Source organism: Lethenteron reissneri, chromosome 18 (genome assembly GCF_015708825.2).
Source record: "Lethenteron reissneri isolate LAM-NWPU_2019-01 chromosome 18, ASM1570882v1, whole genome shotgun sequence".
In the NCBI taxonomy this organism is placed as follows: domain Eukaryota; kingdom Metazoa; phylum Chordata; class Hyperoartia; order Petromyzontiformes; family Petromyzontidae; genus Lethenteron; species Lethenteron reissneri.
The window spans coordinates 13,236,077-13,509,986 of record NC_083796.1 but is presented as its reverse complement, the minus strand read 5'-3'; the positions used below and the strand labels follow the sequence as shown (position 1 = coordinate 13,509,986).

The following is a 273,910-nucleotide window of genomic DNA, read 5'->3' as shown; positions in this document are numbered from 1 at the left end:
AAGGCAGTTAAGAAAGTATGTTTCTGATCTGTCTGGACAGAGTTTGAGGTGTTTTGGGGGAACTCAACATTTTCTCGAATGCGCAATTATCATCGGGAGAGGCTAAAAATGTAAATGTAGGGCCAAAATGAAAATTTATTCTCGGCGAGGTTTTCTTGATTCAGGAGATTATTTAAATTAAACTAATTCCGAACATCAAATCATCTTGCTCACGAGTATGTTCTTCGTTGGCTTCTCTACAACTGCACAGTGCTAAACCATTATCTCAGTCCACAGAGGATTTATGTTTTTTTCTTTCATATTTGCCTTCCATTGCTGTACATGTATTTTTTTTGTTAATTATGGAACATGTTCGTAATTGTTACCGTAAGTTCAAGAGGTTGTCATGGTGGAATCAGATGATACCACGAGGCCCCTCCGTCACATCCTCTTGCTCAATGCCCCAGCTGCACAGTTTGCAAGCCCAATATTCACCCTCCCCTAGCGACTCCCACCGTCTGCCTCCAGCTCTTCCCCCCTTGGTCAACAACATCATCTGGATGCCACTCCAATGTCCCTCTCAATGACCTACCCTGCTTCATCCTGTGGAGGTGTCCCACCAATGTCAACTTCTTTTGCTGACAAGACTCTGGCTACCTATCTATTGCTAGCCACCAGTTGGCCTACCATATTCCTCGTTTAATACCATCCACCTGTATTCATAGGCCAGCATCTTATTTTCCATTCGTTTCGTTAAAAGTCCACATCTCTAACCTGTAAAATACCATTAGCCCACCTCTCCTTCAAACACCCCGCGTTAAGCATGAACGTTGACTTCTTCACTCTTCCAGGGACCGTGTGGGATCTGGCTAAGGGCACGAGTCGTTGAGTCTGAACGTGGTGACTCAGAGGGACTCTGGTGGATAAGGGTTGTGGGACTTCTGATTGAGAGCGACTGTAGAAAACGGCAGATGAACAGTGGCATCCACACTCAGAGGTGTGAGCAGCCCCCACTTGCTCAGTGTTCCGCCGGCAACCACCAAGCAAAACACAAATTCCAATAAAACATTATCCTCACAAGATTTTGTTTTAATTACGTTGATCGTTTTATGAATAATTAAAGCATTCCCACTGATCCGAAAGATAATAATTGCACTCTTAATTATTGTATCCTTTCACAATGTTAAGCTTCAACGACGTGGTGGCACGTGTCGTTATCTGACTGCGCGACACGGAGTCGCGAGGCCGATTTGCATTTCCAGTGCAATGAGATTCGTCCTGGTCTTTGTTTTCTCATTCCAACCGTAAAGGTTAAATACCAGATCCTAATGTTTTTACACACTCGATTGTCTGTCCTTTTCTTTCCCTTGAACATGGGTTTTTTTGTTCCCTCCTCCACCCCAAGATCCTAAACTAGTTCACGACGCTACACTATGGGGACCTCATTTGCCAGTAAAAATATGATAATTGGTTCTTTACCCTTCTATCTGGCAACAAAACTGACACCTTTTTGTATCATATTTTTACTGGCAAATGAGGTCCCCATAGTGTAGATGCTTGCCCCGAGCTCTCATACTCTGATGGTGCATTGTCCTTGAGTTGTGCGCCTTTTGGCGTCATCTGGTCCAACCCATATGAGACTAGGCTCGAAGGAAAGCTGTCTCGGGTGTGGACCAATCAACTTCAAGGACAGTGCACATTATCAGAGTTATGTTCTTTTGTTTGTATTATGACTGCAGGTATTGCGGTCTATGCAAACATGACTCCTTGCAAAAAGGTGTCAGTTTTGTTGCCAGATAGAAGGGTAAAGAACCAATTATCATAGTTCACGACGGTCTCAAGGCGGTGTGGTTATTGAGTGCGTGTGGCGCTGCCCACGTTTCCCACTCGACATCACCGTCACGTGCTGCCCAATGTTATACAGCTCATTTCAAAATGTCGAATATTTATTCAGGGTCGTCGTTGTAAATTTGTTGTATTTATTTCAGCGCAGTGCTTGTGGCGCACACATATACACACACAGATTGATTGATTTCCGTGTTATTTGCGGGAGTGAAACTGGCACGCGTTGAACAGCTGTAAAGACTTGACGTCTGTCTCTTCTGCGGGTGGATACGTGTATATGGTCGTGCAGGAAATGCATTAACAATAATTTACTTTCAGACATTAAGGAGAATGATTACAAACGAATGTTTTACTGTTGAAAATAATTTCCGAATATTCGATTAGATTTTGTTTTGTAAATCAATGTTACCTTATTGGTTTTTGGAATTGAAAGTTTTAAAAAGAATGCTGTCATGTTTTTTTTTTTCGTTCGCGTAACACTGTACGATTATGCGGTTATATATAAAAAACCTCATTACTAAAACAAAATCAATATAGACATATTTGATAATAAATGGCATTTATACTGCTTCTCTTGTTGAAACCCCACGGCCAACATTTCCACGCCGCTCTCAACTGGAAATGCAGATTCCCGAAACAAATGAGCACATGCGCACAAAATAAAGATCCCCCGTATAGCCTGAACAGACTGCAGGGGCAAGTGCAGTTAGCGAACACGTAGGAAGACCGGAATGGTACAGGAGGGGGGTGTGGGGTGGCCAGCACCACGCCTGACCGCCTTTGTCTCCCCAGTGGCGATGTTTACACCGCACCAGGTACTTATTTGAGGCTGAGTCGACCTAGAGGTTAGAGGAGGCCCAGTACCAGTTCAGATAATCGTCACTGGTGTTGGCCGTGAGCGGGAATCGAACTCGGGTGGCCGGGGTTCGTAGCGCAGCGCGCTACCCGCTACACCACCGCTCGTCACACACACCACACGATGTTCTCGGGCTAAAGTCCCTGGTAAGGCTTGCCACGCTTTAAGGCTCGGCTTTAACATGCTGACGTGTGCATTGTTGAACTTCCTTCGCGCCGTACGTTTCCAATCGTGCAAATCAGAGGTTTGCGGATAATGGACTTACAAAAATTCAGTTTTTTAATACACTCCCAATGCAGCTTCTTAAACTTTACTGCAACCTTGCACCCTTTTGGTTTTCAATCGTAATAAAAAAAAAAATAGGGACCGTCCATAAATGACGTCACGCAATTTTGGACGATTTTTGACCCCCCCCCCCATCGTCACAGTCAGACCCCCCCTCAAATATGACGTAACAAAACTCTGCCTTCCCCAAAAAAATAAAACAAGCTTAAAATCGCTTTAAACTATTGTCCTTGTAGTGCGTATTTAATGTACCGCTGCACTCTGATGTAGGAGAAAACATTTATTAAAAGTCTATTTAATTAAGTAGAACGTGCTGTCTATATTTATTTAAAGTTGCGCATTTTGACGTGACGTCACATTTCTCAAACCCCCCCCGTCCCACATCGTCACAAATGTTTGAACCCCCCGTAGGTGCGTGACGTCATTTATGGACGGCCTCTTAATACAGAGGTTTCATAAAATAAACCAGTCGTTGTACTTCAGTTCCCGTGCTAAATTTGTGTTTTCGACGATTTAGCTTCTCAACAAAATCCGACCACGTCTCGCACCCCCACTGCTCTAATTGGAGGTCACCTGTTCCCATCAGATCCCGCAAGCTCAGCAGGCGGGGTGAGCCTGCACAGTGGCTTGGGAGGCCACGGTGCCGAACACGCTGTCGGCTGCTGCAGGGCTACGTGGCGGGCAGCAGAGGGGGGGGGAAGTGTTCCCAACACCTCGTTGTGCAGTACTTGTCAGGAGGAGTTGGCGGATTTGACGCATACTGCGTCATTCGTCATCATAAGCATTACACTCTTCTTGGTTCTTTCGGTAAAGTCACGTAGAATGGAAATAATAAAATAATAAAAATTAACATTATATAATTGTTTTATTTTTAAAATTTTATTATTTCCATTCTACGTGACTTTACCGAAAGAACCAAGATGAATCCCTGCAGTCACGAAAGCTTTAAATCGAACATTACACTCGTCATCAGTCATCGTAATCCGTCATCTTCGTCGGCAAGTGAGGCCGCGACGTGGGAAATTCGACGGCAGCAGCAAACCATCGCTTCACATTCATCAACTGCAGAGCCAGACCCTGGCGGCCACCGCCATCAAACCATAACCCTCGTCCACGTCCATTAAACGTCATTAGGTGTGCATCGTGAAAATTCCCGACAGGTCGCAAAATCATTTCTGGCCGAACACGAAATGTTCTGCCCTGTGCTAAAACTCTTATCCACAGATAATCTGGAATAATAGGGTAAGCTCAGCGATCATGTCCCGTTAAACGTGATGAGAAGCGCGGCATGAAACGGCGCTTTGTAAATTCACTGCTGGATTAGTCTTCCCCCGTGCTGTGGCTTGTTTGACCATACTTCTCCATGTTGGTTAACAGCAGGTTGAAGGTGGGAACTAGACAAACGCATGGTCACCCACCCACGACACCTGTAACGCACACAGCAACCCTGCTCACAGTGCGTTCTGACAATATCGGGCACATCTCACGTGATCTGGTCTCGAGTTTGACTTTTTTAAAATCCTTTATATTAAGTTCACTTGCTTGCGCACTTACGACCGTGCAAATCTTTCGGTCATTTTTAACCCACTGCCCGTGATCCAATCGAGCTGACATTTTGCACACAGACTCGTTGTGCGTGACAATTTATTTTCGTGAAAAAAATTCCAAAATTTTACACTTTTTAGGAAAAAATAAATTATATTTAATTACCAATTGCTTAATGGTGGCAGGCAATCATCTGACCCATAGGTGGCAGCCATCTCAAGCCAGAGGACGAGAGGACTCTAGCCGCCACGCATATAAAGGATTTATAGTGAAAAACTTTGTTTTTACGGGTTAATTACAAAGCAAGTCAAGACCCATATTGACTAAAATTAAATATTGATACCCATTACCGCTTGTGTACGTCCATGGGAAAAGTACAGGACGAAGTGTCCTGTACATCTTGGCTGGGGCTTTTATCTCCAGACATCAGGGATAATATAGGGGATTGGGAGCCACCACCTTCAACTCATCCTTTTCCTCGGCCACCGCAAAGTTAAAGCGAAGGCGGCCTTCGTTTCCAACGCTATGCCCCCATTGCCCGCTGTCTTTTTTAACAAGACACTTACTTTTCCCCACTCCCAAGCTTTGATGGGAGTAAATGCTCAATCACGAAAGTAGCCAGGTCGGCGAGTTCAGTGAAGTGAGGTAGCCAGGGTTGAGGATTGTACCATAATCTGCAGTACCGTGCAAGCGTATTGGACCATCCCATCTGGTGAGGGTTCCATATGGTTGACACTTATTTGGTTATGCTATTGCTTTTAGTCTTTTCCCAATCCACTGTTGAATGAAGACCTCCCCACACTATCGGTTGACCATACTTCACAACTTTTTAGCTCAGGGTTGTTCAGATTTCATTCGCCACCAATGTCAGCCGTGGCTGGGAAGTGGACAGATCACCAGTTTCAATTGCGTTGCCCCAACCACTCTGCCACTACTCCACCCGACACGTGCACAACACCGTATGCACTACGTTGTTTGAAGAACATTCATTTGGGCAGGACTGCTGCAATGGTGCAAGAAAAACACAACACGCTGCAAGTTCGCTGCGGACAAAACACTCGCCAAATATGTTATTATTTTTTATTTAACTGTTCTTAACACAAGCCTTAAAAGTAATTCAGTTTGATTCCAAGTACATCAATCCAAACAGCATTAGAAGTATGCAGCATTGAGACCTTTAGATAAAAAAAAATACATTATTAAAAATTGACAAAACAAGGACATGCGTATTCCTTAATTGCATAAGACGATAAAGTTCTCGAAAATAATTAAGGTTTTCAAACATCTAATTTCAGAGTTTTTTTCTATCCAGTTTTCCTATAATTTAACGAAGCACAAACTACAAGTCTTGTTTAGTTGTTTTAAGAACACATGAAATAAGGACAAGACTATAGATCTTCAAATGTGCTGCGAAATAAAAAAAAACAAAAAGATCTAACATATGTACAAAACACTGGAGTTGCTTGCATGCACTGTTGGGACACTACTCATCATACAACACTTGCTGTAGCTCTATCAAGATGCAAACACTTTTATTTTTAAAGATACAGGGAACCTGTTGCAGTTATCAGAATTAATCTTTATTTAGATTCATAGTTATGAGCAATACTTCACATAGTCTAGAAAAAAACATTTTGAAAACCAAAATTTTAGGCAGGAAAAACACACCGTTACTTAAGTATGAAGACTCGCTCAGCTCGCATGTGCAATGCTTCATAGTTTTTGTTATTTAATAACTTAAAATTCTTGCATAAATAAAGTTATTTCTATAATGCAATAAATAGCAAATAGTTTGAATTCAGATCTTTTCAACTTTGCCATATTTTTATTTTATTTTATCTGGTTGGACTGAATGCACTGCCATGGATAGACAAGAGAAACTTAAATATGAACATCATACTTACGGACTAGAGGAGCATCAACCAACCTTAGCATCTGAGGTAGAGGTCTCATTCTACTGACGTCCTACAGCTTACATACATGGTTCATTTTAAAGACTACAAAAAACAAAGGGAAGATTCAGACAGCTATTGTTACTGACATACCTCTATTTTAACAACAAAAATGGTTTAGCCTGGTGTTGTGGCAGTGGTGTGACAGTCCCACACTGACGCAGTTCTTAAAATGCTGTTGAAGTTTGACCCTGGATGAATTTTGCCATTTTCTACTTGAATGCACTGGAGTTGACCACTCTTCTTCTCTGCACATCTACCAAATGACATCCAAACCTCTGTTCTGCTGGTACCTTTCAGAGCACATTAAAGTCTTTAAACAAATAAAACCGCCTCCAACAGGTTTATCAATTAAAAAGAAAACAAATTTAGATGGGAAAACATTAATGGTAAACATTTACATTTGGTACACTTTAATTCATTCAGAGAATATTTAATTCATAAATGTTGTTTTCAGCTACACAAATTACCATAAGGGCCTAATCAATGGAAATCAGAAAACCCACAATATTTTAAAATCTTATGTAAAACCTTGTGGAAAAGTGGGAAATAATATAGCCTACTTTCTTAGCTCAATGTTATAAATATATTGTAAAGGCTTGTTGTCGTTTATAAATTATATAGTTTATAATGCAATAAGTGTGCAAACATTAGATGGTATTACTGCAGTACCAAACCTAATATATCTGACACAGTCACATCTGCAATTTTACTTTTTGTTGTAATTTCAAACTCACATTTGACAATATATCATTGTTGCGTATTGCTTTCCTAAGAGTTTAATACGTGTAAGTTTAACAACCATTACATTTGAAAAAATGCAATTTGGCTTTACCATTTCATATTGGGCCAGAAAAAAAAGAGCAGCTAGTTTCTGGCACCCATTCCGATCGGATGAACCGAGGCTGCATCATTTCAACTGGCAGATGGTACACCCTCGACAGGGGGGACGCGCCGATGAGCACGCCCTCAACTCTCACCGCCTCCAGAAAACGTGCACCGCTGCTGACGTGTACCAAAGCACGCGCAATGCAGGTTTAAGTGAAGTCAAACCAATATTTTAAAATGTACACTTGAAGCTATGAATCAATGCTGGTGAAATGTTAGTATAAATTAAGGCTGTGTGGATATGACGCCTCAGTAGCAGCTAACCGTATTGGCTGCCTTGCGGTTTTTCACGTGAGGTATGGTGGACTCTGGCAGTGCCATCACGTTGAGCGGGGCGAGGCCTCCCCCGGCCTGTACCTGCGCCTGCGCCTGACACTTGAGCGGAGCCACCTGTCTCATATCCTGACTCGCCACGGTAACCAGAGGGATGACACTGCCCGCTACGCTTTTTGCTCCACCACCACCACTCTCTCCTGCCCGACTCTCTTCCCCTGCATCATTTCCCAGAGGTGCCTGGACCACAACCACCTCCGGTTTTGTGGCCTCGCTGCGGAGAATGGGCCCCTGTCCTTCTGAGATGGTTACCTTTATATCCTTGGTCACTTTCACCAATTCTGTCTCCTTTTGTAAACTTAAACTGTGGACCACTGACTGCTGAATCTCGTGTTTATCTTCAAGTGGGGGTTCACAGAGATCTTCTGTGTCAGGTTGGCAGCACATTAACTTTTCAAGGCAGCTTGAGCACTCGTTAACTAGCATTCGTTCCTCAATTAAAGGAACGGAATCTGCATCGGAAAAGCTGGTCAGGAAGGGCACGTATTCAACATCAGCCACATTTTCCAACAGGTCATCTGTAATTGAGCACTTTTGAGATATTGGAGTCTTGCATATCTTTTCTAAGCAGCTGCAGAAGTTATTTCCTTCAGGTTCTGTACTTACTCTTATAGGTTCATCAGATGACATGTTCATTAGGCCTTCAAAAAAAGGTACATGCCTAGTCTCTTCAACTAGCTGCTCCTTGGATGAGATTTCCTGGAAACTGTCAACTTTATCATCCCAAGGCAAAAATTTTGATGATAATCTAATTTTGTGTCTGAAGTTTTTTTCATGATGGTGTCTAAAAACAATGGACATTCTTCTAATGCCTCCACAAATTTATCATATTTCTTAGGCTCATCCTCAACACCTGAAACAGCAAATTTGATTGCATCCAGGCCAGGTTTCACAGAAGCCTCTCTTTTTGAGCCTTTTTTCAAACAAGACTTTTTTGGGCATCTTTTTTCTTTCCGACATACAATGACATTCAAACACTGAGAATATTCCAGACTCTCCCCATTTCTTGTTTCCTGAACAGCTTCCGAATCAACATGTAAAAGCTTGGTAAAGCACTTGTGCCTAGATTCTACCTCCACATCCATCTTTTCTTCCACCTTGATGACGACCGAAGCTTCCTGCTCAGGGGTTTTGCCAGTTAACTTTTCCAAACACGAAGGAAATGCCTTAACCTCCTCCTTTTTCTCATCTCTAACTGGTTCAGATTCAACATTCGAGAAGTTGTCTAGGAAACGAACTGTGTTCAAGTGTCTACACTCAGCTGCCACCTCTGCCTGCTGCGCATTAAGGGACAAGCCAGAATCTGGGCAAGAATCTAAGCTGAAAGGATGTCGATCAAACTCACCTGGCTCCAGCTTCACGGATGTATTCTGACCTTCCTTCCAAAGAGCATTTGCTCCAGAGACACTGGTGGCATCGCCTGACGGTAAAGCACTGTCGTAGGAATTTTCTGCGAGATTATCAAACTGCCTGCTACTTAGGCGGATAGTGTCGGCAAAGAAAGCGTCGAGATCGAAACTCTTTTTAGACTTAGCCTCGTCCTTACCCTCCTGGGCTAGCTGTGCTTTGACCGCCCCGTTGCGCTCGCACTTGTTGGGCTTGCTGCTCTTGCTGCCGCCCACCCCCGATCGCTTCTTCTCCCGGGAGGCCGCACGCGGATCTGCTCTTTCCAATTGGACAGGTCCAAGATGAGCTTGGGCTCGTAGTAGTGGTGCACCTCCTTCTCCCGGAGCACCACGCTCCCGGGGTGGTACGGCGAGCCCGCCTTGTAGCCGCACGAGTGGCTACACTCCGACTCGCAGAACTTGTTCTCGTGGTGGTGGTGATGGTGGTGGTGCTCGTCGTGCATCTCCTCGCTGGTGGACCACAGCTGGTCAAGCGACGACGACGATGAGTAGGACAGGACGTTCCCAGCCGCGCAGGAGCCTCGCCCGTCCTTGAACTTGCCGTGCTCGCCCTCGGAAAACTTGCGCGGGTCCAGCTGGACGCCGTCCTCGTCCGAGGAGCTGGAGGCCATTGCACGAGGGTCCTTCTGGGCGACGTCTAGCTCCCCGTGGCTGTACCAATCCGTATCGGTACTATCTGGGTATCTGTGACAACAGAGGGGGGGGGGGCAAAAAAACTCGTTTTATCACCTGCTGGTAATCATATTACCGTAAGATTAAATTTGTGTTTTGATACAATCGCAAGACCAGTCATGACTGCTGAGAACAAAAATTAATGTAAAACCCTACTTTGGGTTTGAGAAACGTACCGGCTCCACTGTGCCTGCTGGCTGTGGCTTTCGTCTGTCAGCAGCGCATCGTCGATTTCGTCTTCGATGTGGAAGGGCTGGCGTGCCACCGGCTCATCTTGTGGGAAGGCGTAGAGGCTCATGTAGGGGTGGGCCAGGGCCTGCTCAGCGGTCAGGCGGTCCATCGGATTGAAGGTGAGGATTTGCTGAAGGAAATCCAAAGCTATGCATGAAACAACAAAGACAAGGGAGTTAAATATATGCTTTGCCCAGCACAATGCCAGAGGATGTATTCCATAGCAAAGCAGATTAATTAACGTTACTATCTTATCCACATTGCTTTCATTAGCAAAGGAATACATTAAACAATCAAAATGTTACAAAAAGAGTTCTGATATAAATGGTAGCTTTTATGGTGTCTTACTGTAAATGGAGAAACCTACCAATTCAAAAACTATTTCCTGTACAGCATGGTGGTTAAACAGCAATGCATCCATATTTTCCTGAATTGTAGCCATTTTCCCCGAATAATTTATTCCGCTTTGTAAGGTGGGTTGAGGTCAGTGCTGTGCTTGGTCTGTTACTGCCAGGTGCAAAATCGTGAATGTCTCCCAACCTTGAAATGCGTGACACTTTGTGAAATTGGTTTCACACTTGTCGGTCGGTATACCAGTGTAATGACAATAGAGCCTGCGTGCGGTGCGAAGGGTCTAGTGGCCACGGAAGGAAATGACAGGGGTACGAGTTGTGAGTGCGAAGGGACTGGTGGCTACGAGAATGTTCGAGAAGGGAGCGTGATCAGGTGACGAAAGAGGACGGCCTAGTCTGCCAGTGGAGCGAGCGTCTAGAGTCAGCAAGAAGGATCGAGAAGGGAGGCAGTGGCGTCGGTCGGTATATAAGGGGGAGATGCGCAGGAAACTCTGGGCTGTTGCAGTGGGGTGTCCGCCTGATGTCAATTGAAACTGTCTTCAATAAAGTGCCATCAAGAGAAATGTGTTAAGTCGTCATTACACCAGTACAGAGCTCGCAATGTTTCAAATCTAGGCAGTCTAAAGATATTGTTTTACTACCAATTCTATCTGTTTAAATAACACTTCCATACCGTTTGTGACAATTTAAACACCTCCATGTGATGTATGTGACGCTATGTAGTGCTGTGTCATGACAACCAATTTAGTCGTATTGTGCATAAATGCAGTGGTTGTTTATTGGCAGTGTCCTTTGAAAATGTATTTCATTACTTCTCTAATCCCAGCGGAAAAGTTAATTGGAAGTTGTGTACGCTATTGCTTTTCTAAGAAACCACAAGACCATAACGTGGGCAGCAGAAGCAACATTGTTCAAAGTTATAGAATGCTGGTACACCTTTAAAAGTGTTTTTTTTTAATGTGTGACAGCATCTCTAAATAAGGGGTTGCAACATCAGCAACGATTGTTTCATTTACAATCCTCATGACCTTTATTATAAAGATGCAACCGATTTGACAAGACAAGCTGATTATACGCTGTAAACTGCATCACTTACAACTAAACAAAGCATTGGTGCTACACCTTGGACTGTAGATTAAAACAACCTTACACATGTGATATCAATATTTGATAAAATATGTAAACAGCCTTATGGTACATACACAAACTAGACTAAATGTTGTCAGGTGTGTTCAAGGTTCTTTTATTAAAATAAATACCATTAAGGGGGTCGTAAAGTCTATGACTTTACAACCCCCTTAATGTTCATAGCACATCTGAAGTGCCAGCACTCGGGTTCACCAATGGTTCAAGGCTTCCATTTGCCCAAAATAACATTTCATACTCACGACGCTACAAAATGTACCATTCTACAAGTGATTATATAACTGTGGAAACATGTAAAAGTCACTGCCACCAAGGTCCGTTGAGTGTGGGAGGATCAACCATTACAAATATGGTATCACGAAATACAGCCAAGGCAACTTACAAACTTGAACATTGCCTGGGAGAAGAAGTTAACCTTCTGATTGCATTACAAAATGTTGTGATTACATATGTAGGATACTTTGCAGTGGTGGTTGCTCTATGTTCCAAATAATCAATCTGTATGACTATTGAGGGAGCCGAGTGGTAGTGCAGTAGCTACCACACTGCATTATGAACCTGGAGACCCCAATTCAATTTCCGGCCAGAGCTAACATGAGCTGCGAATGATATCTGAACTGGTACTAATGAGAATTACACAATCCACGCTACACATTGTTCAAGCACACTCCAATTAAATATGCATTAGGTATGCATAAGTCAGTTTCAGAATCTATACGGATGACCGCACTGCTACTGATCAGCAGAGGCCCTCTTGATCTGGGTGGCTACCTAATTACTGACACTCACCCTCCTTGCTGACATTGGGCAGTAGCAAGGCAAGCGGCTTGGGGGGTTCACGGCGCTCCTTGTCGACAAACACCGGGATGACGTTGAGCAGCTCCTGGTGATCCTCGTCGCGCATTACGGGAATCGTCTGTAATATCAGCTGCATCTGCTCCAGCTCGTGCGCTCCTGAGAACAGGTGACCAACATTTCAAATGGGTATAAAGTTTCATGTCAGAAGCACACCCCACTGAAATCTTGGGATTGGATCCCGTTTTGCTGCAATTGCAAGCAGCCTTCGAGATGCCGAGGTTGTGTCAGGGCGAGTCCCTTGAAGCACACACAATTACCAAATATTTTAACTAATTCGTAAGTTTAATATCCAGGGTACATCAATAAAATGTTAACACTTATATGGGCCTATCGTTTTTAATGGCAAAAAAACGGATAATACACTGTAACATGATAACAAATGTATGTTAATAGCTTTAAAAGTCATAGAGTCGGCACTTATTCGCCATCGTTGTCAAAGCATGCCTGGAATCTTCTCCAGGTGGTCTCCAGAACCCGGAGGCACATTTCTTGTGATATTGTTGGAAATACATTTAAAATCTTACTCCATATCAGGAGTCACTCAAGGCTCAATTTGAACCATTATTTCTATATAAAAAAAAAACACTTACCAGCAAAGAGGGTCTTTCCTGAGAGCATCTCAGCAAATATACATCCGGCGGCCCACATGTCGATGGCCTTAGTGTAGTTGTTTGGGGACAGGAGGAGGCGTGGTGAGCGATACCACTTGGTCACCAATCCCTCAGAAAGGTAGCCCTGGGAGAAACACAGAAAAACATCTAAATTCAATACTCCTTGAAAATGTAATAGAGTGATGTTTTTTCATCTAAATACGATCTTATCCATACGCACACTTACAACTAACCTAATGTGCATAACTTTGACAGAGAAATTATCTCAGTTAAGCAAGCAATTATAAGATTTAAATGAAAGTGAATCCATTTAAGTTCATCCTCTCCTGGAAAATTCCTCAATTAAGTTTGGAAATAAATAATCCGTTTCAATGTGGTTTAAAAATAACGTGAAAACGGTTTGTTGCTTCATAATAATGATCCAAGTAAATAACAACCATGAGATTCGAGGCACTTGATACCCACACAAAATCCTTCCTGTACCACTTAGTGCCTTGGGGACAAACGTGAAACTTACACCATGACGGACACACACACACACACTATCTGTAGCGCATCTCAACAATACAAAAAGTACCAGGCAACTTTAATCCCAGCACAGACCTACAAAAAAAACACGCTATCACATGTCCAGCTTTTCTATCAACGGAAACCTCGGAACGGAAACTGTATCAGCATGGAAAGAGCACGTAAGCATAAGGTGAGAAAGGTAACTGTGAAAGGCTATACCAATGGCTTCATGCATCAAATGTAAAGCACCGTTTGCAGAGAGACATCTGACCATCTGTGTTTTTTTTTTCCATTGAGAATTTAGGCTAATTTGAAATCGAATTTCTCTGTTTGCACTCCGTGTCCATTTTCTAGAATTTTTGAAAACGGCATATATTTTACAATATGGGGACCTCATTTGCCAGTAAAAATATGATAATTGGTTCTTTACCCTTCTATCTGGCAACAAAACTGGCACCTTTTTGCAAGGAGTCATGTTTGCATAGACCGCAATACCTGCAGTCATAAATACAAACAAAAGACATAACTCTGATAATGTGCACTGCAGTGCACTGCAGTGCACATTATCAAAGACATAACTCTGATAATGTGCACTGCAGTGCACTGCAGTGCACATTATCAGAGTTATGTCTTTTGTTTGTATTTATGACTGCAGGTATTGCGGTCTATGCAAACATGACTCCTTGCAAAAAGGTGTCAGTTTTGTTGCCAGATAGAAGGGTAAAGAACCAATTATTTGGCATATATTTTCTCGTTTTGATGGCCTACCAGGCTGGATTATGCGAGTAGCTCTGAAATACTCACATGATCTGGACAAAATGCCATCAATCAGTGGGTGCCAATGTAATGGCTTGATCATGCAGCACGTATTGTAAGCCAAGGTCATTGTTAGTGTGTGTGTGCAAATGTGCCGCACGGTGGTGCAGGAATTGGCAGATTGTGGCGAGCATGGTGACCTTAAATTTGATTTAAGGTCGTGGATAACTGTACATGTCTTGGGCCTCATCACAGGTCAGCTCAACCTTACACGAGTATGCAAAAATTGGTGTGGTACTCGCCAAACTGCAATGTCTTAAGATTTTACGGCCTTAAATAATGATTGATAAGCGCATTTTCCCCAACAGTCTGTACGGGTATTATAGGGGCATTTGTATTTGAGTGCATGAGTGTATGTGTTTTTGCTCATTTCTCTGTTTATAAGCTGGCTGAAAATTATATTCGTTAGCTCTGCTAACAAACCAAGCTTTTCAGTGACTAATGTGCATGTCATCGATATGCGCACGAGAAGTTTCGTGTCCTTGTGCAGGTGATTTTATATGCCACTATAATCAGCACACACATATTTCTAGTCCATTTCACACGTATTCTTGTTTTACTGACAAACGTTTCAGCGTCTTCAAAGATGAACTGAATGATTCATGTTGCATATGTGTGGATATTATAGCTCAGTGGTTAGCGCACCGTGATACTGATCTGGTGACCCGAGTTCTATTCCTGGCCACGGCCAATATCGGTAGTAAATATCTCAACCGATCCTGGCCTCCCTTAGGCCAGCTCAGCCTTAAAACGAGTACTTGGTGTAGTGTGCATACATCAGCACTGGGGAAACAAAGATTGCCAGGAGCATAGTGCTGCTCAAACCACCCCCTTGTGTGCCACGCCAGCCTACATAGGTGCTTACTATAACAGCACTTGCGACACCAGTAAGTGAAGTGCTATACGGGAGATTTTTGTCAGTTTATACACGTGCATATATGCATTCCAAGTAAACTTGCGCATCTTTACCCAATAGGCCGCCCAACGATCAAATGTGTGCAATCTGCTGCATTGTGGACAATAAAGATCCCCTGACGTGATTCCAAAGGAGCAGGCCTTTGAATGCCAGTCATGGTCCAAATTTACCAAATACAAGAAATTATCCGCAAATTACCCGATTGGGATTAAATTATAGCAACATTGCTCCCTACTGTCTGTAAAACATAGCACCTTACTTCATGACAGGTACTAAATTATTATGAATACCTTGTGCGAGTAGTGTGGATCGAGGATGCGCGCAAGCCCAAAGTCGCCGATCTTAAGGAGCAGCTCCTCGGTGTTAATGAACAGATTGGCCGGCTTGAGGTCACGGTGCAGCACGTTGGCCGAGTGGATGTACTTGAGTCCGCGGAGCAGCTGGTACATAAAGAGGCGCGCGTGCTCCTCCGACAGGGCGCTGCCCTGCTCCAGCACACGGGCAAGGTCCGTCTCCAGGTAGTCTTGCACGATGTACACACACTCCAGCTCCGCCAGTGCCGATGTGCCAATGCCTGCACACAGTCGCATGCTGCGCGCCAAGGCAATGGGGGAACGCTTACAACGGAGTTCGCGGGCAACAGGACGTTGCGCCGTGTGTGCAGGTGGGCCAACTCTTAGCAAGCAAGAAGCAATAGCTTAGCTCCCTCCAAGCATTGGTTTGAGGAGACAGCACTAACACTCCACTGCTGGATGAGGGGCCTCCCGACACCTGTGCACATCATGAAGGTTATTTGACCATACCTCAGCATGCCGGTCAGTACGGATTGGCGAAGGCAGGGAGCATAGATGTAGAGTACAATGGATTTTGCTGCACTGCCCTCTGCTGGTCACAAGTTAGCCCTGCAAGTCCTGTATCAACCTATTCGTTTGTGCTGTTCGCATATCCAAGCGCTATCAAAGGCTCAAGCATGATTAGCTTCCCAGATCTGACGAGATTGGGCGCATTTTGGGCGATTCGATTTACATCTGAAGCGATGGATCAGATGTAAAATTTATTTTAAAAAGTTATTTGGGATCATTATTAGATGTGTTAATCATGCTGTGCAGCATGCACCAAATAAATACAAACTTGAATGTGTACTGAACCATGTATTTATTGGTAGAATTAAAGTCTGCACTAAAATACAGAAATTTAGACAGCCCACCAATGCAGTTTACAAAGAACTAGTTGGCGATTTAAAAATAAAAATGGCACAGTATTGCCTTGTTTAAAAAGCAATTAAGCAAAATGACTTTCAATTTAAACACTGGAATTAAAATTTTAAATGAAAAATTTTCAACATCGTTGTATTCTCCACCCACCCCTCCTCAGGAATTTCATTACAAATCAAGTCAAATATTGCATTGCCAAAGGTACCTGCCATGCATGTAAAATATTGCTCATACCACCTAAACTAGACCACATTAATATGGCCAAAATATTCAGTCCCACATTCCTAGCACACCAAAATCTGTTGGGACAATGTATTCACTGATCGAGCGCAAGCATCGACAAGCTGATGCCCTTTATGCACACATGAACACACAGGGAACCTTTAAGCAGTCTTAATACAGAGGATCCAGTAATGTAATTAGCCCTGCCCCACCGGTCACACTACATCCACACTGGGGGTCAACATTCCAACGTTTTCAAGGACACGCACAATTACAAGATCCCACTTGACTGACCAGTCTGCTCAAGACAGTGTATCCTATCCTTTTAAAACAAGATAAATGAAATCTCCGTTTACAAGTTATGATATTGAGAAAGCAGTGGGTGGCATATACTAAAGATACCGCCCTTGAAAAAGACAAACAGTCCACACCGTTATAATTAGGGAAAACATTGGTGTCACACCTGGGATTTTCAGGTTGGTCCAACAGCCTGTACTAAATGTTCTGTAATCCGCACAGTATGCACAACACATGCTCCGCAGGTCATCACAACTAGCCTCAGAGGACAGGTGTACACATATAAAACAATGACACTTTGTCTGGACTCATGCCTTTTGATAAGGGATTGCTTGTTAAGGTGTATTTTTTAAAGTGCACATTCTCCGTCTGTGTCTCCACCACTTTCTAACGAGCTGATTTTATTTTTGCTGGGTGGGGTGGCCTTTTAAAAAACCTGCCCTTTGCCAAGTCTCAGGACAGATAACACTGGGATAGAAACAGTCTATGCATCAGTCCGTCTCTAACTTGGAAATGTTATAGCCAGACGATTTACATTCAATCATGTGTTGTGCAAGTCACGCCACTGGCTGTTAAGCCACCAACAATAGTAACTCTGTCTTTGAGCAGAGTATTTTTAAAGTGTGAATAAAAGCGAAAAGCTAAACATTTTACAATCTTAACATGCTACACTATTGTTCAAAAATATAGGTTTTTGGGTTAGATCGCGCAAATATAAATGTATCGTTAATCCCACCACCACCCGACAGCCAATTAGTAAGGTTCGTCACGTAAACAGAAAATGCCAATTCGTTACAAGTTCAGCACACCGGTGTGTTGAAGAGCAAATCCACAACATTTACAATCAGAGTACGACGTTTCGCCAGCAATTACAACAAGCTTCATCAGGCGACAGCCAGATTTGTGGAGAAAACCTCCTGTTTCGTTCCTTAAATAGAGGGGTAGATATGATGACATCAATTGTGAGCTCTTCACGTGTGAAGGTATTGGTCGCCAAAGCCTCAATGTTAAAATACAATATCGTTCATTCGTTTTAACACCTTCGCCACAAAGGAAAACCTCTAAAAATATCATATGCATATATGATATTTTTATATCTTGAAAGTGCATTGGTCTGATTGTGTATTTTCACAAACTTGCACTGCCCTTAAGGCCAATGAACATTTTTCAGATGCTGACTGGAGACCAAGGCAAACAGTGAAAACGTGGATAGGCAAAGCACGTAGAATTCTGGATTGACATACAGCGCATGAATAAATGTCTAAATAAAACTTTAGGCCACTTTCCTTATACCTGACCACCACTACATATTGTATTGTTCGTTATTTTTCTGTGCTTTTTTCCATGCTTATGTCTATGCATGATTAATCCAATTATAAGTACATTTGTATACCGTTAAATATGCATTACCACTAGAAGTACTAAATGGTAATTTGTATAGGAAGATAAATTATGGTTAACCGCTCTTGGATACCTTGCATATTTTGTAACGTGATTTATATATCAGTGCTTACCAAGCATTGCCATTCAAGTTTGACACAAACACCTCTCCATAGTCCTGCAAAGCTTGGAATAAACCATCCAACATTTTTACAGCCAGAATCATACGAACATGCCCTCTGGAAGTGTAATTTTCTCAAAATACTCAATTGACTTTTACTTGGCTGTACAGCGAGATGTCACCACAGGAATTTCAAGGGTCCATTTACCATCTCAAGATGAGCTTAGGATGTCACCACCAGTTATTTTTAGTCAAAGGAATAGAAAAAAAATTCCATAAGTAAGAAAAATAACAGATTTAATGGGTACAGTGTGCTCACTGATATTTCCTGTCGATTTTTACTTTTCAGATCATCTTTAAATAATGTACAATAGTAACCAGCCTCTCCACCTATTTAAAATCTGGAGAAATATCATAACTACACTCCACTCCGAAAAAACAACTGCGCAGGTTCAGAGGCTGAGGTGACAATTGAATGTCTTTGTAAATTTGATGAGTCTGTCGTTAGTGAGGATTAAATTACTGCCTTTATTGATATTTGTATGGGAGATTTCCCAATAATTTATTTTCAATTATTTTGCTTTCTTCCTTTAGTTAGCTAAAATTAATTTTAGCCATTAATATAAATATCATTTACTTATCTGCAAGGTATATGTATTTTAAAAAACATTGGACGACCTGATATGGACAGACTCTGGAATATTATAAGTGAACAGCTCAGTTTAAAAACCTTAAGGTGAAAATAAAACATTAATTTGAATACTGATGATCAAAAATGACATTAAGAATTAACCCTTACCAGCCTGGCCAAGGGGAAGGCGCTGTCCAGCAGGGCCCAGCACCTCGAACACCCTGACGATGTTGTCATGGTCCAAGCGACGGATGATCTTGATTTCACGCAACGCGTGCTTGAGACTATGCGGTCCGCTCAGCACCAGCTTCTTGATAGCCACACGCTTGTCGCAGTCACTGTCCACAGCCGAGAACACCAGCCCATTGCCGCCAAAGCCAAGCGGTTTCAGGTCCACATAGCGTGGACCCAACTCAAACCCGTGGAGATTCTGCAGACTATTGAACTTCTCCGCCATGGTCTGGCAGGACCCTTCACCAGTCAACAAGCTTCGCGCGTAAAGCACAGCCAAGAAAGCCAATCGTGTCCAAAGGTTTTCCAAATTCGACAACAAATGAAATATCCAATTCAAATTTTTCTCCAACTATCACAAAATATCCAGTAAGTGATAATTTGAAAAAAATGTCTGCTTCCTATTATTATAAGATGGTCAAGTGACGTTGGAACTTTGATTAATGACCCACCTTGCCTAAACAAGCTTCTCTTTATTTTAGCTTGTGTGCTTGAAAACTTAGAGCTGTTTCATAAAGTTAACCGCCTTCAACAAGACCATTGAAAATAAGCCTGAGGTACAGCTATTTAAAGAAATTGCGAAACTAATCATTTGAAGTGAGCTTTTCCTGCACTGCCTAGGTTGCAGCCCTGTTATTTTCACCAAGTAATGAAAGCATAAAAACGCAAAAGTACACTTTTAACAAAAATATGGCCAGTTTTGTCACACATCTGTTCCTGAGTGGGTCCTAAAACTGACTGAGAAATTAGAGCACATGCCCGTGAGTGGACAAATGGTGACGAAAGGATGGATGTGCAAGAATTCTACAGGTGTTTCAAGCTTGAGGATTTCAAATGTTCTTTCTTCACAGGTGCACTACAAGTGATCCGGTGGCTCCAGCTCACCACATTCGCATTCAAAGCTATCATCCATGGTACATGTGTGTGTTCTGAAAAACAAAACGGGGGGGGGGGGTGTGGAAAGAAAGACAAATCTTAGCCACAACAAAACAGCGCATCACAAATACTCAAGTCAGCTGCATGCAATCTGTTAACCGCACGCATGCCCATTTCAGTTTAAACGCATCTCACTTTCATTTGGAATAAAACAAAGTTACTGCAGTATAAAATATGTTCTTTTAAAGGAAAAGTGGATCAACAAACACAATCTTGCCAAATCCCACTGCCCATGTTCATTAAAATGCCAGAGAATTAACAATCTGCTTTGCCCTAATAGCGTTAAATACATAAGAAATGCCACTCACATGTAAATATATTAAAAGCCCAGCTGAACAGCAGCAAAAAAGACGAGTATATACAAGCAGTATGAAAGCTAAAATATACAGCACCTAGTTTTGGCTTAAGACTTCCCCATATAGCGAAGAAGTTTGTGAAAGGAAGCGACTCTGTTGTCTCTGTAGATGTGGGGAGACGGAGCCTCTGGCAACTACTCTCCCCACAGATTTGTATCCATTTATAAACCATTCTTTCGTTCAATCAAAGACCTCGGTGTTCATGATTCATAATAGTTTTTTTTGGTTAGACCGTGTAAAACATTTTTGGTTATGAAGCCTCCTCCACCCGACACAGACAATTAATAAAAGTGACATGCAAATCAAAAGTGCCAAATGTATTACTGCTTCAGCACACCGGTGTGTTGAGTTAATCATACAGCACTTAAATTGATACAATTATACGACATAACCATAAAAAGACAAATATAAATCGTAATATTAGTTGCTTTTCAGTTAATGACATTTGAAGGAATACTGCGAAATTGAGTTTTGTACAATTAATGGTTTAGGGGTACAGTTATCATTTAGGGTTGTTAGATCATTTTGGGGTTAAAGATAGGGTGTGTGTGGGGGGGTTATGGATGAGATTAGGGGTGTGTACGCATCGGAGAGACTGCAATGGCCCACATTTGTGGAGCCACTCTTTGCGTGCCTATGAGCGCTCTCCGTGGCCCGCATTACTACTGCAGTGGCAGGAGTAAATAATAGGTCTTGGCCTCTGAGAAAAGGTTTGGGTTTTTTTCACGGCGCGGGCCCGACACCAGATCAGAGAGCACAGCTGGGGGCGGCAATGCGCGCAGATTCAACGACACGTCCGCGACTCGCACGGCTCGCTAGCTCGCTCGCCCATTACAATAGAACGCTGAGGTTCTCAGAAAACAGCGCCACAAACCAAAGCCCCCCCCCCGCTCACGTAGAAGATGCCCACGGATAAACCGACTACGAAGATTAACGCTGCCAAGCGGGGTTTTACCCGCTTTACGGCTATAAATATCAATTACATTTGTCTTAAACGTCATACGAGAGAATCATCGGGTTTCTTTTTTAAAACCTAACTCGCGTTATTTTCGGAATTCCCCCTACATTAGTTTCGTTTAATACTTCGTCATGAGACATGCAACGAGACCAAGCACATCATAACTAGGCTGATTTGGCACGTCTAAGTCAGCGATAATAATTGATAATCCTGTAGATTACTTCTATTAAACCGGTACATTCGTTTACCACCCTCAAACCGCATTTACTCAGGCACAATACAGATGAAGAAGGATTTCCAGTGTACATGTTAAAATACCATGTTGTTGCCTCAGGCCCGCGTGAATCACCAGCGTGCATCAGTACAAAGGCACGTAGCTAATTAGAGTTAGGTGTTTCTTAAATTAACACTGATGTAATCGCTCCGCTGACGCACACACAGGGCCCACTCTCTCTGCGGCAGTCAACACCACGCGCACAAAACCCGTGCCGTGACGCCGACGAGTGACAATATTGGGTTCAGAAAAACAGCAACAATACAGTCAACAAAATTACGCGGACATTCCGATCGCCATAACATTCACGTAACGTACATCACACGCGTTCTCCTCTCCAGCGGCGCGCAGGTCAAACCAAAGTGCCACCACCCACCCCCCCGCCGCACGAACGCCCTGTACAGAATGTCGCAATGTCATTAGCGAGCGAGTGGGTTGCCTTACCAGCCAGAGACGGCGGCGCCCCTACGCGCCAACGCTGTCGACGTGTTCTAGGGAGCGAGGCCAACTACAAGCCGGCAGGCCACACACACACGCGCGCGGCAGCTGCGGGAGAGGCAGCCACGGGGACGAAACCCGCGAGGCCCGCGCGCACTCGACTCGGACGGTCGCAGAGTGGCAGTACTGCGACGGCGCTCCCAATCTGAGCTCCACCACCACCACCACCTTCCGCCCCCTTCTAAAAAAAATCTACCGCGGACGTAACCCAACAATGCCACCAAGCGAGAACGTCCAGCGGCGTAGCCGGAACTTAAGCTCCCCCTCCTTCACGGACTCCGTGAATAAAGCGTCCACCACCACCACCCCCGACTCGGCTCGGCTTCGCCACAAGACGACGGCCGGTGAATTTTTTTTGTTGCGAATCCGCTCCACGCCGGCTTCTTAACGCGCGAGACGCGTCACGCACAAACCACGCCCACTCGAGCCGGGCCACGCCCACACCGGGGGGGGGGAGGGGTCAATACCACACCAGGCCACGCCCACACCGGGGGGGAGGGGTCAACGCCACACTAAGACACGCCCACACCGGGGGGGAGGGGTCAATCCCACACTAAGACACGCCCACACCGGGGGGCAGGGGTCAATACCACACTAGGACACGCCCACACCGGGGGGAGGGGTCAATCTCACACTAAGACACGCCCACACCGGGGGGGGGTCGACACCACACTAAGACACGCCCACACCGGGGGGGAGGGGTCAATACCACACTAGGACACGCCCACACCGGGGGGGAGGGGTCAATACCACACTAGGACACGCCCACACCGGGGGGGAGGGGTCAATACCACACTAGGACACGCCCACACCGGGGGGGAGGGGTCAATACCACACTAGGACACGCCCACACCGGGGGGGGGGGTCAACACCACACTAAGACACGCCCACACCGGGGGGGGAGGGGTCAACACCACACTAAGACACGCCCACACCGGGGGGGAGGGGTCAATACCACACTAGGACACGCCCACACCGGGGGGGAGGGGTCAATACCACACTAGGACACGCCCACACCGGGGGGGAGGGGTCAATACCACACTAGGACACGCCCACACCGGGGGGGAGGGGTCAATACCACACTAGGACACGCCCACACCGGGGGGGAGGGGTCAATACCACACTAGGACACGCCCACACCGGGGGGGGGTCAACACCACACTAAGACACGCCCACACCGGGGGGGGAGGGGTCAACACCACACTAGGACACGCCCACACCGGGGGGGGTCAACACCACACTAAGACACGCCCACACCGGGGGGGGAGGGGTCAATACCACACTAGGACACGCCCACACCGGGGGGGGGTCAATGCCACACTAAGACACGCCCACGAACGCGTTAAGCCCCGCCCTCACACTCCCCATCCACCCTTCGGCACCGCCCACGTGTAAAGTCTCCGCCCTCCTGCCGTCGCGTCGGCGCGCGCATGCGCAGTGCGGGCCGCGCGTTGCGTGTTGTCTGTTGTGACCCGAGTTCAATTCCCGCTTCGCGGCTTAACCGCCACAAACGCGAGCGACGAATAACTGAACCGGTCCTACGCTATCCTCCCCTAGGTCGACTCAGCCTCAAATTAATAGCCGCTGCGGCGTGTAAACATCGCCGCTGGGGGAGACAAAGGCGGCCGAGCGTGGTTGCTGGCCACCCTACCCCCCTCGTCGCCGTGCCGGCCCTCAAAGCCGCGACTCTGTGTAAGACAACACACTGGTGGTGGTGGTGGAGAGGGGGCGACAATCTTTGTCTCTAATGGATGGCAGCGCCTCGGCTTCCCGCGCGCGCTGATTGGCTCGTGCCGCGCCACGTGACGAGGCTCGCACAGCGACGCGGCTTTCAGCGATCCGCGGCACGGGGAGCGAGGAGAGGGGGGGGGTGGTCTTGGCGATTACGGCGGGGTCCGGAGACTTTCGAGACGGTGAAAGGTGTCTAAAATCCCCGTAGCGTGAGTTGCCACGTCCCGAACCGTGAAGATGTCTCTCTCTCCCATCGCGGCAACACCACCACGTCACCCGCGGGGCCGGGACACCCCCCCGCCCGCCTGCCCGCCCGCCCGACGCCTCCACCCGTCCCGCTAAAAACACCAGCGGGGGTCGGGACGATGATGAGAGAGGGCCCCCCACCCCAACTCGTACACCGGCGCTGCGTGTACATCGATCGCGGGGGGTTTGAGGGACACGAAGCTGCCTCGCCGGCTCCCCCCCCCCACCCCGTCTCCTTTGTTGTCTCGCCGCCTCGCAGCACCAAACGGCCCTTTTACTGTCGCCGCTTTTGAAATCGTGGGTGTGGTGTGGTGTGAAAACCCGCCTACGGCAACGGCGTTGTCGAAACACATCGTGAGATGAGGCGTACAAGAGGTTTATTACGAAGCGATTGAGGGTTTTTGTACTCACGGTGAGACGCGGCCGCATTCGGTGAGATCGGTAACAGCGCGCGACGGCGTCAAGCCCCTCCCTTCCTCGTGACGTCATCAAGCCCCTCCCCTCCTCGTGACGTCACCGTCCACTCGCCCCGCCCCCCCACTTGCTCCGCCTCGTGACGTCACCGCCCACTCGCCCCGCCCCCCCCCACTTGCTCCGCCTCGTGACGTTGCCGCCCACTCACACCACCACCCCCTCCCCCTTCACTTTCGCGTCGTGACGGTACCCGCCCATTCGCACCACCCTTCCCTCCCTCCCCCACTTCGCGTGGTGACGTCACGTGCGGGGCAGGGCTACCCTCACAGAACCTCACGGATATGTGACGTCAGAGTAAACGCGTCAAAGGGCAAAAAAAGGGGCGATGACGTAACCCCGGAGGAAGAAGATGCTGACGTCATTCCACGATATGGGCGTCGTTTCAAATGACGCGTGTTTGTGGTTAATAGGTGACGTCATCCACTCGCTGACCCCGCCCCCTTTCCACTGAGTGGTTGGTCGAGCGGGTCCAGAAGGGACTTCTGTGGCCAGTTGCGTAACATTCCTTAGCGAATAATAACCCCGCAGAAGATTCCGATCACAAGCAGATTCATTCATTCATTTAGATGTTTTTTTTTCTCCCTCTTTGACTTATTCTGTTTCGCGTGGGAAACCTTTGGGACATTTTTTCTGGCTCGGCCCCCAAAGTTTAAGCCGACCCTAAGCTTCCGTGTAGAATTCCACATTAGGAGGAGGCCCAAGCAACTGCAGGCCACTGTCCTTCGTTATTCATTCAAGGCAGGGCCGAGTTAAGGTTGTGGGGGGGGGGGCCCACAGTAATTTTTTAATGTTAATTTCCTCACCTTTATTGCTGTACCCATTAATAAAAGTCAGTGACTTTCTGCGCAAATATATGAGCATTTTGGTGGTGGGTATTTCCCGTTTACTGCCCTCAATCCAGAGGACTTGAAAAAGTGGTACAAATCTTATCGACCTCGGTGGGAGAGATGATGGGTTGATGCAATTCCCAACAACAACAGCCACCTAGCCGGATAAACGTTGGTTGATAAATATATCCTGTTTAACCACCACCCATGGCTACATGCCAATAACCCTGTACAGTAGTTATTTACCTTGGTTATTTTAGTTCTAGTATTTAAATGTGATGTACCAATAGCTAAATCAAATATAAAATGAACAAAAAAGTGTTTAATCCCACCACAACTGGTGGAAATACACCAAATCACCTACAAGATTTACCATAGTGCTGCCGGATTGAGATCCAACCATTATAAAGCATAATAGAGGTTTTTTTGGGGGGGTTAGATTGCGTAAAAATATAAATGTATCGTTAAACCCGCCACCAAACGACAGCCAACTAGTAAGGGTTGTCATGTCAACAGAACATACCAATTCGTCACTAGTACAGCCATATTTGGCTGTCGCCTGATGAAGCTAGTTGTAATTACTGGCGAAACGTCGTACTCAGATTGTAAATGTTGTGGCTTGACTCTCCCAACACACCGGTGTGCTGTACTAATGACGAATTGACGTGTTCTATTTACGTGACAACCCTTACTAGTTGGCTGTGTCGGGTGGTGGCGGGTTTAACGACACATTTACGCGATCTAACCCAAAAAAACCCTATTATGGATGATATTGGTCGTGAAAGCCTACGTGTTAAACATTATAAGGCAGTTCATAAACTAAACTAAAAACGGTTCTCTTTTACCAGGTAAGGCCAACTAAGCGACACAGCTCTTTTTCAGAAGCGACCTGGTCCACAAATGAACGCTCAACGAAGTGGCTTATCATGTGGAAACGTATGTTGATTTATTTTTGGACGTACACTCAAAATCCGAGGCCATGCATTTATTAATCTGGCCCTCAGGACCTGTGCTAGCGGGTAATGGTTTGGGCGCATGCAGCACCACATGTCCCTTTGGCCCACCGAAGCTCACTTCTCCTTCGTGACTTAAGGTGCCACTGTGGCGAGATGTTAACTACCTCGCTTGGTATACAGGAGGGCGTGGAGTTCGATCCCGACCCTGACGCCTGTATATTTGGAATTTGCGTGATCGCGTGGATTTTTCTCCGGATCCTCTGGTTTTTACCTTCACATTTTAAATCAACATACACTTGGAGTATTTAGCTGCTGCAAATTTCCACATGATAAGCCACTTCAAGTTCAAGTTCATTTATTAGGTATAGCCCTGTGAGCCATTCGGCTCTTGAATCGGGTGCAACCGCAACAAACAAAAAAGAAAAACATGAACAAGAAAACATCTTAAAGTGACTATGTGCAAACAGAAAATCCGAGAAAAGACAGCAAAATATTGCAGAAAAAGCACCGTACACCAACGCTGTGTGCAAAAATCCCAGTGGGATGCAAGTCAAACAACAACAACCACAAGACAACTTAGATTAAGACCATCAGTCTTACTCCGTACTACAACAAACAAACATGGCCAAACCAAAAAACTTTTCGAAAATCACCTAAATAAAGCCATAAAAGCAACGAAACAGTGATCATAGGAACTGTGACCGAATTTTCACAATAAACGACGTAAACAACATGTACTACCAAACTCTGCAGCCATAGCTGTCTGCATGAGTCACTCCACAACAGCAAGCGCATCAGTCGGAGTATCAACATTTTTCAATGCACCTGTAAGATTAGCACACTAAATCAAAACACAGATCATACTTTGCAGCGATCATCCGGAGCGAAACATTGTATTTTAGGCCACTGAATAGCAGTGGCAGCTAGGGGTGTACAACTTCTCTCGAGCAGTTTTGAGTGAAGATCTCATAGGTTGAGCTATCAGTTGTGATAGCCAAGTCGCTTCTGAAAAAAGATCTACAATAGCTCAGCGGGCTTTACCTGGTAAAATAAAAACACGTTTTTTGTTTATCGCTGTTATGGTGGCCCCCACACAACATCCGCGGGGAGCAAGAGACACGCCTGTCTCCCTGCAGAGTATTTGGCCAGTTATGTCTAGGGGGAGGTTTTATTTTTTCCAGCTGGAATTCTGTCAAGTCATTCTGTCTCGGTGGCTTTTTTTGAGAACAGTAGTTATTTCAGATGGCATGAGCGGTGGTCTGCCCATAATCATACGAGATGGGTTTCTGTTTTGCAATAACGCTTTCCGACTAACGTTGCAAGCACCTCGTAAAGATGATCAAATATGAGTACAGCTTTTGTATGAAGTTAAAATAGTGTCCCAGCCATTGCTCTTGGGTTTTTTTATTTTCTTTGTTTTGGGTAGCCTGTCTGACTTATCCCGAATTGCAGCTTATTTTGCTTTTACCGTCTTATGATTTTACCAGACATTCTATATATTTCCAGTTAGATAAATTGTTCACTTAATTTAAGTCCTGAGAATGGATATCCTGATATTGCATCATATTTAGTATGAATGACGATTCAACTCCTGGAATATTGCATCAATTATGTTCGTTATTAATGAGAATGAAATGTTGAAACATCGCATTGCTGTAATCGTGTGGTCTAAACTAGCTGTTGACTTGTTCAAATTGTTGGCCCGGCTAGCTTGATAATAATCTGTTTCATTCATTTGCGTTGCTGTCCGTTAAAGCACGAGCTCTCTTATTTTCAGACATTCCATTGCGAATGGACCACAGCAAAATGGACGATGGCAGTACTACGCTTGTGGTCGGGGCAGCTGTGTCCAGCAATGTCTTTGCTTATGTGCCAACTCGTGACAGACGGCCAATACCTAAATAAGACGTACGACCGCGGAGGGCAAATGAGGTTAACAATTTTGCGTCCTAAAACACATCTTCACGAGACGCAAAGAACGACACGAGGGAGCACTTGCGTATTGGAGCCGATGCGTGAATGGGTGAGAAATCCATCAACATTTGCGGAAGGCAAAACCACCCGCGGTTCCACCACTCGGCTCTAATGTGACGTTGTAGTCCGAGTGCAAGAGCACCGCCAACCTGCAGCTACAGAGGCGCATGCGACTCTCTTTGGACTGCGTTCGTGACGTTATTCACGTGCATTGAGATATTGAGAGTTTTTTTGTTGATCAAAATCGAAAAAAAATTGGCCCTTGTTATTTTGCCTGCCGACCCCTGTCCAAGAGAAATTCGTCGTCGAGATGTTAACTACCTCGCCTGGTATGCAGGAACGCGTGGGTTCAATCCCGACCATGACGCCTGCTGTATGCGTGGATTTTTCTCCGGGTCCTCCGGTTTTTCCCTCCACATTTAGAATCATTTTTCCACGCAATAAGCCACTTCGTTGAGTTATCATGTGTGAAAGCCAGGTCGCATATGAAAAATAGTTAGATAGCTCAGTAGGCCTTACCTGGTAAAATCAAAAATGGTTTAGTTTTAAAATAGTTTAGTACCACACCTCAGTTAACCAAGCTTGGACTCCAGAGAGAGAGAGGGGGCAAACCCTCCAGTTTTTGTAGCAGAGTCTTTTTTTCTGTGGTGACAAAGGGAGAGTGCTGGTGGGATTCCCGCGACTAGTCTTTCTGCTGCACAACCTCTGCCGTCGATAGAGTAGAATGAGTTCATAAACAAACCATTTCGATGACTCGCATCATTAGCTTTGAGCTAACTAAACCGAGTCTTTCAATGATCAACTGGACCGTTCTAAAATACACCCCAAGCTTTAAAGTCAACTGGCCATTGGTCTCCTATTTATATTGGTTGGTCAGGTTCCTTTCATGATTGTATTATTTTCAGCAGTGATGATTCATGTTTAGTTTATTTTTGGCATTAAACTGGATGAGACCCTTGGTTTCTTGTGTTCCGTGTGTTGTGTAATTTGATTCTGAGTCTGTCTACTGCCGCAACGTGAAGATGGGAAGGTGACGGGGTCTTTCGTGCCACACTCCCAATAATAATAATACGAAATCATAAAAACAGCTTATATTGTTGATGGTTATCAACACCTATCAACACTACAATGCGCTGTATAAACACACTTCTGTAATTGGCATGGCCCTGTGCTCCAGACCGGCTCCTGGATTTTCATTTGAGATAGCTTTAGAGGTGTTTTTTTTTCTATCCTCGGTTTCCAAGTGTGTTAGGATTTGCAGAATAGAGATGTGGATCGTAGCTGGCCACTGGGAATCTCTGTAAACACGGGTCCATATTTCGTGAGGCCACGGTGTTAACTGGGTTTCACTGAACCGGGGAAGAACGGGCAGACCTCACACATTCCCACGTTGTAAGTGTTCATAGAGTAATGACAGTTCGGCTGCTGGACCTCTACCCAATCCGTTTGCTGTTACTTATTGCGTTCCCGATACGGGTGTTTTTAGTCCTTGGGCCAGACCAGATATCGGTACCACCCAAGGTGGCAAAACTTCAATGGTACCATTTTATTTGTTACACCAAGAGAAGTAAAATAAGACACAATAACCTTTCCAAATGAGCAGCTCTTTAATTTTTCTCGCAGGAAACCTGTTTTTGCACTTATCGCAATCACGCCTATTTGCACGGACGTTACCAATCAAACATTCCAACACCTCTGCTGTTTATTAAGACCATAAACAATTTACTAAATGGATGTTTGTCCCCAAGGCATGTATTTCATACATATTCTTGCATATATTCACGCTTGTTCTTCAATTTCAGTGACTTAGTTAAGTCTGGAATAGATTGGCGCCATCTGTTTTCCTTCTGTTTCTAGCAGCTTGTTTGCTCATGATCATTTTATGCTGGCAGGTGAGGTTCGGTCGAATTTGCTTCACCTCGCATTCACCTCCTCTCCTTAAGGGCTTTTTTTTCTGCGCCTCTGAAGCGTTCTGTTCGGCTGTTGCCTATTGTATTTATGTCGGACTTCTTTCGCACCGTACATAGCCAACCTGTGCTAATCGGTGGTGCGGGGGGAGGACAACACACTACGGATCACTCTGACCTTGTTAGTCGTATTCTTGGTTCTTTCGGTAAAGTCACGGAGAAGGGAAATTAATATAAACATTAAACAATAAAAATTCTCACGACGTTTCGACTGCGACACAATCCACAACAAACTAGCTGGGCAACTGGCTTCTTGGAACTTCCCGTGTACCAAATAAACATCGATTGATAAAGCAAAGTGGCAGAGTATTGCAGCCATTGTGCTGTAAGAGCAAACAAGTGGTAACGTTTGGGCGTTCAAGGAGAGGGATAATGTGATTGCTCGACAATATAGTGTAATAGCATGTTCATAAAGTCCGCAATGTGAATGTGGTTAGGGGCCGTCCATAAATGACGTCACGCACCGGGGGGGTGGGTCAGACATTTGTGACGATGTGTGACGAGGGGGGGGGGAGAAATGTGACGTCACGTCAAAATGCACAACTTTAAATAAATATAGACAACACGTTCTACTTAATTAAATTGACTTTTTAACAAATGTTTTCTCCTACAACATCAGAGTGCAGCGGCACATTAAATACGCACTACAATGACAATAGTTTAAAGCGATTTGAAGCATGTTTTATTTGCGGGGGGGGCAGAGCTTTGTGACGTCACATTTGAGGGGGGGGGGGGTCTGACTTTTTGTGACGCCGTGTGGCGAGGGGGGGAGGTCAAAAATCGTCCAAAATCGCGTGGCGTCATTTATGGACGGCCCCTAAGCATGTTGATGCACTTTGCGTCACCGTACATTGAAGGAGAAAAAAGGCCACGCCGACATACATTGTCGTTTTTAGTGTTCCACTCCGAGAGATTGAGGAAATAATGTCGACAACTGTGAAATAGCCCAGTTAACAATGTGAGGTCGGGGTCTTGCCCAGCACGCGGTGGTTCTCATGTGCTGAGAGCTCAGGCCTTCTCAAGATGTGGCCATAGAGGCAGTGTTCTTCAGGAACTATTGTTGTCTTTTTACGTAATTCACAACGCTGAGTGCTTTTTGTACACGTTTCTGTGTGGTGTTTGAAACTCGTGGTTTTCCAGCCTGCGCTGATGTTTCTGTTATGGTTTTTTTCTCATAATTTACATATATTATACTGGTAGGAACCGCCAGGTTACCCAGCCCACAGGGGATTATTGTGTCCGTCCGTCCGTCGTGCAGGGAGGGGCTGGGTGGGGAGGGAGGGCCTGGGTGGGGCTGGGTGGGAGGGGTGGGGCTGGGTGGGGAGGGGAGGGGCTGGTCACCCCGTGGTGCCCTTATAAAACTCAACGTTGAACCTACTCACGCCGGCTTGTGCCCGCCCTCACAGTCGGGCTTATTTGTGGAATACACCACGCCGCCATTGACCCTGGCCATTGACCGAGCAACCCAACGTTCCTACCAGCTCCCTCCGCAGGAATGTGTTCATTGACACTGTTGACTTCCTGCCCACGTCAGAGCCGCATTGCAGACACATTTAGGCTCATTGCTGCTTTTGTTGAGTGGTTTTTGGCTACCTGCAGCTATGTTTTGACCTCCATTCTACTATCCTTGGGGCACTTCAAAAAACAATATGAGTGAATGCATTTCTGCCGCGTTGTTCTGGCGGTGAATGAATGACAATGCTGTGTGTGTGCGTGGTAACTCATTTAGTAGGCGCTGTGCTATTAAAAGACAGTACTGTACTGTAATAGGCAATTGAGACGAATGTTGTGCGATTTTCCAAACCCAGTTCCAAGCTGTTTTGAATCCCAGCGCTGTGGACAATTGGGATTGCGCCAGCCTGCTCCGTCTGTGTGTGTGAGCGCCTAGGATGGTCATGGGGCTCGCTCTCGTTTTCTGGTTGTGCTGAGGATCCCCGAGGCGATGCCACCCAGTTGGAACCGCTTCTGAGCCCTGAGTATGGAGTGGCTGTGCCGGATTAAGCTATTGCGGAGCCTGTAGCATATGTTATAAAGGGGCCCTAAATATATTTTTAAAAAACATTAATATTAAAACACAAATTTTCAACTTGCTTTGTAGAGTAATTATATTTTTTCATTTGCTATACAGTCAGATAATACGACAAATCGAAAACTATACACACCCAGTCGTTGGTAAAAGTCGAAGGCAGTGTAGTACTATAGTAATAGAGCAAGTGCAGAATCACTGAACCGGAATTTATAGCTTGGAAGCATTTAGCGCGGGGCCCTTGAAAGAGCGGGGCCCGTAGAATATGTAGCTACTTTTGCTACAAGGATAATCCGGCTCTTTGGAGTGGTGACTCTGTGTGTTGTTGGGTCATACACACACTTTGTTTTTTGGTTAAACAGGGTGATTCATATTCAATTTCCTCCAGTCCGTTTGTCGGAGACCTTGGGATTTTCCACTTGGTTTATGGTGCTGTTAAAACGCCACTTCCTGTGCATTTAGGTTTCAAGTAATTTAGTTTTTGTAGGCTTTTGTTAAATCCCCGTGTGTTCTTTTTAGTAATCTGAATATTGCAAAGTTTTATTTTATCTGTGAATAAAATAAACAAATATCACTCCACCTATGTTGCTTCCATTATGAGCTGCTTTAAGAACCAATAAAAGCTGACGATAGATTCTACCTATTCATCAATATTTTACATAGGTAACAAAAAGTGTTTTTGTACCCTAATTTACAAGTCTCTTGTACAGTATTTGTATATTTTTTTATATGGGGGGTTTCGTCTGCACTCCACCCCGGATAATACCGCATGATCAATGTTTATCCTGAAACAAGACGTTCTTCTGGAGCTTTGTCGCCCCCTATTGGTGTGAAAGTATTCGGGTAATGCATTGGCATTGGTTGCATCAGCAACATTAAACACGCAAAGCACCCCCCGAACAACATTCGTCCATTAATACTGTGGCCTTAAAAATAAATATTAAAATAGGCGACGTTTCGGGAAATGGTCCTCTTTCATAGCACAAAAATAGACAGGCCAGAGTGGATAATAAGAGTTGGAAACTGTACTCTACACGATGGGGCCTGATCATTAAAAAAAAATTCTGATGACCAGTTTCTATTGGAATATGAATAGCTACCTAAAAGCTATTGAGTAACAGATCAAATCCTTCTATAATAATAAAAGCATTACTACTACACGCTTAAACGCATTTACATAAAAAGTTCAATTAATTGCTGGTGGCACAATGCCTTGTGGTTAAGGTGTGTTCTGGTGAGCACAAGGCACCATGCACACCCAGCAATGCATTCCTGATGGCAATCACCATTCATTGAAAGGAATAAAACAGCCCTTTACACCCTGAGGCGGAGAGACATCTGAGCAATGGAACGTGAGATGCACAAATATGAAATTAAAATGAATAAAATGAAATCTCGACGGGATTAGGTTGCTATACTCGTTTTTTTCGGTAAAGTCACATATGTAGAAATAAAACGAAATTAAATTAAAATAAATCACGACGTTTCGAACGCAACACAAGCGATCATCGTCAGGTGGAAATGGGGTAAAACACACAGCGAGGGAACACATAGCAGTACATCACGCACATAGCACACAGAGAACGGTAAACTGCACGGAGGCATATACAGCAAGAAGATGGGAGACGAGAACTCAACAAGCCTTAGAAACATCACGTGATGCAAAACCAGTCGGCCAACAACACAGTTAGACACTAACCTGGTTGACCACGTATTTCAAAAGACTGCTAAATTTCATGTTCATCTTCTGGGCTGAACATACCAACGTGGAACAGAGTGAACAGATACGATTTACAAGGTAGCAGAGATACATACACAGAGAAGAACATACAGGGAAAGATGTTTTGGGCAGCACAGAGGGACAACCAGAGTAACACCACATCAAGAGACATACACACATGGAGAGGCACACAGAAAAACGCCTGGGGGGATAACGTACAGGGAATTTATATAGGCTGTAGAGGTCGGTTTGTACCGAAATATTTCGTGCCAATGCGATGGAAGCAAACAGCAAAACAAAACTCAACACATTTGTCGATAACACTGCCTTGAAAATAAACGTCATACAATCGGCAAAAGTTTCTGGCAGAGGCCCTTATTAGGCTCACAGGACATATGTGTGTGCTTGGCATAATTTTTCACCGAACCGCAGATTCACCGCATGCCAACAGTACCGCCCAATGCTACGCAGTAACTAATATTGTGATTCAATTACGTATTGACAATCATGGAGGCAAAATCATAATATAGGAAACTATATAGACTACCCCCAAATGTAATGAAATTAGATTTATGTTGCCTGGGGGGCTGGGTAGCTGGTGTTGTTCCAGTAAACGTGCAAAGATCAAACCAACGTGGCATGTGGTTGGAACAGTTGGCCCAAAGTGGGCCCAAAGTTGAATCAAAGTTCCATATTTGAGGGGGCATATATAGATACTGTAGCCCTAAGGTTATGTTTAGGGAGCGTGTTTCACGTTCCGGTATTTACATGTACTGTGCAGCATTGTGTCAATCCACAGCTGGATGAGGGGACAGCCCACCCATCCCACGTGGGTCGTGGGGGTGATTTGACCACCACCAAGAGTTGTACATCTATGTCTCACCAGCAGCTAGAACCAACACCACCGACAACTTGACGTACAACTCTTCTACTTATACTGTAGTTGTTGTAAACGACAAAATGACCAGCCGTTCAGTTCTCTTGAGTTGGTGGTCTCAATAAGGCTGAGCTGTTTTTGTGCATGCTGGGCTTGCTCCGCGTGTGTGTTGCTCAATGGACATGTGGATCTCACATTCCCTCGCGAGCTGCTGAATCGTAGAATATATGAGTATCGACACAAATAATCATTTGCGTCGTTATGGAGAAGAAAATCAACGAAAAATCAGACAATATATCTCCTTAAAATATCTGTCTCCCTCCACCAGATAAAAGTAATTTACATGGTAAGAGTATCAGTCCTACACCCCTCGTGTAGGCAGCGCATGGTTTCAGGATCATTGGTTCAACGTAGGAAAAAACTCGGGCTCGGTTTCGATATGCAGTGATACATCAGCAGAGCCAGACTCGCATGAGTCCAATGCTGGTGAACTGCCCAGATGTCATAAAAAAAAATGCAACCACATGGGCAAATAATTTTATGAGTGTTTATTTTAAGATTTACGATTGTGCATCACTGCCAACGCAAGATCATCAAATAACTTCCCAGATGTTCCAAAAAGGCAAGGGCCTAGCTCTAAATTAGACGTGGGTTTCTCGTCGATGACGAATCAGAATAATCTGAATATTTACAGTAGGGGCCGGTCAGAATGTTATAACAACAATGCAAAACACGATATGAGCGCAAAGTAAATAATTCACTAAAAATATATACACAAATAAAACTATGCAATGTTTTATCTTACCATGTAAGGTCCACTGAGCTATAAAACTATTTTGAGAAGCGACCTGGCCACAAATGATAGCTCAACAAAAGTGGCTTATCATGTGCAAATTTATCGCACGAAAATAATCTAAATAATCTAGACGGGGGAAAAAATCCACGCGACCACGGGGAGAGAGACACCGCAAACTCCACATATAGAGCAGGCGTCAGGGTTGGGATCGAACCCACGACCTCGATTCTTATTCTTCATCAACATCACCACCACCATCATCACTAAACAACTATTTGAAACATGTGCCCTAGGCAACAGCCATCGTAGTGTCAGATGCCTGACGGCTATTACAAACATTCGGCTATTAAACAACGAAAACGAGAGCGAGAAGGATGAGGTTGTGGCCAGTGGCGGCTCGTGACATTTCCACTAGGTGGAGCTGTTGTGAGTGACCTCTGAAAATATGGTGTTCTCATTAAAACCTCGTCATGTTATTGGCCTTATCGTGAAAATAATATAACTATCTTATCTGCCAACGGTAGGCATTTATAAACAATACGAAACGCAACGACAAAGCACTCAAATGCTGTCCCCATGACCCTCAAGTCCACACTACACAACCCCTTTGACACTGCCAAAAGCCTAGAGCGTGTAGGGCTGTGACCTGCTGTATTTGCACGGTGCCACCCAGCCTTGTGACTCCGTCTCATTACAGCCCCCTGAATGGGTCTCAAACGGCGTGGCTACAATGTTAGAAGTTGCTCATCGCAATGACTAAAAGGGGATATCTCTCATTAATTCTAGACTTGAAGCTTTCGTGACTGCAATGAATCATATTCTTAGGTGTTTTCGGTAAAGTCACGTAGGTAAAACATCAAAATTAATAAAAATAATAAAAATAAAATAAAGATCTTTATTTTATTTTATTATTTTTATTAATTTTGATGTTTTACCTACGTGACTTTACCGAAAACACCTAAGAAGAATGGGATATCTCTCACTCGGACGCCTTCACAGCCGCCCCGAGACCTCCCCGAGGCACAGATCAGTCTGCGGTGTTGCAACGGTTTCTAATACGAACAACTTAAAATGTTATCTTCATTGAGAAATTCACGTTGATATAATAATTCTATTGTAAAAAAATTAACACGACAAAATTATCGAAAAAAAAGTTGCATTTATTTCATCTTGATTTGAAGCTTTCGTGACTGCAGGAATCGATACTCTTTGGTTTAATTCGTCTTCAGGTGAGAGAGAGACGTGTTGCGATCGAAACGTCGTGATCTATAAATTTTCTATCTACGTGACTTTAGGGGCTGTCCATAAATGACGTCACGCACCTAGGGGGGGGGGGGGTCAGACATTTGTGACGATGTGTGACGAGGGGGGGAGGGGTTGAGAAATGTGACGTCACATCAAAATGCGCAACTTTAAATACATATAGACAACACGTTCTACTTAATTGAATAGACTCTTTAAGAAATGTTTTCTCCTACAACATCAGAGTGCATCGCCACATTAAATACGCACTACAATGACAATAGTTTAAAGCGATTTGAAGCATTTTTTATTTTGGGGGGGGGGGCAGAGCTTTGTGACGTCATATTTGAGGTGGGGTCTGCCGTGTGACAAGGGGGGGGGTAAAAATCGTTCACAATCGCGTGACGTCATTTATGGACGGCCCCTTACCTAAATAAAATACTAAAATACTAAAAAAAAAACATTCTAAAATCCAAGAATTGTGAGAATTGTATTTTATTATGTTTTATTTTATTATTTTATTATTTCCCTTCTACGTGACTTTACCGAAAGAACCATGAAGATGAATCCCTGCAGTCACGAAAGCTTTAAATCGAAAATTAAAAAAAAATAAAATACTTTATCAATCTCCAGCCACGTCCCCCAACGACGCCCCCTAGTGGACGAACCGCGCACACGTGCGGCGTTGTTGACGCTGCGGTTGCCATGGAGATTGTGTCGCCGTCGCATAGCAACGCCGGGGTGGCGGGGCACGTGTAGAAGACGCCGCTCGTGAGACGCGGCCGGTGATGGAGGCCTGCACCTCGGCTCGCTCAGCTGATCCCGAGTGACTCGTTATCAATCACACATACGCGTATTGTGCGAGGCGACCTGCGAGACGGCGAAAGGCGACGATGATGTCTCTCGAGAGGACGCGGCGCCGACGGGAGGTGACCGGACCCGGCGTGCACACGGTCGCCCTGGTGAGTAGCCGCCGCCGGCTGCAGTCAACAACCACGCCATGTGTAACGTGTTGGTTGTGTACCGCCTGGCGACCCCTTACCAGTGCCCTTACCTTATCACAGAGGACAAATTGAGACATTGTTAGTCACAACCGTGGCCCTGATACATCTCAAAGTTTGTCCTGCAAAGTCCCATTCGCAAGGGAGAAACACAAAAAAATAGACAAAATATTTTTTTTCGTACTCAATTCTCCTGTGCCAGAATACGGAGTTAAACCGTGTGGGTTGACAGCTTTGGTAGTGCAGTGCAGCCATCACGGCCACCAACACCAGTGGCCATCATCTGTACCAGTCCTGGGCCTCCCCTAGGTCGACTCAGCCTCGAATGAGTAACCTGGTGCGATGTGTAAACGTCGCCACTCGGGAGACGAAGGCGGCCGGGCGTGGTGCTGGCCACCCCCTCGTGTGCCGTGTCGACCTTCATAGGTGCTCAATAACAGCACTCACTCCGACAGCTCTAGGGGAAACTTTTGTCTTCATTATTATCTGTACAGCCCTTTTGTCAATCCACTGCTGGATGAGCCCCCCCCCCCGACCACTACTGCTACCACGCGCAGATCGTGTGGATTGTTTGAACAGACTTCACCGAGTTGGTGAGGTTATACTGGTAGGAACCCACTGGTTCCACCAGCCCACAGGGGATTATTGTGTCCGTCCGTCCGTCGTGTAGGGAGGGGCTGAGTGGGGAGGGAGGGGCTGGGTGGGGAGGGAGGGGCTGGGTGGGGGTGGGAGGGGTGAGGCTAGGTGGGGAGGGGCTGGTCACCCCGTGGTGCCCTTATAAAACTCAACGTTTCACCTACTCACGCCGGCTTGTGCCCGCCCTCACAGTCGGACATATTTGCGGAATACACCACGCCGCCGTTGACCCTGGCCATTGACCGAGCAACCCAACGTTCCTACCAGCTCCCTCCGCAGGAATGTGTTATTTTACTGTCCTCTACTGCCCACAATGTAGCCCCGCAGCAGCCTGTAACAGCCTGCGGAGCATGGTTCAGCATTGATGCAAGCAAGCTCGACACTGCTGATGAGATACTGAATGTCGAAACCAGCCCAGAGTTTGCTGGCACTGAATAAATAAAACCTTAGCACCGCGCAGTGGTAACAAATACACGACTAACACTGCCTTATAGCTGATCTTGGCTAACATTAGGGCTGTCTTATTTAAAAAAAACTGAAAAAAGGAAGTTTTGTTTTCACAAGAGTTTCAGTGATATTTACTCAATAAATAAATGGATACGTTTCGAGTTTTATTTATTTTTTATGTCAAAGTGGTTTCCTGCTCAAACACGTCTCACGTGTGCAGCCGTGACATTTGTGTTCTTTGTTTAGCATAGTCAGGTTTCCCTGGCATAAAAGGGCTTTTGTCTCAATTGTCCATCACCTGTTCCGAAATAAAGTTCATGCATTATGTATGGCAGTGTAGATGTTGTGGTAGGTGGCGACATCATTACGAGGAATCATCTGGGAGAGGGGCTTTGCTCCAGCATTGTGTAACTTCTTAAGGTTAATACAAAAGGCACAATGAGTATTCAACAGGTCATTGGCAAGCACAAGGGGATAGTGGGAGTCTGGGTATTCATGGCGTTACCAAAAGAAAATGAGTTTCCAGTTGACCGATGACATCCATCACAAACACCGGGAGAGGAATAGCTTCTGCACTGCTCAATGTTTTATCTGCTATGTCAGCTCATACGTCAACATGATTAACAAGGCAGTCTTCTTGGACCATATGCCGTGGTGGCTGTTAAAAGTGGGTTTGCAGAAGTCTGCAACAGCTGTGTAATCATAGTTGGGTTCACGGTCAGGCAGACAGAGGTGGCTCGAGAAAACTTACCAGGGGGGGGGGACTGGAGGGGGGGGGCGGCGGGGTCACGAAATGTCATTATATAATTTAATAAATTACTTCCCAGAGCTGCTCGAAATTGTGGTCTGCGGTTTGACACATTGCTAGATGATAGGAGTTTGACGAATGGTCAAGAATAGTGAGTAAATGTCAGCCAAATCAGGGTTCGCACCTGAGAGTACAACCACCACGGAGCTTACGAGGGATGACGATGACGTCGAGACGCCTTCATCCAGGAGCGGATAGACCACGGTTGATGCCCTGCTTCACATCAGCACCATCCCTCTACTCACCGCTGTTACTTGTCGCTGTGCCTGTGGACCTCGATTGTTCTCAGCGAGAGCGCGGTTCCAGGGTCATGCCGGCGCTCAGCGCACAGGCAAGCGGGCGCTGGCGGCAGCAGGCGCGGGAAGACGCGCTGGCGCTCGTGCAGGCCGACAAGCTCGCGCGCGTCAAGGGCGAGTGGGAGCAGCGGAGCGAGCAGCGGGCCACGCGCTCCGCAGTGGACCGCCACCTCTACACCGCCATGCAGGGCCTCAGTCTGTCTCTGCAGGACCGCCGAGAAAGGTTGGGATTTTACCGAGTGTGAAATACGTTTCTGTGGGGGAGAAACATTTGGCGCCGTGGTGATGGTCACTCCCTCACCTGGTATGCAGGAGGTCGTGGGTTCGATCCCGACCCTAACGCCTTCTGTTTAGTTGGAGTTGGCATGTCTCTCTCCCCTTGGTCGCGTGGATTTTTCTCCGGGTTTGACGGTTTTTCCCTCCACGTTTAGAATCAACGTGCATTTAGAGTATTTGGCTGTGATACATTTCCACGTGATAAGCCACTTTGTTGAGCTTTCATTTGTGGCCAGGTCACTTCTGAAAAAGTTCTATACAGCTCAGTGGACATTACTTGGTAAAACATTTTTTTATAGTTTAGTTTTATTTCCAGAGGGAATAATTGTGCGAGTGGCACATGTAATGTCACGTGACTGATTAGTCCAGCGGTTCTCAGCCCATGGGAACGCGTCCCCTAAAGAGCCTTTCAGGGGGGCACAGGCTGCAGCATGGACACAGTGCAGGAACGTTTTTTAATGTGCGTAGGGTACGTCGCCGCCACGTTGGTGACAAAACAAACAACTAGACGACGTTAAACGAGTGTTGACTATAGGAGTGGGCATGTGATCTCTCTCTCTCTCTCTGTTGTGGCCTTAGCAACATTAGTTGGGTTTTTGGGGCTGGGGACGGGGGGCAGAGACCAGTGGTCTTGATTGGGGGGGGGGGGGGGGCTGATACTAATAGGGTCAAGAACCACTGGATGAATCAATTGTTTGTTCCTGACTGATTTCATCAACCATTCTCCATATTCTTAGGGGGGTGGTAGAGAATGTTGTATATTTAAGTACGAATGTGAGCTATAAAGTAACAATATCTATGCATGCATGGGATTTTAGAAAAGGTTAAAGGATATATTGCATGAGCAGGGATATTTTATTTATCAGCTATATAAATCACCTTGTAAGAATTGAGAGGTCAAGATTTACTCTAATTTATGTTATCATATAGGTCAGAGTAATGTGTTGTGGCTTGCATACTACGCTGCGAATTCGGTGACCCAAATTCGATTCCCGCTCATGGCCGTTTATCTGAACCGGTCCTGGACATCTCTGAGGTCGACTCAGCCTCAAACCGTACCTGGTGTGATGTGTAAACATCGCCACTCGGGAGACAAAGGCGGCCGGGCATGGTGCTGATGACCCACTCCCTCATACACCGTATCGGCCTTATATGTACGCTCACAGCACTTGCTCAAAAACGTCCGTTCAGGATATGCAGGCGATCTTTGTCTTGCCAGAGAGCAGGGCTTTAGCAAAGAAACTCGAAAATAGGTTTCTGCCTCTTGAGTAGAGATGAGTGGAAACGATGCTCAACATTTCACGGCAGGATTGCGGTAAGTGTGACTTGGGCGTCTTTCAGCCGATCGCACTCCAGCACCTGCCGTGCCGGCTCTGAAACTGAATACCAAAGTGAATTGGCAACAACACCAAACTGAAGAAGTGCTTTACGCGGGTAATTGTGATTTTCTTTGCTCATAAACACACGAGTGTGTGTGTGTGTACAGTAGAACATCTTGCAGCCAGACTAACCAGCGGGGTGGGGTATTTTTGTTGGTGATGGGAAGATCTGGCGTACTGCACACGAATAAATGATTAAACGGTAATTGTTTTTTTTCAAGATGTTTCAATAATCACAATCAAATATCATTGTCTACATTGAAAAATGCCATGTTTTTTTTTATCTAAAAAGCCAGAACTGTAGTAGTTTCTGATATATTGCTCAGACTTAATTACTTTTCATTCATGACATTTCTCAACTTTATAATAATATATTGATGACTTCTGATAAATGCACACATTAGACATTGGTTTATAGTTATTTAAACTGTTCACTGTCCACTCTCTAAACTGTCCACTCTTTATGAAGAAAGCATCCATAAGCCTATCTCGAATCACTGAAGTATTTTTTTAATGCCATATAGGAACTGCAATGAACTCAACACCAATGTAATGCCATCAGATCTGGCAAATGTAGTGACATCAGGTCGGGCAGAATGTACGTGGTTTTCTGGAAGACTAAGGCGTTTTCAGCTGTCTACATGCCCAGAGATGCGTGCCACGTGTGTGCTCCACCGCAGGCTGACCAAGCTGCTGGAAGAGGAGGAAAGCGGCTATCTGGAGGAGTTGCAGCGCACGCAGGAGACCACGCTGGAGCGGCAGGCTCGCATGCGCGAGCGTGCCAAGGCCCTGAGGGAGCAGCGCGAGTGTGAGCGGCAGCAGCTGGTCACGCAAAAACTGGATCAGCAGTTTCGGTTGGTGCCGTCTCCCTCGAACATCCGGACGGCTTTGGTAGCGCGCGTATGGCCGGAGAAGGCGGAGGCGGTTTCGATCTTGTCCGGTGTCGGAGGATAGTGCGTGAATTAGAGATGTGTGGAGTGAAGAGATGTGTTGGAGAGAGAGATAGAGAGACCATGCCCATCACTGGATGATTTAGAATTATTTTCTATATAACGTTTGCCTCGTGGTGTCACCACCATACCTGCCAGGGTACACCACCACAATAGGACCGATGATTTTGTGGGTCTTATAGGGCCATATCATTCACAGTATTGAATGATAACCACTGTTTTATTCGTTGGTATGACGTATTCCGCAAGTGATTACCCAAAACCTTTTTTTTGTTTAGTTTGTTGTCCTTCTCCCGCACCGATTAGCGTGGTTGGCTATGTATGGTACGAAAGAAGTTCAGCATACATACATACAATAGCTGCCATACATTACACACATTTTTCCACGAGTCGGGCTGCTGTGGCCCAACTCAGACAAAACCATCGGGTAAACGTGGCCACCGCTGTGCATGCGTGCGTGCGCGCTCGCAGAGAGCAGAGCGAGGAGCTTCGCACCGTCCTGTCACGCTGGCACCAGGACCAGGTGTGCACCGAGCGGCACGTGCAGCTGGCGGAGCGTGACGCCGCGCGGCAGCGGGAGCACCAGGAGGAGAGGCTCTTCGCCGAGCTCTGGGAGCGCGACCGCTTGGCCAAGACGGAGCGCGAGGAGAGGCAGGCGCTGGAGCGTGCCGAGAGCAACCGCGAGAGCTTGCAGGCGCTGCAGCAACAACGGGCAGCTGTGCAGGAGCAGAGAGAGCAAGCGAAACGACTCAAACAGGAGGAGGCTGAGCTCATGGTGGGCCATGTTAAATAATTATCAACCTGCTAGAGTATAGGCCACTTTCTAACTGTTATACTAATTTAGTGGTAATGATTGGAAGATCTGTTTTAACACCATACATTCATTGATGGGACCATTTTTGCCAGAATCATCTTAACACCTGTATTATTGCCAGAAAGGGTGAAATAATGTTTTATCAACATACATTCAATTTAATACAAGGATTTCCTGGTGGCATCCGTCCATCGTAAGGGCGTATTCTGAAACCAGTGACTATGACCGTTATCCTAGGTAAAAAACTGTGACCTAGTATATTTACCATACTAATCTTATTGGGTTTCAGAAATGAATACCATTTATTCCAATTCCTCTGGTTTTTCAGTTGAGAGTTGGGAATACATTTTTTGCAATTAAGAAAAATCCATGCAACATAATAAACGCCTGAGTGTTATTAAGCACTCTAGCTTAGAAAATATATTGGCCCTGTCCATAGAACAGGCTGGAACTAGCTTGTATCTAACATACTGAATATATAAATGATTACTAACTGACCACTGTGTGGTGTAAATTTGAGTGATGTTTTAGAAGAGCTGTGAAATAAAAATTTGACACACATGCATCTTATATTTGGATCTTGGGCCACTGTCAATTGCAGGGTAAAACTCACTTAATATTATTATTTGTAACCGAAACCTGTGAAAATTTGTATCTGGATTTTATTTTTTAATAATGCTACATAATTTTTTTCTAGTACTAGAAAATAATTTCGATAACTACCTTATTTCCGAAACTTGTTGAAGTGTGCAATGCTTAAGCTTATAGCGCTCACTGGCCACTCCCGCTCGCTTCGGTGAAATAATGTTCTTGCGTCGATCGTTGCATGGTCCTAATTAGGGCATTGTTCTCATTTGTATCCCAGCTCTACCCTCATATGCTGTCTTATCTTATCGCATGTCTTGCAAAGATATGCATTTCAGATGGTTCACGCTTGGTTATGAATAAAAGAACCGAGAGAAAGGAGAAAAAGCAACATGATGTAAAAATGGGACATCAGTGCCATGATTAACATTCTTTTCTCCAAATAGCATTGCATGTGATGCCAAATTTTTTACCGTTTGGCGTGAATTCTTTGTCAGAGGGAGCAGCGGGAGCTTTGCAAGGTGGAGGAGGAGCGCGCCCAGCAGGACAAGCAACGGCAGCGACAGCAGACGCGAGCCATGCTGGACTCGTCTGTGCGGTTCAAGTTGCAGCGGCTGGCACGCGAGCGGCAGGAGGAGATGGATTTGGACATGAGGCTCCTAGAGCAGATGGTGCAGACGTCGAGCAACGAGAGCCAGGACCAGCAGCAACGCAAGGTTGGTCCATCCACTCGCCTACCACATGGGTGACCTTACTGTATAGGGTGCCACAATGGCGAGATGTTAACTATCTCACATGGTATGCAGGAGGTCGTGGGTTTAATCCCAACCCTGACGCTTGTATATTTGGAGTTTGTATGATATACCCGTGGTTGCATGAATTTTTCTCCGGGTACTCAGGTTTTTCCCTCCACATTTATAAATGTGTTTAGAGTATCTGGCTGCTATACATTTCCACGTGATAAGCCACTTCGTTGAGCTATCATTTATGGCCAGATCGCTTTTTAAAAGGGCTATATAGTTCAATGGGTCTTATCTGGTAAAACTAAAAAAATCTGTTTATTTGACAGGGCCATTTCCAGTGGAGCCAGTTTACACAGTCAACAGTTCAATTCCTGCAGTTGCTAAGTAATTTTTTTTTGTGGAAATTGCCAAATTATGGTATCTGCTGTAGACTTTACTCTAATTTATATATTTGTTTTTAATGGTCAATGTGCCCCAGTTGTATGCCGATTGTGTTATCAGCGTCATGTAATAATGTCAAATCTCTCGCAGAGCCGTGCAACTTGGTAGGACTTTCCTGAAAGAGAGTCTTGAGAAGAAGACTCAGTGAGGTTTTTCCTGGATAAGCAAGCGTAATCATAATGACCCCTCATGGGACCTCCCTGGCCAGTATAAAAATATAATAATAGGTTTTACCCTTTCTGGCAATAAAACAGGTGTTAAGATGTTAAAACATCACACTGAAGCCTTTTGCAAGGAATCATGTCTGCATTAAGCACATATACTTGTGGTGAACATGCAAAAAAATGCTCTGACAGTATATGCATTGTCTTTGAAACTAAATGGTCCACACCAGAGACAACTTTCTTTAGAGCCTCGTCTCAAACAGTGTTAGACCAGAGGACGCCAAAAGGCGCACAACACAAAGACCATGCCACTACCAGGACATTGAGAGCTCGGGCTGAGCAGCTACATCATGGGACCTCCCTGGCCAGTATGGAAATATAAGAATAGGTTTTACAACTTGGGTTTTAATATCTTAACACAACTGTTTTATTGCCAGAAAGGGTAAAACCTATTATTATGAAAGCTTCTTGTTAGAGAATGGGCCCTTCATGCTCGAGCTGCCTCCAACATCCCTTGAAGTGACCTCTAGTTCACAGACTAGGGGGCGGTCAAACTGATATTTAAATTCTCAGGATTGGAATTTCGCCAAATTATATGCAGATTTGTTTTTTATTTGATGGATTTTGTGCGTAGCCATTGGTAACTGGGTTGAGACCATCAATTCGTTGCGTGGTTTAATCACAGGCAGCTGCCTGGATTGGAATCCAGGACCTCAACGGTACCAGCTCGGCACTCTGTCACCTAAGCCACCCAGCCACCTTCTTGTACACTTTAATAAGAAATATAAAGTCCTTCACCAGAGTAGACTATTGCCTAACATTGTCCAAGCACAATTTGAGTTACAGACTCTCATTAGCCCCTCGGTTAAATAATCCAAAAATAATAATTTAATGTTTACCTTTCATATATGAAGTAATTTTTCTGGGGTGTGAAGCTTTGTTCTTCCATAAGCCATTCAATTTATAAACTGCACCCAAGTAACTTCGTAATTATTTTTGTCAAACGGATGGTGTGTGTAGTCATGATGATACAGTAATATGAAATATCCCCAGTGGTGTCACGTGTTGGCAGGTACCTTGAAGTGTTTCCCATAGCATCTCATTAATTAGGCATTTAACTCTAATAAAGTGCAACTGATTTTCTCCAGTCGGGGTAGTCATACTTTCTGCCTATGTCAGCAACATACCAAAATATTCATATAGCCGTGAGCCACAGGACATACACACACGGCTTGACACATGCATTCACGTGGCCGGTTTACTCATGCTGTTTGGCTGTGGTATTTTTCATTTAGAAATCTGTGGGAGCACCCATGTCTGGCTCCCGCTTCCCTAACTCATATGCGACTCATGGGCTACTGTTTTGCAACCCCTTATCTGCGGTGATGATATCGAGCAGTTGACGCATGATGAGCAGGCCACATCAGTGGGTGAATTGAGCCGATGTAGAGTGGATATGGAAACAATTAACTTTTTTTTACCCCTATTGTTATTTTACCAAGTAAGGCCCACTGAGCTATATAGCTGTTTTTCAGAAGTGAACTGGCCACAAATGATAGCTCAATAAAGTATCTTATGACGTGAAAATGTATAGCAGCCAAATAGTCAAAACGCATGTTCTAAAGGTGGAGGGGAAAACTGAAGGACCCAGAGAAAAATCCACGTGACCAGAGATAGAGAGACATCCAAACTCCAAATATACAGGCGTCAGGGATAGAATCGAACCCATGCCCTCCTGCATACCAGGCGAGGGAGTTAACATCTCGCCACCGTGGCAGTGAGTGGACAGGATGTGTGCAGCTAAGTGTGTTATGCTTGGCTGCTCGTGATAACAGCGCTGCAATGCAGCCACCGCACAGCCTGCTGATGCCAGGTTTCAATGACCATTTTCGCAGATGGAGCTGCGCAAGGAGCAGCAGCTGTACCGTCAGCACTTGGCCCAGCAAGCAGAGGAGGAGCGGCAGTGCGCACGCGAGATGGAGCGCCTGATGGGGGCCGAGTTGGAACGCATGTGGCGCCGGCGCGAGGAGCAGTGGCGCCTGGAGAAGGAGGCGCGCAACCGCCTCTTCAAGGACGTCATGGACGCACGGAAGCAGCAGATCCAGGAGAAGCGTGCGTGCTGACGTTACAGGCCCAAAGCATGAGTCTACGCAGCCTCGAATAATGACGATCTGATGTGGTGTGTCAATATAACAGCACGAGGGAGACAAAGGCAGTCGATTGCACCTGAATGCTGGCCCAACCATCCCCTCGTGTTCAATACCTGTTAGTAATCTAATTGCACTATCCCTGCCGCTCTGTCATGTTAAATGGGGAATATAATGTTTGTTTGGTGCGTGTGTGTTTGTGCGTGTGAGGTAAATGGTAGCGGTAGTGTCGCGGTTAGCGAGCTGCGCTACGAACTCGGCAGCCCGCGTTCAATTCCCGCTCACGGCCAACACCAGTGACAATTATCTGAGCCGGTCCTGGGCCTCCCCTAGGTCGACTCAGCCTCAAATTAGCACTTGCCCTGACAGTCTTAAGGCTATACGGGTCTATCTTTGTCTTTGTGCATGTGTGTTGGCAGTGGACTGCAATTCGCATAAGCAGCAGGAGCTGATCCAAGATCAAAAGCTGATGGAAGAAGCTGCGAAAGAAAGCAAACGGATTGAGGAAGAGCAGCAAGCCAGGTGGGTAGAGAGCATGACTCCCATTACAGGTGGTGGGGGGGGGGTTCTGTGAAATAGAGATGCATTTATCGACTATAATAGGTTAAAAGATAATTTATTGCTTTGATTATTGTAATATAGTTACCACACACGTCCGCATTCTATTTACAGAAACTTGAGTCATTTCCGCACAAGATGCTCAAAACATTATTGCACATCATCGTAACTATTTTTCAGGGTGAAGAGCGCGAACTGGGAGCATCAGGCGGCACTGCGGTCTCAGATAGAGCACCAGCAGAGAGTGCACGCAGCCGAGCGCCAGGCGGCACAGCAGGAGCACGAGCAGACGTTGCTGGCCCAGGCCGCCTACCAGGAGAAGCTGCACTACATCCTTTCCCGGCCAGAGTCGGGGAGCAAGCTTGTGCACCCTCTGCGCAGGGTGCAGTCACCGTTCACGCCTCACGGAGGAGGCTCGGCATAGAGCCGGAGCGAATATACTTACAGCTCGGTGCCTAACCACGCACACATTCAGTGAGACGTGGCGAGGTGCCCGGGTGGGTCAAGAGGTCAGAGCGCTGAGTTGGTACCGTTGACATTCTGGGTTCAAATCTGCGATGAGGCCCGGGTTTGTGATTGTTAGTGATTTAATGGTCTCAGATTATTCAGCAATGACCGCACACACAAAAGAAACCCATCAGATTACATTTTTGCACTGAGCTTAATTTGGATAAATTCCAGCTCGGAAAATGGCCTTTTTTTTGTCATGTGACAAACAATACTCTGTGTGGCAGGGTGGGTGAGAAAGTGCTGCCCCTTAGTCTGTGGACCAGGGGTCACTTGAAGGGAGTTTTGAGGTAGGTCTGTGATATCCGCTTCCGTGGGCCATTCACTGCACTGCTCTGAGAGCGATCCGAATGGATGTATGTTGAACTTCTTTCACACCGTACATAGACAAACTGTGCTGATCCTCTCATGCCTTGATATCCATAGCACAATTTGGGTAAAATTGGGGGGGTAAATGAAAAAAATTGTGGGACATCGTGTACCTGGTGAAGAGTCATGGTTCTAGTTTGAGGAGGGAATAGACTGCCTTGGGTTCTTACAGTCTCAAGATCACATTTCTTTGCAGGTGGTTTAGGTTAAATAAAATCCGTCAATGGCTTCATCAGATCTTCCTATACCAGAAGGAAATACATTATCGCGAATTCACAGTACAGTGTGTAAATTTATTAGGAGCAACCCATTGCACTCATGAAAAATTTCCAACTTTCGCTCGATGGTTTATGTACTGCTTTGTCAATTTTGAAATAAATACTTCTGGTAGTTTTTCTCACACCCAACTCACAAAGCAATGCCTCTTTTATCGAAAGGTTTGTTCATGAAGGCATCCAGATATATAAACATAACTTCAACCGAGAAGATGGATACAAATTGAGCAATCATTGGAAGGATGTTATTAACCAGGTAAAACCCTAACTGCTTTGTTGTGGTTGTCGTCTATCGTATCTGCCGGGTACCACTACTACTACTCTATTTTGTTCCGAGTAAACTTCCCCCCAGCATCCCCCCAGCTCTCTCGGCGTCCCACTCCCAGCCCCGCCCACTTCCTCGCGTCCCTCTCGGGCGTCCACGCAGCGCTCCCCTACCCCCACCCCTCCCCCTTGCTCCTCCCCCCTTCTCTGCTTGTATAACCTCTTAGCACGGCAACGCTCTCCCACTTAAGCAAAAAAATTCTTGCTGTGGTTTTACCACCTGATGATGATTGCTTGTGTTGCAATCGAAACATCGTGATTTAAATTTCGATTTAAAGCTTTCGTGACTGCAGGGATTCATCTTCTTGGTTCTTTCGGTAAAGTCACGTAGATGGGAAGTAATAAAATAATAAAAATAAAACATAATAAAATAAAATAATTCTCACGACGTTTCGGCTACAACGCAAGCAGCCGTCTTCAGGTGAAGAATGAGACACTGCCAAGCTTGCGTTGGAGCTGAAACGTCGTGAGAATTATTTTATTTTATTATGTTTTATTTTTATTATTTTATTACTTCCCTTCTACGTGACTTTACCGAAAGAACCAAGAAGAAGAAAAAAGTCGTGATTTAATTTAATTTATTTTCTACCTACGTGACTTGACCGAAGGAACCAAGGAGTATGGATCCCTACAGTCACGAAAACTTCAAATCTAGATTGAGTTCTGATGGTTAACCACCACCACTGGCAAAAAATCTCCAAAATCAGAAAAATGTTGACAGTGAACCTTCCAAAAGGAAAGAATTAAATGTATATGTGCTCTTTTTGTTGCTATTCTTAGTAAGATAAATTACACTGTAGTAACCAGATAAATAGGGAAATGTAAAGTGACTAGAATCTTTACGTACCGTAATGATATGGACACCATACAAAATACAGATGATTTCTGCTTCTAAAAATAAGAAAAGTTCTAATAAAACGAGAATAACGTCACCTCGGCTAACCGCGAGGAACCCGTGGAACATCTCAACCAAAAGCGCAACTAGCATCAGTATAAAGTAGCAGCGCCATCAGTCGCATGCATGGGGGCGAGGTGGGGGGGCGCACCATAGGAAACTTAAAACAAACTTTCAATAAATATCACTGTGTAACACAATTTTTGTTCCTGGGTAGTAAGTGTTATTTCGTAATTGCTTATGCCTAAAAAGTAGAGAAAATGCCTATTATTCCCCACAAACTTTGCTTTTGTGACCAGGACAGTGATATTTTGAAATTCACCTATTTTCAATGAGAAAACGGGCGAATTTGTGTCTTTTCGTTCACATAAAGTCAGAAAAAAAACATTATTCAAAATTAACATGTATTTATTCTAAAGTAATACAAAAATGACGACAAAATATTTAGAAGTGAGCAGTTTTTCGAGATTTACGATTATACTGTAAATCACTTTCACGAATCAGTCCCCAAATGTAGTCTCCCATCATGTTCTCGTTATACTACGAAATAACATGTATTGTAGTGCATATGATAAGCATTGAAACAAACAGCATTGGAAGTTTTTTTATTTCCTTATGCTCCAAATTATAAGATGTTGCGGAAAGTCTCACTCCAAACTTGTGCACGGTGTCAATAAAGTTATACAGCTGTGGTCACGCGCACAAAGATCACCCGTATAGCCTGCAACAGACTGTTGGGGCAAGTGCTGTTAGCGAGCACCTATTGGGTGGGTGGCCAGCACCACGCTCGGCCGCCTTTGTCTCCCTAGTGGCAATGTTTACACACCGTACCAGGTAATTATTTTTTAGGCTGAGTCGACCTAGAGGAGGCCCAGGACCCGCTCAAATAATCGTCACTGGTGTTGGCTGTGAGTGGGAATCGAGCTTGGGATGCCAGGTTTGTAGCACAGCGCGCTAACCGCTGCACCGCCGCTCCACACACGCACACACACACATGCAGGGGAAAAGTGCGGCTAAATATAATCAATTAATTACGGAGGGAAACAAGAACAGCCACATAATACGGTTGTTACCACAGTACTTTGTGGGTATAACAGAAGCCTTGAAGGTGCATAAGGCCACAGACACATGCCATATTATACACGCACGCATATGTAACCTTAACGTACATACTCTCTAACATATCTGTAATATTGACCAACACATGTCGCGATATTAGTGATAAGTATCGCTAGCATCGTAACTGCGTTGCTTGAAGCGTTTCATATTTGGGGCATTTCCACAAATTAAGCCAACGCACGGTTAACATTTCAAAATCATCTTCAATACGTACATATAGGCGGGTCATTATGAAGGTATTTGTGTGGTATGTGACAAAGTATGGTTTATTTATGGAGTAAGTCAACGTTGTGATACGCGAAACCGACGCACCATCACCACCGTCCCAGCGTGGATGGGGGCGGGGGAATAAGTCAGTTCGCCCGAGAACATTCCACAACGCGGTATTTGAACGAGCATTCCTCTCATCTAAAAAGATGCTCATTAGGGTCCGTCCATAAATGACGTCACGCACCTAGGGGGGGTGTTAGACATTTGTGACGATGTGTGACGATAGGGGGGGTGGGTTTGAGAAATGTGACGTCACATCAAAATGCGCAACTTTAAATAAATATAGACACGTTCTACTTAATTAAATAGACTTTTCAATAAATGTTCTCTCCTACAACATCAGAGTGCAGCGGCACATTAAATACTCACTCCAATGACAATAGGTTAAAGCGATTTGAAGCATGTTTTATTTTTTGGGGAGGGGCACAGCTTTGTGACGTCATATTTGAGGGGGGTCTGGCTTTTTGTGACGCCGTGTGACGAAGGGGGGGGGGGGGGGCAAAAATCCTCCAAAATCGCGTGACGTCATTTATGGACGGCCTCTCATTTATACCAGAACGACAGTCCTAATTTTCTGAAATTACCAAGCCGGAGTATAAAGTAATTTCACGACTAAACTAATGATTGCCCGCGCCTCTAAAAAGTTATGAAAAGGACGTCCAATTCTGGGAATTGCTGTGCACCACGTGCATTGATCCGCTGAACATTTGACGATGGTTTTAGCTTCACAAACGGAATAACAATCCGCGACTTTGAAAACTCAGCGCTAAGTGCGCGTTCCCAAGAATGGCCAGCAGAAAGCGCAATTAACATTGGCAGGAGCGTATCGAACACAGAAGTGGGGGAGCGGTGGCACAGTGGTTAGCGCACTAAGCTGTGAACCCGATAACATACATATTCTTGGTTCTTTCGGTAAAGTCACGTAGATAAAATTTTAAAATAACATTTAAAATAATCAATTGAAAATAATAAAAGCATCTTGACTTAAAGCTTTCGTGACTGCAGGAATTCATATTCTTGGGTCTTTCGGTAAAGTCACGTAGATAGGTGACTTTACCGAAAGACCCAAGAAGGTAGATAACATACATATCAACCCATACGGTTTACCCGTACCATTGTCCAGGGAAATTGAGTTTTCAGGTTCATACGGCATACAACCGTTTCCATGCAGGCAAAAAAGCCTAATGTTGTCTATTTGTTTGTGTTTCTCCCTTGTAATGTGACGTTGTAGAATGAACGTTGAGATTTATAAGGGCACGGGGTGACCAATAAGGTCTGAATTGGTCTGTAATAAGGTGGGCACTGATAAGGGGTTGGCAGCTATGCGATAACGTGAGTTCATCGCAACATGTCCCGGCCACGGCAATTGTCCCCGGCTGTCCACAAAGCCAAGTCAGCCTGAATCGAGTGGCACCCAGTGAACGACAGGCTGGTTTGACAGATTCCGGCACACCCTCGGTGGCTTAATTATAGCCGCACCAACCAACTCAGTACCTGACAACATTAAAGAACCATTTCCCCTAGTCCCTGGAGCAGAGGCTGAACCTGAAAAAACCCCATCGAGACCTCGTCAAGTGTCACGGAGACTTCAATGCCTGCCTCTGGCGCTGCCAGGAGATGGCCTCCGACCTGTGATGGGTACACGTGGTGCGCGGCATCCCACGAACGCCAACTCACAAAGGCCCCACTCAGTTGTGTGCAAGAAACGGTGGCACGTGGCTCCAGTGCCGCGGCATTTCAGAGGCATTCCTGGATTTCAAATGACGGCCACACACAGAATGAAATTGACCGCAAACTTATCAACTCCAGATGGCACGCTGTGCAAACCTGCAAGCGTGTACTGCAGCCTGGGGCCTGACTCAGACCACCGCCCCGTTATCGCAACTATCATCAGTATAAAGATTAAACGAGTGACCATCTCCAATACCCCCCCCCCCCCCCACGATATCAAACAACTCTCAGACCTATCTTTCGAACAAGAAGTACATACTCTTTTGTTATTTCGGTAGTCACGTAGGTATAAAACAAAATAAATCACGAAAGCTTTCCCACCTGATGACGGACGCTTGTGTTGCGCCCGAAACGTCGTGATTTATTTTATTTTATACCTACATGACTTTACCGAAAGAACCAAAGAGTATGGCTTCCTGCAGTCACGAAAGCTTCAAATCAAGAAAGAAGTACACAGTCAACGGTAACAACCGATGTTCTGCTCCCTCTGAAGAGAAACGGATAGATTGGGACCAGTTTTTAGACTCTGTAAAGAAAGCCGCCAAGACATTCCTCGGAACCCGTTGCACCGTGAGAATGGAAGGGATTAGTGATAAAAACATGGTGCTTGAATTGAGAAAAAATGCAAAACACGGGTAAAAGGGTCCAACGAAGACTACAAAGGGCAGGAGAAGGCAATGGAAGACCCCAGATGCGGTATGAGCGCCCGAGGCGGGCTGATGAGAAAGCAGCACCAGCGGAGCAAAATGACCTCTCCACGGGCAAAATGCAAGGGTAACCTTCCACCAATTTCAGTCACCTCGGGGGAGCCGACGGCAACGTTTCCTGACCAATTGCAGATGCTAGTCGCCACCTGGTGAGCGACTGGAGGCAGCACCTAGTATGTGGGGGAAAAAAACAACAACGAAAAAGCTTTGGCCGTGGAAATGAACTGGGGGAAAATCCAAAATACAAACCACAGAAGAGCAAGCAGCCACGTGACCTGAACGAAGCGCGCATAGCCGAGCATCGATATTAAAGTGAAGTCATTCGCATGCCTCGACCGCAACCTACTGGCAACAGCGAGGCAGACATCAAAAGACGAATCTCAATTGCGCGCAAGTTAGTTAACAACGGCAACAAAGATTCTTCTGCCTCTGCAACGCCTCCATCCTCCCCGTGCTGCTGCTGCTTGCGTATGGCGGTCAGTCTAACGCGTATGGCTTTTGCGATCAATGTTATTATTCACGATAAAGGTTTGATGGGTTGGGATCGCGTAAATATAAATGTGTCGTTGATCCACCACCACCCGACACATGACCGTGTGTTTGCGACGGATTCTGCGCACCCACGCCGGCGAACGACATCGCCACCCTCGCCCCAGCTCAGTCGTCGTGACAGCATCGTCTCATCTCCCCTTCCATGTCCGGGCGACGACCGAAACGGTGAGGGCCAGGGAGACTTCACCTCCCACGGGACCCACGTTGCCCCCTCGGCAGATCGCACCAAGAGCCCTGCACTCCACGATCATCATCATCAACATCGTCATCATCATCAACATCGTCATCATCGTCTTCACCATCATCGTCATCATCAACATCGTCATCATCATCATCAACATCGTCATCATCATCAACATCATCATCTTCAACATCGTCAACATCATCATCATCGTCATCATCAACATCGTTACATCATCAGCATCGTCATCATCATCATCGTCATCATCATCATTATCCAAATCATCATCAACATCATCAACATCATCATCAACATCGTCATCATCATCAACATCGTCATCATCATCTTCAACATCATCAACATCGTCATCATCATTAACATCGTCAACATCGTCATCAGCATCGTCATCATCATCAGCATCGTCATCATTATCATCCACATCGTCATCATCATCAACATCATTGTCGTCATCGACGGTGGCGCAACCGCGGCGACTGGAGGCGAACTCGGTCGGGGTGGACGTGCGGTCCTCTGTTTGAGGGCCGGGGTCAAACGCCGCGGGGTCAACTCTGCGGCGGGGGGTGGGGGGGGGGCTGTGCTCCTCGTGGTGGTGGAGGTCGCGGGCACCGCGATGTCGCTGCCGCCGGGGGAGCTTTGGGGACCGAGATCAGAAAAAAACGAACGTAACATCTCGTAGCAGCATTTCAAATGTGGTAGCGCTACGTGAAATCCAGGATTGCGTGGACCAGGCTAAAATAACATCGGGCTGTTGAATAGTATGAATAGAAGTTTATGAACATTAAACATCTCGATGGTTGGCTACGTACGGTAAGAAAAAAGTTCAACGTTAAACATCATCGAAGAAATGTAAATGGAATTCTGTGCCCATGCATGAGAATACAGAGTAATACCGGTCTGTTTTTTTTAATACCAGAGAGGCTCACTTGGTCAACTCTTTAACGATGAGTTCTTAAACAATTTATTGATTCGTCACAAGGCGTGTACACAATCGCGCGAGTAACAATTGATAACTTTCGATTTGTGCGACGCAATCCCACGATCTGCGGTCCAGCATCGGTGAGCAAAAATCATTGGCCGTCCCTCGCATAATTCCGGGGATGTTATAGAGTAGAGCGATCAACATTTCAAGTCACCTCGTGGAATTTCCTAGCGGTTCATGAAATATCAATTCGCTCCGTGCGAAGGTCACCAATTCTCCTCTGTTTCCACCCCGACTTGTCTGGCGCAATCTTCCCTGCGCCAGTCATCTGTGCTGTCGACTTCCCTGCCCTCTGTGTCAAGTTGAGCCTCAAGGCCTTCCAACCAAAGGGAAGAAGGCGTACACCGCAGACAAGAGGAGGATGTTGATATTCCAAGCCGCATTGCACACGGGGCACGGTGACGAATTGTCCGGGACATTTTGGGAAGGGCCCTCGCCCCCCACAGAACCCCCCCCTCATCCTTCACCAGGAATCCCCCCCCCCCCCCACAATCTCCCCCAGGGCCCCGCCCCTGGGTGCTGCTCTGCCCCTCCCCCAGGGCGGATCCCCCGCTCCCTCTCGCAGCTTCCTCTTCGAGAACCACCACCACCACCCGCCTCCTCCTCCCCCCCCCCTCTTCGCTTGCCCCCACTCGCAGCACTCCCCCGGCCCCTCCTCCCTCTTCTCCCTCCCCCCTCCCTCCTCTCATTCCCTCCCACGCCTCCCCCACCTCTCATTCCCCCCACCCTCCTCCCCTGCTTCTCTTCCTCCGGTTCACCTCCTCCTCACTCATTCCTCCCTCCCCTCTTCCCCTCCCCCGAACTCATCGCCTCCCCCACCCACCACCTCCCCTCCCCCGCGCCCCTCCCCTCCCCCGCGACCCTCCTCCACCCACCACCTCCCCTCCCCCACGCCCCTCCCCTCCCCCGCGCCCCTCCCCTCCCCCGCGTACCTCGCCCCACCCCCAACCACCTCCGCTCACCCCGCGCCCCCCCACCGCTCACCCGGAGCCCCGCCCCTTCCTCGCCCCGCCCCTCCACTCCCCAGCCCCGCCCCCAGCCCCGCCCCTCCCCCAGCCCGCCCCGCCCCCTGCCGTCAGTGAGGTGGCGCTGAGCGGCGTCCGCATCGGCAGTAGCAGCGCCCTCGCTGCCTTCATCGTCGTGGTCGTCGTCGTCTTCACCACCACCACCATCACGGCGTCTGCGGCATTCCAGTGCGTAAGGAATGTTGTTGTTGTGGTGTTGCTGCTGCTGCTGCGTGGTTGTTGTGGACGTGAGCGTGGATATTCAGTAAGAAGTAAAAATAAGCGGCGCTGCTGCTGCTGCTGCTACATTGGGCGGAGACGCGCGGCCTGACAGGCAGGCCGCGCGTGGGGAGACGGGGAGAGGGTGATGGGGAGATGGTGAGAGGGTGATGGGGAGATGGTGATGGGGAGATGGTGAGAGGGTGATGGGGAGAGGGAGGTGGTGATGGGGAGGTGGTGATGGGGAGATGGTGAGAGGGTGATGGGGAGATGGGGAGAGTGGGAGAGGGTGATGGGGAGATGGTGAGAGGGTGATGGGGAGATGGGGAGAGGGGGAGATGGTGATGGGGAGATGGTGAGAGGGTGATGGGGAGATGGGGAGAGTGGGAGATGGTGATGGGGAGAGTGGGAGATGGTGATGGGGAGATGGTGAGAGGGTGATGGGGAGATGGTGAGAGTGGGAGATGGTGATGGGGAGATGGTGATGGAGAGAGTGGGGGTGGTGATGGGGAGGGTAGGAGAGGTGGTGATGGGGAGGTGGTGATGGGGAGAGGGTGGTGGGGAGATGGTGATGGGGAGAGGGGGAGGTGGTGATGGGGAGGTGGTGATGGGGAGATGGTGAGAGGGTGATGGGGAGAGTGGGAGATGGTTATGGGGAGATGGTGATGGGGAGAGTGGGGGTGGTGATGGGGAGGGTGGGAGAGGGAGATGGTGATGGGGTGATGGGGAGGTGGTGATGGGGAGATGGTGATGGGGAGAGGGTGATGGGGAGATGGTGATGGGGAGGGTGGGAGGTGGTGATGGGGAGATGGTGATGGGGAGAGGGTGATGGGGAGGGTGGGAGATGATAGGGATAGTGGGAGGTGGTGATAAGAGATGAGGTAATGGTGGTGGGAGATGGTGGTGGTGGGAGATGGTTGTGAGGAGAGACGGGAGGATGTGAGATCGAGGTGTGAGTGAGGAGGTGACGGGCTAGAGGATGGGGGAAAGCTATCGGTAGAGAAGGTGGTGTGGGTGATGTCCTTTAAAACGACACCATCGTCGTACGGGAGAGGAGATACGACGGGAGAGATGAGGTGATGGGGACGTGATGATGGAAGAGAGAGAGAGGAGAGATGTGGGTGGTTATGATGGGAGAGGGGCAAGATAATGGAGGAGGGTACCAGAGAGAGAGGAGGTGAGAGACTGCAAGAGGGGAATGGCCAAGTGGAAAAGAGGAGTTCGGAGGTGAGAATTGAATGAGGAGGGAGAATAGTGATGAGGGAGAGGGGGGGATGAGGAGGGATCGGAGGAGCGAGCGGTGCATTGTTGCAGCATCGAGCTGCTGTCACGGCGACGGTGGTGCTGCTGCTGATGATGATGGTGATGATGTTATTGTTTATGGTTTCTCTGCACGGTGCATCACGGGAGTGGAGGAGGAGGGCCGCGTTCGTTCCTCGAGCGGCGGTGCAGAGGAGGGGGGGAGGCTCCGTGCGTGCGATGGGGTAGGAAGGGTTTATGAAGCAGCAGCGACAACAGCAGTAGTAGCTGCTGTTGTTGTTGCTGCTGCTACTGTTGTTGCTGCTTCTCTATGGGTTACAGTTCACGAGGGCCCAAACGCCACTTGAGCAAGAGTTGCCACGTTTTAAGGAGGCCGCGGCGCCGTTGTGCCAGGCCAGGTGCACGTTGAGGCGGCCACGTGGACTCGTCGAAGGGCTTCGCTGCTGGCAGGAGGAGGTCTCGGCACGGACCCAGGTGGTGGTGCCGTGGGGGGCGGCCCACTGAGATGACCGAAGGGGGAGATGCACACACACACACAGAGGGATGTAAGGCGCCAATAAGTATTGCAGTTGATATCCAGTGGTGCGCAACGATGTTACTGTAGGATCGCAGCAGTCGTGTTGATGATGTTGTTGATGTTGTTGATGTTGTGTGTGTGGCCACCCGGCCTGGCATTGGCAGTGTTTGTGGCATGGGGTTGAAACCGTTTGGCCAGCGATGTTTGGGGTCTGATGAGGCACAGAAACCGTTGGGCCAGCGATGTTTGGGGTTTGATGAGGCACAGAAACCGTTGGGCCAGTGATGTTTGGGGTCTGATGAGGCATAGAAACCGTTGGGCCAGTGATGTTTGGGGTCTGATGAGGCATAGAAACCGTTGGGCCAGTGATGTTTGGGGTCTGATGAGGCACAGAAACCGTTGGGCCAGTGATGTTTGGGGTCTGATGAGGCATAGAAACCGTTGGGCCAGTGATGTTTGGGGTCTGATGAGACACAGAAACCGTTGGGCCAGTGATGTTTGGGGTCTGATGAGGCACAGAAACCGTTGGGACAGGGATGTTTGGGGTCTGATGAGGCACAGAAACCGTTGGGCCAGTGATGTTTGGGGTCTGATGAGGCACAGAAACCGTTGGGCCAGTGATGTTTGGGGTCTGATGAGGCACAGAAACCGTTGGGCCAGCGATGTTTTGGGTTTGATGAGGCACAGAAACCGTTGGGCCAGTGATGTTTGGGGTCTGATGAGGCATAGAAACCGTTGGGCCAGTGATGTTTGGGGTTTGATGAGGCACAGAAACCGTTGGGCCAGTGATGTTTGGGGTCTGATGAGGCATAGAAACCGTTGGGCCAGTGATGTTTGGGGTCTGATGAGACACAGAAACCGTTGGGCCAGTGATGTTTGGGGTCTGATGAGGCACAGAAACCGTTGGGACAGGGATGTTTGGGGTCTGATGAGGCACAGAAACCGTTGGGCCAGTGATGTTTGGGGTCTGATGAGGCACAGAAACCGTTGGGCCAGTGATGTTTGGGGTCTGATGGGGCATAGAAACCGTTGGGCCAGTGATGTTTGGGGTTTGATGAGGCACAGAAACCGTTGGGCCAGCGATGTTTGGGGTTTGATGGGGCACAGAAACCGTTGGGCCAGTGATGTTTGGGGTTTGATGGGGCACAGAAACCGTTGGGCCAGTGATGTTTGGGGTTTGATGAGACACAGAAACCGTTGGGCCAGTGATGTTTGGGGTTTGATGGGGCACAGAAACCGTTGGGCCAGTGATGTTTGGGGTTTGATGGGGCACAGAAACCGTTGGGCCAGCGATGTTTGGGGTTTGATGGGGCACAGAAACCGTTGGGCCAGTGATGTTTGGGGTTTGATGGGGCACAGAAACCGTTGGGCCAGTGATGTTTGGGGTTTGATGAGGCACAGAAACCGTTGGGCCAGCGATGTTTGGGGTTTGATGAGGCACAGAAACCGTTGGGCCAGCGATGTTTGGGGTTTGATGGGGCACAGAAACCGTTGGGCCAGTGATGTTTGGGGTTTGATGGGGCACAGAAACCGTTGGGCCAGTGATGTTTGGGGTTTGATGAGGCACAGATACCGTTGGGCCAGTGATGTTTGGGGTTTGATGAGGCACAGAAACCGTTGGGCCAGTGATGTTTGGGGTTTGATGAGGCACAGAAACCGTTGGGCCAGTGATGTTTGGGGTTTGATGAGACACAGAAACCGTTGGGCCAGTGATGTTTGGGGTTTGATGAGGCACAGAAACCGTTGGGCCAGTGATGTTTGGGGTTTGATGAGGCACAGAAACCGTTGGGCCAGCGATGTTTGGGGTTTGATGGGGCACAGAAACCGTTGGGCCAGTGATGTTTGGGGTTTGATGGGGCACAGAAACCGTTGGGCCAGTGATGTTTGGGGTTTGATGAGGCACAGAAACCGTTGGGCCAGCGATGTTTGGGGTTTGATGGGGCACAGAAACCGTTGAGCCAGTGATGTTTGGGGTTTGATGGGGCACAGAAACCGTTGGGCCAGCGATGTTTGGGGTTTGATGAGGCACAGAAACCGTTGGGCCAGCGATGTTTGGGGTTTGATGGGGCACAGAAACCGTTGGGCCAGTGATGTTTGGGGTTTGATGAGGCACAGAAACCGTTGGGCCAGTGATGTTTGGGGTTTGATGAGGCACAGAAACCGTTGGGCCAGTGATGTTTGGGGTTTGATTGGGCACAGAAACCGTTGGGCCAGTGATGTTTGGGGTCTGATGAGGCACAGAAACCGTTGGGCCAGTGATGTTTGGGGTTTGATGAGGCACAGAAACCGTTGGGCCAGTGATGTTTGGGGTTTGATGGGGCACAGAAACCGTTGGGCCAGTGATGTTTGGGGTTTGATGGGGCACAGAAACCGTTGGGCCAGTGATGTTTGGGGTTTGATGGGGCACAGAAACCGTTGGGCCAGCGATGTTTGGGGTTTGATGGGGCACAGAAACCGTTGGGACAGGGATGTTTGGGGTTTGATGGGGCACAGAAACCGTTGGGACAGGGATGTTTGGGGTTTGATGGGGCACAGAAACCGTTGGGACAGGGATGTTTGGGGTTTGATGGGGCACAGAAACCGTTGGGACAGTGATGTTTGGGGTTTGATGGGGCACAGAAACCGTTGGGACAGGGATGTTTGGGGTTTGATGAGGCACAGAAACCGTTGGGCCAGTGATGTTTGGGGTTTGATGGGGCACAGAAACCGTTGGGACAGGGATGTTTGGGGTTTGATGGGGCACAGAAACCGTTGGGACAGGGATGTTTGGGGTTTGATGGGGCACAGAAACCGTTGGGCCAGCGATGTTTGGGGTTTGATGGGGCACAGAAACCGTTGGGCCAGCGATGTTTGGGGTTTGATGAGGCACAGAAACCGTTGGGCCAGTGATGTTTGGGGTTTGATGGGGCACAGAAACCGTTGGGCCAGTGATGTTTGGGGTTTGATGGGGCACAGAAACCGTTGGGCCAGCGATGTTTGGGGTTTGATGGGGCACAGAAACCGTTGGGCCAGTGATGTTTGGGGTTTGATGGGGCACAGAAACCGTTGGGACAGGGATGTTTGGGGTTTGATGGGGCACAGAAACCGTTGGGACAGGGATGTTTGGGGTTTGATGGGGCACAGAAACCGTTGGGCCAGCGATGTTTGGGGTTTGATGGGGCACAGAAACCGTTGGGACAGGGATGTTTGGGGTTTGATGGGGCACAGAAACCGTTGGGACAGGGATGTTTGGGGTTTGATGGGGCACAGAAACCGTTGGGCCAGCGATGTTTGGGGTTTGATGGGGCACAGAAACCGTTGGGCCAGCGATGTTTGGGGTTTGATGGGGCACAGAAACCGTTGGGACAGCGATGTTTGGGGTTTGATGGGGCACAGAAACCGTTGGGCCAATGTTGGCCAAAGGGTTCCGTGTCCGTTGGCCGGTTGAATTAATTATCGTCCCTTTCGTTCGCTCTGCTTTACACGTTCAAAACCAGGGCGACCCTTTAACTTAAACGAGTTTACGTGACCCCGCAGTTGATGCTGGGCTTTCTCGCAAACGAATTTTGTAGTTTTCAGCCCTAAGCCACGGACGGGAGACCGTTCGAGGTTACAGCGAAACTAAAATGTTGACGGCAGTGCGGTCGTGTGTGTGCGCGTGTGTGCGTGGTCACTCGCTGTCCACCGAAAGGATGGGCGACTAACTGCATAACAGGTGTTGTAGGCTGTTCCAGTGGGGTGGTTATCTGTCTGCGTGATGGACAGCAAAGGACATTGCAGCAGCAACAGCATTTGGCTGTCTATGCTCCCACGTGTTGTTCCTTCCCCGCCATCTCCACACCGCACTGCGTCGGGGTAGTGAGCTCTCCCTCATCCAGCAGTGGAATCGACGCAAGGGGCTGTTGTACATGTGTGTCACACATGTTTGTACTGTACCGTGTGCATCCATTGACCGCCAGCGTCATGCGTTGCAACTGTTAGCTGGCAACGTGAGTTGGTTGTGGTGACACAACAAGCACAAAATAACTTAAAACAAAACTCAACTTTGCGTGCTATGAAAAAGGGCAATTGTCTGAAACGTCGCCTATTATGTTTGTTATTCTTCTTCTCCTCCTTCCTCCTCTTCTTCCCTTTGAAGGCCACGCAGTATTATTGACCCCAATGCGTTGAGTGTTTTGACATCCTAGCGAGTGCTGCGAGGGTTTGCAAATATCAATACGGCCCGGCTGGAATAGCTTGCGGGGAGCAGCAGCAGCAGCAGCAACCACCGGGGCCTGTTGGCATTTCAAGGTGCTTGCAGAGTTGTCACTACACACGTGTGTGTGTGTGTGCAGCAGTGGTTGACGCTGTAAAGGCAACGCGCACACGCGGCACGGTGTAAGTGTGTTGTTGTGTATCTTTTGCGTAGTCCACAGTGGCCGCTTGATCTCTCTCCTCTAAGGTGTAAAAAAAAAAGTTAATTAAATGGCGTGTCATTTACAACGTGGCCGACCCACCTCCCCCCCTTTGTAAGGTCTGGGAACAAAATGCCAGATAGCTCATTAACGTTGTGGACGATGCACATTGTGTTTCGTGCAAGTAGTGTGCGTGTGTTGTGTTTGAGTGCAGGTGAAACGTACAGAACATTTAATTATCAACCGAATGTTGGACAGCACTGCCTGTGACCAAATGTCCAGATCACTCAGAGTATATATGTCAGGGCTTGAAGCGTTGTTTTAATTTGGATATTGCTTGGATGTGCAGAAAATAGGCGTTATAGGCTGCTGCGGGGCTACATGGTGGGTGGCAGAGGGCAAGGCAAAGAAAATATTTGGTTGTACTGTACTTCCATGCTCTTGCATCTATCTTCACCGCTTTCACCATCCTTCGCTTTTCAGCATGGTGAAGTATGGTCAAACTACTCCCATGACCTGTAACTGCCTTGATCCAGCTGTGGCTTTGACAAGGGGCTGTAAATTTATTTTGTTAAAATTCACAAAAGTTATTTATTCTCTTTGAATTTATAAAATCGGCCAGAATTCATGGCAGCGTGTCGAAGCATTGATATGTTCACAGTTGTCTGCTGTGCTGTACATACCCCTACATATATACCTGTTTGTGCAGCTTATATATGTATTATGCATCACATGATGCACATACAGGCCTTTTTTCAAACTACTACTGGATGAGATCCTCCCCATGGGTCATGGAGGGGCATTTGACTACACTCTCAGCCTCGCAGAACACTGCGGGTTGGTGAAGGCGGGGAGCATAGATGTCCCAGCATAGTATGGTCCAACAATGAAATCTGCATTGTGGTCTGCTGACAAACGCGGCCCCCGCAAGGCATGGGCACTGTAGTATGATTGTGAGAGGTGATTGTAATTACTGATAATTATCAGTGTTTTGTGGAACCGAGGGAATTGCAGTCAGGTCCTCCCCAGGTAATTCGATGTTGGGTCTGTTGGGTCTCATGGGCCTAGATTTGCCAGGGCAGCAATTTAGTGTTGGTTAATTTAATGGTGGCTTGGCAGTGTACTGTATTACACACTCCCTGTGTGTGCGTGCACTGTACAGTATGTGCAGGGTATGCATGTGTTGTGTACTGTGTAGTGCGGATAATACTCGATGGACCTGTACATCCCTGTTGTCAATCCACTGCTGCATGAGGGCCTCGCTATGCCCCACTGGTATTTGGTCATTCTCCACCGAGCCGGTCATGGAAAGTGGGTGAAGGCGGGGAGAATAGATGTACGGTACAACAATTGAGTATTTGGCTGTTATAAATGTCCACGTGAATAAGCCACTTCGTTGAGCTATCATTTGTGATAGCCAGGTCGCGTCTGAAAAAGAGCCACATCTCAGTGGGCCTTATCTGGTAACATCAAAAGTTTCGTTTATTTTTAAGTTGAGTTTATTTTTCTGCACTTTCCGCAATGTCTAGAAAACACGATATTAAGTTCGGTATCGTCCATGTGTATCCTGTACGTGTAACAACATGGACGTGATCTAGTATGGTTAGGGAGAGAGTTTTGTATTGAGGGCAGAGTTCGGGGAAAAAATGTATAATCAAAAGGTCTAAGATCACCCCGCTACGGGTATGCAAGGTCACCAATGTGAAGAGTTTTGCATGAATAAACTGTACTGTATTTATATTATACCGTACAATGTTTGTATTATTGAGGTGAACCGTTAAAGATACCCTACTGATTTCTAATGATCCATTGTGCCATCTCAACAGGTGATTTAATATTGTAAAAGCGATGGCACTCCATATCCTACAGGGATTTTATAATGTAAACTTTTAATACGGTTGGAAAGAGATATGTAGAGGCTTTGAAATAAAGTATATTGTTTTCTCTCAATTCTCCCTACCTTCAAGTATTTTAGTGTGGTATCTATCCACGGATCACCCTCCATACATTTTAAAGAGTACCATACATAAATGCTCCCCCCTGCTGTGTGGGAGTGTATAAAATTTAAGTTTGCAAAAATGAGACCTCTGATACCAATACATTTGAGATGCTTATGCATATGTGCAATTGATATAAAATACACATAACAGACCACAGTACGCATGCACTGTAGCCCACCCTCTACATTGCAGTATGTAGTACAATATAGTATTGTACTTGTGCACATTTCAGTTCGACTATATTGTATCTGTCATAGGTGGAGTGGTTTTGAGTTGTCTGCGCCATGAACCCAATAGCCTGAGTCTGATTCCCGGCCACAGCTGAAGTGAGCGGCGCACGATATCTGGACCAGTCCTAAGCACCCCCCCCCCCCCAAGCTTCACTGTCTGTCGTGGTGAAGTATGGTCAGACATCCTCCATGCCCGACACGGAATGACGAGGTCTTCGTCTAACAGTGGATTGACAAAGGTCTTTAAATGAAACGACAACATACATAAATTTTGATTTGAAGCTTTCGTGACTGCAGGAATCCATACACTTTGGCTCTTTCGGTAAAGTCACGTAAGTGTACATATATATACACCGTGCAAAGAATGTTGAATGTAGAGCGGTACAAGTGTGTACGCCGCCGTTCCTCCTTGCTGTTTGTGTGCGAGCGAGTGCAAGTGTTTGTCTAATCAATATGTTCCGCACTGCGAGAATAAGGTGGGCGGTGGGCGGCCCGGGTGTAAGTGGGTACACAGATGATGAAATACATCTGTGTAGCCCAGCTGTGTCAACCTTATGGACCGCTTTGGCAAACACTGGCCACCTTCATGTTGGGCAGCAAGCAGCTGGACAAGGCTACTGCTACTACTACTACCACTGTAGTAGTCCTCTGTGTTTTTTTAATTCTTCGTGCGAGGACTGTGAAAGAGGAGGCATTTCAAAGTCAAACACGCTGCTGTTTGCACAAGCGGAATAGGCAAGAAGATGTGGAGGCTTTCCCAGGAGCACTTGAATCGCAATAGGCCCAATGTAGTCTTGGCATTATGTTTTTTTATTGTCGGGAGAGCGTGCATCATTCGTGCTGGAAATTAGTAGCACGTGGTGGGAAGGGTATTCCTGTTTTAAATGTGGCTCTGTACTCTTTTTAAAGGGGCGTATGTATTCACTGTGTGTGAATACTTTGTGCTGGTGAATGAGCTTCTCAAGAAGTGGGTCTTTGATGTGGGGAAATAATATTTGTCACGCGTAGAAATGAGTGCCGGACTGAAGTTGTTCAGACCGGAGAGGAACCCCGTTTTAGGATGTAGGTCAGCTATTAACAGAACCGAGTATTTAATGAAACAAACATATTTTTCTCGTAATTTACTAAAGGTGTGACATGCCAGGGGACACGTTGCAGTCTATCGAAATGGTGAACTGGATGCTTTTTCATAAAAACAATTATTTTCGACGGCCCAAGGTCTTGCAAGCACATTCTAATTTCCCGTAGCCTTTTCAATGTTCGACCTCTTAATGCTCTCGTTTCTATAGTTACAATACTGTGTACGCAAGTGATAGTCTCAAAGGATATATCATTTTAACAATTTAATAATTACTTTACTGTATACATCATGCCTGGTGGAATCTGTTCGATATCACGTTTAGTTTAAACTGTAATATAAAGGCATATTGTTTCGATGTAGATGCTGTCATTAGAAATACTTTAACAAAACACAATGAAAATTGTTCATGAAGGAGAGTGAAATCCCTATTTTCTTGGGTTGGCATTTGTGATGCTCTGGGTTATTGATTGACCAGTGACAAATGGACATTATATTTGAGTTGGGAGAGCCAAGTGTTCCCAAGCAACTGAAAGTCAAATATTTGCCGATAATCATTACCATCAGCAGTGGCAACAGCCATGTTCTGTCCACTGCTGGATGAATGTCTCACGGTCGTCCCTCTTGCTTCTGTGATACCACAGTCTCGTTTCCTGCGCATAAGCTGATGTCTTCCCTCCATGTCCACGTTCTCCTCTCGGACATATTCCCTCTTTGGCGATGTTGGCGTGAAACACACTCGTAATGGCACAAACGCGAGCTGCGAATTAGCGTCAATTACATTTAATCTAGAAAGCATCCGTTCCAAGTTAAGGATGGAACGCATCCGATGGATGTCCACTCATCAAACCGTGGAGATGGAGCGATAAAATCAGCTCGCGTGCAGATGCACGGTGGAGTTTTCAATCTCAAGACCATGAGAGATGGTGAAGGCTTAGTGAGGCCTTCATCCAGCAGTGGATTGGTCGTGGCGGATGATGATGAGTCTTTGGATCATACATTAAGATTTGAGAACACGCATGCCGCTTATTTAGAGGCGTTATTAGAGCCAAGGTCAAACAGGCTAAAAGGATAACTATATAAATCGGCAGTTTTTTGTGTAGTGCATGAAGTGTGAGCTGTCTTGTTGATGATATGATGGTGTTTTTGTGTCTGCTTTAGAACGCTACATACAAATGCCAATATCAACATTTTGCTTGTTGTGTGCTCACGTTTCAAGACGATGACACGTTTTTGTATAAATACATTGTAACATTGCATGGGTCTGGGGCACTGGCCGAGTTATTGGTTATTGCAGCGACACTGAACCTGGTGACCTGAGTTTGGGTTCCTATTATTGCCAACAAGCAAAGCACTTTACCGATACTTTCTGTTTGCATCCTGATCTATGAAGCCATGATTGTAACTTAGACGTGCACCGTATAACTTCTGTACAGTCACAGGATGCCCATGAAATAGAACCGAAAACCTATTGGGTTCTTCCCGCTGAAATAAATCTAATCTAACACCAGTGGTGAGTGATACCTGAACCGGTCTGGGGCTTCCCCCCCCGCCCGTTCACCAGCCTGCTGTGTGACCAATATGGTGAAGTATGGTCAAACAACTACCTACATCCAACACGGCGTGGGGAGGCCATCATCCAGCAGTGGATTGACAAGGCGGCTGTGTTTTACTTTTTCTTGTAACTATGTGCGGCGTTTTTTTATGTAACGTTAAGTTTCACCTTAAGCCCCCGTCATGGATTGCATGTATTTTTGGAAGCATTGTGCACCGTGAAAGCATTTCTGTATGCACTGTGCAATGGAACTCATGGTAATCAGTAGGATTCCTGCTGCTGGAAGACACTTGCTTAAGCTGGCTTGCATGACTGCCTAGGTCTTAAGTTTGCACTGAATTATTGTTTTTGTTATTCCAACATCTAGGGGCCCCGCGTTGTAGCTTTAGGTGACCCGATGCACCGGTCAATTCAAGCCGGTGCAAAGGGGCGATCCTTTTTATAAATACCCCCACTGAATTCTCACGACCCTCCTCTGTTCCTTTCAGCACTTTGTCCAACACTGGCTGGCTATGTTCGCAAAACTCTTATCCGGAGAGTGTGAAAATATATAATCAGTGCATTGAGGTTGGTTTGAGGCATGCAGAGGCTTTGATTTATAATACTGTACGGTATAGTTAAATTTTTCATACATGTACATTATTTATAAGTCTCTCTTAAGCAATATTACCATATTACTGAATTACTCATTTTTTTCATATGCAATTTGACATCAGCACCACCAACCATAGAAACAACATAAGGAAAGGAAAACGAAAAGATGTCGGCTCTCTAGGTTCAAATGTTTCCAGCTTTTAGAGGATACATTTTCTGGCTTCGCCTTTCCTGAGTTTAAGATGTGAATGGTGGAGATCTTCCTCGCTATCTGGACAAGTACTCTCTCAAAAACAACATCCACAGCCTCACGGTTGTTTGTTATCTTGGACTTGGATCACAGGTTCCAACTTAGTCTCCTGCAGATGATGTGGGTTCATGAGTTTTATTATCCCTATGCACCGTTTTCGTTAAAACAGCACCTCCGATGAGCATGGTTTGCTACGTATGGCGCGAAGGAAGTTCAACATACACGTCGGCTTTCGCGACCAGTATTATTCATAAAGGTTTTTGGGTTAGATCGCGTTATGATAAATGTGTCGCAACCCTCCACCACCCGACACGGCCAATCAGTAAAAAATGTGTCACGTTAACAAAACGTCAAACAGTTACTTCTTCAGCACACCGGTGTGTTTGCAGAGTGAATCCACAACATTTAGAATTTGATTGGCCGTGTCCGGTGGTGGAGAGTTGCGACACATTTATAATAACACGATCTAATCCAAAAACCTTTTATTATGAAGTTCAACAAACGTTCGTACAACACCATTCAAACGCTTGTTTTAAAGAATTGGCCAAATGTCTAATTTATCCCGACCAAAAAGCGGCTTAACACTCAGTTCACGGCTATCCTGGATATATAGTCTGGGTGGTGGCGGGTTTAATGACACATATTTACACGATCTAACCCAAAAAACCTGTATTATTGATGATATTGGTCGTGAAAGCCTACGTGTTAAACTGATTATTTTTATACTTTAACAATTGTTTCATTTCCAGCTTGTCGCGTTCTACCACGAACACGTATGTAACATTTAAGTAATGCATTAGAGTCTGTGTTGCTTATAACTGAGGTTTCTTGAAAAATAAATTCCGCAGCTCTTCTATTATATTATAACTCTGTCGTAAATAAAGTCTTGAATTAATTTAAATAGCTTGGGAAAATGCACGCTGCAAATCTTATTCCCTCCGCTCTTGTTTGTGGTCCTCATTATCTGAAGAGTAGGGCATATGTGTGATTCCTCCAATTATCCGTAGATAATAGGAAGATGGTGGAACGGTGGCAGAGCGGTTAGCACACACTGCTATGAACCCACACTGCGCTACGATGATAGCGAGGAGGATTTGTCTGATGGTGAATGATTGTGGATGATGACAAAGATGATTGCGCCGCGGTGGCGAGATGTTAATTTCCTCACCTGGTATGCAGGAGATCGTGGGTTCGATCCCGACCCTGACACCTGCAGTATATTTGGAGTTTGCGTGTGTCTCTCCCCGTGGTCGCATGGATTTTTCTCTGGGTCCTCCGGTTTTTCACTCCACATTTAGAATCAACATGCATTTATAGTATTTGGCTGCTATAAATTTCCACATGATCAACAACTTCGTTGGGCTATCATTTGTGGCCAGGGAGCTTCTGAAAAAGAGCTATTAGCTCAGTGGGCCTTACCCTGGTAAAATAAAAATAGGAGGAAAAAAAATCACTTCAGTATCCACTTTATATCAGTTCGATTTACCTACTACTGATGTGCCTATATGGCCTGCTTAATCGCACATCAACTGCTCAATATCATCACCGCAGATGAGGTTGCCATGAATTTCCACTTCGTTGGACTATCATTTGTAGCCAGGTCGCTTCTGAAAAAGAGCTACATAGCTCAGTGGGTCTTATCTAGTAAAATAAAACATGTTTTTTTAATAGCTTAGTTTATAACAATAAAACGATGACGATGCCTATTGTGAAATGGTGGCAATGATAATGATGATCTTGATGGATTTTGTTGTGGGCGCCATCGCCGTCGCGATGAAACAACTTGATTGGGACGGGCGTGGGAGGAGCGGCCTTAGAGGTCGACCACCAAGGGAAAGGCATAAATCCACGATGGGGGCGGCATACTGCAACGCGAGGCTCGCAGGGCTGGTGCTGACTTGGCCGTAGGCTGCAGTATTTAGCAGACGCGCGAGTGACTGATGACGGATGACGACGATGATGCGTGATGGCGGAGATAGTGCAACGTCGTCTAGTGTCTCATGACGATAAAGCACCTCGATGAAGGACGGTCGTCGTCTTGGTTGCCTCCACTTTCTGAACTATAAAAAAAAACTATTTTAATTTGACCAGGTAAAGCCCACTGAGCTATACATCTTTTTCAGAAGTGCCCTGGCTATCACAAATGATGGCTCAACGGGGAGTGGCTTATCATCACCACGTTGAAATTTAGAGCAGCCAAATGCTCTGGAACGCGAGACGTTAATTCTAAACGTGGAGGGGAAAAAACGGAGGACACGGAGAAAAATCCACGCTACCTCGGGGAGAGAGGCACGCAAACTTCCAATATAGAACAGGTGTCAGGGTCGGGATGGAACCCGCGACCTCCTGTATGCCGGGCGAGGTAGTTAACATCCCGTCACCCTATCGCACACCAGTGCCCGGCCTTGTGGCTCCACAAGGCGTTGGACAATACCGTTGCACCCTATGTTTACAGCACAATGGGGAAGCGTGTGCATCTCGTAGATGTTTTTGGTTTTTTCCCATATGGAAAACTCAGTGGTGAGTGATAGCTTCCTGTTGCCCCCCCCCCCCCTCTTAACAACCAGTACCAGTCCAGTTTGGTGAAGTATGGTTAAACGACCCCCACAGTCTGAGGAGGCCTTCAACGAGCATTGTAGATTGTTGAATGGCTGTAAATTATGCAGAATGTATATATTCATTACGTATCTGGCCCAGTTCTAATGCCAGTACATGCTCATCTCGGCCTACCATTCATCTGGATTTAATAGAAACAAGCACCACTTTGTCCCGTGCAGAGACTGAACACTGTCATGAGAATTTCCACCACTGCATCAGGGCTGACAGTGTTTAAACAAGCAGGCATTTTTATTTACCTCGTGCTGTATGAGCATTGTGCCGGTGTTTGTCTTGTACTTGTAAATTACTCTGAGTCTTGGTTTACGTTGAACTCTTCGCGACACGTAAATACGCATTTCGCATATCACAGAGATTGTCTGTAGAAGTATGAGAATGGAAACGGTTTAAAGGTGCAGTGCTGCAATTGCTTGCTCATGGCACCGCTGCGGAAGGACTTCCACGAGAGGGTGTCCTAGATGGCCCCTCTAAAGTGTGTTTTTGGCCTACCCTTCCACGCTCTCCAGGCGCCCTGCATAGAGGTGGGGGTACCTACACTTTACCCCAAACTACCAACTGCAGTGGACAGTAACAGTACCCATTCACACTGTTGGGTGGACAGAAGCGGTGGGAGTTGAGGAACGTAACCATCGTGACTGCCACCTCGGGAGATGGAACCAGCGGCTTCTGGCTTGCCAGTCAAGTGTTGCTAATCGTTAAGCAATGGCGGCATCCTGTAGCCATACTGAATATTCAAAGTAGCCAAATTTGTCAGATTTAGCATTACTTGGCTGTCTGTCGTTTAAACTCATAGAAAATGTATTAAATCTGATGCTGTACTGCACTGGGTCACCCGGAGCGTGCCCGATTTCAGCAGCTCTCACAAGCTAAGCAGGTGTGAGCCTGGAGGGTGTATGCATGGGCAGCAATCTCCCACTAAAAAAGGTGTGTTCGGTGTTGTGGGCAGTAGTGGGCAGCGGAGCAAAATCCGTTGCTGTTCTGTACTCCTCCCACGTTCACCAGCCCACACTGACCAGCACGGAGAAGTATGGCCAAATAGGTCACTGTCTGCGCCATGTGGGGAATGCTGCCAAACGGACTGTACATGCACACACGTTCACATGTAGAGTTCACGTACTGTACAAATGAAAAGCAACTCTTGTGTGTGAAAAGGGGCTTTAAAGGCATAGTGGTTTATTTTAAAGGTAAAGTTACTCAAGTCTGAATAGGCCTATGGTACAGAATAAAAATGTTCTGTGTGCGGTGTTATGCAATATTATCACCGGTATCATTGTACTGTATGCTGGCCGGGGTCGTGGCAGAGTGGTTGATGCACGGCGCGATAAGCTCGACCGCCTAAGTTCAATTCCCGGTCATGGTTAACTTCAGTGGTGAACGAATGTCTGAACGAGTGCTGGGCTCGCCTCTCATCAAACCCACACTGACCAGCGGACCGTCACAGCACTCGAATTGTCAACGTTGTGGGTTTACTCTCCAACACACAAGCGGTGTGCTGAACTCGTAAGGGGCCGTCCATAAATGACGTCACGCACCTCGGGAGGGGGGGGGGGTCAGACATTTGTGATGATGTGTGACGGGTTTGAGAAATGTGACGTCACATCAAAATACGCAACTTTAAATATAGTCAATACGTTCTACTTAATTAAATAGACTTTTTAATAAATGTTTTCTCCTACAAGTGCAGCGGCACATTAAATACGCACTACAATGACAATATTTTAAAGCGATTTGTGTTTTTTTGGGGGGGGGCAGAGCTTTGTGACGTCATATTTGAGGGGGGTCTGACTTTTTGTGACGAGGGGGGGAGGCAAAAAACGTCCAAAATCGCGTGACGTCATTTATGGACGGCCCCTAACCCAAAAAATACATCGTGGATAATATTGGTCGTTAAAGTCCTACGTGTTAAACTAAACAACAAACATCCACCAGTGGACGGATGAGCAAGGTTGGCTACGTACGGTGCGAAAGAAGTTCAACATCCATACGTATAAGTTGATGTGATAAACACATGTTGCGTTGTATCATTTTTACATTCATAGATGCTCATGTGTAGCTAGCCTTGAGTGATTGAGTAAAGTGTATTGCAATTATATGCTTGGGAAATTTGTTACTACTTTTAAAATATTTACGTAAGCAATTAAAGCGTAGCTTGACTGAATACCATTGCTTGTCTTTACTGTACTTATGTTAAAAACCAGTGGCGCTGTCGCGTAGCGCTTTAGGTATGCCCTGGTGAAATACAAACGTTACAGGATCTAATTCAGAAGAGGGTATGTCGGTGCAAGTACGTGAACTCCTCTACTTACGAACATTCGACTTACGAACTTGCAGAGATACAAACAAACCTGTCCCTATGTCCAGTTGCCTGCTCAGACCGAGAGTCGTAAGTTCGACCGCCGCGCAATAGATGGCGGTGGTGGCATCTCCATCTGCAGAACGTGAAGAACCAGTGGCATATACATCTACAAGAGATGATACAACTTTTAAAGCCATTCCCTGTGTTTAGTGTGCTTGCCGTACAACGTGTTTGGAATCGACGGGAGTAAAGCTGAACTTACGAACAAATCGACTTATGGACAGACCTCTAGAACCTAACTCGTTCATAAGCAGAGGAGTCCCTGTATGGAATTTATCTTATCCATAACATTTTATTTACTTGTTAACATTATGCATACGGATTTATGTGTGTTACGTGCAGTGTAGCGCCTCGTAGCAATGGGCGTATTATCCACGACTCTTATTATCCGCGGTCCCAAATCAGTCTGCAGAAGAGGGGTTACTGAGAATTGGCCAAGATTGTCGCTGATCCATCCTACTATCCGTGCCCATCATGAATGAGAGAATCTGCACGTGAATTTCTTCCTATTCGCGGATAGAAGTGTTTCGTAAGTAGTCGCCGCCGCAGCAGCAGCTGCATTCGCCCGTGTTTATCCACACGTTTGCAGATATAAGAAGAGTGGCTCGGACGTGGTTGCAGCGGGTGCTTTAGTCGTGGCACATTATCCATCTTAGTTTTTACAAACAGCGGCATTTGCGTGGCAAATTTGTTCTCTTCGCATTCATCCGCAAGTAAGGGAAGGCATTAAGAACTGCTTTTTGTGTTCAGTTTGTTGTCTTTCCCTGCACCTCCGATTAGCGCAGGTGCGAAAGAAGCGTTCATACGCGGTTGTTGCAAGCGCTCGATGAATCCTGTCCTTATGAAAGGGGAAGTCTTCCCTGTATCAGGTTTCTTTGCTGAGGAACTGGCAGTCTTTTGCTGGGTACAAAATTATTCCATTCTCTACCGTGGTTATTGTTACATTTCTTGGGAGTGTACTCTAAGCACTGCATTTGTTGAATAACAGCTTTCCTCTTCTTGGTTCTTTCGGTAAAGTCACGTAGAAGGGAAGTAATAAAATAATAAAAATAAAACATAATAAAACAATTCTCACGACGTTTCGGCCACAACGCAAGCAGCCGTCCTCAGGTGAAAACCAGGTCCGTCGAGGCGACAGAGTCTGAATGAAACAGCACACGAGCTTGGAGCATATATATAAGCTGGGCGCATTGACAAAGGAATTTGCATATTAAAAGGAATTTAGCATATGTTTCATTCAGACTCTGTCGCCTCGACGGACCTGGTTTTCACCTGAGGACGGCTGCTTGCGTTGTGGCCGAAACGTCGTGAGAATTGTTTTATTATGTTTTATTTTTATTATTTTATTACTTCCCTTCTACGTGACTTTACCGAAAGAACCAAGAAGATGAATCCCTGCAGTCACGAAAGCTTTAAATCGAAATTTAACAGCTTTCCTGCTGAGCCGTTTGTCGAAAGAAAATGCTTTCCATTTTTGTTGGGATAGAAAGGGTAAAAGTAATCAAAATGTTCCTAGTTCACGTCATCATTGTTTGGGTCATTGGTTATGTCCTTGTCATATAGTTTTAGTGTAATGAGGGTTTTTAATTTTATTATTTTGGGCAGCAAATTCTAGAGAGAACTGGAGAGCGCTCGGCCCGTGTGTACGAGGCTTTTGTTTGTGGTTAACAGTTACGGCTGCTGTAAGTGTGTTTTTATAAAAATGCGTTTGTCTTGAAATGTTTAGGCAACATAGAAGCTGTTAATTGTACGTATGTTTGCGTGGTGAACTTCTTTCGCACCGTACGTAGCCAACCGTGCTAGTCAGGAGGTGCGGGGGAAGGACAACAAACTAATCACAAAAAGCAGTTTTAAAGAAAAGAAGCATTCTCCGCATGAGCTGAGCTGCACACTGGTAGGATATGAGTGGTGATGTTTTATGGGCACGGCACACACACTGCATTCTTTATCAAGAGTAACTGCACTGCACTATCGAGAGCTTTTACCATTTAACTTAAAGTATTTCATAGCCGCGCACGTAAGCCAATGCATGAAAGAGTGTAGGCATCAGCCATTTAACTGGTGCCCTTTAATGGCCCAGCCAATAGTGTTTTTTTTATGAAAGTTGCATTGCTGGTGGAGACATGTTTTGTTTGCATTAGGGCGGCTGTCGCTGTGGGTTTTCTTGTGCAAATGCAGAGGATATTGCAGACGTACGCCTGGGCAAACCCATAAGGACTACGCAAGCGCGTGCGCTGACAAAATCTGAATACACGAGGCGCTGGGAATACTGCGGTGATTTAAGTGGAAAATACAACGGCGGCGCGCGTCCGACCGTCACATATCTGCCTCGACCAATTAACCACCCACGCCAGTGCTTTTATCATTCGGAGTCGCATGCGCACGAGAAAGAACTTGTGCTTGTGGATTCAGTCTGCAAGCACTGCACTGTGATGACCGTTTCCTGTACAATTTGCTAATTCGGCTATGCCCTGGCCTTTTTTTAGTCTCTGTGATGCGACGATAATGAGACACTTAATGGAGTAGAAACTCAAGTCTGAACCGAATGTGACCTGTGGGTAATTTGACTGCTGGACCGTTGATGTGTGCTACCAGTGGTGATAATCACCGGGCCATGTAACAGCTCACCTCCCTGAGTTATCTTCGTGATTCGAATTAATTAAAAAAATGCTATTGATTTGATTCAAGAATCAGTTATTTTAGGAACATTTTTTTACCCTCTCCTTAGAATTGTATCTCGTTTCATTCGTGTTGTTCGATGCCTCGGCCTTAATGTGATTTTAGCACACAACGTGCATGGAATTTGCATGTTATCGTGAAATAATTGATGCAACGTTTGAGGCTTGTATTGTGAGCGTAATAATCAATTATAATAATTGGGTCCCTCCGCTCTCGGGACTATCACGGCCCTTGTCTCGGGTAAGGACCACCGAGCTCTCGAGCTATAGAGCTATAGCTCAGTGGGCCTTACCTGATAAAATAAAAAAAATAGGCTATTCTCTACTCTACGTCATCTACTTTAGTTATTTGTGTTTTCCGTTTACCCCCTTTTAGCTTTTGGACAACAACTGTCATCTCGCTCTATTATACGGAGGCTTCGGTGGGAGGTTATTTATGCAACGCCCACGTCGATTTACCTGGTATTTAAAACTAGTCGCGATGCGATGGCTGACTTGGCCTGCTGACATCTAATTGTTAAGCCAGTGCCGTCTGGGTTCCTGAGGTTTCATCCTGGGAATCCCACTCGAGATTAAAAGTGAGATCTCTTGTTTTGTTGTTGTTTTTCAGCCGGGCAGTTACTCATTTATGAAAGTTCAACTTCTAAAGGGTTATATTTGGCAGATCAAATGGCAGTGTCTGCTCAGCTGATGTCTGTGATTGGGGCTGATTTGTGAAAGAGACTCGACCTGGGATGATTCGCCCCCTGTTGCAATTCGATGAATTATTCCTAAAAATTATAGATCGTGACGTTTCGATCGCAACACGAGCAATCATCTTCAGGTGAGACGATCGCTTGTGTTGTGATCAAAACGTCGTGATGTATTATTTTTCTATCTACGTGACTTTACCGAAAGACCACGAAAGCTTTAAATCAAGAGCTATTCCTAAAAACTGAAACGAGACTAGATATATATACTACATGTATATTTTTTACCAGGTAAGGCCCACAGCTGAGCTATGTAGCTCTTTTTTTCAGAAGTGTCCTGGCCGAAAATGACGGCTCAATGAAGTGGCTTATTGTGTGGACATTTATAGCAGCCAAATACTCTAAACGCACTTTTCTAATAAGCTATTAAATACATTGAAATGGTCATAATAACACAAACATTTTAATTGGTTATGATAAACATAAAGTAAATAAAAATAAATATGAAAGTATTCAATAATACAGTAGGTTATAAAATGAACTCATCACTTTCTCAACGCTTTCTTTCTCTATCTGATGGAATTCGCGGATAGCAAGTTCGTGAATAACGAGGGAATACTGCAGATACATTGTTACTTGCCTAAGAGATGCACTTTGATGTTACTTGCGGGGGTAATGAGCAGTGTTGTGGGGCCTTCTGTAGGCACCACTCAGTGTGAAAGTCCGTTGCTTCGAGCATGGATACTAAGTTATTCAAAAGTAGCTTTTAATAAAGCTTCTTCTAGCGGTATTTGCAAGGCACATGGTTACAACGTGTACCGTGCACTGCTTATTAAGAACCACGGGGAGGACATTTGGAAGCGGTCCACATGATTATACAACTCTCAAGGAAATAAAATCACTGCAGTTATAAACTGCAGCCTCTCACCATTTAAATTAATCCTATTAATAATATTAAATATTCAGTTTTTCATCACATCCTCTTTTTTCACAATCGTGTTTTACTTAAATTCGACGTGCTTATTCTGAAAGGCACGGATTAGTTCCCCGATGTATGATGTTGTCGCGGGATGCTGCCGTGGTGTCAGGGTTATGGAGATCCCTGGTTCGATCTCCGACACAGCACTTTAAAACAATGGGTAAAAGTAATTGTATTAATCTCCCCCACCTCTTGTTCACCGCAGGTCTGCCTATCAGCAATCTGCTGTCTCTGTGTAAAAAAAAAGTGCAATGTAGTAAGTACAACGTAAAAGTCTTCGTTTCAAATATCCCTGATAAGATGCAAGCATGATTGTGCCCCGCAGTGGTCGGTGGATGACTGACCGTTGTCACGAAAAATAATCGTGAAAGTAGCCTCAGATCAGGTTTCATTGTCACCTGCAATGGAGTCCCTGATCTTAAAGTCCCTGATCTTAAAGTCCCTGATCTTAAAAAAAAAAATTGGTCGCACGTTCCGAGTTCACGTGGCTTTCATTGTCGGGATGCTGTCATCCGATTTATTGTAAAGCTGCATTTATAGAATAATATATTTACAAGCGATGAACTTATCAAGAATAATATGCCGTCGTCAATTTCACAGGCATCATATGTTGAAGCCAAGGCTTGCAAGGGCCACTTGGGTCTCCTGTGAATATTTTCATCTTCCCCGGCTGTTGTGAGAATTTTGCACGGAAAGGCTAAAACAGCCCCTTTCCTGTTTTAGGCAGCCCCAAGCCTCAGCTGTAACATTCATACATTTAAATAGGCTCTAATCGGGGCTTATCGAGTGCTACTGCATGGAGGTGCTAAGGGCATATGTTGCGAAGGGCCTGCTTCTTGTGACCCACGCGTGCTCTCCTGCCTCATCAATCATGCACTTCAGGTTTATTTCTTTTAAGCAGGTAAGAATTCAAGAGACCAGGATTATCTTGTTTGCAGGAGTGACCTGGGACATTCGTCTGCCAGGAGGGTTCGAAGATTGCTGCTGCTGCTGTGTGTGTGTACGGTGGCGAGATGTTCACTACTGTCTGGTATGCAGTAGGTCGTGTTTTCGATCCCGACCATTAAGCCTGTACATGTGGAGTTTGCATGTCTCTCTCCCCGTGGTTGCTTGGATTTTTCTCTGGATCCTCCGGTTTTTCCCTCCACATTTAGAAACATGCGTTTCGAGTATTTGGATGCTATAAATTTCCACGTGATAAGCCACTTCATTCAGCTATCATTTGTGACCAGGTCGCTTATGAAAATGAGCTATATAGCTCAGTGGGCCTCACCTGGTAAAATAAAAATAGTTTTTAGTTTCTATAGTATAATCCCAATTGAGTTATTTGCGGTGTCATTTTTTTGGATTTTTTCAATTAATAACGTCAGTGGATCTTTAACGACCACTGTGAAGCAGACGCACGTAGAATAATAATTATAATAATCATAATTCTAATTATTAATAATTATGCTAATAATTCTAATTATGATTCCATCTACTACGGTTAATATCCCCGCAGTAATAATTGTGACGGCTTCTGCTTTCGAACCATGACCCTCTCTGCAACAATCACTACTGCTGGGGGCCACGTCACCACCCTTGTTAGTCATTGAAGATGCTTTTAGAGGTCCAGGCTTCTCCTTGCGTACGTAGATCTCGTTTCATCTTGACCATCTGCCAGAGACTTTGTGCATCTTCCTCTTTGGGTCTGAATTATGGAGATGTCATTTTATGAACTGGCCTGGTTTGATATGAACAGCTCGATCTGTCTTCCCGTTATGTGCTGTGTCACGCTGGATCACAGCTGCTCTCTCCGTGACTGACCTCTGACCAAGTAGGACATGTGCATTGGTATTTTTTTTTTCTTTTTACAAGGCATATAAAAGAATATTCTTCACGTGTCAAGTTTGTGCAGTCCATTTGTCAATTCTCGTAGTCAAAAGCACGATTGGTTTTATTTGCACGATTGCAAAAGCAAGTACAACAACATTTGGCTGAAGGTCTTTTTAAGTTTGTTGCCCAATCCATATGGACATTTTACTCCAGTCCAAAATGACATTTTCTATATCTCAGAATTAGCAGGCATAGTTGTGAATGATCTTAAATATTGAATTTTCATTGTCTTTGTGCGTTGGTTTGGCACATCAGGGTGTTGTTACCTTGGCCTGCCATTATCCACTCCTTCTAGCCTTGCTTTTTTGATCGCCATGCAACAATGCATCTATTCAACGATTATTATTTGGCTCATAATTTATTAAATGAGTCGTGTGTGCGTAAGGATCAATTGTTGGTGATTTATGCAATTGATGTGTGAATGTAACACAAGCTCATGGTAACAAGGGCACGTGACTAGATGTAAAATATTCCATACCAGGTAGACAAACATAACGACATTATAATCGAGGTAAATAGTACAAATGAGTGACAATAAAAACGAGATATAATACATTTGAGACAGACAACAAATGAGATAGGCAGTACAAATTGGACCGACAGTATAAACGAGGCAGCCACTGTAAACAAAACGGACAGTACCAATTGGGGCCGTGCAAATGACAGACAATACAAAGAAAACAAACTAAACTAAAATGTTTTTATTTTACCAGGTAAGGCTCACTGAGCTTTACAGCTCTTTTTTTCAGAAGCGACCCGGCCACAAATGTTAACTCAACGAAGTGGGCTTATCATCATGTGGAAATTTATAGCGGTAAAATACTCTAAACACGTGATGTTGATTCTAAATGTGGAGGGAAAAACCGGAGGACCTGGAGAGAAATCCACATGACCACGGGGAGAGAGAGAAACACGCAAACTACAATTATACAACAGGCATCGGAGTCGGGATCGAATCACATGACCTCCTGCATACCAGTCGAGGGAATTAACATCTCCTAGCCACCATGGCACCCCTCAGTGCCCCCCAGCGCAAGTTAAACGGACAATACAAATGAGATAGACAGGGTGGTGAAGTCCCCTATGTCATTTCACCGCTAGATGAAGGTCGTGCACCTTGTTGGTTATGAGGGTTTGACCATACTTCACACCGATCGGTGTGGGTTAGTTTGAAGGCAGTTTGGGGGCATAGAACGGATTCAGACGTCAAAAGCTAACGTCAAACGTGGCCGGAAATTGAACTCGAGAAACTGGGATCATGGCACATTGCGTTAAATACCTTGCCACTGCCCTCCCGTTCAGCTTGTTTGTCATCTGGAAATAACAGCTATAAATTGTTGTCTTGAATTGTGGTGGTCAAGTGGTGGTGGTCAACACTCGGAGCCGTTTGTGTGTACGAGTGAGTGTGACTTGCATGCCCTCTGTGCGTGTTTGCCTGCCGGCGCTGTGAGCGGGAGGGAGGTAGAGGATGGCTGTGGTCAGCCTCGGCAGAGTTCAGTTTGCGTGGGAGCACGTTAACGTGCCAACATGCGAGGATGTGACGTGGGCCGACTGCGCGTGTCATGCTTCGTGTGCTACGTGACACTTGAGAGCCCCGGGCACGCGGGCCCCAATACCAACGAGGCGGTACAAAGAAAACGAACAGCAATTGACTTCTGACACAGCATCGTGACAATTCATCAAATTGCTTGTGGGTGTGGCTCATTAACGTGCCTTCTTTATTAAGTCTCAACCTGACCCACCTGGGCTTAGTCTCAATGTTTCTGCTGCTGATCGTTGGCCCTTCCCTGCCCTGTCCCAATATTCTATCTCACGAGGCATCCCCATCCTACCGGGCAGGACACGCTTAACTCCAACTTGTCGCCCCCTCCTTTTGCCGCTGAATAGCCGGAGCGGAGTGAGGTGGAGATCTTTATCGGCGCGAATTTTTGGTTCATTACTCCATGCCCCCTCTACAACCATCGTTGGGAGGCATGGCAGGGTGGTGGCGCAGCGGTAACGCTTGTCTCGCGGCAGGCAGGGCCTGGGTTCGACGCCCAACTTCGGGCGCCTTTATGCGTGGAGCTTGTTCGCTCTCCGCGTGTTCTCCATGGGTTCCCTTCGGGTTCTCTGGATGTCTGCCGCGTGCCAAACTTTTTCAACGTAACTGGAATTGGTTAAATGTCCCGGTGTTAAAAAATGACCGGCCAATGACTCAATTGGGGTTGCGTGTAGCAACATCGTCCGGTGAAAGTGAGGCTTTTGTGGGTAAATAACGTGAGATAACAGTCGTGATTGCATATCATTTAAAATTACGTATCATTCAGAATAACGATTATTGTTTACACAAGCACCTTCCCATGCTCAATTAGTCCTGGGGTAATTGGACCATACTTCACCATGCTGGACCATGCTGGACCATACTTCACCATGCTGTACCGTACTTCACCATGCACACGGGTCGGTGAAGGTGGTGACCATAGACGTGGGAGCATAGAAGTACCGTACTGTACAGCGCAGCAATAAATTCATAGCACTGCTCTCTCCTGCCCACAATGCACTAGAAACATAATGAAGTAAACACGTACAATTATATTACATAATGAATAATAAATACTAAAATTAATCTTTTACCGTCTCTCAAACCACTTGTGGGTTGTTTACCATACTTCACAACGCTTGTTGGTGCGGTTTCCCAAAGGGGAAGGGGTAGTGACGTGCTGTCAATTCGGAGTAACCCCATTTAATAATTACTCGAGTCATCCCACTTGAATATCAATAAGACACGCAATGCGCAGCAATACAGCCTCTCGACTGTCAATCTCGTCACTGTTTCACCGCGTGCGGCTGAGAACTCCATCCTACCTTGCTTCAACGCTGCTTCCCGTCCAAAACGCGGTGTGGATTTTTAACTGCCCGTGATGAAATGCCGCTCGCCACAAATCCCGAAAGCGGAATGACTTTCGCCGAGTTAAACTATTAAATGAAACTAAAACTAAACTGTTTTAAATTTAGCAGGTAAGGCCCACTGAGTTATCCAGCTCTTTCATTTCATAAGCGACCTGGCCCCACAAATGAGGTGCGGGAGTGGCCTTGGAATGCCCGGCTTTAGATAACGAAGCCTGACCATCATTTTGGATGATCCGAGTGCAACTTTTTTTAAACCTGTAAAATGTTTACCCGTGTGAGAGTTGCACGATAATATGAATTTGGTTTCATTCGCATGTTTGGAGTGAACTACGACACGCTGCCGAGTCTTACCAGTGGCGCTTTTCTCTGCAGATGAATTCCCATGGGCCTGCCTGTACCTGCCTAACGGGATGAAGCTCTGTGGGGAGACCCGACCTCCAGGTGAGTCCAGATATTTCTACGTGTGTGTGTGTGGTGATCCCAGTGTCTCCACATATAAATACAATGCATTGCAGGTCGATTGACCTATTCATTGGATTTTCCGATCAATATTATTCAGCAGCATTTTTCAAGCAAGCAAACTTTGGACCGGTCGTCATCCCTTCTGAGGGACATGTCCTGCCCATGTTCCCTCTTTTCTGGACATGAAGTCTCTATCTTGTGACCTCTCACAAACTGCAGACACAGCAGGATATGTATGCCCACGGCAATTATTATATTTCCCACATACATACAATTATTCGAGGTGTATTTGTTTAGCAGACTTGTACGCGAGTGACTTTTGCTTTGTTAATTTTCCCATGCTTTCCTGTAATTCATTTCCATCGGTTGTTGTAATAACTATGTCAACAGGAAGTTCGAGATGGCTAATGCTTTGTCCGTTCACGTTTATGCGTTTAATCCTCCAGTCCAGTGTTCAGAAAATGTCTAGTATTGCTGCCTTAAATGGCCGTGGTGAGAGCGTATCTTCTTGCCCGACTCCTCGTCTGAGTCGTATTTTTCCACTCTCCGCCGTCTAAGTACAGTGGTTCCTTCTTCACGAACAAAGTTTTGATCATTTTATTAAGATGTTTGCGAGTGATATGCACAGCTGGCTTGGCTCATCGCTCCGATCGCCGAGCTGGCATCACCCGAACCCCTGGGTTTCAAGCCCGGGCTACAATACGTGATGAAACGGAGTTGTTGAGTGTTTTTAGCTCTGCACTTTATTTTGGATACATTTCAGCTCCAAGGATTAAATAAAAGCAACAATCTCACAGCAGGGGTGGTGGATGGGAATAAGAAGGGAACTCTTTGGGGAGAAGTCCGGTGAAGAAAATCTGCGACGCGTGGGGGCGCACCGCTGTGCTGCGAGGTTACCCAGTGGACTCGGTGTCTCGTGACGAGATGCCAACAGCACAACAGGATTTACATCGGGCAAAATAAGAACAAAGGAAGCATCGGCTTATAGTTGTAGTAGTTTATTTGAAGTACCCTGTGAACCAAGGAGCTCTTAAGTCGGGTTTCAGCAACAAAAAAACAACGCCACCGCTTCTCCGACATACGCAGAGGCTTGTATTGTGAGAGGCTTGTATTGCCACGTCGTTTGTTTATGCTAGAATGCCATGGTCAATGGCAGAAAGCCTTTCTTAAAATTCGGCTCGCCAACGCGGTTTATTGGTCTCTGAAATGTCCATTATTTGGTTCCCTACGATTTGGAGGCTATGCCCCTACAGCGGTCTGTGCCTGTGATCAAAAACACTAACCCGTCCGTGGATGTTTAGGAAGACATCTGACTATGCTTCTTTTGAATCCACAGTACTAAACATGGCTTAGAACCTCGGGCCAGACGGACCGTACGTTACGGCGAATGCAAGCACACGACTTGGCGCTGTGCAGCATTCTGTGTGCGAAACTGGCTTGTGGAGTATTGGCCTTTGAGGTCATTTTGAAATATCGCATCCCAAAGCTCGCCCCCACAGTTGGCCCTTGCCGATTGCTTTAAAACCTTTGTTCTACATTTTTTTACGACCAATTCTGGCAGTGGCTGATAAGCTGCTATCTCCAGAGGCAACAACCTTTTCGGAATCCTGCCTTGCCCGTGACGTGACAAAGGAGGTGGCTCATTTTCAAAAGACAGAGAGAGAGAGAGAGGGTCCATGTTTGTCAAGCCTTGCGCACTGCAAGGTGGAGATTAAAGCGGAATTGTTGGTGCTTGGATGGCTTTGGGTGGCTGCTGGGATAGAGAATGCTTTGGTACGGAGTGAGGGCATGAGGCCATTGGTGAGTGGAATCCTGCAACGCAGCGATGTTCACGAGAGATGCTCTCGCGTCCGTCAAAGGAGAGCGGGTGCTTTTGGGAGAGCCGGCCGCGCACGGCACGGCAGAAGCGCTCTCTGCAGCTGCGCAGGGGTGATGCACAGGCGTCGAAATAAAATCAAGCCTGCAGGTAAAGTGTCCTTTCCATAAGATGTCGAATGATGTCGGTGCGGATGGGCACGTTTTTTGCACGCGTGTAATTGTTCTGCTGTTATGTGAATTCTAGATTTTAATGTGAAAATCATGTGCGACTCGTATGATGAATATTTCTGTCAAGATAAACTAACCTTCATATTTTTTGTATGTCCATTAGTCCTACATTATGTGAATTCGACTCTGCTTATCTGTATGGCTTTATGAACAAGTTGAGTATGTGGTAAATCATGTAATCAAGGCTATCATAAGCGACGGAATATGATTCCTGTGCTTATTAAAAATGCCACTACTCTCAAGAGGCATACTCGGCAGGGTGGTGCGGAGTGGTGTAACACTCGTGCCTCACGGCAAGAAGGGCCTGCGTTGGACTCCCCGCTTGGGTGCCTGTGTGTGGAGTTTGTGTGTGGAGTTTGTGTGTTCTCTCCCCCTGTTATGCATGGGTTTCCTCCAATAGCTAAACACACACACAGAATATAGCAGCTGGTATTGGCCAAGCATTCCAACATAGCAGTACAGGAACTGATCCTGCCCTGTGTCCAGTAATTAACCGGAGTATAAATATTCTGCCGTGTTTTCCGGTTGCGTCCCTCCCAACAGTTATTTCCAATTCTTCCCCGAATTTGTTTTGCTCGTAATTTGTCTTGAGGCAAACGTTGCATCGATGGCGAAAAGTGTTCACCGTCGCAAGATTTGTAGACAACATCGTTATTATATCGTTATTGTGACGGCTGATGGAAATTAACTAAAAATAATCGGTTCATCGAAATAGAAGTCATTTTCTGGATATCCCGGCAGTCGGTGTGCCAGTCCTTGAGTTAGTTTGGACAGGGTCACATGTGAACACACGATCAGGACGGTGTTCATGTGCGAACATGGGAAGGGCGGCGTTCATGCATGACGCAGTCGGAACGTGTCTGTGACCGCTTGTGAAAATGGGGCCGAACGTCAGTGCTCAAGCCCTCATTTTTAAAGACCTGGTGTTTTAGTTTGTGAGCAGAAGCCACTGTCGAGTTACAGCTCAAATTGTAAACCTGTAAAGTTACCACAGCAGCAAAGTTGTCACCAGTTTGTAACTGTTCAAATTACTCCTGCAGATTGATTAAAAAAGGTGATGGGCCTGATTAATGTGTTGGCAAAAAGTACTTTTTTGCCAGTATCAGCAGAAACACTCCAAAGACAACATTGGACATCTGCCGGTCTTTCCACCTTACAGTGATGGCAACTGTCTTTCCGTAAAAACATTCATTATGGCCGTCAACTCTGGCGGGTCAATAATGCGGTTAAATTAAGTAAAAAAAAACAAGCTGGCAAGCCACACTCTTAACAGGAGCCTGAGTTTAGATTTCTGCGCGAAATGCGCATGGAAACACGCAAGTGCACAGACGGATGATCGAACGCAAAGCGACGGTGCGTAACCGATCAACCACACGCTCGCCTTCTCGTGCCCGAGTGCTGCCACAGTTACAAAAATATAAACAATGCTTTATGAATGTATTTTTGCCATCAATATTGATAAAACAAACTATATTTTTGGTTTAGGTAAGTTGTGAGCTTTAGTTTCAAAACAATTTGTTTGGATCTTCTTGGTTCTTTCGGTAAAGTCGAAACATCGTGAGAATAATTTTATTATGTTTTATTTTTATTATTTTATTACTTCCCTTCTACGTGACTTTACCGAAAGAACCAAGAAGATGAATCCCTGCAGTCACGAAAGCTTTAAATCGAAATTTGTTTGGAGGTTTTATATAAATATATTTTGGGAAACCATGTGAAGTGTCCTCGGTTTGACGGATTACGCATGATGGCACTATGCAGCCAAAGAAAGTAGCCCAGATGTTGACTTTTCCATTTTTATACTGGTCATTGGCACAATTTTTTTTTACTGAACATTAATCAGCCACCCTCTAATTTTATAACTGCTAATGGCCACCCCACGCATCTGCATGCTCTCCCCTGTTGTTGGAGCTCACGGCCTTGGAGCCCTTTTCCAGTGGGCGCGGGATTCGGAGAGCAGCGCAGTAGCCACTACCCTACAGACGCACGACAAAGATCCCCCCCCCCCCCCCATAGCCTTTAACAGACTGTTGGGGTAAGTGCTGTTAGCGGTGGGTGGCCAGCACCACGCACAGCCACCTTTGTCTGTCCAGTGCGCGTGTTTACACACCGCACCGGGTGCTCGTTTAGAGCCGAGTCGACCGAGGAGGGAGGCCCAGTACCGGTATAGACATTCACCACCGTTATCGATCGTGAGCGAGAATCTTCACTGTTCTCCGGGTTCGAAGCGCGATGCGCTAATCACTGCGCCACCGCTCCCCCCACACGCACACACAAACAGCCACGCATTCACGAGTCTCTGCCCCTCCCCTCCTCCCCGTCTTTGCCTTTTCCCCACTCGAGTGTTCTCCAGCATACCCGGCCCCGCCTTGCCCACCCCTGTGTGCGTGTATCAGTGTGTAGGGAATATAAAAAACACTATTTATAGTTTCGCCTAGTAGTTACTGGCAGATGGCCAACATCAGTTCGGAAGCAACCAATTCCAATATTCTGAGTTCATCCCCAACGGAAAACCAGGTGCTGCCGCGCACTTCTGCACTTCTATAACAAATGTTGTAAGACCGCAGCTTGATTTCATCATTCGTCGTTACCGGCAAAGTTTGCGCCACCGTAGAGACATTTCTCCACCGTGTGGCCAGTTCCGAGCGGCAATGGTTTTTCCGTATGGGAGGGAGCGCTCCCCCAATTTACTGCCTGGGTGTCTGCGAGCAAGGAAGGGTGGCGGTGCGTTTAGATCCCCTACCCCCCGCTGCAGTGACCTCGGATGGCCATGCTGGGAGGAGCGCGCGTGTCCTGGTTTGAAGTTCCAGCACCATCGTAACACGGCGGATCTTAAGGGGGCTTACGGTGATGCTCGCTCTCGCGCTTTCTCTCGACGCCGCTGATGCTCGTCGTCATTCCGGTGGGGGGGGGGGGGTGAAATGAATCGTTAATATTGCGTACTTTTTGTACGTATCACCCAGAATATGCCGTATCTCGTCGGATATTGAGGGGGGGATTCTTAACAGGGTTCATCATAAATAATGCTCGAACAATCGGGTTGTATTATGCACTGCCGATTAGCAAAGTTGGCTATGTGCGGTGCGAAAGAATTTCAACATAGATACGTACATGTGGGGCAATATGGTGGGCAATAGAGGGCATTTTGGCAAAATGCTGTTGTAATGTGCTACTATCCTCCCAACATCTCTGCTCCCCACCTTCACCAACTTACACCGACCAGTGTGGTAGAGTGTAGGGAGGCACTCATCCAGCAGTGGAGTCACAAGAGACTGTACATTTGGTTATATTTTTGAGGGTTGCGTACTCTTGATCCTTTTTTCCTTCTGTCGTACTTCACGTTTGCTCTGAATTTAGACCCCATTATCCGTCCACATTTGAGAGCTGCTTTATAAAAAATATGTTGAAGGACATCTAAAACATAATTCTGCTTTAAATAGCGCATTGTGAAACTACACAACTATCACCACTATCAGCCATGTCCACTGGATGGATGCCTTTCTGCTCCGTAGCCGTGGCTTGGCGTGTGGAACGCCGCATGTGTCTTGGCGTGTGGGAGGCATATGTCTCATTCCTTCCCATTGCTCCGTTTCCTGGCCAAAGGTGGTGAGTCAGCCACTTAGCCCCGTGCCGCTCTCGTGTGCGCGCGCATTATGTGGTTACCGCAAGGGCACACACGCGACTTTGCCCCACTGAAAACAATTCATTTACAAGCTCCATTTTGTCTTAAAATTACAAATGTATGTCCTCTTAGCAGCTGTTCTGGCTCTTTTGTGATGAATTTTTAGTTGTAATTTTTAAATGTGTTTCAGTATGACTATAAATTTTTTTAAATTTCCCATTTTTAAGTTGGCTAGGTTCAATGGAGGGGCACATCGACAGCTGTGCGCTTACAAACGTTCTCTACGTTGCGCAACGTGGGGGTCATTCTTATTTCCACTTATTGCCAAGCAGATGTTTGGTTGCCAGGCATCGGAAAGAGGAACGGGTGAAGAGAACGTGCGCTCGAGTAGGGCATTGGAAATGACAGCCAGGAGGGGGCATGGAAATAGTGAACAAAATTCGCAACAGCAAAAAAGTAACTAGAAAATGGACGTGGAGGAATCCAATTGGCGAAATAAAAAGTGACGTTCAAGTCGACGACGATGGACGGACGAGCTCCACAAAGTCGGAGATATCTTGTCCTCAATTTGGCACAGGAAGCAATTGCAGGACGGGCGTTCCCGCCCGTCACGCGTCGACATTGCTCAAAGGGAGGGAACATCGTTCGTTGCCGTCGACTATGCGACGGGCGTAACGTCCCGAAACGTAGTCCCCGAAAAAAAAGGGTGGAGGATCGAAATTGATGCTTAGCGACGGATTCAAACCCCCTAGAGAAGCAACGTGACGACGAACAGCGTGCCAGCCATAAATAACGATGTTTGCCGCGTTGTCATAGACAGTGCGGTGATGGCGCAAAATAAAGCGAGAAGGAAGTGGGAAAACAAGTGATCTGGAATCATTAAAAAATACGTGACACAGAATAGGGTGGTACGAGGGCGTAATGTAAAATGGTAACATTCACTCTCAAACTGTTACGAATAAAGGGTAGCAAAGTACAAATGTGATTGAAGATTTCAGAGTAAAGAGTCTGAGCATGAAGATTAGAAAAATGAAGTTGATTTGTGAAATCACAAATGATAGCCATTGGAGGAGCAAGTTGGAACGATATTGTATGATCGGGACAGAATCACACATCGAATGGAGGGATTTGGCACCGATCTCTATAGAAAATAATAATAATACTAATCTTATTCCGCAGAATAAAAACAAAAAAAATAGTTTTCAGTTCAGGAAGGTGACTTTCCAAATGATGTTACAACTGAGGAAGTAGCCACATCATCAAGAAAGGTGATGCTCCTCCACCAGACGGAATAGCTGTGGACGTCTTCCGAGAAGGGAGGCCAGTTCATGTAACAACGCGACTCCTATTCACTCGTTGCTTACACATACTGTAGCTAAAGTACCTTCATGCTGGAATGCAGCATTTAGTCTTTATTTTGCTCTGAAATGTAGGTAAAACTGATTAAAAGATTTACAGATCCATTAGTCAGTTGTTACACGTATGTACGTTGCTGCTGTTACACTATATACATTCCTTAAAAACATCTCAGGCGGTTGAAGTATGGAAATTTTACTCATAATAGAGGTTTTTTGGGTTGGATTGCATAAATATTAATGTGTTGTTAAACCCGCCACCACCCGACACAGCCAATTAGTAAGGTTTGTCATGTAAACAAAACGTGCCAATTCGTTTCTAGTTCAGCACACTTGTGTGTTGGAGGGTAAACCTAGAACATTTACAATTCGAGTACGGCGTTTCACCAGTAATTACAACCAGCCTCATCAGGCGACAGCCAGAATTGTGGAGACGCTGGACTCGGTGATTGAATTTCCACGATTGATCACGCGCGATCATTCACATGTTAAACATGACATTCAAGCATCAAAATCCCATTACGTCCGTGATCCATGATTTCCAAAATATTGATGGAATAATTGGAATGGATGTTGAAGTGAAAAAAAAACAACCCCATCTCCGTTGTAACATCATTTTCACGTTCAAGCTGAGTGTGGTTTATTGTGTGGTGCTGCCCCGATGAAGCGGAGGGGATCGGAGTTCTACACATGGACGTGGCTAGCGGCGGCAGCGAGTGATATTTAAACCGGTCCTGGGGTGCTGTTTTACCAATCGGCACTGACCAGCATGGTGAGGTACGGTTAAGAATACCCCCCACGACCAACACAACGTAAGGTGGCTCTCCTCCAGAAGTCGATTGACAAAGGGCTGTAAATGTTAGTTTTTTTACGGTAGGTTTTGTACATGTGTATGTTGACCTTCTTTTGCACCGTGCGTAGCCAACCGTGATAAACGGAGGCGCGGGATCTATTGTAAGCCTTTTAAACACGGGCAGGTGCTTGCGTTAAAGTGACAATAGCAGCGGTCGAGATTGACTTTTCATTTTTCATAAAGCTCTTTACTCCTTCACTCTGCTCATGCCTCGAGCACATCTGCAAGGTAGACGAGGTAGAGCAGGAACAAGCTCGGCTCTGCAATTCCCAGTGTTGGGGGCAGTTCGCCACAGTCCTTTGTGAGTGATTGTCATTGTGGCCGCGAGATGCCGAGATCATAACTAAGTAATGAGGGAGTGAGGCGTACGGTCATGGAAAAAGTCGCCTGCCTCACCTTCCCACGTTCTGTAAACCAGACGAGGCTGTTTCCTGTATAAACAAACCGCTTTTCCTTATCCGATGGCATCGCTGCTTGGGTTAGCGCGCTTTTAAAGTTGAAATCAAAAGTTGAGTTTTAAGGTCGCATCTTGAAAGGATGGACAGAGTATTGTAAGAGTGCAAGATGGTAAACGTGCATTCTCGCCCCGCTTTTTTTGCGCGTACAGTATTGCAACTCGCAAGCTACGATTATGTACAGTTATGTTACGCGATTAGCAAAGTGAAAATTGAGGCTTAATAAGCTTAACGAGCAGTCAGTGGCCTTTAGCGGAACAATTAATGGCGCTGTTTACATGGCCACTCGGAACTGGGCTCTGCTGGCCTGGAAATGGCCCACGATTAAACCAGGTGACCAAGGGCCCCTCCCCGGCAGTCACGCTCCATAAGCAAATCAAGCTCGGTGGGCTCGGTGTAAATTTTTTGCCGACGGTATTGTCAACAGGGGTTTTATTATTTCAGCCAGTATGACTGAGCGCGCCGATGGCTGACTTCCCACAGAATATCAAAGCGACTAATCTGCATTAAGATTAGAGACTGCGGTGCGCTGAGGAAGACGGACAATGTTGATTGGCTATGGTTTTTATGTATATTAACAAATGTTCGGAGTTCTCCGATTGGCTAACCTGATGATATTGGGGGAGAAAGGGTGGGGGAATTTGCACTCGCCCCACACCAACATTTAACGACTTAAGAGTGGACCACATCCTCTGCCGTTTTATTCGACGAGACTAAGAGAAGCATCCGATGAATTCGATCAACTCTCAGATTTGACTAAACTTACACAGGTTTGTCGTACACTGAGACTACGACGAAAATAAAAACGGCTGACTCTACGAACGACTTGAGTGGACACGGAAAACCTGCCCCATGCCTGGTGTCCCTCTCTCCACACGGCCTCATGTCCCTCCCCGTACCTCCTGCGTCCCAGTGAGTGAGCCCACGGATCACCCCGTCTTTACAGGATGTGTACAATGGGCAAGGTGAGGAGGCGCTCACGAGGAAAACGCTCGTGATGGTTAATCAAATAACGCTCGCCTAAAATTAACGCAAGCGTCGTCGGGACAACGACGAAGTGGCTTTTTTACTTAAGGCAGTGTTACTGAGCAATGCTTCTGCTATTGTTGTTTGCGCTTGTGCCGCACTGGCAATGCAGCCCTGCCAAATAATTTTTAATGAATAATGAAAGGCAAGACCGCGGTGTCAGGTTTTTCATTCACGCGGGGATGGTGATGGTGCGTTGAGTTCCTTGTACGTGTCAAGCCATTGATTTATCCCATTAATAACCCAAGTGTTCCAAATCCATAGATAATTACCTTAAAAATTACACCCCAAACGTTTGAGAATTATTCATATATTTTCACTCGGAGGTTGCCTCGTTTGTGGAAATGCCCACAGGTTACCCCAGGCAATTGTACTTAAAAACATTATCTGTTGTAGCTTTTGGCTGTGCAGTTTTAAAACGGACGCAGCGTGATGCCGCGCCAAGCGGAGATGAATGTCGCAGCACGCTCCCTCCCCTGGCACGCTGTGACCCTGCGATGTTGCCCCTCGTTCCGCGGTTGACCCGGACCGAAAGGAACGTCGCTCCTTTTCAATAGATCTTGGGAGAGAACGAGTCGCAAAAATCCGCTCGCCAGAGAGGCCGTCAGTCTCAGGAAGCCGCCCGCCCGCTCGCTCGCCCGCCCGCGGCCCTGGCCAAATTTGGGCACGGTCGTGAGTCGTCACGAACACCACGAGAGGCTCCTCTCGTACGTCGAGCGCACCAAGGCGGTGACGGTGGGGCTTCCCGGTTTCACATTTCCAATCGGCTGCCAGATTTTGAAAAGCAGGTTCTCGTGCGCCATCAAGTTTGGAGATCTCGGCCCAGTCTAGAGTGACGATGGGAGCGCTCGCTCCCACAAGTGTCCCCCACTGAGTGAGAGTGCTGGAGTGGGGATGGGGGGCGGGGCGGGGGGAAGTGTACACTTCTTCAATCCGGAGCCTTGAGCCCGGCCTTGTTTTTGTTGTGTCAGGAGAGCAGGTGCTGCATCAGTCCCCGAGGGCTTGAGTGTTGCTGTCTTGCTAAGGATCGGGCCCTACCATACCGTACCAGTCGAGGCGTTTAGCGTACCAGTTGTTATTGTTTCGGCTCACCGGTGAGTTGGAGACTTCAAGTTCTCACGAGAAAATGTAGCAGTTTCGGTAAAGCCAGACTGGATTTGTATTTTCTCCTGATGGTGCTTGGCGTAGGCTCGAGTGAATCCTCGTATCCAATTGCTAAGTTTGGTCGTGGCAGTTGTTAATCAGTTGAATGCGAAACCGAAACAATAATTGGCCCATTAAATGCTTGTACACCCCGTGACAAATTAATTTGTGTGCCTACATTGGGTGATGGATGGTCGTATGACACAAATTTGGTCCAACCCACGATATTGGCTGCAAAATCTGAGGTGCCAAGTTATACCTGTGTCCTGTCGACCTCGAACTGGTCGTTGTCCGTACTGCTGTAGTTGACCCTTTGCACAAAGCACACAATTTTATTTGATATTGCCATATTTTGATTTGAAGCTTTCGTGACTGCAGCAATCCATACTCTTTGGTTCTTTCGGTAAAGTCACGAGGTATAAAATATAATAAATCACTACGTTTCGGGCGCAACACAAGTGTCCATCATCAGGTGGACGCTTGTGTTGCGCCCCAAACGTCGTGATTTATTTTATTTTATACCAACGTAACTTTACCGAAAGAACCAAAGAGTATTGCCCTATTTGTTTAATAAATCATAAATATATCGAGATCCTCTTACCCACCTCCCCTTTTGGATGGTATTAAAATAATGGCATCAGGCACCGTGTGCAGTGCATATTTAACGTAAAACACATTGTTGAACCGATACCCGAGGGAAAAGAAGTCCCTCCGCACCTTTGTGGGCGGGTTTTTTTATTGGCACCCCCTTCTTAGCAGCACCCTCGGTTGAATTGTGGGGCAAGCAGCGCAAGGGGGCTGGCGCGGTTGCCATGGGCGCCGAGCAGCAGCAGCAGCAGCGGGGCGAGGAGATGCCCCCCCCCCCCGCCTGCCCACGGGGGTGCCGTGCGTGGAGACGAGGCGCGAGCGAGGGCGCCGCGCTCGCGCTCTCCGTTGCCGAGGCTCCGCCGCGTCGGCCTCGCGCGGCTGCGGCGGCCATCGTCAAACTTCCGAATCGGCGTTGATGCCGTGTAGAGTGCAGATGTCGGGGCAAGGAGTTGCCACACAATCGCTGTCGTCGTATCTGGGGGTGGAAGCACCCGGTTCCTAGGAAGAGCGGTACAGCAAAGTACGAAGCTGATGTCATCTGTACCCTGTGGATGGGATGACCGTTCCCGCCACTTGTTGATTCCCCCCACTCGTGTTGAGGACTCGGTCTCCTAGTCTGCTCTGTCACATCCGTCACGCTGTGTTCAACCACCACCACACCGCAGGACACAGCACTTCCCGTTCTGCTGCTCCCCTCTCGGTGCTTGACTTTGGCGTTTTCGCCATCGGCGCTTTTCCCAAGTACACGTAACCATGTGTTCAGTTCAAGAAACCATTATTAACTCAAGAGCTCTGTTAGACTTTCAAATAGTGCTGTTGTTACTGGCCGCTGGGCATTTTGGATCTCGAGGCCCGTGCTCAGCGACTGTGTTTAGGGAAAAGCTCGCAGGGAAATGGCATTGCTGGGTATTGCTGTATTCAACAATGTCTATAATAAACTGGCATAGCTGAATGTTCAGCAATGCCAGTTTATTATTGACATTTCTTCTGGGATATGACATTTTCCCATGCATCTTTGGCAGTAAGTAACAAAAAAAAGCCCCAGATACTATTTTGTTCGAAGCTTAATGTGCGCTGGAACAATTTTTCACTGTCTTTTTTAAAATATCCATGGTTTGAAATGAAAATGTAATGACGGTGTTGACGAGAGGGCCTTTCGCGAATTTGTCTTGCGTGATGTGTAAAACCCACGGGGCATAAATCATGCTATTTGTTGTGCTGCTAAGATTGTCATGTTCCGCATACTTAATTACGACCACCGCGTGGTTGACATTTTTGCGTCCCTGCTTCTGTACTAGCAGATGAGATAAAGTTGCCTTTCAAGGCACCTGGGAGTGTGCAGTTAAATGTAGGCTTGTTCGTTTTACGTATTGAAGAATGATAACGTGAAATGATTGTTGTTGTTTTATTTGCGTCGTGCTTCTCGAGTCTGTATTTACATTTTGAGATGTGTTTGTAACGAGCTAGCTAAACTGCACCTGATGAAAGATTCTATCTTTTTTGTTCAGAATTCTATCCCAGCACGTTGGAGTTCTTGTCTCACTAAATAATGTTTCTCTTTACCTCAAGACAGGTAAAATGTTTGTTTTTCCGTCTTAATAACAACCTGTGTGTACTGTTTACATCTGTCTCCTTGCAGAGGAACAGCGACATTTGAAGGCAAACGACAGAGAATTCAACGAGAAATTCCAGTACGCGGTAAGAGTCTTAACTCCTCCTCTGTTTGAATATCGGCGGACTTCATGTATTCTTCACAACTGTGTTGGCTTTCACCCTGTCCAGCTGAGTGGGGGGGTGAGGACGGTTATGGTAGAGGTGGAGACAATACCAGTGGTGTCAAGATCGTTAAGGACGCTACTGAGCAGATGGCAGGCAGTCGCCCTCCAGCAACAACGGAGGGCAGAGGAGCGACGCTCACAACAACCAGCGGAGCTCCGGGCGGCTAAAACACATCGAGTTGGCACAGTAGGGGGCACAGGTGGTGCAACTGCCGGTCATCTTAGTCAATACATGGGACCTGGGTCCCATGCCAGCAATCGCTCAGCACTTCACGTGGCCTTAAAGTGCACATAGCCTGGCACAAGCGCCATGGTGATGTGACCACCACTTAGTGGCGATTGGCAGTTGTTGTTGGAGGTGATGGTGGAGGTGGTGTGAAAACGGTGTTAGTTTTGTAGTGGTTACGCACTGCACTATGAACCCGGCGACCGGAGATCAATTCCCGCTCGTGGCCAACACCAGTAACGATTATCTGAAACCAGTACTAGGCCTCCCCTATGTCAACTCAGCCTCAAATGAGTACCTGGTGCGGTGTGAAAACATCTCCACGAGGGAGAGAAAGGCGGCCCGGCTTTGCTCTGGCCACCCACCCCCTCGTGTGCCATGCCAGTCTACATAGGTGCTACTCGCTAACAGCGCTTGCCCCAATAGTCTGTTAAGGCTCTACGGGGCAATCTTTGTCTTTTATATATGTATGTAGGCACACACCTACAGGTTCTGCGTTCGGCCACCTGCATTCCTCCGCGTGTGTCGACCTGCTCGAACCAAAATAAGCAGTTGCTTGTGGTCGCGTGTTTGGGAGCAATATACGCGTCGAGCATTCCTTTGACAATCCAGGATCTTGTTTACCCACCGGCTTTTGTGGGCCAAATTGGCAGGTGGCGTGTTGCAGTGGGCTAAAGGAGGCCTAATATTGTTCACATTGTGATGAGTTTCTTGGTGTGCGCGTGTAACCTTGCGGCCCAGTTTTGATCCGAGGATATAGGCGACTTGCGGTTTCCTTTCGTTGCACATTTGGGAATTCGGAATGAATAAAAAAAAGCAAGCAAATTGTTTGCACTGATAACCCCAATGGGCATTTGAATTAATTGTGTTTTATTTGCGGAAACAGGTTTCGATTCGCAAACATACAATCGTAGCAAATGCATTCATGCGTGTTTTCAGTGTGTGTGTGTATATATATTGGCCAATTTGTAACTGATTATTCTTGCCCTCCCAAAAGGAAACACGGCTACTAAAAATACTTTCAATTACCAATGTAAATGGGACGTCACTATATTTTCTGGATTCATCTTATTTCCTCCTTGACGTCCTAACCCGCACTGTCTATCCTCCAGCAGAAAATGTATTTTGCAGCTGTGTACCCATGCGTTGAACATGCATTGTACACGGGCAATGAACATGCATTGTACACAGCACATACAATGCTCTCAGTCTAGTTTGTATCACGAGCTCGATAGAGCTGAACACGTGGCCGTAGGATCGTTTAGGCCAACGACTCGATGAGAGTTTAAATTGTGACCATCCCATCCGGCGGGTCACATGACCTGCTTGCGAGGCATTTCCGTGTCGGGGAGCGCCCATGGGAAAGTATGGAGGGAGCCCCAAGTGTGGATACGAGAGGTCACTTTGAAGGATTGCATTGGCACTGCGTTTTCTCCTTCCATGGGTTGTTCTGTAGCTCGTGATCATGCACCGCTTTTCCAGAATGCCAAATGGACATTTATCTCACGGCGCGATGCCGATCGCACTACATCAGTGGGAATGCACAAAAACACAACGAATGCAAAAAAAAGAAATAGCGGATAGCAGCCTGAACAGTTGGGCATTCGTTAGTGACGTGTATGGCCGTGGAATGTGACAGACTCCTCACCGCCACACACACGCACACACTCCGTCTCCTCCCCGCGGGGGAAGTTGCAGGTGGAGCCTGACCATCGGCGTGGCTCGGCCAGGGTGCGTTTTGTCGCGTTTCTTCTCCCATGCCTCTCTTCCTCCCTAACGAGACCTAATGCTTCCATTCGGTCTCATTATGTCCGCATGGCTTTTTTTTACGATAACGGGATAGTGGGATAATGGCAACGCGCGCGTGTGTGTGTGTGCTTGGTCGTTTGAAACGTTGTCCTTTGGCACGCGCAAAAGCGTTGCGCAAAATTAGTCTCTTGACGGTTATGCAAGGGATGGCTTCGGAAGAGAATGCGTAATGAAACGATGGCGTATGTACGAAATAATTACAGCTACACAGCACTCCTTCCGACACGGAGAGGCTTTCATTCCGGTATTGAATAGAAAAATAGCTGATGATAGCTCTATTGAAAATCTAATCACGTCTTGCTGAAATAAACAATTAGACTGGAAATGTAGTCTATTAAACTTTAATCATAATTCGATTTCCCCCCTAATCACGAGACTCAAAAGCTCTGTGTCTTTTGCAGAATTTTACAAATCTTATTACGTGCCTATTAAGAGGAGAATTTTATACCCCCAAGGCATGCCTCATGGGAAGTGAATCGAGCCCGAGCTATTCTAGCATGGCATTTTACGTAACGATGTTTGGAAAAATGTGCACACTTTCAATGGCGTTCACTAAGGCTGCCAATATTACCGAGGGTGCAAATTCTTGTATCTTTGTTGAACTTCTTTCGCACCGTACATAGCCAGCCATGCTAACCGGAGGTGCGTGGGAAGGACAACAAACCGAACACAAAAAGCAGTTCGAGAGAAATGAATTTTCGGTCGAGATTTAAAAGTGCACAGCTCCAATGGTTTCCTAATATCGAGAGGAAGAGCGTTCCAGACAGCCGCAGAAGCGCATCTAGAAGCGCATCTGAAACCGTGTGATGCGGCGACTAACCAAAAGCTGTTGGCCACATCCTTTGCTCGTGGCCCGTGGACTTGCGTAACGTTCTCATCTGCGGCCCTCCCCTAACCCGCTCGCCTCCAACCTCAGCACCCCGGGTCCTTGGCCACACCCACAAACAATTCAACATTCTCAGGCCCCTCCATTTATTATAATGCACGATCAATAGGCTTACCCGCACCTGACTCTCACCCTTCATCTCCACTGCCCTCTGCTCTGGCAACCAAGGTCTCTGTTCTATAGGAGGTCGCCCCCTTCTCCTTTGCTGCCCATGCGGTCTGGAGCTCTCTGCTCCTGACTGTTCGCACTGCCGAGCCGCTTTCTCTGTTCGTGTGGTAGATTATTTCTCTATTTAAAGAAGAGTCTTAAATAAATAAATAGGGTAGGTTAAGAGAGGTTGGAGTCGTGGTGTTCATAGAGCGCCAATCGGTAGAGCGGTGGGTTCGATGTTCGGCATGGTGGAGAGATCAGTCTCGCTGAAATACGATGAGTTTATTTTAAGGAAATGTATAGTCTTTCCGGAGATTGTCAAGGGGGCAGGTGGTCTCACTTAATTGTTGCACCTCTTCAGAATTCAGGGGCATGCTTAAGCACGCTGTAGGTTGACAATGGGCTCGATGCGATGGTTTAATTAAACCCGTGGTAGTGAGCAGGGCTCCGTGGATGTGAACTCGCATATTAGAAACCAGATGAGCTGTGCACACTGGCGGAGCCAGGATTTTCAGGTAGAGGGAGCAACCCCTCCAGCAATGAAAAATGATAGAGGAGTTATTAGTAAGTAAGGACTTGTCCCTTGCTTTTTATTCGACGCGTGTGCGGCGATGGCGCAGCCATCGATCGAGGGTCGAATTCGAACTGCGTTGTGTGATCGGCATCGCGCTCGCTGAAGGTGAATGCCTTCAGGGAAGTCGTGGACTGTATACGCAACTGCGCACAATTCTGCGAGTCACTCATACTGCTTTGCCGTTACTTATTGCCAATTATGGACTCAGACTATTGTCCTATCATCTCATAGAGTTCCTGGCACGTAATAATATGCTACACAGTGGCAGTGGGGGTCGCAAATTGACGATTTATTACTAATAAACTCAAATGATCCGGTTGAAATTCGGGATTTCGATTGAATCACTGGGGGTTTGGATTGGATCATTGGGGAGGGCACGTGCCACCCCCCCCCCCCCCACACTGTCTCCGCCAGTGTGTGCACAATAGGTGTGTTGATCTCTGTTTTCTGCACGTGTAAGAGGTCAAGCCCTGTGAAATTCCAGGAAACTTTTTTTAATACCGTACCATTATGATGTCCATTCATCGTCGGCGCGTATCCGCTAGGCACTGTGTGTATCCGCTAGGAACTGTGCGTATCTGCTAGGAACTGTGCGTATCTGCTAGGCACTGCGCGTATCTGCTAGGCACTGCGCGTATCTGCTAGGCACTGTGCGTATCTGCTAGGCACTGCGCGTATCCGCTCGGCACTGTGCGTATCCGCTCGGCACTGTGCGTATCTGCTAGGCACTGTGCGTATCTGCTAGGCACTGTGCGTATCCGCTAGGCACTGTGCGTATCCACTAGGCACTGTGCGTATCCGCTCGGCACTGCGTATCCGCTCGGCACTGTGCGTATCCGCTAGGCACTGCGCATATCCGCTAGGCACTGTGCGTATCCGCTAGGCACTGTGTGTATCCGCTAGGCACTGTGCGTATCCGCTAGGCACTGTGCGTATCCGCTAGGCACTGTGCGTATCTGCTAGGCACTGTGCGTATCCGCTAGGCACTGTGCGTATCCGCTAGGCACTGTGCGTATCCGCTAGGCACTGTGCGTATCCGCTAGGCACTGTGCGTATCCGCTAGGCACTGCGCGTATCTGCTAGGCACTGTGCGTATCTGCTAGGCACTGTGCGTATCCGCTAGGCACTGTGCGTATCCGCTAGGCACTGCGCGTATCTGCTAGGCACTGTGCGTATCTGCTAGGCACTGCGCGTATCTGCTAGGCACTGTGCGTATCTGCTAGGCACTGTGCGTATCTGCTAGGCACTGTGCGTATCTGCTAGGCACTGTGCGTATTTGCTAGGCACTGTGCGTATCCGCTAGGCACTGCGCGTATCTGCTAGGCACTGTGCGTATCTGCTAGGCACTGCACGTATCTGCTAGGCACTGCGCGTATCTGCTAGGCACTGTGCGTATCTGCTAGGCACTGTGTGTATCCGCTAGGCACTGTGCGTATCTGCTAGGCACTGCACGTCTCCTCTCGGCACACAGGCGGTCGTTTTCTTTCTCGGCATTGTGGCCTTTGATGGAGAAACCTTGAAAGCGTAGCTTGCACGCACACGCGCGCTCGCTCGCTTGCTCGCTCGCTCACCGTCACCGTTTAGTTTTACTTTCTGTGCCATAACGCAGATGCTCGGGATGCGTGCGGGTTGGCGCGTGGCCAGGAGGATATTGGCCGGCGTTTGTTTAAGCGGAGGCGGCCGAGCTTGCTCGGACATGCGGCGGCGGCACGCCCCGTGTGCGCTCCCTCGCTCTGGCGATGGGAATGTGCGGAGGGAATTTGGCTCAAGACGGACATTCGGTGGACGGTTTCAACGTTTTCTGGCTGTTTGGCCCTCAGCAGCATGAAGCCACTGTTGCATACGAGGGAGGAGAATAACGAACGATGTTCAATGCAAGTGACCGACAAGTGTGCTCCTTGACATTTTTCCAGTTGTTGTTGCCAGTTTGACGGTAACCAATCCCATTTACGCAGCCACCCGCTTATTTGCTTTTTGTGCAGGCGAATGCAACATCTGAACGTTTTACATATTACGCCTTTGAAACACCACCCCATGTTTACGCGCTTAAGTCTGCCAAGTCACTCGACACGTCGCACGTTCTCAATTCGTCGAGTGAATGTGACAACAGAGCAGCTCTAGATTAGTGTCACGTTTAATACATAAATGACAGCTTCGGAGTGGTTGAAACGTATCGACTGCACGCGTTTGTATTTTATCTGCCGCCGCTGGCCTGCGTGACCCAGGTGCTTCGGGGTTGTGATTCTTTGGGCTGGGCAGCGGCGTTCTTTTGTAGGGGCTAAATAGTGTGTTTGCGTAAACAAACATCGTTATGGAACATTGCGCTTCACAAGTTATTCTAAAACTGGAGCAACAGTTGAATAAAAAAAAGGCTGAGTGTTATCCTAATGAGTCATCGCAAGCACTGTTTGTTTATATTTATCTTACTTAAGTGTCTTATGAAAGGCAATATAACCTTTGGTGACAGTTTCGCATTTTATTAGTATATGGAAAAAAATGTGTGAATTATCATACACCAATTCCTTGTTCACACATTTGTCCAATGATTCCACAATATGCAACTGCGGCAGCGGCGCTTGCCGTTGAGAAATAACGGCGATCGCACGCACACCCCGGCACCCTCCGCTGGGACACGGTTCCCTCTCTCTCTCTAGCATTAAGTTCCTTGAAATTAACTCACGCACGCGTGCACACAAAACTCACTTCCGACCGCAACGTTTGGCATTGTTCCTACTTATCTATGCATGCAAGTCGGCGCCCCTTTCCTGTGCTTTAATCAGGGTCCAATGCACAATAACTTATTAACAAAGTAGAGCTTGCGGAGCCATTTACTTTTTGTGGGGAAAATTGAGCCGGTGTGGACGTGAGCTGGCGTGTGCGAGGGAACCCGAGTGTCTGGGGAAAGCCACACAGACAGGTTCATGATCCCACTTGCTTTACTGCCATCTCTTGGTCTCCGTGCAGACGAGTGTGCTTGGGATTAATTAAGCACCTATTAAGGTAGAATTGTCTAGCAATGTGGCAGGTCGTTGACGTTATACATTTAAAGACATTTCCCCACCCCTCTTATTAATAATAATGGAAACATTATTAATATCAATCTCTCTGTGGCTCTAACTCTATCTGCTATCCATTTTCAAACTAATGGAACATTAATATTAATAATAATATTTCCATGTATATATCACTTTTCATCAAGAATCTCGAAGTGCTGTACAGAAAACAGCAGCAGTAGACACTCAGCAAAAACATAATTATTTTATAAATACATTTTAAGAATCGATGATTTTATGATTTTTTTTGTTTAAACTGGTTGACATTGTTGCAATATAATTGTGCACGACACTCGGAGGCATCTGACGACACCTCGTCGTCTTTCTGCATCGTCCCTTTCGCTTCTCTCGCGTCCGGCCTCTGCGGTTCGCTCCCCCCGTCTTGGTTCCTCTCTCTCGGCCTCGGTCGCTGTGTCCCGTCTCGGCATCTGTGTCTCCCGTTGTATCCGGCATTCCCTCGTTATTCGCGACGAGGGACACGTTCCTGAGACGCTCGTGAAGAGCCAATTTCGCGGATAATGATAATGGGTTACAAAATCCTATCTTTGTAATTAATTACCTTAAATACGTAAATAAGCTATTTAATGCATGAAAATGTATTATAATAAACATGAAGTCAATACAAAGAGATATTAAAGTATTAAATTATAGTTTATAAATTAACGTGCCTTACCGCATCACTTTATCTCTCGTAACGTTATCTCATCACTTTCTCGCATCACATTCTCTTCCATCTCTTCATCTCATCCCTTTCTTTTTCTCTCTCCCAGTGGTGTTGTGTAAAGTTCCAGTTGCGAATCGCGAATAAGCCAGTCCGTGAATACCGAGGGAATACGGTACCAGTTTGTGTGCCTCATTGTGCTCTGTTCTCGTGTGTGTCTCTACATTTCTCTTTGCCCTGTCCATATTATTTTGTGCGTGACCGTGAATATCAATCTCTCTGTGGCCCTAACTCTGTCTGCTATCCATTCTCGTATATTTATCTCTCTCTCTGTGTACATATGTCTGTCTGTCACTATATATCCACATCTGACGTTTCCTGCATCGCTTTCCCTCCCGTACCTTGCTTTGTGTGCTTCTGTGTGTCTCTCCATCTCTCTCTCTGTCTGTCTTTCTGCGTGTCTCTCACTCTGTCTGTGTCTCTCTCTCTCCCTGTCTCTTTCTGTGTCTGTCTTTACCTCGTGTCCCTTGTCTAACTAAATGATGCAACCCCTCACATTGGGTGGTCGAAGGCTCCAGTTTACCCCAATCCCTAAATTAAACCTCATGATCCCACGATCAAATAAAAATTACGCTTAATACCTTAACAATTTAAATCTATTTATCTTGTTGGAAAGGACGTGTTGTGTGAAAGTGTCAGTAGATAACCGGGATGTTCAGCGTTTATTAGAATGATAGGATTTTTCACTGCATATATATTTTTCTTTAAATCACGTTTTTTAAACAGAAGCATTTCTTGTTACTTAGCACTCATTAAGTTCGCTTCACTCACTTTATGGATAGAACTTAGAATTTCACATCTTCTAAACATTATGAGTACATGTAGGAGTACAGTTACATTTTTTACATTGGTAAATTAACAATTGCCATACACATTTAATTTAATTTCGTTCGTGCAGCTAGTAGATGGGCATGCTAATGGAGAGTATTGATCGAATTGAAAGTCTTATATTAGCAGTCGTTTTGATGCAACTTCCAAAGGGTTAACTAAAGAACTGTTGAAGTTTGTGGTTATGAACAATATTTAAGATCGAGTGCTGTGCCATCTGCTTAGAGAAGAGTGCCTGTTAGCATTCCGTCTACAGAGGGGGAGAGCGAGCGTAATGTTGTACGTTGTTTGGATCCCTGCCAAATTGTAAGATAACGACAAATCGCGGCCCGTAACGCCTCTGACAAAGACCTTTTTTGTCTCTAAAGATTTTTCTGACCGCCGTGCTTGCGAGCTGCCCTGACGCACCACGCAGGCAAGGATAGAGGGCCGAGTTTGATGGCGGGCAGTGGTGGCAGTGGTGGTGGTGGCAGCCCCCACACTTCGGTGTCGAGCCACCCTAGACCCCCCCCCCCCCCGCCCAGGTTTCATCCGCAGGGCAGGTGGGAGTGCACCCCTGTCTAAGCGTGAACCGCGCGGAACCTGCGCTGCGACGGTCCGCATGCCGATCGGCAGCACAGGGACGACAGGCCGTCCGAGTGGCAGCGGAGAGACCGGAGGTTCATGTTCAGAGTCCGTACCCAGTAACGTGCCAGCATCATTTAATTCATTCGTCAAGCCTGGTCAGCAAAGGACCGTTGCTCCTAACGTCGTGTGATCTCGTGTGACCTCTTGCGACAGCGTTCGCGTACACTGCTCTTGCTGCCGTACACCGGTGTCTCGAGCGACTTGTTTGATCCACGGATCATGGTGGGCGGGGGGGGTCAGGGGTCGGGAGGGGGGGGGGTGGCCACAGGGGCGGCGTCATTCCTTTTGAGGGGGGTCGCAGTCCTCACTTCGAACGTCGACCGCCAACTGAAGTGAGCGCAGTTTGCCGGAGTTTGCGCATCAAGACGGGCGACGCACCCCACTAGAACATGACTCGTGGCATTTCCCCATGCTGATTGCCGCCATCTGTTGGTTAAAGGAAGATTCTGGCAAATGCAGCGTTCGACTAGACGAAGATACAAGAACTGATTTTATTTTAATTTCCAGGTGGCTGGGTGATAGAGTTAGCGACTCGCAGTTTGAAGGAGTTCATATGCTGAGTTGGGGGTTGACTCGGGCCCATCATCCTTTTGGGGGTTGATAAAATTCGTACCACTCTTTGTAGGGGAATTGCCATCGGTTGCCCTGTGATTCAATTTCCAGTGGATGAATGTGGATCACAAGAATATAGGAGTCGAGGTGGATGGGGTCGAAGGTGAGAGGAGTTTTGCTATCGTTGCGATATCCAGTGTGAACAACTATTCACGTGAAGTAACATCGAGTGCTCTGCAGTACCTCGGCGTTCCCGTTCGGCGCGCGCCTCAAGCAGCTGCCTCACTGTGACAGGGCGTCTGCGTGCTCTGCTGCCAAGTCGCCGAGTGGGCTGCTCCTGCTGTGCGAGTCTTTTTATGATTGTAACATCTACCCTCTGCCCTTTTTTGCACCTCCCAGACCAACCGGATAAAGACCTCCAAGTACAATGTGGTGACCTTCCTGCCCGTCAATCTGTTTGAGCAGTTCCAAAGAGTGGCCAATGCCTACTTCCTGTTCTTGCTCATCCTGCAGGTGAGGTTCTTTTCAATCACTTCTGTGGTGACGCACGCTGATAAGCAGTGGAATTGAGCAGATGCTCCTATAATGATCAACCACGCGTGTGTGAAGTTGTTTTTTTTTTGCTGCGTGTTAGTGGGGAGCGGAGGGGGCGGGTGAGGGATACACACGCTGAGTTTTCCCGACGCTGTCCGGAACATCCCCTGCACTTTCCCAGCTCGGTCACGCTGATCTGTGCCCTGTGTACAACACACCCTGTCCACCTGCTCTGAACCCTGCCATATCCGCCTGGTATACGGAAGGTCATGGGTTCGATCCCGACCCTGACGCCTGCTGTGCATATTTGGAGTTTGCATGTCTCTCTCTCTCTCCCCGTGGTCGCGTGGATTTTTCTCTCGGTCATCCGTTTTTTCACTCCACGTTTACAATTATGGGTTTAGAGTATTTGGCTGCTATAAATTTTCACATGATAAGCTATTTCATTGAGCTATCATTTGTGGCCAGGTTACTTCTGAAAAAGAGCTATATAGCTCAGTGGGCCTTACCTGGTGAAATAAAAATAGTAAAGAGTAATAGTATAGCTCCTCCTGCCTCGTCTACATCGTCATCATGATCATCATCAGCCGTGATTAATCCACTGCTGGATGAAGGCCTCCCCAAGCCGCCACCATGTCTGATGATGGCGGCGTGGAGGCATTTTGACCACAGGAAGCCACTGGAGTTATGCACTTTTAAATCTGGATTGAAAATCCATTTCTCTAGAACTGCTTTTTGTGTTTAGTTGTCCTTCCCCTGCACCTCCGGTTCGCATGGTTGGCTACGTACGGTGCGAAATAAGTTAAACATACACACATATAATACTCACAGTTGCGTGACGTAATAATCCATCCAGCACCTTCACGCAAGCTGCTGTCGTTTGTCCATCTCCGTGATTGTGAGGGATGGTGACGAATTGTGCAGGCCTTCATCCAGCAGTGGATATCGCGTGGCTGACGATGATTACATGCGTAAACCTTTTAACTACGTACGTAGCAAGAATGAGCCCTTGAGCGATGTCAGAGCAAAGGATTGTGAACGCTGTGGAAGCGTGCTTGCTGCTCTTCAGTGCGTGCTTGCTTTACTGCCATGAAGTTTGAGAAGCCGCAATGGACCTTTGATTTTAGGCACGCAAATCCATGTGTCAGACTCTGCAGGTGGATTTGTTTTGCAAACCGTTGGTGGATTTCTGGTACGAACATTTTTCACTCGTGCGTGTATCATTCGCGGTAGGCAGCACTCGCTGTGGTTGCAGTCGACGGGGGTTTCGTATTTGGCAGAGAGGAGGTCACCTCATAACACGTGTGTGTGTGTTTGAGTTGGTGGTGTAGCGGTTAGCGTGCTGCGCTATGAACCCGGCGGCCCGGGTTCAATTTCCGCTCGCAGCCAACACCGGTGACGATTATCTGAATTGGTACCTGGGCCTCCTCTAGGTCGACTCAGTCTCAAATTAGTACCTTGTGCGATGTGTAAAAGCATTACCACTAGGGAGACAGGCAGTCAGGCGTGATGTTGGCCACCCACCCCCTCGTGTGCCGTTCCGGCCTTCATAAGTGCTCGCTAACAGCACTTGCCCCGCACTCTGGTAATGCTATATGGCGGATCCTTGTCTTTTGTGAATCAACAACACCTCCTTTGTTGAGGAAGGGGGCGCGTACCACAGTGGACACTTGTCACGGGATAAGTGCAATTTTAACCCGGCCTCCTGCGTGACAAGACAACTGCCGGTGGTTTCTTTGTACTATCTCTTTGTAACGGCTCGCAGGAAAGTGTTCTCATTTTCCTTAACCCACCGGGACTTGTCGGTCTAAATTATACATGTATGAAACTTACATTTGCTTGCCGAGCCGAGCTTTAGTGGGCAAAGGGAACAATGTGCGTTGAGACTCAATTTTTAAACATTTTCCATGTGCTCATTAAACAGTGGAATGTTCATTGCCTTGTGCAGGAGTGTTTACGCCCGGTGTGTTTTCACGACGAGTGACAGAGGTAAACCTCGAGCCATATTGGCTTGCGGGGTTTTTTTTTTTGGGATCGCCAAAATTCATTGTGAACTCGTCAGATTAATTTCCACGAGTTTATTAACCGACTTTAAGTTTCACACATAGTAATATGATCCATAGTAGAGGCTTTTGGGTTGGCTCACGTAAATATAAATGTGTGTTGTACAAGTAACGAATTGGCGTGTTTTGTTTACGTGACAAACCTTACTAATTGGCTGTGTTGGGTGGTGGCAGGTTTAACGACACATTTATATTGATGCGATCTATCCCAAAAAAACCTTTTATGGACTTTAAAGTACCATAATGTATAATTCAACTGTCACACCCAATTGTGACGGTGTACGAAGTTACGCCACGTTAGCACGTCTCGGCACGCCACGCGTGTGTACGCACGTACGCACGCGTGTGTACGTGCGTGCGTTGAACTTCTTTATCGCCCTACGTAGTCCACCCTGCTCATTGGAGGGGCGCGAACTTGTCACAATGGTTTGCTATTCCCGTACCACGATGTTTTCGCGCAGGGGAAACTGGTTTCATGCCAGGACTTGTACATTTGCATTTTGACCACAGGTTATTCTCCGTGACAAAATAGCGTAATTTTTGTTATGCCTACGAATAATTGTTTGCACGATAAACATGGGGTCGTTTGGGCTCAGAACAAAAGCGAGCTTGGGTTTGAGTGCAGGGTGGCCACTGAAGTTCATGATACTTAATTAGTGTTTAATTATTACAGACAGGCTGCAGGAATCCCACCCTCGTGACCCCTCCACCTACATCACCTTCGCGCCAAACGTTTTCTGAACAATTGCTCAGATTTTCTTTTTCGTGTTCTCGGAGCGATATTTAGCCGGAGCTGCAAGGAATATTAGGCTAGCTCGGGCCAAATTTTCACCCAGAACTTACAAATCCATGTCCGTGTCATTCATTGCTTGTAATCTCCGGAGAGTAAATGGAGCTTTGGACTTCATTCATGCAGGGTGCCGCGAGAGCTTTGTGCCTACACGTGTTTAATTATCAATCAAGCCAAGTTGTTCATTGCATTATTAATGAAGCAGTCAGCCAAACTGGTCACTAGGGTTTTTCAATTAATTTGAATCTGCACAGCCAATTGCTGTTAGTTTGGCTAATTGAGATTTTATTGCCTTAATGTATTTGGCATCTACAAATTGCCCGTGAAAAATCTTTCCGGAACACAGCAAAATGTAACGGTGCTCAAAAGTGAAGTGAAGCAAACGGTAACAATATCACCCGAACCGTCACAGCCCACAGTGGGCGGCGTTGCCTTTGGCTCAGTTGAAATGAGCAGGAAGTGATTCTGGGTTTTTTTCCCCCACCCCTTGTGTGTGTGTGTGTTTTTTTGTGCCCCCCCCCCCCTTCTGTTCTGATAGCTGATTCCTCAGATTTCATCCCTGTCTTGGTTTACCACCATCGTGCCTTTGGTGTTGGTGTTGACCATCACCGCTGTCAAGGATGCCTCCGACGACCTGGTGAGTACCAACAAAAAATATGAGAAGCGGTTTTACCCTGGTCTGACACTGGTGAGATTAGGCCCTAAAGAAGGCTATCTCTGGTGTAGGCCGCTCAGCTTCAAAGACATTGCAAATATGTTATCAGAGCATGCTTGTTTGCATGTTCACGACAAGTAGAATTGTGGTTAATGCAGTACATGATTCCTTGCAAAAGGTTTCTATTTGGTGTTTGAACATCTTAACACCTCCCCTTTTATTGCCAGAAAGTGTAAAACCCTATTCTTATTTTTTCATCCTTTGACACTGGCAAAAATGTCCCATTCTGGTGAGTACCGTTTGGACTCCTCGCACGAGTGCCCCTCCCTCGGCGGGACCCCTCTCTAACAGCATGAGGTACCGTGTTCTCTGGACTATGAGGTGCTCTCTGAAAAGTAAGAGGCAACCCAAACTTGCTCCCGGCGCTCCGTTAAAGTTACGAAAGGATAAAAAAAGTGCGCCTTGTATAACGGAGAATACGGTAACCGTTCCTGTCCAACACGATTTAGGTTATGTAACGATGCGCTTGCAATTACAACGTCAATAAACTACCAAATATAGTTTTGCTTAATGCTAACAACAATGATGTTGATTATGAAGTCGATGAGGTTATTGCATTATTGACCAAATTTGAAGTTAAGAAGTTTCAACTGCCACCGCTCGAGGAATGCATCTCGTTAAGACAAGCCCATGCTGCAATGACGCAGATTGCAAATGTAATTTGCAATCTAATTAAGTTAAATCAATTACCATATAATTGCAGATGTTTTATATTCATGAAGGAACTTTGTGGAGGGCACATTAAACAGATCAGCTTGGTTAACCTCCGTAACCTTTGCCCTTTTGTACCAGTTACCATCCTTGTCCTGTGGTATGCAGTGGAACATTTCAAATCACGTGTTGCACCCAAGGCTCATAGAATCTGCATTTCAGTCACTGTTTGAAGCCTTTAGTATAGGAGGGAGTAGCCTGGTAGTTTGACCAACGTTCCATTTATTTACCAACATTTTTTTCACATTTTGCGCCAACACCTTCCTGCATCCAAGTTGCCAGTCTTCATGGGAGATGGGGCAACTTATGAAATAAAATAGTTGGATCTCACCCCCACACCCCATATATTAACCAGACCTGCCTTGCCACGACTTCCGCGTGTGTTCCATCGTTAACATTCACCTTGGGAGGGGAAAAACATTTGACGTGGTGACAAGTGGTGTGTGCTGCGGATGAGTGATTTCAGATGCAAGACAAAAAGTGTTGTTGTTGTTAAAACCCTTAACATTCGTCGACCAAGTGACTTTCGCTTCAACAGGCGCAAATTTTTATTCGAAGTTGACGCAGTTTCATCAAAGCCAGCCCATCGCTTGCCGTGTAAAGCCGCAGACTTCTCCTCTTATCTCCTCATAGAAGGCTCGCTAATCGCAACCTTGTGGTCCACAGTTCCCTCCGTAAGTGTCGTGTAACCCGACAAATTGCGAACAATACTAAAGGCCAATCCGGATAATGGGAGTTTGCAGATAAGAGGGCCACAAGTGAGAGGTGTTGTATTGCCATGTTCGTACCACGAGGGACATTTAACGCTTCGTTTTCAGCGGTCTCCATCCACTCGGAAATGCTGCGGTTGTTACGCTTCTCTTGATCCGTTGATGTTGTGTTCCTCGTTTTTGCTTTCAGTTCCGTCACAGGAGTGACAACCAGGTCAACAACAGACAGTCTCAGGTTCACATCAACGGAAAGTAAGTCCACCACCACCACCACCACTCTCTGCCCTTTGCTTCGGTCACTTTTTTGGCCTTTGTGAATGTTGCTGATGTGCGTGTGTGGCCTTTTTGTCGAACCTGCAGGGTGGTCGAGCGTTGCCGTGGCCGTTTGGGAGGTGTGAGGGTGGAGGCAAATGCTATTTCCCTCTACATTTTATATATATATACATATACAGGGTTTAGTTTGTTGTTCTTCCCCCGCACCTCCGATTATCACGGTTGGCTACGTACAGTGCGAAAGCAGCTCAACATACGTACATATATATGGCCCAAAAGTCAGGACACACAGGGTTATTTAATTTATTTAAACACTGGCATTAAAACATTTTAATTGTTAATTCTTTATTTGATTATTGTATCTATTATTTTCAAATTTTCTTCATCTTCTTCCTGTGAAGTCGCCTACAATCAATTGTTGGCAAAACTCGACCAAGAACCAACCATGCATGGCTTGAGATGAAACACCATTTGATGAGTGTTCAAAGATCACGCACAGAGCTGTAATCTTAAAAAAAAGTCCTCATTTCAATTCAAAGGAGAATTCATGCATTTCATTAATGTTAATGAAAGTCAGTTTGAACGTTTGTTAAAATAAATTAAATAACCCTATGTTGTACAGCGCGCTATTTGATAATAAGCTATATTTAACTTGTTATTGCTTTAAAAAGTTACATTTTTATATTGCGATAATGATTTGCGATCAATTTTTTTTATTTCGCTTATCTGTTACAGTTCATCATTAATTGATTTCACTGTGACTTGTCCCGAGTGTCGGAGAAGCGGCGGTGGCGTTGTTGTTGTCGTTTGTTGATGAAACACAATTGAAGAGCCTCTTAGCTCACAGGACAATTCAAAATAAACTACTACTCCACAATAGTTTTTTTTGGGTTAGATCGCGTTAATAAATAAATGTGTCATTAAGCCATAAAAATATATAAATGTGTCGTTACTACTACTAACGTTTGGGCAGCCCTGTATGTATAATAACAACCGCCATTTGCCACTAAGTGGCGGTGACGTCGCCACGGCGCTTGTGCCAGGCTATGTGCACGTTGAGGCCACGTGAAGTGTATACACACGCACACACCTGCTTTGTGGGAGCACTTGGTCACGAGGAGTGTAAGGATATGGGAATTATCTTGGTGTGATAATCATAGCGCACCTTCATTGTTGACGTTGGTTATCATTGCAGTGTGTAGGAGGGAAGTCTGCTGTAGCCCCTCTATTTTACAAGTTGTGATAACAATGCTCGTGAAGGGAAATGGAAATAGTTTATTTCTATCCGCCCTGTAATAAATCCAATATATACGAAACACACAGTGTATATGCGCATAATAGATTTATGCAGCACATGGACGACGATTTTCCGTTCTGGGTAGCCGGTAGCAGCAGGTGTAGCTTCACGGTAGGTTGCTACAGATTGGAAAACATCCGCAGTGTCGAGGCTGCTATGTTTCCTGGAATGCACTTTCCATCAATTTCGCTGATTTTCACCCAACATCCCGGTACAAAATGAGACTTCCGCAAACAAACAAATCAGGTGCCGTGTTTATTTCTCTCGAGGCTATGAAATGTAAACGGGGTCGTAACACATGTGCGGTTGGTGGAAAAGGGAAAAAAAAGTAAATCTTCACCAAGTGTTATTTTCTTTATGTGTTCCATTTACCCCAAGGGTTTTTTTTTTTGTGTATTTGATCATTTTCCGTTTTTGGTCCGGAAGACTGCAGAATGAAAAATGGATGAACGTGCGCGTTGGGGACATCATCAAAATGGAGAACAACCAATTTGTTGCCGTGAGAAATGCGTCACTCGCCCAACCGGGCATCCCCCTGTTCACCTCGCCCCGGCGCATGTGTTCTTGGCACAGCGCTTGATGAACACGCGCGCACACACGCACACAAAGATCCCCGGACTGTTGGGGCAAGTGCTGTTAGCGATGAGCACCTATGAACGCCGGCACAGCACACGAGGGGTTGGGTGGCCAGCACCACGCCCGGCCACCTTTGTCTCCCCAGCGGCAATATTTACATACCGCACCAGGTACTCATTTTGACGCCGAGTCGGCTGGTGTTGGCCGTGAGCGGGAATCGAACTCGGGTCACTGGGTTCGTAGAGTAGCACGCTAACCGCTATACTAATGCTCCCCACACACATTCACAGACGCCCACACGCACACACACGCGCACACACGCGCACACACGCGCATGCACCTGCTCACCGGCACATTGGCAGCCTTGCACTGCGCGTAGATGTTCGCTCGCAAACTCGCCCGCTCTGCTTCCCACCAGATTGTTTCTTACGCCTCTCGCTTGGGGGGTGGGTGGGTGGGTGGGGAGATTGGTTCAGGGCTATGGCCTGAAACGGTGGCCAAAGCAGCTGCAACGGGCCACAGATGCAGAACCCTCCCAGAAACGCTGGCTCACAGAGGTGTGCGTGCGTGTCATCTATCTGAGGGGAGAGGAGGCAAAGTCTGTTCACATCAGCTGCAAATAATCACCCCCAAGGAGAAGGCTTACCCCCCACCCCAACCTTCACTCGAAGGTCAGGAGAACTGTTTGGCATTGTAAGGCCTAGTGGCGTTTACGGGTTAGTGAGGACCTGGAAAGTTCCTCGGCCGGCTGCTCGCGATCACAAAATAATATTTAACGCCATCAAAAAAGGTCACTCACAGCACCGCTCCTGTTATCTTAACAAAATGGAAGAAAGTGGGTCGAATCCCTGATCCCCACGGTCAGGTCACAGATTTGTTATGTTTTGCTACGGTGTGATGGGGATTCTCCAGACCCAAAAATGTACTATGGGGGGGCTTCAGAGCCTTAAGTGTTAGGGAGAAGACACCACACTGAGCGGCTGACTGACAACGTGCCGTGCCAAGGAGGTGCGAAGCGCGATTCACAGCATCACAGCGTGGGACGTACACACATACATACATACACACGTACATACACCCCTACGCATGTAGATCCCACCATAACAGCACAGGCAGCTGTTGCCATCGCCACTCTCCCTTTCACTTCTCCCATGGCATCTCTCGCGCTCTCTCTTGCTATTCCCTGTGGCTCCCACCTTGTCACTACCCCTCCACCCCCCTCCTCTTCCTCCATTTACAGTGTGAATGGGGCTGCACACGCACCGTGTTGGTAGAGCCGGTGGACTTTGAGCCATGGATTTTGATCAAATCTGGATTCAGATAACCGTCCTTCATATACCCGTTTAAATACACAGAGTACTGAATGCTCTGCTGACATTCAATGAGACACTGAATGTCAAAACCCGGTCCAGAGTTTGCTTGTGTTGATCCAATGCTGCAAAAATTGTGAACTCCCAGAAGGCTGTGGTGGCTGAGGGATGTGTAAAAAAAAAAATTCTATTAATGTGGGACAGATTTGTGAAGGTGTATTGTCGGATTAAAAAAAAAAATCACTTTTCAGGCTTTGGACTAACGGGACTTGTCTTGTGGCCCATACATTTAATTTGTAATTAATACATTTAAAAAAAGGTAAAAAATCATGTCCATATTAGGACCTGATAGCCCTGGTCATGAGTTCAAATTCAGTTCCGCGCTGACCCAGCGCATCACTGTCATCCGATTAAGATCAGTAGCAGCTGATCAGCACTAGATGTTGAAGGTGGACATTGGTTGTGCTGTGTGAGAGACAGAAACATTGATTATACACCACCGGGTCAGAACCCAAAATGGAGATACAGGGACCCATCGCTTGACAGAGCAAAACGAAAAAAAGCATTGGGGCACTTTGGTATTTGTCTCTTCAGTAAACAAATGAACGGTTGTTTAACTTAGTAGATCCTCGAGGTGGAATTCCTTCCCATGGACAGTCAGCCACGTTGACGCCGTTGCAATGCTCGTGGCCGCGAGCGAGTAGAGTGGACCGCCGCGCTGACGACGTTTCTCCCAAGCAGCTTTTGCCGCTCGTGCAAAAAGCGCCCGTCTCAAATTCGGCATTTTCTCTCCGTGGCTTTACCGGAGTGCGTGACGTGTCTCGCAGGCCGACCTCATGCTGCTGTCCAGCAGCGAACCCCACAGCCTGTGCTACATCGAGACGGCGGAGCTTGATGGGTAAGTTGCCCTTGAGGGCTCCAGTAACGGGGCCCTCCTGCTTCTCAAGCACGTCCTCTGCCACGCGATGCTCGACACTGTCGAAGCAGACCACGCACGCACGCACCGCCTTCAGAAACGCGAGCTGGTAAAAGCCGCTTTGCATACATACTTTATAGAAATGCGCAGTCGTAGATCATCTTTATCGAGGGTTATAAACTGGCAAAAGCAGCTGAATGCGGGTAAAAATCCCGAGTGTCTTGTTAATTTGCTGCGTAAAAATGTTTTGGTTTATTGCCCAAGAGTAAGTCGGAGGTGTTAAGATTCTGATTCAGCTTTCGTGACTGCAAGGATTTATACTCTTTGGTTTTTTCGGTAAAGTCACGCAGGTAAAAAATAAAATAAATTAAAACAACTAAATTAAATCACGACGTTTCGGGCGCAACACAAGTGTCCCGAAACGTCGTGATTTAATTTAGTTGTTTTTATTTAATTTAATTTTTTACCTACTTGACTTTACCGAAAAAACCAAAAAGTATATAGGTGTTAAGATGTATAGTTATTTTGAATCGACTGTTCAACATCGAACTCCGTCAGTTCAGGAGGAAAGATGCTCACATACCTATAAAAACATGGCCTATCATTCGGCGCATAGAAAGTATATACAAAATAACGTAGGTTATACATTGTACGAGCAATTTTAAAGATGCCCACATTGAACTTTTATTAAGTTGCGAACAGTTTTGATGTTTTGAAACGCCTGCAGTGTGCACTGTTCTCAAATAATCTCTCTGCGTTCACAATGAATGTCGATGTGTGCCGAGAAGTCTTTGTTTGAAAATTAAAGGGTTTAAAGCTTCTTTCGCGCTCTACGTAGTCAACCGTGCTAATCGGAGGTGCAAAGCTGTAGCAGCATTCACGTTTTCGTTGGGGGAAGTGAAGGCAGCAGCGTAACAATGACAACAGTGACGACGACGAGCTCTGTGTGTGTCGACTCGACCTCGAGTACCTGGTGCGATGTGTAAACATCGCCACGAGGGAGACAAAGGCGGCCGGGCATGGTGTTGACTACTCCCCAACCCCTTGTATGCTGTGCCGGCCTTCCTTGGTGCTGCTCGCTAACAGCACTTGCCCCAACAGTCTATTACAAGCTATAGGGGGGATGTTTGTCTTTGTTTTATCGGCGCCTTGCAGCGAGACGAACTTAAAGGTGCGGCAGGCTCTTCCCGTGACCTCCCAGATTGCCGACGACATTGACAAGCTGGCGCACTTTGACGGTAAGTTTTCTCCCGCTTTCCCGGTCACCTCCTGCCCCGACCGGACAGCGTCGCCTCGTCTCCACGCTGGGCGTTTGGCCACCACGCGGCAGGTCACGCGGCGCTTCGCTTTCCGCTTCTTCCCTCGCACAGCTGCACTCTGAAATTCCCTCCCATCGTCTCTCTCGCCAGGTCTCTTATGGCGTTTCTCAGTTCAAGAAACCAATTTAATTTGTATAGCGCTCTCTATTAATGGCCGCTTGGCGTTTTAGGCATTTGGGCCTATTGTCATCAACTCTGTTTAAAAAAATATATATATCCAAACCATGTGGATATCCGTCCTCCTCTTGTGTCACTGCTGCCTGTCTATGGGTGACCTATGCCATGTTGGGTCGATATTATTCTGTTACTTGTTGGCTGTTTATAAATGTTGCCTTTTGGTATTCGTAGTTGGAAAGCTTCTCTCGGAAATTGCTCTGGCATTTATTGTCAGAAGACGTCCCGCTATAAACGTATTGACATTATTTACATGATCAGCATCAAAAGAGGTCATCACCATGAGCAGTGCTGCTAATGCCACCCATACTTGGCCATTGTTTTCTCCCTTTCTGGCACTGGGGTGGGTTATAGTCCATCAATAATTTACTCCCCACCGCCGCCGTGTGGATTTACGCATTCCCTTGGTCACGGAACCCCGAGTGCCATCTCCAGTGCCCAACTCGGTGATCTGCCCCCCTCCGTCTTGGACACACCTCTCCCATTGCAACCTCTTATTCCTCACGACATCTGCAAGACATTCTTATCCTATCGCTTTCTGCAAAAAAACGGTGAGATTCATCACACTGAAAAGTACACCGCATACTGGCTGTACTGATGATTACCGAACAAGGATGAGGCCGGGATAGGGTTGTAACATCGTCCTGGGGCTGACGGCAGTTGTGCATGTTATCGAGTGCGTGGTCTAAAGCAAGGCAGCTGAACACAATTCGTCCGGCGTTGTCGCTGGACTCGCTGAGCCGCGACCGTTGTCTCTCGTGTGTGGCACGCGCACAGGCGAGGTGATTTGCGAACCGCCCAACAACAAGCTGGACAGGTTCACCGGCACGCTGTACTGGCGGGGCAACACGTACGCGCTGGACAACGACAAAATGTTGCTGCGCGGCTGCGTTTTGCGCAACACTGAGTGGTGCTACGGCCTCGTGGTCTTCGCAGGTGAGAGCCGCCACTCCTAACGGGCCGCCCCAGAGGCGCGCCAACGTCCACTAGACCTGCGGCCCGAGAGGTCCTCGCTCATGGCTCTGCCAGCTTAACCTGTTCCCGAAAGTAAAAGGCCATGCGGGAGGACGTGTGCCAGAGTTTGGCGCCAGCTATCCTAGAGTGCGGCGGCCATGTCGCTATGGTTCTCTGCGGTGAGTACAACGTTATAAAAACAACGGCGCTACGTCTCTCACAATAAAATGAATGCCGAACTGCTCGCGCGTTCCGAAATTCAGCGGTGACCGGGACCACCACATCCTGCAACTTGCAGACATTTCGAAATGGGAAAGGGTTAAAAACACATTTCCATCTGTGCGGTGACATAACCCGGATGCGCCCCAGTTGCCTGTTGTTGTTGTTGTCGTCGTCGGAGGACGGATCGCACGCTCACCAGCGTTGCCTCTCCCGCAGGCCCCGACACCAAGCTGATGCAGAACAGCGGACGGACGAAGTTAAAAAGAACCAGCATCGACCGCCTCATGAACACCCTCGTGCTGTGGGTGAGTGGCCCGGACGCGTCGAGGCGTCGCCATGGCAACAGCGTTTGTCGAATCTCCACGGCCCCGGCGTTGGTCGCGGCCTCTGCGTTAGCAGCTGGAGTATCTCGAGGATTTTAGGATTTTAGGCTCTCGTACCCAAGCCCGTCGCGTGGGTGGTGAACAAAGCAGAGGTTACGAGAGGGAGCGATGTTCACCCTTCCTAGATGGTGACACAATTGCTGCTGGAAATTAAATGAAAGTATTTCGGTTTTGTAAATTTTTTTTACAGAAATTGGTTCAAAATTACAGTTTACGCTGGCGTATCATGTAACGGACAAAATTATCATATCTGAATACAAAATAATTAATATGTCAAGTTGTATAAAGTTCCCCAGTGTTTCCACACTGTGTGTTTGTTCGTGCGTGAGACGGACTCACCACTGCTCGTTTGGCTCGTTCCCTTAGCAGGGTGACCGTGCTGGCTTGCAGCTTCGAAGCACAGAAGCGGGAGTATAGAAGTACGGTAGAACGATGCATTTTGCTGCACTTTCCACTGCCGCCCACCACCACGCAGCCCCGCAGCAGCCTCTCCCAACCTGTTTAGTGCATGGTGGTCACCCATCCAAGCACTATCTAGGCTCAACACTGCTTAGCTTCCAAGCGATTTGCTCATTCGCCCACCGTTGATAATAACAGAACAACAAGGCAGTCGGTAGTTCACGAGTACCAAGTTTTCTGCCTTTTACAATAATGCGCCACTATTTTTGGACCGTCTGTTAACAAGTTCCGCAATGGCAGCGCGTACATTATGAATGAGTGTTGCTGTTTCTCACGAGGTGTGGATTTCCATCGCTGGTCTCCGTCCCGGTTAAATCTTCATGAGAGGCCGCAGATACAGGGATCTCTCTCGGTCACGTGCTACCGGATAGTCTAAACCCTCGCGAACATTGATACGTCGGCAGCACGCTGTGGTGATTTTATGAGTACTTTGCCTACCAAATTTACTCAAGTCAATCGGTGTAACGCACAGCTGATTAACCGGTGGGGATATCTTTTTTTTCCGCACGTTACACGAAAATATCGATTGAAAGATGTTTGCGCTTCTGCGCACGTCTGGTGGCTTTGGTCGTAGCAGCTCCGAAGGATGCATTTCCGTGGACGTGCGGCGTAACGGGTCACCAGCGGACGGCACTTGGCCACTTGATATCCGTGCGTGTGGGAATGGTTATGAATATGGGGAGCCACGGGTGCTCGTATTGAGGGCCAATGAAAGCTATTAGCTGATGAAAGACATGTTTGGCTTGAGCCGCGATCCAAACATTAGAAAGACAGTTCCCTCTGTGTTCTCACACCCATCGTGATATCCATTCCAGGTCTGCTGTCACACATGTCTGATGAAAATCAGCTTAAACCATTATAGCGGTCTCACTGTTGCCTAACAAAATAAATAAGCAAGACAATTCGCCTCCTTCACCAATCTGTCCCTCCATGTGACATGAGTCGTTTTTTCGCTACACGTCCCTTCGGCCACACGAGCAACACAGGCAAACCTCTGCACCGGTTTTTTGACATGCAGTGTCTCATCGGCAGAGACAGCAGAGCGTTCAGTACTCTGTGTATTTAAACGGGATACGAAGGACAGTTATCTGAATCCAGATTCGATTCGAATCCATGGCTCCCACAGTCCACTAGATCCACGAGATCTACTGACACTGAGTGGTGTGGGTGCACCCCCAAGTCACATAGCCTTCTGGGAGCGCATCATTTCAGTACCCACGTGGGTGATTGCGGTCGTGCTGCGTAGCTCGCCGATGCGTTTTTGGGTTGTGCCGCGCGCATGGTGGATCGGTGGGATGCTAGCAGTGTCTCTGCACGTGCAGGGAGCTTCTTCAAGCCGACGACAACTCATGGGACGCTCTGGAGGGTGGAGCCAGGACAGTGGTTTTGGAGGGGGGTGGGGGGTGACCACCACGCATAACAAACAGGCTGTCTTAGGGCCACAGGAAATACGTGTTGGTCAGTAGAGAGGGGTAGTGCGGCACCATTCAGAGTAGCGCTGTACTTTCATGCTTCCGTGTCTCTCCGATTCGCACGGTTGGCTATGTACGGCACGAAAGAAATCCAACATTCATACGTTTCTATTCCCTGCGTTCACTGACCGGCATGATGAAATATGATAAAATAAACCCCCATGACGTGGAGTGCACGTAGGGGTCTTCATCCAGCAGTCGATTGAGGAAAGGAACGCGCATGCACATATACTGTACGAACACCCACAGTGTATAGCGCTTAAGTGGGGCTTCATTTGTGACACCCTGACATTGCAGTTTTTCCCGTGCCGCCGCATGATGGGAACACATTTCACATTTGCATGTAACATTTTATAATTTGTTTTAGCCGGGGAGCTCGCAAACACATTTTTATTCTATATAAATATTAAAAAAATGTTCACATCGCGGGAACTGCCACGGGGCAGGAGAAAGTTCACGGCACAAGAGACGCATTCATCCCCGGCGGACCTCTCACTTTGGTAACGTCACCACACGTGTGCTTGCGAGGAGGGATCGCGGCTTAAGTGGTCCCCGGTTCACGCGAGGCGGCTTGCTTAATTGAGCGTGAGTTTAATTGCTTTTGCCGGGTGATGACACGCACGTTTCTGCGCTTTGCTTTTCCTGCGGAGAATCTCGTTGCAGCGGCGGTTGTCACCTTCTCGCGCGTCCAGCCGACGGAAGTAGCCACACGACGTTCTAAGCCTCTTCCTTGGTCAAAGTGCACCATGATGACACGGCCTCTACCTTGTCACTGCCGTCGCTTGTGTGTTAATCGTTGAACGCGTGTCACTGGCATCGGGCGAAATGTTGCTGAAGTTACCGTGTCCTGTTGCGTCAGTGTCTTGTGTGTGTGGGGGGCGGCGGCTATCGTGTCCTTGCAGCCTTTCGTGCGGTTGTGTGTGTGAGCTGAAAAGATTTTGCCACGCAGCTTCTCTGCTAACGTTCAGATGTTATTTGTAATCGCTTGGGTAGATATTTCGTCATTATTATATTTTTTCTCCAATGTCAATACACTTTTACTTGTTTGCAGCATTAATTTCACATTGCGCTGCATAATTTAGTTAATAAATTACTTGCTCTGTATCTCCCCGTAAAACATTAATTTTTTTTAGTCTATTGGTCTTCCAGACCAACAGCATTTGTTAAAGTGGTAAACCACTGGACTGGTTTCACCCTTCTGCGGCTCATTAGCAGTCGAGTGTGCTAATCAAATACAGCTTGTTGGCTAACTTGGCATTTTTACGTTCTGTGTCAATAATAAACCCGTAAACCCAGCGCCCCCACTTCTCACGGTCTGGTGCCATCACCCGCCGCTCTTGCGGTGTAACGCCTGCGGGATGCTACTCCATCCTCCCGCGCTGTTAATAGCGGCCCATCAGCTGTCGTCCCCATCTTCATCGCTGCCATTTTTTCGAAGGTCTTCATCCAGCAGTAGATTGCCAAGAGGGTTGTACTTGCACAAGGCACTCTAGAGTAGTCGTAAACAACTTGGCCAAAGCGGACGCATCATTTGAGCAGAAAGCGGCGATCGAATTTCCAGTGAGAGGTGTTAAGGCTGCTGAAATTGACGGCAGAGAGGATGCTGCGTGTGAAGATGCCTGCATGTGTAAAAAGCAATGTCAGGCAGTGGGTCGAGTCATTCGAGGGTGGCAAAACAAACACTGCTGACAACACTGGAGGTGGCAGACCAAGATCCCGGCAGCGATGGGCCCAAACACGCAGAGAAAGCGGAAGGAATTGATCCCGGATGGCCGGCAAAGGAGAGTTATTGACAGAGGGGAAATTGACAAACCTGGTTGAGAGCATGTTACCCCTAAATGCTAAATGCTCCACCGAAGACGCTGCCTTGCAATCGACAGTTTGAGGATTACGTAGTCCACCTTGAGGTGCAACATGGGCTGCAACGTCTTAACTTTGCTGTCCATATTGCAGGGTAATGGGGTGGTCTTGAGATTGGGCCGAGGGCGCGGGTACCCAAGGGGGTTGTTGAGGGCAGTTCATTGAGGAGGAAGAGCATATTGCTTCCTCCCTCGATTTCCCAAGGTTTTGAGAGGCAACTCCTCCCCCCCTCCGTCCCTTATGTCTGCACATCTTTGGTAATAGTCTTTTACATTGTTCTGCAGTGCCTATGGGTGGAGCGGTGGCACAGTGCTTAGCGAAGTGCACTGTAAACCCGAGCGACTTGTGTTCGATTCCCAGCCGTGGCTAACGCGAGCGGCGAGCGATATCTGAACCGGCACGGGGTAACCCTCATAGCTAACCTACCACCGGCCAGCGCAGTGAAGTATGGTCAAACCGTCCCCATGAGTGACACCGCATAGAGAGACCTTCATCCCGCAGTGGATTGACACGGGACGAAAAATCTTTATTTAATATTGCGGCGGAAACCGAGTAAAACCAAAATGTAATGCATATTAATCGTGCGTAGTGTTTCCCTGCATGCAGTTTCTTAGTAAAATAGTCCATGACGGGGCACCTACGATTAGCACGGTTGGCTACGTACGCTGCGAAAGAAGTTCAACGTACATACGTACAAGAGATGCGTTTGCCAGTGTTGTGAAATCACACTTCCCTTTGTTTATTTCTTTGCGTTTTCCACAAACGTCAATGAAAAGATGTCCTTAACCCATGTACTGCTCTCGCAAAGGCCAGCGTTGCTGCGTGGTGAATGCACGTGCAGATTGTCCGTGTGTGTGTGCCGCGTGCATCGGGCAGATGGTCATGCATAATGTAACCGATTTCCAGTCTCGGGTAATCAAGTGATCATTTGTATTTCTGAAACGAGCGGCGATGTCTTTTCATCAATTCGCCATCGCCCCAAATACGACGGCGATTGGTTATCGTTTTTCGGTGTTTTTTTATTTTCGTCGTAGCGCCCGCGGCGTAGCACTCTCAATTCTTCTGCGTCGAGTCGAAGCTGGGAACCTGAACCTCTTCACCATTCCGTTTCAATACCATTACACGTGTGCGCGTCACATTGTAAAAGGCTGCGTGCCTTTCAATGTTTCCTTTTCAATTGTGAAGCTCGTTTTTACGGCTCAATGTGGTTAAATGCCGTTTTATTGGGAGTGTCTCATTCAAAGGGGGGGCACTCTGCTGGAGAATTGCTGCAATGTAGCCGTGCAATTCTCACTCCCATGCCCCGGCCCCTTCGCCCCCCCCCCCCCATCCCTGTTAATTACCTCTCCTTATTGCGGTGACCCGCCACCGCCACACACTCTGCTCCCTCTTGAGCAACAGGGCGCCACGGTGGCGAGGAGATATTGACTACCTCGCCTGGTATGCGGAGGGTCGTGGGTTCGATCCCGATCTTGACGGCTCCTGTATATTTGGAGTTTGTGTTTCTCTCTATAAATTTCCTCGCGATAAGCCACTTCGTTGAGCTATCATTGGTAATAGCCAGGTCGCTTGTCTGACAAAGAGCTACATAGCTCGGTGGACCCTTACCTGATAACATAAAAAAGAAAGAACCACGTGGAGCTGCAGCTTGCGGTGCTGTTTTAGGCGGTGCACGGAATGACGATGAAATACAAATAAGTAGCACCACAGGTTCACAAGCTGAAGCAATAGACGGCAGAGTGTAAGCCACGTACGTGGGGACGACGACCCTGCTGCGGTCAGCGTGACACATGGGCCGAGAGAGCCATGGCTGAGTACAGCAGATAAGCAAGCAAGGATGAAACTAGGGAGTGGGTGATGTTGTTATTGGGTCCTCGCCCAGCACTGATTTTATTGATCGATGTACAGCTCTTTGTTTATCCACTGCTGGTTGAAGGCCTCCCCCACACTGTGTTGATCATATAAGTTATTTGACCATAACTTGACCTCGCCTGTCAGCGCAGGTTAGTTGGTGAAGCAGCGGGTCGGGGTTCGTATATCACTCAGAAAATGTAAGGAGCCAGAAAGAGAATGGCTTGTCGACGACGTGAGAGATTGATGCTAGCGAGATGTGGCCACTACTTGAGCATATTGGCACTACAAGGCAGAGAGGAAAATGGAAGCAAATGAGGAAATGTGCACACCTGCGAGCCATCAGCCCATAGATCGTGATGATGATGACGACGACGACGTGTGTCTTTGACCGTGCGCAGATTTTTGGCTTCCTCGTGTGCATGGGGTCCATCCTGGGGCTCGGAAACACCATCTGGGAGAGCGCCATCGGCTACTACTTCCAGCCGTACCTGCCGTGGGAGAGCGCGGTGGACAGCGCAATCTTTTCAGGGTTCCTCACCTTCTGGTCGTACATCATCATCCTCAACACCGTCGTGCCCATCTCGCTCTACGTCAGGTACGCCCGTCCACGCTCGCCCTCTGCTCGCAGGCTCCGAGGGCCGTTTGCAGGCCGGCGCCGCGTTTACACGCGCTGCGCATATGCATACCGCACACTGCGCGTACACACACACACACACTCTGCGTATACACGCATTGCGCGTACACGCGCGCAGTGCCGCATGGGGGCAGCTGCCGCCAAGAGACCCCCCTCGGCTCGACCGCCTGCAGGGCTTTGAGATGACTGAGATGAGCTGTAAGCCGCCTTGTTACAGGAGTAATATTAATAATTTAACCTTGCAACGCGCGCCGCGCACGGTATTCGCGCGCTCTGGAAGAGGGAGACCGTTAAACCGCAGACGGGCGGAGCGGGCATCCACTCGGTGAGCCGGTTGCCAAATTCCACCGCTGGTTTTGAGTTGTCGTGGCATTTAAGCAGGCGGCCTATGAATGTAAAATCCTTGTCGAGTCCACGTCTGTGGAGAAATTTCTCTCGAATATAATTACAGCTTACTCTGTCTCAGTGAGTGCAGGACATATAGCAATGCCCCGTCTCTGTTAATGAGATGACGCTGCTTTCGTGTGCTCAGGGGAAAGCGCCACACCTATTTTATTCGGGATCCTAACTTTCCTATTCCAGCTTCGAAAGTTAACGTCTGTTTAACATGCAACTAGCAACTCCTTGCAGAGCATTATGCTCTGGTGTGCGCACTGCCTGGTGTGGCCTCTAGAAGCGACTGCAGAAGTATTTGCATCACGTGAATACCCGAAGCGCTTCTCTCGTGCGAGGCGATTCTTGGCCGCTCGCTGCGTAGAAACCTCCATTCTTGACTTCAGACCACACAGAAATAATAATCGGGGGTGGGGGGGGTGACAGCAGTTGGGGTGGGGGAATAATTGCTTAAGAATTTGAAAACATTTATTCACCAAAATGCCATCTTAACCACATTAACCGGCTTGACACACCACACCGAATAACCACATTAACCACGTGCCATGGCTGCAGGGATCATGTCCGCAGTGCGTGCGAGGAAAATAAATAATGAATGTGGCGCGCTGGATGAGTTTGCGCTGTCGTTCATTTGTTGGGAGGGTGGTGGGAGGTGGGAAGAGGTTGGAGCGGCACGAGACGGCGGTTGAGTCCCAGGCTTCAGCATTTGGACTCCACCCATGAGCTCATCAATATGCATGAGTGTGCGTGTCTGCCATTCTATCGTGGCGAGCGGTGGCGCAGCGGTTCGCGGCGGTGGCGCAGCTCACTGAACCCTGCGACCCCGATTCACGCTCACGGCCACCAACACCGGTGACGATTATCTGAACCGGTCCTGGGACCGGTCCGCTGGGTCGACTCGACCTTTAATGAGTACCTGGTGCGGTGCGTACACATCGCCACCAAGGGAGACGAAGGAAACCGGGTGTGGTGCTGGCCACCCCCACAATCCCGTGTGCCGTGCTGGCATCGTAGGTGCCGGCTAACAGCACTTGCCCCAGCAGTCTGTTGAGGCCATATGAGGGATCTTTGTTTTTTTGTGTCATTCTATATTGGCCTTGTAGGCCAGGGATGTCAATGTATTTTCTCTCCTAAATATGAACCTCCGTGCGGTGGCCTCATACCCCCTCCCCATTTGGATCCGCCACTGGTGACATCACACACAAAGCACCGGCCACATGTGCCTCAAGTCACCACACGCTCGCTCGTGAATGTCAATGGGATTGTCGCATATAGCACGCTGCTTTCTTCTTCACCGAAGCTTCCCGTGGTTCACTCGCATTTTACAAAATGAGGAGGCAAAGTAAGGTAAACATGGCAGGAGACACGTTTGTTTGGCTGCCTTGTGTTTGATTCGGATTTCGTCCATCAACTAGAAATGTCCTGACATCTTGACATATCTTGGATCTCCACCCTTTCACCAGCCCACACCGACTATGGTGGCGAAGTATGGTCAAACATCCCTCTATTGTCGACACAGTGGATTCACAAAGGTCGGTGTTAACTATTATTGTTGTTATTATTACGCAGTAAAGGCTGCGGTCCTGCGATGGCACGGAGTGTTGTGTCTACCATATGCCCACCTGCCACGATAACTGTAACTAAATCCTCAGGCGAGGGCCCCCATCATGCCCAAGCCACGGGCACTTGCGCCTCTCGTGTGGGTGTGTCGACGAGAGAGATGATGCGTAATGGATATCTATATATCAACATATCTCGCAGCCGATCCATGGAATCTCTGGCCAGCGATAGAAACCCGCGCCTGCCCGGTGTCGTCTTACGCCAGAAACCCGAGATTGCTTATCTGCGATACCGCATGAATCGCCAACTTTTAATGCGGTTGTTTCATCCCTGCCGTTGTTGGCGCAGTGCGGGCGCCTACCTGTTTCCTATTAACAATGCCACACGACTGGGCTCATTTTTGCCCCCCCTCGCCCTTTTTCTCTAATTTATTAATGATCTTATTTCACGAGCAAGCAACCCAATCCAACTCGTATGTCGACGATGATGATAATACGCATCATTAGAGTTCCACATTTAATATGCAGGCCGGTCGCACAAAAAAAGCTGCAGCAGACCGGAATGGGTTCGAGTGACTCGCTCCCTTCTCACCTCTCGCTCATTCTGTGACCCAAACTTTAATTCGTCTCTGCCAAGCCGGCACAAAAACCGTCGCCGGTATCTTTGCAAGCTGTTCCTCTTTCTCACCATTATATCATTGGCCCCCTCCTAATCTTTCTTGTCTTGAAGCCATCACATTGTTTATGTGTTGCTTAAGGGCACGCCTTACAAAAAAAACCGTGCTCTCTTTCCGCGTGTAAATTCTCCGCAGTCGTGCCATAAGACAATCACTGTTAACCGCCCACAAAGGTGTAGTTAAATTATAGACCCGTGGAGGGGTTGAAGACCTGAGTCCGTGTCCGGAGTGTGATATGAAGTCAGAAAATTCTGACTGACTCAGGTGCCATGGCCAGGACACCACATGACGTGTTACAAATGCAATTATAATTTTAATAATTACATTTAGAACCGGGCTAGCTGATTTGGTTCATGTTGCTCGACTAATCAGATAATACGATAATAGTTGGAACAAAAGTGTCTCGCCTCTGTGCCCACATGTGCCGCTGGACGGGAGGTGATATGAGGGTATGGCATATGATTCGACAAAGCTATTTGGATTATTGACATTGCTACAAAACACCGACCAACTTGCTAATTTGTGATGCAGAACTAAAGTGAATGTGTCTGTAATATACAAGCTCGTAAATTTTAAAATAATTCCTATAACATTAATTGGCAAATATAAGTTAATGTTAAACATAAAAGCTTGGAACATGTGTTTGTTACAATTATTTTCACATTTCCAACAACTCAACTTTCCACTTAAAATCGTTTGTCGTGAGCAGTTCTGTGTTCCCTCCCCGACGTATACCCTCAATCAAGTACCCGTACGTTTAAAAGAACGTGGCTTATTATCTTCCATTCGCAAAATTTGTGTTGTTGATCTCTTCAATTTTTTTTGTCAGTGGTTTCTCTGCGTACAGCGAGCCTGGCCGTGTGTTTAATTCCGCCCAGACCTTTTTCTCTTTTCTTTCTTTCTCTCTCGTCCTTCACTCTGTTGCAGCGAGGTAAGAGCAGCTGTGTTTGTGCACCCGCCACCGGGTTTAGCGTAGCACCCCGAGTCGGCGCGCTCCCAAGTAGTAGAGCGGCAGCGGCGGTGGCGCCGGTTGCCGTCCCCAAGGCACGGCGCTATCGCGATGCCGTCCCGCGCGCGCGCATGTCCTCATGCGCACTTCAAGGCACGCGCACACGCACGCAGCTGTCTGTGCATGCACACATTTGCGTGCATTGGCAACTCTGCTTCTGTGCCTGTGTGTGTGTGAGAGCTTTTGTGAGATGTGGCTGTAGTGGTGAGCATACTATGTTGTGATCCCTGCTACCTGGATAACAGCCATGATTGACATTTGGTATTTGGAGAGACAAAGGTGGCTGGGCATGGTGCAGACCTGCGCAATCGCCTTGTGTGTCATTCTGATGCCAACCAACAGCACTTCAGCACTGGTGCATCTCGGCTAAGGGGAGATGAGTGTGAGTGCGTGCTTGTTTTGATGGCTTTAGATTACCTCTCCTCCTCCCCTCTGCCCTTAGGATCCCTGAGAATGTGTCACCTTTTGTGTAGTTTTACTTTGGTTTCAAGTTCCTCTCCGGAACGCATTTATGTCTGATGTGTTTAAAAATAAATAAATATAGTCTAATATGTCAGTGTCGTGTCAGCATATGCTTGGATACTGTCAGCATGTACTTGCAATGTGGGGGATATGCAATGTTTGAAACATGATATGCGCACGCAATGAATTCGCATTTGCAGCCTTGATTTTGGTCATCCAGCAAGTAGAAACCCCGCACTGAGAAGCTCCACTCTTAACATGCCCACACCTGAAAACACATTGCAGTGAATGCCAATGGAGATGACACGTTTACTTTTACAAAGGAAGGGACTGAATGCATTTGAGTGTACGCGCAGAGCACGGATAATGACGTATTACGTAGAACAGACGTTTGCGCAAAGCAAAAAAACACAAGCCATCATTGAAAAAAATCCCATCCTAGACTGCTTATTTACGTTCGCAAATGTTATTTGAGTATTGTTGTGATGAAGACGGTTAAGTTGAAGGTTTGCGGTTGGTATCCTGTGCCGCGTGGAACCCGTTGCCGCTCGCTCGCCCGCCCGCCCGCCCACTCGCACGCGAGCTGCAAAGAGCCACGCCGCCGAAGGAGTTTGCGCCCCCTTTTGTCAGCGCTGCGAGCGAGCGCTGACAAAAGCCGAGGTGTTTCACGGCGATTGTGTCTCAGCTTGGGCAACTTTTACCCGCTGACGGTCGAGCGCTTGAGAACGCCGCGTCCTTTAAGCAGATATTCCCATGGTGTTGTTTGTGGTGCCGAGGAAAACTAAATAGCAGGTACCGTCAGTCCGTCGCGTAGCTCGTTTTCCTGGAGTTGTTTCCATTGCTTGGAACTGCCGTCACTTTGTAACGTATCTGGTTGTGATGGGTGAAGCAGAATTACGGTCGAGATCAGTGGTTCTTCAACTTTTTTTGGATGCTTGTAACCCTTGTTGAGTTTTGTTTCAACCGAGTAGCCCCTTGCCTGACCCAACATGGTTCTAGATTACCGTATGGATTTACATTCTATCATACTTATTTTCTATTGGCAGATTCATACGTGATTATTCACCCATGACTCTCATGTATGACATAATTTCTCGCACCTTTATAAATCACGTCGCGTACCCCCTGGGACATCGCCACACACCCCCAGGGGTCCGCATACCCCCCGTTGAGAACCACTGCTCTAGACGTATCGCGTATCGCGTATCGTGAGGGTTTGCCGATTCAGCATATTGTAAATGCCATACACGGTCGTGAGTCAGGGTCGAGATTCGATTATTTATTTTACCGTTGGGAATGTAGATTGGTTTAGCCAAATGCGTCGTGTTATTGTATGGTGGCTGAAGGAAATGCCAATTGGCATGCGTTGAAATTGGCTCTGCTAGTACATTGCCACACAAGACATTGCAGCCGATTGGCCGTTGTAATATCGCCCGTGCCCAGAAATGATGCAGAACATCATCAAGGCCTCATAATGAGTGTGTGTGCGTGTACCCCCACTGGCACACAATATCTTTAGATAGCGATAGGCCCTTATTTTATAATGCTGCAAAACATAAAACCAACTCATGGCAAATCTGGATTTTAATGATCCTGACACCACTTGGAACAGTAGGCCGCCACTGTGTTGGTCCGTATTACAAATGCTGCACCATGAATCTTTGTATGTTGAATTTCTTTCGTGCCGTTCGTAGCCAACTGTGCTAATAATATCTCACACCTCCGATTATAATCGGAGGTGCGAGATATTATTGTAATTCCTCCGCTCCCTTTTGGCCAACAAAACCCCTGCCATTACCCTGCTTACTTGTGTTTGTCTCATTAGGTGTACGGTGAGCGAAGGTGTTGCGGTTAGCACCCAGCGCTACAAACCCGGCGGCACGAGTTCAATTCCCGCCCACGGCCGGTTACCGGTGACGATTATCTGAACCAGTCCTGGGCAGCCCCCTAGGTCGACTCAGCCTCAAATGAGTACCTGGTGCGATGTGTAAACATTGCCACTGGGGAGACAAAGTCGACCGGGCGTGGTGCTGGCCACCCTCCCCGTCGTGTGCCGTGACGGCTTCCATAGGTGCTCGCTGACAGCACTTGCTCCAACAGTCCGCTGCTATAGGCTACGCGGGGGATCTTCGCTTCGCTTGCCATGTACACATTTGTTTCAGCCAAGTGGAATATTTGCGTTCGCCAGTGGCTGTGGTGTTTGCATCAGCTTGGTGAGCATGACTCAGAGACGGAACATTCCTCCGGTAAACTTTACAGGGTCTTAAAGTGGATTCATGCTATTTAAGCTAAATAAACAGCCATGTGATTAAAGGTGTTTGCATTTGTAATGAAACCACTCGTTGTGTTACATGGCCATGTGCTGATTGGCTTCGTGAACACTGTTGACTGCACGTATACACGTGTATTTAATTACAATCCTTAGTCAATCGGCTGATAGACAAAGGGCTCTCCCTATGCCTTGTTGCTCATTGGGGTGATGTGACCATACTTCACCATGCTGGGAAGCGCAGGTTGGTGAAGGGGGGTTGCCCAGCATCAGTTTAGATGTAATTCGCCACAGATGGCGGCTGTGGCTTAGAATCAAACTCAGGCTGCTGGGTTTATAGTGCAATGCGCTAACCACTGTTCCTCCCACTTCTAGACCATTAGGGGGCCTTTAATGTAAAGTTGCAATGCATTCTTAATTTTGGAGCTTTCGTGACTGCAGGAATTATTCTTTGGTTCTTTCGGTTAAGTCACGTCTAAAGATAAAATAATAAATTAAATAATAGCATATTACGACGTTTCGATTGCAACACAAGCAATCATCATCAGGCATAAAAGAAATAGCAACAAAAATCTAACTAGAAAACTATAGACAGACATACAAGCAGACAGACATCACAAGGACACACAGAGAGAGAACACATATCGGCACAAAGAGAGAGGTCGTTTCTGTGAAGGGGCCTTAAATATAGAGAGGGGGGCGGCGGCGGAGAGAGGGAGGGGGCAGAGAAAAAATTAGCATATCAATGAGTTGACGACAACGTGATGCTGCAAGTAAGATGACGACGTGGTACGGTACGCAAGCTTGAAAATTAGGAGAAAGGCACACTAAAATTAAATAACCTAGTAAAATATCGAAATGTAATGTAATGCAACACAGAGAGTCGGTCAACATACAATTAACGCATAGCCCGGTTGATTACGTATTGTTTTATCTTTAGACGTGACTTAACCAAAAGAACCAAAGAATAATTGCAATGCATTGTTGGATGTCCCTTTTACATTTTACTAGCTTTTGCTATTGCTCAACTGTTTGGCAGTTAACTTTGTTTCAACAACACCAGCAGGCGCTAAATCGTGTAACCAAACACCCAATGAGGACCCTGCTGAGACAGTGAGATTCCTAATCAAGAGACTCCGTGGGTACATTCAAGATACAAGGAGACAAACGACAACAGCTGCGAAAATGTTGGCACAGACCAGCGAGTTATGCAAAGTCGGGGCATGAGAGATCCATAAAAGCAATAGCTTAATTTCCGTATTGTCTTTGGAAACATAGTTGTTTAAACGTCTCATCTCTTGTGTTCTCTGGTTTAAGAGGCACTTTCCCTATCACGTGGATTATCTTATCCACACTCATCTTCAGGACGATTTGCTCCTTTTGTCCACGTTACTATTATCCGGGGGGAAAGCTGCAGATAATAGGGTAAACTTGGCACTTGCGGGAGACCATTTCCAGATGACTCGTCCTTTGTGGAAAAGCCCAGATATTGGGAATAAGATTTCACCACCTGCGGACAACGGGATGAGTCTAGCACCCGTGGCGACCACTATTATAGGTGACCCGTGTCTTAGATTATTATAAAATCATTTGCCATATTTCCTTTATAAATGCAAGACGCTTTCGTCTGTGTTGTTCAGGCGACTGGCACTTGTTCACAGCGGGTCATCAATCCTGCTTAGCTTCCCGAGATCTGACAAGACCAAGGAATGTGGTCAAGCGCTTGCGTCTAACTCTGTATACATTCGCATCGTACGTAACGATAGTTTCAGCAGTTTTATGAAAACACAGGCCATGATTCTGTGCACTATGATGCCTCGATGATAGGGCTATAGGTGTGTGTGTGTGTGTACAGGATATGCTTAACACATCCGCTAAACTTTAAACACGACTAAATATATCCTGAGACTCCACCCGTAGTGAGTCCCAGTGAGCATTTTAATCTTGGTATTATTATGATGTGGTAGTAACGCTAGCTAATTTTTCATGTTGAGTTACTGGAAATCCCGAAATCAGGTCAATATACACTCCACGGTATTGCCACGATCCTTAAGTTATACTTCGTTTTCTCTAAATAGACGAGTTGGCTTAGCACCGGACCAAATCATTTCCCATATAATTAGTACCCAGGCATTGCCTGGAACCGAAATTTGGTAAAAACAATTCCAGGTTGCTGTCTATATTAAGCAATACCATATTTCTAGATTTCGTGACTGCAAGGATTCATATTCTTAGGTTTTTTTTTTGTTTTTTTTTCGGTAAAGTCACTTGACTTTACCTGAAAAAACCTAAGAATAGCAATACCATATGTTGTCGTACGGTATCATGTGTGTACTCTGAAGTTACCACGAAAATACTTTACTGCAGACCTGTACTATCTGGTTAATATAAGTAATCGATTACTCTGCCGATTATCGGTACGATCACTCAACATAATCGGACAAAACGAAAACAGAAAGTCTCACTTCTATTCCCATGTGTGCCGCTGGACAGGAGGTGATGGGCTGGGCTCGTTGATGTCATTGGCATCGTCGGCCGCATCACACTGGGGCATTGCTTGACGGGGGTTTCCCGTCTTCGGGGAGGCACATACCCTGTCATCCCATGTGGTTTAGCCGTATTCTTGTACAGGGAAATTTAGTTTTTACGTCCATACAGCGTACAGCCGTTTCAATACGAGCAAAAAATATATTTATTTTTTGGTCTATTTATTTGTGTTTCTTCCTTGTGGTGGGACTTTGTAGGTTGAACGTTGAGATTTATAAGGGGCACAGGGTGACCAATACGGCCTGAATTGGTCTGTGATAAGGTAGGCGCTGATAAGGGGTTGACAAAGTATGGAGGCAGGATGTGGGGGCGGCCGCCATTTTTTTAATTGTTCCAAGTGATCGACCACACCAAAGTATAACTGCGTTATTTTCAGTCGATCAATCAAGCAATCGTTCCATCTCTACTGTGTTTCAGTAGCACCCGCGGGATCACGACACACAGGAGATATCGATAGTCTCGGCGCCATAGGTATTGAGTACAGTACCTACAGCCGTGGGTATAACCTGCGATGGCCTCGGCCGGTCGTCGCAATAACGAGCACCGTTGAGGTCTCGCCGCCCGCATGACGTCTGTGCCTCCCCCCCCCCCCCCCTCGCTGCGCAGTGTGGAGGTTATACGGTTAGGCCACAGCTACTTCATCAACTGGGACCGCAAGATGTACTACGGCAAGCGGGACACGCCGGCTGAGGTGCGCACCACCACGCTCAACGAGGAGCTCGGGCAAATCGAGTACATCTTCTCCGACAAGACGGGCACGCTCACGCAGAACATCATGACCTTCAACAAGTGCTCCATCAACGGCCGCGTTTACGGTACGCATGGAGGCAGCACCGCCTTGCGTTATTGCTGTGCGCTGTGGGTTAGTCGCGAAACTTTCCTGTTGGCCTTACCAAACAATATTAAATATGAATCATATATATATGTACTTTTCCACAAAGGCAAATGTCCCCTCATGTAGACCTGAACTGACTGTTGGGGCAAGGGCTGTCAATGAGCACACCCGAACACACAAGTGCAAAAGTGCACACAGACACGTGTGCCCTCGCACGCAGCTTTTCTGCACTCGCCAAGGAGGAGATCACCTCCATATTTCATTCCCAGTGACCGATACCCTCCCCGATGTGGTTAAGTGTCTTGCAAGCCAGGTGGAGGGTCACACAAACACACACGCTTATCCTGTCACGTGCCCTATCAATGATTCACAAGACGTGATGACGTCTGCCGGAAAAGGCTCCGTAATGCGCAATTGTAATTCGAAAACAACGGCAAGACATTTCCACTGCTTCACCTTGCCTCTGTTGCCAGTCTAAGACTTTCAACAGTATTACAAGCAAACAAAGATGCACCGCTTTACGAGTGTAACACGAAGATGGGTAATGTCTCACGCCAACGGTTGTATCGTTTACGCGAGTTTTCGTGGCGTTGCTGCTGCAGTCGTTCACGGCCTTCCTCGTCCCTCCCCTTGTTGAGGCGAAACTTTCTGTCGCCGCGCACGGACTCGGCGGGACAGTAGAGATTCATTATTAATCGTGGATGTTTTCAACGCGATGCGCTTCACCGGATGAGCAGAGTGCATTCATTTCATTATTTATCGTGCTGTTTTCAATTCATCTCATCAGATGGAAAATGTAGCATTGTATTGCTGCCTCCCCGGCCCCTACGTGTGCACGCATTGCATGCGTTACTCGTGAAGCATATCCTGTTAGGGTCGAGCGTAACGTGGCATTGAGCTTTTGGTTGACTTTTTGACGCGAGTGGGAAAAATTACAACCGCAAAAATCATTAATCGGACAACCTTGACTCTCGTCGGATTTGTCACGCGATGGCTTGCTGACGGTGCATGTCCAGGCGTTTTGTCAATCCACTGCTGGATGAAGTCCTTCCCCACCCGCAGCTTGTGCGTTGTGGGGGGTATTTGACCATACTTCACCATTTAAAGGTGGTGGATAATCATTCGTGGTATCACGAATTGGCTTTACAGTTGGGCATCGCATGTCAACCTATTAGAACTGTAATTCAGACAGATATAGTTTGTCCACTTTTCTTGATAGGCGAGTAAATGCGCGTAAAAATTATTAAAACACAACAGAAATGTATTGTATGTATGTTGAACTTCTTTTGCGCTGTACGTAGCCAACCGTGCTAAGCGGAGGTGCATATGTGCGTGTGCATCGTGACATGTAGGTTATATACATGGACATTGTGTGATGTCCCTTGTGCTACTCGAAAGGGGAAAATGTGAACGTCTTTGCAAATTGTGATGGTCGGGCAGATTGCAGAGCACAGTGCTCGCTTTGGGGCGAGTTGACTGAAGACATCACGGAGCCACTGTGCCGTTAATGAAGCACTCATGAATAGATTGCCTTTCGTGGATATTTAAATTAGACCAAAATGAACTCTGACCTTTTATCAATGCACACTTGCTCTTGTAATGTGTCATATGGTAATACTACCCGGAGGCAAAAACTACCAATGTCTTAATGTTTTGCACTGAAATTATTACCCATGACTGAATTGCATGAAATCTAATTTGCTATTACTATATGCACCGTAGTTGTTGTTGATTATTGTTGCTGTGGTTGTTGTTGTTGACAGCATTCGTTTGGGTCTAAATCGCCTACGATTTCTAAATATAAGAACAAACTTTGGGTGCTATCTTGTATCAGTTTTTTTGTGGAAGAGTGTTCACTGATGTATGCTTTATGCTCATGTTATGGTGTTAAAATAAACATGTTTATGTTATATTGTTAAAGATGCTATACACTTATAACTTGATTGGATTTCTTAAATTATTACAGCCAGTTGCATTGTGTCCACGTTTGTTGATTTTAGTGTGGATGTGTGCTCATTAGTTGCTTTACCATGTCCTGGGCACTATACTTAAGATAAGTTTTAAATCGTGTTAAAATGTCATTGCCAAGACTAATTGCATTCCCTTGCTTTGCAGGAGGAGCATATGATGTTTCGGGTCACAAAGTGGAAATCAATGAGGTAACTTAAACCTGTTGCTGATGTTTGAATACACGCCACTGTATACTGCTGTAGCTGCTTAACCAGTGATCTTAAATCGCCTCTTTCTGCATCATTGGGCCATTCTCCACTATGGCAAATAACGCGCTTTTGTGCAATCTTTTTTGTTGGTACCAAGGCCCTCCGTCATTTGGAGGGAGTCCTCTTACCAATAACATTTGGTAAACGAGCGGTGTTTGTTTCCCAAACTAGACTGCTGATGAGAACCATGAGCTGAAATATGATGCAAATTTTTTTGCCAAACAGTTGTTGCTGGGTACATCTAAAATACCAATAGGCCGATAGATGAAGACATTTCTTATGATCATTGTAAAGGTACAGAAAGTCGACTTTACTTTATAACCAATGACGCTCCACTGACATTTTGTACTGAAGCAAGAGCTGCGCTATCCTCTCATTTTAGCGAATGTGCATTTTGGAAAATTTATAACAAAGTACGGCACAATAATTGTACGTAATGAGTAGACAGTCTGCATTAAACGGCTGTGTTGTACCATGTTGAATATTACGTCATATCTTTTCGTGGTATAAAATAGACTTTGTTCACCACTTTGGCTTGCCTGTGTTTAACTTCACAACAGAATGAGATTCATAACGCTTCCGGTTAGGTGCTACGTTTTAAAGAAATAAATCGAAGCAGTTTTATTTATTCGTGTTTGGAGCTTGGTACATGGCATTTAAAGTGGTTATTTGGCAGAGTGTGTTGCGCTGGCTCTGCTCACATGTGGTGCTGGAATTGAGGCATGATTGCCTGTGCTGCCTTGCTCCGGCAGGAGAAGTCTTCTGCGCCAACGGTGGTGAGACGTTAACTACTACCTCGCCTGGTATACAGGAGGCCATGGGTTAGATTACGACCCTGACGCCTGCTGTATATTTGGAGTTCGCATGTTCTCTCTCCCCTTGATCGTGTGGATTTTTCTCCAGGTCCTGCGTTTTTTCCCCACTACATTTAGAAACGTGCGTTTAGAATAATTGGCTGCGATACATTTCCACACAATCAGCCACTTCGTTGGGCTATCATTTGTGGCCAGGTCTCTTCTGAAAAAAGAGCTCTATAGCTCGGTGGGCTTACCAGGTAAAATAAAAAAGTTTACTAAGCTCATGCTGTCATTCTTTTCTCGCTCTCCCGTACGTTCCCATCGCAGAGGTCGGTGCCAGTGGATTTCTCACGGAACCTGCTGGCCGACCGGCGGTTCCTCTTCTACGATCAGACCATGCTGGAGGCCATACGGCTGGGCGAGTGGGGAGTGCACGAGTTCTTCCGTTTGCTCGCACTCTGCCACACCGTGATGCCCGAGGAGAAGACTGAGGGTACATGGAGATCCTTGCGTCCCCCGCCGATCCCCTGCATCCCTCGCCCTCACCACATGGCACTTTTGCAACCCATTTTGTCAATACACTGCTGGGTGAGGGCCTTCCCACAGCCTGCAGGCCACAATGGTTTTTTGACCGCACCAGTCACAGAGAGGGTTTGTGAAGGTGAGGAGCATAGGTATGGGACCGTAGAAGTACAATACAACAGAATATTAAGTTGCACTGCCCTCTGCTGAACTCATATAACAGACTGGCTTTAATTGGAATGTGGAATTTCCACTGCTGGCTGAGGGCATTCAGTAGACTTGACCTTGCCCGACATTTATTTGTTCTTGGCGACATCTTGGCTTTGTTCACTGTCATTATCTTACCTGTGAAGGTCATCAGGGGCACGCATGACTCATCATAATTGCTCCGTGTGTTTTCACGTAATTTCTTGTCTCCCCCCTCCGCCCCCCCCTGCTTCCACCACCCCTCGCGGCCCCCCAGGGGAGCTGGCTTACCAGGCCCAGTCCCCCGACGAGGGTGCCTTGGTGACGGCCGCACGCAACTTTGGCTTTGTTTTCCGCTCGCGCACGCCCGAGACCATCACGCTGCACGAGCTGGGAGAACCACGCACCTACCAGCTGCTCGCTATCCTTGACTTCAACAACTTCCGCAAGCGCATGTCCGTCATCGGTCAGTCGCTTGTCCCCCCCTGCCCCCACGTCTGTTGGCCGTCGCTGTGAGCGCAGTGAATTCTGGGAGGTGGTACAATTCCGCTTTGGTTCTTGCTAAACGTTTGGGTTTTTCAGCGAGTGCTCGCTTCCCCACTTTTGCGGAGACGTTTGTTGTTATTGTTCTAAATAATGCCGTGTTATGGTGACGGGGAAAAAACAGTTCTCTTTTCATATCAAAGTATTAAAAAAAATAGGTTTTCCCCTTTCTGGCAATAAAACCGGTGTTAAGATGTTCAAACATCAAATAGAAACCTTTTGCAAGGAATCAAGTCTGCATTAACCACACGTACTTGCGGTGAACATGCAAACAAACATTCTCTGATAATATATGCATTATCTTGATTCTGCTGCAGACTTGATTCCTCTGGTGTAGGCCAATCAGTTTCAAAGACAATGCATATCCTCTCAGAGTTTCTTTGCATGTTCACCACAAGTACGGGTGGTTAATGCAGACTTGATTTCTTGCAAAAGGTTTATATTTGGTGTTTGAACATCTTAACACCAGTTTTATTGCCAGAAAGGGTAAAGCCTATTCTTATTTTTCATACTTTGATACTGGCAAAAAGGTCTCATGATATCGCTTTGCTGAAATGCTGCAAAAAAAAAACAAGTGCCCTAAATTGGAAGAAAAATGTATAAAAATGATCTCATATGAAGACGGGCCATTGTGTGCTGTCTGAGGACAGCGACATTGACGAATGTGAGTTTTTGTTACTTGTGCGCCAGCGCGAACGCAGTATCACATTATTTTTAGCGGACGTTTTATAACCGGACCGAACGCGCGTGTGTGTGTGTGCGTGTTTTTGTTGGTAGTGCGGAATGCTGAAGGTCGGCTGAAGCTGTACTGCAAAGGCGCCGACTCGGTGATATTTGAGAGGCTTCACCCCTGCAACCAGCAGCTCGTGAACATCACCGCAGACCACCTGAGTGTGAGTTTCCCACCACGTCTGCACCCAGATGGCCATTGCGTAGTCAAGCAAGGACACCGGGGCTGTGTCTCGAAACATCTAGAAATACGGACGCGTTATTAGTCAGTCCCTATTGGCTCTCCGGTCCAATATTTTATCGAGCAACATTTGCCTTTGCAAATAAAACTCTGCACCAGATTCGACCTTCTGGGTCTCATGAGTACAACTCAAAAGTTCAAACCAGTCCAGAAAAAAAACTGTTAACAGGGCCTTTATTTGAATGTGTTATTTTATTATAAATATATATAAAATCATAATTGCTAGTGCACACATGAATGCAGCACTGTTTAGTGACCACCACATGACCATACTGCCATGTGACCACTACCATTATGTGTGCCCGCCCTTCCTCATAGATGTCACGAGGTCCCCCACAGGGGTACACATGCCCACATGTTAGGAATTGTTGCTCTGCATCATTTGATTTTGTCGGTAGTTTCCCCGTTGTTTTCTAGGCCATCCTGTAATAACGCGTTGTGCTTTGGGTGCGGTCACTAACTCCGTAGTGAGTCTGTCACAGAGGGCTTTTTGGCAATTTCGCAATGTGGGCGACCCTTACCGCTTAAATACATGCCACGGTTTGTTTAATATTTTCTCAAAATGCGAATTAAAATAAATGGCAACCAATTACTATGAGACCTTGCAAATAAAATGCCGTTTAAGTGGATCCAGGGTTTTTGTTGCTGACTTCCGCTTGGCATGTTACATGCAGCACGTTACCTATGCCAACGTGTTATTTTAATGGAGGTTCCACAAGATGCACTGCCACTAGCTAAACTGTTATCATTTTTCAGGGACATGTCACCAGTGGATTTGTCGTCTTAAAACTGTCAACAAGTTTATTTGTCTCGCCTTGAATTCCATCAGCATAATTCAATCCTAACAAAATACTTTCTCCCAACCGTCAATGCATTTGACCAAACCGTAGGGCACATTGTGAATCACGACCAACTTCGGAATTTCAATGGAGTGCAGCAGTAGCAGCAGCTCATTCGGCCTCACCTCGAGCCATTACACGTTGCTGTCAAACTCGGATATAGATCTTTAAGTTGCGAAAACCTATGCAGTCGTGTTATCTACAATTATATGTTACTCAAATAAGTGCATCAAACAAAAATATATGCACTGGAGGGAGTCAAAACCCAAAGTATACAGAATTGTAGGCAATTTATATGGTATTGGTAGTCTGTATAACCTAAGCGTATCCATTTCTAATAAAAACAAAAATACACACACGTGCACTATCTACACTTCACAGCCGGTTGTATTACATTTAAGCCTAAAACACGAATCTCCTACTCCTCCTCCAAACATGCCTCCTATCATCCTTTCCTCTCCCGTCACCCTCCCCCCACTCTCCCACAGGTCTCACACCACTGCTAAGGGGTCTTACCCCCCCCTACTGGCCACTCGTGTTATTTACGGCACAAAAGCGTGTGCCCGTGTTTGGATTCCGTCTGTTACTCCCCTCTTTCCGACGCTACGGAGCCGGGTTATATCTTCCCTTCCGTTGCCCCCCCGCCGCCGCCCCCTGCCCTGAAGGCGGCAGGTCCTCCACACCCGAGCCATCAGTTACACGACCAAATCGCGCCCCCTACGTCGCCTGCTTTGACGTGGGGTGACGTCTCTGCAGCGTGAGGCGGCCACGTTGAGGGGGCTTCTCTTTCCCTCCGTCCCAGGCTGCCCCCTGTGGCGTAACCCACGCCTCCCCCCCCACTTCTTTGCTCATCATCATCATCCAGTCATGTATTGCTGTCAACTTAAAGCAGTTGAATTTCAGGGACTCCTTCACATCTTATGAGTATGCATTCAGGGAATTTGTGTGCCCATGTTATTTTCCGGGAGGACCCGTTACCCTTGCTCACCTCTCTCTGTGTTACGTTTGATGCCTTCCTCTCGTGTAATGTTTGCACTTGGCCAATCCTTGCCGTCGCCCCAACTCCTATAGGATGGTACTTAGCATATTCTCCTGATTATAAGATCCAGAGAATACAGTCAGAAAGTAGAACGTAAAAGTTAATTACATTTTTGCTATAACATGGGCATGCACTTGAATTACAAGCTTCTTACACCTTTAATATGTAGGAACATGTAATGGAACGCATTGGCAAGCAGACAAATTAGGACGGCGATGTGCATCATTACAACGGTGTACCAGTCTGTGTGCGGATACATCTCGATGTCACTGTGGCTGAATTAACGTGGCAGAGAGTGCAGCGACCTTAATTATACAGTGATCCATACTCTTTGGTTCTTATGTTTATCAAACAACTGAATTTCATCTTCGCTTTGAGCCAGGCGGCCTGCTTGTGCGTTGAGCGTTGTACGTGTGCGACACTCAACAACGCACGTTTTATTTTTAGTGATATTCCCCCGCAGCGCAACGCCTTGCTGCCGCTCGTCCCCACCGCCGTCATTTCCATCTCCGTTCTTCAGGGATGTCTCGCCAAGAGATTTTTGCGTCTCATTAACTCTTCACTCGTGCACCGAGCTCGGATGGAACGAGCCTTACACATTGAGTTGAGCAATCGTTACGAAACCTTAAAGCCTCCTCTGCGTGGCTTAGGATCCCCCCTCGACAATGCCCCAGTGTCGCCGCACATAGCCTCCGTGATCACCAGTGTACATTAATTTGGCTTCATATCTGTTCTAGTTGCTAAACATGCGGCCTAAAGACCTTCCTGTGCAACCAAATGCCGCCCTCTATTTGGCAGTCCCAGAGTTACGCTTGGGGCGGGGTTGACGATGTAGTGGGGGCTGAGCTCCCCTACGTAATGTGGTAACGACTGCTGCCACACACACACATTGACCGATCTGCTGCGGTATCATTATATTATTTTAAAAATGTTATTCGCAGGGTCCCTTTTTAATATACAAAATGAAAAAAATCGTCACGGCCTTTCCCCTCGTGCACTCGGGGCGCGCGAGAGGCCAGAGCGCACTATAGACAGAGGAGGACCGAACCGTTTACCCGTTCCGCTATCTGCGTTTAACGTCCCGTTTCCCCGTGCCGCGCTTCCCGCAGGCGTTTGCGGGCGAGGGCCTGCGCACGCTGTGCCTGGCGTACCGCGACCTGGACGAGGCCTCCTTCGAGGAGTGGCAGGAGCGGCACCACGAGGCAAACACGTCCTTGCAGGGCCGCGAGGAGCTGCTCGCCGCCGTCTACGACGAGATCGAGCAAAACATGATGGTGCGCAGCGCCTGGCACAGGCCGCTTCCTCGCACCGTGCCCTTTACACTGGGGGGGGGGGGGGGGTTGGGGAGGGGACATCGATGGGTGAGATTCTCACCTCTGTGCAAAGACCTTTTAAGTTTTAAACTAAGGGGAAATTACAATGCCACCGGTTACATTCGTATACAAAGCGTGTCATTTTGCAGCCCTTTGCCGGTCCACCGCTGGCCAGTGGCGTCGGTGTCACTTGATCTAACGCCCTCCTTATCTTGCGTTTTGTGATGTAAGAGGACCATGTTGGGTAGACCATTGATCTCACGGTTTTCGGGGTTTTGCATGAAAGCCCTGGTTTGAGTCCATTTAGCCTATATTTCGTTAATTCAACATCAGTAAAATGAACATTACAGTAATTTGTAGTGAACAGTCAATGGTAGTTATGTTTAGAATAGAACATCTCTTTCACAGCAACATTCAGTTGACACCTCTGGTTCATAATCAACAACAGAGATTGGTGCGACCCAGAGCTCTTTTCTGGCATTCATATTCTTGGTACCCGGTCATTGTGGCTTTATCTGAAATTATACACATAAGCCAAAAATTCTGAATAATGCCTCCCCATTGTGTCCACGGCCATGTACAAGCCGTACCCATTCGTCATACAGCTTAAGTAATTAAGAGTTTCCAGAAATGTGTTATGGGGTTGATAGACCAGTGGGATTATATTGCACTGATCAACCAAACTGGTATGAGATAGCCACTGATATCACATTGGCTATTGCCGACCATTATCCATTATCATTAGGTATCCTGCCAGAGCCAATGTTGGATAGTACAGTGTCTCTTTCAGGGAAGCCAGATATGTCTGACGGGAGAATCTGTAGAGTTTATGTTTATTTTCTTGTGGTCACTGTTGCTTTATTATCGTGTGTTTTACCCATTCAACAAGGACAATAATAAGTAGAAAAAAATATTTTTTGGACTTCTCATTTATCTTTTTTTTAGAGTAAAGCAGATATGATACATTAGCTGTTTTTGTATGTATTCCTAGAGTGAATTGATCGAATCAGAAACGTAAGTATAGTGACACTGCAGAATTTATAACTGCAGTGGCAATTCCCCAGATTTCTCCAAGGGCCTGTTCCTATTTTCTTGCCGCAGTATTGTCTCACGGCTCTGGTGTTTTAATGCATTCTAACTTGGCAGGAGTTTCTGACATTGACCGCATGAGTTGTGTGACACCGAGCGTGTTCAACTTAAAAAAAATGCGTCTCAGATGAGTTTGAATCAGCTGTTCTGTGCTCACTGGCAAGAACGCACATTTTAATCCCGCATTTTCACCTGCATGGGTTGATTGAAATTGATTTAACATCGCCACGCTCCGCAATGTTACCGCGAGGTGGTTGGATTGTTTTGGTTTCAGCCAATCATCTCGGTTAACCCATAAGATCTGGGTCTGTCCTGCAACCTCCCCGCCAGCGAGCCTTCCAACACTTTACTTGACCTCAAAGTTCACCTCGCCTGGTACTAAGCGCCGCGGTGACAACATCGCCGTGGCCTCGCGGCGAATGACGCCCGCTTTCGTGTTTAACCTGGCCGTGCGTCTGGGTGCCCGTGGGTGCGTGTCGGTGTTCTGAATGCGGACAGTTGCTGGGAGCCACCGCGATCGAGGACAAGCTGCAGGAGGGTGTGCCGGAGACCATTGCGAAGCTGGCCCTGGCTAACATCAAGATCTGGGTTCTCACGGGCGACAAACAAGGTTTTCATTTAACATTTTAAACTACTTCACCTGGAAATTCCGCCCGAGGTGGAGCGTCTCATTCGCAAGGGTGTCCACAGTGTCAGCCGGACACATACATGGCAGGCACATGACGGAACTTATACACACATATTCTCGGTTCTTTTGGTAAAGTCACGTAGAAGGGAAATAATAAAATAATATAGATATATATTATTTATATTTTTTAAACCTTTCTTGCTGTGGATTTCACACCTGATGATGATTTCTTGTGTTGCAGTCGAAACGTCGTGAGTATTTTTATTGTTTTATATTTATATTATTTTATTATTTCCCTTCTACGTGACTAAACCGAAAGAACCAAGAATATGAATCCCTGCAGTCACGAAAGCTTTAAATAAAAATTTATGCACACATTTTGAAAGGTGCGGCGCGTGTACGTTGCGCACGCTGTGCACGCATAATTGTTAACAGCAGCCACACGTGCGGCTTTCTACCATTTAACTCTTATAAGCATTGTGCGCAAAAATGTTCAATTAATTCTGATGTAGAGTTTGCTTACAGTGCTTTGCTTTATTTAATCCAATAAATGCGTGCTAAACATACCCATGGCCAAATTCACAATCCGAATGGAATTGACTAAGTTGCAAAGGTTTGAAGCAAATTTATTTCCACGAGACACATTCTGCTCAATTTATTAGGCAATCATTGTTCATTTCCATCAGGGAATATGGGAAGGGCTTTTAATCACTCTTGCGGACGGCAGCCAGGGGCTGCCCAATCAGGCCCTCATTTGTCTTGATGCACACGCGTAGACTGCCGTGTCTGACAAAACTATTTCGTAAATTGCGGTGCCTTGGTGCAGTGTCGTTGGACTCTTCCACTAACAGCAAATTGCTTGTATATATGCAGTTGTACATACACAAAGAAAAAGGTGCATCCTGCAATGCCTTGCTTACGCCACTGACGGCGGAAAGCTTCCGGTGGAGAGACATCTGTAGATCCCTTCCACGGAGTATTTATCTCTTCCACTCTGGGCAGACTTCATGGAAGAGGTGGAAGTACCTACACTTTTCCGCACCAAATGTGACCTGCAGATCGTACCCAAATATGCATGGAAAATATTCGCTCATGCATGCAACACACGGTTCATCTGCAGTTGATACGTTATTGCACATACATGTACCACATTCACAGTGACGACTACAGCCATTTATTTTTGTCTCCTGGAGGTAGGAAAGTATTTGGAAATAACCGTGTGAGCTGTTTGCATTTGTGTTGCTGCAGAAACGGCGGTGAATATCGGCTACTCGTGCAACATGCTAACAGACGACATGAACGAGGTGTTTGTGGTGTCGGGGCACACGGTCCAGGAGGTTCGCGAGGAGCTGGGGTGAGCACGCGTCGTCTGCCTCTATCATAATGGGCTTCATTCACCCTGCAATGCTCATCCACTTCCACTGTACAGGGACTCCTCTACGTGCGAATCTTTCAGAGATACGAACCAACCTGTCCCTATGTCCAGTTGCCTGTTCGGACCGAGAGTCGTAAGTTCGACCGCCGCGCAATAGATGGCGGTGGTGGCATCTCCATCTGCAGAACGTGAAGAACCAGTGGCATCTACATCTATAGGAGATGATACAACGTTTAAAGTCATTCCCCGTGTTTAGTGTACATGCTGTACAACATGTTTGGAATCGACAGGAGTAGTTGAAATTAAGAACAAATTGAGTTACGAACCTCTGGAACCTAACTCGTTTGTAAGTAGAGGAGTCCCTGTATTACGAAAAGACAGCTACTGGCATTAGGTATTGCTTCCCTGCAAATATAAAGCAACTCGGGTTTTTCTTGTCTTGTCTGTGGACATCAGCTAACGGCCACTGTGGAGATGGAGCGATGGAATCCGCTCGTATGCAGGTGCTCGGTGGATCATTAGGTCGCAGGATCGCGAGCAAAAGCGATGGCTTTGAGGAGACCATCATGCGGTGGAATAGTCAGGGCTGGTGATCTTCATGATGAAGAATGAGCTGGTGGTTAATCTACTACTGAAGGGCCTAAACTAGTGGTCGAAATTTCACATTCCTTTGGTGAGGTCCACTCATCCAATACCAACCTCTGGAGGGACGAAATGCTGAATCGACCATCAACTGGCACGTGGCAATCCACTTCGTTTTGAGAGGCTCACTTTTTCACTTGCCCTTCATTCTAACGACGAGTCTGCATTGCCACGCGCGGTACAACGAGGAATGAAGTCCCAGATCATCCCGGGCTGTGGAGCACTTTTAACATCTTGTTGAAATTCAAACCATCGGGAGAACTTTGCCGCTTCTTATTAAATAACGCCCCAGCTTTGTTTCGTCTCATCTATTGATTTCAATCCATGTGTTAGGTTTGGCAGTGAGTAAAGCATTTGCAGCTGGTTGAGTATTTTTATTTTATTTTCCACGAGAGCATTTCGTGAGGTATACAAGGCATGCAGCCGGATGCTGTGCCATGATCACGTGGAAATGGCATTCGCAGTGACGACACATCTTGATGTTTGCGCTGCTCTTGCATAAGAGAGATGTAGTTTATCCGAAAGCCATACTTCTTTGTACCAAGCGCATAGCAGCAGAAGAGAGTTGCTCTTTAGCTTTTGATTATTTTAATAAGATATTTTTCTTGTCGTGTTTTTTGGAAAATTTTCCTCTCAGTGGAACAATTTGCGGTGGTTTGGTTGTTTTAACCCTGAGTATTGATGGAAGCTGCATCTCTACCAACATGAATGATGCCCTATGTAACTTAATAATTTTCTGCTGCCAGTGTTAACAGATATCTTTTTCTATGGCTGCCAAAAGTGTTCCTTTGCTGTCGTAATTTAATTTAATTCAGATGGAAAGTTCATTAAAACATCAGCTTCGAGTGCTACATTTGAATTTTGACACTACATTACATAAGACTACATTTTATGGGAATATAGTCATCCTAATTATAGTGCACATGCTTTATTTAATAAAACACTGCATTATCCCAACTCTAGCAAGCAATGGGGAATTTATAGCCTTTGGTGGCCATGATCCATTGGTGGAAATTCCTCATTCCCTTGACGAGGATGGCTAGTCTCATCCATTATAAAACTAGCATTGGCCTTCCATAAAAGGGGACTCATTGTATTGATCCTGGAGGGGAGGATGAGGGGCATCGTTCAATCAAGGCGGACGCTCGAATCAGAGTGCTGCATTTAATTTAGGACCATCATTTTAAATGCCGACCCCGACCTGCAATTTTGTGAAATGCCATTGCTAATGGTACTCTTAATATCGTCTATTTTTGACATTTTACTACAGCTACGTATGCATAATCACCATTCACAGGCTTCCCATGTTTTTGCGACGTGTGTAATACTTGAAATGACCTCCTCGGTTTTCCTCGTTAGCTTCCATACATCTGCCCACTGTTGTCCAACATCTTGAGATAAAACGTCGTTTTTGATAAATCCGTTCAATAATTGTAAAGTGGATGCATTCGAATGTCCCCACAGCCCAATTGGACAACATGCAGGTGGCCGAGCTATTGAAGGTTGTTGTTGAGGATGAGTCGCGTGCATTGCCCGCGTCTTCCTGCGTTGTCTGCGACAGACGCGCAAAGTCCAAGATGCTTGGACTGAGCAAGGGCTCGGCTGCAAATGGCTTCCTCTATTCGTCGGTGAAGGATCCTTCCAAGGCCTGCCCATCCATCGAGACGACTGTGGAGGGGGAGTACGCCATCATCATCAATGGGCACAGCCTGGTACGGATGGGTGCAGCATGCCGCTGGGTGGTGTTCGTATAGCAGAAACGTTTTTATGTCCATGCCGAGCCATTGGGCAGCTTCAGGATTAGCCTGTTGAATATCTGAAACGCTGCCGGTGAATGATATAAGAAGGCAGTGGTGTTACCATGTGGTCCACGGTATTGAGAATGGTGCTAGCAGTCCGCACTGTGGGCTATTCTTAATTTTCCTGTCACAAACGTGTGTCCCATGTGCTCTGTGGACACCACGCATTGGTGAAAAACATCGATGGTTGGTGGAGAGGTAGGCGCACCCCAGACCTCTCCCGCGTTCCGATTTGCCCGTGACACGTGGGCGGGTGTGCGTGGCTTCCACCGCAGGCGCACGCCCTGGAGGCCGACATGGAGATGGAGTTCCTGGAGGTGGCCTGCATGTGCAAGGCGGTGATCTGCTGCCGTGTGACGCCGCTTCAAAAGGCGCAGGTGGTGGAGTTGGTGAAGACGTACCGCAAGGCCGTGACGCTCGCCATCGGGGACGGAGCCAACGATGTCAGCATGATCAAGAGTGAGTGTGCCGCCGGCGAGCCAGCGACCGAGTGTGCGCGGGCGAGCGGGTGGGCGGGTGAGCAAGCGGGTAGGTAGGCGAGCTCGTGGGCTGGCAGAGGAGAATGTATGAGAGGGCCGGGTAGCTCTGTGCGCTTAATGGCAAAATATGTTGTGCAACAAGTCAAGAGTTATTTGCCGAAGGCCACATGCTGACATGCCCATATGTGATATTATCCTGTGTTACAATGCATGCTTGTGAGTAGGGGCATAATGTAACTTTAGTTCAGAATCTGAAAATACCAGATTTTTGGCCAAACAGTGGATTGGTTTGAATGATGGGAGACTGAGTCATAATTGTATCGTGATTGAAAATAAGCTCGGATTACAATTGCCGGAGCGGTGGGTATTATCCGTGTCCCACAGCACTCGGCTGGTTGCCCTGGTTAGTGACCCTCGCTGACCATGCAGCAAGGTCCCGTGGAGCGAACCAGCCGCCGGCGATAACTCACCGTGCTGTGACCCCCCCCCCCCCCCCCCCGCGTTGTCATTGCAGCGGCTCACATCGGCGTGGGCATCAGCGGGCAGGAGGGCATGCAGGCCGTCCTGTCCAGCGACTACTCCTTCGCTCAGTTCCGCTTCTTGCAGCGTCTGCTACTCGTGCACGGCCGCTGGTCCTACCTGCGCATGTGCAAGTTCCTGTGCTACTTCTTCTACAAGAACTTTGCCTTCACGCTCGTTCACTTCTGGTTCGGATTCTTCTGCGGCTTCTCCGCCCAGGTGAGAAAGCATCACGGGTCGCTGGCTTGCCTACACAGGTGCATTTAATAATAACTTATTGATCCAGGAAAGCCACGTAGAATCGAAACTCATTATTTCAGGAGGGTCCTGCATTAGGAATGCATTTTCCTCCATCCCAATTAGGCATATAGCTTAGTGCTTCAACTGTGACCATCCATAGCTTCAAGGAAATGGGAAAGCGAATCAAACAAGTGCACCAGGCAGAATAAACCCCGCAGGCCAACTAGCAACACTGTCTTTCCGACAGACCTGCTCTTCACCTGAGGACGGCTGCTTGCGTTGTGGCCGAAACGTCGTGAGAATTATTTTATAATGTTTTATTTTTATTATTTTATTATTTCCCTTCTACGTGACTTTAGCGAAAGAACCAAGAAGATGAATCCCTGCAGTCACGAAAGCTTTAAATCGAAACTAAATTGGTACTCATTAATAGCCAAAGTGTGCTGCGTTGCACTGACATTATTTTATTTGCATACCCAAAGTAGTGTTAGGTTGTCAGGAAGAAATTTCACTCTCACCAAAACACTTTCCACCCAAAAGGAAACACGAAAGTCAGAAGACGCGATTGAATGAAGTAATTAAATCGCCTGTTAAACTCGAATGATTTGTCCTGCCTACGGTTGACCTCGCGCATTATAATATAAGTGGTGAGGTTTAAAGCCTTCATCCATGTTTCTTCACGCAATGAATGCACATAACAAGAATTGATTAAATTATAAACATAAGATTGATTCTTATCATAAAAATTCAAACCGTTTTGGACCAATGTATTTAAAAACCTATTTAAAACCAACCATGAACACATGATTGAAACCTGCATTCTTGAGCTACATAAAGCATTCTCAGGTAAGCCGTTATTCCATTGCTTGTAGAGAAACATGCATATTATTGCATGTGAGTGGAATGCTGTGTTTTTAAGTATGTGTTGGCCTTGAGACTGTTTTGGAATTTCCACAAGGGTGTGCTTTAAGCGCCATAAGAACTGGCAAATAAACACATTTGCAAGAAGTGAACACAGCTGGTTTACACTTTCAATCCCTTCCATCTGCTTTCTCATCTTGCCCTAACACTACCTTAATACTTTACTATTTTACAATCGTTATTATAATCCCTCATTTCAGGAAAACTCTTCCCCTTTTAATGTTGATGCGTCTTACCACGTCCTCTCGCCTTCCTTTCATGGTGCTTCTACTATTTACTTTCCAATTTACAATCTCGCATCCCAAACAATGTTTTTTTTATTTTCCTGCCCTACCTCCATTTTATTTTGTCCAATAATGCTCAACGTCCCCCCCCATCTTATGCCGTTCTATCTTTTCAGACGGTGTATGACCAGTGGTTCATTACGCTTTTCAACATTGTTTACACATCCTTGCCGGTATTGGCGATGGGGGTGTTCGATCAGGTAAGCACGTGTCAGATGCACCGTAGCCACAGTGAGGCGAGCTGTACTCCCTCTCATCAAGTTGTGTGTATGTAGAACTTATTTTGCAGTATCAAAGTGTAGGAATAGGTTTTACCCTTTGTGGCAATAAAACAGGTGTTAAGATGTTAAAACACCAAAATAACTTTTGCAAGGAATCATGTCTGCATTAACCACACATACTTGTAGTGAATAAACAAACAAAAACATGCTCTGGTAATATATGCATTGTAATTGAAACTGATTGGTCTCCACCAGAGAGGAGAGACCCTTCTTGGTTCACACTGAACCTGCTCTTGCCAGCACTGACTGTTTGAGTGCAATATTATTCCATGCACATAATTCAAGGAAGGTTTGACAAATCAAGTCTTTAACTCTATTGAATTTTTTTAAAAGCTGTTTAATGTGAAAAAATATGGAGAGTGAAAATAAAATTGAATACCAATACTTTATTCTTGCATCAACAGAGGTGCTGTAGTCAAGACAGAAAAAAATGTAAGCAGTAGTATTGCCGTAGGGATAATGAAAGAGGCCAACATGCTGGAGGAACTGTAACACTTAATCAAACCAGCACGGAATTAGGAACAGCTTCAACAGCACTGCAGGCCACTATTATGTTGAGTTTGCGTCAGTGTTTTTTTTTCTTCCTCCACGCCGCCGTTGTATCCCAAATGTGCTTTAGACATTTTAGCGCAACGCAATGAGTAATTCATGTTAGAGTCTGCTTGTTATAAAAGAGCACGTTGAAATGATCTCCTCAATGCATTCATGGTTCTATCCTACACAAAACTGTAGACTCTATTTATATTCGTTGCACTGGTGATTGGTTGTCTCTTTACCTAAATTCTGAACCTGTCTATGTAGCTACGCTGGGCTATTAATTCAAAACCAAGTTTGTACAGTAGGAGCTATTTTTTTTATTAAGAATCCACTCATCACGAGATTTGAGATTACCAACTGGCCATATACGAGAGCCTACCATGGATTTGAACCTAGGACGTAACGGTTGCGACCCAGAACAAAGCTCCTACGATGAAATCCCATTCTTTCGCTCGCAGGACATCAACGACCAATGGAGCATCGACTGCCCAAAGCTCTACGAGCCGGGGCAGCTTAACCTGCTGTTCAACAAGCGCGAATTCTTCATCTGCATCGGGCAGGGCATCTACACGTCAGTCGTGCTCTTCTTTGTGCCGTACGCTGCCTTTGTGGAGGCGGTGCGCGATGACGGAACCGGACTGTCCGACCACCAGTCCCTGGCTGTGGCCGTCTCCACGTCGCTCATCATCGTCGTCAGCCTGCAGGTGACCGACTCCACAGCTGCTCTTCTTTTCCCCCTGCCCCCTTCCTTTGTGGGTAACTGCGAGGGCCTGGGGAACACGGGGCATCTGGAGAGTGTTTGCAAGTCCACTGTCTGGTTTGAACAATTTTTTTGGCATCTTGTTGACATTTGCTTTGGTGCCACAAACGTGTGCCAAGCATCAATAAAGGTATTTAAATCTCATCACATGCCTGTCAGATTATATAATGGATTCTGAACTTTGCGGGTGGGAAAAGTGCGTTTTATTGTCCAGAAAAAATAATAATAAACGAGGGGTGTCCTGGTAAAAGACTTGATAAATTAAAATAGTAATTGCACAAGCATCTGTTGAGAGATACAATAAAAATGGTCCAAAGTGGATTGTAAAAGTTACAAGTAAGCTGCCAAGGGTTATCTTAACTAAATATGAATTAGCAAGTTATTCCAGGACACCCCTTTATATTAACTGGAAAGTGATTATCCATCCTGGGGAAAGGGTTTGACTCTTAGCCATGCACTGTGTATGCATTTTCATTCCAGATGGGTCTGGACACAGCCTACTGGACGGCCATCAACCACTTTTTCATCTGGGGCAGCGTGGCTGTCTACTTTGCGATCATGTTCGCCATGTACAGCGCCGGCCTCTACAGCATCTTCCCGTCCCAGTTTCGCTTCATAGGTGCGGTGATGATGCAGACGCCATCCTAATTATAATGGTGGTGGTGGCGGCGGCATCAGGGACACTGAGGACCATTATTTATTGGGAATATTTGTTCTTTGCGGTGCATCAAGATTGAGTATATTGTCTTTATCTTTTTACTAAGGTGGGTGAGTTTTGACCCTTAACTTGATATTCACTTTACAGTGGGGTGGCACGAGGAAGGGTGCGTAAGTGACCTATTGCAGGCTGAGGAAATCTAGTTCAAGCGTCTGATCTTTGAAAACAAGTATTTGTCAATGTATAGATCAAGCAGTGCAAACATTTCTGTTTAAACTTAACACTTTTGCCAGCACAGATAAAATAATTGGCAGTTTAAAGTTGGGGTAATTCTTTCACATGGCATTTAAAAGACAACGGACATTTTTTAAAACTATGTTGGATTTGGAGAAGACATTCAATGGCATCTAGGGTTATCAGATAGATTTAATTTGTAACTCCTGCAAAAGGGTATGCGATGATCGACGAAGTCATCGATGGATTGCACATCACCGCCATTACAATTGGACGACTCTGTAAATCGCCACTAATGGAGGAGGTAGCTGCATTTCCCATGTTTAGTTTTAACAAGTGTTAAGTGCCGTTTAGTGGCTCTGAGATAAGGAGCAGCCAAGTAGTTAACTTGGGGTCCCAAAGACACAAGCATCTACATGACCTGAAATTCAAAGTGTGGTACATTCATACAAATTAACTTGCATTAACCTCCATTGCACCAGCACTAAAATGTCACTTAGGGGCTGTACCAGCAAACTCCAGGATGTAATTATTGTAATATTTTCTTGCCAATGCATGTTCTGGTAGGCGTCCCGTACCCAAGAAAGCTAGAAACAATGACTGATGTGTTGAATATGCATTGTCACTGCAGGCACAGCACGGAACACGCTAAACCAGCCATCTGTGTGGCTGGTGATTGCGCTGACCACCATTGTATGCATCATGCCTATCGCCGCATTCCGCTTCTTGAAGACCGACTTGCGGCCCACGCTCAGCGACAAGGTGACGAGTCCATCTCACGCGCACACACGGGACGCAGAGCTCTAAGTTGGGATTGGTTTGGGATACTGGAACCTTGCTATACAGAAGGGATGCATTCCTGGGAAATTCTACTTCAAGCAAACTCTAATTACCCATAAACATAATGCTAAAATGTTTTAGCTTATATTTATAGAAAAGAAATGTGACTAAATGTCATTAACATATATGTATTTTTGTAAACTTAATGTACTTTTTAACATCACAGATGTACATTTTCACCACGTGCATTCCTAGTTAAAAAATTGTGCCAACATTTATTGAGCATTTTGTTTTTAATAACGCATTTGCGAAACATTAAACTTATAAGAAAATGTGTTCCCTAATTAACCATAAAAAAATCAAAATGTATTTGCAATTGTATCTGAAGGCACTACTAAAAACAAGACATGTCAATAAGTGCTCAATAAATAAAATGACAAAAGGATTATTTTCTTTAACGAATGCACCTGCAATTCCATTCTCTTACCGACACAGGAGCGCTACATGCAGCGACAGCGACGCAAGCAGAAGCCGCAGACGCTGAGGCTGCACCGCGTGCACCGCACAGGCTCGCGCCGCTCGGGCTATGCATTTGCGCACCAGGAGGGCTTCGGCGAGCTCATCACGTCCGGCAAAAACATGCGCGGCTTCCATTCTGCTACGGCGCTGCTCACACGGGCCGCACACGGCAGCGCGAGCTGGTTCGAGTCGCTGGGCAAGCGACGAGCAGGCGACCCGACCTCACAGCAGCCCAAGGTGGGTGGCGATACGACACCAGCCAACGCTGCCAGCGAGCAGCAAGAAGAACAGGATATCGAGCAGGAGCTGGGAGAAGAGGCAGCTGTACCAGCGGTGGAAGCTTCATTACTGTTATGCGCATCACCGGAGCTTGTGTCGACACCGGAGCCGGGGTCGACGCCGGAGCCGGTGTCGACACCGGAGCCGGGGTCGACGCCGGAGTTGGCGGTAACACTGGAGGAGCTGGCATCAACAACAGAGCTGGCATCGACACCAGAAAGAACTGCCACTTTCAACGACACCGAGATCCAGTGATTTCTTTCAACAACACAATGACTGAACGAGGCCTTTTGCACACTGTGAGAACCGTTGTGACACACTTGTGCTCACGCAAATGGGTGAAGTGAAGCACCATTCAGCAAATCCCTGCCAGGCCGCAGTTTTCTGCTGGCGAGGCAAAGCAACGAGTTCAGCAGGAACAGGGGAATGAGGGGGCACCCGTTGATTCCCAAATTATTGCAGATGACTGGGACACTTATTTTGCACTGTCTGCTACCAGTTCAGAATTTCTCATATTGCCTTCTTACATTTGGTTTAAAGTTTCCACAATGCAGAGCTTCTAGTTCACATTTTTACATATTGGCATTAGTTGAAAATTAATGGTAAGGTAGTTTTACTCCGATTGGTGTATACGAAAACATCTGCCGACCAGCTTTAAACACTGCAGAAAGACGTATTTGTAGACTTTATTTCTCACCGACATGAGCCGTCTATTCAATGTTGTGCCTTTTTGTTCATTTTTACAACTACATGGAGATGCTTCTGTTGGGGAAAGCATTTTGTAGTGGAAGTGCGGTGTTAGCTGTGTGTATTTTCTAAACACATGTACGTGCATTTGTAAAAAAGTGTACCTTGAACACCAGAACGTCAGTTGCCTTTGTAGCATATTTCTGTAGCTGACGGTGTACATTACGGTTTTAGTTAAAATTGTTTGCAAAGTTAATTACATGTTACAAATGTACATTTCTTTTGTAAAAAAAACATAAAAAATTTAGCAAAATAACTATATTAATAAAACCCAAATGTTTGTTTCATATTTCAAAACTGCAGTGCTTCAGATTTGAGCAAGGGTGTTTAAAGCTGTTTATTTTTATACCACATTCTGTTTATTAAAGTTTAAATATGAAGGTGTGGATTTTATAGACCCTAGTTGTGCATTGTTTTTCTTTTTGGCAACGACTATCATTTTTCTGAAAATAAAACAATGCAGAATAGTATATAATGGGCCAAGTATACCCTTCAGAATTGGTAACGAGTTCAGGCAAGTAACTTCTATTGACCAAAACACTGATTCGTTCCTCCTTAACATGTTTTTACTTTGAGTTTGTTTTTGTCATTTGTTACGAAATGTCAATGTAGCAACTGGGACTGTTGCTTTCAGTTAAGCTGTCACCTGCCTTTGCTGTTTATACATTGTAATGATTACTGTTGACCGTTTGCTCCTGGTGCAGCAAATGGAAGCACAGTACATACTGAAGGCAAACAAGCATGTTTTAATGCCAAAGAGCTAAAAGTAATATCAGATTGTAAATACAACATTCCATAATAATTTATTGCACATTTATACATTTAAAGGATTGGTATCTTTTGAGTAATAAATAATGAGGTATAATTATCATGTTTTTCTGCTTTTTTTTTGCCAACTTGTCAAATATTTTTAAGACATCCATTTGACCACAACCACCAGGAAAGCCTCTACATCTGTCCATAATCACCTCGTTTTGTTTCCACCAGAGCGACAAAAACCTACATTTCCACGAAACCTACCACACGTCATTTGCTATGAAATACCTACAAGTGAAAACATTCACGACGAAGGCTGCAAAGTAGATTAACTTTTGTAGACTATACGAAAAGGCATTTGATTGGTTGGAAACTGATGCTCTCACACACCAAGGCCTTATTAAAAATAAGATCACGCTAGAATAAAGGATGTCATTCTAATGTGGGCAGTGTTCATTTTGTTTTCAGTCCTGATTTAACACCTTGCAACAAAGGTTGAATGTTTCCAAATTTGGTTGAACGTGTTCGTAGTGTCCATCTGCATGCCTGTTAGGGCGACATCTCGTTTTGCGACTCAGAAGATAACGTTATAATAACACAGCCCTTTGTTAATATACCGTTGAAAGCATCCCTATGCTGTCCCATGTTGGTTGTGGGGTTATTTGACCATACTTCACCCCATGATAGGGCAGTGTATTGGTGGTATAATGGTTTGTGCACTGCTACAAATACAAGTGACCAAGGGTTAAATACCTGACCACAGCTAAGATCGGTGGGGTTATTTCCATTGGTTCTGAATATTCTATTAAATTCTGTACCTCCCAGGACAAAGGCATGTTTGGATAATGAACTCAGGATATTTAGAAATGTTTGCATTTGTAGTGAGTCCAACGGAGTCGCAGACGTTATCTTGGGAGCAACACTATTTATTCCGCATTGACACGTAACACAACACGATCTACACCCGAGAAGCACGGTTCGCTATCCCAGTCCGGACCACCAAGCTGGTTCCCAGAGCGCGTGGCGAGAGGCTTCTTCTCACCGACGTGGATCTTCATAACACCAGCACAGGAAGAACCCCGTGCTCCTCACGGAGCCCTCCTTATATGCCCCCAGGGCTAGCTCCACCCTTCACCCCGCCCACATTCCAGGCCTCTCGAGCTCCTCCTCAAAGGTTCCCGAGAGCTTTGGACCACGTGACCGCCCCACGGCCCCCGTCCACCGGTGCCCCCCCCTCTCCAATATCGTCCGGTCACGTGACAGCAGGTCAACCAGCGTATCATGCCCCAAGGTAACCCTGGCTGGCTGACGCTTCCTCTCGCTCCCTCACCGGGAGCCCGCACCGCACACTGCTCGCGGTGCCTCTACGCTAACCAGCACGCACCCAAGCCCCACTGGGGCTGGTGGTACTACACCCCGTAACTCGGGCTGCCCGTAATGACAACACATTACCGGCCGTGGCTGCGCAAGCCCCGGCACCATAGTGACAAGCACAGTCACTACACATTTAACATGCAGGGGGGCACACTGGACCCAAATAATTGTCCCTCCTGCTTAACAAAAGATGGTGCCCATTCAACTACATCCCCATCCATTAGGAATTACCCAGCTCCACCTGTTGGCATTTATTTACTAATATCCGTTGAACTATGGTTCCCAATAAACGATCCTGGTTATGGTATTCCTGGTATTGCAATTACCACAGTTCCATTGAACACACCCTCATGTGGCATCTGGTTCGAACAATTGATGCTGCCAACACACGTGTATTAAAAAAATGGAAGGATCTGTGCAGCTGCAGTTTGCTGTGAGCTTACCGGTTGTCCTGAGATCCCAAATCCTGCATCTCTTCCTTGGAAACAACTATTTTGTGTACACCTATGCCCAGAAGCAGTCCCACTGTTTTGTGTGGGCATCATCTGGCACTTCGACTCCCACGATCTATCCCAATTTGGTCAGTGATCGATACGCGATCATAGGTTGCATGCACACAACCCAGGTAAGATGAACCTGAGCAGTGGATCATACTGGTGGAACCTCCCTGGTTACACCAGCCCACAGGGGATTATTGTGTCCGTCGTACAAGGAGGGGCAGGGAGGGGCTGGGTGGGGGGTGGGAGGGGTCGGGCTGGGTGGGGAGGGGCTGGGTAGAGGGGAGGGTGCTGAGGGGCTGGGTGGGGAGGGTTGGGCTGGGAGGGGAGGGGCTGGTCACCCCATGGTGCCCTTATACAACTCAACGTTTAACCTACTCACGCCGGCTTGTGCCCGCCCTCACAGTCAGGCATCTGTTTTGCGTCAAGGTGCATGAACTTCAACTCGGGCAGCCATCATTTTGTTCGTGGGCTGCCACTCGTACTCACGAGAAGATGATGGTGCCTGGATTTTCCCTACAACTCTCCAGCTTCACCCTGATCCCATTTGAAGGAGTGTGGGGGCTGGAGGACGACGTAGCTATGGTGCAGGCATTTCAAAACACTTAATGACCGTAATGCCTTTTAATGCATTTCTCACTTCACACATTCTTGGCAAAAAGTATGCAAAAAGTTATGATTATAACCTTTGTTATGAGGGGCAAACAAAAGGTTGTCAAATGTTTATTTTCATCAGATGTACAGTTGTAGTGATGAAAGCATATATACAAAATGTATTCTTTCCAAATAATAAGCATATTCAAGTGAATTAAAAATACATTAATGAAACATTCTCCAATGTATTTCTCTATTTAAATACCAACTTTGGAATGGGTCAAATGCAGTGGCAACCTCAAACATGAAATGATACGTAACATCTTCTTGGTTCTTTCGGTAAAGTCACGTAGAAGGGAAGTAATAAAATAATAAAAATAAAACATAATAAAATAATTCTCACGACGTTTCGGAGGCAACACAAGCTTCCGTCTTCAGGTGAAACCGTCACAGCTAAATTTATTTTTATTATTTTATTACTTCCCTTTTACGTGACTTTACCGAAAGAACCAAGAAGATGAATCCCTGCAGTCATGAAAGCTTTAAATCAAAAGATACGTAACATGTTGCAGGCAGACCTCGCCGAGCACACTGAAGGTGCTTTCCTGGAGAAGTGAGTGCCAATCGAATCAGCGCGAAAAGGGGTCATTATACCACAGGCTATACAGTCGTACCTCGGTATACAACCGCTTTGGAATACAGTATGTCGAATTTGGTATACGTCGTGTTTTGACGAGAGAAAAAATGTCTTGGGATACGACGCGCTTGCTAGAACTTGTATGGGTCGGGATGAGTCACCGCCGTAACAGTAGTGTGTGGAATGACCAGACAATGTCACACTTCAGGAACATTCTTAGAAGGCAAAAACAAACAGGCTTTTTTAGTAAAACTCAAACCTGGTGCGCCTCAATCAGGTCCAAGTAAAAAAAAAAGACAGAAAAGAGAAAGAAAAAACCCCCAGAATTTCAGCTTCCTGAAGTTTAAATGGGAGGGGACTCTCCTTCCAAAAAATATCATCTCCTCCTCCTTCCCTTCCTCACCACCATCATAAGCTATTAACTCATTGGCTGAGCGATTCATGGGGGCGGGTACATTTTCTCAGCCAGCGCTGGTGCATGTTCTCACTCGTAAACACTTTGTCCTGTAGATGATTTTTACAAAAACAATTCTTACACTCTTTTTAGTAAAAAAAAATGTCTTCAAGACAAACAGGGATATACCAAATCAGCATTCTACGGGATCACGCCAAGCAAAGTCTGCCTGTATAGTTGTAATGACAACATAATTCTTACTCATGTATTTGAAATGTATTTAAATGTGACCTCAAATTGAGACAATTGCTTGAATTTCCAGTTGCGAGGTTATTTTATTCAGTAGTCAGCCTGTGTTGGAGAAAGGTACTTCATATTACAGATTTGGTGATGAGTGGGACAGATTGGACATATAAAATGTTTGAGTGACATTGTTGAGGAGCTCAAAAATGAGCATAATGTGGTTCATACCAGAAAGCAGGTGGTCCATGACAAAACGGCCATTTTAAAAGTTCAAGGACAAGTTGTTTAAGTCGGCTCATTTTGGACGGTAGGCAAGTCATGATGGATGGTAGATGGTCCATGTTGGTTGGAGGATCACCGTCCTAATGGAAAGGAGTCCAACCGAGGTACATTTGACAGAGCAGCTTCTCATTGGTGGCCTCCTGGATGAGGTAATGCACGTGGCCCTCGATGGATAGCGGCAAGCCACGCACTTTGTTGTTGGGGTTCTTGATCACGCCGTGCAAGCGCTGCTCGATGTCCTGCACAATCTGTTTGGCCTACAGTCACGGCCCCACAGACAACAGATGTGTGTATTGTATGAGAAAATACACTGAATGTTTACTTCATTGTAATGTGTTTTTGTCAGGGTTATAGATTTTGCAGCTATTTGGTTAATATGTTAAACCATTTTGCAATCACTTCGAGGTGTAATATTACATTAAGTGCCATGAAAATATTAAGATACAACTCGTGACTCCACACACACTCCACCTCTCAACCAATTGGTGCACAGTTGTTTGGGGCATATAAAAGTGAATAATTACATACTTATTCTTGATTTGAAGCTTTCGTAACTGCAGGAATTCACTCTTTGGTTCTTTCGGTAAAGTCACGTAGATATAAAAAATAACTAATAAATCAGGATCTTGCATTTACTTGCAAATTCCATCCCTAGCCCCGCTCACTTGCCCTTGTGTTGTGCCCACCACAGGCGTATGTGGCCTCTGGTTGTGGTGGCTCTCGCTACATTTCCTCCTGCCTCAGCAGTCCGCCTGCTGTGTTGTTTCACCTGAAGATGATGGCTTGTGTTGCTATCGAAACGTCGAAATTTAATAGTTATTTTTATATCTACGTGACTTTACCGAAAGAACCAAAGAGTACATACTTATTGTTGCGTTCAAGGGTCAGTGCATGTCTTACTAAGAGTACTTGCCCAACATTCTAGTCAGACTAACAGGAGGTGCTTTAATATTTCTATAATTGAATGTACAAGTCATATTACGATTCATCAATTCATTGCATCTTAGAAAAACATTTTCATGCAAATGATGTTCAAACATTACATTGAGGCTAGTAAAACAATAAGACAGTTCACAGACAGAACAACATGAAGCAGAAAATAAAATGAGTCATTACAAATGTATTCTCGAATCAAATTGGGGGGTGGGGGTCAAATAGTTGCATGGCTAATATGTTTGTGCAAACGCCTAACAATGGAAAACACCCAGCTTGCAATCCTGGCAAGCTCTTCACTGTCACATTAAGAAAAATAAACTATCTCAGAAAACATACGGAATACATGTACAAAAAAACAGCCAAGTCAGAAAAGGGATCAGCCTGTCCAAGATCTGATATCTATAACAATTTATTTAAAACCACAATCTCTGTTCAGATGTAATGTAAAAGTGTCTAGATGCTAATGCAGCAACCCCAAATGTTGTACATGCCGATGATACAGCCTCCCAGTGGTTTATTATGTGTGCAGGCCTCGGAAATAAAATGCATAACTGTTTGACCCAGGTACGCCGAGTGTAAGACACATCAGTACAGGCATCACGAGAATAGGTTTCCCCTTGTTTCTGGCAACAAAACAGGTGTTTAGATACTCTTAGGTATTTTCGGTAAAGTCACATAGGTGAAAATAAATAATAATAAAATAATAGAAATAAAATAAGTGATTTATTATTTTATTTCTATTATTATTTCTATAATTTAGTATTTTCACCTACGTGACTTTACCTAAAAAACCTAAGAGTATGAATCCTTGCAGTGAAGAACGCTTCAAATCTAGGTGTTTAGATGTTAAAACACCAAACTGAATCCTTTTACAAGGAATAATGTCTGCATTAACCTGTTTTGCTGCCAGAAAAAAAGAGGAAAACCTATTCTCATATTTTGGTACTGGTAAAGGAGGTCCCATGATACAGGCATCATCTTCTTCCTTAGTGCATTACACAGTGAATAGACAATACATTGGAATAGGCATAACCAAATCAACGCAAAATCAGTGGACATCTGTGGAAAAGAGGTTTGTAGCTTATCGGATTCCTCCATATTATAAGTAACATCTTAGGATGGGGGCTTTTGTACCTCCCTGGGTGAATAGCCTACTGCCAACATGCTGGTGTGCAAGTGTAACAATATAAATGTTTGTGTGTAAATGTTGTGGGTTTACTCTCCAACACACCGGTGTGCTGAAGTAGTAACTAATTGGCACGTTTTGTGGTGATGGCGGGTTTAAGCCCCTCTAATGGATGATAGTGGTCGCAAAAGCCTAGTACTACTAACTACTGTGTGTTAAACTGTGTGTGTGCATTCACACCTTCTCGTTGACCACTTCCCCAGCCTCGTTGGCCGAACCACTCCAAGACCCATGTAACGGCCGGCTCCATTCCACCAGCGGGTCATGGATGAAGGTCTTCAGCACACTGGCACCCATGGAAAATATACACATATACGTGCAATGCTCATTTCCATGGGGGTGACATAATGCCAATGGTGGTGATCACATCTTTACGTAGAACTTTTATTTTTGTATTTATTACAAATAATTGTATTAATGCTGAGGTCACTTCAACTTTGTCTTAAACACTCCTGTGGTCTGTTTTCAATTTGTGTTTATGGTCCTAAACCTATTGTACACAAGAGGAAGGTGTGGTGCATTGCACATTTTCATCTTGGTGTTCCCAAGGCTAAAATTAATTCTTATTCATCGTCTGTTTTATCAGGAAATCCTTCTGGATCTGCCAAAAATGGAAAGAATCCCAGATAGGATGGCATGTGAAGAGTTATACTTTAAAATAAAATATATACATCCCATTAATCATTGCATCTTGCGTTAAAATTGGATAAAAACTAAAGCATTGTAGTGGCATGGTTGGCCACGATCGCCACGACTCATGGCCGGCAGTACGAGCTCAGGCCAGTAGAGAGCAGAAGGGAGGCGGGACCTGCCCAAGAGTGATGATGATGAGGGGCAGTTGGCCCGAGGCAATCCCTGGGGGGAAGCATCAGGACCAACGGTTGGGACCCCAGGCCCCCGGGAAGGGGGCCTGGGGGATGAGGCCATTCTCCAGGGCCTTCGAGAAGGTTCTGGAAGGGAGGCGTGGTGGCCAGGTGCGGAGTGAGCCGGGACCCTGTATATAAGCCAGGGTCCTGAACGGCTCGGCTCAGTATCGTCCGGCTGAAGACCAACCTGGAGCCCTGAAGAGAAGAGCCCTCTGGGCAAAGCCGAACCCCTGGTTAGGGTGAGGCTGGAATTGTACCAGTGAAGCTCCGAGCTTATAACCAGTGAAGACATTAGAGAAGACTCAAGCCTCCCCCCGGCAGGGTAGCCGTAGGGATAGCCAAGAGGAGAGCTAGCCGGCTACGTAGCACATCGGGTGAAGTGGCCGTTACGCCTTGTATTGTAGTTGCCAAGTTGTAATAAACATGTTGCCTCAGAGAAAGCTTCCTCCCGTTTATCACCCACTACAGTATTATGGTTTTATTGAATATTGAAAGAATATAGTTTTGCAGTAACAATAAAGATACGTATAAAATAATCTTTGTTTGAAAAATAATGAAAAATCATACTTTTATGTTAAAAAAATTAAATTCAATACTTGTGAACCCAGTAATCAGGTTGGGGGTGCGAGGAAGGCAAGTCAAAATCCAGAGAAGCACCAAAATTCCACCACATTCTAAGAGGAAATGTACCTGATGAGGGACTCCCTCTGGTCGCACATAACCCGCATGGTAACTTCGCAGGCACGCCGGAAGAGCCCCTCCAGCCCCATGGGGCCCATGGCATGCACCATGTTGTGAGTGAGCCGGAACTGGGACCAATTCCGGATAACCAAACGTCAGGCCCTGCGCGCCAACACGTTTTCCGCACACCATTAAAGAATTCAGGATGATGACATGGAAAAGGTGGGATGATTAAAAAGTGGGGGTGGGGGGCGAAGAGGTCAGTTGTGAGCCATGGACACATGATGGTAGTTTTGATGATTGTTATTTGCCGTAGCGATGCACGTTACTAATAGAGTAACTTGGTACCCCCCCAGTGATCCACCCCTTGACTACGGCATCTCTCGATTGAGCAACACTGTTTTTTTTACTTGAACAATCTAAAGTACAATACATTTTAAATGCAGTATGGATGTTATCATTAAATTGTAAATATGTACAATGCCCTAGCTACTGCCCACCCACCAGTGGTCACCCATACAACTTTTGTGACTGGGTCAAAGTCTATTTTTCGCACACTGTCTGCCAGATCACGGGTCATCGGTCACCCTATCCTCTTGTGATTCTGTCTATGCTACCACTGCCATTACTATGAGCACGAACACAATATATTCTATCACAACAATTAGCCACTACCACAAAAACGACAAATGCCACCACAAACATTACCACCAACTCTAACATAGCCACAACTCTCACTATTAGTTTCAAGTTTAATTTATTAGGTATAGCCCTGTGAGCCATGCGGCTCTTGAGTCGGGTGCAACCGCAACAAACAAAATATGAACAGAGAACATCTTAAAGCGATGACGCGCAACATAAACATCCTGGACAAACCAGCAAATCTTCCAGAAAAAAAACCCCACCGTATTACAAATCTGTGTGCAAAAATCCCAATGTGATGCAAGTCAAAGAATAACAACCACAAGACAATTTAGATTAAAGTTATCAAGGCCAACTCCGCACATCCGCAAGAAACATGGCTTAACCACATGTTTTCGAAATCGCCAAAACAAGGCTATAAAAACAATGTAACAACAGTAATCATAGGAACTGTGATTCAAATTGAACAATAAACGATATACATAACACGTACGACCAAACTTGCAGCCACAGCTGGCAGCATGACACTCCCAGTGTATGATGTGTGAGTCAGTGGTAGTGTGACTGTATGATGTGTGAGTCAGCGTATGATGAGTGAGTGTATGATGAGTGAATTAGTGTATGATGAGTGAATGGGTCAGTGGTTGTGTGAGTGAGTGAAGGATGTGTGAGCGAGTCGGTGTAAGATAAGTGTAGTACGGCATCCTCCCCCCGCCATCGCGGCCTCCTCCACGCCATCGCGGCCTTCTCTATGCCATCGCGGCATTCTCCACTCCATCACGGGAAAAACCGTCCCGAGTTGACGCGGACGCAAAGAAAAACCGCGCGCAGGCGAAGGACGCGGCGCGAGGTCGAGCGCGGCGCTGAATGCCGCCCGCGCGGACCCCCGCAAGCGGAGGCGGCAGCCCACCACTATTATAACTACTACCCCAACATAACAACCACAACACCACAAGAGCCAACCCCTGCAATACAATACAATTAAAACTAAACAACACCAAAACTGGCCACCTTATTTTCTTACTGGTACTGTTGGCACACAAAAATTAAGAACTCAACATAGGGTAGGTCCAAAAAATTATCAAATACCAAGTGCTACTGGTGAAGTTCAAGTAAAAAAAAACTGAACCTGGATCACCAGGACCATAGCACCTCCTGTACCCACCATGTAATAACACTCCACAAGCATAACCAAAACAGAAAATACAAAGATACCACCCAATTTAGCCCGTGTGCCACCAACACCCAGAAGCACCTTGTTGAAGAGGCAGTTGAAGTCGACGTGCACGCACTCGCCAGTCAGAGAGTCAAAGAGGATGTTTTCGCCATGGCGGTCACCCAGCCCCAGCACGTAGCCCACCATGGACATGACAGCTGTGGAGCGGGTGTAGCCCAGGCGGCTACTGTACCTGTTATGCACACATGCACATAGGGTGCGCACACACACACATCACAGTATCTGCACACTGTGTCATATGCACACCTGCATATGCACATGAACCATACCTGTCAACCCATACGGTTTACCTGTATTCTTGTACAGGGATATTGAGTTTTCCAGGTCCATACAGCATACAGCTGTTTCAAAACAGGCACTTTTTTGTCTATTTGTTTTTCTCCCTTGTGATGGGACTTTGTAGGATGAACGCTGAGATTTATAAGGGCACGGGGTAACCAATAAGGTCTGAATTTTTCTGCAATAAGGTAAGCACTCTGATAAGGGTTTGACAGGTATGATGAACACCATGATATACAAAACATAGTGTTTTGCCCTGCATATATCATTGGAATGACAAAATCTTAACAAACTTATGAAGTCTGATATAGTACACGAGGGGGTGGTATCACCGGGGACAACACATGAACTGGTGCTTTTATCACCCCAGAGATCACCATACCACTGCACCAGGAACTCATCTTTTTAACAATTGCATGGTAGTGCAAACCTGTTTTATGTACTTCTAGTTATGTACAGAGAGGTGAATTTGTATTTATGTATGAGGAGTTTGTATAGTCACCAGCTGGTGGGGTCTGGGAAGGTGCGCAGGAACCACTCATGGAAGATAGGCGGGTGAGGTGGCAGCAGCTTCTCATGGTACATGCGCAGCTTCTGTTCCAGCGGTGCTTCCTTCGGCAAGACGAATTTCTTAACCTCGGCCATGGTAAGGCCAATACCTGCACAAGCGCAGAGACACGTAACGGTGCACGTAGAAAGGGTTTTGATATTGGTTATGCCCACCCCCAATACCCCAACCCTCTCTACTTTGTCACGAAAGCCACCCAATCCCTCTATACAGTTTTATAGTTTCCAGAAACTAGTGGCTGTGTGTGATGTGTAGACCCAAATATGTTGTTCTTCAGCACAGTTATACACCATCACTATTATTTTTTTTATTACAAAAGTATTACATATTATGTGGTGGTGAACATCCACAAGAAGTGGTTTAAGTAGTAGGACTGCGCGTCACCACATTAGTTTGAGTATTTGGCCACTTGGATTTCCTTCCAATTTCAAAATACCAAAAGCATATTATTCAAGGACCCTGTCATAATGTTAGAGATATTTTTTTATATGATAACAGCATCATTAGAAATGTCTCCCCTGAGATGTGGAACGTGTTTTCTGTACATTTCAATAGCCTTGCCTTGATTGAGAGGTGCCAGCTTGAATTTAGTAAAATGTATGTACAATTCCTTTTTAGGGGATTTAAAAACACGTCTGGTAAAAGACTGATACCATTTGGTAATACAAATATACGACTTATTATTTTTGAATAAGTTGTAGTATAAGTCCAAGTAATGTTTTCTGCAATGGGCGAAGCTAGTGCTGTAAAATTAAATTTACCAATCAGGAAGGGGTAGGGTATTTTGTAAATGCTAATCACTACTCATTAGTCTAAATTAAGGCTACATTAAATGTGGTTCAGCCATTAAATGTTTAATGTCTATGAAAATTAATAATATGCGCATTAACTAGAATATTAAAATAATTACACAATAAACTTTAACCCAAACGTTTCAGCCTCTTCAAAGAAACACGACTTGTATTCAGTATACAGGGTGCAAGTAAAAACTGAGCTTTTGTTTAAGCAAAATGTTCGCACAATTGAACCAAAAGGCGATTTTAAAAATCAAAACTTTAAGAACTCACCCAAGTACTAGCATCAAGCCTGTGTGTTTTTAAGAGGACACTCACCCTTCTCAATGTAGAGGTTTTTGACGATGTTGCTGAAGCCCTCGGTGTTGTTGACCCACTCTACCAGGCCGCACTCCTCGTTCAGGGGAATCACAACAGTAAGTGCAAATACGAAGATCACGTCGCCGGGACTCGGCATCCTTGCGCAGGCACTGTCAAAGACAAAGATCCCCCCAGTATAGCCTTAATGGACTGTTGGGGCAAGTGCTGTTACCAGAGCACCTATGAAGGCCGGCACTGTGGCACACGAGGGGGGTGGATGTCTACCACCACGCCCGGTCGCCTTATTTCCCTAGTGGCAACGTTTACACACCGCACCATGTACTCATTTGAGGCTAAGCCGACCGAGGGGAGCCCCAGGATAGATTCAGATAATCGTCATTGGTGTCGGCCGTGAGCCTGCCGGGTTCGTAGCGGAGCGCGCTAAACGCTACCGGGGACGGTACGCACACAAGCACACACAAATTACCTCCTATCCACTTTTCGCCCATTTGTAACCCATTCCAACTCAGGTTTATAGCGTTAATGTTATATATCTTTCCATATCACCATTTGCCTGTCCGTATGCCTGTAGCAGGGGATCAAACAAACTCTAGAAAAGTATCTAATGTAAATAAAGGGTTGGTATAAAGTTGTATGGCTCTTACAGACCTACGCGAGAGTAAACTGGTCAAACTGATAAATAACCAAATCTTGCAAAAAGCAAGCATTAAAAAAACCCTTGAAGAACACAGTTTAGCCTGCTGTTGAGAACAATGAAAATAATTTCAAACCTGCATCAGGATGCTCCAATATAGACAACTATTTGATGATGTCATTAAGCCACATCACATGATGCCGATCCACCACAGTATCAGAATAAAAGTGTGCTTAAAAACGATGGTCACCAAATGCAAAAGTTGGGTAAAAATTACTTGAACAATCAGACATCTTTCACGAACTGAAAATAAAAGTGCAATTTCAAGGCAGAAAAAAATGTGCGTTACAGTTTTGTGCATATGTTTATGTGTGGGCGACCCGAATTCGATACCCACTCATGGCCGATACCAGTGAAAATTATTTTAACCAGTGATGGGCCTCCCCGAGGTCGACAAAGCCTCAAAATGAGTATCTGGTGCAGGGCGTAAAAACATCTGGGGACACAAAGGCGGTCTGGCGTGGTGCAAACCACCCACCCCCTCATGTACTGCGCCGGTCTTCATAGGTGCTCGCGAATAGCACTTGCCCTAACAGTGTGTTAAGGCTACACGGGAATATTTGTTTGTGTTATGTATGTATGGGTTGATGTACAACCCTTCCACTCTTGTTATTAATTTATGAAGGTCACCTTGTTAATGAGCGAGTTAAACTCCATAAGGCGGCAATCCTTGCGTAGGTCATCCTTGGGCTTGCACATCATCGTATAGGACCGGCCATCACTGCCACGAATGCAGATCTTCTTGGGTTGCTGCAGCGAATGCAACACCTCCACCTGATTGTTAACAACGGAATGACATCTCCGTTAACAAAGCACTTGCACAGAAAAGGCAGTCATAGTTCCATTCAAGTGTCATGGTAGTTGATCTAAAACTCTATTACAACTAGCATTATTACTATTATGAAAGTGTATTGTTAAGCATTGTCATGCCCTTAAGATTTTGACTGAAACTAAATGAAAAATTATTAATGTTTAACTTCTTTCGCACTGTACATAGCCAACCATGCTAATTGGTGGTGCAATATATTGTCCAGTTTATTTAATATTCTAGTGTATTTGCAGACTCGAATGCATTTAAAAAGATTCTATGAAAATTCATGTTCATCATTTTAAAGTGTGTTTAACATCCTTAGTGCATTCGTCAAATAAGTGTACTCGAATAACGTTTTCCAATCTTTCTAAGGGTGTTATTAATTAACCGCGTTGTAGATAATCATGTATCAATGAAGCATTGCCATTAAATCTACATTATATATAAGCTGTATCCTGTAAGCTTATTGATTAACCGCAGGTGTATTGTAAAATATACTGTTACTCAAAATTATCCTGTCATAATATATATAACATAACACATTCCTGCGGAGGGAGCTGGTAGGAACGTTGGGTTGCTCGGTCAATGGCCAGGGTCAATGGCGGCGTGGTGTATTCCGCAAATATGCCCGACTGTGAGGACGGGCACAAGCCGGCGTGAGTAGGTTAAACGTTGAGTTTTATAAGGGCACCATGGGGTGACCAGCCCCTCCCCAACCAGCCCCACCCCTCCAACCCCCCACCCAAACCCACCCTCCCCACCCAGCCCCTCCCCACCCAGCCCCTCCCCACCTCCTGTAACCAGGAGGTTCCTACCAGTATAATGTAATTAATGACTAGATGGCAATACTATATTTGCACTTGAAACATGCTGCAAAAGGCTGGTATGCTATTACTGCTATTTATAGTCGAATTAACCAGTTCAGAAATGTCTTAGCAAAACAAATATATCCACAAAAAAGTTTTTGAGCACCGGGTCATTGAAGCCCACGATATAGGCCATGTTGCCAGGGAAAGGGTCATGGTCGGCGTGGCCCCCAGGTGTCGATGGCAGCGTGGGCGTCATGACAGCCTGAAGCGGGATGAGCACATTGCTGAAGCTGGGGTCTTCGACCAAGCGCTTCAGCCCACGGAAGTTTACACTCATGGTCATCATGGTGTTCTTGTCCTTTGACTGAACAATGAGAGAAGGCAGAGGGAGACGGTGACAATTAGAACAAGGATGGTGGGTGGTAGCACTGTTCAGTAATTCTCATTACAGCGAGGGTGACAGATGTAAAGCAAATTAACATTTTCATTAAGGATCAGAACCACTGCAATTATGCAGAACCAAGTGTGCCAATGAATGTATGACGGCAAATCATGCTCAAACTAGCTCCGAGTGGTTCTCATCATTGATCGCAGTCCTAGAATGGTGGTGAAATAACAACAAATGCCTATCAGGTGTGGTGGTATAGGCTCATCACGTGACAATACATTTATTGACATCAATAGAAAATGAGTTCAGTTGACTCTGACAATTGCTACGGGCTCTTGCAGCGAAAGGGATTGATGGTGAGGTGGTGCCCCTCAACAGCAATGGCTGTGATGCAAACTCTTACTAAAAACAAGCAATTCATGAGTAGGATGGAATGTGTCACCACAAAAAGTTCCAGCAGTGAAAATATTCCCAAAAACTAATTTGGCCGAGCTCATCATGAAATGTTTATATCATTCCATTGGGTTAATATTTCCTGTATAAATGGTAGCCAAACCTAAATCAGGGATGAGGTTTCCATTAGAGCCGGGCCTTTGGACTAATACAAGCTATGAGCTAATTTAAATTCAGCCTGCCACATCATTGAGGATTATTATTAAAAGTGGTAATTGACTACTTTTAAATAAAATTAATCAATGTAACAATCTTGCTCACCATGTATCCTTTGTATAATGTGACGTAGAAGTTGGGGGGGGGGGGGGACCGGTGGGTGAGACCTTTGCGGTGAGTACATTACACACATGCTGTCTCTATATATTTATCCGAATTCTCTTTCAACTCATACCCCTTCCGAATATAGTCCATCTATCACCTACTCCGGCTCCACTCTAGCCCTGTTATTGGTAGACCTTGCTTAGCACTCAAGATGCATTCCTAGAGGAGTGCCTATCAAATCGGCGCTAAAAGCGGTAATTATTCCATAGTATATATGGGAATGCATTCCTGACGTTATTTCTACATTTCCTCGGCCAGCACTGCTGCGTGTTCTCGCTCGCACTTTGTAGATGTTTTTCTTTATATTTCTTTAAAGAAAAAATGTTCTCCAGGACAAAGAGCACCGTAACAAAACGGCGTTCTATGGGGCCACGCTAAGCGAGGTCTGCCTGTATTGAGGCCTTAAATAATCATGAAGTTTCTTTGGTGATACTGACTGGAAAGATGTGATTAACCATGTTAAACCTCAACCGCTACTCTCCCCCGCTCTGCGTTCCCCCTCCCCCCCTCCGTGGCTCCATCGTGTAGTACCACCTTCACCTTCCTGGCTGCACCAACACCCCAATCCCCCCCATCCTGTGCCCGTCCTCCTTGGCTCCTCCCCCTCCTCTTACCCTATGTAACAATGTCTCATCACAAATAACTCTCGCTACAGTTATTTTGCTCTGCCTTTTTTACACCTGATGAAGGAAGCTTGTGTTGCCTCCGAAACGTCGTGATTTAATTTAGTTGTTTTCATTTATTTCATTGATTGTTTTACCTACGTGACTTTACCGAAAAAAACCAAAGAGTACTGACTGGCTTGTTGCAGAGCTCAAGCAGGAGGTCGGTCAGCACTGTGCCATCTCGGATGAACTTTCTCAGGGAGCCATCCACCTGCACCGCCTTGCTGAAGATGGCCTTGCAGCGCTCGGCACGTGTGGTATGTGACGACTGGGAACATTTAATAAGGGGGACAAAGAAGGATGCGGCCACAATTATAACACGTGGGAACTGTGGGGAAATAGTCTTGGAAGCAATATCAATGACAACGGCACATGTTGGTTAATGCCACCACACAATACCATAGCTTACTTCATTTTGCTACCGCTGTAAAGTGAACACACGTCCTTCAAAAGTCCATTGTTACAGCATCTCACTGTCTGGCGTTGAGTCTTTCTTTAAGTCGCCGAGTTCCAAACCCAATGCCTGTCGTAGTAACATGACATGTAATCTTCCATAAAAATGGCCCACCCATTGCAACTTCTTCCTAATTATATCTACTGTGCTTGCCACAATTTATTTTGAACGTTCAAGATGCTCCCTCACATTGCAGGTTTTTTTTTCACCTGAAAACGGAAGCTTGGGTTGCCTCCGGAACGTCGTGATTTTATTTTTATTAATTTTAATCTCATTTTTTACCTACGTGACTTTACCGAAAGAACTAAGAGTATTGCAGTTTTTCTTGTTAATTTTGGCCCATACAGTAACACATATATTACCCCTCTCAACACTCAAGTTGACGTCTCTATTGTTTCGAAGTAGCTTGTGACATCTCAATTTTCTGTGTTATACCATTACTACCCCAAACACTCGATTTCCTTACACATGCTATCACATGATTATAAAACAATTGAACCAAATCATTATCATTATTACTTTATAAAGTTGATAGATGGCGGGAATGAAAGCATAATAAAAGAGAATGATGTAGTATGAAGGCGAGGACAATGGAAGGAATAGATCCTCACCTTTGAGACAGCCATCATCATCCATAAGGCTTGCTGTGGGTAGCGTGTCAGCACCTTAACAATGATAGCCTGTAAAGCAGCACAAACGGCTGCGTGCGGGTGGCAGATGCGTGAGATGAGCTGGGAGAAGGCAGTGAAGAACTGGTAGGGGGCCAGCTGTTGTGTGTGTTCCGTCATGATCTTGATGATCCTGGCCAGGTCGGCTGCAACAGGCAGATGCTGACGCTCTGAGCGGTTGCCTGGAGGTAAAAATGTGTGAAATGGTATGGGTTGGCGAAGAGAGAAGTGACAGATGAGAAACTGCACATTTGAGCTGCCGAGTACAGCTTGGTCACCAATCAATGAGCGGAGCATGGTGTCAACCACACCACTCTCTCGTATATCTCGTTGAGTACTTGCTCCAAGAAAGACTAAATGAGGGAGGTAATTTCTTTCTGCACGTATGCATGTGTCTGCATGTGTTTTTTAATGACGATTTTATTTTTATGAGGTCATGAAGATGTGTCAGATACCTGCACAAAAATAAATGAATTAAATATATTTAAATATCCTCTAGATAAAGCATGACTGTTATAGAAAGACTGGACTGCAAATTTGAGATAAGATTTCTCTCACCGACTCAGAGTTGTCAGGGCAGATGCACACAGGCCATTGCTTCATTGAGAAAGGAGACTGATTTTTTTTTATTACATTTTGGATTTCGGGGAAAATATAGGCAAGGTACCAACTATTTCTGAGAATTATGTCAAAGGGTCTTTAATTCCATATTTCAGAAGATGGTTAGTTTTAGTACATCTCACATTCCCACTGATGATGGATGAAAATCAATCAAAGTAATTCCCATATCCAAGCAGAGACTTTTTGGTAAGGAATTGCGCATTGCACCTCTCTCAAGCTCGAAGACCTTGGCTCCAAAATCCAACCAGAGTGAAAGAAGCCTGGGCATGCTCTGGTATATGAATTGGTTACCAAACATAAGGGACCTGCAAAAAATACAAATAAATGCGTTAAATAGCATTTCATAGCAACCAGCATCAGCATAATCAAATGCTTCTGTCTCGAGAAATGTTTAGTAATAATCAATTTTGGAAGTTTGTTCAGGTGTTTCTTTTTTATCTTTCATTATAAAAAAAGATGTGTACTTATATTTGAAATAGGAACTTATCAGAGGAGGTCATATTATATGGTTCTTTCAGTAAAGTCACATAGATAGAACAATAATCTACGACATGTCTCGGACCGCATCCGTGAACATAAAGCAGACCTGAAACACGGTAGGACAAACACCTCAGCCGTGGCAGATCACTGTTACAACTCAGTGGGCTCACATGACATTGACTTCTCCAAGACAGAGGTTCTCTGCAAGCCATCTGGCTATCATGAGAGATTCGTTCATGAGGCGATCCACATATACAAACACAGAGACAATTTTAACCGAGAAGATGGATTCTGGCTTAGCAATCATTGGAAGGACGTAATAAACCATTTCGGATCTTAACTGATTGTGTTCACGTTTACGGTGACTTTCAGACCGCGTTCCACTCACTGGCATTGTATTCTCCGCAGGGAATGGATTCTTTGCTCCGCTGCAAGTTTTCCCCCCACGACTCACCCATTGACACGACGGTCAATGGTACAGCGTATAATAACAAATAGTATAACATTTATATGCTTAATACAATGTAAAAAGTAATATATAGTATTGTAATTGTATAGTAAACATATAGCAGTGTGATACACATTAGGGCGAGTAGAATAATACATAGTGTTATATTAAAATGTATAAGGTATAGGGTGGTTTATAGCAATGCAGTATATAATTTAATGTTGGGTTTATCTATGGCAGTATATAGTACGGTGTATGCTCGTGTGATGTAAGAGAATAAAGTTTAGATGGAAGCATATTATATAATTTTTACGACGTAGAATTGTAATGTATTACTTGCTGTTAGTAACTCAGCTTATTGTAGAGTATAGTAAGTATACTGATGGTGCTATGCAGTTTATACTTTAGTTTTTCATGTAGTTTATACTTTAGTTTTCTACGTGGTTGTTTAGTAACTGCAGCTACATACTATTAACATTCATTTCCTTTGTTAATGCTACTCCCTTGCACCCCCCCTTGGTGCTGTTGATCCTGCATAATGCATGGGCATAATATGACTATGAAACCCCCCCACCCACCTCCTACGCATTTCCCATGAATATGCTAAATTCCTCTTCATATGCACATTCTTTTTGTTAAGGTGCTCTTCCACCTCCAATCCAGCTTATATATAAGCTCCTAGCTTGGTAGTGTCTCATTCTTCACCTGAAGACGGCTGCTTGCGTTGTAGCCGAAACGTCGTGAGAATTATTTTATTTTATTATGTTTTATTTTTATTATTTTATTACTTCCATTCTACGTGACTTTACCGAAAGAACCAAGAAGATGAATCTACATGACTTTACCGAAAAAACCATAGAATATTAATTCCTGCACTCACAAAAGTTTTAAGTCAAAATATACCAGGGGGCTTTTGATTTGATTCAGGGTTTGCCAAATAAAATTGATCCCAAATTTAGCGTAATAGTCAGATCACTTGACAATGAATAGAACCATTTCTGATCTCTTGCCAAATAATTCTCTCTTACCGGCCACCAAATGGCGATTCATTTAATGTTTTCCTGAGAACTTTGTAGGTGGGCCAGTATCAAATTGAGGTCCTTAGACACAAATTAAATACCACATTTTGTCAAATATTGGTAATCAGGCTGAGACCATATCACTATATGTGAAAATCTGGCTTATTCTTAGGTGGCTGTTCAAAATCAGGTTTTCAGTTGACAGTTCATTTCTGGCATGACTTAGCACATGTATGAGCTGTATATTTATGTACGTATGTTGCATTTCTTTCGCACTGTACGTAGCCAACCCTGCTAATCGGAGGTGCTACATGGCCACGACTGATTAACACAATTTTAAAAGCCTGTGTTATTGCACTAGTAGAATATTTGACTTGGCTAAATAAAAAGAGGAAAGTAAGTAAGATTGAAAAGTCAGGTAGCTGCAGTTACCGCCCAAAGTGATAGACAATGCGGTAGATGATGTCGCCTTGCTTCTCCATGCGGTTGTCGGTCATTGTTGGCATCAGCTTGTCATAGTACTTGGCCAGATGAAAATGCCCATCCTCCCAATCAGGAAGGAGGGAGGTCACATCCTGGTGATCAAGATATAGAGAGGCCATGTACATTGAAACGAGCACATGAATATTGTAAGAATGTTCCTTTAAATGTCATCAATGTCAATTGGGAATTTTCAACCAAATATCCAATGGCATCGAAATAAAATACCAAAGTGGTCAATTTGTCTTTGCCAATGTAAACTGAAAACACCCTTGACGTTAGCCCTTTTACGTCGACATGAGTAATCGTTGATTTATAAGACACTTATGGAAGAATAAAATTCGTGATGAAAACTAGGAGGGAAGATCCAATTCAACTGTTACCTGGAGGGATTCAATTAAATTTTGCCAATGCCGATATGTAGATTGCACGGTTGGCAAAGATAGGTTATTAACCAATTGATAATTCATATTAATATTTGTAATGTTTTTTTTAAAGTAACATCTTAGATATTCCATATTTTAATTTCATAATACAAACCCTGTTAAAATCAACCCACTCTGATACGTCAATCCTATCTTACCTCATCTTACAGCCGCTTCAGAAACAAGTGCTGGGGACATAACTAATAATTGAATGCCCCTCTTTCCCCTTCCCATCCCCTCCTTGCCCACACCTTGTACTGCTTGACGATGGCGTTGCTCTCAAAGTTAGCCGTCTCCTCCATGAGGCGGCCAATAAGGAGGAAGGCACGTGCCAGCACAGCCGTTTGGCGCGGGTCAGAAGGTCGGCAGCCCTCTCCCCCAACGTGCTGCTCCACGCTCCTCTGTAACTGCAGCAGTGCCTGGTGCACCTTTCCCTAAAGGCAGGACACACATCAGTTGACATAAGCTTTGATCATGAAAGGTCCGAATGAATTGTATAATCAGAACTACTGAAAACAATGTGGCAGTGTGCTAAAATTACATACAAGCTCAAACATTTTCTCATGTATGCGGTAAGTGCTCCTAAGATGCCTAAAGTGATGGATGGACATCGTTTACAGGCCGTTTACAAGTGGTAGGTAGGCCTTTTGTGTCCGCAAGCCATATGAAATAAAAGTCATGGGTGGTAGCCAACCCATGACTTGTCTCATTATTAATGACTAGCTTGTTTGCCTGTCCAAGGACGGGTGTATATTGCAGTAGAAAAATTGTTCAGCTCATGATTATTAATGGGGGGGGGGGGGGTTGCCCCACGTGGAGTGACGTCACCCCCTCATGGTTATTGTGGAGGGGTGCGGCATGTGGAGTGCGCGACCTTCTTGTGCGTTCGTGTGAATTTCCACGCGGGCATGAATATTAATAAAGGGGGGTGGGGGGGGCCTCTTTTGCAGTGACGTCAAAAAATAATGCTCGGTGATAAATCACATGAAAGCACGTTTGGCTACGTATGGCGTGAAAGAAGTTCAACATACATGCATACGTAAAATTTGAAAAGAGGGATACACAAGCAAAAAAAAGTTTTGGAACTGCCAATTCCGAATATTTGAGAGCAAAAGACAAGGGTGTGTCAGACCGGTCATGTAGAGAGCTGGGGCTACCTGGATCCAGAGCCACCTGGCCCTCTCCACGCACAGGTCTGGGGGGTGCACGGCACGTGCGTTCAGCAGGGCGTTGTACGCCGTCTGGTAATGCCCTGCCTTCCGTGCCACCCTTGCACTCTGAAGCCAGCACTCCCCGACCAGTGCATCCCTGCACACACAGCATCACAGGGTTAGTGATCAAGGCTGGTGGAGGTCGTTTTAGTTTAGGGTTAGAGATTTAGGTTCATGCTAAGAATAAATACTAGAAGTTTAGATGGCAGGACTGGGTTAGAACTAATGAGTTTTGGTTCAGGTTATGAGCAAAATCCATACAGTTAGAGTAGGGCTGAGGTATGTATGCAGTAATGAGCAAAACCAAACTCCTCCGATCTGCTCTGATGTAGGGAACACTGTTGGTGCATCATTACATCCATGAAAATACATAATTTTATCCGTAAAATTATCCACACAAAACTGCAAAAAGTATGAATGTTACCACGACTCCTCTTATCACAAAAAGATCGTGCATAATCGGAAACATTTGAAGCAAGACTCCTCTTATCCGTGGGAAAAAAACGAATATGTAACATCAACCTGCAAATAATGTACATTTTCACAAATCGATTCCAGACCATTAATAATATTAGCCAAGTATAAAATAATCACAGATTAGATGATTTTAATTGGATCATCTGGATTAATTTCTGTCCTGTGCGCATCATACACAACTCTCCATTAGTGTTAGCAGCCACATCGCTGTGTCAATTAAGGTGATACTGGGTCGATGCTAAGCGTGCGGTGCAATTCCCAGTCCTCACGAATCGCCAGCGAGGCAGAGCAGGGCCCGGCGCAGCTCCAGGATCGGCTCCTTGGCACGGAATGAATTTTGCGTCACTTCAAGCCGCGCCTGCCACGCCGAGGACCAAACGCTCCGATTCTCTAAGTTTTCACCGGCCGACAGGCGGCTCACGCTGTGTTCCAGTTCACTCAGCATGTGCAGCCTACACCACCATTACCAACGTCAAAACAGAAAATGACAAAGCTAAGAAACAATAACAACTTCAAGTTTGGAAACACAATACATGCACATAGATTATATGTATTTAGCAGAATGGAAGCCAATGGGTAGTTGTCAGGGGGAAGGGTTTTTACATATTGGTATATATCCCTTTTTGCTATGCTTTGTCTCCATGTTTTGAGAAAAACTTTTATCAATTTGCCAGGTTTCATTGGCAAGTCTCTAATACCAACATAACTTTATACTACACGTTGGTTCATATAGGATCATCCTTATGAGTTATAGTGCCCCCCCTATTAAGGACTGTCAGAGCTGATGTCAAAACATGTTCAGCCTTAGTTGGAAACAACAGTAAGCAACAATACAAGTGGCCACACCCATAATAAAAATATCACCTGACTCCTACATGTACTCCAACTGTATTTGCCACATTGTCACAAATTGACCAAAGATGTTTTATGCATGACGCCTTAAGCCTTGTTAAATATTTTCTGCACTGTGATTATCATATCAACAATCTAGATCGTGGATTTCACATTTCAAAGAAAAGTCGCATTGTTGAGAGCTTCCAATTCTCCCAGGCTCTTCAACGCGCTAACCTTAATCTGTTTATACTAGCCTTTTGCCCGTCCAAGGACGGGTGTATTGCAGTAAATTTGAAACTTGCAAGCGAAAAGCAGACCGCGACGTGATATTCATTGCATCAATTCGTGTGCAATTTGTAAGGGCGCGGTGACACAGAGCTATTTAATTTTAAGGTTATAATCCCTTGTTCATCACGACGTTATTTTTACTTTGAGATCTCAATAGCGTTACGGAGATGGCGTGACCTGAGGGTTCTGCCTTTGTAGTGAGGGTTGTAAGTTGACGCCGAGGATGGGGAGAGGAGGCGCCTCGGCCCCCCATGTGGAGCGATGTCAGCCGCTAATTATTGTTAATGGGGGGGGGGGGGGGGGGGAGTCCATTTGGAGGACGTCATCTTATGATTATTAATGAGGGGGGCTGTTCGATGTGGAGTTACGTCATCTGCTCATGATTATTAATGAGGGGGGGGGGGTCAATGTGGAAGATGTAACCTGTTCATGATTATTAATGAGGGGGGCTGTTTTATGTTGAGTGATGTCACCCGCTCATGATTATTAATGAGGGGTGGAGGGTGTCCATTTGGAATATGTCACCTGCTCATGAATATTAATTAGGGGGGGCTGGTCGATGTGGAATGACGTCACGAGCATTAAGGACATTCCTTGGTGATTAAAGTAGGTATTACAGTCTTGGCCATCAACCTCCCAGAATGGGTCCAACACCCTCCCCCACCTAGTCTAACACCTCCGATTAGCATGGTTGGCTACGTACGGTACGAAAGAAGTTCAACATACATACAGATATATATGCTTTGCCTTCCCCCACATTTGAGTATGAGTCACCAACTTGAGGCATGTGGTGGGTGTGCCACCTCAACCGGCATGAGTATTTAGAAAAGTTGCCCCTCCCCCAAACACACCCCCCCCCCCACCAAGCAGTTGTGCGATGCCTTCTACAAACCATGACCCACAACCATCCTGTATCCCGCGCAGACGCACCGGATGATGTACTCGTATCCACGCTGGTATGATCCACGCTCCAGGCTGGCAGCAGAGAGGGGCACCATCTGCTCGGCACGTACCACCTTGAGCTGGCGTTCGAGCGTTACGCGGTCACCCTGTTTGGCCGCTAGGAGCAATTTGCCCAGTCCAATGCTCCAGGAGCCAGATGTCTCTGAGCGAATACCGCACATGTAATGGAAAGACCAACAAAACCAATATCATTCATATTTTGGAAAAGGGATTTACCTAGACGTCGTACCTTAGAATATCAGTCCTGGAATGAAATCATAATGCAACTCCTGTGAAAACCTGAGGTGTGTTAGGTCCACCATCTTGAAGTATTTATGATCTTACTGAAAATGTACTGAAACATTCCAATGTAAGAGAATTGATGAAAAGGTGGGTGGTATGTGAGTATCTGGATAAGTATAGCAGTGAGTTGGTATGTGGGTGAGTTGGTATGTAAGTAGATGAACCTAAATCATGATGAGTGGATCGGTAGGTGGGTAAGTCAAATGGTAAGTGGATTTGGAGGACTGGATGTTGGTTGCGATCGCAGGATAGTGCTAAGGAATTTCAATACTTTCTGCACCAATTCAAGTGGTCTTAAAGTTCACCCAATCTAGCACAGATTCTGTGGTGATGTCATCCATCACTTAATGGGTGGACTCGGGGTGGATCAGGAGGTGGTATGCTAACATTGTGGGTAGGTGAAACGATTGGCATAGTGATGGAGTACATAAGTTGGTGAGTGAGCAAGATGGTAGAATCATTTGCGAGAAGATGCAAGTGGCATGGTGGGATTGGAGTGGATTAATGGACGAATGATTGATCAATAGAACAGACCAATGAGATCGTTACACAATTAAATGCATAGCCATGCATACCATTGGTGAGACAAGTCTCCAGGTCACCCCACTGGGTAAGCTTCCAAGCAGCCTCCACCCGGTACACGTTGAGTTCGTTTGTCCACTCAGGCCTGTGTGGTTACAATGATCGTTCAAAGTACAGGTCAGCTTGAGTAACCATTGACCATAGCTATGTTATGGGAGTTGTTAAAGGGCATTTGCCAGTATTTGGACTCTAAATATTAATTCACTTTGGAATAATTTACTTTACAGATTTTTAGGAAACATTTTTATAAAAAATGTATAAATTACAAATTATACTGTGTTGGCAGAAACACATTTTTTGCCAGCTGATAGGAGATTATAACTGAACCATAAATGTCAGCTATATAAAAGTTCACGAGTTACTTCACAAAGCTAATCCAGTGACACGACAGCAGGTGATCTCTTGACAAGCAATACTTATATTTTCATGTCCTGCAGCTAGGGAAAGCACTACCTTTGGGAGAGTATGCCGTTCACCATAGAGTAGGCAGTGGAGAGCTCCCCAAGGCCAAGCAGTGATCGCAGCAACCCGTGACGGTATGAAATCTGCATTGCCGAACACCGCGAGAGGCAACAATACCAAAACAGGAAACCTTCATTCATCCAACAACAGTACAACATAGTATTAAGTCTTTTCCCACCTGGGATATTTGTATCATGCTTCAGGACTCAAAAGGTACTTGCTGACTAACCCAGTATATATACCTCACCAGTTATAGCCCAGGTAGGCCCTAGCCCAAAAAAGCCTAACCCATTGTAGCCACAACCAATTCCAAATCACGTAACGTTTTCACGACCAGTGAGAAGGCTCAGTTCACCAACCAGGTTTGCAGGATCAGGCCGGTTTCAAACATGTATTTTTGTTCAAAAGCGCATTTTTTAAAATTTAGATTTTATCTTGAGAGAGTTTAAACTAATCCAAAAATGTGTTATAAGATACACCATTTTTTTATGCATTCCCGCTGGCCATGGAAAGGATGACTAGAGGGGCAGAATGAAAGAACCTGGAGAGGCCAAGCCCCCAGTGCTTCATGGCATATTAAGAATAGGCAAATGGATTGGAGCAGTGCAGGTTAAGCCTGTAATGGTAAATGGACTGTCCCTGAGCTTACCAAGCTTAAATGAAATTGGGCGTGAATACGCAGAATCAGCCGCCACCTCCCGCCCATGAAATTCCAGTGTAGCTTTAGGAAAGCCGAAGTCCTAAGCGAGGTCATCCCTGGCCCTGAAAGGTTTGGTCAAAATCTAGCCCATCCAAGCCAAACCTAGCCAAAAGCAACCCTAGCCCAGACCAACCCAAATGACCATCCAAGCAAGACGTTTCACCTTGTGTGGCTCGCCCTGGATGGCTTTCTCGTAACACGCGGTAGCATCACGCAATTGTCCGATGCTCTCGTGCTCCAGCGTTTGCTCGTGAAGCGATGGCTCTTCCTTGCGAAGTGCCGTCACACCCGCCACGCCATCTGGTTCATCCATGGCTACATACAATGTCTGGGCCCCACAACCGCCACAAGTCCCCAAACACACGCACACCACACACACAAAAAACACATAAATGTGGTTGTGTGTTACAGATAGGTATTCACGCAGACATATCCACAAGAATAATTGAGCACACACACAACGACAAAAGATCATCACTTCCAATTATGTTGCCATCATGACATCTTGCCATTACCTTCTTGCGCCACATTCCACAACTCTTGCACCACTGACACTCAACATCCAAGGTATGCTCTTACAGCACGATTCGATATATTTTTGATCGTTTCATTGGTCAAAGACCTTTTGGTTGGCAATTTGAAATAGCAGGCAATTAATACATTCCAATGAATATAATCCAGGTTTACATTTCTTCAATTTGTACTTGCATTGTATCAGACGTTACAGTTACTTAAGTGTGAGCCTTCCAGGCGTAACTTTTCATTTTGGTTAAAAAAATCTGCATATTTAGGGTTACTACCACTCTAAAAATATGATGAAAACAAGTGGGGAGTCAGGCTATTTATTATAACCTGTTGTTTTGACATGACATGAAATACCCCAATTAAAGATGTCTCATGTTTTGTAGTGGCGTTAGTACCACTTCGTAACTGCCATTGTCTGCTTATTTAGCTGATCTTGGTTAACCATACCAGATTATCCTTTCCAACTAAGTTGACCTAAGAAGGCCAAGGTCAGAAAAAGATAGCAACATTTACTGGTTGTTTGTATGGCCAGGAATATAACCTGGGTCATGGTGCTCATGAGTGTTTTAGCTCCTATACAACCCTTCACAATTGCAGATATCCAAACTAGCTCTCACCTGCAGGAATGCCAGGTGCTTCTGTATGTCTTGCTTGCTCTCTCCGATGTGTGCCTCAAAATGCATGAGGGAACGTGTGTAAGCTTTGCAGCGGAATGAGGATGAGGAGAGCACGCTCTGAGGAATGCGCTTTAGGAAGCTCTGCACTCGCTGGTACTGCTCGTCTCCTAAGGTGTATGTGACCACTGCACTGCTCGTCGTGCCTGCCCAACCAAGGAGAGAAACACAAAAATAAGAGCGGGAACTGCATGTCACATTTTTCATATGTACTTCCTAAACTCAAAGGTCTGAGGCTTGCTTGCTTTTGTATTGTTTAGTTAATAGAGCATTCATACCTCAAACACCAATCTAAACAATGAAGTACGCATCTTGACTCTTTAAAAGCGTACATCTAAAAAACTGCTCTACTAAAGCAATATCTCTTCATCTCCACCACACAAACCAAGTGTCACCCATAATACTACTCTAACAACACAAACTAATCTACTTAATTTCACTTTCTCAAGTTCTAATGAAACTTCAACAGGTAACTAAATAACAACTACAAAAAATTCTCACTTTGGGGAGTGGTCTTCACATTCTTAATTTTGGAGCTTTCGTGACTGCAGGAATTATTCTTTGGTTTTTTCGGTAAAGTCACGTATAAAAATAAAATAATATTATTTAATTTATTATTTTATTTTTATACGTGACTTTACCGAAAAAACCAAAGAATAAGGTCTTCACATTATTACCACGAGGTCTATGAATTTGCAGAATGTGTACTGGACTCGAGCAAGGCTCTTGCTCAGTGTGTGCCCTGGGCACATCAAAACCACAAGTTAATTAGGTGCTCTCTTTGTTTAAATTATGGCCTCATGAGTAATATTAAGAAATATTTTGTACGTTAAAATTATATTAATCTGTATTTTTTTCTAGCAATGAAAATGCGACTATTTGACATTTTGGATTACATAATATAGTGTCATTTTGGTTTATATTATATTTTAGAAAATTAACACATCAGAGTCTGCACAATGATTTGCGAACTGCTGGCCACCCAACAGCAATGTCAGAAAAGCCTTAGGGTGCAAAGGAATGGCCTACCAGCTTTGCTTTTGGACTTGATTCCATTTGGCTTCTTGAGCGACTTCAACTTATGCCTAGACCACAGGGTCAAGTGGTCAAGCACCGAAAATATGGTCTGGGCACTCATCTGACTGAGGTCTGACGCATCAGCACGTTCAGACCCCTCCTGGCCCACATCATGCTGTAGTACTGCCAACATCTCATCAAAAACCTGCCATAGAAAAGAACGGATATACACGTAAATAAATACATACAGGTATGTATATCATATGAGTTTACATGCAAGTACAAGTGTATGCTTGGAAGTACCTTTAGGAGGCAGAAAGTGGAGGACAAGCATCATTGAAGTGTTCAAAACAAAAAGATGACATTTTCATCATCAAAACTTGCACATGTGAAGACAACAGTGTGCGACTGGCAAATGTGCTTATACATTAGCCTGCTGGTTTTTTGCTGCCTTGCCCAAGATTGCATTTGGTATTGAAATATTGGAGGGAATTTATGTCCTTGTGCAATTTGTACTTGTCTACTTTATTTACTTTGATATTTATTTAGTGACTTGCTTAGCTTTCCTATACCTTGCACCCCAATCTTGTCTTTGTATGATTTGTTGTTGAAACTTTCTGACCCGCCCCAACTGGATATCTGTAAAAGAGAGCTTCGAAGCTCATGATTCTTGCAGTATAATTACACACTCAGATTCTAAAGTACTTGTATGTACGTTTTGAGATTTAGTGTACATGCCTAAAATCTGAAAAAACTAAACTGGAGAAACCTATCAAGAATTATAATTGTAGGAAAGAAAAGAAGCTGCTGTAGTTGTTGTTTTGAATATTAAAAAAATGACGATAATGCCAACTGCGACTGCTATTACCTCCTGTTCTTCGGATACGTCACCATCCAGCAGCACATAAACGAGGATGTGCGGCAACAGGAAGAGCGTCACCTTGATATCGTGCTTGATGATCATGCTGCACGACGTGAACACCCTGCGTGCTGGCTCCTGCCGCACCTGCAGCAGCAGATAAATTTATTGAAACTGGAGGGACTACCACCACACAATTCACAGGTAGCAGGGAAATGCACATGGCACCACAATGGCAAAAAAAAGCTTCAATAAGAAATGCAATACATTTAAACAGGTCCAAGCCCCCCCCCTCCCCACCTCCTTTTTCAATCAATCCACACTGACCAGCATGCTCAAGAGTAGTCAAACAACCTTCATGACCAACACGGTGTGGCAAGGTCTTGGATTGACAAAGGGCTGAACATAATATATTCAGGGATATCTATTAAAATGGGGCTTTAATTTTGTTTGCATAAATGGTGTGTTTACCTTGGTGAGGAGGTAGCCTGCCCATGTGCATGCCCAATCTTGGAATGTCTTCCTCACATTCATGACATAAATCGGCTTCCACAGTTTTGCCCAATTGAACATGGGTGATGAATTAATGTACCTGTGGTGAAACATGAATAAGCCTTTAACATCTCAATGCCCAAATCACAAAAAAAGATACATATGGCAATATGCAGTAGAGTTTTGGCTCTGGAAAAAATCCACCACTTACACAAAAAATACTCTACTACTTACAATCCGACATATCAGCAATGCATAATTTTTTCATGTTTTCTGCACCATTGTAGAGGAGTAGTGTGAGCAACCATGAGGGAGTGAACAGAGGGAGGTGCGAGCGAGTTGACAGCCAAGGATGACGGCATGTCACGGGGGCTGTAAGGGGGTACACCTTCGGCAACAAAGGCGGGTCCGAGCTAGGGGGAGGAGCCGCCAAAGGGATACTTAAGGGGGACCCCCGTGACGAAGGTGTGGTCGTTGTGGGGAGCCAGGGCAAGAATCTGCTGGAAGGGGTCTCTCCCCCTCCTCGTCGCCGGGCAGTGTTGGATGAACCCCCGCTCTGGTCAGACGAGTGAGAGAGCCCCAAGGGATAGCCGAGGGTAGGACAATGTAGAGTTTGGGGGTCCAGGGTAAGGACCAAAAATAGAGCACCTACCTCTGGTGTGAGTTCCAGTGTTGTGTGAAACAGTGTAAATAAACGGCAACAGCCCTTATAGTAAATCCAGTCTCCGCGTGGTCTACTGCACAACACCATGTTGAACATATTCCACTGAATGTATGTTTTCTTTCCTATGATAGGAAGCTTATCAGCATGGGTTGAACAGGTCAACACTATGTTGATGAGACTTAGGATATATGGGTCCAGAAGATTAATACGCTGATAAAGATTGTATTTGATTTTGAAGTGATTTAACAGACCCTTGTACATTTATTACCTCCAGTAATGCATGACAGCACATATCAAGTGGTTGATTACAGTTTTTACTTAGCGTTTTGAATGAATTATAGAGGGTTTAGATTTAACTGTACAGTTCATAAATGTATTTCATTCCATAGTTTGCATTAACATTTATGAATATACGGGGTTATATAAAGTTTGAGTGGAAGTCCACTGGTAACAAAGGCTTTTAAGAAAAGGGTATATAACGACTTATCTTGTTCTACAAATTGTGGAACCGAGGGGGTTTGTCAATATTTTGGGATAATCTGAGAATCAGGGTTACTGGTCTTCAGATTAAGGTTTTAGTACATTTCACAAATTGTATGGTAATGCCCTTATAAACTTGTGATCTTCCATTATCTTATTTATTATGACGGATATATTATTGGCATTTACGCTTGTCATAGTAAAATACCACTTCTTGATACTACATTATAGACCAATAAATGTCAAACTTAAAAACTCTGTTATTTAAAACCGTGCTAACCTCGTGTGCAGGTGTGGCTCCAGAATCTCCTGCACATTGTCAGGAAAGGATCTCCAGAGGCAGCGCCCCGGAGTGCTCTCAGTGCCCTCCTTGCAGGCGTAGATCTGCAGAAGCTCCTGCTCAATTAAGGCCACCAAAAACAACGTTTAGAAATGGTACCAACTCACACAGCTCAGTGTGAAGTATGCCTAAACAACATCCATAACCGACAGTTTAGGGGTGCCTTCATTCAAAAGTGCATTGACAAAAGGCTGTACCAAAATGCGATTTAGGTATGTAAGTAAGTTGAGGAGGGAAATAAAATGAACACTTAATCTATCAGCTAATCGGCCTTCCAGATCAATATATTAAAGGAACATTGTTTAGGAAAATGCATTACCAGTTCAAACTTTATCAGCAGGCTAAATTGATGGTAAAAATGTATAGGTGTACAAAATTTCAACGTGAAGCAAAAGCATAATAAATAAATAAAACTCCAATTGAGCGTATGCATCTGATCAAAGGATAGGGAAGGGGTGTCACGATGGGGAACTTGTGTGAGCAGTGGGCTGACCTGCATTGCATAGGCAGCACAATCCTGTGCTCGCACATTGTCGGCCGTGGCCAAGAAGGCACGAGTGAGCTCCGTGAGCAGTTCCCGAGCAAATTCAGGCTCCTCCACTGCAGCCTGTTTGGCAAATGTGCACCAACTCTTATTAACAAGAACGAAACAGTACCTCCGATGTCATGACCATTCAAACAATGGTTCTTCTTCAATTATTTTTTTCAGTTACAAAGTAGTGGTAGTACTAAAGTTAAATTGATAAGGTGATGAGATTAACAACTCCTTTTACCCATCATCATCTTTAGTCGTGGACTGTGACATTGCTCGTGACACATACTTAAAAACTACATTATGATCGAGGCCCCATCCATACATGGCACTAGAGGGTCTCTCTAGAGGGTATTTAGTCTACTGTTCGAGGCTGATCAGATGTCTTGGAAGATGCAATAGTATCCAATAGTATCCACACTTTAACGTTAACTTCTGCAGGGTGAAGCTAAGGCATGATGAACACACTCGGTATCTAGGAGTTACCTTGAATCGGACGCTTAACTACCATCACCACCTCAAATAAGCGAAAAGTAAAACGAAAGCACGAGTGAATATTATTCAGAAACTTGCAGGAACAACCTGGGGAAGCGATGCCAGCACATTGAAGATTATCGACGCAGGCCCTTGTTCAATCCACTGCGGAGTACTGTGCCCCGGTGTGTGGGGTGAAAGCCCTCACACGAACCATGTCGATGTCGAAATTAACAACACACTTCATATCATTAGCGGTTCCCTAAAGTCTACTCCACTCCCGTGGCTTCCTGTGCTGGCGAATATCGCTCCGGCCAACATCCGACGCGATGATGCGACGACACGGGAATACATCAACAAGATAATGAAAAACTTCACTCTGCCGCTCCATCAAGATCTAAAGGAACTCCCACGCCGCCCAAGGCTAAAATCCAGGAAACCGTTCTGGATAAGCGCCTCCGCTCTAGCAGCCGACAATAAAGACACCGCCACTCGGTGCTCTGAATCGTGGGCGGCTATGGACGTGGCAAACAAAAACATAATTCACGATCCGACGGTGGAAGTACCGGGATTCTCTCTTCCACGACGACTATGGACCACACTGAACCGCGCTCGAACACAACACGGCAGATGCGCGTACACATTCCATAAATGTAAGATCAAAGGATCGCCAAACTGCGACTGTGGAGAAGTCCAAACCATCAAGCACATTACCGATGAATGCTCCATCCATGCACATCCTGATGGTATTGCTGAAATCCACACTAAGTCAGCCACATCATTGGACTGGATGAGCATTCATTTACGACGATCATTAAGAAAAAATAAAAACTGTTGCTTTTCACAATGCAATACGAAAGAAGAAGCCCACCACACGCGACCTGCCAATCAACTAAGCAGGCAATCGAATCAGCGATCCTTGGACTGCAAGTCCAATTTACGTATCATGTGAGCATCCTGTACATGTATACGTACTCTTTCATATTTAAAAAAATCATGTCTTATTCAACACCGTATGTCTGCACTCCATCTGGAATATCTATAATAATCATGATGTAAATGGAGAAACCAGTTATTCTAATTACTCAGAGGAGTGTAATAGATTTCTTACCAGGAATGTAGTAGTTCTGTTTGGTTGACAACTGGCAGACAGGTCAAGACGGCCAGGGTCGATCGCTCCCAGCTCGCCCAAGCATTCGCCAAAGAGCAGGCGTGCAGATAGGTCGGCATCATGGCAACCCTCCAACAGGACAGTGACCAGATGCGAGATCACGGGTTCTACTGTCTCACTCTCCCAAGCGTACTTCATCAGCTTGCCCTGATTACAGGCAAAAACAAAAAACACACTTAGTGCTAACCAAGCCTGAGTTGCAATGCCCTTGGAAAGGCGAGCTGACAAAAACAAAGGCTCAGTTAGACAGGTGAAGATTGAGTGAGACATTTGAAAACCAGGCAATGCCAAAGCCAAGGAAAGAAGGAAACAGCGAGGTGGGGAAAGTGAAGGTTGAGAGGAACAGAGGGCTAGGCCAGACAAGTAAATGACCACAGATGAGGCAAGTTGGGAGAACAAATAAGGCCAATGTGGAAAAACAAAGGCCAGAGGGAGGGACAGGGAAACCTGCTGCCACATGTAGCCTCGACATTAAGAGGAAATGATTGAAAAAAAACCTTCCTATTGTGTCAAAATATATTTTGCATGCATTATGAGTGATGGGGTTTTGTGACGGCGAGAAACATAGATGGCAAAGCTTAAAACAGTAAAAAAAATTATTGTTCTGTACTCCCCTCTGCTGCCCACAACACAGACATGCAGCCTATAACATTCTGTAGTACTTGCTCATTGCCCATTCAAGCAATATTCAGGCTCAAACCTGCTTAGCATCTGAGATCTAACAGGATCTAAAAACATTCCAAGTTATATGTCATAGACAAGAACTTATATAAACCTATGATAAATCCTATTGTATATTTGAATATTTAATTGTGATCGAGTTTAACCATTTTGGTAGGATGCAAATGTCAGTAGTTATAACAGCATGCACTGAAGCTCTCGAGGATAATGTGTATTGTTTAAAACAACAAGCGTCTGGGTGGCGGACCTGGTTCTGGTAGAGGGTGTGGCGCAGGCGGGACAGTGCATGGATGCGGATCTGCAGGTTCTCATGCTGCACGGAACGCATCAACCGCTGCAGTTCCGCGACCAGGTCTGCTGAGCGAGACTGCTCCTGTAATGCACACAGATGTCGTTTTTAGCCAAAATACACCACTAGGGTAAGTGTAGTTTACAACCACCTACTTAAAGTAGACATGCCGCATGACAGTGCTGGAACCAGATAAGAAGCATACCCCCCCCCCCCCCCTCCAGTGCTAACATTGACTTGCAGCCTAAGATGGTATTTTAGGTGGAGTCTACCATTAAAAAGCCAAGGCCAAGCTTATGTATTAATAGCTAGTGGTATGCATCAGTAAAGATTATGGATACGATATGTATTAATCCACATCTGCTTTCACTGCAAATCTGGACTTTGTTATGCTCATTCAGATCCAGAGCCATGGACTTGAGCAGCTATACACAACAGGAAGGATAGGCAGAGGCTGTGGAGGAAGGGTGTGGGTTAAAACTTGGGCAGCTATTCATGATAAAACCAGGATCCCAGGTGTAGAGAGGTTGATGGTTTCAGCCTGGTCATTTCCTAGCCAACCACTTACGTAGTGGCAAATATAATTTTAATAAGGCTTGGGACTCCCCCAGCCTAAATAAATTTCACGTGCAACTATCAGCATTAGCACTTAAGACCACCTTAGTTGGTGATATTATCAGCCCCACTACCTCAGGTGTTATTAAGGAGTCAATAAATTACAGGACATGTATGTTCAATCACAGCATATGTAACAGTAGTATTAAAAGCTAATAAAAAGGAGTGTTTATTTTTGTGTATCCCACCTTACTGTATGCATTCAGCACATCCAGGATAGGGCCTAAGTCAGGATGGTCTGGCATGAAGTACACCTCATGCAGATAATCCTGCACTGCATTCCTGTTAGCCATGAAATAAACAAACGACGCTGTAAACATTCACTCCACACACGAACAACAGTACATCCTAACAAGTGGAACCAGATTTTATAGCGATCTGCCTAAAGCCAGAATGAATGGGAAAGACAGTCTGAATGCCAAACCAGAGTAATATTGTGGTAGCATTACCAAAGGGTTCTGGAAGATGCAAAATGGACACTGGATTCTATGTCAGCATGAAATAGGCTTGATCCAACATTGTTAAGACATTTGAACAGCATGTCATACCTTCGGAACGGGGTACAATCTATGTCAATAGCACTTTACTTTGAGCCATACAACACTGTTATCATGTTTGAATGGCTTTTTTTAAATCTCTCCTTTTTCACATCGTCTTCGCCCAATTACTCTCTTTTACTTCTCTTCCTCATTATTTTCACATCAAATCTCTTCTGTTGTAGAGCTTAAGAGATGTTTGCTATCAAATTTACAAATGGGGGATCAAATTTATTCCCATATTGGTATTGACAAGTGAACTAAAATAATCTTACTTTGTTCTCATTCCCTATTTCCAGCTTTCATAACAGAGATTCTGACACTTTCAAGCCTGACTACTCCCACCTCAATCTAATATTCTTCCAAACTTTATAGTTCATTGAATAAACATTATCTCCAACACTGCATCACACACTATACCTATGCATGTATATAGAACTTATTTTGCACCGTACATAGCCAACCATGCTCACTGGAGGTGCGATACCTACCCAAGATGGTCAAATAACACACGAGAGTTTTGCAAAGCCGTTCCAAAACAGCGGTCCTTACTTGTTCTCCACAATCATGTAGTGGAAAATGCAGGCCACGTTCTTGGGCTCTCGTGTCATGAGAGGGAGCAGGGCCACACTGATCTGGCTCAGCAGGGGGCCTAGGCATGTCAGTTCCAGGCAACGGACAAAGCAGTCCCATGCCCTGCAATACAACCACAAGTCATGTACACTTACATTCCCACTTGTGAGTTTGATTATACCAGTGGAGTAGGTACAACTGGCGAACACTTTTACAGATGGTATGGCACACAGAAGATTGTGCCGAGTTCAGCTAGAACCCAGTACATCTGAGTTGTTTCCACCATCTCCGCCACGTATATATATGTGCACCAACAGCTCTGGCAAGCTGCCAATGAATGCTGGAGAGAGCATGGTCAAGGTGTTAACAAATGATGTACAGCCCTTTGTCACTCCACTGCTGGATAAAGACGTGCCGACACCTTTTCAGCCAAGGGGGTTGTTTGGTTATATTTCACCACACTGACCAATGCGTATTGGTATGACTCCACATCTGCTTGGGGTGGGGGGCCAGGACCGCTTTTTATATCAACTTAGGTCGCCGTACTTACGGCACTGGATTTTATCCACAGCGCCATATGTTTGCAGGACGACAATGGGAAGTCTTTTTAGGCTATTTAACACTTATGTGCGATTGGTCCACATACATATATCACTTGGAAAGACTGAGATACATTCAGGTTGTCATGGATAACCTGATGGTCTTAGCGCCTGCCAAAAAATAAATCATAAACCTAGTTTTTAAATTAGTTTGGCAAAGCATATCTCTCCAAATATGAAAATTGTCCAATAACATAATTAAGACATAACATTTAATAAAATAAATTACATGAAGCCCTGCTTATCATTGTGAATAAAATATATAAAGCAACAACTGTGCACCACTAACTTGCAGCAGAGCCTGGGAAATTCGTCCTGGTAGCGCAGCCCTGTTCGTAGGGTTGTCATCATCTTGACCCGTACGGACGTCACGTGTTTGGAGCCCATGAGCTCCATCAGGGACACCAGGCTGTTAAGCGTCTGCCAAGTCACACATTGCAGTTAACTCCAACACTGCAGTTGTGGGAAGCAAGTTTTATATAAATAAACAAAGACAAAGATTCCCCCGTATAGCCTTAACAGACTGTAGGGGCAAGTGCTGTTAGCAAGCACCTATGAAGGCCGGCATGGCACACGAGGGGGTGGGTGGCCAGCACTATGCCTGTTCACCTTTGTATAACTAGTTGCGATGTTTACACACCGCACCAGGAATTTGAGGCCGAGTCGACCTAGGAGAGGCCCAGGACTGGTTCAGATAATCGTCACTGGTATTGGTCTTGAGCGGGAACCGAACTCGGGTCACTGGGTTTCACTGCAATACCGCTCCGCAAACATACATCACCAGACATATTTTTTGCAATCACACACAACCACATTCAGAAATACAAATAATTATTTGTATTAATTAGATATGCACACAAGCCCATATAAACACATTCCCATGTGGTGTAGTCACCGCTCGTTCTTGTTTCCTCCTACTTCCCTGCGACTATGCGATTGAGCCTGTCCCAACCCTTATTCCTTCCTTCACGCTGTCACAGGCATCTCAACTTCCCTGCCCTGTTAAAAGTCATGAAACCCATCAGGGATCTGTGACAACCACCATAGCCAGAGTTGCAAAAATCCTAGATAGTTGTTTTATTCAATATTTACTTATCGCACGGCAAACTCATGGTGTTTATGTTTAAGACAAAGCACCAATTTGTTTAGCAGCTTGCATTTTCCTTTAAAGTGGTAATTTTATAGGGATTAATATTGAGGGTGTCACAGGTTATGTAATTTGTGACAAAGGTCATTTGACACAAAAATAGTTTTAGTAATTGTTAAATATTTATTTAGATTTCATCTTTGCTAAAAATGTCAGAGTTCCTTCGCATCTGGCCTTCATTTCATTGGATTGCTGTTAAGCATTGAAGCAGGCTATAGCTCCACTCGCCTTTTTCTTGTCCTCCATGCTGGTTCCAGAACTCAGGAGCTGAAGGTTGAAAAACGCCAGAATTCCGAGCAGCCGGGGTTGTAAGTACTCTGCCTGCATGCCCAGGTGCAAAACACACAGAACTCTCAACAGGCACCCCTTGGCAAAAGTGGTAATATACAAACAATATTTACATCTGAGTGAAAATAATAAGAATTAGTGTAAACTTTGCATCATGTGGAAACGTAAAGGTCATAATGAATGTTAGGATTAAAATATCAATCGCTGAAGTGTGAAGGAGTAGCTGAATGAGGTCAAATGACTATGTAAATATAGGATCATACACAATTAATTTGTGAAAAATTGGAAATGTTCATGACTGTATAAAACAGCTGCGGATGGAATGTGGACAGGTGGTGGCGTGAGTCAGACCATTGGACCAGCACAACTAAGATCCTGGGTTTAAATCGGGGTAGCCACCCATACTAAAATGATCAAGTGTATTCAGCTGATGGTCATAGTACCTGATTAACAATACCTTCAAAATAATATCAATACATTTCATCGTTAACTTAATTTGGTATTAAAAATTCTGGCTTGACTACCATACAATGAGTGTCGATATAGCACGATGTGTAGAAAAATGCAACACCTCTGTGGCTAAAAGAAATTACTTTAAGGAGTCTCAGAAGTAGTTATATGATCTATACTTCCATCGACAATAATCTTAAGTTATTGATACATGTGGTTCTTAAATATGGAGAGTTGATATCTACGTCTCTAACTTATGCTGTAGTTATGGTTTTGGTAGCTATTCTCTTTTTCAATACAATACATTTTTAATTGTCATCACTAGGAGCAAATAAGTCACATGTGGTGATCTGGCAACAGCTATGGGATTTGGCAAAGGGTGTAATTAAATCAATGGCTTCGGCCATTATATATTTCAGATTGTTATTGTATCAGTAACGTTCGGGTATGCCCTAAAATACATAGCATCCTTGGCAAAAAAAATGTTCGACACTCCATGTAGTGTCTAGCAGTGTGGGTAGAGTGGAAGGCGGGGGAGGCAATGCTCATCGTCTCTGACCCTGTGTAAATCTCTCTGCTTTGCATCTCTCCATACATCTGTCTTAGAGCCAACTCAGTTCTTGTGTTTACTTAAAAAGAAAGAAAGCTATTTAACAATTTAGATTATTGGCCATTCCTTACTCAAACTAAATCAAGCACTGCAAAGACTTGAATTCCTTTCTCTGTTCACAATGAATCTTTAAATGTACAAGATTGTGTGTGCACGTGTATGCATGTGTTTATTTTTCATCAAATTACACTAAGGAAGTCCGTGAATGCATGCTTAGTTGCACACGCCTGTGTGCCTACATGCATATGGGTATAGGTTATATGTGAACGCATGCATGTATGCGAGCATGCACACATGCATTCGTACAAGCGCACCATTTGCTGAGATGAGGAGATATCACCACACACGTGCTGAGCAGCTTCCGAGGACGAGAAAGAGGCCAGCATGGCCAGTCCGTTGAACACCTGCCGGTAACTCTCGCCCAGCCGCAGCAGCAGCTCATTGTGGAGGCTCTGGAAGTCCTGCCGCAGGAGGCTGCCAAGCTCAATTTCTGTCTCCTTCTGCTCAGCCAATGAGTGGACAAGATGGTGTGCAAATTGCAGTAATAATTAATATAGAAAGCATATGACTAAATCACCTGAAATGCACCCCATCACTTAAGATCTTGGACGCTTCATCCAGAAGTGGATAGATCATGGTTTATGATGATGATAGATATTGACTTGGGTCTATGATTCCCTTCCCCGGAAAGGACGTAAACACAAAGGCAGGGAAACCAGGCGAGACAGGCCTAGTCATGGAGGGAACTCGGCCTCGAAAGCATTTAAATGTAATTGCTGTAGTTAATTTTAAATGAGATTACATCACACATAAGATAACGGCATCTTGTTCATAAATAATGTATAAACTTTACACAGGGCTCCAGGGTCAGGGATGCATTTCTTTATTGCCTTGCCTGGGCCATTGCACCTCCCTGTGTAAGGCAATCAGGGCAGACCAGATTCACTCTTCAGCAACGTTATTAGCCTCAAGTTATGATGTCACGCAATGGCAAAAGATGCCAAATCATTTAAAATGTGTTATATTGGTGAATTATGGATCATCCTTTAGATCAAGTTGACTGTTTTTTGCCAGGATGAGTCCCTAATAGCAATGCAATGCTATGATAAAGCTTAGTTTGTACTGAATCACCTTCAAATTTTGCCTCCTTAATAAATAAACAGGACAGACAGATGGACAGTCAGTAGTAATGCATAAATACTGTCAATCTTAGTTGGATAGCGTAAATCATAAACCCAGCCACTGGACAGTATGAGAGTAGGGGGTGACGTGGGTTACACCTGGACAAGTGTTTTTCACTAATTTTCAGTATGAAGGCCACCACACATTTGAAACCCACTGAGTTTGACAGCATCATGGGGTGTTTTCACATTTGCGTATTGTTGGGGGCCGCACGTCAGGGGCCGCACTAAAGGCCACCAGGGGCCGCCAGTGGCTCGCAGGCCTTGCAATGAAGAACACCGACCTGCACGAACAGCAGAGCAGCCTCCAGCTCAGTCTTGGAGCAGCAGCACACCAGGTGAGAGAAAATATACTTGAAGTTGGTGAGCAGAGCCTCACGAGAGCCTAAGTGAAGCTGTTGTGCCAACAGACCCATGAGCGTGGCGGATGCAGGCGTCGCCTTCGCGACCAGGAACGTGAGCAGATAACGCAACGTCTTCTGCAACGGAAGCAACAATGTCAGGATAGTATTAGTATAAGTTGGCTACCTTTGCTGGAACCTGTATAATATGCGATGACACAAATTCTAAGATCTTCTGATTTATTGAATGCAAAGTTGAAGTTATGTTTAAGATGTTAAGTGGTCTTGCATTTCTTATATCTCTGACTTAATCTCACATAACCCCCAACCCCTTATCCTAGTCTTTCTGGGTTTCTAGTATATTTCTGGGTTTAAAATGTACTATTTATATAAAACATAGTTAATAAAATTAATGCAATTGCTTATGAGAAAATACTTACAAAATTAGTGTACATTAGAGCAGACTGTAAGGTCTTCTACGAATTTTATTAAAATAAGTTCTCTCCTTCTTCATGAAAACCTATTTTATTTCTCACATTTTTACATCCATCAACTGACTCCAAATGCGTTTTGAATATGAAATGCCAAATCCTTATGTACTATTGTTACATTATGATCTAATATGACTGACTTAATTTTAACCACACCACACACGTTTACACAATCTTTGTACAACACATTCTTTTCTTTATGCTCCAACAGCAATACAAATAATACTACATAGCTTATTTATATAGACATAACATCACCATGGTATTTTTATTGCAAGTAAAGGTTTAAAAGAAAAAATGACACTCAGCAATTTCACTGTTTAACCAAAACGTGTCAAAGTCCTCAGCGCAATGGGCTGCTGCTCAAGAAACTTCTTAAGACCACACGACAGATTCCCCTTACGTTTAGGAAGTGGGTGAGATCAGGAAAGTCAAACACGCTGGCCACTTCAGACAAGACATCTGGGGAGGCTTCTCGTTCTTCGGGCAAGGGCTCCGAGCTGGCAGTTTGCTGAGAGTCGTGCATCGACTTGGCCAGAAACTGCACACGCCACAACCGGGAGGTGAGGGCAGAAGAAAGGAAGCCTCTCTTTTAGGAGTAGTGGCAGAGTAGCATGGGCAGAGCAACTGGCAGACAAGAATACTCACCTTTGTGCCATCGCATAATCGTGGGGGGCGGGTGACAGGCTGATAACATTTTTAGAGGCTGTTCATTTCATTTTCACAACATACATAGATTTTAAATGACATGGATTTTATCAATAAAAAAACACATCACAAAAGTTTGCAGCTTAAGTTAACACAAATTGTAATCTATTTAGCCAGGGTTGTATTTAGCAATGATGAATTCCTGGAGGCAGTGTTGGAAAATTATGCATGATTTGTGTTTTGACATCCACCTGCAGGATTGTGATGTGTGCCTGTAGGAGGCAGTATGAACAGCATATTTATGACAGACTATATTTGTGGGTTTTAGTGTTGTCAATTTGCATGTGCATTTTTTCTATTTTTTCCACAAAAGGGATATAAATGTACAGAACAAAGCAAACACATTATTAATAACATGAAAAGGTAGCAGATGTATCCATTCCTTATTGAAGCTATGCGGCTAAACAAAGCCATCTGAACCTGGTAATGTATTTAGCCAGGGCCAGGGATGGTCAATAACAATATCCAAATAAGACAGCTATTCAAGCCAGTGTGATATTTCTCCAGCTGTTTTAAACATTCAAATGGCAATTTTACTTTAACATGCTGTGTGCTATTCCACTAAATGTCATGCTCCTCAATTGAAAGAATCTACTGAATCTGAAAAATCACAACTGTATCTCATTTTGCCCTTTGAGCCTTAGGCCATTTTAACCCAATCCAAAAATTGGCACTAAGCCTTGGCTTCGGCTGGTCGAGTCTCACGCATTTCTATCAAACCATACATCTTAAAAATTCTAGCTTTCCTCTTGGAATGTCTATTTCTATGAAACCCAAAGAATACTAATTATGCCTTCAAAGTACTTAGATTATATTAAAAACACCTATTATCTGCAGCCATTATATCAAGGAATATCTGTGCGGACAGGCCTGGTTTGTAACGCTTCCCGTTAGAGATTTTACATTAATTACAAATAATACGAACATTGTTGATGGATTATGTATGGGCACTAAAACCATGTTATTTGGCCAATTACATTTTGAGTCATTTGCAGGAAAGAGGAATACCCAGATAATGACTATCATGAGGCATAAAAACTACTTGGTTTACTGCCTCTTACAGAAAAAGTGTTATCCTACATATGACTATTATTTCATGCACCTAATGGCATCATCTACATGTGATCCACTGAAGTGACCTAACCTCAAAGTCAATGTATGGCACGGACTCAGAATCTGGTTTAACTTGGACCATTACCTAACATTTTTATATAGTAATTCAGCGATACTACTCTTCCCATAAAAACGAACTCACGCGCTCACAGGTTATCACCAGTCTCGAGGGCTGGGAGTATGTTCACCTGACATATGGGCTTCTTGAACTGGCTGAACAAAGCCTGCGGGGAGATGCCTCGCACACTGGCCAGCTGGCGGATTTGGCCATGTGCTGTGGCAGCCACCAGGGGCCACTTGGATGTGACGCTGTGCACCAGGCTCAGCACCATGCACAGCAAAACACTGTGCCCTTGAGCAACCCTGCAACACATCCACATCAGCAGTTGCATCATGACAATCGACGAACATCAATACCATCATCAAAATCACTACCATCTTTATTATCAGTGGTATTATGATCCCGATGGGTATCACTCTTCAAATAAGCAAGCTACAAATGGAGTTGTTGAAAATCTATTTGGATATTTTGATTTGAGTTTATTGTGGATTACATGTATTAAATATCATGCGTTATTATGTATTGTTATTATTGGGTAAAGTCAGTATTGTATTGTTTTATGCGTGGTATTTTTTGTGAACTATATTTTTTATGTAGCGTTAATTGTATTGATGTAGTTGTACACTCAACAGTGGTTGATCTATTGAGACTCACCTCCCCCATACGAATATGGAATTTGCATGATTGTTTGACTGTAAACAGTAGATGAGCACTGCCTCAATGCTCATTTGATATTCAAAATGATTTAGACTTTTGTCATTTGTACCGTGTTGTGTTTATGCAGTAATCATTATGTTCATATGAAGAATAACATGTTATGTGGATTATTTAGTGGTTAAGTGTTATATTTAACATTGTCTTTGTTCATTATGTACTGTTTAATGTTTGTTTGTATGCATAGTGGGTGTAATATGCATTGTGTATTCCACACGCAAGCTACTCTCACTATATACCCTGGTCTGCCCCTTCCTCATTGCACTTTAACATAACTATTTTTAGCACCAAAGCCAACGATGTAAAAAAAAGGCCATCTCACGTTTGAGTAGCATTCACGTCCGAATGCTGAAATGCACGCAAGATATGCACACACGGCTCGCTGTGTTTTTTATTCTGTATTTACAGACACGTACAGCGTCTTGAGATGCGGTTACATTTAAATGTTATGTAAAGTGCATTGTTTTGTAAACACAAGCCTCATTGTATTTTGTATAAAGCTGGGGACAATACATCGATTAGGTAATTTAATCAATACAATACTGTAATTGACTCCTTCATTTGCAAATCCTTTATTGTCCATCACTCAGTTTCACATTTTAAGAGTCCTGCTTTACGTACAGAGTAAATTCTTCCCATTACTTTTGAATTTGGGAGGTAGAAGGGATACAGAGAAAATGCAGGCATGTAAGGGAGCAATTTAAAACGCCCTGCTTCAGTCTTATAAAACACACACTTTCTGAACCACCTCATTGTCCTGCAGTCAACATACATTTGACATGATCCACATTGCAGCTTAAAGCCACCGAAATACAAGCATGCTTTATTATCACACCACATTTCTCACTTACTATCTGGTACTTTGTCAGCTGTGGTACTCACCTGCTGATTTGCCCCGTGGTGAGCGCCAGGGTGGTGCGCAGACTCTCATCTCGTGCCAACTTGGCCTTCTTATAGGCCATTTTCAGCTTGGAGATCAGCAACTTCACAGAGAAGCAGCATTCACATATCACTAAATACCACTGATCAGCTGGCTTAAAAAAGTATCACCTTCTTTCTAAAAGATATGCTATCAAGAGTATTCTGCTTAAAAAACAAATGAAGTAACTGTGCACAACTACAAGTGATAATGCATATTCTTTTTTTGGCATAATACACTTTTACAAACACTTTCAGATGATATAAATGTATTTTTGCTTTTTTTTGCATTAACTTGCTTTCTTCTCAAATCTCCCTTATTTACATATTTATTCTATTGTTAAGGAGGTATCCTTTTATTTTAAAATATAGTAAGTCCTCGCTTAAAGTTTTTTCACGCAAAGCGTTTTTGTTATAACACGGTTATTCTATTAGGGAAAACTCCACCCTACTGAGCATCTGTGAAAAAGAGCTTAATAACTCAGATTCCTCCAGTCTAAACCAAGAATCTGATCCTGACTTGTCGCAGAACGTGGAGAGCAACCGTTCTAACGAGGTTTCTGAGTGGTTGACCGCAAAGTAATTCCTTGGGCTGCGCGGCTGAGCGGTTTGGGAATTATGGGTATGCGTGTGGAATTATACAGTCCCGGCATACCCTCATTGTTACTCAAACCCACCCAACCACAAGAAGCAACACCACCATGTCAGGTAAGTTACATTTTGTTGCATTAATAATTAAAAAATTATTATTGTTACATGTACTCCCTCTATCCGCTCTCTCAAAGCCAATAATAAACCTACTCCTAAATACTCAGTTAATGAGTGTCATATCGGCTCCATCTGCACACGCCAACAAAATTACATCCTTGTCCAGTCAATTACAGGTCCAGCATTGTGACCACTCGACACACCCAGCCAAGTTTGGTCTCATTAGTACATGCACGCCTATTCACCTCACTGCAGGGGCTGGGCTCCGCTTTGTCCTCAGGTCCGAGCACAGCAATGAGGTGTCGCACAGCCAGGCTGAAGCTCATCCTCACCCCCAGATCCTTGTCTTCCATTAGACCAAGACAGGAGTCCATGATGTCTAGTACATCCGAGTTGCCTCCACCGTTGCCATCGCCGCCACGCATATTAATGTGCACTAGCAGCTCAGGCAGGCTGCCAATGAATGCTGGAGACAGCATGGTCAAGGTGTTAACAAATTATGTACAGCCCTTTGTTAATTCACTGCTGAATGAGGGACTCCCCACGCTGTCCGGGTAATGGAGGCCTTATTTGACCACACTCACCCAGAATTGAACCAAAGACCTCTGCGACGCTGGCTCAGTATTCCGAGCCCTGAACCACCAAGCTACTTTTGAGCATCAAATGAGTCTAAATATAATCCATATCTTGAAACAAACTAAATTTAGAAATTAAATACCTGTGGTGTTCCAAAGTACAAGGCCTGATTATCATAAAACACATCACTAAACATTGTAGGAATATATTGACATCGGTGAATTGAGAATTCATGAAAATTAACTACCATCACTTTCCATGCCATCATTAAAAATCAGTTTTCACTGAAACATTAAAACGCCTTTAATATTTATGACTTTTTTTTATACACCCTTTTCATACGCACCAAGCTTGACCTCGGGAGCAGTGTTGGGTTGAAGCAAAAGTAGAAACGGCGTTAAGGTAGAAGCTGGTAAGCATATCCTTCCACTGCATTTGGGCTGCGCCCCACCATTTCCACTACCATAGCTGCCACCACCACCACAGCCAAGTGTAAAATTGTGGCACAGCAGCTCATCACCAATGGCCGATTCACTTGTGCTCTTAAGGGCAGCAGTGAACGGTCGACACAGCAGACTCGAACAGCCAGCCAGCACACAGGCCAGAGGGCCAATGGCAGCTGCCAATTTCTTCTGCACTGCATCTGACGAGTCGGTCAGTCTTTCCCTGTCAAAGCAACAATGGAGAAATGCAAGTATTTTTTTTATGTTACCATTCTTCAGAGCGAGAACTTTAAGTGTACCTGTAGGCACAACTAAGTTGGCACGGATGTCTCTTAATGGCTTAATTCGTGTAGAAAAAATATCAAATCTTGCAAACTTTTTTACAATTTTACTCTGAGGACCAATATTTTATGGAAAATATGCAATTTGAATGCGGCATTTTATGTAACGCTCCACTCATCAGAACCTCTTCTTGATGAGGTAATGCTTTATTGACATTTTCTATTTTAGACTTCAAAGTAACTTCTCCGATACTGCCAATAACTTCCAATCACCCTCCACATCTATCTATATTTCAGGGTGAGATATGTTTTTTTTTCTAGTTGCCTTCTTAAAGTTAGCTTTGTGACCTGTGCAGCAATGTACACATTAATCCTTCCTCAAACATGTCTTAACCTTAAAGTTAACCAGTCTAGTCTTTCATAGTGGTTTCTAAAGTCCATCAAAATGTATGCTGCTAATGCAACATGTGCATTGAACATGCCTTGTTGATTAGATATATTTCTCCATAATAAAGGTTTTTTTGGGTTAGATCGCGTTATTTATAAATGTGTCGCAACCCTCCACCACCCGACACGGCCAATCAATAAAAAATGTGTCACGTTAACAACAAATAATTAACTACTTTAGCCCACCGGTGTGTTGAAGAGTGGATCCACAACATTTACAATTTGAGTACGTTTCGCTGGAAATTACATCCAGCATCTTTGGGCGATTTGCCAAAATAGCGAAGCCATCCACCTGCTTCCAGTCTTAAATGGTGTAGGATGATGTCATCATTGTTTAACCCCATCAGGATTCGAGATCAGAGGCAGAGGTGGGGGTGTATGAAAATATGTAATAGATCAGTAATCAGCCATTTAGCATGTGACTCACCTGTAAGGAATTGCAATTTGTGTTGTGCATTACTTAATATACCATTCTATAAAAACATGTCAGCTTCGTGTTGTTTTGAGCTTAACCAATCAAGAATAAGTCGAAAGGCTTTGAACATAGATGCATGGAAAATATCTAGGAATATCAAGGAATGATAGGGAGAGAAAATAAAAAGTGAATGATAAAGTGGAAAGAAAGTTTAAGTAATTAGGATAATGATATTGCATTGGGTGGGTAGAAGTGGTTAGAATGGAAAAGGACTGGCTACTTAAAGGTTTATATGGGTTCTGAGAAATCAGTGATCAAGGAGAAGACCTAAATCAATATAATGAGTCACTGCAATAGCTGTGGAATACCTACTCTAATCACCCAGGAATGCTTGTCCTTAACGCTCGTGACGTCACTCCACATCGACCAGCCCCCCCCCCTCATTCATATTCATGAGCAGTTGACATCCTCCAAATGGACAACCCCCCCACCCCTCATTAATAATCATGAGCAGGTGACAGTCACTCAATATGGAGTACTCCCCCCCCTCTCACTAACAATAATGCGCAAGTGACGCAACTCCACATCGAACACCCCCCTTCATTAATAATCATAAGCAGGTGACGTTCTCCAAATAATAATCAGCGGCTGACGTCACTGCACATGGGGGGCCGAGGCGCCTCCTGCCCCCTCCTCGGCGTGAACTTACAACCCTCACTACAAAGGCAGAACCCTCACGTCACGCGAACTCCGTAACGCTTTTGAGACATCAAAGTGAAAAGGACGTCATGATGAACAAGGGATTATAACCTTAAAATGAAATAGGTCTGTGTCACCGCGCCCTTACAAATTGCACACGCATTGATGCAATGAATATCACGTCGCGGTCTGCTTTTCGCTTGTAAGTTTGAGATTTACTGCAATACACCCGTCCTTGGACGGGCAAAAGGCTAGTAGACAATAAAAATGAAGGCAAGGTATATTATCATTGGCATTTTCCATGATGATCTATTTCCCTTGATTTGTTAGAAACTCTGGCCAGTTATTTGATTTTTCTCAGAGTTAAAACTGGTCACTATCAGATGCCACATTGTGAAAACTTTGTAGTTCAGAGTTTATTAAAGTATAAAAATGTAAAATTCAGAAAAAGTGAGCAATCTTGTTGTTACCCACTGTAACACACTGCGGACGAGACCAGATGCAGCGTTGAGGCTCAGCAGCTGCCGCAGGAGCACTGGGCCAGCCCACACTGCGGCTGCCCGCTCCTCCTCTGCGCAGCTCTCCGACTGCCAACTGCAGCACCACCATGCGCCAGCTTGAGCTTATGTCAATGGGCAGCAGCTGCAAGCAGGCACAAGCAGCGTGCTCGCAAGCATGGTGCTGGGGATACACAAACAAGATCAAAACAGTACTCAATTTCTACCACCCATTTGTCAAACTTTTTTTTACTTATTTTCATCCAGTTTAAAATAGAAAATCTTGCAGCCAACATTACCCACTTTGTGTGGTCGTTTCACTGCCATATGAGCTTTATAAAAAAGTACTGAGCACATGCATGAATCAAAGAGTCAACTATATGCATATATGAACAATGGCAAGCACACTACCAATAAGCTTAAGTTACTGAATAAAAAAATGGAATGTAATGACTTATCACTACAGATACTTAAACATTCGGAAGACAAGAATTCGTGACCAACTTTGTGCTAATTTCCCTGCCAAAATATACTATAGAAAATTGTAGAGCACATGCATAAATCAAAATGTCAATTATAAGCAAATCTGAAAGTGTACAAGTACAAATACAAATTTCAACTTGTGATGCGGACAGTATTCACTCCCTCTCGAAGAGAGAACTCAGGATGGGCGAGGAACCACAAACTATTATTAAAACATGCCAGTGATTTGTTATTTTAATGTAAAAATACTACTTTGCTTTCTATAAGTTTTTGTAATGTTAACAGCTACCTTTATATCACTACAGCTACATGAATAAAAAAAAGATCTTTAACAAGATCAATAAGAAACTGCCATTCAGTGACAGATCTGGCCTAAGGCTGAAATGTCAGGTTTTGCCAGTTTCAGTTAAAATGTGCAATGATGACAATGTGAATCATTCGGTCATGTAAAACAATTATGAGCTCAAATACCGGACTCTAAAACACACAAGTTCACGAAGAACTGCAAAGAATTCTGGTATGATTCCATTGGTATGATTGTCTGAAAGTGTCAATGTCATTGAATTACAATTCTTAAACTAAAAAACACTTGTGCCAAGAGGGATCTGGAGCTGAGAAAATCCAAGGCATAATTTACTAGCTTCCTCAAATATGAGCCACAAGCTTTCACTGGCAGCTGTGGAGGACAGCATATTTCACGGCGAAGCTAAAATCTGCGACGAGTGAATCTTGTGGGCTGAACTCACTGAAGGCAGCCTCCAGTCGCTGCCCAATAGATGTCATCTCCTGTATACTCTTCATGGCGACCTCAGTTTTCTCCTTGCGTTTGTGCACCCACGGCAGGGACAGGACCCAGCAGAAGTGCTCCAGGGTATCAGTAGAAAAGACCTGTACAGTGAACTGAAATTCAGTCGGAAGGAGCAAGGCAGTGTGGATACATTATGCATTGTGTTCAAGAATAAGCCATCATCAGCCATGAATATTATCAATCTGTGAATGCAAGGAAATCAGGTCTCCTCACAGTGAATTCATACTGTCCAAATGGACCCTCACTCAATTATAAGGTAAAGAAATCTGCCTCTCCCACTGCAACTAAGTACCACAATTGATAAGACTTGCAAAAACATTCACTTGGCCATGACACAAAGTGGAATATGGTAGGAAGGCTATTCATACCATGCATGAGCAATAACCCATCGATGATGGAGATAACCCTTGCAAGTGATTGCTCAGTCAAGGGACCCATAGCCAGTCCCTCCAAGTAAGCCATCAGCACTTGCACCACCTGTTTGAGGATCTCCGTACATGGGATCCAGGTCCTATCCACGACTGACCGTGGCACCTCCTTGAGAGGCTCCCTGTAAGGCAAAACCAGACAAGACTCGAACTTTGTTTCACTATATGTTCCAAACAGGCTAGATCGGTGCCGGTTTTAATTTTGTGTTTAGTTTGTTGTCCTTCCCCCGGACCTCCGATTGGCACGGATGGCTACGTACGGTGTAAAAGAAGTTCAACAAGAATTAATCCATAGCCAGGAAAAAAAACATTTCTCTATAACATATATGCCACTCCCATTTCCTCACCACCTAAATGTCCCACTACATGCTCCTACCCTCTTCTTACTCCTATCCATTTAGTGACTTGAAGGTGCACATTTTTCCTCAAGTAAATACAGAAAATAAGCTTATAGGGGTAGTGGTTGGAAACTGGATGAAGATATATTCCAAAATGTTGTTATAATAATTAATATAAGTATAGTTTACATTTTGGTATTGTGAACAACTTTTTAATTTTTCAAAGACTCAATGCTGTTCTGAAACTACTACAATTGATCCTTATGGCGGTACCCCGGGGTACCAAATAATACAAAATGGCTGAGGCAATTAAATATTTTATTTTTGGGACACTATTTTTTTTCTAGGGGTGTACTTAACTCCGCGACTGGGGTACCAATCAATCCTAAAATCGGTGCTACTCCTCGATGTCGAAACGCAGCGAGGACGATTGCGCTGAAACCCTGAACGCTCGCGTATGCACCATAGTGCATCGTGTACAGCTCGTCGAGATGAGTCGATTGCCACACCGCCGACCGTCAACAGACTAAAAATGACTCCATCACAGACATTATGTGAGAGCCGGGGTACTATGGTACCCCGGGGGTACCGCCATAAGGTTCCAATTATATAACAGACTTCACACAGCTAAATATTCCTGCTAAAGGGTTGACTGCTATAAAGTGGGCTACATGTATTGCCAGATTCGCTTGAGTGTTTAACAAAAAATATCATGTTGCAGTGCACCTTTTTTATCTACTGAAATACACTTCAAATATAGCTCCAACAATTCAAAGGTCTAAACAGTTTACAAACCGTTCTAGGAGGAAGTACACATTGTCATTGGGCTTCTCAATACATATGTCAAGTGTTATTCATAATACTTGCCAGTATTTGAACATCCCTGATAGACTACAAGAGTTTTAGAACATTAATAGGTACCTGACATTTGGCACCAAGCGGGCAACACCAGCACAGACCAGTGCAATGACATGCACAATGGTGGCCACTCCTTCCAGCTGATCCAAGGTGTTTGGGAGTGACTTGTCCTTCAGCTGAGTGAGCAGTACCCCCAGACGCTCCTGCAACTTGTGCAGCAGGCCGCTCTGTACCTCACCGTTGCCTGTCTGCTTGCTGATGGCAAAAACCAAGCCACGGTTCAGAGAACGTTTGTATTCTATGTAGAAGTATCAACATCCACGTCCGTCCCATTAATCACTTGTAGTGGCCATACACCTTACATTGTCTTCAGAGTATGACACTTTATTTTGCAATAAACAGAAAGGATACATTTCATGCCCGTCTGCTCTCTGTGCATTGTATTTTAATCTTCTATAATAACTGTTATACTTACAAAAGAGTGAAAAAATTGTATCGTGCAAGTTACATTTTATAAATACATGTTTTTTATGACATACATAATTGCACTCTTCTTAAAGTGTCGACTTTAGACAAAATGTGTGCTGTAGCAGTGCTACTAAACATTTAGACACAATAAATACATTTTGTTAAACCATAGTAATACAGCACCTATCTGATGGCAAGCTCACCTGCAGCAAAGTGGGACCATGCTTATTTTAGTAGATTAACGTCAACTCACATACCTGTCTAGGCAAGGCCTCTTCTTTGCGGGGCCAGATTCCAGCTGATCATTGCAATTTATCTCTTCTCCAAGAACTTCTGATCTTGGCTCGGTACTGTGGTCTGTGTCCTGCCACACGTTTTCTTCGCTCAAGACACCAAGTTCATGCATTATGGCCATGACCAAGCACCTGATAAAATGCTGTGAAGTGCAAACCACATTCAGCAATCTGGGAAAGAGCTGTCACTTACACATTCTTATGCTTTAAAATATGTTATGGTGTGGGTTGGAGAGTATGTGCCGAAGAGACAGGTAGGTTACCAAGGCAGGCATTGCACTGACAACCTTGAGGTTAGCAAGCAAAGGAAAAAACCTTTAAGCCAGATGATGGAATACTATTAGAGCAGACTTTGGAGGTCAGCTGTGCCACAGCAGAACAGCTGTTAGATCTGGCAGAAATGGGCTTGTTGACATCAACAGCATTGCCAGTAAACCCTCCAGATACTACCATGATGCTGATATCGCAATAACTTCTGGTCTTACCAATCCTGCTTGTGTATTTAATATACATGCATATTTAAAAAAAAAACTACTTTCCAAAATGCGTTAGTATACAGCCAAGCCGAGATATATTTGAATGTACATACCCTGCATCTGCGTATATACCAGGGTTGAGTCTTCCTAACTTGAATAAATTACCATTGCATCTTGTCAAGGTTCTATTGTCCCTAGAAATACCTTTTTAAACATTACATTGCACATCAAACTTTACTCGAGTTTACTCTTTACAGTGTCGATATAAACGTACCTTCTGTGATGTAAAAGTACCAAGCACTCCAATCAGGTGTGCGCAGATGACCACCACTCTTTCACGCCTTATGCGGTCAGCACATTCGTATTCGGCCGGAGGACAACAAAGCACGTGCTGGACCACGCCACACAATGCTGCCTGAACCGCCAAGCTTTTCACCTGCAGCAGAGGCCTCCTACTTACAAAGTCCCTCAACTTATCAATGAGCCAGTCCAGGCACTCGGGGGGGCAATACGGCTCTCGCTCGCTCTCGCGTTGCGATGGGAAGATGGCTGCCATCAGCTGCATGAACGGCTCCTTCCATTACGGATGCATCTTCATCCCGTTCTTCCACCTTCCTGTCAGCAAGGATTTCCATCACGCCTACCAGCATCTCCACTAAAAAGTCCTTCAGGTGGTCATGCGAAGGCCCTTCCATCTCTGTCAGCTGAGCGAGAATTGTCATGGAAATTGCTTTCAGTTGCGGTCGGCCCATCTGCAGCTGGCAGCATGCTACAGCCCACAGCTCAGGCAGATGACCATCTAGCAGATGGGCAATGTCCGGAAGAATGGGCAGCACCAGCTTGGTAAGAGATATCTGAAAAAGCTCCAGACTGCTGTGGGAGTCAACTTGCAGTGACGCCTCCTGCAGGAAGTCCGTTGGGACCACTGCAAACCTCCCGACGAGCGTCACGGGCCAAGGTGTGACATCCATCTATGGGTTACAAAAGTAATTCGATGTGGCATTAAAGCAATCACCAAATTAAGATATGCCATATATAAAATGGCCAGGTTGCTTAGAGGGTTAATGTCATGTCATAGTACTGCCCCAGCACTTCTGGAATCTATTATTAGAATCCAAGCAGTACCTGTGATTAAACATGGTTCTCATGTGCACCGAGTTGATGGTCTCAGCATGGTCACAAATGACAGCAACAAAAGCATCGTATTAAACTTTTTAGTCACTTAGATTTATTCTACTTCTGAGATTTAAAAACTTGGTGAAATAGACATGCAACAAAAATTTAAAAAGTAGTTTTTACTTAACTCAAAATAAAGTTTAAATCTTTTTAAGGGTGTCGAATCAAAATGACATCATATTTTCCATAACTCAAGATATCAGGTTACTTTTTGGAAAAAAAATACAATTTGGTAAAGAGTAGGTAAAATCCAGGGTGAAATAGCATTTTTATTTTTAAAAAAACATTACCTGAAAAACACACAATACAGAATCCCTTATTTATCAAGAGTTCTACATGTGAGAAAATGGCAATAAAATGACACCACAGAACTAATTCTAGCTCTGTCATGCATTGGAAACAATAGCACACCACATATTGGTCATCTAATAAGTGTATTAATACATTTGCGCCAATCAATTTGGGTGGGCCAAATTAACGTTAAGAAAATTTAAATGTTTCGTCAGCTTAACACTGTACGCTTTAGTAACTCAGCCAGACATTGCACCCAAGATATTAGCTTTGCCTGCTCAGTGCCCTGATATGCAAAATATGCCACAAGAGCCATTTATCCAACTCTAATAATATTTATTGTATTTTTGTTGGACTTCTGTCCATTGTATCTCGCATATGATTAAATAAAATTGTGGATTTGACATTTTCATCATGCTATTTTTGTTTTTTACATATTCAATATAATTGACAGAAATGCAGCGACAAGCATGGAATAAATGAATATTGATGTATGCCAAGGACAAGGTCAGTTAATAAATGAAAACTTCATTTATAATGAAGGTAAAACTATAATTTTTAAGTTCTAGCACTTGGGGACCATCCATTTAGTACGTACGCAAAAATCTTTCAAAACCTGACCCCTCCCCCCCTCTCTGTACGCATGCGTACTTTTTACACCCCCCCCCCCCACCTTCGTACGTACGCTTGACGTACCCCCCGAATCCTATAGAACGGCCGATATTTAATCCACGCAGAAACGATCAAGGATTAATAATATTAACGTGTTTAAGCAAACAGATAGTCCACGCCCCCCCCCCCTTTCCTATGCGTACGTACAGTCAGTAGAACCCCCATAGGCAAGCGTACGCATTTGGGTTAACCCCCCCCCTCCCCTCTCAATGCGTGCATACTAAACGGTTGGCCCCTTACCTGAGCCAGTCATAGGATTTCCTTAAGGTCAAGTGACATTTTGTCGAGGAATGAAGCGTGAAATTTTACAAACAAGATCCAGTATATAATATTTAAAATCTACTGCAGATATTTACTCTTTTCAACAGAAGCTAAGAGGGGAAACGTAATCTGAAACCAAAGCAGTGTGTGGGTACAATGAGGGCTTCCAGGCACTATGTACCGGTGAGTCGAGCTGCTGACGTGAAATGCACGCAAGGTCTCTCATGAGGCCAAGAAAGTCGAGGCAGAGTTGTGCGAAAAGTGTCACGGCTGGCAGTCGGCTAACATGCAGCAGCAACGCTACCGCCTCCATCACACTGCCATGTAGCACGCTGCACGCGCCCGATGCCAGAATGCGCAGAAGCCGCAGTACAATCCAGCTGCAGAAGTCTGCACAACACTCACGCAGGTTACAATGCACGACTCTACCAGCCAAACAACATGACAAGGTATACTCTTGATGAACTACATTTTGGTAAATGGTAAAAATGACCAAATTTACTGCACGTACGAATTAATTTATTTCTGCAGGTATAATTTGAATGTATATTGTTTTGATGAAGATATAACTAGAGGTAAAATAACCTTTTTACTAATATTTAGTTAAAATCAATACAAATAGCTTTTGGAAGATTGTTTTTGATTATTGTTAAGATATATATTACAAAAATATTTGAAAGCTGCAATAATTGTCCATTAAAGCCTTTCTCATTCTTCAATATTCCTGTTTCGGGTGCGAGATCAATTATACAAGTATACTACTTTTCGGCCTGAATTCATTTTCCCAGATCAACTTACTGTGCTTTACATGCGTTTCCTGCACAGGATTCTCAGCTTGATCAAACTCAATATAAAGTGCAGCAATATTATGGGACTCATTCAATCACATTTCTTTTATTAAATACAGGGTGACCCAAAAAAACGGGCCCCGTGCACACGGGGCCTATTAGAGTTGGGGCCCGTTTTTTTTGGGTCACCCTGTATTATTTACAGTGTTTCTATGTATCAATGATGGATGACTATTTTAAAAAAGTGTTTAATTGTAATGGTTTCACTTCATTTGAGGCCACTTAACATTATTAATCACAAGGCATGGAGGAAAATCAGTGTTCCGAGAAAAAACTGTTGATTTTCAGATACTTAACGACAATCATACCTTTAGAACCTGAAGTCATTTCATTCCCGAGGTCGGTGGAGGCCAATGCAGGAAGACCTGGGTTCACAAACATGTGTGGGGAGGACTGGACTATGTGCTTGATGAATTTCACAAGCATAGCACACTGTTGACTCCCAATATTCTCCCCAAGTTCATGTGCAACTGTTCAAAAAAGAAAAGAAAATATCAATAAAGTTAGTAATGCAACACTGTCAAAATTTAAATACGTCTGCATGAAGGCCACCCCATGCAGTTTCCACCCCCAGTCCTGTGATACCAGAATCATCTCGTTCATGCACATGAGCTGAACTCATCGCTTCATCTGCATGGGGGTCATTCTCTCGGGCTTGTCAAGCGTTTCTTCCCTTAGGCATAAACTACCACCGATGTGCAAGTCTGTTGTTGAAGCCTTATTGACATTATATTATAACAACAAAGAACAGATCTGAATACCAAGATATTCTTATGAACAGCAAATTAGACATGACCAACTGTCCCCAAATAGCCACTTGGTGACATGCAGCATAAAAGTCAAAGGGGATAGCAGAAAACAACGTCAAAATAGATGTCTGAAAGTGGAGAAAAAAATGCTGAAAAAGACTTACCGACATTGATGTTTGTTAAATACTGTTCTATAAATCGACAAAGAATGCGTCTGGGTTTTTGGACCAATGTGGGATACTCCTCCTGGGTAGCCCTGGCCATGGCAAAGAAACACAACTCAATAACAGAACAGCAGAGAACATTTTAAGACAAACCAGCCATGCCATACCAGGACATTTCTACCATTACGATAAATTGCATCTGTTTGCTTGAGTTTTTAAAAATTTGCACTGAATTCTATGCCAATTGATTGCAAAGATGTAATCTGGCAACCAAGGTTAATTTTATCCCCAAATATCTTGATCAATTAAAAAAACTGCAAAAAAACCTGAATGTATAGGAAAGTAGGTTGTGCTCACCCATGAATCTACAAGTGGTCAAAAAATAATTACTTATCATTTCTCTTTTTTCATTCTTTTTCCACTCAGGTTAAAAGCATGAATTGCATTAGTTCCGTCCAGGGGTCATGATAACCCTTACAAATATGATCCAGTAGCAGTTAAATCTTAGTATAAAGTTGCATTGCTGTTAGGGAATTGAAAACATGCCAAACTGATAAAATGCTGCCCAAAACTTGGACATTTTCTCTCTACGTGGCTTTACCGAAAGACCCACAGAATATGAATTCCTGCAGTCACGAAAGCTTTAAGTCAAAACTGATGCTTGAAGGATAAGCCTCACCCAAGCTGCACACGCCTCCCTTACAGATGTCAGAGCGTGACAGCATTACACAGAGACAATACACCAATAAGTCTTTTGACTGTTATGAGTAGACGGAATCTATATCCTTCCCATGTAGTCACTCCCTCGTATCTCAACTTCCTTGGCGACATATTTTCATAAACAAAATATAGAACTTTAGTCTTAGATTTACTTTAACATTTAAACCCTGTGTTCATAACACGAATACTTACGTTTACCTTACTTTACATTCAGATTTTAATGGGAGTTAAAATTGTCTTTCCTACGTGATGTCGTCACCTATGCTTCCAGGTCGACAATCCACTTGTGCTTATTGAAAACGTTGCACTGAGAACGGCGATCCACTTGATAATTCGATTGGATAAAATGTGGCGTTCGTAAGTGCGCGCGGTGCTCTCACCTTGCCACCTCGTCAAGTGCTGGCACCAAAGAAGCCAACCCTATGTTCCCCGAAGCCATCGTTATCGTTGCCGTGTTTACCACTCAGGTAATGAAATTGCAGTCTTGAATCATTGGTGGCGGCCTTGAAATCTGTGCCCTGTCAAGCCACTCAAATAATTACAAGGCAAGTCACAATTAATGTCAATTCCTAATGGCAGGTGCTAAATTGAATAATAAACTCCTTTAAAAAAGTTTTTTTTAAACAACGGTTTATTTTAAATTGCTCTAACAAGTAAATAACTCGATTGGACAACGGGAAGTGGACGACATCTTGATTACAAGAGACACGTGGCGTCTTCTTCTTGGGCAAGGCAATTCCAGAGTTTAGGGACCGCGGCGTTTTTGTCGTACCCAAATAAATATTTAAATAATGCGCCGTCCATACAAATGTTAATTGCTTTGAAAGAGACAATTAATTGATGCCGATACAGGCATGCATTGTCACCGGATCTGAGTACGTGTGCAACATTTTTAATTGATTGGACAACAGGAATTATACAAAAATTTTATTACAAGATTTGACCACAACAAAGATTAGGAGCCAAATTTTGATTTAAAGCTTTCGTGACTGCAGGGATTCATATTCTTGGTTCTTTCAGTAAAGTAACGTAGAGGGGAAATAATAAAATAATACAAATATAAAACAAATTCGTGAAGCGTTCCATATTTTGTGAGAATTTTTATTGGTTTATATTTTTATTATTTTATTATTTCCCTTCTACGTGACTTTACCGAAAGAACCAAGAATATTAGGAGTCAAATTAAGTAAAACCGTTGAAAAAGGCCCATAATTGGCAGCCTTTCTGTGGCAAATATTTAAAGTTTCAGATACTTAAAAGAGCAAGGGGCCAGGGAACACCAGTGTAGAAAATGTTTCCTAACTTTTCTGGTTTGATTTTGAGCTTAAAGTATTGATGTTTTTTTGTCTTTTTGCGAATGTTATCCTGATTTTCCACGAGATGACAATGTCACATAACTCGCATTTCTCTACCCACCAAACCTTTGTTTAGTTTATGAACTGCATGGTTAATAAGTAATGTGCTTCACATGTCACATACTCTACCACGATGTAACCACGTTTAGATGCATAATTATACATCGTGTCATCTAACCTCTACGTTCAAGTGAATATAAAACAACCACCACCCATCATCACGACATCGCCTTAATGAGGTTTGCCCCTACAAGTCAGAAAGAGGTAGAAAGTAGCACCACCATTGTGCATTAGTAGCCATGGCTTCATGTGCACCACAACAGCCACTAGAGGTCTCTACATTTACTTTAAATGTTTAAAACGTCAATTCAATTAAACTACAATTTTTTATTTTACAAGGTAGGGCCCACTGAGCTATGTAGCGCTTTTCAAAAGCGACCTGGCCACAAATGATAGCTCAACGAATTGGCTTCATCGTGTGGACATTCATAGCAGCCAAATGCTCTTTAAACGCACGAGGGAAGCCTGTGGAGCCGGAGAAACATCCACGCGATCACGAGGAGACGCAGTAAAACTACAAATATACAGCAGCAGGTGTCAGGGTCGGACCCACGACCTCCTGTAGACCAGGCGAGGTAGTCAACATCTCCTAGCCACCTTTTTAGATGCAATCGCTATACTGTACTGTAGTGTTAAGGGGGGGTGAATCGTTAACCCAACGAATGACTCCGCTTTACTCTCCGACGGCCACGCATTTAACATCATCACGGCAGGGAGCCGAGCTGCCGCCTGATCGTGAATCCTGCAAACGCCCGACAGGACGAGTTCATCACTTCTCGAGGCGGCGGCGAAACTCCACACACGCGTGAGGGAACGAACGTGGCACGAAACTCACACTCGGCGCAAGGTCTCGCGTGTATTTGAGTACCTCCTGTGTGGTGTGTGTGAGAGAGAGAGAAATAGTGGGAACGTTGAGGGGGAAGCAATCTTCTCTCTCTCGCTCGCTCGCTCCTGGCCGGGAGCGAGAGAGAGAAGACGGGGAAATGGCGGGAGATTAAAAGCCAGCGAGCTGACGCGCGCTATTGGACGCCGCGACGTCACGTGCCCCGCTAGCGGCCAATCAGAGCGCGGTGCCCTATCTCGGCTACAGAATTGAGTGGCGCGCGAGGCGCCATGTCAGAGGGAGAGAATCCCTCTGACGCTGAAGGAGAGACCCAGCAATGTCTGTGAGAGATTGACCCCTCTGAGGCTGAGGGAGAGACACAGCAATGTCTGAGGGATTGACCCCTCTGTGGCAGGAGAGACCCAGCAATGTCTGAGGGAGATTGACCCCTCTGTGGCTGAGGGAGAGACCCCGTGCTCTGAACAGAGACAACAATAACACCAACAGCCTAACCAGTGGTTTCAAACAACAGCAAAATACAACTTGATTTGAACTGTGTCTATGTTGTGTGTCTTTGTGTTGTCTCTCTCTCTCTGCTTGTGTGTCTCCGTGTCTGTGTTTTGTCTATTTCTCTCAAATTTAGTTCCACCTGATGACGGTTGCTTGTGTTGTAATCGAAACGTCGTACTCTATTATTTAATTTATTTCTACGTGACTTTACCGAAAGAACCATAGAGTAACACCAACAATTGTTTATGTTGTGGGTTTACTCTCCAACACACCGGTGTGCTGAACTAGTAACGAATTTGCATGTTTTGTTTGTGACAAACTAATTTGGCTGTCGTGTCGTGGCAGTTTTAACGACACATTTACGCGATCTAACAAAAAAAAACCTCTTGAGGATATTCGTCGCGAAAGTCTACGTGTTAAACTGACCAAAACAACGTGTACAATACACTCCTTTTTAAAAGTTTTTTTTTTAAACACGATTTTCATATTCTTGGTTCTTTCGGTAAAGTCACGTAGAAGGGAAATAATAAAATAATACAAATATAAAACTAAAACATTCTCACGATGTTTTATATTTGTATTATTTTATTATTTCCCTTCTACGTGACTTTACCGAAAGAACCAAGAATATGAATCCCTGTAGTCACGAAAGCTTTAAATAAAAAAACACGGTTTTATTTCGTTTAACTCACGGTCGAGAAGGACGTCAATGGCGCCTGAGAGCCACGTGGCGCCTGCGTTGTGTGCGAGCCGATGCCACAGGTTAGGGACCGCGGCGATTTTGACCTACACGCAAATATATATATATAAATAATAAAGCGTCCATACAAAATGTTAATTGATTAATTGCTTTAAAGTGGCGAATTAATTGATTAATTGATTAATTGATTTTGATACAGGCATGCATTGTCACCGGATCTGAGTACGTTTGCAAAATGTGGAATTGATTGGACAACGGGAAGTGGATGAAATTTTGATTACAAGATTTGACTACGGAAAACAGAGGAATAAAGTTAAGTAAAACCGTTGAAAAAAACCTCCAGTTATGGAGTTTTGTCTCCCAGATGTGGTTATATTGAGCCTGATCAGCAGCAGCAGCAGCCCACACAAGATCCACCAACAACACTCACCGTACACTGAAAAACTCACCAACAACCATTGAACCAACAAAAAACGGTACCACTCACATTGCAATACTTGGAAATCCACCTACAAGAAACCAAACTACCCGCATTACAGTAAAAAAAACACAATGTTGTATCTATATAAGAACTGGGTATCACTTAACATTGCTCCCAGTCAGTGTTAACTTTGTTAACAAAATTAGTGTTGATAGTATTTGTCAACAGTGTCGTATTTTTTTTGTTTTGGTCAAATATGACAATGAGTGGGATGAAAATTAATCGTGAGGGTGATCACAACCACTTAAGCCATCAACGCTAAAAATGCAAGCGGCTATGAACAATTGAAATCAAGTGGATGGAACGAGGATGCAGATTAAGATACTTTAGCTACGTTATTAAAGACTTACCAACCCGCACTCACCATGCAACCTGGTGAGTGGTGAAGTATGGTCAAACTAACCCTGGATTGACATGGTTGGCTACGTAGGGTGTGAAAGAGGTTCAACTTACGGAACATACAAAGGGCTGCACCCTGGGAAAGATTATAGAGGTCAACTTTTGCGAATAAGTAAACCTTGTGTAATTAGCCGTGCATTGTTTATCTTGTTATTATTTTAGAGTGGGAATTTTTCCTGGCCGCTCCCAATGGATTGTGATCACCCAGACAGGCACGGCCCTCATGACCCTGCTGCCTCCTCACACTCACAGCCACCACACAATCATTCCACCAAATTTGGCATTAAAAATACCTAAAACTCATAATTGTATGACTACAAGGTAGGGCAGGGCTCTCTTTCCGGAACGGTTTAACCAGTCGTGGGCATTCCTTCCAGAGACAGATTAGCCAGCTCTTAACCAAAATATGCATATGGGTCAGTTGTCTGCAGTCATGGCTGCCTTGTCTGTGACACCATGAGTCAGTCTTACGAATAATGCAACAAAAATGTTGTACCTATGACCTACTCATTAGTTATTATCATAAACTAAATTCTATATATTTACATGACGTAAATCCATGTAATGTTAAAAAGGGACTGTGTTGGCAATGGTGTCGAAAGTGGCGATGATAAAACGGCGGTGGTGAGATTTTTCAACCAGATTTACATTATCGCGTGCATGAAATTTTCGGCAAAGTATTGTAATAGTCAAATAGAAAGATATAATAACATGTTTGTACCAAGATCAACCGATCATATCGCCTGTGATGCCACCAGTAAACATGCAGGAAACGCCACCAATCGCGACGGCTGCGTGGGCATCACATTAGTTTTAGGAGTATTCATCATTATCCTGCGTTCAGTCTTAACTACCCAAATCATACGATTTAAAAAAAAATCTATGCTTCGAGTTTCTTGGCTTGCTGCTGGTCGGGCTCCTTTCCACCCCAACAATAACTCTGTTGTTAGTGGCTGCTGCCGGCCGTCGCCACCGAAGCTAGCTGGGTAACTGGCTAAACGGGATTAAACGTTGGATTGAATTGAACCGCCGGAAGTTCAGAAAACGTATGATCGATAACAGCTCCGAAGACTGACATGGTTCATTTGAAATTGCTCTAACTTTTAAATGTGTCCTCCATATCATTATTTCACCATAATATTGTCCAGCATTCTTTAAATCCTGGAGGATATAAAAACATGCATCATACATATCTTGGCATTCCATTCCATTATATATTAAAAAAAAAATCTGGTTACTTTTAGTTGTCTGAGTACGGAAGGATTGTGAGAAGAGTGTGTATGAAATGTATACCATATGTTCCGTTGCAGAGCAACTGGTTTTCTACTCGTGTGATATAAAAACAAACTACAGAAGCCTAGCAAATATTCTAGCCACAAAACCTGCATGTATCTGCAGTATACCGCAAATATTTAAACGCGCAAGGGGGAGTAACATTTTTTGAGGAAGTCAAATGAAAAAAGATCTTGGACAAATGTCGTGCTTATTTTATATTTCGCTATTTTGGGCGAAGTGTGGTAGTTGCCATCAACTGTCATGGCCATGATGGTATCTACAGCTTTATCTTAGCTTAACATACAAGGGAACTTTTAAATGCATTAACCGATGTTCAGTGCTGTATAGAACGTAACATCCACACTGCAGGTCGGCATGGCTTTGACATTCCTCTTGGCAGACACCGGTGGAACGATCAACCACATCAGAACATCAACAACAACAAAATTGAGTTTCAAGATTTGAGGATACAACGACGACAACAACAACAGAGTGAGTTAAATAAAAGCGTGTAAAAAATGGTGCCATTCATTAATCCCATTCTATGAAGAGGCATCATGAGGTACGGTTCCGCACCTCCGATCAGTACGGCTGGTTACTTACGGTGCGAAAGAAGTTCATCATAGACACATAAATAATTTAATCAGCCATAACAGTCCCGCTGATTATTAAATTCGGCAAATAGCCAGGGAAACAAAACAAATCTAATTGTACCCCTAAAATCTTACTCACAGCGCAGAGCCAGCTTAAGCGCTTTAATGTGTTCGAAGTCTCGTAATAAACACTTTTTAAAAGTATACGATCCCAATCGTGAGTGGCATGAAGTACCCACCGTACGTGTCCGCAGTGTAATTGGTATCCCGCACGAGTGCGACGCTAAGGCCGATGGAAAGCGGGCAAATTCAATTGATTCTGGGGGGGTCTTCTCCCAGAATCAATTGAACCCGGCCGGGGGCCTCCCCCCAATTGATTCTGGGAGCCTCCCAGGGATACAGTATATAATAAATCGTTACATAATGTATATGTACAACTGAATGCAGGAGGCTATAGTACTTCCTGCAGGAGAAAGTGTAAAGATGGCAATGCCATTCTGCATAAATGTTGTGTTCATTTTTATATTTCTGTACCAGTACATATACTCGATACATCGCTGCATACTGGATGTGCATCATGCAAAGGTGCGAAATATATCGAGTGTCCATAGAGGCATCATCCGTCATAAAAATGCATCAAAAATCAGCACCCGCCAGAAGTGGCATGATAAAGTAACTGAGCAATTTCATGGAATAGCAATTTGAACGGCTTGCTTTAAATGCTTGCAACATATTCCTTCAATTAAAATCCGTAAATGACGAGAACATTTACCGTAGCAGAAAATAAAAGTACAGGCTGGAGAGCACGGAGCGGATTCCACAACACGTGCATCGCACGTATGCACAAAAGTTGCGTGCATGGGGCAAAAAAAAACACCAATTCCGGAAGAACTACACATTATGGTAATATTTTCACGAGTCACCCTGAATACATTGAGCAACTGTGACCAACAGGACAGGCAGCAGTGAGACAGACACAGTTATAGACTTGGTGTGCCTTATTAGGACTTAGCATTATAGTAGTCACCAATGCTCACTGCTGCCAAGTCTGTGTCCGGGAACAAAACCGGGAACATATTTATGATATACTTGAAGGGTTTTTTTTTAACCAAAAATCTAGAGTAATCTTCAACAGCGCATAGCAGAAGCATTTGTAACCATCACAGCCGAGATGTTGGAGAACACACAATGGGGGCACGACCCGTGTGTCCAGGGTGCCGTGATGAACTTTTGGACGTATTGCGGTAAATTTGGCAAAGCCCATTTATGGAGTTGTTTGTTTTCTTTCTTGGTGGTGTGTGTGTGTGGCAGGGAGAAAGTCCGACGCGTAACAACGGCGGATAATCACTCAAAAGTTCCGCACAACGAGGATCTCGCGTGTAGTCATCGCTTGGTCACATCGCGGAGCCCACGGAACCAGGGGGCGTTGGCGTCAATTCTCAGGAATTTCTGCGGACACCACCGCAAACATCGCTCCGAAAGGAATGAACGGGAGACGTAACAAGCCAGCGGGCGTCGCTGCGTCTGGCCGCGGAACGTCTAGCTCCTAACGCCGCGGAAAATGTTCAGCAGAACGCGTGCGTCATGTACATACACAGAGGTGGGAGACACCACCCCCCCCACCCTTCTCTCGCTGCCAGCCACCCCCTCTGGGTGCAAACACCACGCGTTACGCATCTCAGCTGGACTGGGTGTCTCTCTTCAATAGGCGACGCCGCACGCCTCTTGCCCACACATTTCCTGTGCGCGTTGTGGACATTGACATTTCATTCCTTAAATAACCATTTGGAAGAAGAGCAAAAATCCAGACATTATTCAAACATCCGGAAAAAGAGGTTGCGAGACGCGTATTGCCGTATTGTGTTGGTGATGGTGTGTGCGTCTGATCCAACACACGCCCCTTTTGCAGGACCCTTCATATAAGCCAGTCTCGCCGTGTCCCGTCTCATACCGACCGACCGACACACGAACCCAGCACCAGCGTGGGTCACTCTTTCCTCCATCCAACATCACCATCCAACATCACCATCCAACATCACCACCAGCAGCAGCAGCACAGCAATCGATAGCGGCAGTCGCATCAGCAGGCTGAACACGCGCTTATAAAGTGCAGCGCTCTGTCAACACCGCACTCAGACCGCGCTAATTGCGGCAAGCATCGACTGTGCATCAGATATTTATTATTTCTAAAATTGACCGGGACCGATTTGACATAAACAAATAGACCCTTTCTTTTCCCCCCACCGAATTCATTCCAGCGCCCTCGTTCTCACTCCAGCCGATAACAGCAATAAGAAGAAGATGAAAATGTTGACGCTAACGACGGTGACGGTGATGACAATTCTCCTACAACTGCAGTTGACTCACGCGACCCGAGTGTCGCCTCCCTACCCCGGCAAAGAGTCACAGCAGCAGCAGCAACAACAACACAACAAGCAGCAGCAGCAGCAAAAAGAAGAAGAACAACAACAGCAAGTGCAGAACCAGCCATTGGAGCCCTTCGAGTGGAAGGGCTACGCGGTTGACTGCCCGGGCTGCGAAGCCTTCTCGTGCCCCGCGCTTGCCCGCGCGCCGCTGGTGCCGCCGCGCGGTACCCGACGACTGCGGCTGCTGTTCCGTGTGCGCCGCGGGTCGCGGGGAGCGCTGCTACCCGGCCGTGGTGGGGCTCAATTGGCTCAAGTGCGCAAAGGGGCTGCGCTGCCGCCCGGCGGGCGAGGACGAGTTCGGCGACACGTACGGACTCTGCGAGGGTGAGTTCCGCGGTTGTTTGTTTGTTTGTTGTGGTTTTTGTTGGGGTGGGGTGGTGGGCGCACTGAGTTTGTGAGATCGTGGTTTTCGTGAGACGGGGACCGATGCCTGGGAAGTTCTCCCGAGGTCGACTCGGTCTCAAATGAGTGCCCGGTGCGTAAAAATATCGCCACTGGGGAGACAAAGGCGGTCGGGCGTGGTTACTGGCCAACCACCTCTTCTCGCGTGCCGTGCCGGTCTTCGTAGGTGCTCATAATAAACGTTTATGGGTGAGCTCGCGTAAATATAAATGTGTCGTTAACCCACCACCACCGATCACAGACAATTATTAAGATTTGTCACAGAAACAAAACGAGCCAATTAGTGCAAATTGTCTTGCCCAAACAGTCTGCGGTCACGTCACCGCCACTTAGTTGATAATGGCGGTCGTTGTTGTTGTTGTAGCATGCCTTGTAAATACTGAATGAAGTTCCTCACGCTGTTCTGATGCGTGGCGTTACACCGAAGGCATCAAGTTTCAGCGAAGGCGCGCCACGGCAGGGAGCTTAAGTGGAGAGGATACGCCAACGAGTGCTCAATTTATGATGCTGTAGGAGAATAATCCACCGAAAAGTCCTTCCAATTATTTGCTTTAGTCGCGTGCAAAGTGCTCTCACATGCCCTGGCATGAAAGGCACTGTATCGAAAACAATGGTTTTTTAAAAATCTTTAACGCCTGTCTGTACTTGAGAAATGTTTAGCTATGGATTTCACCTTTCCTGGGATGACGATCGCATGTGTATGATGAACTTGCATTCAGGTCAGCCTTCTGCTGGAGCAGCGGTTCTCAACTTGTGTGCCCGCTGGCCATGACAAGTGGACGTGTGGCAGATTGTACTCTGATTCAGAGTGGTTTCAATTTATAAATTTGACAATAAAAACAATTGGATTGGTTCAGGTCTGCAAAAATTAGAATGTATTTTTTTAGGTGGTGACAGTGGACCTCTGTGACTTCCTTAACAATCATGGGTCTAAAACATTTGGGAACCAGTGCACTGGACGATGTGAGGGCCAAATGGCATGCGTTTCTCAGGCTGAAAAAGCAGCTTTTACTATGTGAAGGAGCTGTAACCGAGGGGGGTAGACCAATAGGAAGTGGAGTAAAACGCACAAAGAATTTGGGTTCGAGCCCTTGCCTCAGGTTACGGAGTTTTTCAAGTTACAACAACATTGCATTTGTATTTAGTAGCCATTGGCATGCAGAGTAGTATAATCCTTTGCCGTGTTAAGCGAGGTCACCTCATGTTCCACATGTATATCAAACCTGTGGAATATGACTAATTTATCTTAAGCCAACCTTTGCATCAATCTCAGTGGAAATTTTCAATTTCCTCGAATTAATTTACAATGGTTGTACACAGCCTGAGTCTTCGGTGGAGATTTCACATTCCCATGTCTGGGGACCAGTCTCTCCAATGGAGAGACGTGAGAAAGACCTAAATAATGTTGTTTACATAGAGCAGTTACTAATTTTAGTATAATCAATATGACCGACTCTCATACAGGAACATTACAAGATATTCACTGTCTTCACTGTAGCCGACACCACGCCTGCTATTCCTTGCGGAGAGCCGTGCTTGGGAATCAATCTCCAAAGAGTTTTGTTCGCGGCACGTATCACATAATAGGCTGTCCCATGTCAGGAGGCCACTGGGAGCTATGCACTTTTTAATCTAAATTGAAAACTCATTTCTTTAGAACTGCTTTTTGCGTGTTAGTGTGTTGTTCTTCCCCCGCACCTCCGATTGGCACGGTTGGCTATGTACGGTGCAAAGGAAGTTAAACATCCATACATACACTTAGATGGACCTAGTCAGTCAGTTGAATCTTAATGCCTGGGTCTGACCTCGTGACCTCCTGCTAGCAAGCCTTTGACACTTCACTTGGCCTCAATGTGCACCTAGTCTGACGCAAGCACCAGGGATCACGTCACCGTCATTCAGTGGCGACTGGCGGCTGTTGATGTGCTTTGGGGTGGAGCTGTTGTCCTCTGAGCTAAGAACCAGGCAACCAGAGTTCGATTCCCAGCCACAGCCAACAATCGGTGACAAATGATATATGAACCGTTTTGGTCCATGCCTAGGTACATACTCGAGGGCAGCTGTGGCACTCAACCTGTACATTAAATGTAAAATGGGGAACACGTGGATTGTATCATTGAACGAGACTGGTTCTTAGGAATGTGTAATTTCTATCAGATTCATGGCTGTAAATGGAAGAGTGCCACCCCATTTTTCTTTTGGTGCAGAGTTATTTTGGATTGACTTTGATACCTAACATTAAAACATTCGTATGGATTAACTACACATCCATTCGTTCTACATTCACTCGTGTATGTGCCTATATTACAGCCAGTTGTTGCAAGAATCACTTTGTTACACACACTTATACTTTATGGGTTATACAGACTATTAACGTCATGAATAGACATATCAGACTCATAAATATTTTTTAGGATTTTTTTCTCCAGATAACTGACAAACGGCCATTGCCTGAGTTCAGGGATGTTTGAGGTGGACTTGATATGTACATATACGTATGTATGTACCATTAGCATATGCGTGAAATTACATATTAATACAAGAGCCAGACTTTCAGATTTTGGCAGGACACGGTGTTAGTTGTGGATCTGTGCCACGCTGGATTTTGTAAATTCCTCAGCAAAAGTGTGGGAAAGTCTTCTGTCCACACCTCCGGTGAAATATTTGTTTTTATATTGCAGCCATTTGACTCGTGGAGCCAACAATGAATCAATTCATTGTTTTAAATAGATGATTACGTTCACGTGTGCAAGAATAAATTATTTACGATGTATGAATATTATTATATGCTCATGAAACACGAATGTGTGTTGAGCCACACTATGGCCGCTGATGTGAAAAGCTGCAAGGTTCGTACGTAAATGTACATAGATCAAATTGCTACATTTTGGTATTCGTGCCGTTCATATAGCACGAGGCTATCACGAAGGTGCTATGTTTCACGGACACAGTTTGCAGCAGCTTCGCAGTATGGTGGAAATGTTGCAATGTGTAATCCCCATCGAATATTTTGCGGGCACATTTTCAAATTTTGACGTATTTCGACTGTCACGCCCAACGATGTCACGGGATCTTTAGTGTCCACTTTGAAGCAGACCCTTGCGTATTTGACAGTTAATTCAGTTTTGGCACTAACCAGGGCAGCCTGCCAATCTGAACCGTAAACCTCTGCAACAAGCGGGCAGACGCGTGACATTACCGCTGGGACACGGTCGACGCGAATGCACCGATCGCTGTCGATCCACGCGCCTCCGATTAGCACGGTCGGCTACGTACGGTGCGAAAGACATAAATACATACACACATTGACAATCTCGTGTCACTCCTTACCCTCCCTCCCACTTTTCCGGGCTGCAGACTGCCCCGCAGGCACGTACGGGTTGGGCTGCTCGGGCGTGTGCAACTGCCTGTCGGGCCGCTGCGAGCCGGAGAGCGGCAAGTGCCACCGTCTGCCGTTCGTGCAGAACGCCGCCCGCACGCCGCCCAAGAAGCGCCTGGCCGCCTCGCACACGAACTGTGAGTTGTTCCCGCGAGCGACCGCGTGCTGCTGCTGTACGTCTCGAGCCGCTCAGGAAAAGCGGCGGTAGTCCATTTGGGGCGTGCTAGGAAACAAGTTAATTTTGTTGAATGCGTCCGTCGTAGTGACTGTAAATCAATCAAAAAAATTATATACAACAAACTTACGTCAATGTGGCGCACGGAAAAATAATAGGAAAACCTGCCGTGTTGTGACTCGAAAATGAGGGAATGTAATATTATTGTCATTAAAAATACAAATGACAAATAAATACGGCGAATTTACAAACAGGATCAGCAACATCTGAAAGCAAGGTAAAAATAAAATAAATTAATTCATAACAAACATTATATGTTGGATACGCTATGTACCTTTAATAAATTCCACTTGTGTGAAATAATTAAGTTGGTAGACTAGTGGCTTTTAAAATTATATTGATAGTGTTGTTGAAGTTATGAGCTTATTTTAATAGCAGGATTGGAATTTTAAATGATATTTGCTTGACTTCCAAAAGTAGGACCTCTATTTTTGTCATAGGTTGCTTGGGGGCCCTACATTTTTTTGCCAAGTTTGATTTTGCGAGTAAATACATCTCATGCAGTTCACAAGTAAACATTGGTTAACTGTGTCCCATTTGAGTCCCACGGAATGTTTTCACAGTTTATAGGTGATTTAAAATGAGGGCTGTCCAAATGACAGCCCATGAGCCAAACACTGCCCATGACCTCATCTCATCTGACCCTCAGCTTCACTCAAACACCTCATTGACCTGCTTGTGGCTCTCACATGCCACTTCCGTACCGTTCACCAATGTCACATTGCAGTGGTTTGCATCACCACATCCAGCCAGGGAGACATAAAGTATACATCTTACTTACCAAGGAAATTTAGTTTGCTCAATGAATTTAACTTTGTTTCTGCTTTATTACATTGGACCATGTGCAACCTTTGTCAACCCAATACTATATGATGGTCTCCTTGCACTGTTTGGTTTATCTGACCATACTTCACCACGCTGGTCAGCACAGGTTGGTGAAGGCAGGGAGCATAGACATGAGAATATAGAAGTACAGTACAACTGTGGATATTTATACACTGCTTTTTGCTGCCCACAGCAGAGTCCCACATCCTATAACACCTGTTTTACGCACTGTCGACCATCCACGCACGATCCCGACTCACAAATGAGTAGTAATTGTTGAAAATATATTGTATGAACTCTAATTCCAAGCGCATAATCATGCTAATGAAGTATTGGAGATGTAAAATTTCAGTATAGTAGTTGTACTCGCCCATATCTACAGATAAAACGCCTCTGTGGAGTCATATAAACGCACGAGTGCACGTATTTCTTTAGTGGGAGAACAATACCTAGAGATTCGATCGGTAGGTCGCATGTGGTGGAGTAAAGTGTGTTTACTTCCACCGCTTACGAAAGGTCTGGCCAGCCAGGAACAGGAGGGCAAATACCCTCTAGGGAGGCCCTTCCACCAGTAAAAAAAAAATCTTTTTTTCTTTTACCAGGTAAACCCCACTGAGCTACATCGCTCTTTTTTAGAAGTGACCTGGCCACAAATGATAGCTCAACGAAGTGGCTTATCACGTGGAAATTTCTAGCAGCCAAATACTCTAAACTCATGTTTCTAAATGTGGAACGAAAAGCCAGAGGACCTGGACAAATATCCACACGACCACAGGGAAAACATGCAAACTCCAAATATACAGGTGTTAGGGTCGGGATCGAACCCATGACCTTTTGTATACCAGGCGAGGTAGTTAACGTCTCGCCACCATGCACCTTTATCTTTTACCAAATTGGAAATAAGTAACATGATGTGCATGTTTAGAACACTCACCACTACTCCGTTAATGATAGCTGCGTGGAAACGTTGTGCTGGGAAGTACGTTTGTATATATGTTGAACTTCTTTCGCATCGTATGTAGCCAGACGTGCTAATACGAGGTGTAGAGTGACAGCTGTTTAACATGTGTGTCTGTTTTTTTGTTTTCATTTACAGATCGCTGGCACAGAACTGGATAAGAGAGAGAGAGAGAGAGAGAAGACTTCCCCCAAATGAAGCAGAGACAGCAGGATCAGTCTTTGGGTCTTTGGGGGCACATCTTTTGAGCATATGTATTAAGTATAGTATTCAATAAATTAAAATACCCTTTATTGTAGTGAGGCAGAAACATTTATTTCTTGCAAGTAAGAATACAACTTAGCCTTTAAGATATTTATAGCAGGCAGCCGGTTTTTAAAATCCATTTTGCAAAGATCAACAGTCGTGGGGAAATTAACCATTGACCCTGTTTAAACTGGAATTCTGTAACCTATACCAAAGCATCATGGCACCATTTATAATTTCTGTAGAAGGGATGCAGTTTGGACATGGGCGTGTTTGTGATGACCAGAGAAGCCCAAAGCCAGTTGATACTTCCACTTTCCCGATGTTGGGTGTGTTGAGAGGTTGATTTTGAATGACAGGCAAGTGGGAATTCAGCACACAATCAGCAGTCATAGGGTTTGAGTGTGGAAACGGCTAATTCGGTTAACAATTGTGTGACAAATTTTATTGGAAAACAAAAACAACAAAATTATTCACATTTCTCTTGCATTATCGGCCAGATTTCCCAGTGCTGGCATTTCTCTCAGTGTAGCAGGTCCACCCTTCGATAAACATTGTCTTGATTCATATAGTTGTCATCATATTGCAGCCTTATTTTTGATGAATGGCATTTGTCTTTGAGACTCTCAGGGGAGCAAAAACGAATAACAGCTCGTGGCTCTTCCAATGTTCAGTGACAAAATATGAGAACAAAACAAATGCAGGCAGTCCCCGGTGTTGCAGAACGGTTAGGTTCCCCAGAAACGATCCATAACCCGAATTTTCCGTATGTCGGAAATCGTTGTGCCTCCCCTACTCGATTGCTAGTTCGTTTTCTCTCAGTACTGGAAAAGAATTAGGTAATGCTACGAAGAAGAATCTACTTACCTTAAACCTAATGAAGCTCGGGCTTGGTGAAGGCAGCGTTTTTGTGGCGTGAGGTGTAAGGTGGGTCGCCTTACGCCTCGCTCCGCAGTATTCAATCGCATCCTAACCGCGCTGCACTATTCGCGCAATCGTAACTAACGCAAAAAAAGTCAGTATATAAAAAAAAATAAAAAACGATTTACGGGAGCATTTCCTGAAAGTCGAATTTCCGTAAGTTGGGTCTTCTGCAACCCGGGGACTGCCTGTATATATTATATTGTACACAGTCAAGTGCCATTCACTACACAATGCTAAAATAGTTCTGATATATGTCAGAGAAATATTAAAAGTCTCCTTACTGCAACACTTTATTTTAGGTCATCACAAGCTCATAAATCTAACACGACTCGGTGAACTTCCTACCAATCTCTCCAAGGCTGTTCATCGATTGTGTGGTTTCAGGCTCATAGTTTAGTGACACGGGAATTCAGCTATTAGGATAACAACATATGTGCTTCATATGTGGGCACCCATGCAGAAATTAAGATGTATTTTTGTACAAATGTTTCTTAAAAAATATATATTTAATATGTTATTATTTTTATCATTGTAAGAAACAGGGCTTTTGGTTTTAGTGTATTGCAAAAATGTAAGTCGAAAGCAGACACAGTGCCCTTGAATGGATGTAATAACATTCACCTGTTGACCGATTCTCGTGCTTAAGAGTGTTTTACCCACATCATTCGACAAACACAATCGGTGGACACTCCGGGGCTATGAGACGCATGTGTGTCCTTTGTCCGTAAAGTTATACAAAGACAAAGATCCTCCGGATAGCCTGAACAGACTCCCCTAATAAAGGGGTTTTTTTGGGGAGTGGGGGGGGGGCGCAAGTGCCGTTAGCGAGCACCTATGAAGGCCGGCACGGCACATGAGGAGGTGGGTGGCCAGCACCACACTCGGCCGCCTTTCTATACGAATCTGGTCACACGCACGGAGCCCTAGCGGATTATGAGACGCACCCCAAAATATTGCTTTTAAATACAGGGGGACAGAGCAACCTTTCTCCTCCAGACAATACGGTAACAGCACAGTTCACATACTTAACAAACAGTATATAGATTTTTCTGTGATCGATTCGATATTTTTTACGGAAATAATATATTTTGTTAGCTAAGTTAAATTTAAATGATAAGATGTATTTAAACGGACAAGATTCCTTTATTCGTGTATTGCGTGTGGCAAAATGCGTGATATATGCTACGTGTACGTTTTATATTTCTATTTGGTTTCTTAATGGGTGCATTAAGAAATGTTTGATTTATATTAACATCGATAATATGGTTATACTGTTTACAGTGTTAAACCAGTTTTTTGTGTTTACAATGCATTAGTTATAAACGTTTTGCATAGACATTAATACAGTTATGGATAACTTCTCTTTGTTTTTATCTTGCTTCTTTGTATATGGATATTATTGTAAATTAAATATAATTTATCATGTGTCAAGCATTGTTTTTGGTCGTTGTTTTGGGATGGCGTTTCGCAAAAAAACTTCTCATCTTAATTGTGATGATGATAATGGTGATGAATGAATGCATAGAGCTGTGGAGCAGTGGTTATTGAGTTCCTCTGTGAACCCAGTTCAACTCCTTGCAACAGCAAACATGCGTGGCGATATCTGCACCACTCTTGCCCCCAACTCGCACTAACAATTCCCACAACTGATATGGCTTGGGATGGCCACGATGGCTAGATGTTAACTACCTCGCCTGGTATACAGGAAGTCGTGGTTTCTACCCCGACGTTGATGCCTGTATATTTGGAGTGTGCTTATTCTCCCCGTGGTCACGTGAATTTTTCTCTGGGTCATCTGCCCCCCACCCCCCCAAACATTTAGATGAGGATTTGGTTGCTATAAATGTACGCTTGAAAAGCCACTTCGTTGAGCTATCATTTGTGGCCAGGTCGCCTCTGATAAAAGAGCTCCGTAGCTCAGTGGGCCTCACCTGGTAAAATATAAAAATAGTTTATCCGACAGTGGCTTGATAACAGACGTGACATCACATCCGTTTTGGACCGCCTTTCAGAAATGTGGCCTTGCCCTCCTGACCAGAACGAGACCGTTCCACAAGTTTGCAGACAGATCATGCTTCACATGTTTAAACATATGCTACACGTGCAGTAGCAACAGTGTGGGATACACCACACCTAAGTGTGCATGCACGTGCTACGCATAGGAATTCATACGGGGGGGGGGGGGGAGGCAATTGCAAAGTCCATAGACATAAAGGAAGCAATGCATCGCGTTGAGTAATAGTTATTTTGCTAAGAAAATTCCTGCCTTGAAGAACGCATAGTTTTGTTTCACAAACTACTCATTATTAATCAGAATCAGAATATGTATGCTGGAGGAATCCCACCAGCTATGATCCTCTTTTTCACAGATGTCCAATAATGATAATGCCACTGGGATCGTTGTCACCTGAGTTCGAATCCAACTCGGGGGTCAAAGCCCTCTTGCAAAAATGTTGGCGCAAGGCAACTGCAGCTGTGTGGGCAGTCAACATTGGGTTCTCTCCATGGATGAAGGGGCCCTTGTTTGAAGTGGAATTTCCACTCCTGGCTCACAGCTACCAGGAGAAATGAGCACCACCTAATGTTCATTAAAGTTCGGAGTTATTTTGACTTTTTTTCTTACGAATGGAGGTAATTCGGCGGTAAAGCAATCAGAGAAAATGGTAATAGATTCAGAGATAAACGAATTTCTCACAAAGTAACCTCACATTGCCGTGACCTAGCTTGCACATTTTCTCACTTTCTAAAACCGCACGGTGAGAAAATCCAAAAAGGAATGACGGTAAACTGTGGAAGTCACTTAAAATGATGCAATCATCTGGCCAGGGGAAACAGAAAAGTTATTTAGAAATAAAATTCAGAGCGGTTGGAACAATGGTGAGACACCAGGTGGGACAGAGTGAGCAATGTTTTACCCACACCTCCCAACCTAAAGCTAACAATCATTAAAACATCGACAACACCAAAAAACACACTCGCAGACTAACCCACGCGGTGAGTTAGAGCATTTACACGGCTAGCCTTATGGCAGGCTCAATCGTCGTCAGGACTACAGCCAGAGGAGTTCAAGGGTCAGTGTCTGCACGGAGGTTGTGACGCGCGGACAATTTGACAACAAACGGTCATGAGCGACAGGGTCACGGGTTGGAGAGAGGTGATGCCATCATGCAGGTGCAACAAAGGAAATTCTGATACTAACATATCAACGAGCAGCATATGTTGATATTAAAAAAAAAGATTTACTGAGCACGTCCCAAAGGCCCAAAATGCCAAGCGGTTATCAACAAACAGCATTCTTAAATCTAGATTTGAAGCTTTCGTGACTGCAGGAATCCATACTCGTTGGTTCTCTCGGTAAAGTCACCTAGGTATAAAGTAAATACATATTTTAAATATTTAAATATTTTATTTTATACCTACGTGACTTTACCGAAAGAACCAAAGAGTAAGCATTCTTAAAGTCACATGAGGTAAATGTTAACACATTCCCCGCTATAACCTTATACGGGCAGTGACTTGACTCAGCGGTAGCGCGTTCACTGCTCGTTGCAAGGATTCACGGTTTTAATCCAGCGGGCACCCTGGTTAATACCACTGTGTGGTTAATACCACTGTGTATTGTAATGGTGTATGGTAATGGTATTAACCATTACAGTGGCTACTACCATTATATTAACCATTGCAATGGTTAATATCACAAATTACTCCATCGGAAATAACATTTCAATCATCGGCCCCTTACTGCGACAAAATGTGGCAGGGCTCTCTTGAAAAAGAGCGATGAGACTCGGGGGGAGGCATTCCTGTATAAACAAGCACAGTAATAATCATAATAACTTTGGAAAATAGATGATGGGAGTTCCAGAGTGAAGTGGTGAGTGGAAAGCATCTTGTGTGCACAAAGGGTGCTCTCTTTCTGAGCCCAACTTGGTTTACATACTTTGAGGCAATTATTTTTCTAAAGCATTTCCTTGCATGTTCGCTCGACTGATGTAATGCCATTTGCTTTAGGCACCATGAATTACGGTGATGTTGGTGAAACGAGAAGTGCGGACGTAACATCTAAAGCAGCGCATTCCTGAACCGTGGTTTTGAGGACTGAGCCAGGCTTTACTGGGGAATGAAAGGGTGTAACTCAAAATGTACGTTTAATATGAAGTTCTTTTGAATGTTAAATATTTTTGCAGGAAAGTATTTTATCTAAAAAAATATATATTTGGTGTATATATATATTTAAAGTAGGGCCAGAACAATGCTCCGATTCTTGACTCAAACGATACGTGCAATAAATGACTCACCCGATAATCGATTACTTTCCATCACCCAAGCTCGACGCGACAGTGGGCAATATCGCAGATATGAGGTAAGAGGCAGGATCGTAAAAGAGGGAGTAGACAGGTTTGCGTACTGACACGGATATGTTTATACGGTACGATACGTTTATGCGCAGGCAATGATAAGGGAAGCTGGTATAAACATTGATGAAGGAATGAAAGTTGGTTGGCCAAATACTTAAATCAGTTGGAGTTGCTGATGAAAAATATATTTTGGCCGATTCTAAGGAAGGGCTATAGAAGCTTGTTGATGTTTTGGTTCTTTCGGTAAAGTCACGTAGAAGGGAAATAATAAAATAATAAAAACATCAAACAAATAAATTCTCACGACGTTTCGACTGCAACACAAGCAATCATCATCAGGTGATGATGGTGATGATGATTGCTTGTGCTGCAGTCGAAACGTCGTGAAAAGTGTCTTTTTTATATTTGTATTATTTTATTATTTCCTTTCTACGTGACTTTACTGAAAGAACCAATAATATAAATCCCTGCAGTCACGAAATTTTAAATCAATATTTTAAAAAGCTTGTTGATGTTTCGAGTTTGGTAGGTTAACAGATCGAAATGAGAATAAATCTGATGAAATACAAAGTTACAAAATATTACGGAAGAGTGGACACAAATTGAACGTGACCGTTAAAGGAAACCAGCTGGAACGGGTCAACGGGTTAAATATTGTAGGAAACATGACAACAGGAGATGGCAAAAGCTGAAGTGAAATTACAACCAGGGATTGATTGCCTTGGGCCAATCAGTGTTCAATCAGAACAAAGTGCTCCTTGTCGCAAGTATTGAGAGAGACCAGAGGGAGATGAGAGTCAAACGTCTGGTGTGAAATGTGATGGTGGTGGTGTGGTTGTTGCTAAAAAGAATATGGATATTGATAAAGGAAATAGATCATTAGAAGATTGGAGAGTTTAGAAACGTGGTTTTGGCATTGAATTAGAAATCAACTGGTTCGGCAGGGATTGGATGTGATCACGTTGGCAGCTACAACTGTATAGGGCGCATTGTCAGTAGGGAAGTATGTACATTTATGTATGTTGAACTTCTTTCGCACCGTACGTAGCCAACCGTGCTCATCGGATGTGCGGGGAAGGACAACTAATACACACAAAAATCTGTTCTAAACAAACGAGCAGTTCAAGGCTTGCCGAAGGAAGCTGTCGAGAGGGGAGGATTCTGAGAAAGAGACCGAGAGATATAAAATGAAGCAGCAACTAAATTATTTGGGAAGAGAGAGAGGAATATTGGAAATTAAAAAAGAGAGCACAAGGTTATCCTGGGTGGAGAAAGCGTGGGCCAAGAACCGGCCTTTGGGCAGAGAATGAATAATTTGTTTGTTGATTTTACATCAATATCCATATTGACGAGCACAAACTGATGAGCGATCTGACAGAGGCAGACGTAGGGCAAAATAAAATGCGTCACTGACGAACCAAAGACAAAATACAGTACGAATGAGAGGGTACAAAAAGGCAGGACAAAATCTGTCACTGCCGTTATTAATAGCCTCATTAAAGCAAACATCAAACAATTCCCTCCTCGTTGACCGTGTTGGAATAAAAATCATGTTCATCGATCTGGCTCTTTCATGAAACTACATTTTCATATTTTAAATATATCAAGCTGTACTATGGGGACCTCATTTGCCAGTAAAAATATGATAATTGGTTCTTTACCCTTCTATCTGGCAACAAAACTGACACCTTTTTGCAAGGAGTCATGTTTGCATAGACCGCAATACCTGCAGTCATAATACAAACAAAAGAACATAACTCTGATAATGTGCACTGATAATGTGCACTGACCAATCAACTTCAAGGACAGTGCACATTATCAGAGTTATGTTCTTTTGTTTGTATTATGACTGCAGGTATTGCGGTCTATGCAAACATGACTCCTTGCAAAAAGGTGTCAGTTTTGTTGCCAGATAGAAGGGTAAAGAACCAATTATTATTATATCAAGCTGCTCAACGTGTTTGATGTTTAATGTTTGTTTCATTTCAACGTTTCAATGAAAAGAAGGTTTTCAGAAAAAAAACTCTCTAACGCTGAGCCACAATGGTGCATTACCAAAATAATTTTACGATAAAACGCTGACAAACGGAGGCAGACATTTGAGCTGCCACGCTCACTTCACGCCGCTGACTTCTACCCCCATTGAATCGCAAAACTTCAGTCGAGTTTCTGCTCCTCGTGCCACAAGTTTCGCAGGTCAGCCATGTGGCTTGTATTTATTAGCTGAACTCTCCAGAATGTGTACAGTGTGCACAGCACATGGGGACGGAGACCAGGGGGGGTGGTGGTGGTGGTGTGGCGTGAGGCGGGGGCGAACGATGTCGGTTGAAAAGCCTAAAAATAGTTAAAAGAGAGAGGGAACATTCTGGGGGTGGTGGTGGTGGGGGGGCGCATGAAGCGAATTCCACCGTGTAACCCTGTGGAGCCGCGCACAAAACGCTCTGCCAGAAAAAATTGAGAACATGCGGAGGGCGCGTCAAGCAAAAGAGGCGAGCGGTGTTCACGCACGAGGGAACGTGAAAATGTGCCCCACGAAATGAAGGAAGCACTTGTTCCTACCATTGTGGCACGAAAGGCGCAGTACTCTCTAACGCTGTGTTTACAATATCATGCGGCAATGCAATGACGTGAGTGTTGCTCGCATATTGTTATCTTCGTGTTTTGGGGGCTCGTCTACCGCGTGGTTAAACATCTATGCGTGGTTAAACATCTATGCGGAGAAGGAATCGTTTGTTTTTTCTGTCATGTTCTCGGACGTTTAGCACTGTGGATGAAGTTTGGGAATGTGAAAATTGACCGAATCCATTGTCTGACTTGCTCCAACGGTCACATTTTATTATAACACTGTGTAATAATTGTAGTAAGTGTTATTTCCTCATTGCTTAAGTCTCAAAAGTACAGAAAATGGCTATTATTGCCCACAAACTTTGCTTTTGTTACCAGGACATTGATATTTTGATATTTACCTATTTTCCAGAACATTCCAGATAGATTCAGTGCTGAGTAAACTTGGAGCAACTTCGAGAAAATTCTAGAATTTTCCAGTAATATAAATAGTAGTATAAATACAGGGGCCTTAAGCCCATTAGTTCAGTTTACTTCCAGCTACCTAAGTGGATACATATCTGCATTTTTCTGAGATGGCATCAAGAGGCTGCAAGCATCCGGCAGACGCATTTTGGTATGTCTGCGGCCAATTTATCAAGACAAGAGCGAAAAAGTACTCCGTGGAAGCATCTGCTAAGATGTGTGAGGCCTATTTCGGCATGAAACAATTTGTCAGAGCTGTAGATAAGGAGTCGGCAGCCTTCAAGTACCTTCAAGACTTCTTCCCTAAGCTGTCTGAGGCAAAGGTCAAAGCCGGTGTCTTTGTCGAACCACAGATAAAGAAGATCCTGGAGTGCAATGAATTCCCCAACAAGCTCACTCGTAAGGAGAAAGCGGCTTGGAACAGCTTTGTCGCAGTGGTTCGTCGCTTCCTGGGCAACCACAAGGTCGAAAATTATGTGGAGCTGGTTGAGACTCTGTTGAAGAACTACGGCACAATGCGCTGTAGGATGTCCCTCAAAGTCCATATCCTTGATGGTCATCTTGATAAATTCAAAGAGAACATGGGAGCGTACTCGGAGGAGCAAGGTGAGCGCTTCCACCAGGATATACTGGACTTTGAACGCCGCTAACAAGGACAGTATAACGAGCACATGATGGGAGACTACATTTGGGGGCTGATTCGTGAAAGTGATTTCCAGTATAATCGTAAATCTCGAAAAACGACTCACTTCTAAATCTTTTGTAATAATTTTTGTATTACTTTAGGATAAATACATGTTAATTTTGATTCATATGTTTTTTTCTGACTTTATGTGAACGAAAAGACACAAAATCGCCCGTTTTCTCATTGAAAATACGTAAATTTCAAAATATCACTGTCTTGGTTACAATAGAAAAGTTTGTGGGGAATAATAGCCATTTTCTATACGTTTTAGGCATAAGCGATTACGAAATAAAACTTACTACCCAGGAACAAAAATTGTGTGACAGAGTGTAATCCGTGGATTGTATATTTGTTTTACTGTGCAAAGAGGTCAATTATCCACTCTGTGAATATCTTGCCAAATAACCAAACCAATCCCAGAATTCTGTAAAATCAAAAGTGTATGCTTAAATTTAAACCGAATGTTTTGTTCGTTACAAAGACAATGGTTATCGTGCTGAGACTATCAAACTCGTTACACTTGAGTGCCCGGTTTAATCATGGGCATCTCTCCAAATTAATGAGTGGCTGCCCAAATTCCAACGCAGGTTCTCAGCAGTGTGGGCTCAGTGCTCTGATTAACACATTCCTGCAGAGGGAGCTGGTAGGAACACGTTGGGTTGCTCGGTCAATGGGCTGGGTCAACGGCGGCGTGGTGTATTCCGCAAATATGTCCGACTGTAAGGGCGGGCACAAGCCGGCGTGAGTAGGTTAAACGTTGAGTTTTATAAGGGCACCACGGGGTGACCAGCCCCTCCCCACCCAGCCCCACCCCTCCCCCCACCCAGCCCCACCCTCCCCACCCAGACTCTACCTACCCTCCCCATCCAGCCCCTCCCCACCCTCCCCTCTCCACCCAGCCCCGCCCTCCCCACCCAGCCCCTCCCCACACTCCATTCCCCACCCAGCCCCCCACCCTCCCCTCTCCACCCAGCCCCACCCCTCCCATGCACGACGGACACAATAATCCCCTGTGGGCTGGTGTAACCAGGAGGTTCCAACCAGTATAATATAGGAATTAAACAGGTGAACCGTCCAGTCATCACATCATCATCGTCGTCATCATCCTTCATAAAGATATACAAACATTACCCAAACTCTTTGGTTCTTTCGGTAAAAGTCACGTAGGTGAAAAAATAATAATTAAAAAATCACGACGTTTCGGGCACAACACGAGTGCCCGTCATCAGGTGGGACAACCACAGCAAGAAAACAATTGCTGAAATTGTCAAGAGAGCTGCTCTCTATCCCACCTGATGACTGGCGCTTGTGTTGCGCCCGAAACGTCGTAAATTAATAAAAAAAAAATTCACCTACGTGACTTAACCGAAAGAACCAAAGAGTATATGGATCCTTGCAGTCACGAAAACTTAAAATCTATAATGAAACATTACCTAAACCATTTTCAAAGCGGGCACCGCTACTTTGAGATTGCAACGAGAATGGTAAAACAGAAATGGGAAAGAGGAGCCAATCCAAACTATTCACATTTTATTGTTTTATTCATATGCACTCAGGTCACATTAAAGTGTTAACTAACTGCACCACTGTGCAGCTATGAATCATGTGACCGCATTGCATGGGATGGTAAAGCACAGAGGTTAGGTGTGTTCCACAAACTGCAAACAAGTGTGGACTCACACTGCCCCATCATTCGCATCAAGAGACACACGCAGAGGCCAGCCATCACACTCATGTGTCAATAGCCAATCGCAGTCATTCATCTTGGCACGTTCGCTTTGCTTGCTCTGCGAGCCTTGCGTCGTGGTCATTGTGCGGTAGGGGCACCACTGTGGCTCGGAGATGTTAACTATCTCGCCTGGTATACAAGAGGTCGTGGGTTAGATCCTGACCCTGACGCCTGCTGTATATTTGGATGTTTTACCCGTCATCGCGTGGATTTTTCTCCGGATTCTCCGCTGTTTCCCTCCATCATATAGAAACATGCATTTCAGAGTATTTGGCTGCGATACATTTCCACGTGATAAGCCACTTCGTTGAGCTATCATTTTTGGCCAGATCGCTTCTGAAAAAGAGCTACATAGCTCAGTGGGCCTTGCCTGGTAAAATTAAAATCATGGGATCTCCTTTTCCAGTACCAAAATATGATAATAGGGTTTTCACTTTTTTTGGCAACAAAACAGGTGTTAAGATATTCTTGGTTCTTTCGTTAAAGTCACGTAGAAGGGAAAAAATAAAATAATACATATATATATTTTTTTATTAATAAAAATATATATTTTTATTATTACACGAAGGCTCAATGTTTGACGAAGGCACCTGGCTGTACAAAACCACACGTTTTCAATAGCTGCCCAGATTCTGAATCTCTCCAGTAACGTTCATAAACGGAGTCCAATTCCAAGACTCCAGCCCTGTTCTGTTATTGTCAGCTTGAATTACTCATTAAAATTTTCACCACATTCGGTCTAGCCATTTGTTGAGTCGTTGTATCTTGTTACTCAGTCGCATGATTCACAAGATTAATTATACGAAAGTCGCAGACAACCACACACACACACGCACACAGGGGACATCACCACTGTCTCTTTTGATGAATACAAATTCAACAGTTGTATACCTGGATGTCTTCTCTGTCGTCTCGTTCTTTGGCTCTTCGGGCCGCTGGGGCATGACTGTGTCCTTCGCCGATATGTCCTTTCAGTGACTCTCCACTTTTTCACTGTCCATCGCTGCGTATTTCAACTGAGACGTCTTCCATCCTGCCCAGTGTTCGATGTTCGACGCCCAGTCAGATCGTGTGGTCTTTCTCTTCCCAAAGCTACCATCATCACCATTCTTTGAATCCGGTCACCCTTCACCACGGTCACGTGTCCGAGATATTGAAGTTTATTGTACGTGATCTGACCCAGTAGCCTTGATGTTTTTGGTCCATGCCTATTCACTGTTATTTACATGAAAAACACGAGAATTTTTTTTTAAAATATGAATTGTTACCGAGGAGCAATAGAAATAGTGCTGACATTTGACACAATAAATATTCCGGGTGATAATGATATGCATGGCATTCCCCACACTTTTACATCAGAACATTTATTCTTTGCAGAGGTTTTTTTAATCTCTCCCAGAAAGCAGCTCGAGTCGGTTAATGCCTCTGTCATTGTATAAATATATTTTCTGGAGCACTTCAGACAGCTGACTGGCAGACTCACACCATGATAGTATAACATAAACAAACATCGCATACGTACACGTGACACGTCTCGTACGGCCAAATCGCACAGAATGTACCCCATCCCGTCAATCATCGGAAGCTAAGCAGGATTGATCTGGCAGAATGCTCGGATGTGTGACCACCATTGCACAAAATATCAACAACACATCAACAAACTCGACACAATATTCAATATCATTGCCCTTAGCAAAACAAAAATACATTTTCCCCTTTAGGGCTGTATTAATTATGCATTTCTGTCATCGGCAGCTGCAAGGCTACATTGTGGGCAGCTGACGGCAGCGCAGTCAAATACAATATTGTGCTGTACTATGCTCCCGTTTATATGCGTCCCAGCCTTCACCAGCCATCAGTAACCAACGTGGTGTGGTTCGGTCAAAGAGCCCCCACGACAAAGGGTAAGGGGCTTTGCATGTGCATGTTCACATTGTGTCTACACGGGCACGAGGGGCACACGTGGTAACATGCGCATGTACAGAGAATGAGATGTTAGCCACTGTCTCAGGCTCACTGATAGAGATGGGCACAATTCGACGCTTGTTTTTAGCATGGGAAACACTTTAACATGCCAGCGTGTATAACATTCAACACGCACTCACACACACGCTCCTTTTTTTTCAACACGAGAGTTTTTGACGCCACTAAAAGGCAAATATGTACTTATTGCTAAGGTGACACGTTTGTCATCGCGTTCTGCCAGCACGACACACAAGAAGGCGCGGCAAGCCCTTCCAGTGTTGAGTGGCAAGCACGCCTACGGCACGGGGACAGCCAACAATCATCCCTTCGCCACTCCGTTGCTCGGGCACAGCGGCCGCGCCAAGCTGGGTTCCCCCAGCGCCAAGCGCGGATCATGGGAAATTCAACAAGCGCTGTGCACCCCGTAATTACCCAGGAATCGAACGGGCACGCGTGGGGGTGATGGGAACGATTCCAGTGTGAGCAAAGAGAGATTGCGGGGGCCTTGGGCTTGAGATAAAGGGCGTTGTTGGGGCATGCGCCCGAGCGATAAAGTGGACACCGCCGCCTTGTCGAGAAGGGATAAACTTGGCAAAGAAAAGTGGGAATGCTGAGCAGTGTGGCGCAATGCCGTGACGCTGCACACAGGGGAGGCGTAGGTGTGAGAGCCGGGACTCTTGCATGCCTAATATAGTGTGGTTTAAAAAAAAAAGATGTCTTATATAGCAAGGTTCGAATCCAGACAGCGATTAAACTGGGTTCTCACGTGTAGTGAGTTGATGGTCCCAAGCCAGTCACCATTTAACGCACACCAACAATCTTAACCTGACTAAATTCCAGGTCCGAAAATGAAACATTTCGGGTTTTCACTGTCACGTGATGGACATTGCAGACATCTCATTGGCAGAGTGGGCAAGGAAGTGCTGCCCCCTTCCGTGTCGTGCAGAATGTCAATTGAAGGGATCTCGGAAGAAGCTCTGTGATGTCCAGCTCCGTGGGACGTTCTCGAGCACGTGGGCTTGCACTCTGCTCTGACGAAGTGTGAACGATCCAAATGGTGATTGTGGCCCCTTGACTTGCAGCTGAGAGCACAATCGGAAAACAAGTGGGAGATCAGATACATAATATGGCAAAATAGATGACGAACTCTTAATTTATTGGTATACACGCACATGATGAATGCATGCTTTAAGCTATCGGTAAAGTCTTTTGTAGTTCAATGGTATTTCTCTGTCTCTACAGAAAATGATGTTGCAACAGGAGCACACGGTATGTTTCCCATGTCGTGCGTTCTTCCTGTCTCCTTACTCAGAACAAGGCGTTAGTAATGCATTTCAAAAGGAGAGGTCATTGCGTCCTGAGTTGAATGTACGGCCAAACATATCAATGCCAACATGTTATGCTAATGAAGGGCATGAGTTATATTAAATACCGAAAGTCTACTTTGCTACAATGAGAAATGTAGTAAAAAAGAAATGTTATTACAATAGTGAATGGTCAGTTTCACCGATTGTTCAATTCAATTATTCTTTTGTGTGTGTGTATGCGCAGAGTGGTAGTTTTAGCGGTTACTGTGCTGCGCTACAAACCCGGTGACCTGAGTTCGATATCCGGCTCACGTCCAACACCTGTGATGATTATTAGAACCGCTCCTGGGACCTCCCGTAGGTTGACTCAGCCCAAAATGAGTACCTGGTGCGGTGTGTAAACATCAGTACTAGGGAGAAAAAGGCGGCCGGGCGTGGGGCTGGCCACCAACCCCCTACGTGGGCCGTGCCTGCCTTCATAGGTGCTACTCACGAACAGCACTTGCCCCAACAGTCTGTTAAGGCTATACGGGGGATCGTTGTCCTTGTCTTCTTATGGAGATATGTAGTAGAGCTTATGTAACCGGTTGGGTGGAGTTGTGGTTTGGGCGCTTAATTCACAATCTGGATATTGCACGTTGAATAGGCGATGGATCCGGCCCCTTGAGTTCGACTCCTGGCCAAGGCGAACATCAGTGACGAGCGACATCTTAATCTATTCTGGGCTCCTCACCTCTTCACTGACCTACGCTGACCAGTGTGGTGAAGTATGGTCAAACAAACCCCCGTGACTGACACGGCGTGAGGAGGCCTTAATCCATCAGTGGATTGTAAAAGTGCTGTAAATTATAAATATGTAATTCACATAATCTGATTTCGATTTAGACTCTGTCTTCTCGACAGACCTGTTCTCCACCTGAGGACGGCTGCTTGTGTTGTGGCCGAAACGTCGTGAGAATAATTGTATTATGTTTTATTTTTATTATTTTATTATTTCCATTCTACGTGACTTTACCGAAAGAACCAAGAAGATCACAGAATCTGTTTTATATATTAACCTAGCCTGTTGTCATAATTATGGGGCTGATAAAATTAATTGCACTTTGCATAAAACCAACGGTGTTTATTCTACAAAAAAACTGATCCCTGCCATAGCAATGTGGAATTTCCACCACAGGCTCAGGGCACCTCATTTCTCATTCCACCGAATAAAAAAAACACAGAGTATCGGCACACTTGGAAGATTGTTGCAATGCACAGAGTGATCCAACAGTTTCTCAAGGTTTGAGTCGTGCTTGGTCGCGTGAGGCTGACAGGACGACTGCGGCAACTCGGGGCGAGGATGAGACTTGGCGGAGAAGCTTTAGCGAAGGCCCGGCAGACGATCGAACCGGAGGAAACAACGAGATGAAAAACCGTCATGGAGTGGAACTCATCGCTTACTGGGCAAGGAACGCAAAATAAATAAATAAACTGAGTACACAACAACAACAACAACAACAAAAAACCCCAGCGGCGCTGAAATTGGACGCGACAGAATTTGAAAGGCGGGATTCAAAGAATGGGATCGACATGCAGCTGCGCTAAGACTAAATAATATGCAGTCGGATCGAATAACTGTATCGAGCCAACATCATCACCACCACAATAAGAGCAGTATGGATGAAGGGCGCAGCGTAAACTGAAACCCACGGGCAGCTGTATCAACTCGAGAAGACGCGATAATGAAATACGAATCGACTTATAAACAACTGGAGGGAGCCAATACATCGATGTTGCTTGCACAATAACCGCAAACAACATAGACGAATAGCGGAAGTGAACCCTTCCCATCAGCAACCGTAAAATAACTCGCCGGGATGCAGAATGGGTTACGGAACAGAAGGGTTTATTTACATTCCTCAAAATACAGAGTTCCGGGGCTTGTCCGTCAGCCCCCCCCACAGTCTTCACAAAACGAAACGAGACTGAGTCCGAGTTGTACATTAAAATGAAATGCATCGACAGCGCGTATACAAGAGCCCGGGGAGTTTCAAATTCCGACTTAATCACTCTGCTACCACTGACAGCTTCCCATTAGCCACGACCGCAAATAGCAACCAGGTCACGAGGTCTTACCCCCCCCAACTTACAAAGATTCCGTATGGCTGTAGCTTGCTGCGAGCTCGTTTACAACGGAGATTTATTTAACAATAAACTACAATCCTCGCATCGGCGTATTCGTTGTGCAACTTGTGGCAACCAACAAAAAAGTTGGTAACGAACTGCAATGCCTGAGTTTTTTTGAATTTCCCGCCTCGAGCCCTGTGAGTGCCGACGTCTGGGATGGAATTCGCTCACCCGGGCACCGTTAGGATGGAGCGCCGCTTTGTCCCACCGCTCGGAGTTGTTTGTGAAGCTATCGATCGAGGAGCCGGCGTCTACGATCCTACAGCTCGCCCCGCACGCTCGGACGCTCCTCGTGAGAGTGGCACACCCGGTGGGCCAGTGAACAGCACGTCCCAGGGTCAACTGTCGTGACCTCCAGCGCTCACAGACACTCTGTATGTGTGTTGAACTTCCTGCGCACCGTACGTAGCCAGACTGTGCTGATCGGAAGTGCGGGGGGAAGGACAATAAACGAAACACAATGATGGACGCACATCAGGAATGCAGGACAGTAGTCATCCAAACCTTTTGGAGGAAAGCGAACAATAGTTTTTAATTAAACACAAGCCGGAAATACAAAAAAACACACCTCTCGTCTTGCGATTGATATGAAATGTCTGTTTGAGAAATTTCACGAGCATCAATAGTGCTGTTGAGCGTGTCATTTTATGACACGGAAAGAAATGACGAGGGTATGATCAGAAAACTTACGCAAAATGTGACTCAAGCACAGCAAGGAGCCCGCTGAGAAAAATGTCACGCAACGGGAATCATGGCGGAAGCTGTAATTCTATTGCCGGTCAGTGGAAAGGGAAAAAAAAATGCTGCATCGCAGGAAATAGTGGCACAAAACATTCCACACTTATTTACCCGAAACCTGAATTGCAACGTGTCGAGTCCACGCATTCCACGTGGAGTCACGCCGCTCGCTAGCCGGCACGAGGGCAGAGTTGAAGCACACAAGGCGCTCTTTAGAATTTCCCCTAAATTTGCGATCCGTGTATCACGCAACGGAAATGTGTGGACAGCCGTCCCACGGTATTGACGGAGATGAGCAACAGACGCACTTCTAGAACATGCCAGAAATTTGCAATGTTAGCACACTGCTGTCTGAAGTCACCGGAGTTCTATTCCGGCCACGGATAATCTTGAGCGGTGAATATTATCTGAACCGGTTCTGGGCTCTTCCTTCGTCAACTCGAACAAATCAGCCCGGTAAAGTTATGGCCAATAAACCCCCACGAGCGACAGGGTGTAGAGAGACTTTCATCCAGCAGTGCTTTGACAAAGGACTTTACATTTGGGCGCCGCGGTGGCGAGATGCAAGGAGGTCGTGGGTTCGATCCCGACTCTGACCTTGGGCCTTACCTGGTTAAAAAAAGTTACTTCATCTGTTTGTATCGAATTGCTAGAGGGGCCTCCTACAATGTTCAGCCATACGCGGCGTGTTCATGAAATCTAAGTTTTCTGCAATGAGTATGGCAATATTGACCGTTGGAATCGTATCTCAATTTATATTTATAAAGCGCCTTTGATCACGGCGCTTAACATAATAGTAAAAAAAACTGTATGAACAAAGTAATTATTGAGATGGCAGGGCCGTGCATGGGATGAGGGAATGGGTGGTCACGATAGAGGGGTGCGTGGGGGTGAGGGGAGAGGAGAAATGGAGGGGCGGGAAGAGAGAAGAGGTAGAGAATGGCCGATAGAGAAGAGGTGGAGGCTTTAAGAGAGGGGCGGAACGAGGTCTTGTGACCCCCATTTAATTATCTAAAACGTCATTTGTTTAGAAGTAAGGTTTATATAAAACAGAAGTGAATATGCAAAAGAAAAACATGTTCGGGTTAAATCAATTGGGGGGGGGGGGGAGGGGGTCGCAAGACATCTGGACCACCCATTACAAGTTCATTCCAGTGGAGGGGTGCAAGGAGGGAGGACTGGAGACGAGATTGAGCACACGCAGAAGAAGAGACAGTTCAAGTTCATTTATTAGGTATAGCCCTGTGAGCCATTCGGCTCTTGAATCGGGTGCAACCGAAACAAACAAAAAACTAAAACACGAACAAAAAACATCTTAAAGTGACTATGTGACTAAGTGCTAACAGAAAATCCAAGAAAAGACAGCAAAATATTGCAGAAAAAAAATCACCGTACACCAACGCTGTGTGCACAAATCCCAGTGGGATGCAAGTCAAACAACAACAACCACAAGACAACTTAGATTAAGGCCATCAGTCTAACTCTGTACTACAACAAACAAACATGGCTAAACCAATACACTTTTCGAAATCACGAAAATAAAGCCATGAAAGCAATGAAACAGTGACAGAGAGAGAGGAGAGAGACACACACAGAGAGAGAGAGGGTTGGGAATGAAGACGGCAAGACAAGGCATAGAAGGAGACGAGATTGTCACACTGATTTGGGGCAAGGCCATGGAGCGATTTAAAGACGAGAGTCGGTGTTTGAAAAGACAGCGATGTCAGGAGACGAGACGCCGGTGGAGTGGAAGGAGGACAGGAGAAGGGCGACACCACGTGTCTACGCTATCGTTGTGGTATTCGTCGTCGTCCACAATTTGAAACCCACATTTCGTTCCCAAAGCAGGGAAATCACATGTCGTGTCAACCCATTACGGGTTACCCCGCAATCTTGTCAAGCGAGTTTTCTGGTCCATACGGCGTACAGCCGTTTCAATACGGGCACAAAAAAGTGTTTGTGTTTCTCTCTCGTGATGTGGCTTTGTAGGATTAACGTTGAGACTGATAAGGGGCACGGGGTGATCAATAAGGTCTGAATTGTTCTGTATCATGGTAGGCACTGATAAAGGGTTGACAGCTATGGAATTATATTTCCAGAGTATGAAACAACGTACCACATCCCCTCCTTAGAATGCAAAGGTAATGTCAATCTTGATGTGAAGCTTTCGTGACTGCAGGGATCCATACTCTTTGGTTCTTTCGGTAAAGTCACGTAGGTTTTAAAATAAAAAAAGTATTTTTTGTTTTATTTAATTTTTCTACCTACGTCACTTTACATTTATATATAAAAAAAAAATTCTACGTACGTGACTTTACCCAAAGAACCAAAGGGTAAAAATAATGTTCTAAGCAATGGGCCTTCTTCGGAGCGTTCAGGGCAGTGTCTCCATGACGGAGACGAGCAGTTTATTTTTTGGGAAATGAAAGCAGCGTTTGATGGACGTCATATTCGTTGGTTCTTTCGCTAAAGTCACGTAGGTAGAAAATTAAAATAAAATGAAAATAAAATTATCAGGCGGAGAAGACCGCTTGTGTTGCGATCGAAACGTCGTGGGTTTTTTGCTTTTATTTTAATTTAATTTTAATTAATTAATTTTAATTAAATTAAAATTATTATTTTCTATCTACGTGACTTTACCGAAAGAACCAAAGAGTATGAATTCCTGCAGTCACGAAAAGTTTTAAGTCAAAATTGGATGTAGTACGCGAAGAGCGGTGCACGATGCGAGGGCGCCACCCAGTGGCCGATGGTTGAAGAGTCGACGGCATCGAAAGGTTTTGACGTTAAAGTTGTCATTGTATTTCGCAAACGGGATGACATACAACCCGCTTCTAGGGGCATACCCCAAGCGGTACGTTTATGTTTAATTCGCCACGCTGATGCTCCCGTTTGGCCGGTGTCACTGCTGTTGTAGCACGGGAGATGCGTCTCGTGACAGCGCACCCCGCCACGCAGACATGCCCTGCCGATATATATGTGTATTTGGTTGTCTAGCTTCGTGTGCATGTGAGCTCAGCGACATACGTTGACACGCGTAGCAGAGGTCAGCGTTTGGCACGCGCCGTGCTGCCGACTGCTGCAGATTCAAAGCGTCCGTGGATAAACGAGACCACGTGACCGCAGTTTCGCGATTGCTCGGCTTGCTCCCAACCCGGTCCCGGGTCGATTTCAAGGTGGCAGCCACGACTGCCCAACTTCCCCCTCTCATGGCACTCTACCCCCCTCCCCCCACACACTCTCTCCTGCCTCTCCCCTCTCATCTCACTCCACTCACCCCACGCACTCTCCAATCTCTCCCCTCTCACCCCCCCCCACGCACTCTCATACCTCTCCCCTCTCATTGCACTCTACCCCCCCCCCACACACGTCCAAACCCTCCCCTTCATCTCACCCCCCACCCCCCACCGCACTCTCCTGCCTCTCCCTTCATCATCACTCTACCCTCCCCCCCACGCACTTCCAACTCTCCCCTATCATCTCACTTACTCCCACCACGCACTCTCCTGCTATCACTATCATCTCACTCCATCCCTTCACACACTCTCCTACCCCCCCCCCCCACGCACTCTCCTAACTCTCCCCTCTCGTCTCACTCTACTCCAATTCGCGCACTCTATGAATACACCAAATTTCTATACGGCGTCATGAAATGCGGTTGCATTTAATTGCAGTATTAAATAAAATGGTACTGCGTTAATTGTTTTGCTGTTTTAGTTCGGTTTGGCATTTGTAATTTCTTGAAGCAACTATTTTTGTCACGTATTTATTTGCCGTTTAATATTTGTAATTACTGTGTTTTTGTGTTTTACTCTGTGATTTTCTGCCAGACGTAGCTCTGTTAGTTTTTGTTATTTCTCCCTTTCTTGATGCAGTAAAGTCCTGGAAGGGAAGGAGCCGATCCTTGTGGAGCCGCGCAGCTACCTGGAGAGACGGGACAAGGAATGGGGTTCGTGCCCGGGCCAGATCGGCACGGCTCGGTGTCGTTTTACAACCGTTTTTGGAAATCGGAACAAATTGCCGAGCTTTGTATTTCAGTGGGCGCGCAATGTCAGGCGATTCCTGGAAAATGCTGGGCACGTGCACTGCGCGTGTGCACTTTGCTGGTGTTCTTGTGCATTGCCCGGCGTGTGTTAACCGAGCAGAACATAAACACGGACGGATAAAACTGTAAGTGGCATCCTGTTGTGATAGTTTTGTTCGCACGAAAGAGGAGGCGCACAATAAATGCATCCCGGTCTCAACAAATTCGAGATAAGAGGCGTTATAGATATATAAAAATACACATGAATATTTAAAAAAATATATGATTTGAAAATGTTAGACCAACCAGGTCACCATTCAATGTACAGTAACTGCTTATTATATTTAATATTTTACTTAGTTTGTACTGTAGATATATCTGCCTATGTTTTGCTTCATGATCGTTTTTATATATGCACCGTAAATATTACTTTTACTTTAGCTCTTTATACAATGGTGCCAGGTTCCAATTGTTCTGTGCACGTTTCCTGAAAAGGTAACAACACCCTCGTGGAAAATAACGGAATCGGACACGCACAAGCCAAGGAGAAACGGCGACCTGAAATGTTTCCACCGTGGCTTTAATAATGCAGCACGCCTCCCAACATCCTACAAAACAAGCCACGCCGGTGATCGGCATGGCGGCCGTCCATGCTAGAAGCAAGTGAATCGATGGTCCATAGTTGTAAACACGTGTGTTGTTTTAACCCCCGCTGCGAGACAAGTGCTGATCAAGCTGCAGCGTTCAGCTCGGCGAGGAGTGAGGCTACCGCACAAACAGAGATCGGTCAGCATATTTCTTTGCAACCTCAAGCATTTTTTGTTGTTGTTGGTAATTCCTGCTAAAGGTCAAACAAGTTCCGTAGCCAAACGTGGTGGAAATGCGCGCAGAAATACCCTTTTGGTACCGTCCACCCGGCCGTCTAAATGCGTGCTACACAGGTTTGTCGGCAGGTTACGTGTGGTGGTGTAAAGTGTTGGTCCACTCCCAGGTCTTCCAAGACGTATGGGCCAGGATGGAAAAGTAGGCCAAATACTCTGTAGAGGGGCTCTCTAGAACGTCTCCTAGCAGATGGTTTTCTGTCAGCAGTGGTGTAAACATGGAATTGCAGGGCTGTACCTTTCATATGTTCCATCATCTTATGTCATTCGCACTGCATTGTAACGGAACAATAGATAGCTATTAATGCCAGGGAAACCGTCCTATTTCGGTGCTGTGAGGACAGCTGGCATTGGTGACTTATACATCACCTGCGGACCGTACATTAATTTGCGTCGTGTCTTGAAACACTATAACGACTGGGAATTCCAAAATGCAGGGAAATGGTTAACATTTCGCGTGTCACCTACGTGTAAAGTCAAGTTATAAAATTAGATATGTTATAACATCTAAACAAGGTCGGATGGACTTTCCATAAATAATGTGCGATATTTAATATATCAAAGTCAGCGTCTTCCCGTGAAAACACCCTCTGATGGAGGGCATGCGCATTTCTAGCAACACTGCAGAAAGTGCTGCTCGCGTCGTTTTACAACACTCAGTCAATCCACTGCTGCACGAACACCGCACCCACTGAAATGTTTATACTTGTTGTAAACGACGTTTTTCGTCGGTTTCTTTTTCTTTCATCCCATCTTTTTTGCTTGATAATTGTTTCTGAATGGTTGGGGATTGATGGCCACGTCAGTCAGGAGCAGCCAGTAAAAGCCACTTTGATCTCCGTTGAGGATGTGGGTCAGGAATGGGAGGTCATCATAAAACCAAACCAGATGGACGGGGCGCTATCTCGGAAACCGCCAACTCGTTTAGTCATCTTACAGCCATGCGATCTTGGTTGAATGACATCATCGCGTTATTCTTAGCCAGCCAATGTCATGAGGCCCAATCGGTCGTGCGACGGTGTTGGGCGTTTTCGTATTTGAAAATTAGTAAATTACGTAGGACACTTAAACTTTAACTCGGTAAACAGTTACATGACCCTTTAAATGTAGACCTGGGACCACTCCTACTTCTGTACAACGCCCTCGGCCCAATATATTCTGAGATGTATTTATTTGTGATTGCTTTGACAAGTACTGCTGCGCTGTTGCTATAAAGTCACTAAATCTAGCGGGCAAAATCGGCAAAATTGCCCGAAGCGATGTTGGTAGGGAGTGTGCTCGGATGGACGACCACCACGATTAACAGTAGCAGCAGGTCGTTATCGACTGCCACTGAGCTCCCGCCATCGGCAGATGGCAGTGCAGCAAAATCCACTGTGCTCAGTGCACGGGACTTGTTGACTTCCCTCCTCCCGCCTGCACCAAACCGGCATTGGCCGGCGTGGCTTGGCATGGCCAAAAAACGCACAGGGCATGCAGGGAGGCCCTAATCCAGCAGTGGATCGACCACCCTGGTGACCGGCAGTGAAAGGGAGGAGATTCCTGAATTGTTCACACAAACCCAACAGTGTCCCCTTGTGCCGACACACTGGTTCCACCCCCTTGCCCATGGCAATGTGTGCAGGAGCTACTGTCGAGGTCTGCTGCTGGCCACGACGAAAGGGGCTTCGGGGCGGGAGAGTTCGTGGAGTTTTGCTATTCCTCCACCTCTGTTGACGGAGCGCAGGCTATACTACAGTGGTTTGTTAAACGGTCCATAGTTTGGGTTGCAGAGGCCACAATCGCACTACTGTAGCTTGTCTTTAATTCAGACTCTGTCTCCTTGACATACCTGTTCTTCACCTGAGGACGGCTGCTTGCGTTGTGGCCGAAACGTCGTGAGAATTATTTTATAATGTTTAATTTTTTATTATTGTATTATTTCCATTCTACGTGACTTTACCGGAAAAAAACAACAAGATGAATCCCTGCAGTCACGAAAGCTTTAAATCGAAATTTAATCTTCCGTTTAAGATGTCCGCATCGAGGTGTTGATGTTGGCCGTCTGGAACGCTCTTCTTCCGACATATATGGAAGCCACTACGGGTTATGCACTTTGAACTCATCTAGCTTGAAAACGCATCTCTTTAGAACTGAGTGATCTGTCTTTAATACTGCTTTTAGTGTTTCAGTGTGTCGTCCTTCCCCCGCACCTCCGATTAGCACGGTTGGCTACGTACAGTGCTAAAGAAGTGCAGCATACATACATAGATCAGTGTATTTGAGGAGGAATGTCAATTTGTGATGTTTGGGTTCTAAATGAGGTGTTTTTTTTATTCAGAACGCCCGCGTTGTTCGTGGTTGGGGAGCGGTGGCGCAGTGATTAGAACCGACCCACCTGAGTTCCAACGGATAACATCGGTGTGGCAGCGAGTGATATTGTAATCGAGACTGGTCCGTCATGGGTCCTCCCCTAGGTTGACTCAGTCTTAAATGAGTAGTCGGCACGGTGTCTAAAATAATAGTCGTGGAGAGAGACAGATGCGGCCGGGTGGAGTTCTGAACACACCAATCACCTCGTTACGTAACCACCAGAAGCGTACATTTAGATTGTTTTGCTGCTACACCTCTCCATATACAATAAGTGACTTTGTTCAGCTGTCATTTGTGGCCAAATCGCTTCTGAAAAATAAGTTAGTACCTCAGTGGGCTTTACCTGGTAATATAGAAACACTGGTTTAGTTTTACTTGTACATTGTTTTGAGTGATCTGTTTGTCTTTCCTGTACTTTGCAGTCCTGCCGTGTGTTTTTTAAAATATTGTTTATCGTTTTAACGTTCTGACCCGCCCCTACTGGGCATCTGTGAAAAAAATTGCCTAATAGCGCATCGGATTCCTCCAGTACACAAATATACATTCTAATGATAGGTGCCTCGTTAACAGCACTTGCCCCATCGGCCTGTGTACGCTACACCCGTAGGAGGGGATCCTTTGTCTATACTCTTAGGTTTTTTCGGTAAAGTCACGTAGGTAAAAAAAATATAATACAAATAATAAAAATAATAATAGAAATAAAATAAGTATCAAATATTAATTTTATTTCTATTAAATAATGATAAAATAATTATTTATTTCTATTATTATTTCTATTATTTTTATTATTTTACCTACGTGACTTTACCGAAAAAACCTAAGAGTATGAATCCTTGCAGTCACGAAAGCTTCAAATCTCGATCCTTTGTCTGTTCTGGAGCAGTCTGAGACGCCAGCTCATCAGCGGCGGCGCTTCCGCTCCAGGGCTCGCGTGAAACCGCGGAATCACGGATCTCGGAGCGGAGTTGCGGATCACGGAGCGGCGATTGCTTTGCCAAACACAATCCCGATCCTCCGATCCGCAAATCCACGCCGCGTCTTTTGCTGTGTGCGTCCGTTAACTCTTCGCGAGGCTTTAACGCGCAATGGGCGACGCTGAGTAACTTGGCGACGATTTGTGGGAACGACCATCAGCGGAGATGGGACGATGCGATCAGTTCTTCTTCTTCTGTCGTACGGCACATTGTAGTAAATGCAAAAGTTCCTCGTGGTCGACGCAGTGTGAGGACTTCATCGATACCGCCAGGATGTGCATGGATGAGAGATCAATTCCGATGGACTGTGGTTGGAAGGCCATTCATCCAGCAGGAGATAGTCACTGTGTGAAATGCGTTGCAACACAGGGACACGTCCCGTGCGAACATGCTTGATCCGCCGCTGGATGTCGATCCACTTCGAGCGTGGAAGAGTAGGCCAAAAGCCCCATGAAAGGGGATATGAAAGGCGAGCTCCCCTCGATGGCGGAGGCCCTTCCGCCAGCAGTAGCCCGAGGAAGCAATTTCAGGGCTGCACCTTTAACTTTCTCCCTGTACCATTGTACAGTTAATCATTGTCAATTGTGGTTGCTTCAAGCCATCTTGTATCTTTTACTGAACACATTGACATTCTTAACACATTGTCAAAGGTTCGCACGGGGTACAGCAAATTCGCTGGACTTCTTTCGCACCGTACGTACCCAACCGTGGCTGATCGGAGGGTGTGGGGGAGGGTCACAACTAAACACACAAAAGCAGTTCTAAAGAAATTCATTTAAAAAAAATTTAGATTTCAAAGTGCATAGCTACCAGTGGCTTTCTAATATCGAACACCAGTTTTATGGGGAGCGGTTTGCGGACACAATCGGACACAACTCTTTTGACTTTGATTCCCAAACACTGGCTCTCCCTCTCCTCCCAATCTGTACTGAAGCATCATCATCATCATCAGCCATTGTCATTCCACTGCTGGATGAAGGCCACTCGCAATCCTGCAATGCGATCATCCGCCAAAAGCACACCAGACGAACGATTCCATGGCTCCATCTCCACGCTCGCGTTGTTCGTTTCCCTGCTATTATTCTCAAGATGTACAAACAAAAAGCCACGGTATAGTTTGCTCAGCCTTTGGATGACCAGTACCTGTTGCTGTGCGCAAACATCGCCACTGGGGAGACAAAGGCAGCCGGGCTCACAACACTTTCGCAAACGGCATTAGCCCCAAACAGCCTGGCGTGGTTAGAGGCTATTCGTGGGATTTTCCTCTCTTTTGCTTCTTCTTCTTCTTGTTGTTGTTTGTGTATTAGCATTAGTGACGTCGCCGCGACAGAGAGGGCGTGCTACTCTCGCTCTCTCTCTTCCCTCCTCTCTCCCGCACACACACACAGACCGGACCCATCACGCTCCACACGCCCCGCCTTCTCGCTCACACACCAAACTCCACCGTTGCTCGGCTTCAGAAACAAAAACGGTGGTTCTTCCTCCCCTCCATCCTTATTCAACCACCACCATCATCACCATCGTCTTCATCGTCCTGCACCGCCGTTGAACCATGGTGTCGCGCCGGGCCCGCGCCTTGTACGACTTCCAGAGCGAGAACGAGGGCGAGATCTCCATCAGGGAGCGAGAGATCCTCACCGTTTTCAACGAGGGCGTCGGCGACGGATGGTTCGAGGGCACCAACATGCGAGGCGAGAGAGGTCTCTTCCCGGCCACGTACGTGGAGTTTTTGCCCGACGAGAACGACGAAGGTGACGGTGGTGGTGGCGGTGTCAGGGATGTGGCCGGGAGCCAGCGAGTGGCGTCAGCTGCTCGCGATGGGAGCCTGGCGCAGACCGCCACCGCTGCAGCCTGGAGCGCCAGCAACCAGCAGCAGTCGCACAATTTCAAGACTTTTTACAACCAGGTGAGATACAGAGAGATACCGAGAGATAATGATAATAATGTGTTTGGGATTTGCGACGTTGGATGTGGATTTTTTTTCTTTCGGGTCTTTTTTTGTTTGTTTAAATGATCAACTCCGATGTTTGAATTGATGAGATTGGCGGTGGCAGCAGCAGCAGCAGCGCTGAGTTCAGTGGCGAAGATCTTCAACCCAGCAGTGGATAGACACCGGCTCAATGGTGTTGCCATGCAATGGGTTAGAACACGCAAACACGTGGGGCAGTCAAGTGCACACGCCGGCAGTTTTGTCAATACACTGCCGGGTGTGGGCCTGGACCATACTTCACCAAACTGGTCAGTGTGGATTTGTGAAGGTTTGGTGCATAGCGATGGCTGTTAGCCGCGTCCTCTTCTGTCCACAACGCCTATCGCAGCTCTGCGTGTTTACGAACGTGGTGATTGCAAATCTAAAAAGGAATATCCAGGCTGAAAACCCTGCTTAGATTCTTACAACACCCGGGCACTGTCCGGGTAAAGTGTTCGTCGGCAGATAAGGCGGCAAGCACCAGCACCACGGTGCCTACATCATGGCAGTACTTAAACAGGACTGTGTACGTGCAGTGTAAGGATCTTCGCCATTCGCGTTGTGCACCCATCGTCTCACGGCGTCCCGAGTTGAGTAACTAACGGAGTTGAGTCACTAACGGAGTTGAGTCACTAACGGAGTTGAGTCACTAACGGAGTTGAGTCACTAACGGAGTTGAGTCACTAACGGAGTTGTGTAACTAACTCCGGCATTTATGACCGAGAGTTGTCATCGGTAAAGCCGTGAACGAATATTCTCACCGTGCTGATCTTAACTGGATATATATTTTTTAAATGTCTGAAACTCTTTCAAGAACCCTCTCTACCCCGTCTTTTGAGTTGAGAAGCTGCTGGGAAGCGTTTAAAAAAAATCTGGATGCAGTAAAACTTAATCCATACGTTTGTTTTAGTCTAAAATGTTTGTGTTTCAGTGTCTTTGTGTGTGTGTGCTGACTTAACTGTTTCCATCTCGCAGAATACTGTATGCCCCAAAAACAACGCTAGGCTTCAGAGGTACCGTTGTCTTTGTTGTCTCTGTGCGGGGAGTGGTGGTGCAGTGGTTTGCGGAGTGGTGGTGCAGTGGTTTGGGGAGTGGTGGTGCAGTGGTTTGGGGAGTGGTGGTGCAGTGGTTTGCGGAGTGGTGGTGCAGTGGTTTGGGGAGTGGTGGTGCAGTGGTTTGGGGAGTGGTGGTGCAGTGGTTTGCGGAGTGGTGGTGCAGTGGTTTGGGGAGTGGTGGTGCAGTGGTTTGGGGAGTGGTGGTGCAGTGGTTTGGGGAGTGGTGGTGCAGTGGTTTTGGGAGTGGTGGTGCTGTGGTTTGGGGAGTGGTGGTGCTGTGGTTTGGGGAGTGGTGGTGCAGTGGTTTGGGGAGTGGTGGTGCTGTGGTTTGGGGAGTGGTGGTGCAGTGATTTGGGGAGTGATGGTGCAGTGGTTTGGGGAGTGGTGGTGCAGTGGCTTGGGGAGTGGTGGTGCTGTGGTTTGGGGAGTGGTGGTGCAGTGGTTTGGGGAGTGGTGGTGCAGTGGTTTGGGGAGTGGTGGTGCTGTGGTTCGGGGAGTGATGGTGCAGTGGTTCGGGGAGTGGTGGTGCAGTGGTTCGGGGAGTGGTGGTGCAGTGGTTTGGGGAGTGGTGGTGCAGTGGTTTGGGGAGTGGTGGTGCAGTGGTTTGGGGAGTGGTGTTGCTGTGGTTTGGGGAGTGGTGGTGCTGTGGTTTGGGGAGTGGTGGTGCAGTGGTTTGGGGAGTGGTGGTGCAGTGGTTTTGGGAGTGGTGGTGCTGTGGTTTGCGCACCGCCGATGCGAAAGTGCCGTGTGTCTATACCATTTATTTTCCTCCTATAGGTCGACTCAGCGTTAAATAACGTGCTGTGAAAAGAGGGCTAATGGCGCAAAACTTTATATGTTCTTTTGAGGCAGGGTTATTTACGAACGTGTTGAATTTTTTTTGTTATTTGTGCTCGTGCACCACTGCCCATTCAGTATCGTCAATCATTGTAACTTGAATTGAGTCCCTGGTGTATAAAAAAATTGCTCAGCATTGGGGATACAAAGGTGGCCGTGAGTGGCGCTGGCGATATCAGGACCTGCCCCGAAAGTTTGTTAAAGGCCACGTGGGGGATATTTGTGATTTTGGTCTGTGTGTGAGGGCTGGGAGTTTCACTACCACAGAATGTTGCTATATGAGGGGGGAGGGGAATTCACTCGTGACATTTCATGGGCAATTTCTAGTTGGGGTACTGTAATGAAATTGGTTTTAACATGGAGGGAACCTTGTTAAAGATACTCAATGTAATGTCTTTGCACTGCAACCAGATGAGATGCCATTGACACATTTTCATTAGCAAAATTTAGAGGGTCACGAGATTGGTAGACTTGTACAAAAATAACATATTTTAGACATTAAATTTGTGGATTTTACTTTGAAGAGAACAGCTGATATTTTAATCATAAACACACATTTCGTGGTATTCATTAATGTTATGATGGCAACATGTTTAAAGTTTTTCGACCGTAAAAGTAGATGACGTATCCAAACCGCCATCGCCGTGCTGTTGTGCATATCATCAGCAACAAACTCCAGCAGGCACGTGGCCCCAGCAGCCCGCAGAGCAGGACCAGGACGACTGGGATGCAGACTGGGACGACAACTCGTCCACCGTGGACAGCAGCAGCACCCACGGCCAGTTCGGGGCCAACGGCACGGTCACCTCCGCCCTGGGCGTCTCGTCGCTGTCTCGCTACGTGAAGGCCGGCGGCGAGGCGTTCATCTCGGGCGACGTGACGGGCTGCACCGTCAACGTGGGTGACCGCGTCCGCGTCGACATCGCAGAGCGCGGGCCGGCGTGGCCCGACAACCCGTTCCCATTCACCTGCTCCATCGAGGACCCCACCAAGCAGACCAAGTTCAAAGGCATGAAGAGCTTCATCTCCTACCGCCTGACGCCCACGTTTACGGGGAGGGCGGTGAGCCGTCGTTATAAGCACTTCGACTGGTTGTATGGTCGCCTCGTGCAGAAGTTTCCCGTGGTGTCGGTGCCCCACCTGCCCGAGAAGCAGGCGACCGGGCGCTTTGTGGAGGACTTTGTTCAGAAGCGCAGGCGGGGCCTCATCCTCTGGATGAATCATATGACGGGCCATCCGGTGCTCGCGCAGTGCGACGCCTTCCAGCACTTTCTCACGTGCACCGACGAGAAAGCGTGGAAGCAGGGCAAGCGAAGGGCTGAGAAAGATGATGCCGTGGGAGCCAAGTTCTACCTGACCATCAGTGCACCGCCAACGTCACAGCTGGACCTGCAGGACGTCGAGGCACGGACCGAATCTTTCAGAAGCTTCTCCAAAAGAATGGATGAAAGTGTGGTCCTGCTCAATGGCACGGCTGGGGAGATGGCACGCAAACATTGCATTGACTACAAGCGCGACTTTCAGAAGATGGGCCAGGTGTTCGAGAATCTGGGACAGTCGTTTGAGCAGGATGATCAGCACTATTCGGACAACCTCACCAAAGCAATCGCCCACACAGGCAACACCTACGTGGCAATCGGGGAGCTATTTGCACAACAGCCACAGCAGGACCTCCAGCCCCTGATGGACGTGACGTGCCTCTACCAAGGACTGCTCGCCAATTTCCCAGACATCATTCACATACAAAAAGGTGTAGATTGTTTACGTCAAATCTTTTCATATACAGTAGCTGGCGTTGGCGTGAAGAGAATAACCTGAAATGCTGCTGTGATATTTTTCTATTGTTTAGGTGCCATTAATTTTAGAACCCTGTCAAATTGGTACTGCGTTGTCCCAGTATAGCAGTGTTCGTCATTGTCACGTGTAATGTGAGAACTGTCGTCTAATCTACCATGTGCTATTGCTAGGCAGACACTTGGAACAAAGGGACTACATTTGCCTATATAGTTTGAATCTTAAACTTCATGTGAGGCCTAACTCAAATAACTATATTGTAATAGTTACAATGAAAATCTTGCCTAAATATGTATAAACGAAAGTATTTTATAAACACCATTTTAGGAGTTATAATATATTTCGTCAGGCATAACAGCACATCATAGTTGAGATTTCTACCAGCTTGAGCAGTATTTCTCCACTCCAGTCCTCGTTTATCCCTCACTGGCTACTCGTCTGTGAATACCAATTATTTATATTCACATGCAAATGATGCCACTGCACACTGCAGGAACCTCACAGCATTGGCGGAAGTTGCATCATGCCCCCGATGGTGCAACTTGCAAGAGGCCTACAATTAATAAACACTGGACTACAGTTTAGTTTCCTCTCCTTGAAGCCCATTATATAAGTTCTAGCCAGTGGTAGAAAATTCCAAATGTATTCTATATAGCAACATTTTACATATTTTTATTGTTTTTTTCGTTCACTTTATGATTTTAAAACAAGGCATGACTATTTAATGATTTATTGACATGAAAGGTGCACTGTACCACACATTTGTTGTAAAAGTTATCTGACCCTCTTAAAGCACCTATAACATACGTAGCTCACGACTCAACAAGGGCGTTTTAGTCACTAAATGCTAAAACTACAAAAAAGTTAACATTGCAGTTCATCATAACCACAGCAACCGGATGACATTTGACAAAAAACAATGTCCTTTTCACTTAAAAATATCAACATGTGAAATGGATAATAATTAAAGATATTTTATAATTCAGCGCCGCAATCGTTTGTCCGTGTGGCCAACAGGTGCTGTGGCTAAGGTCAAGGAGAGCCAGCGGGCAGCCGACGAGGGCAAGATGGACGCCGGTCAGCTGACGGAGGTTCAAACGCGGACCAACACGGTGTCGCACGCGACCCTTGCGGAGTTCAACCACTTTCACTGCACGCGCGTGAAGGACTTTGGGCAGATCATGCAGCTCTACCTCCAGCAACAGATTGCGTTCTACCAGGCCATCGCCGGTCGCCTGGATGATTCCTTACAGAAGTACAAAAATCTGTGACGGAGCATTGTTGGCGCGAGGACCCTGCTCACAGTGGAGGTTTGTGACGAACGCTGCGGACTTCCGTTTCGAATTTTCTGCGGTGCCTTTGTGGACAAGGTGTCCTGAAAACAGGTTTAAACGTGGACACGCACCGACACGTACTTTTGTGCCTATTGTAGGACCTGAAAGCCTTCGAGTTGAGTGTTTCGTAGGCGAGATTTTCAAAGCTGTTGTTTGCCAACGGAAGATTAAAGCCAGAAAGAAAAATCAATGAAGTAGTAGAAATCAAGCATGTAGTTAGGGTTTCCTGACCCCTGTTGCGAGTGACGAATGATGCATGAAACAGTTAAGCAAAAGCATGTATTATGGAAGTATTTAATGCCATATTTAGTGTCGCATCGTACATTTATCACGGGTTATGAAATACGCAGACGTATTTGTGAAATGGCTCTTTGTAGAAGGATAAGTCAGCTGTTGCATACTAAGCTGTCCCTCCACCCACCCTCCTCAAACAGCAGATGACCCAGGGAACATGTTACGGTATTTCAGAGTTTTCAGTCAATGTGGAAAATTGCAGCCGTTTTGCGCCTTTTAAAAAAAATGAAAGTAATGTCTTAGCACAAGTCGAGGCTGCTTCTTCGGTCCGCCTGTGTTGCTCAGGTCACGGTGACCGCAAAGAATGTAAGAGGGAGGCGATTTTAATCGCTCCGCGTGTCACGGGACGTTTGCAGTCTTTGACCCCCTCCTCGGCTTTTCCTTGGAAAGAAGAGGTGAGGAATACACGGTGTGCGTTCGAGCTGGCCTGCGTCACGGTGGAGTCTGCGATGTTCAAATATCGACCCCCCCCCCCTCCGCCCACTTACAGGCAATGAATTTCAAATGACTTGAGTGTTCGCAGTAGATTGAAAATACAAACTCTCAGATACTGAAATATTATAACGGAATGTGCATACGAGTTATAATTTTTTTTTCCTCTCTCAACATGCTGTGCTGTACTTATTTTAATACTCGTCTAGTGCACGTGACTCCACACATACTCCCACCCACCCATTAAAGTGACGATTCCATGTAATTCCTAAGACGCTTCAGATTTAAAGGGGGCTCCGTGTTCGCCCCTGGCAATGTGCAGTCTCGTTGCCAGGGTAACACAGAGACAACACACCAACTCTGCGTGTTCTCATGCGGGTAACTTTGGCATCTTGTTGTAAAACTGCAAGTTTTTTCACTGATAAACCAAAATAGCTGATGACAGTTACAAAAATATGACTTTTAAAACACGTTCTAAAGCCTTATATAACCTGAGCCTCGTCATATATCTTTGTTGCTGTACTAAACACCTTTAGATCGCCGTTAGCGGCCACACTATTACTACATTGATGCCTTCTTTGCTCTTACACAATCAAGACATGTTTTAATTCAGTATAGCGCACTTCACGAACAAAAACCCACAGCATAACGGCAATCAAATTCCGTCGATAACTATGCGGCAGTAATAAGTGATGAAAACATTCATCACAGAGATCAATTAAAATGCAATGCTGTAGAGTGTAAAACAAGTGAACGATAGCTCGCGTAAGTGTCTTAATCGAGCTTTAAAAACCGAAACCTTTGGCAACTCCCATACGGAAACAGGCAGCAGCAGAGTTCATCATTTGGGGGGGGGGGGGGGGCGAATAGCTAAATGCACCACCACTTTTGTGTTTTTTTAAACCCTTAGGGTAAGTGAGCAATCCTGCATCCTGGTCGCGTTGGTATATATACGGAGTTAAAATATTTACATATGAAGGGGCCAAGCCGTTTAATGCTAGGTAATAAGTGTGACCTGAAAATCTATCCTAAATCTCACAGGAAGCAAACTTCGGGCTGCCAATACCGGCGTGATGTAATCATGTCTTCCTGTTAAAACCCCAGGAGTGGAGTTTTTCACAAGCCGCAGTTGAGTTTCGCACATTTTCGTGAATACCAGAAAACAAAGCATTGCTATAAGCAAGCATTGGATGTTATGAAGGCGTCAAGCTCTCTGCATATTCCATGGAAAGAAAGCATAGAAAAATCTCACGTAGAAAATACGTCTTGACACAGTTTAGTGGGAACGGTATGAAGCACATGTAGTTAATTTTGTCCCAACAACTAAATAGATCGGATCAAGCTGGCTAATAGAAGCAAAAGCTTAAAAGACATGATCTGCTTTTACGTGGCCTGAGTAGCTTTATGGCTATTACAGAACTTATCATCTAGGTAGAGTCTATTATCTGATATGATTTCTAATATGAATATAAAGTCATCACAACCTGCTTGTAATTGTGTATTTATGTAGAACTTCAGCTTATTAGTTTAGCGATCGTTTTAAATAGAACACAAGGATGATTCTTATTTGTTTATACAATAGTTGATGATCTATCTGAAGACAGAGCAGCTTTATATTTAATCAGATTTTTTTTTCAGGTGAGATATAAGAACTGTAATTGAGTCATTTTCCCCCATTCACGTTCGAGCTTACAGCCCCCGCACGGTTAAGCTCCCGAGCTGTATCATGAAACCACCGGGATGACCTTTTGAATTTATGTTTTGTTCTTGTAAGGGGTGCCTCGATATCCAAAATAGTACTTAGGGTGGAGCTGTTGAAATGTCTGCGAGTACACTACATTAAATAGGAACTGAAGTGGAGAAAGCTTCCAAGAATTTCCCAGCAGTGGAAGAATTGGGACTTGTGTTTTCATACAATAGTCTTGGGGGTGTATTTAGGGGAGGTATTATTCGAAAGTAATAACAAAATAGACTATGGTTGCAAGAATCGCTGATAAGACAAATTCTGGGTGTCAAGACCACGGGTGATAATTAGATCAAGTGGGCGACCGTGAATGTGTATCGGGGGCTTGATACGTGTTCAACAAAACCAACAGTGCTTAAAAAAAAACTCATGAAATCCTTTCCAAGGGGATCTCCGTCCACGTCAATATGCACATTGAACTCGCCAAGAACCATAATTCTATAATGCTTGACAGCGAGCATTGACAAGAGTTCACAACAATAGAGAGTTTGGTCTTTGTCGCTGATGAACAATTCCACCTTAAGCAAGCAAGCAGGTCGGCTGGCCAGCAGCTCGGGCACGCAGGCAGGCGGGGCAGCTGCGGCAGACAAACAGTCAGGCGAGCAGCCCAGATAGGCACGCGGAGAGCACAGGCAACCAAGCAGGCAGGCAGATAGACAGACAGGCAAGCAGGCAGGCAACCAAGCAGGCAGGCAGACAGGCAGGCAGATAGACAGACAGGCAAGCAGGCAGGCAACCAAGCAGGCAGGCAGGACAGGCAGGCAGATAGACAGACAGACAGGCAGGCAGGCAGACAGGCAGGTCAGCAGCCCAGGCAAGCAGACATGGCAGCTGAGGTTGGCTGGCAGGTAACCCAATTCCTGCCGATTGCTCCGATGTCCTTCCAGCTGGTGGCTGAGCGCATTCTTCCCACAGGGATTGCTCGGTGAGCCCCGTACCCCCAGCAACGCCCTCAAGTCTCCGCTGGAAAATATGTCCATGCATCGTCCTTCTTCCCCTCGCAGTGTCCGAAGCGGTCTCTTTTGTGACGAGCGTGTTGAGTTCATCATGCACGGCATAGAAATGTGCCGCGCACTTGTGCACGTCTCCTCGATGACCTCCGGGGCCCAGCTCAAGGTCGGTATCAGCCGGTGGTTTCAACATTCATTGCTTGGCGTTGTCAAAGATGGGGCAGTGGGGCTCACCGTAGCCCCCCCCCCCAAGCCCCCCCCCCCCCGTGCCCCCCCCGTGCCCCCCCCCCCAATGAGCCGTCTTGTTGAACATCGCTGTGCTGTTGTGGAGGTGGAAGTGAATGTGACCTTGGCAGCCAACTTGCCGTCGTCTTCGTGGTTACAGAGGATTGCTGTGCGCGAGGGTGCCGGGGATCGCGTGACGGCTGGCTGACCGTCAGGGAACCAGGGTTTTTTGCGGAAGGAAAAAAATGTATTGACTGTGCTGCGTGGGTCCATCAGCGAGGAGCTGTCGTCTCTCAGCCAGGCGTGTCACGCAGCCCGCGTCGTTATTGTACGAGCTTTTGGAAACGGAAGTCTCGGTGTGTGTTTGGCAGTCGCAGAAGGTAAGCTTTGTATGGCTGATCAAGCCCCCCAGGTCCTGTCGGGGTCCTTCTTGGAAGGTGTAAGCTCGAACTCGATGCACACCTCTACTGTTATGAGAGCGGCAGCGATTCATTACTCTGAGAAAGCCTCACCGATGCACCTGGCTCAGGAGTCATGGTTTTTGATGATTGGCCAAATACGAGTTTGCTTGTAATTGTAAATAATAAGGAATGCAGTAAATATGGGGTGGAATAATCAAACAAGGGAACAACATTCAAGACGTCACGAAAATATTGTCGGTGGCCAAGAAGCTCCTGTTGGTGCTTTCGGCACCTTTCCAAATGAACTTGCTTGCCCCCTAAAGTGGTTCTCGCCGTACATTGGCTCAAGCTCTCCGTGGTCTCCCCCCCCACCCTGCCCCTCTCCTTGGCCTGCTTGTGATTGTTCGTGCATCATCACGTTTGGCAACGGCTCCCAATCGGCCCCCCTTCGCAAAGCGGCTACACCATCATCTGCATTTTGCACAATTGCTATGTGTGTGTGTGTGAACAGAAAGCCCTCGTGGGGTCCGCTCTTTGAGGTCGCCACCGGATTTCATTGCCATCCTGAACCCCCATTTCTGTTGTGGAAATGCCACCCATCCCAGCAGGCTGGCAGTGAGGGCAAGACACAGAGCGGCTAATAATCGAAACTAAATGTCGGTCAACGTGTAATGGAGTTAACACGTTTTTGTTACGGTGGTTTGGAAGGTTTTAGCAAAGTGACGAAGGACCCAACACTCTGTTGTGAGAATGCGATAGTTTGGGACGTGTCGTTAACAGGTTCAACGAGTATATTGGCAGAAAACGTTCTGGAATGTGGCGAACATTTGGCGAGTAATATCTGAACCAGTCCTGGGTCCGTCTACTCCTTCACCGATTCACACTGACGACCGTGGTGAAGTATGGTCGAACAACCATCACGACTGATGTGTCCGTGGGGAGTCCATGTGAGTTGGCCAGCAGTGGGATGGTGGAGGAGGGCTCCAAGTTTGTTTAATTAAGTAAACAAATCTATGCATTGTGGTTTACTGTATACAGTATTACTGTTCTTTGATACAGGCCATTGTACAGTTTATTACAAACATTACTGTACTGTACAGTTCTGTATGATTCATACAATTGTATATTTACATTACGTGTAGTAGTAGTACAACGCTGTGTGCATGCCTGCTGCTAGGATGAGCGAACACGGTGGCTTTACTATTGCAGATGCTGCAGTCGGAGTGTGTGCAATGGGATTTGAAGTGGGACCCCTTTTCTCGGTATACTGTACCCTTTTGTCCAATGCTTGTCCTGTGTACATTATTTCCCCGTTAAGCCCGCTCTGTGATGCATTGCTTGCACGCTTGCAGATTTTGAAACAAGTTCTCCCATTCTCAAGTTATTGCCTACAAGGCAACATAGGTTGGTGGCTTTTATTGCGCCCTGAGCACGAGAGTGTTATACTATCATGAGCGCAGTTAAATATTTCGATTCGTATTTTTCTGGATGCAATTGGGGGGGGGGGGGGTTGCAGTGAAGATATTCAGCAAGTTACAGTGGTACAAGCTGCGTGAGCCATTCCTTGACTCGTTATTTTGACTATTTGGCTGCCTATTGTGGGGGGGGGGGGGGGGGATAATCTGGCGCCCTGGAAAATATTCCCTGGGAATGTTCAGCCCTGGCTAAGACCAACAACAATGTTTTATATCATCGCATGAGGGACGTCTTAACGCTCAATTGGGACTTGCGCCATCCCTATTTTAGGACATTTGACGCCATCGAATCGCCATTCGAACTCGAGTGGAGATGTGGCCCTTGCATTGTGGGCATTTACACAGACACACACATCCAATTTATATTCAGAGTCAAATCAGAATGTATTCATACTGATATCTAGTGGGGGCAGGTAAGAACGTCACAACACCAATACAAAACATGATAGGCGTGGAAAATACAAGAAAGGGAAAAAATCACCCAAACACATACAAACACAACACTAAACTATCCCTATCCTACCAGATAAAGCCCAACGAGGTATTAACTTACTTTTCAAAAGTAGACCTGTCCACAAATGATAGCTGAACGAGGTGGCCTTGTCAGTTGGACATTTATAGCAGCAGAATAATCTCATTAGTTAAAACGTGCGTTCCTATCGGGAGTAAGAGTAGACGTGTAACGGATGTCGTCAACTCATTGGATGTCGCTGCCCTGGGCCCTTGGTGGTACTCACAAGGAAGACTATTCAGATTTGTTCATTAGGTTAGAAAAAATACGGTTTATATTAAAGACCTATCCAGTTTAGGTTCTTTCCCCCCCCCACCCCCCAACTAACACATTGCTATACCATTAGATCCATCAGTAAGCCTCTTGTGGCCATGGTGATTGTATTTAAAGTAACCCCACCTGGTGTGTTGTTACAAATGCTGTCACTGTTACATCAGTTCTTGAATTTGAGTGGGCACTTGCAAACACTATACCACGGCGTTTGTGCGTTATAGCTCTCCAACGCGTTTGTAAAATTGTACCGCCTGCCGTTGAGCAAGACGCCTGGCATATTTTTTCCACGTGCCTCTAAGCTTGTTCGGGAGGGGAGCTCCATTCAGTTCTTCTCTCTATTTTTATGAAAATGTAATATTTCACTTCTTGGATAAGTTCCCGGCACTGTGGAGCGAAACGTCGGACATCACGCGGAATAACACGCGGTACAATCCGAAAAAATCCACGCGGAAGTCGTTGCCAAGTGCGCTTGTCGTCCTGGTATCGTGAGACATTGCCAGTTGTGGTTTTGTGGTCAGAACCTAGGCAAGTTGTAAATAAGTCTTCTCGGAGTTTGCAGGAGAGTTGTTTGTATGACTGTCACATGAATTAAGTGGAGAACTTAACAGTAATCTCGTGTTATCGGAATAAGATAAACTGTCTGCCTTTCAGAATATGTCTTTTCAAGTAACCGATTCTGTTAATGCCTTTTTGTCCGGGTTTTTTTTCTCGTATTACATATTTAGAATTTTTAAAAAGATAAAAGTGCAATTTTTTATTGCATTGTGCAAGTCACAATGGATATTTTTTTCTTTTGTTAATATTAAAACCATTTCTATAAATATATAATCATGTTACAATTTCCTACTTATGTGATTTTTTTTTGACACAGGGTTGTGTAACTGCATGCTGTTTCAATGAGTTGAAATAAAGAGATGTGTATACCACGCGTGCATATTTTAACTCTGCATTATGTGCCTGATGTGCACGTGTACAATAATTGTTGATGTGTTTTTCCCGAACATGTCATTTTGCTTCATGCAAAAAAGATCGAAGGCGAATAAAGTCTGTAAAAAAAAAGCTGAAACGTCTTGGGATGTTGTGTAGAGACCTGGGAGGGAAAAAGGTGAAATACAACGATGAGAACGAGGATAGATTATGCTACAAAGATGAAAATATGGTAACAGTGCCACAAGAACACTGGATGAGGATGAAATCTTATGCTAGGAAAATAGGAAGGTAATTATCAAGGACTTACTGCTGCTTATTATTTTACCAGGTAAGGCCCACTGAGCTCAATCGATCTTTCTTCAGAAGCGACCTGGCGATAGCAAATGATAGCTCAACGAAGTGGTTTATCGTAGTGTGGAAATGTATAACAGCCCAATACTCTAAACGCACGTTGATTCTAAATGGTGGAGGGAAAACCCGTATATAAAAAATCCACGCGACCACGGGGAAAGAGACGTGAAAAACTCCAAATATACAGCAGGCATCAGGGTCAGGATCCGAACCCAGGCCCTGCCTTGCATACCAGGACGAGGGAGTTAACATCTTGCCATCGCGGGCGGCACCGTATCGGTTGATGGGTTGATGCTGTGCTCGCTGATCCACTACAATTCCTCTCATTCTCATTCAGTAATGTATCACTCTTATCGCTTCGACCACCAGTCATCGTCAAATGAACTCTACGTGAAGGACTCACTTTGACTGTTTCCTCTGGTCCGTACTGTGTTTAACTATTGCACCTCATTGTAAGCTGCAACATTTGTCTTTCCTGAAACTGAGTGATTTGACTATGCTATACCAGCATCCCTTTTGGCCGTTTCGTCTTGCTCGTACAGTACTGTGTTCAACTACCATATTTGTAGGGAGCAAAATATCCCTTCCCTGCTGTCCTCGAATTGATGGATGTTGGAACTACTTTCCTCCACTTCCTCTGAATAAACATTCTTATCGGCTGTGTTGTCGTCGTGTGTGCCCTCCTCCTGCCTTGTGCCGCGGTTGATAGGCCCTTCTATTTGGCAACCGTGGTAAAAAAAAGTACGTCGTGTTTAGTTCCTTCATTTGGACGTGAATAGTGAATATTGGTAAACGGAATATCTGCAATTGCAAGAAAGTAGCTGTGCAACAGTTTTCCACCACAGGATTCGCCCAAACGCCTTCTGCCATATGTGGAATGCATTCTGTCTCCGCTTGCATTCCACACCGTGGAATGAGATCTAAGGTGGGTGGGACGAGGGCTCAGCCGGGGAAACGTCAAGAGAGAGGCGCAATTACACCTGCAAATCATGTTCCACATTCCGCATTTGAATTGACAGCCAAGTGGGGAGAGGTAATTGGAAGTGGTTGGAATTTTACACTGTTTTCAGGGTGCCACCCAGCAGCACAACCCACTCCAAAGTGAATGAAACTTTGCAAGGAATGTCTACCTTGGTTTGCCCTCTTGAGAGTGTGGCATTCCTGGGAGGGATTGGCGCATTCTGTTATCTCCGTTCCCTTTGCTTGAAAAAAACACGTGTACTTCCCTTACAGTAATATCTGCACTCGCAAGATAGAGAAAAGGTAACGTCGGAATTTATTTTAATGAATGAATATAAATCAAGTATAGTTGTACAAATTTGACAACGTACATCAATTCCCGCCGATATGTCAACACCAAATGCAAGCTTGGGGCAAGGCAGCAAAACAACAACAACAACAACAGTCTAAGACCACACCAAGCCAACACTCCCTCAATTACATTGCACATTACAATTTAACAATCGATACACGGGTACATTTCAACGTTACAAATCACGTTTGCGTTGAAAGTCAAACCATCTTGTTTCCCAGCTGCTGCAGAAACACAATAAACGTGGAGCTCACGGTCAAGCTGATAACGCAGCATTCGGGCCAAAAGGAGTGAGCAGATCAAAGCGAATGTGGTCTCCCACGCTGGGGAGTGGTGCTGTCACAGTTCGTGCGCTTCACCACGAGCCCGGCCAACACCAGTGACGATTATTTGAACCGGTCCTGGGAAATCAGCCTCAAATGAGTACCTGGAGCGGTGTGTAAACATCGCCACTCGGGAGACAAAGGCGGCCGGGCGTGGTGTTGGCCACCCACCCTCTCGTGTGCCTTTCCGGAATTCGGAGGTGCTCGCTAACAACACTTTTCCCAAGAGTCTGTGAAGGCTATACGGGGGATCGTTTGTCTTTGCCACTTGGTCACAGATGTAAATGTATACGAGGCATGCAGAACTCACATTTGACTTCGATAAAACATGATCTCAGTTACTGGCGTGCATGTGGCTGTGTTCAAAGATGTGCTTCTTTCCTTTGATGCCCATGCAGGTTTCTATAGAAGTGTTGGTTCTATGTGTGCACGACAAATAGAATTTACACTGAAAAGGACAAGTCGAAAGATGTGGTTCTTTTATATTCTTGGTTCTTTCGGTAAAGTCACGTAGATAGAAAATAAAATAAAATGAGATTTGTAAACAAAGTATTTATAAAATTTCATAAATAAAATAAAAAATCTATTTTTTTGAATTTTTATTTTCGTTTTATTTTCTATCTCCGTGACTTTACCCAAAGAACCAAAAATATGAATTCCTGCAGTTACGAAAGTTTTAAGTCAAAATGTACGTGGTTCTTTGTTTCCTGATGCACATATATCCACCATTGTATTAAACTATTGCAAGCATCCAGATTTACAACAGAAACTAGTGAAGAATGGTATTGTTTTTGTGAGATACTTTAATGCTGAAAATAAAGCCGTACAGTCCCATAAATTAATCACGTGTTGTAAGCTAAATACAAGCCACAATTTTTGCTTCTTAATAAAAAAAATAAACCTCTGGCCGGTGATATATGTTTTGCTCATGTGATGAATGCCTATTGGGGAAAGGAGGTTTCCATTCGGGTGAGTGTAGAGCTGGCGAGTTTCCTGGTTTTACATGGATGCGCCCCAACCAGCGGTCACATTCCCATTGCCAAGAAGCGTCCAAGTGAAGGGCTGCAGGCAAGAGCTTTGCTTGCATTGCATCGCACAGGGGAGTAAATTTGTCATCCCTGAGATTATTTGTAGCTGAAGCAAAAAAAAGCATGAAAACGAACCGAGCGTGAGCCAATGTGCCACGAGAAAACTATGTAAGGGTTTGCAAAACAGGCCGGGGAAGGCATTTATATTTACAGTACTTCTCTTCATACACCATGGGATACTGGTAGGAACCTCCTGGTTACACCAGCCCACAGGGGATTATTGTGTCCGTCCGTCCGTCGTGCAGGGAGGGGCTGCGTGGGGAGGAAGGGGCTGGGTGGGGAGGGTGGGGAGGGGCTTGGTGGGGCTGGGTGAGGAGGGTGGGGCTGGGTGGGGGGTGGGAGGGGTTGGGCTGGGTGGGGAGGGGCTGGTCACTCCGTGGTGCCCTTATAAAACTCAACGTTGAACCTACTCACGCCGGCTTGTGCCCGCCCTCACAGTCGGCCATATTTGCGGAATACACCACACCGCCGTTGACTCTGGCCATTGACCGAGCAACCCAACGTTCCTACCAGCTCCCTCCGCAGGAATATGTTAGACATCGCGTTGACCGTGGGGGGGGGGGGGGGAGTAAGCTGACCTCGTTCGGACAGGACACGTCACGAGAGAGTCACTAGCGAGCGAGCGGCAGACAAACCACGGGACGAGAGGGGCTCGTGTGCTGGTGCCGCGAGGGATGGTGACACCTCGGGGAGATCTTTTTTTCCCAGCAGTGGGAAGGATCACGGCTGATGATGATGATTAAATCACATTGACGGCGCAACGTAAGGACCAGCATCATTCAGGATCTGCAGCCTGATGTTGGAAATGCTGCATATAAATTATCCATGAAGTTAGTGTGTTTTTTTTTTTACACCGAAGTGTGCTGAAAAGATTAGGCTAAGTTATTTTGCAGTGTAATGATGGGGGGCGGTAGTGGTGGTGCAGTTAGCAACACTGCGTCATGAACTCAATGATCTCAATTGAATTCCCAGCTAGGGCGAAATCTGACCCAGGTGGCCGGGCCTTCTTCACCGAGCCACGCAGGCCAGCGTGGGGACATATGGCCAAAAAAAGCCACGCGGCGTAAAAGATGATGTTGGGAGGCCTTCACGTAGCATTCCATTGACAAAGGGCTGTGAATTATTTGAAAACAACCCGTGTGAGTGCCACGGTGGTGTTATGGGTGGGAGAGAGGGGTGGGAAGTGTGGGATGAGGCCTGAGGAGGTATCGAGCTGCCGCAATTTCTGTTTTCATTTCTTTAGAACTGCTTGTTGTTGTGTTTCGTCTGTTGTCCTTCCCCCGCATCTCCGATTAGCACGGTTGGCTACGTACGGTGCGAAAGAAGTTCAACATACTGACATAACTGTTTGAGGAGGAGAATGCTGTTTATGCAAGAGCAGCCATGCACCATCTTGTAAGCACATAGGAAATCGCATGACTGGACTGAATAATATTTACAACTTCAGAAATTCCAAAGTGTTGATCATCAGCAGGTGAAGAACCGATCTCCTTCAGAGCACGTCGTCCAAAGGCGAACCTTACAGTGCAGACTGTAGAAGTCTAAGCCAGGAGTGGGCAATCAAAATAACAAGAAGAGTACTTTTGTTTCGAATTCGGTAGAAGAAAAAAAACCCATCCCAATATTTCAGGAGCCGCAATGCGTGTGAATATAAGATGGTGGTCCTCCTTCATAAACGACGTCATGAAGCAGCAGTCCTGAAATAGCCGCAGATTGCCAACTTCTGGTCCAGGTCATCGCACACAGCCCAACACCGCCTCACCCTGGGGCAGTTCCTTAAGTTTGGCTGCTCATTTCAGATAGTACTTTAATACTGGTAGGAACCTCCTGGTTACACCAGTCCACAGGGGATTATTGTGTCCGTCGTGCAGGGAGGGGCTGCGTGGGGAGGGAGGGGAGGGTGGGGAGGGGCTGGGTGGGGG

General features: G+C 45.4%; 7 protein-coding genes across 19 annotated transcripts; 5 read left to right on the top strand and 2 right to left on the bottom strand.

Moving 5' to 3' along the window:
• Nucleotides 1-5,576: 5,576 nt before the first annotated feature.
• Nucleotides 5,577-24,802, bottom strand: MAPK6 (mitogen-activated protein kinase 6). 2 transcript variants are annotated; one of them, XM_061553869.1, is made up of 7 exons: nucleotides 24,709-24,802; nucleotides 19,236-20,227; nucleotides 15,493-15,776; nucleotides 12,940-13,084; nucleotides 12,281-12,445; nucleotides 9,938-10,139; nucleotides 5,577-9,773 (listed from the first exon to the last, which is right to left on the bottom strand). In XM_061553869.1, exons 2-7 carry the CDS (start codon nucleotides 19,522-19,524, stop codon nucleotides 9,239-9,241), a joined length of 1,620 nt encoding a protein of 539 aa, XP_061409853.1. In that variant the 5' UTR covers nucleotides 19,525-20,227; nucleotides 24,709-24,802; the 3' UTR covers nucleotides 5,577-9,238. The 2 variants fall into 2 exon arrangements, with proteins under 2 accessions (XP_061409853.1, XP_061409851.1); XM_061553867.1 differs by lacking the exon at nucleotides 24,709-24,802 and adding an exon at nucleotides 22,267-22,662.
• A 13,084-nt stretch (nucleotides 24,803-37,886) lies between these two features.
• On the top strand, nucleotides 37,887-49,684 carry LOC133343892 (cilia- and flagella-associated protein 53-like). The gene is made up of 8 exons (XM_061553866.1): nucleotides 37,887-38,118; nucleotides 40,338-40,567; nucleotides 42,680-42,853; nucleotides 43,421-43,724; nucleotides 44,846-45,064; nucleotides 47,592-47,808; nucleotides 48,263-48,365; nucleotides 48,582-49,684. Exons 1-8 carry the CDS (start codon nucleotides 38,050-38,052, stop codon nucleotides 48,823-48,825), a joined length of 1,560 nt encoding a protein of 519 aa, XP_061409850.1. The 5' UTR covers nucleotides 37,887-38,049; the 3' UTR covers nucleotides 48,826-49,684.
• Nucleotides 49,685-57,391: 7,707 nt separating this feature from the next.
• LOC133343890 (phospholipid-transporting ATPase ID-like) lies at nucleotides 57,392-157,291 on the top strand. 3 transcript variants are annotated; one of them, XM_061553864.1, is made up of 29 exons: nucleotides 57,396-57,524; nucleotides 76,174-76,277; nucleotides 83,866-83,934; nucleotides 96,683-96,741; nucleotides 106,647-106,760; nucleotides 110,173-110,271; nucleotides 111,961-112,024; nucleotides 113,760-113,839; nucleotides 116,054-116,124; nucleotides 117,298-117,380; nucleotides 118,413-118,571; nucleotides 119,028-119,116; nucleotides 125,238-125,434; nucleotides 134,996-135,204; nucleotides 137,340-137,383; nucleotides 138,568-138,733; nucleotides 139,226-139,414; nucleotides 140,269-140,384; nucleotides 143,449-143,613; nucleotides 145,240-145,351; nucleotides 146,618-146,723; nucleotides 148,948-149,098; nucleotides 149,461-149,644; nucleotides 150,179-150,402; nucleotides 151,745-151,828; nucleotides 152,905-153,150; nucleotides 153,687-153,825; nucleotides 154,730-154,860; nucleotides 155,374-157,291. In XM_061553864.1, the coding sequence occupies exons 3-29, from the start codon at nucleotides 83,904-83,906 to the stop codon at nucleotides 155,929-155,931; spliced, it is 3,870 nt and encodes a 1,289-aa protein (XP_061409848.1). In that variant the 5' UTR covers nucleotides 57,396-57,524; nucleotides 76,174-76,277; nucleotides 83,866-83,903; the 3' UTR covers nucleotides 155,932-157,291. The 3 variants fall into 3 exon arrangements, with proteins under 3 accessions (XP_061409849.1, XP_061409847.1, XP_061409848.1); XM_061553865.1 differs by lacking the exon at nucleotides 76,174-76,277 and having other exon boundaries at nucleotides 57,392-57,524; nucleotides 111,961-112,022; nucleotides 113,767-113,839; XM_061553863.1 differs by lacking the exon at nucleotides 76,174-76,277 and having other exon boundaries at nucleotides 57,392-57,524.
• A 2,469-nt stretch (nucleotides 157,292-159,760) lies between these two features.
• LOC133343889 (serine/threonine-protein kinase ATR-like) lies at nucleotides 159,761-217,275 on the bottom strand. Its single transcript, XM_061553862.1, is given in 55 exon segments — nucleotides 159,761-161,457; nucleotides 163,503-163,608; nucleotides 164,879-164,997; nucleotides 164,999-165,031; nucleotides 166,767-166,920; nucleotides 167,530-167,686; nucleotides 168,708-168,804; nucleotides 168,806-168,859; nucleotides 170,035-170,178; nucleotides 171,188-171,388; nucleotides 172,985-173,119; nucleotides 173,917-174,155; nucleotides 174,802-174,899; nucleotides 176,974-177,116; nucleotides 177,698-177,880; nucleotides 178,604-178,754; nucleotides 179,404-179,586; nucleotides 181,187-181,361; nucleotides 182,077-182,168; nucleotides 182,537-182,628; nucleotides 183,409-183,573; nucleotides 184,388-184,590; nucleotides 185,474-185,666; nucleotides 186,330-186,467; nucleotides 186,792-186,912; nucleotides 188,237-188,352; nucleotides 188,790-188,903; nucleotides 190,414-190,620; nucleotides 191,402-191,527; nucleotides 192,247-192,340; nucleotides 193,147-193,290; nucleotides 194,056-194,186; nucleotides 195,142-195,234; nucleotides 196,576-196,761; nucleotides 197,727-197,921; nucleotides 198,678-198,815; nucleotides 200,284-200,458; nucleotides 201,753-201,853; nucleotides 202,742-202,962; nucleotides 203,419-203,738; nucleotides 205,832-205,944; nucleotides 205,946-205,999; nucleotides 206,001-206,038; nucleotides 207,084-207,225; nucleotides 207,227-207,237; nucleotides 207,514-207,695; nucleotides 208,833-209,024; nucleotides 209,495-209,673; nucleotides 210,281-210,580; nucleotides 210,582-210,977; nucleotides 212,588-212,796; nucleotides 213,563-213,724; nucleotides 214,168-214,259; nucleotides 215,268-215,416; nucleotides 217,171-217,275. Coding segments are annotated over 54 exon segments (8,043 nt in total). The 5' UTR covers nucleotides 215,327-215,416; nucleotides 217,171-217,275; the 3' UTR covers nucleotides 159,761-161,280.
• Nucleotides 217,276-223,445: 6,170 nt separating this feature from the next.
• On the top strand, nucleotides 223,446-231,903 carry ESM1 (endothelial cell specific molecule 1; the record flags this gene model as incomplete). Its single annotated transcript, XM_061553861.1, has 3 exons — nucleotides 223,446-223,833; nucleotides 227,269-227,427; nucleotides 229,447-231,903. Coding segments are annotated over 3 exons (570 nt in total), but the record flags the coding sequence as incomplete, so codon positions are not given.
• A 6,047-nt stretch (nucleotides 231,904-237,950) lies between these two features.
• Nucleotides 237,951-250,669, top strand: LOC133343600 (uncharacterized). 4 transcript variants are annotated; one of them, XM_061553289.1, is made up of 2 exons: nucleotides 237,951-238,472; nucleotides 250,335-250,669. In XM_061553289.1, the coding sequence occupies exons 1-2, from the start codon at nucleotides 237,977-237,979 to the stop codon at nucleotides 250,631-250,633; spliced, it is 795 nt and encodes a 264-aa protein (XP_061409273.1). In that variant the 5' UTR covers nucleotides 237,951-237,976; the 3' UTR covers nucleotides 250,634-250,669. The 4 variants fall into 4 exon arrangements, with proteins under 4 accessions (XP_061409273.1, XP_061409274.1, XP_061409276.1 ...); XM_061553290.1 differs by lacking the exon at nucleotides 250,335-250,669 and adding an exon at nucleotides 244,869-245,984; XM_061553292.1 differs by lacking the exon at nucleotides 250,335-250,669 and adding an exon at nucleotides 244,861-245,984.
• Nucleotides 250,670-255,917: 5,248 nt separating this feature from the next.
• SNX18 (sorting nexin 18) lies at nucleotides 255,918-269,056 on the top strand. Of its 7 annotated transcripts, none has more exons than XR_009755294.1 (5): nucleotides 255,918-256,596; nucleotides 259,218-260,301; nucleotides 261,363-261,655; nucleotides 265,154-265,265; nucleotides 265,485-269,055. XR_009755294.1 is itself a non-coding variant. In XM_061553860.1 (4 exons), exons 1-3 carry the CDS (start codon nucleotides 256,243-256,245, stop codon nucleotides 261,614-261,616), a joined length of 1,692 nt encoding a protein of 563 aa, XP_061409844.1. In that variant the 5' UTR covers nucleotides 255,918-256,242; the 3' UTR covers nucleotides 261,617-261,655; nucleotides 265,154-269,055. The 7 variants fall into 7 exon arrangements, 3 of the variants coding, with proteins under 3 accessions (XP_061409844.1, XP_061409843.1, XP_061409842.1); XR_009755293.1 differs by adding an exon at nucleotides 262,259-262,368 and having other exon boundaries at nucleotides 255,919-256,596; nucleotides 265,154-269,055; XM_061553860.1 differs by having other exon boundaries at nucleotides 265,154-269,055.
• Nucleotides 269,057-273,910: the final 4,854 nt, after the last annotated feature.

Coding starts and splice junctions, on each gene's coding strand:
- SNX18 (XM_061553859.1), top strand. CDS start 256,243: ATGGTGTCGCGCCGGGCCCGCGCCTTGTACGACTTCCAGAGCGAGAAC. Junction 256,597..259,217: donor TCAAGACTTTTTACAACCAG/GTGAGATACAGA, acceptor GCATATCATCAG/CAACAAACTCCAGCAGGCAC. Junction 260,302..261,362: donor CATCATTCACATACAAAAAG/GTGTAGATTGTT, acceptor TGTGGCCAACAG/GTGCTGTGGCTAAGGTCAAG.
- MAPK6 (XM_061553869.1), bottom strand. CDS start 19,524: ATGGCGGAGAAGTTCAATAGTCTGCAGAATCTCCACGGGTTTGAGTTG. Junction 15,777..19,235: donor CCTTCCCCTTGGCCAGGCTG/GTAAGGGTTAAT, acceptor GACTGTGTGCAG/GCATTGGCACATCGGCACTG. Junction 9,774..9,937: donor CAGCAGGCACAGTGGAGCCG/GTACGTTTCTCA, acceptor CTGTTGTCACAG/ATACCCAGATAGTACCGATA.
- LOC133343890 (XM_061553863.1), top strand. CDS start 83,904: ATGAAGCTCTGTGGGGAGACCCGACCTCCAG. Junction 119,117..125,237: donor TGAACACCCTCGTGCTGTGG/GTGAGTGGCCCG, acceptor GACCGTGCGCAG/ATTTTTGGCTTCCTCGTGTG. Junction 125,435..134,995: donor CCCATCTCGCTCTACGTCAG/GTACGCCCGTCC, acceptor CTCGCTGCGCAG/TGTGGAGGTTATACGGTTAG.
- LOC133343600 (XM_061553289.1), top strand. CDS start 237,977: ATGGCATCAAGAGGCTGCAAGCATCCGGCAGACGCATTTTGGTATGTC. Junction 238,473..250,334: donor AGCGTACTCGGAGGAGCAAG/GTGAGCGCTTCC, acceptor TTCTTGATGCAG/TAAAGTCCTGGAAGGGAAGG.
- LOC133343892 (XM_061553866.1), top strand. CDS start 38,050: ATGATGTCTCTCGAGAGGACGCGGCGCCGACGGGAGGTGACCGGACCC. Junction 42,854..43,420: donor AAACTGGATCAGCAGTTTCG/GTTGGTGCCGTC, acceptor GCGCGCTCGCAG/AGAGCAGAGCGAGGAGCTTC. Junction 43,725..44,845: donor AGGAGGAGGCTGAGCTCATG/GTGGGCCATGTT, acceptor ATTCTTTGTCAG/AGGGAGCAGCGGGAGCTTTG.